At 45.4% G+C, this 287,673-nt stretch overlaps 10 protein-coding genes across 18 annotated transcripts in view; 8 read left to right on the plus strand and 2 right to left on the minus strand.

The window, feature by feature from the left end:
* Positions 1 to 5,031: 5,031 nt before the first annotated feature.
* Positions 5,032 to 18,273, plus strand: nudt4b (nudix (nucleoside diphosphate linked moiety X)-type motif 4b). Its single transcript, XM_086147183.1, has 5 exons — positions 5,032 to 5,465; positions 13,385 to 13,495; positions 14,555 to 14,599; positions 14,732 to 14,819; positions 15,352 to 18,273. Exons 1-5 carry the CDS (start codon positions 5,370 to 5,372, stop codon positions 15,570 to 15,572), a joined length of 561 nt encoding a protein of 186 aa, XP_086003309.1. The 5' UTR covers positions 5,032 to 5,369; the 3' UTR covers positions 15,573 to 18,273.
* Positions 18,274 to 25,470: 7,197 nt separating this feature from the next.
* On the plus strand, positions 25,471 to 37,732 carry pkp2 (plakophilin 2). Of its 2 annotated transcripts, XM_086147186.1 has the most exons (13): positions 25,471 to 25,733; positions 26,906 to 26,961; positions 27,990 to 28,615; positions 28,697 to 28,835; positions 30,365 to 30,572; positions 31,874 to 32,051; positions 32,716 to 32,833; positions 32,919 to 33,080; positions 35,201 to 35,377; positions 35,481 to 35,634; positions 35,717 to 35,915; positions 36,195 to 36,282; positions 37,316 to 37,732. In XM_086147186.1, exons 1-13 carry the CDS (start codon positions 25,541 to 25,543, stop codon positions 37,382 to 37,384), a joined length of 2,367 nt encoding a protein of 788 aa, XP_086003312.1. In that variant the 5' UTR covers positions 25,471 to 25,540; the 3' UTR covers positions 37,385 to 37,732. The 2 variants fall into 2 exon arrangements, with proteins under 2 accessions (XP_086003312.1, XP_086003313.1); XM_086147187.1 differs by lacking the exons at positions 36,195 to 36,282; positions 37,316 to 37,732 and having other exon boundaries at positions 35,725 to 35,909.
* A 9,861-nt stretch (positions 37,733 to 47,593) lies between these two features.
* rassf8b (Ras association domain family member 8b) lies at positions 47,594 to 64,726 on the plus strand. Of its 3 annotated transcripts, none has more exons than XM_086147180.1 (9): positions 47,594 to 47,932; positions 57,827 to 58,015; positions 60,417 to 60,767; positions 60,848 to 61,053; positions 61,119 to 61,319; positions 61,841 to 61,915; positions 62,056 to 62,178; positions 62,708 to 62,834; positions 63,279 to 64,726. In XM_086147180.1, exons 2-9 carry the CDS (start codon positions 57,904 to 57,906, stop codon positions 63,380 to 63,382), a joined length of 1,299 nt encoding a protein of 432 aa, XP_086003306.1. In that variant the 5' UTR covers positions 47,594 to 47,932; positions 57,827 to 57,903; the 3' UTR covers positions 63,383 to 64,726. The 3 variants fall into 3 exon arrangements, with proteins under 3 accessions (XP_086003306.1, XP_086003307.1, XP_086003308.1); XM_086147181.1 differs by lacking the exon at positions 47,594 to 47,932 and adding an exon at positions 55,158 to 55,412; XM_086147182.1 differs by lacking the exon at positions 47,594 to 47,932 and adding an exon at positions 56,876 to 56,892.
* Positions 64,727 to 79,242: 14,516 nt separating this feature from the next.
* On the plus strand, positions 79,243 to 138,138 carry LOC147234298 (uncharacterized). Of its 2 annotated transcripts, XM_086147190.1 has the most exons (5): positions 79,243 to 86,953; positions 120,515 to 120,599; positions 126,802 to 126,872; positions 129,525 to 129,615; positions 135,211 to 138,138. In XM_086147190.1, the coding sequence occupies exons 1-5, from the start codon at positions 86,822 to 86,824 to the stop codon at positions 135,252 to 135,254; spliced, it is 423 nt and encodes a 140-aa protein (XP_086003316.1). In that variant the 5' UTR covers positions 79,243 to 86,821; the 3' UTR covers positions 135,255 to 138,138. The 2 variants fall into 2 exon arrangements, with proteins under 2 accessions (XP_086003316.1, XP_086003315.1); XM_086147189.1 differs by lacking the exon at positions 135,211 to 138,138 and having other exon boundaries at positions 129,525 to 130,593.
* A 3,259-nt stretch (positions 138,139 to 141,397) lies between these two features.
* On the minus strand, positions 141,398 to 158,124 carry LOC147234299 (uncharacterized). The gene is made up of 10 exons (XM_086147188.1): positions 158,090 to 158,124; positions 154,380 to 154,503; positions 152,426 to 152,593; positions 149,185 to 149,393; positions 148,703 to 148,807; positions 147,070 to 147,162; positions 146,862 to 146,972; positions 146,605 to 146,722; positions 145,462 to 145,731; positions 141,398 to 144,093 (listed from the first exon to the last, which is right to left on the minus strand). The coding sequence occupies exons 2-10, from the start codon at positions 154,453 to 154,455 to the stop codon at positions 143,396 to 143,398; spliced, it is 1,848 nt and encodes a 615-aa protein (XP_086003314.1). The 5' UTR covers positions 154,456 to 154,503; positions 158,090 to 158,124; the 3' UTR covers positions 141,398 to 143,395.
* Positions 157,662 to 175,340, plus strand: LOC147234300 (uncharacterized). Its single transcript, XM_086147184.1, has 24 exons — positions 157,662 to 158,012; positions 159,982 to 160,184; positions 161,213 to 161,317; positions 161,396 to 161,491; positions 162,471 to 162,581; positions 163,045 to 163,168; positions 163,260 to 163,665; positions 163,761 to 163,828; positions 163,908 to 164,154; positions 164,245 to 164,420; positions 164,490 to 164,712; positions 165,132 to 165,280; positions 165,377 to 165,465; positions 166,485 to 166,642; positions 166,726 to 166,868; positions 167,251 to 167,503; positions 167,578 to 167,693; positions 167,774 to 168,008; positions 170,133 to 170,272; positions 170,353 to 170,602; positions 171,619 to 171,776; positions 172,417 to 172,654; positions 172,740 to 172,843; positions 174,304 to 175,340. The coding sequence occupies exons 1-24, from the start codon at positions 157,973 to 157,975 to the stop codon at positions 174,309 to 174,311; spliced, it is 3,840 nt and encodes a 1,279-aa protein (XP_086003310.1). The 5' UTR covers positions 157,662 to 157,972; the 3' UTR covers positions 174,312 to 175,340.
* Positions 175,341 to 183,570: 8,230 nt separating this feature from the next.
* ptpn12 (protein tyrosine phosphatase non-receptor type 12) lies at positions 183,571 to 226,905 on the plus strand. 2 transcript variants are annotated; one of them, XM_086147196.1, is made up of 18 exons: positions 183,571 to 184,155; positions 199,569 to 199,677; positions 201,536 to 201,612; positions 201,693 to 201,788; positions 203,458 to 203,496; positions 204,560 to 204,631; positions 204,734 to 204,793; positions 205,046 to 205,188; positions 206,403 to 206,469; positions 206,609 to 206,686; positions 207,033 to 207,131; positions 210,292 to 210,377; positions 215,913 to 216,102; positions 216,951 to 217,884; positions 223,016 to 223,087; positions 224,802 to 224,855; positions 225,693 to 225,780; positions 225,999 to 226,905. In XM_086147196.1, exons 1-18 carry the CDS (start codon positions 184,054 to 184,056, stop codon positions 226,006 to 226,008), a joined length of 2,376 nt encoding a protein of 791 aa, XP_086003322.1. In that variant the 5' UTR covers positions 183,571 to 184,053; the 3' UTR covers positions 226,009 to 226,905. The 2 variants fall into 2 exon arrangements, with proteins under 2 accessions (XP_086003322.1, XP_086003323.1); XM_086147197.1 differs by lacking the exon at positions 223,016 to 223,087 and having other exon boundaries at positions 225,999 to 226,139.
* A 6,462-nt stretch (positions 226,906 to 233,367) lies between these two features.
* LOC147234302 (uncharacterized) lies at positions 233,368 to 267,485 on the plus strand. The gene is made up of 9 exons (XM_086147195.1): positions 233,368 to 234,158; positions 242,074 to 242,217; positions 247,045 to 247,622; positions 248,316 to 248,474; positions 256,534 to 256,671; positions 257,974 to 258,116; positions 261,716 to 261,886; positions 261,976 to 262,084; positions 263,438 to 267,485. The coding sequence occupies exons 1-9, from the start codon at positions 233,507 to 233,509 to the stop codon at positions 265,058 to 265,060; spliced, it is 3,717 nt and encodes a 1,238-aa protein (XP_086003321.1). The 5' UTR covers positions 233,368 to 233,506; the 3' UTR covers positions 265,061 to 267,485.
* Positions 267,486 to 268,763: 1,278 nt separating this feature from the next.
* On the minus strand, positions 268,764 to 272,584 carry LOC147234303 (transmembrane protein 60-like). The gene is made up of 4 exons (XM_086147203.1): positions 272,447 to 272,584; positions 271,052 to 271,158; positions 270,663 to 270,820; positions 268,764 to 270,063 (listed from the first exon to the last, which is right to left on the minus strand). The coding sequence occupies exons 3-4, from the start codon at positions 270,744 to 270,746 to the stop codon at positions 269,746 to 269,748; spliced, it is 402 nt and encodes a 133-aa protein (XP_086003329.1). The 5' UTR covers positions 270,747 to 270,820; positions 271,052 to 271,158; positions 272,447 to 272,584; the 3' UTR covers positions 268,764 to 269,745.
* Positions 271,680 to 287,673, plus strand: part of LOC147234304 (protein PHTF2) — a 33,956-nt gene continuing 17,962 nt past the window's right edge. For 2 of the 4 annotated variants that reach the window (XM_086147199.1, XM_086147200.1), the window contains exons 1-3: positions 271,680 to 271,816; positions 275,571 to 275,629; positions 282,601 to 282,681. In XM_086147199.1, coding sequence (XP_086003325.1) covers positions 282,637 to 282,681 — 45 coding nt within the window. In that variant the 5' untranslated portion in view covers positions 271,680 to 271,816; positions 275,571 to 275,629; positions 282,601 to 282,636. Of the gene's footprint in view, positions 271,817 to 275,570; positions 275,630 to 282,600; positions 282,682 to 287,673 lie in introns of those variants that run through there. The other 2 variants (XM_086147198.1, XM_086147201.1) reach the window with 1 other exon arrangement.

A 287,673-nucleotide genomic window follows, 5' to 3' on the forward strand; every position in this document is an offset into this window, starting at 1 on the left:
ATATATATGTATATTGGAATATTAATAATGGTATTAGTATTATTACCATCACTATTATTTGAAATAATAAACCATGATGATTAGCAACCGTTATATTAACATTGCTATGTAAAAAAAATAAATACATAAAACAATTGAATTAAATAAAATAGGTTTCACCATGTCAGATAGATAAGATGGAACGTGCCGTTGACTATTTTACAGGTGAGGAAGAACACGTTAAAACCCGCTCTCACATGATCAGGAACCCGACGGAGCGAGAACCTGCTGCCTAATACAAACAAATAAAAGTAAACAGATACAACCATAAACATCTAACGCCTTCACATTGGAGGTTGGATGAGGGGAATCAACCCGAGCCACGGCAGCAACGGCGGACAAACAAGGGGTTGGTTTTATTTATTTAGAACCCCACAAAGTCCCGACTCCTCCGAGTTTTTTGGTTTTGTTGTTTTCGATCACCGCGTTGAGCTCAGACTCCCGGATCCGTCAGAGTCCAAACGGAGAAGCACCTTCACGGAGGGCAAAGATGCATTTGTCAGAGACATCAGTGGCTCTATATTCATCCGTGACAGCGGCTCACATCCGTCTTGGCGGCGCTGACCTCTTGTCAGGAGCTCGCTGCATCCCATGGAAACGGTCACCTCAGCAACAGGACAAGAAATACACCGACGGCGTATCGGCGGGGGGGGAGGGGGAGGCGATGCTTTGTTATTACGAACTTCATCCGAACTCGGGGATCCCGACGGACGGCCTCTCCCTCCGCGCAGGTCCGACGCAGGCGGACTTTACGGCCGAGCTAATCGGGCTCAGGAGTGTGTCGACGATGGTATATTTAGGCCTTACCGACATACACGTACGCGCATTTATTTGTTTATTATTATTATTACGACGTGATTACGCGGATGTCCTCCGACTCCGCCGACGAATTAAGGGCAGCGATCGCCAGACGATCCGGTTCCTCCATCTGTCTCTTTGTGAGCCAGAAGAAACGGGATCTGGCTATTCCCTCCGCACTACGGCTAAAAAGAGACCTCCGAATTGCTTTCCTTTGCCGTTCAGGAATATGACGATAGGCCGCCGCATGTAGCGCGATGAGAGAGTGATTTATTTTCCTGGCCGACGTCACCGAGATGACAGAGCTTTACCTCTTAAATTTTGGACCGAGATGGTCGGACAGGCTACCCTCTAATTTTAGCGCTTGATAAATCTTATAGGCAGATCAGGTCGTTACGGTTGTAAAAGGATATTTTTCGAAATGCGTCCATAACCCAGATAGCGGGGACGCAGACTGGAATCCTCCAGAATTAATCTGGGTGTAATCCTCCAGAATGTCCGAACTCTTTTACATAACCATCTTTTTTTTTTGTTTTTTTTTACCTGACCTCCACATTCAAAATACCTGACCGGTTGTATTTTAAGATTCACATCCATCGCAGGCGCCTCCGATCTGGAGAAACGCAGGTTTTGCAATATTTGCAAAGTAGCCGCATAAGCAAAGCGTCAGAGTCCATAAATCAGATAAATATATTGCTCGTGACGTCGCGCTCTGCTCGATAGAAACATGTGTGTTACTGGCAGATATACAACTGGGGTGAAGGGACCGGAGGAAAGGATAACATGTCACGCTGCTAAAAACAAAATCCGGTATGTCCCCAAGTAACATGATGACCCGCACTCTCACAATCAGGTGACGAGCGCCTCTGTCGAAGTAAAAATCAATTTTGCGAATCGGTTCGCCGTGATTCGATCATCGGATACAATGCGAAAAACAAACTGATCGGAAAGCGTTATCTCCGCCGTCGACGACACCGATCCAATTGTTTCGGCCAGCTCTGTTTTCCGCTAATCACCTCGTCGGTGCGGACGCGGGAGCCTTCGGCGGAAGTTTGAAAACAAGTGTCCGCGGCCGTGTTTTGCCAGATTCACATCGCATGTGATGACTTCATGCTGTTTATGACAGCTCGGCGAAATAACACCGGCCGTGGCCAGACTTAATCGCCACAGCTTGAGCGCTACGGGTCCAAACAGTCGATTCTCTCTTCCCGCACGAAACTATATTTAAATCGATCGCCTCATGTCATTTTTAAGCCAACGTCGACTAAATCCAAGTGGTTGAACCTCCTCCCATCGCCGGTTGGAAGAGCATTTTTACGTGGAAGCTCCATCATATGGCGCTTCGCTCCTTGCTTCCGAAAAAAGTACGACGAGCTTGTCAACAGATCTGCTCCGGTATTGTCCCGTCAGATAAGATAAAAAAATTGGCGCTAACAAATCTTCATTGTCCTCACAATCTGGTGTCTCCTCTCACCCTTTGACCCATTTGATCAATGTCAGGCTTTGATCAGGAGCCGTTTGATTTTATGTTCATTTTTTTACAACTGGAGAATCGCCCTCGGCCCGGCGGGGTCAACGGTGAACTCTCAGCGTCGGAAGATGTGCACACATTTCTCCGGAATCAGGATCGCGGTTAAACATCACCGCCGTTAAGTTGATCGTCGCGGTTACGTGCCGTTGGTTACAGAGGGCAGGGGTTGCAGAACACATACACACACACATGCGCGTGTGTTTTATTACGTGACCTCGGCCATCGCGCGGGAGTGTGATCAGATAGGACGCGGGGCAGGTTTTAGTCGGATGTGTTTAGTCAGGGGGAGCAGCCGGGAGCGGCGCTGATTCACACTCGCCTTGCAAACGTCTCTCGCAGATTTTGCAAACGCCTCCATTTTTCTCAGTGGGTTTGCACATAAAGGTGGAACCCCACCATCAAGCCACCCCCTTGTAAACGTGTCGCACTTTCTAATGCTTCTCTAAAAGCATGTCGGCTTTCTACACGAGCAAAGGCAATAAATGTCTTTATTGTTTCTTTTTTTTTCCCATTTTGTGGGCTTATTTTTGTGGCATTTGTTTGTGTAAGGGGTGGTTTTCAGACATGGAAAACCATAAAACTGATCTCCTTGAAGAGGGCAATAAATACCATGGTTGACTTAGAAACATAAAAAATATTATGATGTAACTTTAGTTATGGTCTGAACACTGGCTGGGTTCTGGAGAGCATCCACGTGTGGTGAGAGCATCGTTTCTACGGCTTAATCACTGCAAAAACACACGTCAGTTGAGAATGTTTCTCGAGCCTTATTGATTTTTGCCTATTGTTTGAAAATGTATTAGAAAATTCAGCGAGGCTGTAAATTGCAGGTGATGTCTCTGCATTTTGAGTAGCACTTAATATATATATAATATTCGAGACAGAAAGCCACCCGCTTAGGCGTTTTTTCTTCAACGCTGCATGATAGCAACCTCATATCTTCAACCAACCCAGGCGGCAGCTTCTCAGAGGACGTAGTTTGGTCCTTTTGCAGTGTCTCACCATTTTTATTTTATGAATATTAAAGTTATTATCCAATCATTTTAGCTATTAGCATGTAACTGTCAGCTCTACTGGTATGATTAGATCATTTGTGCCTCCCAAACCTCAAGGTGATGTTGGTAAATTGTATTTTGCAATCAAAATCTGCCATCCACGCTCCTCCTGAAACACAAGGCGGCGGGTGTTAGATCATATTATTTTCTGAAGCGCGAGCGCAATCGACCTTTCAAATTATTTCGAATTAAGTAAGAAATTCAGGACTTTTTTTTTTCTTCTCCACAATGTCACATTCAAAGTGCATTTGCTTGATCTTTCAATCTACCATTGCTCTTCCCATGAAGGGAAATGCGGAGCGGCGCGACCACACAAATTTCCCTCCAAAAAACGAGCTGACAAGGAGAAACTAAAATTACAATGCAGCTCAGTGCACGTCATCAGAGTAAGGTAATGGCCAAATATGTACTCCGTCATAGTGTGCCATAATGCAAGGTGCACAAACATATATTGTGCTAATATACTCAGTACTCTGCTGCTACTCAGTCATGCTGTTAAATATGAGTTTGCATCTGCGTGTACTTTATACTTCATATCTCATATATGAATATTGTGATGCTGCATTGAAGTAAAGAAAGGAGGCAGAGATGAAGATGTCAAGGTTCTCTGGGAGTGACCAGGATTCAAGATTCAAAGCATTTATTGTCACATGCACAGTCTAGAAATAAGTTTCCCTGAAATTCCTACTTTGCTGTCTGCAGTGCATTGGGCTATGTGCTGGTAGAAGAGTGTAAACACTGTTATGAATATGACTATAGATATGAATATCCAATAGAACAGTGAGTAGAATACAGTGCAATAAGACGTTTGGATGGGTAGGATCGGGAATGATTCCATCAGAGGGAGAGAAGGAGATATTTGGATCATGTACAGAGGAGGGATAGTAAATATATTGGGTGACGGATGTTGGAATTTGAGGTCTCGAGCAGATCTGGGCATTTCACGGCCCACGGGCCACATCCGGTCCGTTTTGCTTTTTTATCCCTCCCGCCAAACAATTTTCTTTGAATATTTTACCAAGTATTTTCAATCAATATTGAATTTAACAACTCCTTATTTTTTTCCTTTTCTTTAATTTTGTATGGATGCTTACATACATTTATACGATCATTAATGATTTTAAAGTTGAAATTAAATTCCCCAAAATGTAAATATTTAAATTGCAATTTTGATTTTGTTCAATTTACCTGATACCTAGTAGGCCCACACATAAATATTGAATAAGAAATGTGGCTCGCTCTCCAAAATAATTGCCCACCCCTGTTCTAGAGGAAGACAAAAGAGAAGACTGATGGATATTAAGATAGTTGGATCCATATAATAGGGTTAGATGGAGAAGAAGACATATTCAGCATTTTAACTGTAGATAGCTAATTTTTTTATATTCTTTAGTTTCTTCACACACACACACACACACACACACACACACACACACTGGTCTTCATTGTAGTCAATGTAATGGGCATCCGCAGATACGCATGTGTTTATTCTAACAGTTAGAGCCGGGGTTGTAGCCCCGCCCACCGCAGGGCGCTCGACCAATGAGCTGAGAGCATGCGCGTCAGAACGTCTCGGCTCGAGCCCGCCGCTTCATTGTGCTGGCTCAACGGCCATGCGCAGAGCGGAGCGGAGCGGAGCGGCGGAGGCTACATAAGACCGCTGCCCGCCGGACACTTCTCACAAACACCGCTGGGAACCGGCGATCTCGCTCCGGACCTGGAGATTAACGCCTCCTCCCTCTGTCGTGAGAGAGGAAAAAAGACACCGGAGACGCCTTCGAATTTACCCGTTAACCCCTTCCTCTTGTGACGGTTCATCGCGGAGCGCGGATGCGGAGAGCGGTAGCGATGCGACGGCTCCGCTGTTAACTCCCCGGACCGTCACCTCCTCCCTCCCCCTCGTTTGTTTTCCTTTCCCCCTCGGAAGCAGCCTCTTAAGAACCACAATGAAGCTCAAACCGAACCAGACGAGGACGTACGACGGCGAAGGCTTCAAGAAACGAGCGGCGTGTTTGTGCTTCAAGAACGAGCGAGAAGAAGAGGTAGGAGACCCCCGCCGTGTAACGTTCACGGAACCACTTAGCGGCCTAGCCATCCGTAGTGTGTGCGCCCTTCTGTCAACCAGTGATTATTGTGAAACGACACGTTTCTTTTTCTTTTTTTTTCATTTTTAGCTTTTTTTTAAACTAAACGTTAAACGTGTGATTTTTTTTAAAATTTCCAATCTTTTTGGTTTGACGTTTCGGTGCTGTTATTGCTGATGCGCCGCGGGCCATCCAGTTTGGGCTAGTTCGAGGAGCCCTGAGAAAGAAGAAGAAGGGAAAAAAAAACCCGATGTTGTTAAGTGAGAACAACAAATAACCGTCGGACTTTCAAAATAAAACCATCGCCAGGAAACCCCATTGAAAACGGACGGTTGCTTCAAAGCTGAGCTCTTATTTTGATACGGTAGAGTTGTACTTCCGTGTGTGTGCTAGCTTGTAGTAGGCGATAAGAAGGGGGCGAGGCGCCTTTTCTACGCGTTCACTTCAATTTAACACCGGCTTTCTTTCTTTATCCACCGATGACAAGTTTGTGAATTGGTGTATTAAGCACTCACGAAAATATTTTGTAACTTGACGACGTCGCATCTAGAACAAGATAGTGGTCATTCATAGTTTTGCTGCATCCCGACCCGCTGGCCTTGAGCTGCGTAGCAATGATGTGGAGGAGAATTTAAAGGGACCTGCACCGCCCTGTGCGGACAGCCTGACAAATAAACCTTATATTTTCTGCTAAAAGTGCGCCGTGCATTTGATGATACCCTGAAATAATGTGGCACCAATCCTTTTACTATATTCAGACAGAGGCAGGGACATCAATTGACCCACCAGCTCAAGCTTATGTGTTATTTATTTGTGATGCTTTCTTCTTGACTTGGCTGAAGCGGGTTGCTTTTTGTGTGTTTTATGCGTTTATAATGCTCTGATTTCTTGTGATTACAAGTTTGCTAATATTGATTTGTACCGTGTGTGAGGCATGACATCGCTTGTACACATTGTTTTGTTTTTTTGTCTCACACTAGAACATGTCTCGCAGATGTTAATCATCTGAAGACCTCACGACGATAACAATAAACAAGAAATTACTGACCAGCCCGGTTTTAGTTTATGAGTATTGCAAGTAGTGTAGGATATCCTCTCATTCATTGTTCTGGATAAATGCTTTGTTTGTGAATCCACTTGAGATGTTTGATAGACGGGCTGTCCCGCTGCAGCAAACATCCCTCACAAATAATGGATGATTCAAATCTTAAGTCGGTCGTTCGAGAAACGGCGACTGGACTGAAGGAAATGTGGAATTGCACTTCTCGGCAGACGTTACTGCCATGACTATGATGTAGATGTGAGTTTATTTCTAAGTTATATCTACGCAGCACTGGGGGATATTAACTATTCCTTACAAGACTTCTGCTTCCCAATCCCCCGTTTCCCCTGGGATCTGTATACATCCATGCATTGACATCACCAGGAAGATGAAAAATCAGGGTTTCTCCGACTATTTATAATGGCATAGTCTTGCATGTCTAAATTGAGCCATCTCTTGAGTAAAACATAAACAAACCGTTACACAACAGACTATAAAAACACCATCGTCCGCTGATATCAGTCTGGCGGGGAGAGCTTTCCTGGAGCTCTCTACTGTTTGGCTGTACAACACAGATCTGCAGACACACACACACACACACACACACACACGCACACTGACACATTATGTAATCTGAATTTAATTATAATGATCATAACAGAGTTATGTGTCTGCGGAACTTGATGAGGCTTTGTGTCTGCCCCATTTCGTCGGACTGAATCCTCCCGAGTGCACCCCTGATGCGCCGCTCCCCTGTTTGTCTCCACAAACTTGTTTGCACTCAGTGATTCTTTCCTTTGGAGTCAGTGCTAAGGGGAAATGACAATCTGAGGATATTATGACAGCAGAGGTGTGTAGGTGTGACAATCACACAGTGGATTTTCATGCTCTGACACGCATTTCTGTTTATGAAGATGACATAACTTAACACGAGGGAAGCGGCCTGCCGCTCCGACTGATAATAATCATTTTCCGGTCAAAGGAGCCTGACATGTCGCCCTGTGTGATATCAGTTTTCCCCCTAAACACATGCTTACATACAATAAGTACACACAATCGGTTTCTGGACATAGGAGACCCAGCTGTGTTGAAAGAAGAGCTGGCCGTGTTGCCCGACTGCTTTGTTTTGCAGAGGAAAGTCGAAAGCGGAGCCCTCCGGGCGAGCTGCTTCGTAAGAGATCTCTGTGCCTGCAGGAGAAGCCAGAGACCTGACGGTGCAGATGGTGGGCATAAAGCACGGCAGCAGTGAGAAACAGCATGAGACAGCTTTTTCCAATTATTCTACCACCATAAAATGTCATAACTGGGATTTTCATCATCTTCTTGAAACAAGTTTGACGCCTAAAAACTCCATAAAGTTCTCCCCACTCTTTGGTCGCTAAACATGCCAGTCTACTTCACGCTGTCGACTTTATTCTGCCGAGGCGGCGGTCGAACGACAAAAAAGACGGTTTTGCGATGAAGTACAAGTCTGATGGTGCCGCGCCGTAATGACAAATACACAAGGACATCATCGGTGATGAGATCGCTCCCCTATAAGCTTCATCTTAAGTGCAGAGGGAAAAAAAAGGGCTTAATCTGCAGCGCGCATCTCAGTCGTCTGGAGGTGGAAAAGAGGGAGCGACAAGGTCAACGGGATGTTCGTTTTTTTTATTTCTCTCTATTCATTTGTGACACCGCATCTCAAAAATCAGTGGTAACATTAGTGGGTTTAGTGATATTCATTTATTTCCCAATGCCAGCTACAGAGGATTAAAGAATTAAAACCGTCATACTTTCAAAAGGCAAACATATTGTGTAACACTGCACTGTTAGTATTTCTCACTAGTAGTCAGTATTGTGAAGGAAACAATCGACTCAGCACAGAAGTTACATTAAGCATTTGTGAACATTTCAGATACTCTATTATGGTGTTCTTTTAAATAGATGTAAGATCATTTGCAAAGACAAGTCCCCGTCATGGTAAACTCATACACATTCTGCTGCAAGTCGCCCCCACTGTAAGCCAGACACGTAGTCGTCCACTAGAAACCGGAGGTCTCGGACCTGCTGCGTTCAGTGCCGTAACTGCTCTCGGGTCAGCAAACGAAGCCGTCCGGTGTCTGCGGAGGCTCGTCTCCCGCTGAGACGGCGCGGTGGAGTCCAGCGCTGTGGTATGGTGGTTGAATGAAACCGCGCTTCAAAGTGCATGTGTTTGTTTGGGTTTGAGAACCTCTCTGGTTTGGCTTCGACAGACACGATCTGCAGGGTCAGTGTGCACCAGCGTGGCCACGATGCCTACAAAGGGAATGTCGTCCCTTTCAAACAGTAGAATATTTGTCACATCGCTGTACAGTCACAGCTGGGAATGGACCTCCAGATACTGTTGTCAGACCCTACGTTCAACCGTTAATTACTATCTAGAAAAAACTGCGTTGCGTGTTGGTAATAAATATATGATGATCCGCTGAATTGCCGACATTAAAGTTGTATGTTTGATAGGAGTATCAGCCCGTTATTCCCAATTCGTGGAATACTGCGCAGACTATAAATAGTATGTTGCAGGCTATTATTAATATCAGCCCTTAAGAGAGGATGATGGTCACAGTATAAGAAATGTGGTTTCAACTGTTTGCCTCCTGCTTTATTTTGATAGCAGGATGTTAAACAACAGTCTTACTGATTCCGCCCTGCTTCTGCGCACGGCGGCGCCTCTCACTTTCCATCACTCTCTCCGCGTCGCTCCCATCCTGGCGTGGCATTTAGAGCCTTTTTTTTATTTGACAGCTACAGGCGCACCTCATTGGAGAGGAGGTGTTTATGTCCTCAATATCCCCTCCGTCTGAGGTCCTGCCAGAGGAGCTGCTGTCATCTACTGTCTTTTCCCGAGAACGGTATACCTCAAACTCCATCGCTGCTTTTCCCAGAAGTCAAGCGGTTGTGTAACTCAGTATTTTTGGATGCATTTCTCCGTGTGACATTTACACAGGTTGTTTTCATCACCCAGAAAACGTTTACTGTATGTAGCTGCAGTATTTTCCTCCCTTTTACACGCCGGGCCGGGCCGCTCTGGTAAACAGCGTGAGTTGCAAAAGCCCTAACATGTCACTGGGAAACTCTGCAAACCTCCCTCTAAGGTTTCAGTGGGGCCTCTCTCCAAATATACCGAGTGTGTGGCTGAGCCCAGAGGCGAACCGACCCTTAACTTATCTATCACGACACTGTCGTTTTATTTTTTTTTCATTACTCCAATTTTTGGTTTTTGTAATCGTACCAAAGTGCAATTTCGTGACATCAAACAGCAACTGCTGTCGGTCAGTTGACCTCTTCTGAACAACAGTGTTTGGGTTTCTAGCTGCCCGAGGAGGACTATTCACCAGGTCCGGTCTTAAAGTGAGATATCTTTTTAAATTTACTGAATCGAATTACACGCGGACATTTAACTAAGCACTCCTCAGCCTGGTACAGCCGCCAGCATGACTAAGGACTGCGGTCCGTCTTCCTCTGCTATGTTAAGATAATGAGGATAATTTCGGTCTCGCTGACTATTCCTGCGTGTTGGTTTATTTATCATGGCATTGAAGTGACTCTTAGAATTTCCACGAATACGACTTATCTGCAGTGAGTAAGATGAATATCGCCCGAGTTGTTGTGAGAACACCATATCATCCGGGGGGAAATCGCCGATTCACATGCCATTGCTGTCAAAATGTTATGGGCCGCTTGTGTGCTTCCTGCCCGCTTTGTGAGAACCTTCGCACATACACTCCACCAGGTTGCACATCCCCAGTTTGCTCTATTTAAAATGGCGTGCCGGAAAGCCATATACATGGCAATGAAATGACGGGGTGGTAGCGGCACTAAAAGTGTTGTGTTCGTCAGAGAATCGCTGCTGCTGCTAATCAACATTTTAATAACCGGTCTTTGCACATTTCCTTTGTGCACGATAAATGCATGACCGCTTTGGCTGTTGTTCCATATTCTAGAAGGTTAAGTTTGTCACATTTGCTCGATATAACCCCTAAAACTGGCCTTTGTTTTTATTTGCATGCGCTAGTGTGGCTGAATAACCCCCACTGTCCCGAATGCTCGCTGAGGATCGTCCTCCTCACACCCTGTACTCGCCACATTCAGTAACCTCATAAAGTTATTTCTAGAATGTTTGTTTTTGACCCGGGAGACCTCTCGGACGCATTTGTCCACGTCACCTGCGCGGCGAGTCGACCAAACTATTTCGGAGTTACATGGTAAAAAAAAAGAAATTAACATAATTCAAGCTGTTTCGTTCAAATAAATTGGTTTTACGTCGAAGGTTATGGTAGTTTTACAAGGAAGAAAAAAAATACATCCTGGAGGCGTCGGGCAGAAGAAATGACAAACCGTGTCTTTAATAGACTTTGAATAGTTCCATGTGGGAGGGTTGACTTTGTCTAAAGCAGCGGCGAAGAATCTCAAGTTTGACGCCATCACTTGTCGGCAAGTGTGTCTCCTGGCCCAAGTGTCCTTCACCGAGGCTTCAAGGTCACCTTAATCCTCCATGGGCCTCCGTGGTTCATTCTCCGTCACGATTTTTTTTTTTTGTTTCTTTAAAAAAACCAAGGGATGAAATTTCTAGTTTGTACCATGTCAATTCATTCTATGAGTTTTACCAATTAAAGCAGAAGAAGGTCGCGTTTACGTGCGCAGATGAAACGTTCCTCTGGGGGCAACAGCCAGATGATGAACGGACCGAGCAGAGCAGAAGTCTGCTTCTTCCCGGCCACCCCGGAAACTCTCGTTCTTTTGTTTTTTATACATCCCAACTCTTTGGGCTTAGGACGCGTTGACACCGGCGATCTCCCTCTAAGCCCTGCTGGCTGCGGTTCAGTGCAACGGCACACACACACACACACACACACACACTCGACATCGAGGCCAAGGGGCGGCAATGAAATCCCAAACAAATCTAAAGCGCCAAGAAATGGAGAATCAGCATTTTTGATTTCATTTTGTAATAACGCTGAAGCGGTCTGTTTGGAAAGGTAAGCAAACTGCATTAATAAAGTACAGAGACAAATGCATCATAGTTGCTTTTGAACACATTTGAACGTACGTAAGAACATTATGGAAGAAGTTTCCATCTTTATGTTTCACCTTTTCAATTTAGAAGAAGTTTTTAAAGCTCAGGGACCCCGAATGATGATTCCGGAAATTCAGAATCAGATACGTTTAAAGCAAGGACAAAGTTACAGTAAAATATCCTGAGGGGCGATTTATTTATTTTTCCACACAAAAGCACGGCCTTCTAAGTTTGTGTGTTTTGTTTTTTTTAACTTTCCAAAAATCAACTAATCACCTCCAGTGAAGACCGAACCCTGCTGGGAACCTTGGTGCTACACCAAAGTGCTGTGTCATGGACTTCGCACATTTTGTTACAGTTTGCACTCAACTGAGAAGACATGCTGTTCTCCATTGATGTAAACTCCCCTGCCTTTCACACACACACACACACACACACACACACACACACACACACACACACACACACACACACACACTCTCGAGGACAATGACCTGTTGCACTAGATCTGAACCTTTTTTTTCATCTCCAGACAGTATTACCTGACATACTTCCTCACCCTGCTTGTTTATCTGCAAACACACACACACACACATTTTGTCCTAACCTACATATACAGCTGTTGTAAATAAATGGGTGGCCATTGTTGGCATGTGAGTTGCGCAGCTCCCGGCGTGTGCCGTCCGAGCGGTTGGAGTCCCGACCCCTCGAGCGCCTCAGAAGGCCTCTAGCATCTGCGGCCGCAATCCCATTATTTCCCTAACGTAAGGAAAGCTGATGTTGGATTAACCGACAGTCTGTCTCTTGAGATTACAGGATACGGCGATCAGATGGGTTGCCGAGGTCGATGTCACCATCTGTTGCACGTGCTCCTTCAAGCGGGTTTCTGTCCGAAACGCAGATGAACTTACTGCTTTCTCGTCGTCGTCGACGATTCGAGCTGCCATTCTGACAAAGTCGAAGCCGAACGCCGGCGCGGTAGATAATCTAACGTGTCCTTGAGCTAGTCGCTGTTGCTGATTTGCCGCGACCCTGCCGCCGGAGTAGATACCGAATGTGTGCGTCGGAGACAGAAGGAAATGCAATAAAGGTTGCGTCGCGGAAATTCTCTCAAGTAACACAAGTACCTGACCGGTCGTCACCGCCGCGCGCGTGAAAAGGTGGCGATTGAAAGCGGCAACAAAAAAAAGTGATGGTGTTTACAGCAGGTGCGCGTGTGTTGTGGTTCATATATAGATCCTTCCAGAAAGTGCAGCGACAGGCACATGTGATCCGTCCATATCAGTGCACACTGCAAGTGTCGGGTAATTCAAGCCGTCGGGTGCCGGAGGAGGTGGCGGTGGCGGTGGCGGTGGCGGGGGGGGGGGGGGTCGCTGCTCGGTCCGTGCCGGGTTCGCATGCATTGTTTGCCGCTCTCGAGTTGTCGGGTCCAACTAAGCAACAGCTTTGATTGCGCTTCCTATTTCAAACAGACTTCTGCGCCGAGGCCGCGCACGACTTTGCCAATTCAAAGATACGTGTCAACACCCGAGCGGGGTCAACGCATGCTGGCGGACGGAGATTTGGAAGAAGCCCAGAGAAACAAAAGCGCGTCCGTGTCATTTTTCAGGTCGACAGAGTCACAAGAAGGGACTCTGTACATTTATTTTTCCTCCAAAATGCTTTTTTTTTTTTTTTTTTTTTTTTTTCTCGAAGACAAAGCCAATCGGACGAGAGGTTAAAGGTCCTCAAGTGAAGACATTCAAGTCCAGTTCAGATTTTGACAAGAATTTAATAAAATGCTTCTTTTTCCAACAGGTGTTACTGGTCAGCAGCAGTCGGCATCCAGACCAGTGGATTGTTCCCGGAGGGGGGATGGAGCCGGAGGAGGAGCCCTGCGGCGCTGCGGTGCGGGAGGTGTTTGAGGAGGTAAATAGATTTGAGCCGAATTGCATCTTGTGATTCTGTGAGCGTTGGGAGCCAAGAAGGAAAGTTTAGCGGGGCTCATCCTCTCGCTTACATGAAAATATTAATAAAACGATTGCAAATTGGACGCCAGAACCTTTTCAGACATTCAAGCATTCACTTAATAATAGCAAAGTGTGATGTTCAGACCGCAGGGTTTCTCACCGCAAGCTTTATTTATTTATACGCTTTGAGATTGTAGGTGCTAATAATGCGGAGGAAAACACTCCTGTGCTGGATGGAAAGGGAAAGTTCTGTTGGTCCTTATAATCTTGAATAAATTCAGATCACACAAACCCACAGCCTTCAGACTCATCCAATCCACCGAGATGGGGGGGCGTCACGTCCAAACAAAACAAAACAGCGATCCACCAGGATCGGAGTTGCGGGGTTTCCGCCAGCTCGCGGCCAAGGGGCGGCTAGTCAAAGGGCTACGGTGTCGGTAACCGAGCGAGTGAAGGGCCCGGCGGTGTGCCCGGGGTCTCGCTCGCCGAAAACTTGTGTTCTCAGTCACGTCAGCGGTCTAAACTTGGCTCCCCGCTGGATTCCTGTGCAGTCGCGGGCCGAGCGGCGCTCGGGAAGCATGCCGAGCGGCGGGACGGAAAACGGGGAAGGACACACGTCAGGTGTCTCGACAGGAACGGGAGCTCCGAAATCCGTCAGAGCAAATGAACGAGCCGCCGGACATCTCTCGGGTTCTGGGCCATTGAACTGATTCTCCACCGAGCGCCGGAGCCCACGATCGATTAGCTATCGGATGTTTGAACATTGGATGCATCAGCGGCGCCGGACGTCAGACGACCCGAGATTTGTGCGCTGCAGAGTTTTAACCAGAAGAGTTGCATGAGCAACACCGTCGGCGCAGTTCGGGCACAAAACACAAAACACGCCCTAATTATTCAATAGCTTATTTGTGGAAAGGCTCGTTTCTCATCCTCGGCTTTGAGCGGCGACGCTCAAAGGCTCGCCTCTCTTGTTCACGACAGATGGAAAAATAAAAACAGCGTCTGGTTTCTTTCTCAGGCCGGTGTGAAGGGAAAGCTCGGACGTTTGCTCGGCGTGTTTGAGGTAAGCTAAAATCCTCTTCACGTAACTGAAATCCCAACTTTTATTAACCCGCTTCCATTTAAAGATGACATAAGTGTTCAGGTTCACATCTCTTGAAATCTCCTCTCTTTTGATTTCATTCCCTCCGCGAAGCAAAACCAAGATCGGAAGCACCGGACGTACGTTTACGTGTTGACGGTCACGGAGACGCTGGAGGCCTGGGAGGACTCCGTCAACATAGGTGAATCTTCTAACCTTCAATCCAGTGCAGGTGGCGGCATCAGCGGCTGTCAATCAATCCGGCCGGGGCGTCCGTCCTACCCGCCGTCCGTCATCCGGACGCCGATAATCCGGCGTACGACGGGACGAGGGGAGCGGCCGAATTCGTACTTCTGCATCTGCTCGATCCTCAGTTACTCTCTGCATCGCACACGCTTTTAGGGAGGCGTCGTTTGCGTACGTGAGCGCGCGCACGTTCGTCACCTCCTTTTCTTTTTATGGCTCTCATTAATGGGACAGACCGGTTCCCTGGGATGACCTTTAAATGCGCAGCCTGGTTTCCTTTGCATCCAAACACAGTTCGCCAGAGGCCAGAGGCCGCAGCGGGAAACGTCGAAATGACGGCGGTTTATAAAGCGCCGGAAAATGAGATTCTCCCGTGAGGAAAATGAAACGGAACACGCTCCGCTTGTCGATTCGGCTCGGTTATGACTCCGGTTAGGACGGCGGAAGGACGGCGGAATCCATTCCCTGTGTTCTGTCGTCCCCCGCAGGCCGGAAGCGGGAGTGGTTCACCGTGGACGAGGCCATTAAAGTGCTGCAGAGCCACAAACCTGTCCACGCCGAGTACCTGCGCAGACTCCAGCTCAGCTGCTCCCCCACCAACGGAAACTCCATCCTCCCGAGCCCGCCGGCGAACGACAACTACCCCCATTTCAGCGCCACGGCCACCACGCCCTCCACGGGCAGCATGCTGGGCTCCTCACACAGATAGGACTGCACCCCGAAGCCCCGCGCCCGCCCGCCCGCCCGGCCCGCGCCGGACACAACTGGAAGTTTGTACAATCTTGCATGAATCTCTGACTCCTCCGATTTACGGCTCTTGTGTATGTATGATTCCTAGTCTTAAATGCAAGACGGACCAAAGCCATCGCCGGAACTGTGATGACAAACTGGCGAGTGAGCGGACGCCGCGGGCGCTCGCACCCCTGACTGGGAAAAAAAAAAAAAACGCGGACGTATCCGACTCGGAACACTCTTGCCGGCGAGCGGCGAGTTTGTCGGATGAGTTTGGGGGAAAAAGGACCGCTGGCATCGACGACACACTAAAGGAATGCCTTACACCAACTTGTATGAATGTTGTATTTGGTATCGGTTCTTTTTATTGTCTTTTAGCAGAATGGATACGCTTTCTCGTCAATAAAAAGACTTATTGGCCCCGAAGCATATTCGCGCGGGGAATGTTTTCAGACCTAAGGATGTCTTAGTCATCAACAGATGATGATTACAGCAGATGTCAAATAATACGCCGTGGATCTAACATAGAAGAACAGCATTGGTTTGTTGCCAAGTGTTTCTTTTTTTCCTTTTTTCTTTTTTTTTTACAGCATGTAACTTAATAACAATGAAGGTAACTGGCAGACAGTTTACTTCCTTCTGAGAGGAGGAAAAAGATGAAAGGTGTTTGGCATTAAGATAATAATAAGCATGTTAAAGGAAAAAAAAAGCCTGCAAAAGTATATGAAAGTGATAGGAGATGCGGGCTTTTTGGAGCCGATACAGGTAGAAGGGTGCGAAACGTCACCTGACAGTTAAATTTTGTCGTACTACGGCCAAATTTAAACCCCTGCAAACCTTCTCTTATCTGGAATAACCGGCTGAACCTCGCGTCTGTGAAATGTGATGAAGTCGTCGAACTGGCGTAACTGAGAAATCTTTTTTTTTTTTTTTTTTTATGCTTCCTTTGTTTGTTTCTGTGCAAATCCAGCGTCCTACTCGAAGCCCGGCCGAACGCAAACGCCGCACGGGATCCGAACCGAACGGTGGGCACTGGACGTCCTTCCAGAGCCGTTAACCGCTTACGTTCAGCCAAACAGAAGGAATATGCAACAAACTCATCAGGGCGGATCTGTTAAATTGTCACATCGACTTAAATTGATAGAAGCGTATTTGCCTCTGCCAGGCTGATATCTGTTGATAAGAGTCAGCCCGAAAACAAACAGTCATACTAAACGGCTGTTGGCCCTTCATGCCGGGGTCAAAGGTCACAGGAGACCACCAGCTGTCTGTGAGTTGCTACCTCAGTGAACGGCAGAGTTGTGACACTAGTAGTGACGTTAGTTAAAGTTAAACTTCACCCAAAAGTGTCGTGGATACGAGTCAGCCGACCTTGAAGGGCGGCGGCGGCGGGAGGGGGGGGGGTTCTGCTTCCCCATTGGCTGATGATTAACCAATCAACTGGTTGAAATTTCCGTTTAAATAAACAACCAAAGCAGTGTTTCACTCGGCGCGTATCGAAAAATCGATGCGGAAATCAGCGGTCAAAACGTCATTTCGCTTTTTCTCACGTTTTCCGACGGTCACTGAACGCATCCTGCGACAACAACCGAACGACTAGTAAACACACACACAGGTTTGTACATACATGGAAGAGACGTGTTGAAAATGTGTTTTTAAACCTAGACGAACCTGAACGTTTCCTCTGGAATATTTTATACATTGTTGTTGATTTTATTTGTTTTGTTTTCAAACATGTACAAAACCGACATCAGAATAATAACCCCCCCCCCCGGCCCGCCGGCTAAACCAATCGAAATCCAGATATTAGCAAACTTAGCCGACTTCTAAAAACAGAAGATTTCAACCAGAGAGGATTTTTTTTTTTTTGCATGATGAGAAATGGGCAGGAAATTCAGCGCTTTCCTAAAGTATTTCCTCGCCCTAGTTTCTCCTCCTTTCCCCCGCCATACTGGGAATGGCTTTAATAGTCAAGGCCATAAATACACACAAATTCAGGCCCTGGATTTGCTGTATTTGAGAGAAAAAAAAAAGAAAAATCCAACCATCTGAAACCTCTAAATGTGTTCTGAATGTGTGTGTGTGTGTGTGTGTGAGTGAGTGTTTGTGTGCGTGGCGGTTTTGTGGAAGCAAATTATGACTCGTGCCAAATTTTAAACATTTCTACAGGTTCGTTATGCTTAAAAAAAAATTGAAAAGTGACATGTTAATGTTCGATAATTGTTTATAATGTGAATATGTGTGTTTTGGTGGACGGAGGCAGGCACGCCCTCTTTACCCCGCGCCGGTTTAAAAATCCGCTTTGAACACAAAGTCAGTGAATGAATCCGCTTTCCCAAAACGACACCAACGAACTTCTGACTTTTGTCGACCCCGTCGGCTCGACGCGTCGACGAAACGTTCCCTCCACTCCATGAAAGGTCACGTAAAAGTGTTGCGTTTGTGGGATCACGAGGAAGTGTTGTGTTCAAACACGCAAATGTACAAAAAAACTACCGAAACGACTGTTATGTGGATTCGGACGGCTTGAATGTCCGCTGCAGATTGTAACGTCGCTCAAAGGTCGCGATCCTAATCAGATCTGGTCTCGGTTAGGATGCGCCGCCGATTCAACGTGACTGGATTATAACTGGAAATAATGTCATTGAGAAAAGAAAGGATTAAAAGGGGAAAATCTTGCTGTATGTCATGACTGTTCTTTTATTCGCCTCTACCTGGACTGGGCAGCGTCGCCATGGCGATGAGGTTTACCAGGGGATTTTGACAATGAGATCTTTTAACAACAGAGATGCAGACTAATAGCCATGTGTGAATGGATGGATCTCTACATGTGACGTGTCAATGAATGAGTGAATATGTTTCTATATGATGTGAATGTCAAAGGTCGTATGTCTATAGTCTGGAGAGGGTTCTGGTTCACAATAAAAGAAAGCTAATCAAAAGTGGCGTGGCGCAGGAGGCAGAGGAGTCGTCTTTAGAACCGAGCATTCCCGGTTCGATTCCTGCTGCTCCAAGTGTTGCTGAGCAAGCTTGAGCATGCTTTCCTGGTGCTGATGAACAGCAACCGCTGCTCATGAGGAGATAATAAATTATTGTGAATTAAATATAGAATAAAAAAAAAAAAATAGTTCATTCATTTTAAAAATACATCCATCTTCTGCTGCTTATAATTAATTAAAAATGAAAATTAAATGTATTTTATTTTATTTTTTTCATTTTTTAAATCCATCCATCTTCTGCGTCTTATAATTCATAGAAAATAAAATAAAATGTATTTTATTGAAGTTTTTTCATTTTTAGAATCCACCCACATTATGCTGTTTATAATTATGAATAAAACTTAAAATGTATTTTAATGAAGTTTTTTCACTTTTAAAATCCATCGATATGCTGCTCATAATTATTAATAAAAAATTAAATATATTTTAATTGACTTTTTTTTTTATTTTTTAGAAACCATCCATCTTATGCTGCTTGTAATAATTGATAAAAACAAATTTCTTGATTCATTTTTAAAAATCCATCAATATTCTGCTGCTTCTAAATATTAATAAAAATATTAATAAATTAATAATAAAATGTAGTTGCTCATGAATATAAAAAAAATGAAATAATAAAATGTCTTTTATTTTAGTTTTTTTGTTTTTAAAATTCATCCATCCACAAGTGCTTATGACTATAAAAAAAAGATACTAATAGTTAAATGTATTTATTTTAGTTTTAATTTTTAAAATCTGTCCATCTAGGTTGCTCATAATTATTAATAAAAATAACAACAAAAATAATTATTCAAAGTGTTTTCATTTTTAAAATCCATCTATCTTCTGCTGCTGATATTAATAAAAGAATAATAAAATGTATTTCATTTTTTAAATCTATCCATCTGTCTATAGTAATTATTTCACAGTCATTTGGCAAATGCTTTTAACAAAAGCGACGATGCTGGGAATTGTACCCTGGACCTCATATATGCAAAGCATACACGCTACCACTGAACTACATATAAGCATCTTAGTAGAATTCATATATAAAAATATATAAATATATAAAAACTATAAATAAATAAAAAACATTAACAAAACAAAACAATATAGAAAAAAAAACCTTACTAAATTTTTTTTCAAAATTTTTAAAGTTTTTTTCATTTTTGAAATCCATCTATTATTAAGAAAAAATGTGTTCTATTTCATTTTTTTTTCAGTATTGAACTCCATCCATTTTCTGCTGATTATAAGTATTAATAAAGAATAATTTATGAAAATTTTTTTTTTTGAAAGTTTTTTCATTTTTAAAATCATTCCATCATCTGCTCCCGATATCAATGAAATAATAAAATATTTTTTTTATTTAATTTTTTTTGTTTTTAAAATCCAATCATCTTCTGCTGCTGATATTAATAAAATGAAAAAAAAAACTTTTTTTTTTCATTTTTAAAATCGATCAATCCACTGGTGCTTATAATTATTGATAAAAACATGAGAATAAAACGTATTTTATTTATGATTTTTCATTTTTAAAATATATCCATCTAATGCTGCTTATAAGCAATAATAAAAAATATTAATTATAAAATGTATTTTACTTCGGTTTTTTCATTTTCAAAATCTATCCATCTGCTGCTCATAATTATTGAAAAAAGAATAATGATTTTTCAAAAGTTTTTTCATTTCTAAAATCCCTCAATCTTAAACTGCTTATAAGTATTAATAAAAAAATATTTAAAAAAATGTATTTCATTTTGTATTTTTCATTTTTAAAATCTATCTATCTTCTGCTGCCCATGATTATAAATAGAAAATAATAATAAAAGGATGTTTTAAAGTTTTTTCATTTCTAAAATCCATATTTCTTCTGCTACTTATAAGTATCAATAAAGAATTATTAATAAAAAATAATTTTATCGAAAGTTTTTTCCTTTAAATATATAGATTCCTTTTTAAAATCTATCAATCCACTAATGCTTATGATTATTAATCAAAACATGAAAATAAAACCTATTTTATTTAAGATTTTTCATTTTTAAAATCCATCAATCTTGCGCTGCTTATAAGTATTAATAAAAAATTCTAATAGAAAATGTTGTTTTTTTTTTCATTTATAAAATCTATCCATCTTCTGCTGCCTATAATAATTAATAAAAAAAATTAAAAGGATTGTCTTTCAAAGTCCTTTCAATTTTAAAATCCATCTATCTTACGCTGCTAATAAGTATTAGTAAAAGAAATAATATAGAAATTTATTTTTTCGATTTTTTTTAATTTCTAAAATCCATCCATCTTATGCTTCTTCTACATATTAATTAAAAAAGTATTTTATTTAAGTATTTAAGTATTTTAATTTTTAAAATCAATTCTTCTTATGCTACTTATAATTATTAATAAAAAACGGAATTGATTTAAGTTGTTTCACTTTTAGAATCCATCTATTTCCTGCTGCTCATAAGTACTAATAACAAAATAATAAAATGTATTTTCATTTAGTTTTATTAAGTTTTATTAAGTTTAACTGGTGCTTATACATATTAATAAAATAATAATAATAAAAAGTTATTTAATTTTAGTTTCTTCATTTTTATCTTTCTTTTGCTGCTCATACGTTTTAATAACAAAAACAAATACAATTTATTTAATTTCACTTTTTTCATTTTTAAAGTCCATCCATCTCACAATGCTAATAAATATTAATGAAGTTTTTTTTTCATTTTTAAAATCCATCCATCTTACGCTGCTGATAATTATTGATAATAAATAACTTGTATTTTATTGATTTTTTTGTCATTTTTAGAATCCATTCATCTTATGCTTCTTATTACTAATAATAAAAAAATAAATAAAAATAAAAATAAAAAAAAAAAAATTGCTTCGTTTTCATCCATCATACGCTGCTTATAAATATTAATAAACAAATATTAATGAAAATGTATTTTATTTTAGTTTTTTCATTTTTGAAATGCATACATTATTAATAAAAAAATATGTTATTTTATTTTTTTGCATTTTTGAAATACATCCATCTACTGCTGCTTGCAATATTAATAAAGGGTTTTTAATAAAAAAATAATTTTATTGAAAGTTTTTCTATTTTCAAAATCCATCCATCCTCTGCACCTGATATTATTAAAATAATAAAAAATGTATTTTATTTCATTGTTTTTCCTTTTTAAAATCCAATCATCTTCTGCTGCTGATATTAATATAATAATATATATATATATATATATATATATATATATATACATATATTCTTTCATTTTTGAAGTCCATCCATCCACTGTGTTTGAAAATATTGATACAGAATTTTCAATAAAAGAAAATTTATTGAAAGTTTTTTCATTTTTAAAATCCATCCATCTGCTGCACCTGTTATTAATAAAATAATGAAAAAAATCTATTTCATTTACGTTTTTTTCCTTTTGTAAAATCAAATCATCTTCTGCTGATATTAATAAAACTAAAAAAATATATACATATTTTCTTTCATTTTTGAAATCCATCCATCCACTGGTGCTTATGAATATTCATAAAAACATGAGAATCAACCTTATTTTAATTAAAGATTTTTCATTTTTAAAATATATCCATCTAATGCTGCTTATAAGTATTAATAAAAGAATAATAATAGAATGATTTTTTTTCAATCCATCCATCTTACACTTCTGATAATTATTGATAAAAAATATCATATATATTTATAAAAATATATAAATATATATAAAAATAAATTAACAAAAAACATTAACAAAACAGAATATGAAAAACAAAAAACATTTATAATTAAAAAAATATTTTTTTCATTTTTAATAACCATCTATCATCTATCTTATTGATACAAAAATTAATAAAAATGAATTTTATTATAGTTTTTTCATTTTTGAAATCCATCCATTATCAAGAAAAAATGTGTTTTATTTTATCTTTTTTATTTTTAAAATCCATCTATCATCTATCTTATTGATAAAAAAATTTAATAAAAATGCATTTTATTTTACTTTTTTCATTTTTTGAAATCCATCCATTACTAAGAAAAAATATGTTTTATTTTATTTTTTTCATTTTTAAAATCCGTCTATCTTCTGCTTCCTGTCATTACTGATAAAAGAAAAACAAAAATTAAATTAATTTCATTCTAGTTCATTCATTTTTTAAATCCATCCATTAGTTTTTTTTTTTAATTTTTTTTTTACTTTTTTAAATCCATCCATCTTCTGCACTTAGGGTTGCAGGAGATGCTGCAGTTTATCCAGTTTATCCTGTTTAACCTGTCAACTGTCCCAGGTGACAGGTGGTGAGAGATTTTTCCAATTAAGGTAAAGAACAGGAAATCTGCTAAAAATGACCGAAAAACCATTCTGGAAAAAAAAACCTTTTTTCTAAATGCAACATATTTGTGAAGGCCTCAGAGGGTTTGGCTGAGTCAAAATCCAGAATCATGACTGGATATACTTGCAGGGTGAGAATTTCCACCCCCCCACCACACATACACACACACACAAACACACAAATTCCACACACATCCCATTTGATTTAGCAACTCGAAAGGTCCTAATTTATGAGCACAGTTTGGACCGGGACCATAAACGTTCACGACAGATGGAAGCGCCGTGGGTCGATTCAAATATCTGATATTTATTTTGGAGAAAAATGGCGTCCGTGACCTCAGCTCTAATTGTTTCGACGCTGATGGCTTTCTCTGGAAGACCACACCTGGATCCCTGTCTTTGGTGTCACCTTACAACCCGTAGCGGAGGTGTGGCTGTGGATTACACACACACACACACACACACACACACACACACACACTCGATTAACCATTATTACCTTTTCATAGTGAATAACGACAGGCCTGTGCCGTCACGTCCGTCTGTGGGTGTCTTGACGCTCCAAAGAAAAGATCTGAAGAATGAAGAATTTTTGAGCGTGAACGTCATGTTCGGGTGAAAACTGGGATGTGTGTTTGTGCAGGATCTTCTCCAACGGTGAGGAGCATCTTCACACCTTTGGTCAACGCTGAGCTAAAACCTTGACTTATGATGCTTGCAGTACTTTAGATGATCTTCACATCTTCACATCCGGGTGCCTCATCACTGTATTTTGGGGGGAAATGAGCAAAAATATATAAAATCTTTCCCATCCATCATAACATCAATCTATCTATGTAAAACCTTCATTCATTCATTATCACAGAGACAAAGAACCATTCACCCTCTGGTTCATTTGCACATCAATAACATTCACTCTCTCATTCGTGTTGCATAAAGACAAATAATATTCACTTTTTCATTTATGAGTCAGTTGGAAACTTTCAACCATTCATCCTCTCAATCACACATCTTACAGGGACAATTAAATATTCACTCTGTCAGTCACACATCATATAGAAACATTCATGTGTTATAGAGACACACACACCACGGTCACACAACATATAAAGCAATGAAACCATTCACTCTGTCATTAAAATATCATGTGGAAATATAAAACCATTCACCCTTTCATTCACACCTCATGTAGAGACGAATAACAATTCACTCTCATATTATCATTTACAGGGCTGTCACAGAAAATTAGAATATTGTGATAAAGTTATTTATCTCTTGTAATGCAATTACAAAAACAAAAATGTCATACTTTACAAATCAACTGAAATATTGCAAGCCTTTTATTATGTTAATATTGCTGATTATAGCTTATATCTTAACTCAAAAATCCTATCTCAAAGTATTAGAATATCATGAAAAAGTAATTTTTGCTTTTTTAATTGGATTACAGAAGATAAAGAACTTTATCACAATATTCCAATTTTCTGAGAAAGTCCTGTATGCAATTACAAAAACAGAAATGTCATAGATTCTGGATTAATTACAAATCAACTGAAATATTGCAAGCCTTTAATTATTTTACTATTGATGATTTGGGCTTACATCTTAAGAAAACTCAAAAATCCTATCTCAAAATATTAGAATACCATGAAAAAGTAATTTTTGCTTTTTTAATTGGATTACAGAAGATAAAGAACTTTATCACAATATTCTAATTTTCTTTATGCAATTACAAAAACAGAAATGTAATAGATTCTGGATTCATTACAAATAAACTGAAATATTGCATGCCTTTAATTATTTTACTATTGATGATTCGGGCTTACATCTTAAGAAAACTCAAAAATCCTATCTCAAAATATTAGAATATCATGAAAAAGTTTTTTTTTTTTTAAATTGGATTACAGAAGATAAAGAACTTTATCACAATATTCTAATTTTCTGAGACAGTCCTGTATGCAATTAAAAAACAAAAATGTCATGGATTCTGGATTAAGTACAAATCAACTGAAATATTGCAAGCCTTTAATTATTTTACTATTGATGATTTGGGCTTACATCTTAAGAAAACTCAAAAATCCTATCTCAAGATATTAGAATATCTTGAAAAAGTTTTTTTTTTTTTAATTGGATTACAGAAGATAAAGAACTTTATCACAATATTCTAATTTTCTGAGACAGTCCTGTACATGCAAACAAAATTCCCCCTGTCATTTATATGTCCCACAGAGACAAATAAGCAGTTATTGATAAATCACATAAACACATGCAAGCATTCGGTCATTCATTCAGATTTCCTGCAGAAAGCTGCAGGCGTTCACCCTCTCCTCCCCCCGGTAAATTGCAGGATTCCTGCAGAAACCCAAAACAACAAGAAGAAGAGCAAGAAGAAGCGCAAGCAGCAGTCGAGCAGATCCGACATTGTTAACCTGAGAAGGGGCGAAGCGGCGAAGCGGTTCCCCGGCTCGGACACCCGACACCCGGGGAGCGCCGCCCCGAAGCCCCGCCCGCTCCGCCCCCACCTGCGGCCACACCTGCACCCAGGAAGAGGCTCCGCTCGGCGGCGGCGGCTCCGACGACGACGCCGTGAAGAAGAAGAAGAAGGAGCGGGGAGGAGGATCGCGGGGATGGAGCGGGTCTTCTTCAAATCCGCGCTGCCCGCCGGAGACTCCCGCCTCCTGGAGGACAGCAGCCTGGCCCTGCCGGCCCCGCGGAGCCGCGGAGCCGCGGACGGACCGCCGCCGGAGGAGCGCGGCCTGCGGCTCCGCCGGCAGGTCCAGCTCACCCTGGCGAGGAGGGCGAAGAGGAGCCCGGCCGGAGGTGAGGGGGGCAAGGCGGGGACCGGCGGGGCTCCAGACGCGCTCACTCACAACCGACACACACACTTCCTGCTCACCGCCGACGCCTCCGGAGCTTCATGCACTACATGCACTACATGCACTACATGCACTACATGCACTACATGCACTTCATTCACAGCACTAGACTCTTTCTGTCTGTCCGTTCGTCCATCCATCCAGGCGCCGATCTATCTATCTATCTATCTATCTATCTATCTATCTATCTATCTATCTATCTATCTATCTATCTATCTATCTATCTATCTACCTACCTACCTACCTACCTACCTATCTATCTATCCGTCCATCCATACATCTATATATCTCGTCGTCTATCTATCTATCTATCTATCTATCTATCTATCTATCTATCTATCTATCTATCTATCTATCTATCTATTTGTCCATCCGTCCATCCATCCATCCATATATCTCGTCGTCTGTCTGTCTGTCTGTCTGTAAGTCCATCCATCCATCCATCCATCCATCCATCCATCCATCCATCTATCTATCTATCTATCTATCTATCTATCTATCTATCTATCTATCTATCTATTTGTCCGTCTGTCTGTCCATCCGTCCGTACCATTCATCCATCCATCCACCTGCCCTCATCTATCTATCTATCTATCTATCTATCTATCTATCTATCTATCTATCTATCTATCTATCTATCTATCTATCTATCTATCTATCTGTTGCTATGCAAACCATTAAGGGGGTGACCATTAAGGATCCAAATGCCATATTGACAGCTTACAGATAAAAACAACCCAGTTAAACTTGTTAAACCCAGTTAAACCCGGTTGGTTCCGGTCCATCGCGGCTCCGGGCTCGTCTGCGATCGTCGCCGGAAGGGATCGAAAATAACAATACGAGAAAAAACGTCCCATCGGCGTTGTTCCTCTATGCGGAGCAAATTACCGGCGTGTCAGGAAGGTGCTCACACCTGCCAAGTAAAACAGCGTGCGTTTCCGTCGGCGTGCGTCGTGACGATCCCGATCCGCCATCCCATCTCACCGGTTTCAGCGCTTTCATTCATCCGCCTCCAGATTCCAGTCGTAGCAGAAGAACAGGGGCCTCCTGACTTCCTGACTCATTTAGCGGCGAGAAAACTGGTCTCTGTGACGAAACCCTTCCGACTTCTTTCAGATGGCAGTTTACAGAAGAACGCTTCGAGAAGCTGCAATGCATCGGATGGGCTGGAGGTAAAACCACACACACACACACACACACACACACACACGCACACACAGCAGGCCGTCCGTCCCCGCTGCTGGTCATCACCAATACTCGATCACGTTTTGACTGATTTTCAATAAAAAAATCAAAATTTTTCATTTTAAATCTTGCAATGAGAGCTCCCGGCTTGGAGCATGTAAAGAATTTTTATAAAAATAAAATAATCAGAATTTAAAATTATACTATATACTTTTACACTTTATTTTCTTTAGTTTTTTTTTGTATAAATTTCTAGTTGTCCCTGTATGTCATGTTGCTGCTAAACAGTTTCCCAATCATGGGATCATGAAAGCACATTTCATCTTATTTAAAGTATATATTTTAATCCATGCAAATATCTACCGACTCTTGAGTGCACCTGAATATAAACTGCAGGGGCTAAAAAAAAAAAAAAAAAAATAGATATATGCATATTTGTCTATGAGCTGCATGAGATATTTACACTACATTTTTTTTAAAGTTTGAATGAAATACATGCTGGTAACATCCGCAAATACATACTGGAAATGTTCGTTTCTTTTTCTAAACGGCGCCTGTAAAGCGGCCGATGAAAAAGATGAATAATAAATAACACAAGGAAAAGTCCATGCATTTTCTGATGGCTATCTTGGTCTTCCTCCTGCGCACTAAAACCGTAAAAATGGTCTTCTTCGGTGTCAGAATCGAACGGCCTCAGAATTCCACGGTCACGTCATCGGCCCGATGCGACGAGGCGAAATGTTTTGTCGGCATGAAGCTCAAAAAAAAACATAAATTGGCCGCTTGGTAGTTGAAGCGTCAGTGTTAAAAGCGGGTAAAAAAGTAGCGTCTTACAGTCCAGAAACGATGGTATATCATTGCAACAACTTGCTCATGGTATTTTCTAATCCTGCTGGAAAGAATTCTGATCTGGTCCAATGACAGCGATGACAGCCTGCAGCTGAAAGAATGGATGGACGGATGAACGAATGACTAGCAAGAGTCATTTAGAATAAAAATTCCTGTTCGTCCGCAGGTGAACGGCTTCTTCGGCGACTCGTCCGCGAGCGGCAAACACCTTTTGCAGAAACCGTTCAGGAGGGTGGAAGTATCTCCTCCCTCCAGTCCCGACACGGCGTCCAACCGCTTCTCCTACAACCGCCGCCTCTTCGCCACGCACACCCTCCCCAGCCCCAGATCCTCACACTGGAACGTGCAGGAATTTACATTCGGGCCCGACTCTTACAGGCACTACGCCTTCTCCGAGGCGCCGCGCGACCGGAGGCTACACGCGTCCGCTTCCACCAACGAGAGCTTCAACCTCCGCGGCTTGGGACGGACGGCGTGGCAGCAGGCGGCGTTTGGAGATCCCGGGTTTCAGCGCAGCGGCGGTGAATTCCGGGTTGGCTGGACTGCACAGAACCAAATGGTTTCCAGGGAGCGGAGACGGACAGCGCAAGGACAGAGCGGTTTCGGGACGTACGCTACGTTCCAGCCTTTTGACAGGCGGCCCTGGGTGGCCCGGGTCGGCGGGGACGGTCAGATACTTCGGAGATTGAATTCGTACCCTCCTTTGGGCGTCAACGTGGAGGAAAACGCCAGCGTGACGACGGAGCCCGAGCTGCACGTTCAACAAATACAGGCCGCCCATGTCGCGACTCCGTAAGATCGTACCCTTTTTACTAAAATGTCGCACCGCGACAGGGGAAAAAATAACTTTCTCTCGTTTTTCCCCTCGAGCAGGAAGTCGGAGAGCAAGCCTCCGGAGATGACGCTGGAGAGGGCCGTGAACATGTTGACCCACGGGAATGAGGAATCTCTGATCAGCGCCGCCGCTCACATCCAGTCTCAGTGCTTCAAGAGCAAAGACGCAAAGAAGATGGTACGTTTCGTCGCTGCGTGAATGTCAACCGGCAACCAGCGGGATGTTAAAGTCATCAGGGAGATGAAAATAGGATAAATATATTGGGATAAAGCAGAAGAGAGATGAGGTTTAGGTTTAAGATAAGAACAACTTTATTTCCCGAAGGAAATTGTTGTGCCAGAATTTCAAGCAAAAACATAACAATAGTAGATAATAGTAGGAAGGAGGGGGACTAAGAAATACAATAAAATATAAATTGTCAAAGTTAAGGCTATCAAGTGTTTTAAGATTTGAAGATTCCCTGCGGCTGAGGGAAGAGCTTCTAATTGCGAAATAGCTTCTAATCAGCTTCTAATTGCGAAAGGAATCACACACTGGGATGCAAAGATAGATCCAGTTTTAGTATCACGTAGGGTATAAAAACATGACTGTTTAAGCAACGGCTGCATAACAGAAGAAGGTTCCTGGTCCCGATGTTGCCTTGGGGTTCGTCCGGGTTCCTCCCGCTCTCCAAACCGGTCCAACCTCGTCCTGGAGGTTCTCCAAACTGTCCAGCGAGAGGGTGAATGGTTGCACTGCCCCGTGATCGCCCGATCTCGGGAGAACCCCAACTTTCGCCCGATGAGAGCACAGGTTGGCTCCACAAACCCTGCAACCTGTGCAGGACAAGCATCCTAGATAAGGATTGAATGTTTGGGGAATATTTGAAATATGTACCGTATTTTCACGACTATAAGGCGCACATAAAAGTCTTCGATTTTCTTCAAAATGTGCGGCGCGCCCTATAGTGCAGTGCGCCCTGTGTGTGTGTTGTTGCAAGGCGGACGTAGTAGAGAACACCATGAGAACATTAAAGGGGGAAGTGTGGGCGTGGATTGTATATAAAAGAATGAGTATGTGCGTTATGCAGAACATCGTTGTTTTAACAACCCTAAAAACATCGCCGACAAACACATTCAGCCCGGCCACATCACTAACACACGCACAACGGGGTACGAAAAGTCTTCTTGGAGAGTGGAAGGCAGCGAATGGATTGTAGATGCTCGGGCAAACGTGTCCGCCGGCACTGTTGTTCCAGCTTTCGCAAAAGCCGGCATCATTTCCGAGGAGCCGCGCGACACGAAAAGCGACTCTGACAGTGAAGAAAGTGAACCCGGCATGTTTGATGGAGATTTAGCGCAGCTGTTCAAATCAGAAACAGAGGATGAGGACTTCCATGGGTTCGATTGATGACGATTACCGATAAAAAAAATGCGAATACCAAACTCAGTTTAGCTCCCGCTCTACTTTTAAATATGCACACTTGTATGCGTGTGTGTGTGTTGTTGTAAGGCGGACATAGTAGAGGACACCATGAGGAGGTTAAAGTGGAAAGTGTGGGCGTGGATTGTATATAAAACCCGCGCCTTATAATCAGGTGCGCCTTATGTGTGTGTTAAATACAATAATGGCACACGTAACTGAGACTGCGCCTTTCGGTGCGGTGCGACTTACGGTCGTGAAAATACGGTATGTTGGGGTTGTTCATAATCCCCGTCCTCCTGCAGGTGTACTTCCTGCGCGGGATCAGAAAGCTCCTGCAGCTCCTCGACAGCGACGAGGAGGAGGTGCAACGCGCGGCGGCCGGCGCCCTGCGCAACGTCGTTTACGAGAGCAACGAAAACAAGATGGAGGTGACGGAAGGCGACGGCCTGGCGGTGGTTCTTGGAGCTCTGAAGAGCAGCCGGGACGTGGAAACCAGGCGACAACTCACAGGTCGGCTACCGGCAGATGCGTAAATAATATAATGAAAGTAGTGAACTTTGCTCAGGAGAGTGGAAATGGGTTTCAGGGGTGGAGTTGATGATTAGATAAAATGTGTGTAAAAGTATTCTTTAATAGATGCTTTATAGACCTCGGGTGTTGGGAGGCAGCTCCGTTTAAAAGGTACAGCCGGGCGTCGTCAGAATACACGATATGGCTAAAAGTATTCACTCACCCATCCAAATAATCGGAATCAGGTGTACCGATCACTTCCGCTGTTCACAAACCTTGATGAATTCCAGCGCGGAGCTGTGATAGGAGGCCACCTGTGCGACAAATACAGTCGTGAAATTTCCTCGCTCCCAAATATTCCACAGTCAACCGTCAGGTGGATTGGAAGAAGAGTTTGGGAACGACAGCGACTCAGACATGAAGTGTTAGGCTACGTAAACTGACGGAGCGCGGTCAGCAGATAGTGCCAAGAGGTGGCCAACTTTCGGCAGAGTCAGTAGCTACAGACCTGCAAACTTCACGTGGTCTTCAGATGAGCTGAAGATCAGCAGAGAGCTTCATGGAATGGGTTTCCACAGCCGAGCGGCTGCTTCCAAGCCAGGCGTCACCGAGTGCAATGCAAAGTTTAGGATGCGGCGGTGGAAAGCAAGACGACACTGGACTCTAGAGTGGTGGAGGCGCCTTCTCTGGAGTGACGGATCGCGCTACTTGACTGACCACATTGTGCAAAATGGGAAGTTTGGTGGAGAAGGATTAGGGTGTGGGCTTTGTGGCCCCTTAGTTCCAGTGAAAGGAACTTTGAAAGCTTCAGCAAACCAAGACATTTTGGACCAAAGCTGCTCCCAACTTTGTGGGAACCGTTTGGAGCTGGTCGCCTCCCTTTCCAGCATGACTGTGCACCAGTGCACAAATCAAGCTCCATAAAGACTCGGAGGACAGAGTGACTTGCACAGAGTCCTGATCTCAACCCCAAAAAACACCTTTGGGATGAATTCGAGTGGATACTGAGAGCCAGGCCTTCTCGTCCAACACCAGCTTCAAGAAGAACCGTCCAAATTTCCCATAAACACATTCCAGAACCTTGAGGACAGCCTTCCCAGAAGAGTTGAAGCTGTTGTATCTGCAAAGGCTGGACCAACGTCATATTGAACCCTATGGATCGGGAACGGGATGTCGGTTAAGCTCATATGCGGGTCAAGGCAGGTGAGCCAATACTTTTGGCCATTTAGTGTAGAAGCAGAGAGAGATGCCTCCAGCAGAGTTCAGCGGGTTTAGCATCATTTCCTCCTCCTCCTCTTCAGGTCTTCTGTGGAACCTCTCATCTCACGACCTTCTGAAGAATAGCCTGATCAGGGAGGCCTTACCCGCCCTCACCCAGTCGGTCCTGGTGCCCTGCTCCGGCATCTCCGAGGGCGAGAACCCGAAAGATGAACTCCTAGCCGACGATGAGGTTTTCCACAGCGCTTCAGGCTGCCTGAGGTGGGAACCCTTTTGTTCGGGCGGAAACGAGAGACTCTCCGTTGTGCTTTCTGAAGCGCGGTAAACCGACACCGCTCGTATCGCATGCCCAGCTTGTGCAATACAAAGCGTGAAGCTAGCGGTGTTTGAAATGTAAAAGAAAAAAAAAAAAATTTAAAAAGCGTCAGATAAATCGCCTGAGATCGTTTGGGGAAAACGAATCCCCGTAACGCCGCGTAACCCTCGGCCGCAACCACGGTTTTGAACCCTCACCGTGGAAAAATAAGATCTACACGAAGGAGGGCGTTTGATCGAATCACGACAAGAGCTGAAATTAAACGTATTATAGGACTTTGTTCCCCGAAACGCTCATTTGATCCACGCAGAAATGCGTTGTTGACGTCTATTCCGCCGTTTCCTGGTTTTAGGGCGCTCATCCGCCCCGCTGTTGACACAGCAGGAGATATCAGAGCGCACGCTGCAAGCTTATCCTTTTCATTTGTACGGGATGAAAATAATAATTACCGCATTACATAATTTGTTGACAGCAACTCCGCATTCAGCGTCCGGGGAAATGACTCGATCGGGGAATTTTACTTATTTATCTAATCATGATTGCTGATGTAACGTGGATGAGAAAGCACGTCGGGTTAAACGTGGACAAAAGTTGGGCTCTTGTTTCCAGAAATCTGAGCTCTGCCGGCCCGGACGGCAGGAGAGCCATGAGGGAATGCGAGAACCTCCTGGACTCTCTGGTCTACTACATCCGGACGACCATCTCCGACTACAAGACGGACGACAAGGTGAAATAAACGCCGAGAAAAGCCCGGTTTGGGTCGGAGTCATCGAAGCTCCTTCCTTCACGTCCGTCTCTTATTTCTTTCCAAGTCCACCGAGAACTGCGTCTGCATCCTGCACAACCTGTCCTATCAGATCGACTCGGAGCTCCCGGCCGAGTACAGGAGAGACCAGCGGGACTCTCGGCAAGACTTGGCCCCAAAAGCCAAGACCCTGGGCTGCTTCGCGTATCGCGGCGCCAAGATCCCAGAGGTAATCCTCCCGGACGATAATCCGCCTCGACAATACAAAAGATGTGCTCATGGTCAAACTGTTCGGCGAGAACAATTAGATTACAGCGGTTTTAACAAGCCCCGAGCTGCCGCTGGTTATCTAAGATGCTTTATTTTTGAGAGCGGTGACCTAAAACAACAAAAGGGGAAACGGCACATCCCGATGATTTGTGCTGTTATATTTAAAAATATAGTGTTTTGCACGTAATTTACCCGGATTTGTAGCGGACGGGTCGATATGACGTTGAATGAAAGGGTGAATTGATGATTTTCTCTACATCAGCGGTCCCCAACCGGTCCGCGGATCAATTGGTACCGGAAAACGCAAGAAATAATCAATTAGTTATTATACAAGCTAGCAAAATTAGTAGAAAACGGGCATCAGACGGAGTTTCTTTTCATTACATTACATTTGGCAGACGCTTCTATCCAAAGCGACTTACAATAGAGGACAAAAGCACTGCAAATAACACTTGCAAATACGAGATGCACAGGAAATATACAGAACAGTAAGCTGGGGTTCGTTTTTTTTTTTTTTTTTTTCTTTTTAAGACAAAAACGTACACATACGTACACACACACACACACACTGCATAGCCTAACTTGGTGCCTAACCTGATCTGGGGCAGCTCAAGCATCAGCGTAGTAAATAGTCCTGAAAGAGAATAGTTTTTACCTGTTTCTTGAAGGTTGAGATAGACGATGCTAGTCTTGTTGCTTCCGGAAGTTTGTTCCACCACTGAGGTAGTTGAACTGAGAACAGTTTTGCCTGAGATCGCTTAGAGCGAGCGAAAGGTACTGCTAGTAGGTTTGTGTTAGAGGAACGCAAAGGTCTAGTGAAGAGACAGAAGAAGAGTCTACAACTTCCAAGAAAAAGGAAGATTTTAACCGACAAAAACAGGAGTTCTACTTGAAATGTGGATTTATCTTAACAGGTGATTCCCACAGACCGAGCCGTTCTGCAGAACACACGCCGATGAGGCAATGAAGCCTTCATTACACTCATGTTATGTTTTTGGCGCCATGTGACAAGGAACCTGCTAATAAACTTGCATCCGATTACACAGTGGATTCAGGTTTATTATCATCAGCGGTCTGCGGTGATAAAAAGGTCGGGGACTTAACATGACGTGAGGATGAACGGGTGAATGGTTGTCTTTCTGTATGAAGTGTGTGAATGGAGTGAATGGTTGCACGTCTCCAAAGGATGCGTTAATCATGGGGTGAATGACCATCTTTCCTTTTATGACTGAGTGAAGGAGTGTGTGCTTGTAGATCTCCATATGAGAGGGTGAATATTTATCTGTCCCTAGGTGACATGTGGATGAAGGAGTGAATGGATGCATGTTTGAAAATGACAGGAATGAAAGGGTTGTATGTCTACATGTGACGTGTGAACGAATGATTGAATTTCTCAATACCACTGAATGAAAGAGTGAATACGTGTTATATTACATTACATTACATTGCATTTGGCAGACGCTTTTATCCAAAGCGACTTACAATAGAGGACATAGGGACTGCAAATAACACTTGCAAATACACGATGCACAGGAAATATACAGAACAGTAAGCTTGGGTTAGTGAGGTTTTTTTTTTTTTGACAAAGACATACACAAACGTACACACACACACACACTGCATAGCCTAACTTGCTGCCTAACCTGATCTGGGGCATCAGCGCAGTAAAAAGTCCTGAAAGAGAACAGTTTTGACCTGTTGGTGTTTGTCATTGAAAATGAGAGGGTGATATATGACATGATATATGAATGGTTGCATGTGTCATATGAATGAGAGTTAAGCGTATCTCCATATGACGTGCGGATGAACGCCGCCTCTCGGCCAATGACGGCAGGGTTCGGTCCCGGCCTCGCTACGACCCTGAGCGCGTAGATAATGAACGGATGAATATAATAGTTAGACCTGTCACTTGTAAACTTGTAATAGCCGCGGGGGTTTTGCACTCCAGAGCGTCCGAGTCAGCGTTAATTAACCATTAAAATATAACTTTAATGCATCTTTCACTTTGTTGCACAAGTCAGCGTCAACTTGACTCGGAACTCCGTTACGTCAGGAAGTAAAAAATCTGATTCCTCTCAGCAAGTGGAGCATCAGTGCACCCTGCTGGAGGAGAAGGCGAACCCCCGCGGCATCGAGTGGCTGTGGAGCTCCATCACAATCCGGATGTATCTGTCCCTGATCGCGCGCAGCGTTCGCCACTGCACCCAGGAGGCCGCCCTGGGAGCTCTGCAGAACATCACCGCCGGGAACGGAGCGGTGAGAAGCGACGGAACTCGTTTTTCGATCGGTTCGCTCGATATTTTGGAGTGCACGGTTATGTAACAGAAGAAGGAAACGTGATTATCAAGTGTGCCGGCAGATGAGCGAAGCTATCGCCTACGCCATCGTTCAACGGGAAAACGGCCTCCAGCACGTCAAGACGATGCTGCTGGAAGGCGAGGACGACGTGAAGAGGACGGCCGTCTTCCTGGTCAAAAACTTCTCCTGCCACAAGGAGCTGCACCCCGAAATCGGTATTACGAAGTAGTTTGCGGCTTTTTGGGCCGACGCGGCAAAAGTCCCGCTGGGTTTTTACACATGTCGGTGAACATGAAGTCCTGCAGGTGCTGCCGGAGGTGGTGGAGATGCTGCCCGACGGCGGCGGCGGCGACCGACCCTGCCCTCCTGAGGCGGTGACGGCCGCGCTGTGTCAGATCCTCATCAACCTGAGCCAGAGCGACGCGCAGAACGTCCGAGCCATCGTCAGCCAGGGCGCCCTGCCCGGGATCATCGCCGTCAGCGGCAAGGACGCCGGGTGAGCGGCGCTCGTTCGATTCTCACTTTTGTTGGCGTTCATCGATTGGTTGCTGATTGTGTTACGTCACCCTAAAGACTGAAAGGCTTATGATAATATCAAATACCGTGTGACATCGTGGTAAGTCCAAGCGTAGGAAAAGACTGATCGAAAACAGGTCAGATTATTACTTTCAGTTTTTGTCTTCGGGCGTGAGTCGAAGTATTCCAGTGACAACAGATCAAAACTGTGATATCTGGACGCGTGAAGTTATCCATCAAACTCTGCGTCCTCCTGCAGCTACGGGACGAGCCGGGCCGCCCAGACCGCCTCCCTGCTGCTGCATGTCATGTGGAAACACACCGAGCTGCACGGGTTCTACAAGAAGGTACGTCCTGTCCCTTGCACTTCCCTTTATCTAATGAACTTCCCCTTTGGCAGACACTGTCTAGCATTTTTATCACGTTCACTTTTAAAATGATAAATATAATTTATGTAATAATTTTATCATATTGTTAATATAATTATTATATTAATAAAAATATTTATAATTATTTTATTGATAAAGGTATTTAATTTAATTCATAATATAATAACAATTATTATTAAAAATAAATTATGACATAAAAATCATGATAATAATTATTAAAGACAATATAATATATAATTATTAAAGATACAATTATAATATAAAAATAATCACAATTATTATTCTTATATTATAAATAATTATACATTCTAAATATTTCTATTAAATAATAATCAAATACTTTTATATCTTTTTTAAAAGGGGGCAATGGGGTGCAAAATTATATATTTTTTTACATTATAATTTCTACAACTCTAAATATAATTCTTACATTGATAATATAATAATTAAAAATATAATAGTTATAGTTTAATTCTTAAAAGAATACTATATCAATAATATAATTCTCATGTTTATGTTATATATATTAAATAAATAATATATAATTAAATATAATTAAAATTGTTACATTAATAATATGAGAATGACAATATAATGAATATAATATATATATATATATATAATAATTATTATCATTTTTATGAATAATAATAATATTTTTATGTATTTTTAAAAGGGGTGAGAATGTGGTGCAAGGGGTCGAGCCGTCGCGCTTGGAACCAAACGTCCCGGCTTCTCCCATGGCAAGACACCGCACCCCTAAATTCTCCCCCGGCGCTGTTAGATGGCGGCCAACTGCTCGTGGTTCATAAATACAGAGAAAGAATTTCCCCGCAAGCGATTAATAAAGTATAAATGATTCTAAATGTTTAGATGTAGGTAGTCTTCTGTGGTGTAGTTTTTCATGCAGGCACTAGAGGTCAGCAGAAGGTCAGATAGCCGCTGTTTTTCCTCCTCATGAATCCACTCATGTCTCCTCCTCTCCCACCAGTGGGGCTACAGGAAATCGGACTTCGTCAACGCAAGAACAATAAAAGCTGTAAACTCCAGCAGAGACTGAGGAAACCAGAGCAAGCACAAATTCCACCTGTGAACGCTCGCCGCTCGCCGCTCGCCAACGTTTCTTCTATTTTGAATCCTTGACCGGCTTATCGGCAAAAACCAATCCCGGCGACAACTGCTGCTCCGCAGGAAGCGGCAAGTGAGCAGGAAATGATCATGAAGGTTGTAGTTTAATTATTTTATACATTTTTCCAAGAAAGAAACGACTGTATTGTGATGATTCTGTGACGCAGAGGCACGTGTTCTTTTCCTTTTTATTAAACAAACGTCGCTGTTTTGATGCCAGAACACAAGTTCAACACAGACTGCATGTACATTTAAATGAATCATTTTTATATGCTTCTCATTTCAAGTGAAAAATGTATATTTTTGCCTTTTTTACTCAATTTTCAACCCTTTTTCTACTATAAGTCTCACTTTGCACAAATCTGGTTTAATTCGTGTCCCTGCCAACACCTGTGTTTTTCACAGAAAAAAAAAAACAAAACATCGTTATTTCTCCATCGCACGCCAGCCGTCATTCAGGATTCTGAAAACGTCTCGGCGGGAAATAAAATCAGATGGGCCAAAACAAACAACAAACCGAACCGAGCTTCTCTTTGTGTCTCGGAACGCTGACGAACCCGGCGAGGCCGGGACGGACAGGGGAAATATTCCCTCCATGAAAGGAAACTATAAATGTGAGAAATGGGACTTATTATACTGGGAAAAGGAGGTAGAAAGAGAGAGAACGAGAAATAATGAGCTATTCTGGAAGTCAGAACTCTGCAGCAACATGCCGCTCAGCAGGAAACCTCCCCACGGAGACCAGGCCGCCCTCCCGGCGTGGTTCCTATTTAACAGCGTGGATCAGCGGGGAGGTCGGCGCCGACCCGGGGGAGCTGCTGCCGCACGCTCCCTCCATGTTCGGAGCGAATCACGATGAAGGTTCAGGGGGTCCCGCGGTGCAAACGCAGGTGTGTGTGTGTGTGTGCATGCAGTTTCCTCGCCTGGCGATCGGGACGTGACGGACACACTCTTGAGAACGTATTTTTAAAAGAATTCCCAAAGATGGGTTGGACGGGTTGCTCTGTTTGCCAGGTGTGTCGCCAACGTTCAGATCCGCTCGCTTTTAATCCGTACGACTGTTCCCTTCAGAGTGTTCTCCATATTCATGGCAAGTCGAGTGGATTGTCATTAGACCCGTCTTTGAGATGGTCTTCACAAACCCAGCATCCCTCGAGGAGCAAGAGCCGCAAACCTTGCATTTTACCGAGACAGAAAGCTTGCCAGCCCAACCTGCCGGCCTTCTACCTTACAACCGATACCAGCAGCGCTAACGGCTATATGCTACGAGCTGACGTGATACAATAATAGCCTTAAAGGGAGCTTAACTCATCCTAGAACAGGTATAGGGAAACTACGGCCTGCGGGCCACTTACGGCCCGTTCGGCTTTTGAATCCGGACCGCCAAACTTGAAAGTTAATGCAATTAAATCTCATTTATTTTACCTTTTCTCTAAAATGCCCGCGTTCGTCATACACATCGGAGTGTATTGTGTTACTCTTTATGACACTTTTTCGCTTTAAATCCTTCTATAAAAATGAGCGGATCAAGGAAGTGGAAAGTGGACAACAAAATATTTTTTCCCTAAAGCCCGACGGCCGTGTGGTTGATACGGCGAGAAACTGCTGTGGTTTTCAAAGATTACAATATAAGCAACCACTTTGCCATGACGCATGCTAACTATGCTAACTATGAGCAGTCAACGAAATAATGGGCGGCCACGGCTCGGATCATTTATCAACTGCAAAATGTTTTTCACCGACAAACAGCGATTAAAGAGTCGTGTACCGAAGCTAGTTGTATGCTGGCCTTCAAATTAGCGGTTAGCCATGTCTGTACACCTTCAGAAGATGGCGTATGAGATGCTGACGGTGTTTGGTTCAACCTACAAACATCAACAAAGACTGTCACAGATCCAGTTTTATAGACCAACATCTTCGGATCCATCCTGAGAAATCGACAAAAAAACTAATTCCACATTTTGATGCACTGGAAAAAATCCTATTACTAACTGCATTAAACATCTATTCTATTCTATCGGTCATGTATCATAGTTCACACAAATACTCCATCCATCTGTTCTGAGATTTTATTCATGCAGCTGATACAAATATTGATCAAATAGAAAAACAATATTTAATATTCATATAAGAAATTCAATGGCGGACGCTTGGCGATGACGCTGCAGCTCCGCGCTAATAACTGAAATGATACGACGATCGCTCTAAATACTCATCAAAGAAATGAAAATGGCGGACGACTGGCGAGACGCCGCAGGAGGTCAAGCCCCGCCCCTGGGGAACCTGGCCAATGAGAGAGCCCGGACACTCGGGAGAAGATACGAGGTTAATATCACGCACTAATGGAGAGACGGGAGAAGAGACAGGAAGGAGACGGGAACTAGGAGCTAGACCAGGGGTCGGCAACCCGAAACACCCAAAGAGCCATTTGGACCCGCTTTCCTCGGAAAAGAAAACACCGGGAGCCGCAATTACTTTTTGACGTCTAAAATAAAGGTACCACTGTATATATTGCTTTTTATTACCTTTACACTTTGTATAAACAAGTGTGTAGTGTGTTGCTTCTGAAATTCACAAAGTATTACAGAGAAAATTAAATTTTATTTATGTTATGAACTCATTTTGAGCTTTGGGCTTTCAGAGCGTGTAGCGGAGCCTTGACCTGAATTTTAAAAATAAATCGGGGAAAAAATCACTGTGTCAGTAAACAATTAAAAATAAATATTTGCAAAATATCTTCCTAAATATTTATTTTACCTGGTTTATGGGACTTCTGCTCCTGAACTTCTGCGCACAGCATCTGCAAATCGGGATTTTACCAGCCGGCGGGTAAACCGGCTTCCGCGAGTGTGACGTTATTTTGAGCGGCGAAAAATTATGAATATAATTTTATTTAATATTTCAAGATCACAATAATCTTCCAACTTTGAACTAAAAGTTTAAAAAAGGAATTAACACAAATGAAATATACTTCCATTAAATATTTATAATTTATTTTCCCAAGCCACTCGGAGCCGCAGTGTAAAGATGAAGGAGCCGCATGCGACCGACCCCTGAGCTAAGCTAATGCTAACTAGACGCTTTCTCAAAGAGAGGGTGTCGCCCCCCCAAACCAGATGATTGCAAGGTGGTTTAACTACAAGCCCTTCCGTCGGAGGAACTAAACTCTTGTGCACGCCGCCGCCGCCATCTACAATCCCGGGTCTTGGCACGATGTGGAGAAAAGCTGCGAAAACGCCAAATCCTTCAAACAAAAGCCCTCTTGTCTTTCCTGACTGCTTATTCAACTCCGAGAGGGAGGCGCTGGTCCTCCTGTTAGGAAATGAACACGGACGCCGGACTTGTTGTGTGTTCACACACACACACACACACACACACACACACACATTCCACTTTCTTTGAGCGAGAGATTAGCGGCTTTATGGCTTGGCGTTATATTTATAGACCGGCATAAAAATGTCCGAAATACTAAAATAGCCGATGGTAACAGGTGCAGAGACACATGAGAACGGCCTCGTCTGCCACGGGAGTCGGAAGGAGCAGCGCCGCACCAAGGCTGCAGTATAACATGTTTATTACAGTGTAATAGAAAAGCTTCTTTCATCAGCATCACAGGAAATCAAACCAAAGGGCTATTTTACACTGAGACCATTGTCAGCGCCGTCGGAACATTTCTGCCGGGGTCCTCCGGCTGTTCCGGAGACAAAGAGCGGACTTTCTTCATGCAGCGGTAGGGAACCTATGGCTTGTGAGCCATATACGGCCCTTCCGGTGACGGCGGCGTATGGCTCCCTGACAATTTTGAGTTGAAAAAAAACATCACTTTGGAACCGATTTTAAAACAACTTGTGATATTTCTCCGTAAAACTGTGGCATTTTAAAGTAAACAAAAATTAGTTTCGAAGATAAATTTCAGGGGTCACCCGTTGATTGGGTCGGGAACGAATAGCTTCCGAGCACGTCCGGGTCATTCTAAAGGTGAAGAAATTAATTTTATTAGATAGCCAACTGGTTTATCTGCTTCAACCTTTGTAATGGAAAAGATGGCGAAAAGAAAAAAAGACGATGATTACCGTGCATTCCAGGCTGCGTGGACAGAAGAGTTTGCATTTGGATCCGCGCGATGTCTAATATGCAAGGATAAAAATTGCATCAATGAAACGGTCAAATATAAAGCGGCACGTCGAACAAATCCATGCAGCACCAGAGGTTAAAAGTAAGACGTATGTAATTTATTAGACGTTAAAATACCATATGGCTCTCAATGAAATATAATGCCACTCTTTCCACTCTGCAGGATGGGCTTTCACATAACTCATATTTAAAGTTATAGGCTTTTTACTCAATTAAATCTCCTAATTTCTTCTTCTTAATTATTTTGAAATGGTCTACGTTTATGAAACGCTCTCATCACATTTACACTGGATTTAACACTCACACACTCGCAAACACATCTCTATATGACAAGTGAACGAATAGTTGTTTGTCTCTATATAAGGAGCAAATGACAAACTGAATGTTTGTGTGTCTAAATAACAAATAAATGAGGGGGTAAATGTTCATATGTCTATAAAGATTGTGAATTAGTTAATGTTGTATATCTTTATAAGGTTATGAATGACTGAGTGAATAGTTGTGTGTTTGTAAAACTAGCGAATGAAGGGGTGAATGTATATCTTTATAAAGGTTATGAATGAGTGAATGAATGATTGTGTGTCTCAATAGGACTAGTGAATGACAAAGTGAATGTTTGTGCGTCTGTATAACGCGTGAATGGTTGCATGTCTCCATAAAAAGTATGAATGAATGAGTGAATAATTGATGATTGACAGGTGATCTGGACCCGGCGACCCCGACTGCAGGATGCGTGTTCTGGATAACGAACGAATGAATGATCGGTCGTCTCGTGGGCTGGGCGTCTGTATTTTGGGGGCGGGGCTTAACCCTCTGCTGCAGAACCCACAGCCGCCGCCGCCGCCGCCGCCGCCGCTTGTTGTTTTTACAAATCCCCGGTTGCCCGGACCGCTCGACAGCTTCCCGTACGACTGAGACGGCGGCGGCCTGATTTCCGCCCCCGAGGGTCCGGCGTCTCAAACGGCTCGTAACAAATGCATCCCTTCATATCGACCGCTCGGTCTTCTTATTTCCTGAGAACCTGCGGCCCCCGGGGCTCAGACACTCCGCTCAGTCCGCTTTAGATTTATTTAGGTTAATCCCCTCGTCTTGGTGAACGGCGGAGGACCTCATCGTTACGAAAACACAAGTCTCTCCGGCAACAGACAGTCCGATAACAGAGAAGTGGTATCATCAGCCGAAAGGAATCCGGGCGCTCCTCTCAAAGTAGAGCAGTTGCAAACCTCCGGAGCCCGAGAGAGAATAAAAGTAGGTCCTGAATCTCCTGTTCCATTTCCCCCGAGCCGCCCGTGTCCACTCGCATACACAACACCGTCGCCATGGATTCCACCGTCGCTTTGGATTTGTTTTGCCCTGAAAGATCTGGGCTTGACTTCCACACGGGATTCCAAGAATCGGGAGGAAGAAGATCACGTGTTTCTCGCGTTCCTTTTTTTTTCGATCGAAAACGACTCATCGCGTCGTTTGTGCCGACGCCGGATGCGCATCCGCCTTCTCGCCACGTCTCGGTTGTGACACGGAAACCCGGATGGTGCAGTTCCCACGGGTCTCACGGTCCAGGGCGGTACCAGGCCGCGTCCCGAGACTTTGGTTTGAAATGCCGCGTCGTTGGGCTTTCGGGGGCCGACCTGACGAGACCCGTGACTCGGACGGGTCGCCGAGGTCGTTCTGTGAAAGCAGAGGCCAAAGCCGGAGAGAGGGAAGCGGTAACGGCGAGGATTATCAACATGGAGCTCAAGAAACAAGGGAGAGGGAGGCGATTCCCAGAAAAAAACAAAAAAAAACGTGTAACATTAGCAAGCGGAGAGGCACTTGTGACTCCGGGAAACATGATTATGGTTTGGTATTAGTGTTAACATGCGTGCACACAGCAAAGAGCAGGAAATATGAAGTGCAGTGAATAAACTCTCAAGAGACACCACGGAAATATTTAACAGGGAAGATAAGAAAGGCGAGGAAAAGTCTAAGTTTAAAAATGTTGTCGGCGGAGAGCATCGATAAATGAAGGCGTCACCTTGAGACATTAAACCCCGACGAGACGCTCGAGTTATTTCAGCGAAAAGGTGCCAAAATCATCTCACTTGAAGTATCAAACCAGCCAGCACTGTTGTGTTAATTCATGCTAATAAAGTTAGTTTTTGTTGCAAGTTGATCTATATAACTTTATATATTTATATTTAAAATATACTTGCAGCGGAGAGCGTGGTGGTGGGGGGGCATGAAATGTTTTCTTCTTCCGACGGGGTGTGACAGAAAATAATAGAGAAGCACTGGACGACAGAAAATGAAGGAAATTATTGTCCAGAATCAAAGGTTTGGCACAAAGTCATCTTTTTATCCTTGTTTGGTGTCAGCCCATTCGCATCCTGCATATTTTTATTTATTTTTGCCATCGCTATTGTCACTGTTTATCTTTCTATCCTTGTTGTTGTCATTTTGGTTGTCTATTTGCACCTGTTTTTTTTTTACTACTTTTTTTTCTTCTGTCTTTTGCTATCTTCTAATTGTCTTCTCATTCTAAGTCTCTCTATTTATATTTATTGATTAATATTCATTTATTGATACCATAACTGTTACGTTGCTGTGACAAAAGAATTTCCCAGATGAGGATCAAGTTTATCTTATCTTATCTTATCTTATCTTATCTTATCTTATCTTATCTTATCTTATCTTATCTTATCTTATCTCTCCGTCCGGATCAGAATTCTTTCCAGACTGGCTCCAGTAGGATTAGAAAGCACCAAGAGAAAGTTGTTGAAATTATGTAGATATTTGCAAGGAGTTGTATAAAAACCAGATCCCAAAAATTCATTCATTCATTCATTCATTCATTCATTCATTCATTCATTCATTCATTCATTCATTCATTCATTCATTCATTCATTCATTCATCTTCTACACCACTTCTCCTGCTCTCAGGGTCCTTGATATGTCATATAGAGACATGCAACCATCACCCTCTCATTCACATAGAGAGATAAACCCTGTCATTATATAAAAACCAGCAATATCTCTCGCACCTTCATATCCTCTCTCACTTCGTCCATCAATCTTCTCTTTGGTCTTTCTCTAGACCAGTATTTCCCAACCTTTTGTGAGTCACGGCACACCACCAAATAAATATGTCAAAAACATTTTTTAACGAGTTAGAATGAAACCGTAGTCTCAATGTACTTAGTGTGAAATCTAATACATCTAATATCTGTAGATTCGTCAAGTTGCAATGCAAATTTCCCACTGATGTGCAATTTTTCCTGAACACTTTTTTCAATGTCTGAAGACATGTCATCAATATGTCTGAAAATGGTATTATTTGAGAGAACTGGCTATTCTTTATCAACGCCAGAGCCGGGCATTTCTTCAACAATTATTTTGCCGGCAGGTAGTATTAATGTTTTGCTGAGGTGTTTGGCTGTTTGGATTTAGAGACGAGTTCAGCAACTTTATAGCAGCTTTCACCGCTTTCTCACTCGTCTTGGTCGTTTTCAACAATGCTGCCTGTTTGTTTACGCAGATACAAGTACTTTTTGTTTTAAAAATGTATCACGCAAAGCGTCACTATTCACTCTGATACACAGATGCACAGGTTAATTCACTATCCGTTGCCATGGAATGAGCACGCTGCCCACATAGACATAGGAAGACACATTATTTGCGTTGGATAAATAATTTTCGGACCAATCGGGTGAAAGTGGGCATTTTTCCACGGCACACCTGACGATCTCTCACGGCACAGTGGTTGGGAAACACTGCTCTAGATCTCTCACTACAGATCAGAATGTCATCTGCAAACATCATGGTCCATGGAGATTCCTGAGGAGCCTCATCGGTCAGCCTGTCCATCACCTCTGCAAACAAGAAGGGGCACCGGGCTGATCTCTGATGGAGTCCCACCTCCACCTTGAACTTCTCCATTACCCCTTACAGCCCACTGCACCACTGTCTCACAATGAGCATACATGTCCTGCACCAGTCTAACATACTTCTCTGCCACTCCACATTTCCTCATACAATACCAGAATTCCTCTCTCAGCACCCCGTCGTATGCTTTCTTTACATCTACAAAAAAACAATGGGGCTCCCTCTGACCTTCTCTTTCCTTTCTTCTATCTCATAGATAATCTTCTATCTTGTAGATAGTCTTCTATTGCATAGAGCAGTGGTCCCAAACCCGCTGCGGACCAGTACCGGTCCATGGATCAATTGGTACCGGGCCACATAAGAAAGAGTCAATTATTTCCATTGGATTTATTATCTGAGTCTAAACAATCTTTATTTTGAAAAATCTAGTATTTTGAAAAATTACCGGAATCTCTTGGTTACATCTGGGTCACTTGAGCGCCAAAAATGTAACCCACAAGCTAGTAAAATGAGTAAAAAAACAGATGTCCGACGGCAAGTTTCTTTTCGAAGGGGAAAAGGTGGATCCACTGCTTTTTATCAGACGACAAAAACGTCATATGGTGCATCTTTGCCAGACTCAAAGTTGATCATGATTATGCACGAACAAACTCATTGGAGCTGGCAACCAGAATCCACTGTCCTTTAGCTTTAAATCCTGAAAACATCTGTTCACCGTGCGAGAAAACACCGATCACCCCCGGCTCGATTGTCTCGACTCCCCGACACGTGCCGGGTTTAGCTTTCAAGCAGAATATATGAAAGTCCGCGAGGCTGGAGCGAAAACACATCCAGAGAGCGAAGGCGAGACGTGTAAAGACATTTGCTCGCAAAATGGGCCTAATGGAGCGGATTCACAGGAAGACGCTGCTCCTCCAGCCTCCTGGAAGGATGAAGGTCATCTGGGATCCTGCACGATCAGCAAGCCAACGGAGATACTGGAGACTCCAGGGTTCAGAATAAGAATTAAAAAAAAACAAACAAAGGGGGCAATTGGGGGGCTGCATGGGGTAGCAGCATCAAATCGTGAACATCAGATAAATAATATAAAATTAAATTAAAATAAAATAAGTAATAAAAATATAATAAAAATAATAATAATAATATAAAAATAAATAATATTTATTCTAAATAAATAAATATCTATAAATAAATATGTATAAATAAATTACTGTACAGAAATGTACAAACTGCAAGTAAGCTCTTTCTGCGTTTATATAATAAATATATCATGAGCAGTGCTCCAGGTCATTGTTGGGTGTTGGGCGATGGAATTGAACCAGCAGGCGAAGGAGAAAGTCATTACGTTCTCAGTGAGGGCGTAATAGAATGTGGAGGTTGTCCGTCTCAACAAACGGCATCCCATAATATCCCATAACATCCCATAATGAGAGCTAAGACAGAAAACAGGAGGATGGCTGTCTGCCCATATGACTTGCGAGTGAGAAGGTGAATGTTTGTACGCCTGTATGATGTGTGAATGAGTGAATGAATGACAGAGTAGTTTTATTATTGCAAAACCATATTTTGTGGGAACAAATTCACTATCTTGTGCGCACGAGATAGTAAATTGTACTTTAGCACCAAAAGAGTCACTCGGGGGATGTTAAATAAAGTGAAAGATGATCTGTGAGGGAGAGGGTGAATGAGTGAGTAATTTTGAGGGAGAAACCGTAACTTGTGGGAACAAATTAACTATCTTGCGCGCACAAGGTAGTAACTTAGCACCAGAAACAACTACACTCAGCAGATGTTATTTACATTGGTTTGTAAAATTTCACAACCCATTTAAAGCACAAAAAGTGCCACATCAGCTCTGACTTTTAATTTCTTCCTTAAAATTAATTCATAGAAATAATCCATTTATTTAATGAAAACAATGTTTAAAAAAAGGCATCTTGTGACATGAAGGTATTTTTACTGCTAATTATCAAAAGAGGTGAAAAAAAAAAAACAACACGACCTCCTTCCGCACACGTACACGCACACGCACCACCCCACGCGTGTTTTGGTCCAAGTCCACGTGCTCGCGGCGCGTCCCGCATCCCTCCTCCCGCACGGCCGGTGCGTTGCAGCTTTAAGGCCCCGCCATGCCTTGCGGGGTCCCGCCTCCGCCCGCATGTCCTCCCCGGGCTCCCCGGGCTGCCTCTCCGGTGTGAGCGGACCGGCCGGGGGGGAGGCGGGAGGCGGGAGGCGGGGAGTCGGATGTCCGAACCGCGGACTGACGCGTGTTTACGTTCACGCACGGCGGGGAGACGCGGGGACGCGCCGGGATGCGGATCGACGCAGCGCGCAGGATCCGCCGCTAGTGGCCCGACGAGCGGACTGACGGGAGGATTTCCACCGTGGGGAGGCAGAAACTGAAGACACACACACACTTCTATCTCTCTCTCTCTCTCACACACACACACACACACACACACACGGAGAGCTGCGTCCCAGAGAGGTATGTTTGTTTTGTTTTCTTTCCAATCAGGCCTCAATCCCTCCATGCAGGATTTACTGACAACTCCTCCTCATCCTCTTCATCGCCGCCGCCCGGGAATCTTATCCATCACCCGATTAACTTTATTCCCGACGGAGGTTCGGAATCCGGCTCGTAGTTCGGAACGTGGCGATCTGATCCACGAGCCGGCAGGAAGTGTGTGTGTGTGTGTGTGTGTGTGTGTGTGTGGGGTCACTGAGTGAGTGGAGGTGCTGAGCCCTGCGGCGATGAATCTCCTAATGGAGGCGAGCCGTCACAGATCCCGCTCAGCAGGGCTTTTAATCAGAGCGGACCGAGCGGAGCGGATCCACGGGACGGGAGGACCTTCGGGGGAGCGCGTGGAAGGTCCGATCGGCGGAAGTTTAGCGAGAAGGCGGGAAAAAAAGCCCAAAACAAGTTCCCTTCCCTTCCAAATCACAAGGGGAAGCCAGGGTCGTCGTGGAAACCTGTTCCCGCGGACCCCCGGACAAATGTATTTCCAACGTCAAACGATTATTCGACCAAGACAACCGTCCGGGTGTTTGTTTCACCGAGTTTGTCGGTGGCTCGTTCCAGGTCAAAGCGCCGGAGAAAGATCTCCGATAGATCTCAGAAGACCGCTTGGTTTCACCCTGGGAACGAAACGCGGCTAAAAATATAGAGGGATTTCTTTAATCCACCTGCCGGCGTGACCTCGGCGCCTTACGGCACCGTCCTTCCACCTGTTTTTGAATGGTTTTGCAAAACAAAAAGAGCTAATCCAGATCTTTACGAGCCCCCGACCCCCCCTCTGACCCCGACCTGCACCTCCTAAACTCAAAGCCTGATGGGGGTTAAAGGCTTATTGTCTCCCGCCAAGCTGGTTAGTTTTAACTTTTGAGACGGGGCGACATTTCCGGCAGGGAATATCGCGAAAATACCTGGATTAAATCCATGTTATTCGCTATTCCGTCGCTGCGTTAATGGGAAACAGCAGGATTAAAAAACCCAGCGCTTTTGAATTTAAAAAACAACAGACCAGATGATAGGATTTTGAAATCCTTATGTTTTCTTAAAAATGGTCCGTGCACCATATGCATGAATTGTAGTTGTGCTAACTGACTCAAGTAAAGTAAACAAACTGAGTTTGAAAAGATGAATGAAGTTGGACTAAACGGACTGTTTTTGTTTCGCTTCGTATATCGTTTGTTAAATTATGGATGAAAATAGACCCGTTCATCGATATTGCGCCTTATAATGCTTTGCGTCTTATGGTCTGCAGAATACGGCATGCTAATCTGGTCGTCCTAGACGGGAAGGGGGAAGAAGAGAGAAAAATCACAAGGTCGTGTGGGAACGTCTCCATCGGAGAGCGGCGGGGTTTCCGAGGGACGAGCTCTAATTCGATTCTCCTTCTTTATTGAAGCAACTGCTGACACGAACGTTCCCCCGTTGGTTCGACTCGGAGGCGCGGAACAAGGTGGAGGAGCGAAGGTTAGCGGCGGAAAGCTGGAATACATGTGTGTGAATGAGAAGGTGGTTCACCAGTCCAGAGCAACGTGAAGTGAAAGGGAAGGTGGAGAAGGCAGAGGTGGAAGCAGCCGCGGTTTTCTTGGATCTCTTGGTGAAGTTCTCGTTTGTCGTTGCGGGTTTGGAGGTTCACGTCTGCACGGGAACCCCCGAACGCTCAGCTTCCACCCGACACCAAGTTGTCTTTCCTCTGTCGGAGGCCAGCCGAAGCGTATGACCGCTGTGGCTCGACCTCTTGGTTAATCTCCACCGGCGGCGCCGTCTTGAGTGTGTTTAACCCCCCCGCCGGCTAATCCCGAGTTAGAAACCCTGCCGCCGCGCACACCTCGGTGTTTTCTCGCAGCCCGTTTGTAGCAAACAAAGATGAAGTGACAGGAAAGCACTGGCTGCTTCTTAATTGTCAGCGATTGTTTGGTCTACTTTCCCAGACCGTGCCCTCCAATCAATTCAGTCATCTGTGTAAGGCCGGGACAAAGCCGGAGCTGTGTCGCCATGGTGACGGATTGTTTGCATCCAGTCATGCCCCGAGCCATGTGGGCGCGCACACACATTCGCGCACACACTCGGCGGCTTTTGTCTGTGCTGTGCTTGTGTCGGTGGACCCCCCGCCGCCGCGTCCTCCTCCTTGCGCGTTTAAAAACCGGGCCCAGGGTTGCATCCCGGCGTTGAGCTGTTAAAATCGTATTCTTCGCCGGGTTTCACAGTTGGTGAGCGGAGCTGCGGTTAATCTTCGGGGCCGGGGGTCCGATTGTAGGCCAGGGGTACTTCAGAGTTTAATTGAGCGACTCGTTTACAGGTCTGAGATGGAACGAGGGCGCTGTGGATTTTTAAAAACGCCACGGTTTTCATGTTTCCTGCTCTCTGGGGGTCGAGGCAGAAGGCCGCCCACGTTGAGCTGGACAAATTCTGCCCGGTAGAAGGTAGGCTTAACCCACCAGGCGTCCACCGTTGTTACTTATTTTATGAATATTAAAGCTATTATTGTATCATGTTATCTATTAGCATGTATGAGTAAGTCTGGAGTAGCAGAGAAGTATGTTAGACTGGCGCAGGACATGTATGCTCGCTGTGAGACAGTGGTGAGGTGTGCTGTAGGGGTGTCAGAGAAGTTTAAGGTGGATTTGGGACTTCATCAGGGATCAGCTTTGAGTCCCCTCTTGATTGCAGTGGTGATGGACAGATGAGGCTCCACAGGAATCTCCATGAACCATGATATTTGCAGATGACGGGAACAGGATGAGGAATATCTAAAGAGGTGGAGATGTGCTCTGGAAAGGAGATAGAAGACTATCAGCCAGAATGAAAGGAAAGGTGTACAAGACAGTAACAGGCAGAAACAAACAGAAGCAGTCACAATGACCAAAAGACAGGAGGCGGAGCGGGAGGTTGCAGAGATAAAGATGCTAAGGTTCTCTCTGGGAGTGACCGGGTTGGGTCGGACCAGGAATGAGTCCATAAGAGGAACAACACATGTTTGATATTTTGGAGAAAAGGCCGGAGACGCCAGACCGAGATGGTTGGAGAGGCAATATATTGGCAGACGGATGCTGGAATTGGAGGTCTGGAGGAAGACCAAAGAGAGGCTTCATGGACGTATTGAGGGCGGATATGTAGTTTGTTGGTGTGCGAGAGGCGGATACAGAGAATAGGGTTAGATGGAGATGGTTGATTCGTTGGTGCGACCCCTGAAGGGAAAAGCCGAAAGGAGAAGAAGAAGAAGCTATTAGCATGGAGCTGCTAGCGCCCACTAGCATTACTCGCCATATATCATTGATCCTACCCTCAACCCTTCTGCCTCCATCACACTCTTGCTCTCAATCTCTTGACCCGGTCGAGGCAGAAAGCCGCCCTGGCTGAGTTTGGATCTCCTGCCGCCGTCGCCAGGCTCTTGCTACTAGGAGAACCTCGCGTAGATCGTGTCAAAGATCGTGGTCCAGACCTGCTCTACATGGAAAGAGTCACCAGACAACTGTGTTATTTGTGCCGTATAAATGAAATTCGACACGACTTTCTTTTCCATGCGGATCATTCGGAAGCGTTTAGGAATTCAGAGCTCTCGGCCGCAGAGAAGCAAATACAAAACAAAAAAAAAACATGTCGCGGTGCTCAAAAGTACTACGCGTACTCCTGAATTCTTCTCAAATAATCCACAAATCTCCCGTTTCATGTTGTGTGGGACTTTTTTCCTTCCTCCAAACTGCAGCCGGACGATCTGCACGAAACCACTCGCTGCAAACTTTACTCCCCGAGTAAGTAGGTCAGGATTTCCGGAAGGTGCTGAAAGAGTTTGTTGTTTTTTTTTTTTTGGGGTACTTTCAGAACCACATGTCACACGTTTTCATTGTGTTTGAAAGAAGGCAGATCTTTAATAAGTGAAAGGGAGAAATGTCTTTTTTTCCTGTGTTCTCTGAAGTCGGTGTCTCCTGCAGATCTCCCGTCTCCAGGAGATGAAATACCGACTCGCCACTCTGACTCTGCCTTCCTGTGGCATCCCGAGAATGGAGCTTCGGGAGGCGGACCGGAGTTACGACTAAGATTAGCTCGGCGGTTCATAAGACAACACGATACTCGTGTCCGAAAAACCCGACGGTCGCCTAAAATCTGGTCGTGACGGATTCATACGGATCGCGACGAGCTTTTTTCCTCCTCTGCCGCGGTTTGCTGATTTTATGACGTGGTCCTAAACAACACGTGCATTTCCCATTAGCGCCATTTATTATTTATTAGCGCCATTATTTATTAGCGCGTTATTTATTAGCGCCATCTCTTTAGTGCTAACAGCTTCTATTCTAAAAGGCATTTTTCCCAAGAGTGAAGCTCATTCTCTTCTTACGTATCCGGCACGAAATCGTGATTAATTTGGTTTTCCCAACATTCCCACTTGAGACGTGACGTTTTTTTTTTTCTTCGTCTCCACGACGACAAGCTCTCTCGTCACTTTTGTTGCAAAGTCGGGAAGTCTGCTAGTCGACGCGTACGCATTTGCGTTTTGTTCCCCCGGCGCGTCCCGCTTCACCTCACCAGCCAATCGGAAACAAACACGGAAGCGGCGAGGTGGTAAAATACGCCGTAAGGTTTTATAGCTTGGCTTTAGGGTCGCGTCCCGACGTGTTGGAGGGGAGCCGGGAGTCACACCAGAGACGACATGAAGGCCCGGCCTCACAATAACCGTCCTCTGCACGGCGGAGATTGGCTCCATGGTGTTTTGTTGTTTTACTATATCCCCCCCCCCCCAGTGGGGAAGTGTCTCTTGCTGCCTTCACGAGCTGCAGAAACGCGGTGCCTGGTGTGCGATTCAGAGGTGCAGCCATAAAACGGTGCCTCGGGAGTCTGTAAAAACTGTTTATTTGCAGATATAAAAGGCTCCTTCTAAGCTAGCAAAATTAGCTGACGGATGAAAACTTCATTCTAACCATTCACTGTTTGCCAACACCCCCCCTTTAAGCCCACATGGAAGGGGATCAGATTTGCAGAAGCTGCGCAATTTATTGTGAGCGGCTACACGGGGGGGGGGGGGGGGGGGGGGGGTGAAAATAAGACGTTTCATTCAGTCATTTCACATACGGTTTATCCTGCAGAATCCCCTATTCGCCCTCTCATTCACACGTCAAACAGAGACATACAAGTATTGATCCTGTCACCCACAAATCTGGACACCTTTGGGTCTCCAATGAACCTCTTGCATGTGTTTGGACTGTTGGGAGGAGCCTGGAGGAACATGGAGACTCCACGCAGAAAGGAATTGCCAGGGAGCTTCTTGCTAACCTAATATGTGTGCGCTGAGGGCACTCCGGTATGTTATTTAATATAAACATTGTTGAACCCGAAACAGTGACGCATGGAAAAGCAACTTTCCGGCAGCGACGGCGGCTGAACGCCGGAACTCCCGTCTGAAGACGAAGCTGACGCAAAAAAAAAATAGAGCAGGCGTGTTGTGACATGCTAATTTGTGTTTACCCGCCGCGCCGCTCGTATGATTTATTCATTCACGCTCGCCGCGGCTTCAAAGTAACTGGATTGGAGATGAAAGCTGGGAGGAAAACGAGCGCGATGGAGAGCGCCGAGCCGCGGCGATTCAAGGGCTGGAGGTTATTAGCCGGGTAAAGGAAATCGAAGGCGGTTTCCACAAGGAAACACACCTCGCCGAGCGTGTCGTCGGAGCGCCGGCGCGAGAAGCTGGAGGACGACAGCGACGAGTCCTGAGCCGAAACGGTGGAAACTGACCTTTCGCCACGTCGGATCCTTCTTTTCTCAGATTTAGGACATTTCCTCCCCGCCGTGTTCGTCCCACTTCCAGATTTCGCATGCGCTTTGCAGGGTTGCACCGTGGACCAACAGCCCTTTGTATTTGGGTCAGATTCATGTTCATCTAGATGAATTCACAATTCTATTCCTGCTGCAGCCGAGTCAAATACAATACCTCCACGTCATTCCAAATTGTAAGGGAAAAATAAGCCGACGTTCAAGCGGAAACCATTCATTATAAAACAGCTGTACCCGACTTTTTTTGAACCGGGGACCAGTTTTACGCATGAAAATGTTTCCATGGACCAGTTAGAGGCGCAGGGGTTCAAATAATTAGTAAATTATTTTTGTCAGTTCACTAGCTAGCTGTACACCACAAATAATGCATAGCGGGCATGTAGCTTGTGTAGGAGCAGCTGTTGCGATGAACCAGTAACTTAGGTAGGAATCTTAATATTTTCTTTTTAAGTTCAGCTTTCTTTTTGCTGGCTGTTTGCAACGCTTTTTGGTCTCATCGCTCTCCAGCGGCTTTTGCTTCCGGCCCATTTTTCGTCAAGGGCGAGCTCGTGGTAGCCGATGTGTGGAACGGAACGACAGAGTAAGGCTGAGGCGGAAATAGTTGTTTTGCAAAATAAGATGCAGAAGGTGGAATGAAGATAACTATTTTTACCGAGAAAGATTTTCTTTGTGGAGCAGTACCCCTGTGATGATATGCTATACAAGGACATATAAACAAACGGGTATAATGAAGACATACTGCCCTTGCATATGTATGCGTGTGTGTGTGTGTGTGTGTGTGATGAGATGAATTCCATGCCGGGCGACGGTTCAACTCGTCTTCACAAGTTTCCTACCAAGCTTTAAAATACTGCAATGGTGCAATATTGTGCATTTTAATAACTTCATACAGGCTTTTTATTTGCTCTTATTATGATGTTTGAAGGAACCGGAGCTGTGGATTCTTTGTAAAAGGCTTCGTCGTTTAATGCAGAAATTTTAAGTGGTGCGAAAGAGAAGGACAGAGTAGAAGTAGAGGACGGAGGTCCGTCGCGTTAGATGTTCTGGGGACAAAGTCAGACCGAGGTGGTTTGCAGATAAATGCACTTTGTGCGCCGGTGCAGACGCCCACAACTTGTGTTAAACAGTTTCATCCGGGGGTCGGATTAATCTCTGCTGCGGCCGCGTCGTCCCGACAACCCAACTACTCGCAAACTCCGATTTCTTTCGCCCGGAACCAGCAACCGCAACATTGCGGGGCGGTGCCTCCGCGGCTTCATGTGTCTTTTCATCATGGAAGATGAAAGGAAATTTAAAAAAAAAAACCCTTTAGAGGCTCGCGCTTTTCCGCTAAAAGCACATCGACATCTGCCCGCAGCAGCTGCCTGCCTCCTATGGCTCCTATGCCGCTTCTGATAAAAGCGGGTACCTGCTAGCGTGTGTGGGAGGGCTCTTTGTGTGAGGGGAGTGATTTCTTCATCAAGGAATTGAACATTTACAACAGCAGACCACGCAAGAGGAGGCGGCGGGTTGGCCTCCGGCCTCACCGCCGCTACCTTTCGACCTCACCGTCTTCGACGGAGCTGCAAGGCTGCGCCGAGCGTGGCGGTGAAGTGTTTCTTATGACTCTCGATTGTATCGGCGCGGACCTCGGAACGTCTAGTCGGCGAGTCAACCCACGCCGTTCCCGGCTGAGCGTCTCGGCATCCGCGTAAGTGCTTTGTATCTCGGCCGCGGCGCTTTTTGCTTCTCTGCTTGACAGTGCTAGGCTAGCCGCTAGTGATGCTACCAGGGGGTTACTCTGCTGAGCGATATCCCATAATGCACCTCTCCCAACCTCAGGCGCGTGACAGTAACCTCGGATCTTCCGTCTCGATGGCGTCCGACAGGATCGTAAAGCTTTTATCGTATCAGGTCTTTCCTCCCTGAGGCGATCAGACTTTTTAATTCCTCTCCATTCAGCCGACGACAACCATAAAAACCTATCTTTAACCTAAAAAAAAAAACAAAAAACTGTGCAATATTTCATTTCACTGTGCAATATTCAGAACTGTGCAATATTTCATTTCATAACAGCTACATTACAATTTTTCCTTTTATCATACTATTGTGCACTCCTTACCTCACTTGTTACTAAGACACTTATAGTTTTATCACTTGTTTACTAAGACACTTTATAGTTTCACTGAGACACTTTATAGTTTATAGTTTATTTTTATTTCTAATTCTGCCTTTTTCTTTTTATTATTTATTACTGTTATATTTTCTGTAACTCTGGCACAACAATTCCCTTCGGGATTAATAAAGTTGTTCTTATCTTATCTTATGTTAGCTACTAGCATGTAGCTGTCAGTGCTAATGGTATTAGCGGTAATAGCTCATTCGTGTCTCCCGACCCTCATCCTCCATTTCCCCGAGTTTGGTCGAGGCAGAAGGACGCCCACGTTGAGTTTGCAAGGATTTAGCGTCTGTAAATCTCAAATGCTCTCTCATGGGCGGTTTGGGGTTTGATTTTAAAGACGACTCTGCCGTGATTTAGCACATTTGCGCAGCTGCGCATCCTTAAATGTGTGTGATAGAGACAGCAGGGCGGGTTTCGGGTGTACAATCTTGTGCAAACAGCGCCCGGATAATACCGCCGTGTAATCGCTGGTCGCTGAATGAACGCCGCCTTTCAACGTTTTGGTCCCGGTTGTGAAAATGAAGCACGTCGTTGCGTCATCCGCCGGGATCCGGCCGTCTCGAATCAGCTCGCAGACGTTTTGTCAACAAGCCCGCTGCTCTTGGAGTACTACTTATGATAATATCCAGTATGTTCATGTATCGCCACAGGTATTAAGTCTGGTTTGTTCTTGGCATTTCATTCAGACTGGGATTTCCTTTCATTCCATCGCTTCTTCTTCCAGGCTGCGTCATCTCCTCCCTCTATTCACCTCCTCTGCTTTGTTCACCCCCCCCTGATCCCTCAGCCTATTCTTACGCTTTTTCTTTCCGTTTTTTTCCCCGTTCCCACCCCACCCGCCGTCTCCGAGACGCATTCTGGGCCCAGACGAGCCCTCCGGTATCTGCCGTCCGGTTGTAAATCGCCCTTTTCCCGAGCACAGAGCGACCAGATGCCCCGGTAGTTAAAGAGCCGGGTGATGACGAGAGGCAGGATGGAAGTCAAGGATGCAAGGGAGCGCACGTCCGAGGTGCTTGCATCAGCGCTTTGAAACGTCCCTCGCTCCGCCTGGAAGCCTTCCTGAAAACCGTGTCAGGCGGCCATTAGAAATACAGGAAACCGCCTCCTGCAGGAAGCTGCGAAGCCTCCAGTGCACAGTTTTATCCGGATTTTAATGAAAGCTTTCCGACGAGTAAATACCCGACAGAGTGTGCGAGTCCTGCGCGGCAGACTGGAATCGGGCCCGGATACGAGGACGTCTGTCGATATCGCCCGATTATTTTCGTCATTAAATGACAGGCTGGGACGTCTCCTGTCATAAAATAGTGGAAATGCATCTCCATTCTAACGCAACAGAACGACTAGAATGTTTCCGAGCTTACTTACAATTTGCACATTTCTTTACAGTAATTTATTTATACACATACACACATCCTTTAAAAAAAATTTTTTTTTTCAATTTTTTTTTTTAGTTACCTTATTAATTTAGTAATTAACTAATTAATTTTATTTCATTCTTATTTATTTTTTATTCTTTTTTTTTTTATATATATATTGCGTCCTTCTATTCTCCGACTCTAACACCCGCTGTCCCTCAGGTGGACTCGCTGTCATTTTTAGCTTTATTTTGAAAAAAGGATGCATTTCCATGACACTTTTATCCACATTTTTCTTTTTTTCTTGGCCTTGCAGTCAGTTATCATAGGTGCATTTGAAGCATTAATTTTGAATGCGAGCTATGAAGTGTCTTTTTCGGTCCCGTTTTTGTACACCTGCGTGAACGTTTGGCTCTTAAACTGATATATTCTCAGTCCGGAGCAGCCAGATGTTAAAAGCAGCTTTATTTCTTTCGTTTGTCCATAAGTAGGTCAGTCCTGTTGAAATTTTCCAAGCAGACTGTACACATAAATAACCCTTCCAAAGCTGATCGCTGGTTTTTTTTTGTCTTTTTTTTTTTTTTTTAGTTGTAACTTTCAGGATGGACCGTGGAACCCCTTTGGCGCCCCCTGGTGGTGTGGAGGACTGAGGGGGAGGCCTCTGGATGAAGGCCATGGAGCTGAAAGTGTGGGTGGACGGGGTGCAGCGCATCGTGTGCGGCGTCACAGAGTTCACCACCTGCCAGGAGGTGGTCATCGCTCTGGCCCAGGCCATCGGTGAGGGAATCTCCTCCAGCCGTTCATTCGGTCATTCGTCATTTGTTCTCAAAGACAAGGCAGGGTCGGACGCTAGAGACATACGACCACGCCTGGGCCGGGTATTAACATCGCCACCCTTACCCTTTCACATATACATTTTCAGTAATTAGATATAACTACAGGAAGCCGGATGTCCAAAGAAGAGTCAGCAAGTCGGTATCATCATGGCCTCGGCTATTTTAACGCATCGATGATGAAATCTCTATTAAAAACTTCCAGCCGAGTGTGTATCGCCGCCCCCCCCTCCCGTCCTGGGTGTGATGTGAGTCGTGTCCCATGTTGGCCGGGCAGCTTGTCAAACACGGCGGTGATGATAAATTGCACCGAAATGAAAAGTGACTCGAGGGCGCGGAGATATTTTCACCCGGACGGGAGGCTCCGAGGAGCCAGATGAGTCGCTTTTGCTTTCCGATGGACGCGTTCTTTAACAACAAAATTCAAACTGCCGTCCCGGTCGACCCGTCACTCTTCCATTCAACACCGCTCAAACTGAGCAACGCCGTCCTGAATGGTCGACGCCGTCGCTCTGTTTTCCCCGCTCTCCCACTTTCTCATGGCTGTCCATGGCGGTGACGGTGTGTGTGTGTGTGTGTGTGTGTGTGCGACAGGAATTATGGCCCTCGCTGTCCTTTGTGTTGTGTGTGTGCCTTTTGTCCGGGGCAGCACACTTTGATGTGAATGGCTACGGTGATGAATGTGGCCCCACTTTTTTTATTTTTTATTTTTACAAGGACCCTTACTGTGCGGAAAGGGGCCTTATCTACATTGAGCACACACACACACACACACACACACACACACGCCGAGCCGTCGGGTTCCCGACGTGGTCGCCGTTTGCCGAGATTTATTTTGTTTCCACGCATCCGCTGGCGAAGGTCTGAGCAGAATCACGGCGTCGCACCCGAACCGGGATTTAGACGCGTCCTTAAATACGCGAGTGTTTAAGGACCGGCTTAAGGTGGTGTTTAAGGAGCGGCCGACGAAAGGTCAAAGGTTGTTTGATACATCGAAAGCAAAGCAATGGAGTATTTCCAAAAGTGTGAATAAAAGGATGAATGATTGAATGTCTTCCGTCATTTCCGGACTATTGAGCGCACAGCAATGACACGGCAATGACAAGATCGATAAATATGAGTAGAAATATGAATAAAAGACACAATTGATAGACAGCAAAAGACATCCACAAAAAAAGAGACGGCAAAATGAAAAAAAAAATAGCAAAGAAAAATATATCTACATCACATGCATCAAACTCAAGGTCCGCGGGCCAAATGCGGGCCGCCACGTCACTTTTTGCGGCCCGCAAGAACGTTTTAAAAGGTCTGATTGTCTTAAAATAAAAATGAAAAGTCAAATGCATGCATTGACCATAAACTACATTTCCCACGTCCCCCCATTAGATCGCAGTGTCAGAGTCAACTTTCTTGTTTATACTTCCATACGTTCTCACATACAGAGCACTGAAATAGCGTTTCTCCGAGAAACACGGTGCAAAAGAGTACAAAAAAATGATAAATCATTTGTCAGAGAACAACAGACAAGATGGAAGGCTGTTTCAAGAAAGATGGGGAAGCATATGCCCAAAAAAAACATAAATTAGCCACATGGTTGTTTAAGCCGCAGTGTTCGGAGCGTAAAAGTAGTGGCTTATCGTCCGTAAATGATGGTATATGATGTTTATATGTGTCGTATATGTTGCAAATCTGTGAATGAATTTTTCAATAATTTTAATAATGGATCAGAATATTTGTCAATGAGTACAACATCCTGGTATCATCGCTGTTTGTCGCGGACGTAGCAAGTATTATTAATATTGTTGATGTTTGGATATAAGCTACATGCTGCATTTAGCAATGCCGTCATCCATTCCAACGATTAAAATCATAATCTGGGGGGAAATTAAAGGAAAAAAAACAACAAAACTCCACATCTGTTGAATTTGTAAACTAGCGACTGACTGGGGGTTTGATTAAAAGGGTGCTGGGAAGGAAGGTTTCCACGGTCGGAAGCAGAGCAGGGATGGCGTCTGCTGCGGAAAATTGCTAGGAATCCAAGCAAGGCTGGAAAGCAGATGACGATTTGAAGGAAGGCATTCGGGCTCAGGACACATCTGCTGAGCGTCAGGAGCGCCAGGAGCGCCGCTGCCCTCAGAAAACGCCTTCTGGTGGTCCCTGGTTTCCCCAGTCATTTGTGACAAAGCATCTGTGCAAGTTAGCATTGAAGAGATAGTCATTCGATGCGGACGGCGGCTCGGCGAGCAGCTAAGATGACATTCTTAGAGTCCAAATCGGTAGCGGGTCTCCAATTGCGACGTTTTCAACGCCTGGAGTGATTCCCCAATGTTTGTTTTTTCTTCGAGGACGCACCGGCAGATACACGCTGATCGAGAAGTGGCGGGAGACGGAGCGCCACTTGGCGCCCCACGAAAACCCCGTGGTCTCCCTCAACAAGTGGGGTCAATACGCCAGCGATGTTCAGCTCATCCTCCAGCGAACCGGCCCGTCCGTCAGCGAGCGTCCCGTTTCGGACGGGCCGGCGCGCGTCCCGGAGCGCGGCCTCTACCGCCAGAGCCTGCCGCCACTGGCCAAGCTGCGTCCGTCGGCGGCGGACCGCTCCTTGAAACGGAGGGAACCCAAACGCAAATCCCTGACGTTTAGCGGCGGCGCCAAAGGGCTGAGGGACATCTTCGGAAGGAGCAGAGACGCGGAAGGTAAGAGTCCCGCGTCGTCGATCGCCCTCTCGGCGCGATCGCCGTCGTCCTGATCAGGCCGTCGATCCGACCCGTCCCAGCCAAACAGGCCCGGCAGCAGGGCGTGAGCCTGAGCCTGAGCAGGGTGGGAGGCGTCGGGGGATCGCCGGCGCCCGGGAGCCCCGCCGGGGAGCTGGGACGCCTGGTGCAGCTGCAGAGGGACAAGCTCCAGGCGCTGGACAGCCGCCTGCTGGGCTGCGAGGCCGATCTGCGGGACTGGGAGGAGGCGGCCGGCGAGACGGAGGAGGTGAGCGAAGCGACGGCGATCTTATCCGGAGACGAGGACGGAGGTGATTTTCTTCTCTCTGCCAGGAAAACCTGGAGGAGGAGCTGCTGCTTTTGGAGCAGCGGGTGAGGAGGAACGACGCCGAGATGGAGGAGGAGGAGTTCTGGCAGAACGAGCTGCAGATCGAGCAGGAGAGCGAGAGACAACTGAGGCAACAGTTGGCGGAGCTGCAGGGACGCCTGCGCGACTGCGAGGCCAGGCTTTCAGAGTCCTCGCTACGCATTCAGGTGAGAAGAGGAGGGAAGGGCGAGGGAGATGAAGGACGAGGAGGTCCAGCGATGGCGAGAACCGGGCGGAGAGTGGACGGGCGGAAAAGCCGCCCGGTCCTGGTTGGAGACACCGAGGAGACGGGAGATATGGAGGTTCCTCTTATGGAGTGAGGAGGATGAAGAGGATCAGGAGTGAGTTTCTTGAGATACAAGTCAGACTGAGATGGTTGGGACTTGGATAAAGGAGGGATGGTGGAGATCTGGAGGTATGAAGGTAGTTGGTGTGAGAGAGTAGGATACAGAGAATAGGGTTAGATGGAGAAAGTTGACTCGCTGTGGCGACCCCTGACGGGAAAAGCCGAAAGAAGAAGAAGAAGAAGGTGGAGATCTGGAGGAAGAGCAGAGAGGAGGAGGGTTAGATGGAGGCAGGTGATTGGCTGAAGCCCGGAGGAAAGGAAGAAGAAGAGATAAATAGCGGTCACGTCTTTGTGTCGCTCCTCCTTCTCAACGTTGGTTTTTATTTGTCCTGTGTGATGCAGAGCATGGAGGCCGGCCTGGAGCAGGAGAGGCTGCAGCAGGAGGCCGAGCTCGACCAGAAGGTCCAGGAGGGCGAGGTACGATCTGTTCATCTCACAAAACGCACGGATGTTTCCCCCAACATCCTAATATTCTGAAAGCGGAACGCAAAGCATCCTAACTGAAACACGATGACATTTCTCCCGCGGCTCTTTGCTCTGCGCGCTGTGGGTTTCAGGTCCAAGCGCAGCTGGAGAAGCTGAGGGCGGAGCTGGAAATGCAAAGCCAACACACGGCGCAGCTGGAGAGCTGCTGCAGGGCGCTGGAGCGCTCGCTGGGCCAGTCCGGCAAGAGATTCCAGGTCGGCGATCCGAAGCCCGGTCGCCCGGGAGCATCTCTCACGCGCGTTGACGGAATGACCACTGGAAGGAAACCATTTGCATTGAAAAAGCTGAAAGAGTCGGGCTTCGGGGCGGGCCGGGGGCATTCTTTGGCTGATTAGCGAGGGGCCCGGTACGGTCCGCAATCTTCCTCCGTGGCCGTTGCGTAACCATCGGGAGAGTTAACTTTGAGGCGCCGCGACTTTCGCGGGGATCCTTTAATGATCCGTGACCTCGGCTGAAATAGGAATTGGTGTATCGGTGTGTCTCTGCGACACACACACACACAGTTTACCCAGCAAATATCATAGCATGCGACTAGCTTGCATGATTTGTTCAGTATTGTATAACTTGCGGGGGGAATCTTTTGCAAGATATGAAAGCGTCTCAGCTGCTAACAGGATGATTTTTACCATATTTCCGGGATGTTATAAAACCGGGGAGTGAGAGGAACAGCAGTCAGCAAGTTGACCTCATTGCCTTTTTTTTTTTTTTTTATTACCGTCACAGGAGAAGGAGCAGGAGCTGGAGCAGCTGACGAAAGAGCTCCGGCAGGTCAACCTGCAGCAGTTCATCCAGCAGACGGGCACCAAGGTCACCGTGCTGCCGGCTCAACCCGCAGGAGAGATCGCCGACGGTACGCATTCGCTCCACCACTGCGCGTCACCTTGTTTTAAAAATTCCAACGTCCGTGTTGACATTGCATAGGACACATATCTGCCATGTGGAGGTGTAAACAGCGCCCCCCTGTGGTCACTTCGGGGTACCGCAGGCAAGACTTCTCACTCGGTGATGAAGATTGTTGAGCCGCTGCAGCTTAAATCTGTAACCCCATTACATGGACCAGATCACCTAGAGCCATGAAATCCTGCACACAGCCAGTTCAAAGCAAAATCCCCGGTTAATATTTAAAATGAATATTTTTAATCGAGTGTTAAAGCTCCGATTTTAAAGCTCCGAAGTTGTTTTTTTTTTTTTTTTTTTTCAAATTAAATTAGATCACGGTAAATGGTGAGTAAGTACAGGCGCGGAATTCCCGCCGAGCGGATCACCTTCCCCGTGCCTCCTCTTTCCCCCGCAGACGTGGATTCCGGCTCTCTGAAAAGACTCGGCTCGTCGCGTCTCCTGCCCAGCGACCTCCGCGCCCTTCAGAGCAACCTCAACCCCGAAGGCATTTACGTTTGACACCGAAGGCGCGGCGTCGGTTCGGACGTCGAGCCCAGACGGCTTTTCAAGAAAACATCACCGGGGTCAAGCGAGGAGAAAGCTGGCCGAGATGTTGGAACGGAGAACCTACATCCTCATTTTCCTTTCTGCATCTTGATACACACTCACAAATATCGTCCAGGTCACTCTGGAGTTTCCCGATTCGAAAAGACAAAACGCAAGCCGGGAGATGTGTGTTTTATCCCCCGAAGGAGGAAGAGGAGGCTCACGGGGTTCCAACGAATGCAAACATGTAGTAATCCGTGCATGGGCATGCTCAGACGCCGCACCCGCGCTCTCTCCGTGTCCGATGGCCTTACTCCGGTGTGTTTTCCGGCGCGCGTCAACGTGTCCGATCGAGGTCGCTACTGAACGCCGCGCGTCGTGTGAATCCATCAAAAATAGCAGCGATTCAGGTGATTTTTAGTCCACGTAACTGATGTCATGAACCTTTTTTTTTTTAAACTGATTTCAAAGGGGGGGCGGTGCCGGTTTTCGGCGTCCCGCGGAGTCTTCTCGTCTCCCAGAGTTGATGGGTTTTGGCTCAGATTTTATCGTGCCATCCATCCATTCTCCACATCGCCATGGGTGATGATGCTGCTGCCGACGGTGATGACGATGGCGTGGGCGGGCGGCGGGCGGCGGCGGCGGGGGGAATTTCGGAGCCTGTGGTGAAATTTGCAGACCGTGACGTGTCGCCACCCGGATCGGCCACCGGGGGGCGACACAAGCCACATGATTTGGACACGGAGTCGGAGTCCTGGTCTTCGGAGCCCCCTCCTCGGGTCAGACCTCCGAGGACTCGGCATGTGGTTTTGTGGGACGCGTCTCCTCGCGGGGACGCCACTCTCTTGTCTTCTAACATTTTAACAAGCAAAAGATGTCTCCTTATGAACCAAAGCTAGTGCGATGTTACATTAACTGGTAGATGAATGTATTTTTTTATACGCCGAAATCCCGGAGAATCTGCAGGCGGTGTATTTTTCACCGACGGGTGCAGAACGTGAGTTTGGGCGTTTCCACGTGCGAAGCGGCTGGAAGCGGATGACGCGGCTGCGGTCGGTTCTCCGGTCGCATTCGACGATGTCCCGGTTTAGAGTGGATTTAATGAAGGTCTGTGAATGTATGATGATGATAATGCGGGAATGTTTTTTTTTTTTTTTTGTTTTGTTTTGGGGGCGGGAGGTCGGGGGTTTGTTTGCATTGCAGTGCAGAAGTAACCGGAGAGATCACGGCTCTTTTCTTGTCTCGACCGTCGACGGCGGGGGACGTCGGCCGCGATCGGGACGTTGTAACCCACTAATAAAACTCGCTGGACTGAAATTCGGAATCGTAGCCTCACTCGGAAACACGCCGGTTTCGATTCCTTCACGTGTCAAACGCCGGCGTTCGCTCTGCGTGCTAGCGCGCTACATGTCCGCTAACACATCTCAGAGAATATGTGAATTTATTTGACACGTCTTGGTATTTGCTTTTCATATTCTACACATGAGGCCTTTAACGGAAGTGTTATTTATTAATTTGAATCCAATGTGATTCGCAATGGAAGAAAACTCTTCGCTCCCCTGCTTTTATCCCGCTCTAACGTTTTCGTATTTTTCTCCCATGGAGGCGGCGGACTCCCCGAAATGTCGGGAAATCAAAGTTGCGGTCGGATGACCTTCTCGGTAATTATTCTTGGGAAAATCAGAGGCCTTTCTCCGTGACCCGGAGGTGACGGCCGAACATTGGAGGCACAAACTGGGACGAGCCGGAGAGCCGGAGGGTTAATGGTGTGATCCGGCTCCGCCGAGCACCTGTCGGTGTTTACAGGGACGCCTGACACTCAGCGTCAGGCTGCGGGGATGAAGATGGACGGCGGCAATTTATCACTTCATAAAACTTGTAGAAAGAAAGAGAGAAAGATCCCGATGTCTTGTTTCCCACCGCCGGAACCAGAACTTGCAAAAGAGCCTCAGTCAAGGTTTCACTCCTTTGTTTGACTTTACTTTTTCAACATTTCGATCCAGGAGACGGCGTTAAGTTGCCAAAACAAGAAAATTTCGACGAGAATTTATATGATTTTTCCCCTATTTTTGTAAATCGGGGTAAACCATTGAAACTATGCAAGTCAACTTTATTGTCAATACTGCCATACGTTCAACACATACTGAATTATTCTAAGAGCAACGGTGCAAAAGTACAAAAAAATGATATATAATTTGTCCTGTAGAACGTCTACTTTTGATTTTTAAAGTGACCGGAGTGCAAAGGTGCAGCTGCAGGAAAGAAAAGCGATGAAAGTGCAGTTGTCCGCATTTTTTTTCATTTAAATGAACGACCTCTTGGCTCCTTCCACCCTCTCACTCAGAGGTCCGGACGCTTCAGGTTCTCCGGGGAACCTCCTGCGTGCGAGGAGGAACCCGGAGAACCCTGAGGAACCCACGCAAGGAATCCAACGTCGCCACGGATCTTGTGAGGACGACACTTTTGGTAAACAACGGCTGTGGCGACGATCGCCTTCCATTCACTCATTTTTCATTTTGAACGCGTCTGCGGTGCAAAGCCGCCGCCTCTCCGCCCCGGCTCTGCCCGGGAGAAGAACGAGTAAAGTTCCCCAGAAGACGACACAATTTCATCTCGGGCTCTAAAGAAAGGAGTCATTTGTCCCCTCCTCTTTGGTCCGTCGTCCTCTTTATTCCCCAGGAGACGGGTCAGGGGTCGCTGATTACATCCCTGACCCCCTCACACCGAGCCGCCAGCTCCTCCAACCTGTTTTTGTTCCAGTCCGAGCTGTTGTTTATGAGCCGCCGTTGTTAAAATTCAACGGTTTGCTCTTTTCCAAAGGCACTCCTTTGGCTTGTATGTCATTAGAAAACTATATCAATCTAAAGATGGGATGAAAACAACCGTATTTACAGGAAATCTGATGTAAGAACTAAATTGCAGCTCCCTGGTTGGATTCCCACGCGTCTCGGTGAGGTTCCTCCCACACCTTTTTTCTCTGATTCGGTTCTTGCTATTTAGCATTTTTTAGCTGCAATATTTGAATGGTTTTTTTCGTGGTGAAAAAGATACATTCTGGCCTTAGAAAAATAAATAAAATTAAAAAAGGAGTAAAAAATACAGTAAAATTAAACTAAAATGAATTTTGTAAAATGAATAAAATACAAGATACCCAACATTGCAAACTCTAACGTTGAACCCACGCAAGATCTCAGAATAACAACAGCATTAATCAATTTACAGTTTATTTTATTAAGATAGGCAAAGCTAACATTTGGAAGACGGCGACCGTAAGCTTCGGTAAAATTTCAAAACAGGTGATGACGAGAGAAAATAAATTAATTGTAAAAAATGGAAAATGCTTTGGCTGTGCGGATCGCCGATCTATTTACTTTTCATTTAATATGAATTTAATTTACTCATTTACTGTATTTCAAACTTTCGCTGAGGGTTGATAAATCTGTAAATACCAAATATATCCGTACATTTATGGAAATTCACTTTTCGCGGGGGTTTTTTGTAGTGTAAAAAAATAGAACTCTATATAAAAATAAAGAATAAAATAGCGAATAATATTAAATAAATAATAAATAAAATTAAAGGTATGTATATTAAAAATCTATGTGACGTATATACATGTGTATTTACAAGTACTTGTCGTAATGTTGTGGCTGTAAAACATTTATCGCACTGTATATTTGTATATTTGTATATTTCTTACTGTAAAACATTTATCGCACAGAGGACAATGGCACTATTAGCGGTGCAGAGGATGACTGAATGAACCCCATTATAATACAATACGTATTCTAATGCCGTTCGGTGTTGCCAAGATACATTTCCCCGCGGCCTTCCCATCTAATGCACCATATGTGCCGTATTCTGTTCAAAATAATATCAAAATAAGTCACGGGGCCGGTCATATCGGGTTCTCTTGTAAGCGCTTCACTTCTTAAGCGTTTGTAAGACGGGAATTCATCCCGGATCCATGCAGCAAATCCACTTCCCCCTAAGCCAGATCTGCTTCCTTTTCCATCCCGGGCTCCGCCGATTCAATCACGCCGGCGTCCCAGGGCTCGCAACAACATCAAAGTGTGAGATTTTATCAAAAGAAAATCTTCACGATCTCACGGTGCGACGGGGCTCCTGTGAGAAACCGCCCGGATGGAGATCACAGATCGGACGTGAGTTGTGTGCGATGGCGGCGAGTAATAGTCGTACGCTCACGAAACCCCATTAGCTCGCCGGTTCCTCACACGCGTTCCACGATTGTGTTCGGGCGAATCCTAAATCCGGCACCGAGACGACAGACGAGGGTACGCGTGAGCGTGCCGCTGCACATGTGTGTGTGTGTGTGTGTGTGTGTTGATACTGTCATTAAATAGCCCCTTGGCCCCGCTCCTGAATTTGTTTATTCTGCACTGGGCACGAGAGTAGGTGGCAAACAGATGGGCTCCCATGAATTATGGAAATGACGGGCTTTGATTAACCACCACACACTATATTGGATAAAAGTAACTCGGCGGTTGCCAAGTTGCGCGGCGCTCTGGGCTGAGCTGTCACTCAGCCGGACGCGAAACGGACGCGAAGGCCCGGCCGACGCCGTTTACGCCGGCTACCGAGCGAAAAAAACGCCGCCGCGGATGAGAAAGGACGTGAACGTTCTTGTTCCCGTTCATCAAACCTGAGGAAACGTGAGGTTTTTTAAGCTAATCGATGTTAAAGAAATAAAAAAAAAGGCGCCGGTGACACAGAGGCGGGAGGAATTATTTATTGATGGTTATTGACCTTGAGGCCTCCTCTCCGTTTATCACCTTGATACACGGATGTTAAATATTCCTACGTTTGAATCGATACGTGATTTATTTGTTGTTTTTTTTTTTTTTTTTTAAGCCGGCGCGTTCGGACGAGTCGCCGTTGCGAAACCCCCTCCTTTTCAGCAGGTAAAACAAACGGTTAGAGAGAGAGAGAGATTATCGGGGTTAAAATACACACCGTTGCCTTGGTAACGCCACTCAAGACGGTGCAGCCTCTGCAAGAGGTTCACGCCGAGGTTACAGAAACGACATTATATACTGTTTATGTTACACGCTCACATTTTTAAACTGCGATTATCCACCGAACTGCGGATTTTCAACTCTGATTTCTTATTATTGTGCAAAATGTGACTCCGGGCGACGGCCTTTTTAAATCCGCCGCCACCCAAAACACATCTGTGACTGATGAGCGCTTTGGAGTCGGAGCTGCGGGGGGTTTTTACGTTTCCCGCGCTAAGCTAACCGCACGCGTTAACAATCGTTTCTTTATTCCGGATCGAAAAACCCGCTCGGATCGGATCCTCGTTTCGTTCCCCGCGATCCGCCGGTTGACGACGGGTGTTCTCGGTCGGGTCCGTCCGACGTGGCGGCGCCTGACGCGGGATAATAAATCATCCGCATCATAATTATTTCATTCTTCGGTGACTGACGTCGAATTAAGTTAGATTTCTTAAATGTTTCATCAAAAATACTTAAAGAAAAAAAAAAGATCCGATTTGTTTGGAACGGCAACCAATTATCTTTATATTGCAACTTGCCGACGACCAACACCTCCATTTAGCTTCTGATTATTCCCCCACAAACACCATGACACGCACACACACATGAACTATCAGCCGTCCTCCAACTCGCCGCCGTCCCCGTCTCTTCACTCTCATAAATGAAGAGAGACAGCCTTATTCCCGCGACCGACACGGAAAAGCAATTAAAAAGGAATTAAGGGTGTGCAGGGAGAAATTGGATATGATATCCAACGCCTATTGTAAATGTCAACGTTATTACTTGTTGTTGTTTCTCATTCCTTTGGCTGCCTTCCCCCGTTTTCGGGAGTGACAGCCCGCGGTCTGCTGGGCTTAATGAAGCTGTCTCAGCAGCCAAGGTCTTGGTATATAAGGTGAAGAGTGTCGCTTATCCTCTTCTGGGTGCAGCACTCATTAAGTCCAGTTCTGCTGGTAGAGAGCAGCGCCAGCACCGCTAGCACCGCTAGCGCCGCTAGCGCCGCTAGCACCCCCACCACCCCCTCCATCTCCGCCCTCATGCAAATGTCAGTTTAACGCCGTCTCTTTCCTGTACTATAGATTTTCCGCATTGACTTTTCCACTCGTTTCGCGATCGGCATAAGCGCCGCTGCTTGTATTAGCTGAAATGCCCTCGACGTAGCAACCGTGGGACGAATGTCCGCCATTTGGAATAGTCAGTTCATTGGCGTGCCGTTCACAGACGCGCCGTTCACAGGCGCCCATATTTTTGACGTATGTGGAGTTTTGAATTAAAGAAAAAAGCAACCGACTTCCAGCAAATGCATTAAAGTTAGTCCTCGATATTCACTCCGAGGTCAAAAAAGCTAAGATAAGATAAGATACACTTTATTGATCCCCATAAGGATCAATAAGCAGGGAAACGGTTATAATGTCAAAAAAAAAAGTCAAATTAAATCCAAAATTATGAATATAAATATAAATAGAAGATAGCGAGACATCAATTGATAAATAGACAACAGCAACAACATAAAGGGATTATAATGGACAACATAAAGGAACAGTAAGGGTGAAAAATACACAACCGGAACTAAACGACAATATGGATAGAGTGACAATCGCAATGACAAGAATAAAATAGATAAGGAGTAATGGATAAAGTATTTCTGATTCTGAGTCAGATCGGCAACATGGCATTCTCCTCATTTTCCACTGGAAGCGACATAAGCACACCAAAATTATTTTGGAGCATGATAAGAATTTACATCTCTTGGCGACATCATTGTGTTCCCTAAATTCCGGACTATTGAGCGCACCTCAATATAATATAAGTAAATATACGTGTACACGTATAGGCTGCAAGTGCCCACGTTACAACCAAGATATTTACACAGAAAGATGTTACACAGATACTTTTTTTTTAACGGACTGGAAATGCTTTTTTCCAAACAGTGCTTGTAAACGATAAAAAAAGATTGATAATAAATGACACAAAGAATTGTGTTATTTATCATATATATAGAGAGTTGAACATGAATTTTAATCGGTCCGATGTGACGAGGCTAAACGTTTTTGCTGCGTGAAGCTGGTCAGCCCAAAAAAATCCATGAATTAGCCACATTATTTTTTAAGAGGGTGGGGGAAAAAAAAGGCGGTTTGTAGTCCGGAAAAATCGGTAATCTTGTCGCGGCAACTGGACTTGGTTCTTCTCCTCGAGGATGTTCCTCAGTTCTATCGGACCAAGGGGAGTTTCCAAGATATCGCTGCTAGGTGATGCTAATCCGCACAATCGCCTATTCAGATCCAAATCAGGCGAGTCACCCGTAATTCATACAATCACGCCCTCATCGACACGACTCGCCATCTCGCCTTGGACCTTCACCCAACGGCCAACGCCCGAATCCAGATATCTCGTAGCGGAAACCTGCGACAGTCTTCAAGGAGAAAAAAATTCGAATCCCGGTGCTACGAAAAGAAGATTTTTACCAGAACGGATCGTGACCCGCATGACGGAGAACCTCCACAGACGATAACGTTGATAATTAAAAGTAATTATGAGAAAATTGACATTTGGACAGGAATAAACACCGCAGTGAGACATCAAATGAAGTTCAGGGGGGATGAGGGACCGTTCCTTCATGTTTATATCCCCTTTATTCACCTCTTATTTTGTCTCCCGAATTTCCCTTCGCAGCTCCTCCTCTCCGAGACGCCGATGTTCCTCGCTCTCCGTCTCACCCTCCCCGGACGGCAGCGGTGAAAATGCCACGCTTGAAGGGACGGCTGTGCGCCAGAGTCTCAGAGGCGCGGCGAACGAAACCGGGGAGGACGGAGTGAGTCACCGAGGGGCGACTCAGCTCGTCACTAAAGTAGTTTGCGAGTTCAGGATTGTATTTGCATTGTTTTCTAGGGAGTTGAAAGACACCATAAAGTCAACAGCGAGTTTATTAATGGGGGGGGGTAAACAGCTGTGCGACAGCTAACTTCCCAGGTTTTAAATTAAATCAACATTACTGTTCTGTCTAGCTGTTCCCGATATTGCTTCAAAACTCGGGAAAATCGAAATAAAATCACCGGTGGGGGTTTATTGCGAGCGCAACAGGCGCCTGAGTCATTGTAGAACCACGGCCTGAATATTCTGGTCAATGTTTCATCGTTCATCAAGGGGAAGATCTGCATCTTATGAAAAGATGCATCAAAAATTAAAAAAAAAAGGGGGGATCTAGTCCAGCTGCCATGTCAAGACCGCACATCTACTGCCGAGATCTATTAACTGGACTCAAAGCAGCTGTTGCTGAGTTTGTTGAGTTTGAAGACATTCATGTATTTGATATTCACTCATTAGCTGCACCGCTAATCCCGCTAGCGTGGTCGTGGAGGCTGCAGACGATCCCGGAGGAAGCTTCGATCACACGTGGAGACTTTTCACTCTTAGAGAGACATTAAACCATTCACTCATTCATTCACACATTCATGCACTCACTATAGAGACATTAAACCATTCACTCATTCATTCACACACACACCACAAATAGACATACGACATTCACGCATTCGTTGACATAAAAAATAGAGTGACTAAACCATTCACTCATTCATTCACGCATCACTAAGAGATATGATTTCATCCACTCATTCATTTGGAAGACAAAAATAGACATTAATCCATTCACTCATTCATTTACTATATAGAGACATTATTCCATTCACTCATTCATTCACTCACAACAAATAGATAAACGACATTCACGCGTTCATTTACACAGAAAATAGAGAAATTAAACCGTTCACTTATTCATTCACTCACTACTTAGAGACATTAATCCACTCACTCATTCATGCACTCACAATAGAAACATTAAACCATTCACTCATTCATTCACACACAACAAATAGACATTCGACATTCACATATTCATTTACACAGAAAATAGAGAAATCAAACCGCTCACTCATTCATTCACTCACTACTTAGAGACATGATTTTATTCAACCATTCATTTACACGCCATATAGACATTAATCCATTCACACATTCATGCACTCACTATAAAGACATTAAACCATTCACCCAGTCATTCATACACCACGAATAGACATTCGACATTCACTCATTCATTTACACAAAAAATTAAACCATTCACTCATTCATTCACACACCACTTCGAGACATGATTTCATTCACTCATTCATTTGCAAGACAAAAATAGACATTAATCCATTCACTCATTCATTTACCAAATAGAGACATTATTCCATTCACTCATTCATTCACACACAACAAATAGAAAAACGACATTCACGCGTTCATTTACACAGAAAATAGAGAAATTAAACCTTTCACGCATTCATTCACTCACTACTTAGAGACATGATTTCATTCACTCATTCATTTACGTGCCATATAGACATTAATGCATTCATTCATTCATTTACACAAAAAAATGAGACATGAAACCGTTCTCTCTTCCATTCCTGTCATATAAAGGAATGCAAACTATTCACTCGCGCCTTATTCTTGTTTTTGGACGGTGGAAACGGAAGACCTCGCGCACACATGTGGAGAACCAGAGACCTCCTGCGGTCCTCTTACGACGAAAAGGCGTTTTCAACCCGCCGCCTGCTGTCCCTGGGAGCAGCGAGGGGGATTACACCGGGATCGGGGCTATCCGATGCCAGCACGCTCGGCCGTGTGACCCTAAGACGTAAAAATCCTTCTCTATCACGCTTTAATTTCGCGAGGACCCATGTAGGCTTTACTCAAACCAGTCGCCGGATTTAGATTTCTCTCCAAAAATATATTGCAGGAGAGGCTTTTTTTTTTTTTTTTCTTTAATCTAGACTTGTGCTTTAAATTCATGCAGACATTCACTCGCCCTCTGAGCAGCTCCACTGAAGCGATTTGGGCTTTAAGTGGCTTCCTCAAGGGCAACGCGCCGGCTTGTTGAGGGAGCCGAGTGTTGCTCATTCATTTTCCACGGCTAAACATCCGCGGATTATCTGTCCGGGAATTGCACCTCGCAAGGTTTCGCTAAAAATGTGTCATTTCTTTCTCAGGTTTTGCGATTATAACAAGTCCTGTATATTTGTGTGTGTGTGTGTGTGTGTGTGTGTGTTTGTGACTCCCTTTGTTCTCACACAGTCTGTCTCGTGTGTCACACTTCATTCTGCTGCATAATGGAAGGGGGTGACAGCCACATCTGAAGTCAAGAGATGAAAGACATCATTTACAAGAAGATGTCTGGTCTCCCAACGTGAGTCTTTCCCAAACTCATGGAGAGACACACACACACACACACACACACACGCACACACACACAGTCACTATAATACAGTGCATATAGCAACAGCCTGCAATATCAGTGTAACAAAATACAAAGAGCACCGAACAAACTTAAATCTGTAGAATCCACATGATGATTCAACTCGGAATTAAAGTAGTTTCAGCATGTGTTGGAATTTAACCGCCAAATACAAAAGCGATCACCGATCACCGATCAATACAACATGAAAATCTCCTTGCTGAGATGAACAGATCCCCCTCGCGACATGGATGTAGAGAACACAGAATATGGCTGAGACCCTGGTTTATCCCTTTGCCTCAACAAGATCCTACCAACCAACCTACCTAATTGCCACCAACCTACCTACCTACCTAATTGCCACCAACCTACCTACCTACCTACCCGCCAAACTGCCTAACTAACCACCCATCCGTCTGCCTACCAACCCGCTTGCAAACACCTTCCCCCAGCCCACCAACCATACTCCCTGTCTTACTAGTCTGTCCAGTAATTGATTTATACATATACATATTCATTCATTTTATTTGTTTAATGCATGTTATTTTATTTTTTTAATATATGTTATTTTATTTTATTTTATTTTATTTTCTTTGCAATGAATTAATTGTTTTCCCGATTCATTTTTTTTTTTTTATAATTTATTTTCAATTTTATTTTTTTCAAGTTCACAATTTGATGCTAGCTACCTCACCATTCTCCCGCCTACCAACCTGCCTAAAAATACCGACCTGCGACCGACCATCTCCACCTTAAACCGCGGCAGCCTCCCGTTCGAGCGCAGATCAAACCGGCTGCGGTTTCATGTGAGCTCTCCTTTCACAAATAATTCGTTTTGCTGTTCCAATTAGCGCCGAATTATATTTAGCCTTTAATCACTCTGTCTTTTCCGGTAAACGAACTGCGATGGCATCAACGTGAGCCGACCCAAACCCAGAGGCAGGATATTAACGGGCGAAAAAGCCGGATAAATATGGTTGCTCGTCGCCGGCGATGAAGGAAAGCTGGAGGTGACGCTCGGAGCGGAACGGACGCCACCGATGTCGCCGGTCTCGTTTTGTTTGAACCGACGTCCCCCCCCGCCGAAATACGAGAAATAACCCGCCGGCACCGACGGCGCCGCCGGAATCCTCACCTCCTCCGTCTCCGAGCATCTGGCCGCACCCTCATCCGTGCACGTGGCCGTGAGGGGTTAGAGCACGAGCGGCGCCGGTGTCAGCGCCCTGCACCGTGTCTAGATGCCCTTGAGCAGTAATTGGTTGAATCCCTCCAGAATCTGACTTGAGGGCAAAGAAATCCGCAGCTCCCCAATCAGGCGGCTGTCAATCACACCGCCAACTAAACTAAAGCCGGGGATACCTAACAGGCTGAGATTGGGATTTAGAGTTAGAGAGACATAAATCTTCCCGACAAGTTTGCGCTCGGCCGGCTTGTACTCTCACGGGCGGCGCCGTCGCCAAATTGGATGACAAAGTTGCTGCAAACGTGGCGGTTCGAGGGGGGGGGGAAACCCGATATCCAATTTGGCTCTAATGGAGAGAGAAATCTGGGCGCTTTTCCGCGCCGTATGTTAAAGCGTCGAGATCAACGCCGTAAGCTCGGCCGCGGTCGGAATTACGAGGGGGCCGGGAATGGAAATGAGGATGGCGTTTTTTTTGTGCCCCGAAATACACGTAAACCGCCGCCGTCCGAAAAACCCCGTTTGATTAATTCTGGCTGATAATCAGATAAGACGTGCGCGTGGCGTGTAAATTCAAATCCGTTTATTCCGTTGTAAAATTGTAAGTGTTATCGACGATCCATTTGGAAAAAGCTAATTCAGACTTGTTTGCGCAGCAGTGGGTAAAGCTCCTTCGAGTACTTTGGAAAATACTGCTTAGAATCGAGCGCAATTATAGTATATCGGATGTTTTTTGCGCGAAGAAAAGAAGCATTTATGCAAATGTCGGCGCATACGCTGCCCTTTTCCCCAAGGTGGCGCCGCAGCACGAATAAAGAGCTCTTTACGTGCTCTTACCTGATGCCGGCGGGTGTAGTATCGCAGTATCGGAGCCTCCCATTGGCCGTTACGTCCTCGCCACCCCCGGCGTCTGCATGGCAGAGGCGTCTCTTTAATCACCGCTCTAAATCTACCGTGTCGGCGAGCGGCTGACCTTGCCGGCGGGAGAGACGGGAGGTAACACAACAGCCCCGGGATCGATAGAGAATTAGAAAGTTCACAAGGCACATCGCCGGCGCTCATTGATCACGCAGGAAGGAGCGTCTCTCCGCGGTAAATCTCATTCAGCTGTGATTAATTCCGGGAAATGACGAGACGCAACAATATGTCCTTCCTGGAGACGCCGCGCCCGGAGAGAACACGGGAAGCCGGCGGCAAAAAGGCTCGTTTTTGCCGAACGACCGTCGTTCGGCGCGGCCTCCCCGCTCCACCGCACGATGCGCTATCACAGCTAGCATCGGGATGCTAACAACCTCGCAGGAAATGCTACTTGAAAAACAAACTGAGATGAGCTCGAATGGCGAATGGCATGATAGCATGTTGCTATGCTAATACGCGATATGGAGACGTTCAACCTTTTCGTCCTTTCATTCACAGGTCCGGACCGTTGAAGGTCTTCATCGAACCCGATCAGAAGAACGAGCGGAACGCCCGGGGCGACACCGGGAATGAAGTTCCGTTGGAACTCCGGCTCGGCCATGTTCGACCTCGGACGAGACAAGAAGCCGCGTGCTAAAGCGGCGACGGATGTAAACACAAACACCCCGACAACTCCTGCCATCATCTGACAAATGTGTGAAGCCTCACCCTCACGTTCACGAGACAGGTGGTCTGCGGACACGTGCACGCGCGGGAATATCGCCGGATTTAAAATATAGCCAGAAGAAGACGGCGAGGTTGCACAAGTTGAGGATCCCGGCACCCGTTTCGCCGTTCCTCCGGCTGTTGCCCGACGCCCGCGGCCTCCGTCCTCTGGAGACCCGAGGCTGGCCGAGTCACCGTTTGTCTCCAGCCCGCACAGCCCTTTTACTCCAGAAGGTCGACAGCATCTCCGCCTGACACACACACACACACACACACACACACACACACTAGCCGCGTCAATATTCAAATAGCTCAAATCTAATCCTGTAATTCACCTCTGCTCCGGTGGGAGCAGCGTCACAAAAGTGGCCGCCTGGTTGCTCGATGAGCGCGGTAATTATTTGAGACCAGACCCGAACCCGACTCCAGACCCGAACCCGACTCCAGACCCGAACCCGACTCCAGACCTGCACCCTTTTCCAGGCCGGGGCCGCGGCGGAGCTCCAAACACTGTTTGCCTCTGACAAACCAGCCATTATTGACGCTCTCCTTATTCACTGTTTGCTCCTTTATCTTTCATTGTTTGCTCCCCCTTTTTTTTTTTCCTGATTTTCTCTCCTCCTTCATTCCTCCCCCCCAAAACCCTCCAGCCAACACCTCACTCCTGGTCCCCCCACCCTCCTCCTTCCCCTCATCCGCATCCCGTTCACTTGATTATGTGGAGCCGGAGTCGGGGAAAGTGTCACTATGGAAACAGGGCAGAGACAGTGGTGGGCTCTCGGCGGGAGAAGAGGGGGGGGGGGGGGAGGAAAAAAGACCGAGAGAGAGAAAGAGAGAGGGCGATGAAGACTCGGCGGCAGGCGGCGCGGTGGAATCCGCCGGCCCGTCATCCGACGCTTATCTCTCGACTTAAAAACAGAAAAGGGGTCGGCGGGGAGCCGGCGAAGTGTAACCGCGGCGCTTCACGTAACACTTAGCTCTCGGTGTGGGAGGTGGGGGGGGGCCTGCAGGTGTGCGAGGGGAACCTCAGCCACCTTTGACCTTTTCTCCACCCACCAGAACCGACGTTAACACAGGGATTCCTCGTCATGTCGATCAAAAACCGATATCGGTGGCGTTTTTCCGCTCCGCGTCTTCGCGTTGACGGGGTTTTAAAGGGAGGAGTTGCGGATTTTGACGAGAATTAATCTCGTACCTCCGCAGACGAGTCGATGGGGTTTCATGGAAACGATGAAGTCGAGTTCGGGAAGGGCGGACGAGGAGGGGAGCAGGTTAGAAAGTGGGAGGAGTAAAAAAAAAAAAAAAGAGGAGGGGAGCGAAGGGGGGGAGGTATGATAGTGAGAGGGGGCTGAAGCAGCGGCACAGAGAGCCAGAGGCGGCGGAGGAGAAGCTCATCCTCCGACCTCTCCATCCCACAGCGGAGGGAGAAGAAGAAGAAGAAGAAGAAGAAGAAGCGGAGAGGAACGGAGGTCCAGCGCCCCTCCGACCCGGCGGCCCCGCGGAAAAGTTCAAGCCGAGACGGGGTAGGTTTCTTCTTCTCCCCCCATCCGGGCGGTGGACCGGCAGCCTTTGCGCACCGCTCTTTCGGTTAAGGGTTCTGCATGTGTGTGTGTGTGTGTTTTGCAGGACCGCGCACACATTCGTGATGCCTTTCCGCAGCAGGTTGCTGTCTGGTTCCATCTGTGTGTGTGTGTGTGTGTTTGGACCCAAATAACAAAACGTTGCCGAGGTGAAGTTTCCTCTTTCCTGCGAAGAATAACTTTGCGTCGAGTCCCGTCTTTCCAAAATGCCTCAACGCCCGCTCCTTTGCGCGCTCCCTCCCCGCAACCGAGGCGATGCGCGCCTCCCTTTAAATAATACATGCGGTGCGGATTGGCTGTTTGTCAGAAAAGGCGTTTTTTTTTTTTGGAAAAGGCGATTCCGGTTGAAGGCGCAGCTTCTCCCCAGACAGCAGTGGAACTCCGGATCCGTCAACTTCTCTCTTCATTAGCGCCATTACGCGCGGGTTAATGTTATCGGGCACATTGGCCGTATCGATCCGCTAACCTGCTCCCGGGAGGGGGGGGGGGGGGGTTGATACTCCGGCCGAGCTGGCCGTCTTCATTTCCAGCCCGATCTTTGCGCCGGGCGGGAGTTATTGAGCGGACTGGCGCAGTGTCTTTGTGCGGGGGAATCACGCAGATGTCATGATGTCATACAAAGCCGACCGGCTCTTCTCCCTCCCCGCAAAGAGGAGACTCTCAAAACCACGACCGCTTGTTCGTTGAAATCGTTTAAAAGGACTTCAAGTTGTAAAGTGGTGCCTTTTTTTTTTAATAAAAAAAAAACAAACAGCTCTTTCAAATTTTAATATCGTGCATCACTTATTTATTTATTCACCACGTCACGTCATGTACTTTATCCACGGGAAAACTTCACCTTTTTGCGTGCTCGTACCTCACAATGTGTATTTCCTGCCTCTTCTGCTATTGTTAAATATCACTAAATAGGCAGATAGAAGACCCGGCTGTTTAAAAAAAAAAAAAAAAAAATCACATCATTATTATTATTTAACACATGATTTCTCAACGCATTACATTACTTTACATTACAGTCATTTTGCAGACGCTTTTATCCAAAGCGATTGACAAAAAGTGCGATTTAGTCACCGAAGATGCAAAGTACCAGAAGTCAGAAGTGACCACTCAACCAAATAGCCATCTCAGAACCATTTACATACATACATTCATTTCTTTGTTTTTTTTGTTTTTTTTTTGCGATTAGTAGGTTAGTGCTCGTTGAAGAGGTAAGTTTCCAGCTCACGGCGAAACATGGGCGGCGACCCCGGCCGTTCTGACCTTTTTCGGTCGTTGGTTCCACCATCGAGGAGCCGAGACGGAGAAGAGCCGAGACCGGTCGGATCGGCAGCTCGGAAGCCAGTATGGTCACCGCCGGGCCACCGGCAAGGAGGGAGTTGCAACAGTCCAAACGCGAGATAACTAAAGCCCGGATGAGTATCTGGAGCCGCATACGTCACGTACGATCGCGCTACATATTTAATAGCGGCGTGAGGCGTCGCACTCCCAGCTCGGGTTGGACGGCGGTAAGCGTCGGCCGCCGGTAGATGCATGTATTCATGCGCCTGTGGGCAGCATCTGTGTACGTGCGGATGGCAGAGAAAGTATATGGAGATCAATGCAAGCAGCTGTTCTCTCTGCACTTCAAACGGCGCTCTGTTGTCGGCGCCGCAGCTCTCTGACAGGCCTCGCGCAAAGGAATCAAAGGCTAATGAGACAGTCATCGCACAAACGCACCCGGCAGACCCATGAATATTGATACGGCTCGGGAGAAACGGAGGCAGGGTGTCTTCGCTCGCTCCACAGCGGCTCCATAAATTAGAGAGACAACTATACGTCGGGAGGTCTTCGGGGTGGGAATCGTGACCCAAATAGGAATATTGTAAAGTTACGCGATGCGCAACAAACAAAAGACCCCTCATTTGAAATCATTTCATGACAGATTTACGCCGCGACTGATGGATCCGCGTCGCCGAGAACGAGCGCGGTTCAAACCTTTGCTTGGATTCGCTCGGTTTAGAGCGGCGGTAACCGGGAACGGAGCTGAATTATTTTCTTTTCTCGCGAGAAAATGTGACACGGAATGAAACGGGCAGAAATAAATGGGATCTCGCGTTCGTCGGAATTAAGCGGCGCGCGCGACGGCGTGCAGGCGAGTGTGGAAATAAATTGCGAATCACTGAAGCAGGGTCTTCCAAGCGTGGGGTCTCCACGCTCTCCCTGTGTCCCCTTGGGGGTCCTGAAGGATCTCCAGAGTCCTCCCACACATGATCCAGATGTCACGTGTCTTTATATGACATGGCTATATATTGACTATATGATGTGTGAATGAATGAGTGAATGAATATGACGCCTGAGAAAAATGTGAATGACATCACATGATGAATGAATGAGAGTGAATTTTTCTCTCTATATGACATGTGATTGAATGAATGAATGAATGAATGAATGGTTGTTTCTTTGAGCTGTGAAGGAAAGTGAATTCTTGTCTTCATGTGACGTGTGAATGAACGGTCGCATGTCGCTGCTTCATGAGTGTGTCACGTGAATAAATGAGTGAATCTGAATGAAAGCGTGAATGGTTTTGTTTTTACATAATGAGTGAACGAGAGTAAATTGTTCTCTTTATATGACGAGTGAATGAATGAATGAATGGTTGTTTCTATATGAAGTGTGAATGAAAGAGTGAATGGTTGTGTTTTTACATGATGAGTGAATGAAAGAGTGAATTGTCTCTGTATGACATGTGAATGAATGAATGAATGTTGTCTCTATATGAATGAGTGAATAGTTGTGTGGCTTTTTATGTGAATGAAAGAATGAATGGTTGTGTTTTTACATGAATGAGAGTAAATTGTTTCTCTCTGTATGACATGTGAATGAATGAGTGTATGTTTGTGCGTCACTACTTCATGAATGAATGGTTGTTTATATATGTGATATGAATGACTGAGTGAATGTTGTCTCTGTGTGAAATCTGACTGAATGAGCGAATGTCGTTTGGCTTTTTACGTGAACGGTTTTGTTTTTACATGATGAATGAATGAATGAGAGTGAATTATTCTCTCTATATGAGCGCTGAATGAATGAATTACTTTACATGTGCATGACTACATGATGATAAAATGGTTTTCTCTATATGCTATATGTTATGCAAGCGAATGAGTGAATTGTTTTTTGACTACATGACGACTGAATGAGAGTGAATTGTTTTCTCTCAATGTGACATGTGAATGAATGAGTGAATGGTCGTGAATTAATTAAAAAAAAGAAAATTCTACAGAACGTGCAATCAAACTCCTGTATGGACACTCGCCTCATTTTCTATAGACATTTTCCATATGCAAAATTTTAAAAATCAAGTATCGTATATTCCGACATATAAGTCACGACTTATAACATATAAGACATATAAGACTTATTTCATACCCCTGGAGAATTGTGGCTTTTCTAATTTATTGATTTTTATAGGGTAATTACAGTAGCTTCCTTCGGCCAACACGGTCAAATTGGAAAAATGAAACTGTTTCGACAAACCCAGTGGCATTTTTACGAAAATTCTTCAGCTCAGCTATTTTGCACTATTTGCGCACACGTGAAACAGACGTGTAGAAATGCATTTGATGCAGCTTTCACACTGGAAGCGATCAGTCCGGCTGTCGGAAACGGAAATAGAGCTGCTGCACGAAAGTTCGGCACCTGTTCTGAAAAACCATTCGCTTTTGTAGATGATACTCTTTCCTGTAACGTCTCGCTGCGTTAATATCTCATGTTTGAACAGGGAAAAGCGCGGCTTATTTATGCACAATTTCCTTTTTACTTATGAAAATTAGGTGCGGCCTACATCTAGTGGATGTAGAATTTAACATGACATAAATGTTTGGGGACGTTAACCGACCGACTCTTCAGTCAAGCAGCGGGCGAACAATTCCAAGAGGGACTAAACCAAGACGGTTCATCTTCGGTAGTTCTTCTTTTTCCTGCGATGAAGTTTGAGACCTTGACCCTCAGAACCCGGGGACGCATCCAACCGACGACGGTGTCGTTACGCCCTGATCCCCATCTTTTTTGGGGATCGCGGGTTTCGTGAGTCTGTTTTCTCTTTTAGGTTGATAGACGCTTTGAGGCCTTGACGGAGGAGGGTCTGTAGAACTCAGCCGCGAACAATTCAAATCTCCGAACTTCCAAACCGGAATAGTTCATCCGTCCGTCATCCGTTTGCGCAAAAATCCGGCATTGTGTCGGATTTGATAGATCTCGTATCTCGTCAGGCCCGGGAAATTGCGAAACGGGCTTCTCCCCGCTTATTTAAACCGCAAGTCACGGCGAAAACAATCGTCGTCGTCCGAGGACGGAAAACGATTCCGTCGTGACCGGCCGGCAATAGAAAAAAAAAAAAAAAAAATCTATACTCGTCTAAAAGTCCAGCTGGCCCACTTTCAAAAGTACTTAGAGCTTTATAACGGCTACTGTGGTCCGTGAACAAAGTGTGGATTGTGTACACTCAGAAAGAAGTTGGTAAAGTACTTCTGCCGTGACAGATGCCAGAACAATCCCCCGTGACAGCGTCGCGTTTCCTACCTCGGCTTCTGTTGCGCCGCGGCTTATCGACCGAGTGTCACTCGTTCCCCCCTCCGCCCCCCCCCGGGTGGTATCTTCCCACGCGACGTGATAAATGAACCGTCCGATTCCGTTATTTAAATGGACAAGCCCCCCCCCCCGCCCGCCCGCGCCACGGCGACATTCAAAAGACGAAGGAACCAAAAGGCGACATCCGGGACTTTCACCGTCCCGGATCCGGGGGGGGGGGGGCGAAAAGCCGAGAGCGCGGCAGCGTTTTTTTTCCGGGGTGGTGTGTCATTTTAGCTTATTCCTCCTGTCAGCAGGCAGGCAAACAAACACTGGAAGGAGGACAGGTGTGGCGGCAGGCAGGCAGGGAGGAGAAGACTGATGAGGCAAGAAGGCCGTCTACAGTACGTGGGCGACTGTGCCTCCGTCTTGACTGGGGCTCGTAAATCAAGCTCCCCTCCGGGGTCTATCTTCCATTCTCAGACCTTCACAACAGCTTGTTCCCCGGCCTGTGACGAGAGGGGCTGTTGTCACAGCGGCCATCGATTGCGCGGGATGAGTTTGTCAGACCGGGGGATTTCGCCCATCCGAGCGTCCCCGGCCCCTATCTGCCGCCGCCCGTCTTCGGGCTACATGCTCCGTCTGATGCCAACTTAGTGCGACATCCTGCGCGGTCCTAGTCTGAAATGAGATCTCTATGGGTTGGAATAAGAAATCCCCAATCCGAGGGAAGAGGCAAAGCCGTTCTCCTCGAGGTTAAAGGCCGGGGTGAGCGGAAATTCGGTACGGCACGAATTTGTTTAGTCGCGCTTCTCGCCCTGCTCGCTAATGGATTCCCGTTGACGTGTTCGACGACGAAAAAGGAGGGCAACCGCTTCACCCTAGGAACACCTTCCCGACAAAGTCAGTCAGCTTGAAGCCGGCGCGGCGAGATGCTTCACGCGCGCACGCCGCACCCTTTAAAAGCCAATTAGCCGAACGTTTCATGCTAATCAGGGACAGCATTTTGATCTCCTGATGTCGTTTCCAATTCGTGGAGGAATAAATTACACAAATCTGACAGCTTCCAAATTAAAGACCCCGGTCGGTCTGACACTCCTGTCAGGTGAATGCTTAACAGCAGAAAATCAAGATTTTATTTTCTCTCTTATGCCTTCTTAAAGGATTTGGGTCGTTTTAGACATGCTCGCATGGTTAGCGCTTCTGACGCACAGCAAGAAAATCGGCAAGAAAGTGCCCGGTACAAGTCCAACAGGCCTTTCTGAACGAATGAATCAACGAACGAATCAACAAACGAATCAACGAACGAATCAACGAATGAAGGAACGAACAAACGAACGAACGAACAAACGAATGAACGAACGAACGAGGTCTCTCTTTCCATGTGGCTCTGCAATAAGGCGCCGCTATAATACGAGGCAGCCGCGGCGACTCATCTATTACATTTATTCCAAAGAAACGTCAGAAAATCCAAGCAGAGGCTAGAAAACAAGAGAAATTTGATGAAGAAAATAAAACGATAAAAATGTGTGACGCATTTGTGCCCCCCGTGACAGGACGCGATCCTTCAATAAGATGCAACAATGTTGTTGACTGCTTGTTTACAAGGATATACAGTATATGCATGCGTATATATCTATCTGTGTATAAACATAGTATCTAGACCACGGCGGTTGATGAGTGAAAACCAATCATTTTATGAGCGGAGGGGTTCCATCCCGACGCCCAGTGGGGTGATACCTTGACAGAAACGCAGTGAAAATGATAACAGCGGTGATATTGCTCCTCCGTGTCACCGGTGCCTTCGCATCCTTTGTCCTCAGGCACTTTCAAAGCGTTTCTTCATCTTGTTTCCTCAGCCTCGGTTGGTGAAAACTCAACCGGCTCGGAGCTCAGGAGCACTCCCACTCAACCTCCCTGCCTACCGAGAGCACTTGAAAGCAATTTTCTTTTAATCAAGTTCACTATAAAGGCCCTTCTGACGCCAACCTCTGCAACACTACCATTATTTTCTTTTTTTTTTTTTTTTTTTTCCAACTTCATCTCTGTGTACATTATATTGATTTCTTCCTGAGTGGTATAAAACACTGTTTACTGACATAATGAAAATTCTCTTGGAGTTTATTGCTCTTTCAGGACGGATACGAGTATTGGCTCGCTCTTACCGCGACGGATCATTTTTCAAATATCCGATTTTACTCGAGACGCCGCGCTGCTGCAATGCGGGACTCGGACACAAAAATGGAAACAATATCGTAGCGTGAAGCTTTGTACGCGTTCTGATTCTTAAAGTTTCCCCAAACATCAAACTAATCTCATCTGTACGGCTCATCCTGCAATCAGGAACACCAGAAACCCTCAGTTTCGACTCCAAACCGGCCACATATTCAGACAAACAACCGTTCGCCTTCACATTCGGACGTCATATAAGAGACGTATTGTCATTCACATGTTTGCACAGTTGACCGCGTTCGAGACTCCACGCCGGAAGGCCCCCGGAGGGGATCCAACCGGGGGACCGGCGCTCCCGGACGTCGAATCGACGGAGTAAAATGTTAAATTCCGCTGAAAAACAGGGGAGCGGGAGAGTTTCCAAATTGCATTTAAGTCAAATTCCCCCGGCTCCCAAAGCTCACATCAGGCACCACCATCTATTTCCAATATCCTCGGGCGAAGTTTCCGCCGTTTCATATTTGCGAGGAACATTTCTTAGAACCACTTAACAGTCACTGACCTTGAGCGTGAGGCTCCGGAGTGAATACGAATGTCGCCGCGCCGCGTTGCTAAGGCGGCGAGCGCTCAGTCGACGGCGTCCTATTTGATGCATTGTGATGACAGACGCGCGCTGTGACTGGCACTTGCAGGGTGGCTGCAAATGATGACAAATACTCCATCAAATTTGGGTTAATTCAACTAGATAGGAGCTAATGGCGGTGTTCATTACCCAGATTGGATGAAATAATAACCTTTTTAATCATGGCCCTGAAGAGCAAAACACTTAGTAAACACAAGGATTTAATCAAGTGATGAAAGCATCGATTAAATTAGATTTAAGTTTATGTGAGCGCTCTCCTCCGAGATAGTCATTCACAGTTCGCGGGGTTTGTTTGTTTTTTTTTTTTTAAGCGCCGTGATCTCCAGATGATTCCAACCCTGAGGATTCAAGACTTTTATTGTCATTACATGGACAGCGACGAAATTTAGAGATAGCGGCTCTCGGGTTCAGAGGAATCAAAAACAACCTTAAAAAGCAGGACATCGAACAACAATACAGAAATAGCAGCATCTCTGGGTCAGAGATATAAGATGGAAAAAATACAAGACCAAAAATGTAAAAAAAATATATAAAGAGTATTAATAACATCTAGAACAGGGGCCCTCGGAATAATATTTTGTAGCCCCGTACCTGAAATCAAATCTTTGTGTTTGTGCGGCCCGCAGGTTTTTCTCACATGCATCTGGGCGTTTTATACTGTGGGTTTAAAAAAAAAAAAAAAACGGGCACAGAAAAAATGAGAGAGTAACTTTGCAATGTATTTTTTGCTTCAAAATTTGAAAACGAAAGGATTTTTTTGATGAAAAAACATCTGGTGACATTGTTAAAATGATCTTTTCTTTCCTTATTTCTAGAAAACCCACAAAAACAATAGCAAAATAAAAGCAGCCAAAATTAAAACGATTGTTTAAATAACCAGAATAGCCACCATTAGCCTTGTAAACATTATACTCCCTCTTATACATGCGAACAATCAATTTTCTAATAAATTCTAGAGGCAAATATTTCCCACAGTGATTTCTCTTTTAATTCAACAATATTTTTAGGGTTTAATTTCATCCATTCTTTTTTTTTATTCATTTTTAATATTAATCCATCTTTTTTTTTTTTTTAAATCGGAACAGTTCATTACATATAAAGGTTTTCAGAATTTACCTGTTTACCTCCTTTACACTAAAACAAAAGAAAACTTTGATTTTACCGGTCCGGCCCCCCGGACCAAAATGAGTTTTAGACCCCTGATCTAGAAGAAAAACTTGATAACTATGTAGACAGAAAAAAGTAAAAAAGCGGAATAAAAACTTTTTTTTTTTTTTTTTTTTGCACCGTACTGCATGTGAGGTTCAAGTGTCGAATTTCCATTTTTCCATGTTTTGTTTTTTTTTTTTTTTCCTTGATGGCAACAGTTGACAATGCGGGCGCCACGTTGCGTATTCTTTAACCCTCCCCCTCTTCCGTCTCATCGCCAGGCCGAGATCCCACGAGAGAGCGGCGTCGGCCGAGTCGGAGAACCCTTCGGAAGACCGATCGCCCTCAACACAGAGGTGAGCGTCATTGCTCTTTCTGTCCTCTCTCGGAGATAAATGACAAAAGATGCTTAAAATGATGGATGGCGGCTCAAAGTTTAGCCATTATGGACTGAGAGCAAGATTTGATGTATCACGCACGACAAGACAAGCCATGCCTTACCGTGTTTACGGTGTTTTATAGCGAGAGTGTCCTGTATATATTACATCACCGATTCAAGGATTCAATCCAGGCCGCTTCTAACGCTTGTGGTTACTATTCATTGACGGTATCTATATGTATGGAGTCAAGAGAGAGGTCACACTCGGACAATCGATACCCGGCGATCCGCATCCAGGCCCGAAAACAGGACACTTCTTTCCATGAATTTTAAAGTAGCACTCCCAAGTGTAACAATTCGGTACCGAATGCTCGGTCAGGTCCCTCGTCCGGTCGGGCCGCGGTCCGAGAGAAGGTAGGCTTCGCCGCCGCAAAACAGTTGCTGATATGAGATGATGACGTGTGACGTACGTTAATGATCCCACGCTTGGGAAAGTGTTTAAAAAACAGTCACAGCAGCGAAGGTTATTGTCCAGGAACAGATACAGAAAAATACTTAAAAAGTATTATAAAGTTAATCTAAATGAATTATCATTTAAATAATTAATTAATTATAAATTATTAAAAAAAATATCAAAATACTTTAAAATTAAAAACAAAAATATAGAAAAATTTAAAACAAGAAAAAGGAAGACGCAAACTAACAAAAGACAAAGCTACAAGTTACGACGGGAGCCGCTTGCTGCAGGCTGCCTCTGCTCACGGCGCCAAAGAGTGTGAGATATCGGCGTCAAGGCATCAGTTTTGTGCTCATAGAGTACGAAAACAAAGACAACTGCTCATTTAAAACATCCAAACAATGTCAGTAGTCTTGACAGAGCAGCGTCTGCAGAAATGCATTTGACCGGTACGTATGATGCATCCTGATTGGTTTACTCGGCAAAATAAACCAATGAGCTTTCGGTGCGGGCGGTGCTTTTATTAATTTTCTTGGGGGCCAAAGTTTTCAGCGAGACGGCAGAGGAGAAAAATCGAAAATGTAAAACCGGCTTCACCTCAGATCGTAAGGGTGAAAAGCAATGACAGTGTAGTGCGTTTTACTGTTTGCGACCTGACGTCCTGTAAAATCAACAAATTCATTGACACTGAGTGCTGTGAGCTTGAAGTGTCGGGAAAATTGCTCAAGTCTGCAAAACAAACGGTATTTAAATACAAAGAGACCCTGCAAAATAAATAAGGGCATATTTTTATGCAGGTGGCAGGTGTGATTTGAAGATTGAAAGGTAGAAAGGACATGTTTAAATTGTTTAAAAATACTCATAGTTCTTGTTGTATTTGTCCTATTCATAAGAAATGAGTTAATAAAATTTTGGTGCGCTGCATTAAATCTCCCTGAAATTAGTTTTTGCAGGATGGGATGTCAAAGTGTGACACATTGTGGGCTATTGTTGCCTTCTTAAAATACTCACTAGTCGTGTTTTTCAAAAGGGAGTTGATTTAGGCCCAAAAAAAACCAACATTTTTGTCAAAAATTGACTTTGATACTTATTTTAAAGAGGCTGACGATGTGCGGGTTCACAAAAAATTCACAAGGACAAATATCACTGTGTCAAACCAGCACATTGACAATTTCCCGTGAAACACATGGGGTTTCTGGAGCTCCGCTCGGCGTTCTTCCGCTTTCCGTGTCGTGGTCCCTTCTCGAACCTTGCGGTTTCAAAACGGGTAATCCAACCGCCGTCCTACGTTTTGTGTTTAAAAAGGAAACGTAACGGCTGCGAAACACTCGCGTGTTTCTTCTTCCGCGGGGCTAAACGATGGCCGTCAACCGGGGAAATCTGCATCGGGGGCAAAATGTGATTTATCGGCCTTTTTTTTTTTTTTTTTTTTTTGGCAATGCAGGAAGAAGTAGCACAACTGTTGCATTGTTTATTTAACACCGCTGAAGGAATTGCTTTTAAAATATCAGGCGGGGAAAGGCTTAAACGGTTTCTAAATTGGACATCAAAGTGTATTTCCTGTGCAGCGGGGGAAGCGCGTGAAACCCGAAATACAGGCCGAACGCACAAACGGTCGCGTTTCTTTTTCTGGAATTTTCACCCCCGATATTTGATTCCGCTTTAATTGTTTCCTGCGGCTCAATTTATCGTAGCCGCAGCGCTCAGACAGCACCGCGGGGCGATCGGCTTGTTGCGCCACAATAACTGGACCGGAAGGCGCTTCTCCTGCCCACATGCGGCTGTTTAATGCTAAGAATCCTGCAGGCTGCTTTTGAAATGCAGTTTTTCATTTGCATTCAGGCAGCGGCGCGGAGCGTGCGCAGACACGGGAGCCCAGAACATGTCCAACAAGTAGTTGCACTCGAGGGAGACGGTGCGAAATGAGAAATGGCTTCGCAGGAAACGGGCTTAAACCCGGGCGTTTTTGCCGCTTGTTTAACGACGGCCGCCTCTCGCCGCTCGGGTCGCGTCGTATCGGCGTTGACCCCCCCCGCGCGCCCGGCTCCTCCGACACCTTCCCGTCCGAGTTAATGAGATGACTCCGCTCTGTGTCCGGGTCGCGGTGATATTTACAGAAAGCGTCGTAGCGGCAGAGATCCACGCCTCCCCGTGGCGCTTCCTGGTCTCATTTGCATAGCTTTCAGACTCCCCTTCCTTCCACCGCTCTGGCTGCGCTCCTCCGTGATCGACAGGCTCCTTCACACTTCTCCTCGGTTTGTGTCGCACATGTTAATTAAAGCCTCTAATTAGCTTTCCCCGCTAAAAGGCCGCATTAAATCAGAGTTGGAATGGCAAATGATTCCTGGCATTAGCATAATTGTGTTTTTGAAGTGTAAAGATTTGGGCATTAGGGATGCCGGGTCACGTTTTTTTTTTTTTTGTTTCGGTGATTTGTTGTGTTTCGGGCTCCCGGCCCAAGGGGCGACCGGAGGTTGGTTGGTTGGGTTGCGGGGCCCCGGGGCCCGACGGGGGCCGAACACTAATGAGGCCTTCTCCTCTCTGATGGAGCAGACACAGGAAAACAAACCTGTGATGTGGGGGCCCTCAGGTGGTCCTGGGAGCCCAACACAGGAAAATCCAATATGTGTATAATGGAGTGTAAGTGTGTGTGTGTGTGTGTGTGTGTGTTTCAGTCATACACCCTGCGAAGAGAACACTGCATTGTATTTCTCGTGTGACAATTGTGATATATTGTGGGGCCTCACTTTTTGCGGGTGTTACGTTCCAACGACCGCCGCGAAAAGAGAATTTCCGCAAAGACCTGATCATTTTGATGGTATTTCCAGATATATTGATCGTCAACAAATCTCCCTCAACCCTTTATCGACCAACCATCCGCTGGATTAGGCTTCCCACACTCTTAAACAGTACACTAAACACTTTTGGATCATTGTAATGTACAATAAACACTAAAATACCATAAAAATGTACAGTAAATGAGTAAATTAAAAGTCCTATTAAACGTAGAGTACATAAAAATTATATATGGAAGTCAAATGAGAGCTTTGCAACACTTTTGATGGTGTGTATCTTCGAATTTGTGTGGATCTTCTGCTTTACTGCCTTTGTTTTCCTTCAGAAACATCGTTTCCTTCTGAAACATCGTGAAAATGGTTTCAATCAACGTACAAAAGTGGATCGACCAAACCGATATTGCAACATATTTTCAGAGCTCTTGCGGTGTTTGTCATAACTGGAAGTCATTTTAGCGTGAGATCCGTCTCTTCGATTTCCTCTTCTAGTCGCATTGGTACGACGGTAGGAGCGAGAGTTCGCGTTTGTTTAGCAAAGGAGATTTTGTATTGTATTTATTTCAAAAAATTAATTTTAGGTTTAATTTGGCTATTCTAATTTGGCTATTCTATCATATAGAATATGGCTGTTTTGTAAAGAAAAAAATGTTCAAATATTGCAAAAAAAAAAAAAACGTTAAAGAACGATAGATCGCAAGAACCGAATTTTAAAAAAAAATCTGTGAAGGAGCGAGGACGCCAAAGCCGAGGGTCCACCGTCTATCTTGAACAGCCATTTTGATTCCCGCGGGCTAAATGCTAAATGCTATAAATGCTGGGTTTCAAAGCGCATTCCCATGCGTTGACTCCCGAAAGGTTTTACTTTTTAAATATAAATATCTAACATTAGGTCTTTTATCATTCAATGTCAACCAAGTAGAGGTTTGAGACCAACAGTGCTCCAAAAAAAGCGTATTCTCGCATGACATACACACCAACATTTACTCAAAACGTCATGTGAGAATTTGTTTTTTTTTTTGTACTATATGTAGAATATATTATCTTCATTTTTGGAGCACTGTTGGTCTGCAGATTTTTTTCAAACCTTCTCTCAGTCAAATTTTTGGATCCGGCACCTATTCCTGGGCATAAATGAACGTGTTATTTTTTTTTTTTTCCTTTTTCTAATTTCCTGCAAGTAACATAACAAAGATTATTATTATTACTTTAATGTAAAAAGTCCAATCTTCATTTTGACACCAAACAGGGAGCTCCGTATGCTAAAGTTAGCCTTCTAGAAAAACAACAAACTGCCCAAGAAGTAAAAGGCAAAATGTGAAATATGCTTTTGCATAGAATCTATGCAAATAAATATGTCACATTTTGGATTTGAATGAGTCATAAATTCAGAGTTATTCAACAATAAGGAGTAGTTACATTTATTTTACATTACTTTTTGTTCCATTTATACTGTTCCGGTTCCATGCGGCCCTTTGAGGGCCACCAGTATCCTGATGAAAATGGTGAAAATGATGTATATGATTTATGAATGAGTAAGTGAATGGTTGTCGATCTCTATTACCTGAGAGGGGGAATTTCTCTATATGGGGCCTTGTGATCAACTGGCGACCTGGTCAGGGTTTTATTCCGGGATAAATGCTATAGATAATAAATAAATGAATGAATGGAAAGCTTTAAACACTCAAAGAGCCATTTGGACTTGTTTCCCGCTGAAAGGAAAACACGGGAAGCTGCGAAACCCTTCATCTAGAATGAAGATTACGTTTAATCTATGGTGTTTTTAACCTTTATGCCGTAGATAAAAATAGCATGTGTCGCATTTTTCAAATCAATGAACTGGTATAGAGAAAAGGAAATTTTATTTTTGCCAGCAACAAAAACGTTTTGAACTCCGCTGGGTTGAAGGTTACTTTCAAAGAAAAATACTCAACGTCTGTTTCAGTCCCGCTCGTATTCAGGGAATAAAAAGCCGGGTTTAAATGATCCACCTGCAGCAAAACGAAAATACCGTCTGCTTCTGTGCGGCGTGGATGTTTTATCCCGCGTTCTGGAGCGCGCGGTCGGCTGTCAACTGGCCAATGTTACGCGTACTGTTCGAAAAATAAAGGGAACACTTAAACAACACAATGTAACTCCAAGTCAATCATACTGGTGTGAAATCAAACTGACCGCTTCGGAAGCAACACGGATTCATTTGGACTTGTTTTAAGGATGTTATATCGAAGATGAATCAGCCTGGAGTGTGTTTTTACACTTTCATTTGCAGAGTGACTCCAAATCTATATATATGGTTGATCATTTATGTGTGATTTTGTTGTCAGCACATTCAATTATGTCAAGAAAATATTCCATCAGAGTATTTCCTTCATTCAGATCTGTGTTTTTTACCGTTCTCCTTATTTTTTTAAGCATTTCATATATGTGCAAAAAAACCTAGCTGATGTGATATTTGCTCCCGAAATAGAATAAGTTGCAATTCGATTGTCGTCGCGCAAATATCACACCCGCACTTGGTTGCACGACTAAAACCGAACACGTCTGTTCTCTCCGGATTTCAGGCGCGCGTGGATAGATTTCGATATTAGCGCCGCGTTCGGCAGGTTTCTCACTCGTAAGTGGTTTATTCGCAGCAGCCCTTGTAGAGCGTTGTAATTCAGCGGCGTAAAGTCTTGGAATATTTGAGCTTTTCCATCATCCTTTGAGCAGCCGTGACCTGGTTTCCCGCCACACGCAGGCTGAGTGTGTGAATGGCAACGCAGAGAGAGGAGCTGGCTGCCTCTGCAAGAACTTATAGTTCTGTTTTGTTGCCCGCAGCCCTTCATCTAACATCTCACTGTGGCTGTTTCATTACTGACTGCAATATTTCAAACTGATCTCCTGTCAGAGGAAAGAAAAAAAAAAAAAAAAAAAAGAAGGGGGAGAGGAAATGCATTGGACTTTTTTTTTTTTTTTTTTTTTGTGACTGTGACACGATAAGTTAAATTGCGTTTTGTGAAGAAAACATAAAGGGGTTGAAAAGGAAAAAGGTGTGAAGAAGCAGAAGATGTTAGAAAGCTCTTTTTCGTATAGTTTAAGATCATATTTGTGCGAACTAATCCTGTAGCTTAGCTTCGCCGGATCCACCGACTCGCCTGTTTTAGCATCGGACGCGCCGCTGAATTCTCGCCGTGCGTCCTGACCTCACCTCGCCCTTCCCGCCGTGATTCCCACGCGCGGACGGCCCTCGCCGACGTCGCGCGAAAACACACAAATAATTCACGTCTTCATCAGCCATCTCCCTTGTTAGCCCCGCTAAAAACACAAGCGGCGGCGCTTCTTCGGTCGCCGTCCAGCAGCCGTCGAGCCCCGACGCGATGTACTTTTGAGGAACCTCCTCCGGGGGGGCCGGCTCTGCGACGACTGGTGAATTATTTAGGGGTGCACTTGTCTTCCCCGAAGGCGTAGCGGCGGTGCGGTGACAGTTTGGGTGGCGTGTGATAGCTGGGAGTGCTGTCACATGAGTTATTATTGTAGCAGCCGGAGATACGGGAACGCGGCAGATTCCCGTTCGCCGCCTCGAATGTGCTCCGGGCGTGAAAAGCCATTAAGATGCAACGGGGAGGACGCGAAAAAGACGCAGACGGGATTATCGCCGAGGCTCCTTTTAATTCGACTAATTCTATTCGGATTGGTTTGGATTCGACGGGCTACCGTTTCAAGAAAACCAGATGAAACAAAGAGCTTCGAACAGAGGGAGGGGAGAGAGAGACGACGGGCGGCGGCAGACTGTGTTTGGAAGTCCAACATTCATTATGTCTGTGTCACGGATGGCGGTCGTCAGAGCGCGGCGGGGAATCTCAGCCAGACGGCAGACGGGAAACCAAGGGCGCCGCCGGAGGCTGCGTTTACTCAACAAAAACACATTTCACCCGGCGCCACCTGCACGGGACTTCGTCTCTCCGAGTTTCGCCAAGTTTAAGAACAGCGGCGAGTCTGACGGCGGCGGGAAACCACCGGTCTTTTCTCACGTTCCCGTCACGCTCTGTTTGCACATCGTTATCTTTTCGGCGGACGCTTGTTTGTCTCGGCGTCGATGAACACGGGCGCCGTTTGAGTTTCAGATTTTGAGACACAAACGCAGCGTCCACGCTGCGTTGCCGGGCGCTCTGATGCAAACTCGGAGGTCAATTCCATCTCACGAAGGGCCGGGATGAGGAACACGAAGCGGTCGCAAACATCCGCCTTGGTGTTTTATCTCCACGGCGACCTGCAGCTCCTTCGAATTGTAATCCGCTGACGACCCGATGCGATCCCTCATTGACTCGAGAGTGCAATTCAACGCAGACAAAGTACCGACTGACAGGAAATGAACATGTAGCCATCAGGAAACAGACGCGTGCTAATAAAAGAGATTAAGGAGAGCTGTAATTCTACATTCAATAAACACGATAAAATAGCGGTGCTTTTCCAGTTTGTGCGTCAGATTAGCAATCTAGATCTAGACTTTGATGGTGCTGAATTTCCCTGCCGGTCAGAATGCATGCGTCAGAATATCGGATCAGGCTTCGCGCTGCATGGTTGCGGCTAAAAGTTTATTCTGCAAGCGCATATGACGCGATGAATCTGATACGGCTCAGTTCTACAGATAGTGAAGTGATTGGCATGCCGATGAGCGGCAGCTCGACCGCCCTTAAGTTTATGTCTCAACGATAAAGACTCGCTAACATAATTTAGTTCCAGGACGAACACTTGTGCGAAAAATCTGGCGACAATTTCTTCCCACCGACGTGCGACTTCAGACAGCAGATGCGAGCTGCCGAGGATAAACAGCAGATTTCCTCTCAGACGGCTGAAACACAAACACGGCGGCGACGGGCCCGCGTTTCATCTTCGGATTGAGATTCCGCGTGCTCCGGGACGCGTGTGTTCATTAAACAACCGCGAACAGCTTGAGAAGGAGCCGGCCAGCCGGGACTCAAACGCAAAAGCCGGTACGGTCGGTCTCCCGAGAGAAAAAAATCGGGGTCTTTTGTCTTTCTGAGAATTTGAATCCGCTCTGCAGGAGAGGGGACCCATCACCCGAAAGCTCGGGGGGCGATAACTTTTCGAAATAATCACTTCATCAGTCGCGGACGGCCGACCTTTGAAGGTCCTCCCGTTTATTCCGTCCTCCCGATACTTTCCCGAAAATGGAGGCGTGCTCGCGGCTTATCGCGGCAAACTTGCACGTGTGTGAACGAGAGCCGGGATGCACTGACATTCTCATAAAAAAAGAAAATCCGAGAGCCTCATTTAAGATAGGGAGGTGCGGAGCGGGCCTCCAAAATGACAGGTAAATACACACACACACACACACACACACACCTGCTGCAGCCCTGATTGAGTGTAAGTGTCTGTGTTGGCGGTCAAGGTCAGCTGATAATGGGAGAGATTGAGGACAGGGTGAGGCAGCGGCGGTGTGTGTGTGTGTGTGTGTGTCTATGTGTGTGTGTGCATGTGTGTGTGTGTGTGGGTTGGCAGCAGTCTCAGGTAATGAGATTTACGACCCTGAGCTCTCAGTGTGCACCCCTCACCCCCATCCACCCCCCTCCAACCCTCAGCTAACATGATTTATAGATCTAATAGGCGTCACCGCTCCTGCCTAAGATAGAGGCTTCACATTATCACCGAGGGAAAGTCATCTGTTCAACAGGGCCAGAATACAAAGACAACTCTACCAAGATGTGTGTGAGAGTGTGTGTGTGTGTGTGTGTGTGTGTGTGTGTGGCCTGTTCGCGGCAGGGGAGCGTCGGCGTCTTTTAATTTTTTAAAGTGAAGTAATTTGGAAGGTGGCGGACAAGAAAAGCGAGCGTCAGAGGACAGCTGGTACACATGTTCACTCCGATGTATCGGCAGAAATCCGAAATAAAACGTACTTATGTGATAAAATATAACACCGTGAGGTGATTCGTCAAGGAAAGTGTCATTCTGTGTTGCCCAGCAACAATTTGGAATATCTATTGTCAGCACAGAGGTGCACTGAGGGAACCTCTAACATCTGCAAGATGAAATTCCACTGTCACTTTGATATTTCGAGGATCCTAACATATTCTCACTCTGGAAATACATATAAATATTATATTTGTCTCATTCTAAAAATACAGATGTATCACTCTCATTTTGTATAGACACTTTATTTCATATATATATATATATATCCATACACTCATCTCATTCTGTGAATATAATAACCATCTCACTCTGTAAAGATATAGATTTCATATCATCCCATTCTGTATAAATAAATATAATTCATACATTCATCTTGTTCTTTATATATACATATATATATATATAAAACCATCCCATTCTGTATATATAAATATATTCATACATTCATCTTGTTCTTTGTATATCTCTAAATATATGAATATATGTTCATACATTTATGTCATCCTTCATAGGTAATAACCATCTCACTTTGTGTATATATTTATTTATTACATTTATCTCATTATTTATGAATATATCCATTCCATTCTGCATATATATTACATCCAACCCATTCTGTGTGTAAGTGTGTGCGTGTGTGTGTGTATAACAATATCCCATCATGTTTAAAATATTCATTTCAATCGCAACTATGTGTATACCTGTATATAAGAATAAACACATACACACACACATATGTGTATTATATATATATATGTGTGTGTGTGTGTGTTAAATTTTTATCTTAGGTAGCTTTCACCATATCTGCCATTATAATGATAATAATAATCCATCACTCTATCTGTTTGTGTTTGTGTTCCCCCTGCATTAAGGCCACCTTCTTATTTTGGATTCAGTAACACAAACTGCAGTCTTCGGCCCAATATGTACATCTTGATATATAAGACGCATTAAAAGAAAACAAAGAGGTTATATTCAAATGATCGCAAGCACTTGGGATATTTACAACTGAAATCCCATTGAAAAGGTTGGTTTCATGTCTCGATATGACATGTAACTATATATACAGTATGTATGTACCCCATATATGTATATATACATATATATAACCCTAAATGAAACATATATACATATATATGTATGCGTATACATATATATATATACACATCACTTTGCACATCCCTTTTATTTCCAGCTGTATGGGCATTTTTAGGTAATACTTTTACACTTTTTTCAGACTTAATTCATCTTTATTTTATTTTAGTTGACTTTATTTGATTTTAGCTTGTCACAGTCTATTGCTTGTATGTTATGCAGCTGCTGCCATATAATTTCCCAATCCTGGCATCAGTAAAGGATATCTCATCTCAAACATATACATGTATACATATATATATATATATATATATATATATATACATACAGGACTGTCTTTGAAAATTAGGATATTGTTATAAAATTCTTTATCATCTGTAATGCAATGAAAAAAGCAAAATTGTAATACATACTAGATTCATTACAAATCAACTGAAATATTGCAAGCCTTTTATTATTTAAATATTGCTGATTATGGCTTACATCTTAAAAAAACTCAAAAATCCTATTTCAAAATATTAGAATATCATGAAAAAGCAATTTTTGTTTTGTAATTGCATTACAGAAGATAAAAAGCTGTATCACAATATTCAAATTTTCGGAGACAGTCCTGTATATATATATATATATATGTATACCACTTTGCACATTCCTTTTATTTCTCGCTGTATGGGCATTTTAGAATAATTTTATCCTTTTTTTCAGATTGAATTTAATTTTATTTTATTTTTCTTGACTTTATTTGATTTTTAGCTTGTCGTGGTCTGTTCCTTGTAAGTTATGCAGCTGCCGCCATATAATTTCCCAATCCTGGCATCAATAAAGGACATCTCATCTGATTTTACCTGATCTGATCTGATCCGGCTGCAGGACACGTAATGAATGAATGAATGAATGAATGAACTGTCTAAAGCTATACAAGGCTGAGGAGGGTGCTGCTCTGGCATTATATACAAGTCTGCAGGTTTTCTTTGAATCTTTATCTGCAGGAGAAGCGTTTTTGATCCTTAATGAATCACGATGATCACTCTGCCTGGCTTACTGACGGCTTTCTTGACACACATATGAACTTAAATTGTTCTTCTTCGACTCTCTCCACCGCCGTCTGGCCCGGATCCGGAGCGAATGCTCCCTCCGAGGAACGCTATTTGTTTGACAAATGCAACAGATGTAAGAACTGAGAGAATAACCAATTTAAAACTGTAATTAAAAACAGATCACAGAAAGTAAATAAACAAGGCGATTAGCTGCCACACAGAAGTAATGAGATTGCTCCAACATGCCGCCCTCCACGCCGGTCTGCTCATCCCGCTAACGCTCTAAACGAAATGACATTCAGCTGAAACATCACACAAACAATGCCATTGTTCCAGTACGCTGCGCCAGCCAGACAAGGCGCGGTGGCCGCGAGGAGGGGCGCCGCCGCTGAACTTGCTGCTGATTGCAGAGCGCGGCGAAACAACAGAGGCGCGACAGTCGGTGTCTGTTCAGCTCTGTTTACTTACGCCCTCTGAAAAAAAAAGTCCAACAACGCGGTGACAGCCAGATTGCCTCCCAATAGATGCAGTGCTAATATTTGCGCTGGGCCTGCTGTACGTGCTGGAAAAGATTGCACATTGGCTTTCCAGCACGCGCTTACACACATAAATGCATAAAATAACACCCCCTTCAATTGTTTGTTCTCATGCAGTCTCCAATCTCAATGTATTTTCAGAATTAAACCAATAAGCCCCCCCCGTCCCGTCCCCGACCCCACGCTAAACCCGCCCGAGCAGTTATTGATGTGCCGGCTTTTTATTGTCTGGAGTTTATTCTGTTCATATTCACTGTGTGCCTTTGTGCCCGAGCAGCAGATACTTTACACCGCCGGGCGAAAAAAGTTGGGAATCACATTCACTCGCTGATGTCTCTTTTGTGCACGAATTCATTTTTGTTTCTTACGCTTCGCAAACATTTTCAATCCCGCTCGGACCGAAGGACGGGGGGCGCCGGGTTTCCCCGATCACGTGCTGCCGACCGCAGAGTTAAACCGGGTTTCCGTCGCGGGAATCATGAAAACACACGACGCGTCGGTCTTAGCGACCGCTAAAGTGACTTTGGCCTCACAGGATGATGCATGAGTGAATCTATAACGAATGACCGTATTTGTCTCACTACAAGGCGCACTTAAAATCTTCTCAAAAATCGTCCGTGTATGAATTCCTGTTGCGCTTACTGACCTCCAACCAATGTTCTGCGGTACACTGCGCTTAAACATCTGTCGAAATGTTTTAGTGGTTGTTCCAACCTCATACTAACTTCAGGTGTCCGCTTTTGCCGGCAACATAAACCAATCAGAGAACAGAACATAGTACACTGACCTTACAGTAAAACGTACTGCGCTTCTATATAATATTAACGTACATCTGTGTGTAAAGTTCAACTAAACTGTTTTGTTTCGCTTTACGTGTGTTCTATATATCTGCCTTATAATGCGGTGCGCCTTATGGATGAAAATACACACGTCAATTGATATTGAGCCTTATAATGGCGCCTTATGGTCTGAAAAATATGGTACAGTAAATTCCGGACTATTTAGCATACCTTTATATAAGCCGCACCTACTAATTTTCAAAAGAAAAAAGAAACAGCACATAAATAAGCCGCACTTGTCAATAAGCCGCAGGTGTCCCCGTAGAAACATATATTGATTAATGAATATATGTTCCTTATTAATTCCTCTTCCTTCAGCTGCAGGGAATCTTCAAATCTTTGCACTTAAGACCGTAAAACACTTTACAGCCTTGACTTAAACACTTAATAGTTTCATTTGTATTTCTTATTCTCCCCCCACTTTTTTTTTTACTGTTTATACAATTTCCTACCATTATTTATTATCGTTCTGTTTTACTTGAAACTCTAGCACGACAATTTCCTTCGGGATAAATAAAGTTGTTCTTATTCTTATATATATTAACACGACAAGATATTACAGGAAACAATTTTTTTGAAAACCTTTAATTAAATAAACGCCGTTAACATCTACAACTACCAGTATGTAACGCAGATGCTTTTTTTTCAGACCAGATGCTGAATTAACGTGCAGCAGCTCTATTTAATTCTTCAACAGCCAGAATGATCACTTTCAACTCGAACCGGTCATTTCTGTGCAAAATGGCCGGTCTGAAGAATTATCGTAAATGCGAGCGGGGTTGCCGAAAGAGTTTAGTTTTTTCGGTAGCAGAAGGAAGCTACCATTGTTATCGGAAAAAAATCCAAAAGTTAGCCGCATCGTTGTAGAAGCCGCAGTTCTCAATGCGTGAGAAAAACAGTAGCGGCTTCTATGGCGCAATTTACGGTGTACTTAGAATAAAATATGCTCATGAGGCGTCTTTAGACATTTGTAACAAGAACAAGAACAGCTTTAAATTCTTAACTTCTGGATGTCAATATATGACGTGTTGTTTGCCGCTACGTAACAGAGTAAATAGTTGTATCGATCCATATGACAGGTTAAATACTGCCAGGCTCCATCGAAAATGACAGACTAAAATCCTTGACATTAAAATCCAACTTTCAATTCACTTCCAACCGAATGTAAAAAATAACAGAACCCTCATTTCCGCAGCCGTTTGTTTAAACCCCATTATCGCCCGCAGCTGTAAGTATTGACGATAACGGCGAGCGCATTTTAAAATCGCTGCTTTCACTTCAAGAAGAAGAAGAAGAAAAAAGGAGGCAGTAATTGTCCGTGTCGGTTGCTCCTGTCGGCGGCGGCGGCCCGATTCCACGCCGCACTCAGTGTGAGCGGCCGGTGCCTGAACTGAATGAGTCAGTTACCTCACTGGGAAGTAGAAGTTGCAGCCTGTCGCCCGCAGCTCTCCATCTAACGGCTCGCCGCCGCCGCCGCCGCCGCTCCTTCTCCTTCCATTACTCCCTGCAATATTTCAAACTGATCCGCCGCCACGGGCCACAAAATGGCCGGCGTCTCGTTTCGGAGATGAACAAACGGCACGGCGAATCGGGTGTTTTTTGATAAACGACGAGCGCGCGGCGGCTAACCTCCTGCGCGGATAGATGATTTTCATACTGGTGTTTTAACACTTTTGTTGGATTTTGAAGGAATCTGCGTGAATCGTTAATCTGCCAAGCGTTTCCTGTAAGAATTACCTTCTACCAGCTCCAGGGGAGGAGAAGTCAAACTGAAAAATCACAACGTATTCGCCCAAATTCCATCTGTTCTGACTTTACCGTGGCGAAGCTGGTTGCTTCAAATCATTGATGAAGATGTGGAGGTTTTCTTTACGAGTGACCAGGATGGATAGGATCAGGAATGAGTCCATCAGAGGGACGGAACATGCTAGATGTTTTGGAGTGAAGCTCGGAGAAGCCAGACTGAGGTGGTTGGGTCATCGACAGAAGAGGGAGAGGCAATATATTGGTAGATGGATGCTGGACTTGGAGGTCCAGATGGAGACCAAAGAGAAGATCTATGGACGTCGTGAGAGAGGATGTGAAGGTAGTTGGTGTGAGAGAGGAGGATCCAGAGAATAGGGTTAGATGGAGAAGGTGGATTCGCCGTGGCGACCCCTGAAGGGAAAAACCATAAGGAAAAGAAGATTTCATAATAGATTCATTCATGGTCTATCCTGCAGTGAGGGCTCCCTCTCATCCACATGTCATACTGAGACGTCTGTGGAGGTTCTGAGTCATCCAGGTCACGGTGAATTCTTGTCCAAATCTTCTCGTCTTGGCAACTGGACTTGAATTTCTTCACTTGAAGACGTTTCACTCTTCGGTTCTGAAGAAGTGAACTGAAGAGGCCTCTCGGACGAGGGCTGACGCGTCTTCGAGCGAAGAAAAATTCATGTCCGGTTGCCAAGACAAGTCATAAAGAAACGAACCGATCGCACCTCCGGACAAGTCAGGGTCTCAGATGAACCTCCTGCATGTGTTCGGACCGCGAGGAGAACGTGGAGACTCCATTCCAACTGGAGACCCTCTGGCTGTGAGGCGGAGGTGCTAACCGTTAGCATGTGAAGCTCCAGAGCAGCCGTCACTAAAACCACGTGTCGAAATGAACACCGAGTACGACCGAGATGTTTTTCCCCATGAGGTCCAGCCAAGATCTAGTTTCCCCGTTTGATAGCCGTACTTATTAGCATCGGTGATTCATAGCGGTGCAGACGTATCACTGAAGATCCAGGAACAGCTAAAGTCGTAGACGAGTGAAGCAGCTCCCCTTCCCCCGGTGTCCCTGGAAACGTCAGCGCCTCCACCTCCTCGCGCTTTATCTCATCTCGCAGATTGTCTCCTCGCGGGTGCACGAAGGTGCTCCAGCGCCCAGAGCGCTTTGTGGCTCAGGTGGGGGAGACGGGATCCGCCGGAAAAGTTGTAGACGATGCAAAAAAAAAAACAAAACAAAACGGGGGTCCGGAAGCGTCTCGCTTTCAGAGAGAACTGATTGGATTCATCCTCTCTCTGCAATTTGGTTTATTTTCAGACTCCTCTGTGTCCGCGAGGTGTTTATCATATTGTTCCTTTCAAGTGCAATGACGGTTTTGGCCCCGGTGGCGTCGGATGCTTTGCTAGCGCACGGCTAAAGTAGCATGGCGGTATTTTCTCCGCCGCTTCCAGCCCGGCTGCACCGGGAGGATGCCGGAGTGCTCGGCGTCTGTGAACGCGTCGCCGTTTTGGATTTTCAATCGGACACAAAAAGGAAGCCGCGTTCAACACATATGGAATTCGAGGGCGACGACGACGACGGCGGCGTCACTTCCCCGGCTACGACATTACAGCTTTGTTTCAGCGTGGAGGAGGGCGAACGTTGCAACAGAGAGCTTAAAATGGCTGCTGGAAGTCAGAATACTGGAGCTGAACCAAGCCCAGCAGACGGTGGACAAGCCTGCGGTTGGATGGCTGGGTTCGAAGGCAGAAGCTTGTTAGGGTGGAAATGGATTAGCGAGAGGCACAATGGGAGTCTTAGGCGTGTCTGCGGTGTTGTGTTAAAGCCCTGCCTACGTTGCCCGGGCTGCTAGACTCATTTATGCCCAGCGGTGCATGCAGCAGCCAACTCTCTCACACACACAGGGCTTTTCTAATTGCCACGGTCTCTTCTGTGCTCTGCAGCGGCGGCGGCGGCGGCGGCAGCTGCCCTGATTCGGCGGCCATCAAAAGCCGTGAATTAACCTGCAGCGCCGCACGATTGTTCTGTTTGTCACCAGCCGCCGGTGGTGGAATTTATTTTCTCCCTGTTCTGTTCTATCGAGAGAGCCGTTGTTGTTTTTTTTTTGTTTTTTTTTTTTTATTGCAGCGAGGCGGAGAAATTTGCTCGAGCGGGTTCCCGTCCCCCTGCAGATCCAAACACTACGGAATAACTCAGAAGACCGGGGTCATGTTTCGCATGTACTTTTCACAGTGTTGTCATAGCAACCCACATAATGATATGCCTTTCGCTAACTCCTCACAATGCGCCCTTATATACCGCGTATTAATATTGAAAAACGATTTAAATGCGATGCCGGATCTGGATCATATCTGGTAGAAATACTGGCGTCCGTGAAAAAAAAAAAAAAAAAAAGGGGGGGTTGATTTGAAGATGGATTTTCCGTCTCGCTGAATTTATCTCAAACACTTTAAAGAATTCCAAGGAAAATCACAGAGCGTTTGCTAGAATTAAATCAGCATCATATTTTCTAGACTCGCCGACCCCTTTTTGCATGTCCGGGAAGACACAAGGTGACGGCTCCTTCTGATTTTTACTTGGACGGATGGGTGAATACGCAAAGAAACAATCACCGCCTGCAGGAAACCTCCCTGGTTCCGCTGATCCGTCCAGTATCGGCACCTAACGCCGCTTATTCTTCAGCATCTAAGAAAAGCCGCCGTTCTACCCCAGGACTGCTGCGCACAGATAAGCGGACGCTCTTGTGCGTCGCAGCGGGAGGAACGCCAAACTAAAAACGGCCAAATTAATGATGTTTGAGTTCCATCGAGCCGCTCGGGCTTCTGCGTATTTGCAATTTGCCATTCGGCTACGGGGCCCGGGGGGGGGGGGGGGGGGGGGGGTTACCCCGGCCCTCCGGTAGATCGCCCCCCCCCTTCCCCCCCCGTTGTGGCTGCTTCGCCCTCCACTGGGGTCGGGATTACACGACATCGCCGGGCGGGAAAGGTGAAGGGAAGCGCGATGCGATTTTCCGGGGGAACACAATGAAAGAAAACGCTCTAAAAGCGAGCCGGCGAGTTAATGCGCCCGCCGATGCATATCTAAACCGGGCGGAGGCACGTATGAATATATATATATGTAAATATGTGTGTACGCACACTTGAAGCGTGTGTGGTCATGAGCCTGCACGAGTGCACCCCGGGTAGATGAGGATTGACGGGCCTCTAATGCCCTCTGCTGCGAACAAATAGATAATAAAGAATCCTGTTGCGACGCGCCCCCCTCCCGCCAGCGCCATCTCCGAGATGAGACACGTCTGAGCCATCTGAGCTCGCCGATGTCACAGCCAGAGATTGATTTTGTGAATTTGTGTGTGAGCGAGAGGGTGACAGGGAGATGAATTCATCGTCTGACTCCCGCGCGATCGGTCACACTGTTTAAATATTCATTTCTCATGTTAGAATGCGGCGACGCCGATGTTGTTCTGTCACCGCTTCCACGCCGTCTGCTCGCCGTTTCACGCCGGCACATGAGGGGGATCTGACGTCTGGTCCCGATATGTCAACGCGTCTCCGGCGGTGATCGAATCGGCGACGTGTTACAACCTGTGCGTTAACCCGCCGCATGGGTGTGGGCTGGAATAATGGTTGAAATAATCTCTGTACCGCTAAAAAAAAAAAATAAAGGAAACAACTCAATGTAACTCACACGTGTGTGAAATCAAACTGTCCACTTAGGAAGCAACACGGATTCATTTGGACTTGTTTTAAGGACGTTACATCAACATTGGATCAGCCTTGAGTGTGATTTTACGCTTTCATTTGGAGTGTGACCCCGAATCCAGACCTCTATGGGTTCACACATTTGATTTCTGTTGATTATTTTTGTTTTCGGCACATTCAATTATGTAAAGACCAAAGTATTTCATGAGAATATTTCATTCGTTCAGATCTAGGATGTGTTATTCTAGTGTTACATTACATTACATTGCATTTGGCAGACGCTTTTATCCAAAGCGACTTACAATAGAGGACATAGGGACTGCAAATACACTTGCAAATACACGATGCACAGGAATTTCATTTGGCATGTTCCCTTTATTTTTTTGGAGCAGTGTATTAAATAAGCGTCTCAAAATGGCCGCTCCTGTCAATGTAATATTTACATTTCATAGTGCACTGATTGTGTGTTTCACAAAAGGAAATATCAAGGTTTCAATCAGCAAAGAAAAGTCACGGGAGGATTGATGAACGCGCAAAAGCCCAGCTTGCTGGGTCTGGGCGGGAAAATAAAAAAAATTAGAAATGATCGGAGGCTTTGTGGTCAATATATTGACTAATGAGGAAGATGAAACCCTATTTTGACCTTCTCCATGTCACGCAAAGCGCCGGAGGGACATGTTTACGTGTTTGGGTGAAGAGCGCCACGTCCAGAATTCGGTGGTCATTACGGGCCGGCACTCCACTAGAAAAAGGGGGGAGCAGATAGCGACTCGGGGGGGGGGAGGTCTTTTTTTTTTTAAAAAGCCGCGTTTGCTCGCCGCGGTGTGTGTGTGATGGCGGCCGGCGGAGAGGTGTAATGAAATGAGAGGCGGGGAGGGGAGAAAATAGACTGCTGGACGGGTCACGTCCGTCCTCGATGTACTTATCAGGTGGGGATTTTCTGGACGTGTCAGCCGCTGTAGGAAGCCTTCAAGGCTCTCGGGGAAAGGGGATGCTGGGTAGTGACAGGGCTATCTGCCTCTGACAGCCCAAAGACCTAAAACCGGATGGCTGGGAGAGATAACGTTGTCTGCTCTGGACACACACACATATACGTGCACACACACACGCATAAACCGGATGCATGCGTATAAACACACAAACGCACACACAAACACCGGCATTCACTTTGCATTAACAAATTACCTATTGCCTGACCACTCGCTCATTCAGTCACTCATGATCGTGCACACACACACACCGTCACACACACACACACACACAGGGTCCCTGTCTGCCAGCCGGCGAGGCTTCCCATTAGCTGTGGTGCAGTGTGCAGGGTGAGGAGCGCTGGGGCGAGAGACATCAATTTGCTTCCTCTAATGCGCTCGCTGCCCCCACAAGACATATTGATTATTTCTTCCCCGCAAAGCGACAAATAGCAATTTCGGGGGCATAATGGAGATAGATGGTTGGTTTATAAGAAGCCCCAAAAGAAAAGTTGTAAGGGGGAGGGGGGTGGTGGTGGGCGGAGCATCTGCCCACCACCCACCCCTGCTTGTATTTCCATCACTTGAGTGTTAACTTTTTTAGCACATTTCCATATCGCACACACTCACAGCTGAGAAAATGCGGTTCAAAGAAAAGCAGGGGAGGCCGGACGCCAAGGAGGAGGTGAACGGCGGACCTTTGGGGTGCGCAGATGTCGGGATGCACATTGGTTACGAGGAGCCTCACACCCCACACACACACACACACACACACGGCCTAATGGCTCTACTGCGGAGAGCAGCTGCTGCCGCAGTGTGTGTCACACACACTTTATACCCCTCGTTAGCGTTGATGGGACGCAGACGTCGGCCGCCCCTGCCGCGGGACGCCGGACGTAGCATTCTTTGCACGGAAGTTTGATACGCGCCGCCACCTCGGAGTGATCACACTCTGCGCCGGAATTTAGTCTGCGATTCCATGACTTATCTGAGGAGCTGCTTGAGGAGGAACAGCTGTGCTCACAGAAAACACAGCGGTACTAAATAACTCAGCTGGATTCAGGAGTAAAACCTTCTGGATATGAAATAAACAAAAAGCTGCACCGACCGACCAATGATACATTTCATCGCCGACACCTGCAGTTGTGTTAACCTTTAGCTCGACGCTAACGCTAGCAGCGTGGGTTAACGTCCCGCCGCCCCGCCGATGCACCGTTATTAATTATTGATTATTATTAATCGGGCGGAAACAATGAAAGCAGGTGTTCACCTTTAGCTCGGCGCTAAACAATGAAAGCAAGTCTTTACCTTTAGCTCGGCGCTAAACAATGAAAGCTGGTGTTTAACTTTAGCTCTCCACTAATGCTAGGAGTGCGGAGAAATGTCCAACCGCCCTGCCAGTGCACCGTTATTCATTATCAATTATCATTAATCGTGCGGAACCAATGAAAGCAGGTGTTACCTTTAGCTCGGCGCTAAACAATGAAAGCAAGTCTTTACCTTTAGCTTGCCGCTAATGCTAGGAGTGCAGAGTAATGTCCCACCGCCCTGCCAATGCACTGTTATTAATTATTATCAATCGGGCGTAAACAATGAAAGCGGGTGTTTACCTTTAGCTCGCCGCTAATACTCGGAGCGCGGGGTAATGTCCCACCGCCCCGCTGATGCACCGTTATTCATTATTAATTATTATTAATCGTGCGGAACCAATGAAAGCAGGTGTTACCTTTAGCTCGGCGCTAAACAATGAAAGCAAGTCTTTACCTTTAGCTCGCCGCTAATGCTAGGAGTGCAGAGTAATGTCCCACCGCCCTGCCAATGCACTGTTATTAATTATTATCAATCGGGCGTAAACAATGAAAGCGGGTGTTTACCTTTAGCTCGCCGCTAATACTCGGAGCGCGGGGTAATGTCCCACCGCCCCACTGATGCGGCGTTATTAATAATTAATTATTATTAATCGTGCGTAAACAATGAAAACGGCATCAAGAATGTCCCCTCCGCCTCCCTCACGCCCACTCATTTCCATACAGTGATTAATGTTTTTTTTTTTTTCAGCCCCCCGCACAAACCGACTAATGCATGTTTCCCGCTTATCACATGATAGACTTTTCACAAGTTCGCCTGCGCGCAACTTTTCCTCCCCGAAGAAATGATGTCTGCTCATGATAACTCTTGAAATCCCGGTTATCTGGTCTGGAAGTTGATGCACATTCCCCGCCTGCTGAAACTATACGGCTGATCTGATTCCGTGGCTCCAGACAGGGACTCGTGCACGTGGTGCTGATAGTGTGGACCCAAGAGTTGGCTGGAGCTCCTGAGACCCAGGGCTTGATACCGGGTGGGAAACACACTTTGAGTTCAAGCATCCGCGGCCTAAAGGGGGAAATGAGCGCTTCTCTGGGGGGCCGGTAGGTTTTCCTCTCGGAGCCCGTTCGTCGTGACAAACCTGATTAAAACTATCTGTGCTTTTCATCACGGCTGGGATTACTTATCATTCAATCATTCCTTGGCTGTCATCCACCCTGGACCGGCCACAGACACACACACACACACAACCATTCACTCTCTCATTCACGACCATAAAGAGACATATAACACACTCATTCATGCATCAAATAGAGACATAAAACCATTCACACTCTCTTCATGATCAAAATTAAACAAACCGTTCACTCTCTCACTCGCACGTCGTCTAGACACAGCAATTCCTTCCTCCGTTCATTCATGCATTTATTTGCACGTCATATAGAGACAAAAACCATTCCTTCATTCACTCACTCATTTACGCATAGACATAAGATTATTCACCCTCTCATTTACAACATAAATAGACAGATGACCATACACTCTCTCTCTCACACATCATATAGACACACAACCATTCCTTCATTCATTCATTTGCATGTCATATGGCGACATAAGAGCATTCACCCTGTCATTCATGCATCATATAGACTCACATGTCCTGCAGAGACAAAAACATTCATTTGCATGTCATGTAGAGACATAAAACATGTCACATAGACATACAACCATTCACCTGCCATTCAGAGAGTACCTCCTCCGACTTCTACTTTCGGGGGTCGCCACAGCGAATCGACCTTCTCAACATATGTTCCTTCACCCTCTCATGCAACCATTCACGACCATTCATTCTCTCGCTCATACATTGTATAGACCAGGGGTCGGCAGCCCGTAACACCCAAAGAGCCATTTGGACCCGGTTTCCTCGGAAAAGAAAATAATGGGAGCCGCGATTAGTTTTTGACGTCTAAAATAAAGGTACCCCTGTATATATTGCTTTTTATTAACTTTACACTTTGTATAAACAAGTGTGTAGTGTCTTGGTTCTGAAATTCACAAAGTATTACGGAGAAAATGAAATTTTATTTATGTAATGAACTCATTTTGAGCTTTGGGCTTTCAGAGCGTGTCGCGAGGCCTTGACCAGAATTTTAAAAATAATTCGGGAAAAAATCACTGTGTCTGTAAACAATAAAAAAATAAATATTTGCAAAATATCTTCATAAATATTTATTTTACCTGGTTTATGGTACTTCTGCTCCTGAACTTCTGCGCACAGCATCTGCAAATCGGGATTTTACAGGCTGGTGGATAAACCGGCCTCCGCCAGCGTGACGTTATTTTGAGCGGCGAAAAATAATAAATATCATTTTATTTAATATTTCAAGATCACGATGATCTTCCAACTTTGAACTAAAAGTTAAAAAAAAAGGAATTAACACAAATGAAATACACTTCAATTAAATATTTATAATTTTTAAACAAGCCACTCGGAGCCGCAGTGTAAAGATGACAGAGCCGCGGGTTGCCGACCCCTGGTATAGACAAACCATTCCTTCATTCATTCATTCATGCATTCATTTGCATATCACAAAGAGACAAAAAAAAAAAAACATTTCGTCATTCATGCATTCATTCCCATGTCATGTAGAGATCTGGCTCCGCACAGAGGCCTCCTGTGGGAATCTAAATCCTGGCCACCTTGTTTTCAGAGGCGGTGGCTGTGCTTCAGGAGGACGCGGATAAATCAACCCGCCGGGTTGATCCACGGAAAGATGAGGATTAACGCTGTTGTTTCCCGAGCGCGCTGGACGGGAACGTGACGCATCACAGCATCCAGCCTGATACTGTGTTGCACCAGCGTGTTATATTTTTTTTGGGGGGGGGGGGGGCGTCGAATCCAGGTCGCGGAAACGCCTCCGACCCCGAACGTCCGCGGGGTTTTTGATCCTACATTTTTCTCAGGGAGCCGTCTTCCTCCCGCTGCTTGAGCCTCCATTTTCAAAGTTTCCCCCTGAATATTTCATAACCCGTTTTTTTTTTTTTTTTCTCCTCTTTTAAGCCACCGCCATTGTTTAGTCACCCCGAAAAAATCCAGCAAATCAAAACCGGAGTTGTTGTTTAAAACCCGATCATTAATAATTCAGTGTTTTCCGCTGCTTTGGGTTTGACTGCCATATTCATAGACATGAATTGAGCCCCTTTCATATTTTGTAATTTTCATAATGCATGATACAACACCGCTGTCACATTAAAATGCAGCCGCACGTGCCTCCTCTTCTTTTTTTTTTTTTTTTTTTTTTTGAAAGCGAATCCCAAAACTTCACGCCGTTATAACTTGACGCCATTTCTGTTCAAACCTGCAAACGTATACGGATTCTGATGCGATCCAGCGCTCGGGTTTGGGTTTGAAAAAGCCCAACGAGCCTTTTTGTTGCGGTTGTTCGTTTTTTTTTCCTCACAAATTATGAATGGCTGTTTTAATCGCTTGGTTTTTAAGCAATTCCTCCCCGGCAGCTATTATTATTGTACTTTTTTTCAGTGAAGGCAATAGGCGGCTAGCGTTAGCGGCTAGCGTTAGCGGCTTCTCCGCCCGCGTTCGAACCGACGCCCTTTAATGAAATGGATTTTTTAAACAACCAACTAAATCCTCTACAGAGTAGCGAGGTGTTTTCCTCCTCCGGGACGGGGACTGAATAACGGGATCCAGCGCTCGGATTTGGGTTTAAAAAAGCCCAACGAGCCTTTTCGTTGCGGTTGTTCGTTTTTTTTTCCTCACAAATTATGAATGGCTGTTTTAATCGCTTGGTTTTTAAGCAATTCCTCCCCGGCAGCCATTATTATTGTCGTTTTTTTCAGCGAAGGCAACAGGCGGCTAGCGTTAGCGGCTAGCGTTAGCGGCTTCTCCGCCCGCGTTCGAACCGACGCCCTTTAATGAAATGGATTTTTTAAACAACCAACTAAATCCTCTACAGAGTAGCGAGGTGTTTTCCTCCTCCTCCGGGACGGGGACTGAATAACGGGATCCAGCGCTCGGATTTGGGTTTAAAAAAGCCCAACGAGCCTTTTCCTTGCGGTTGTTTGTTTTTTTTTTCCTCACAAATTATGAATGGCTGTTTTAATCGCTTGGTTTTTAAGCAATTCCTCCCCGGCAGCCATTATTATTGTAGTTTTTTTCAGCGAAGGCAACAGGCGGCTAGCGTTAGCGGCTAGCGTTAGCGGCTTCTCCGCCCGCGTTCGAAACCGACGCCCAATGAAATGGATTTTTTAAACAACCAACTAAATCCTCGGCAGAGTAACGAGGCGTTTTCCTCCGAGACGGGGACTGAATTACGGGATCCAGCGCTCGGGTTTGGGTTTAAAAAAGCCAAACAAGCCTTTTCGTTGGGGTTGTTCATTTTTTTTTTCCTCACAAATTATGAATCGCTGTTTTATTCGCTTGGTTTTTAAGCAATTCCTCCCCGGCAGCCATTATTATTGTCGTTTTTTTCAGCGAAGGCAACAGGCGGCTAGCGTTAGCAGCTAGCGTTAGCGCCCTTTAATGAAATGGATTTTTTAACCAACCAACCAAATCCTCGGCAGAGTAACGAGGCGTTTTCCTCCTCTGGGACGGGGACTGAATTACGGGATGCGGCCCGGACGGACAGACGTGACACGGAAACGGGCGCGGAATGAGCTTATTATCCCTGTTACTGTCAACGGGTCGGCGGCGAGCTGTCAGTGATCACAACAGACATGTTATATACAGCGGCGGTATTACAGCCGCCGGCCCGACCGCAGGGACGAGCGACGGCGGTGATGAAAACAGACAGGTGAGATGGAGAGGAAAGAGGGCGGTTGTTTGGGAGGGGATAGAAGGGGCGGGGAGGAGATGAATGCGGGAGGGAGGGGATGGATGGGTGAGAGGAGGAGGAGATGGAGTGATGAGGGGAGAGAGGCGCTTGCTATTATCCTGCATCGATTTACTCTAGTCAGGGATGGCTGGACGTGTAATGAAGTGTGGGATCTAGGGGTTGCCGCGTGGGCTTGTCTGCGCCTTATAGCTTTTAGGATGTATTGCGGGGTGTCGTGTCGCACCTGTGTGTGTGTGTGTGTGTTTGTGTGTGTCGATACATGCATAAAAGCAGGGCTCCGCCTTCGCTTTCACCCGACCGGTGATTGACTCGGAGCCACATCCGGAGCTTTAGGAGTGAAAATTAAAAAAAACACCCGATCGAACGGTTGGTCGCGACTCTTCCGCGGCCCTCGGACGCTGAAATCATCACGCGGGTTTCAAAGAACATTTACATCCGAAAAAAAAGGCGTCCAATCGTCTAAAACGAAGCTTGTTAATTTAACAGTATCAGGTTTCACACTGTGGAGGTTTATCTTTTTCAGCTTAACATTAAAAGAACTTTCCGAATATGTAACGCTCTCAACGTGCAGCAAAAATTCGTCAACGGTGACTCCTTCCACACACACACACACACACACACACAGGGTGCGCGCCTTCCTCCGAGCCCTGCGAGGGTTGCATCAGGTGTGCGTGAGGAAACAAAAGGGTTTTTTTTTTTTTGTTTTGTTTTTGTGCTTCCAGCCCCCGCTCAACATTCCCTCTCCGTCTGCATCCCTTTCTCCGCGCCCCCCGAAATCCCTTCCCGTCCGTGCTTCCCCTCCCGGTCTAATCCTCCCGCTCGACGTGCCCTCCCCTCCAAACCCCCCCACCCCTTTTGTTCTGTGACCCTGACAAGTCATCCCCCCCCCCCAGCTCTGAGGACGGCCCCGGCGCGTTGCGTCGGGGATAATGGAATGAAATGGCGGCGTGCTAACACCCCCCCTGCGCGGGATGCCCGGGGAGAAAACACAGGAGTGTGTCAAACCGGGTGATAACACTCCATTTTCCCGCGTGTCTGTCGAAAAGAGCGGGGATTACGGCTTTTTTTCTGACTGGCGGCTCCCCTCGTTCCTCCTGTTTACTCCGAAAAGGTGTCGGGAGGCGACGGGAGAACATTCCAGCGTTTGTCTGTTTCACAAAAGCGTCTCCTCTCGTCGGACGGGCGATTTTAGAGTTCTTCGGTAAAGGTCGTCGTGATTACCTAAATACTCCGCGGGAAGGTGTTAGAAAACTTTCTCGACAGTTTCCGGAGTTTTGCTCGAACTAATTGACCCGCGCGGAATCCTGATTTCAATTTGCCGGCGTTAAAAGGGGAGGCCATTACCATTCTGTATTTTTCACATTGACAGCCTTTATAATGAACCGGCGATGGATTGATCCGGCTAATTATTTCCCTCCGATCTGACCCCGACGTGAATTAATCCGCCGCTTCGTCCGCATCCATCTTTATTTCACAAAGCCGTGCGTCGATGCCTCCGTATTGAGTCGGCTCCGCAAACACCCGGAACCCTCCTTTGTGCGTCCGCCGCCGGAAATCATGAATCATAATTTATCCCCGTTTGAGCGTCGGTTATCCGAAGAGAGTCGCCGGCTATTTTGGTCGAACCGCGTCGCCCTTTTTAATTTGAAATATGTGCTCGGGGTGCTGGCAGCGGCGGCCCCTGCCGGAGCAAGCAATTCTAGAAACAAAGACACGTTCTGTGATGTTCTGCACCCTCTGGATTTTTGTTTTAATTGAAACCAGGTCTCCTCCGCACTCCGAGCCCCCGACTGCTTTTTAGCGGTCGCTTCGGATGGAGCGCGTCAGCTGCTAGAGACATCCGTTCGTTCGCAAAAGACCGAGTCGTTCGTGAAACGAGAAAGTCGCGCCGCGGAGCAAGAGCGAGATAAGTTCGACGAGCCGCGCCACTGTGGCATTTACATCGATATTTGCATTCCTGATGTAAATACGTGTCAACCCTCTAGCAAGTGCCGTTACATCGCTAGTAAAAGGAGAAGGTTTGACTCACCGAAGTCAGAGGAGGGCCCGGTAGCGGCTCCGGCGGAGTCGACTGGATCTCCGATGAAGGAAAAAGAGCACGTCGCTGGAGAGGGGGAGGATCTGGGAATCACGACGATCGATGTATGAATCCTGTATGAATGATTTGTTTGAGTGATTTGTGATTCGTTTGAGTGATTCGTGATTCGTTTGAGTGATTCATGATTCGTCACTTCGTGATTTAATTGAGTACCATCTATGGTGGTTGTGCACGCGTTAAAATGTTGTCAGTATCTACTTACTGCACGTGGGTGTTTCCTCCCTCCGGTTTACTCGAGAAACATCCGTCCAAGCCGTATCTTTCAGTTCCTGCAAAAAGTTTGTGAGAAAGAAAGAACCGAATTAGCGTCACTGCGTTGAGACAGAAATATGATAAAAGTTTACCTTATAAAATCTTATGCTGTCAAAAGCATTTCAGTCAGCGTTTGCTTTCTTTTCCTGATTAAAATTCAAGATACAAGGACGTGCCGGGTGGAAATGTCACAAATCCTCCGTTTCATCTGAAACACAAACAAAACCGTACGCCGCTTTGCGCGGACGGCGGGGATTCTGAGGATGGCTGACGTTTCCCAGGTCCATGTTAACACAATTGATGCGCTCGGCGGATTAATCAATGCGTGTTTACTTTATTTATAACATTATTTGCTCATTGTTCAACAAGGTGGGTTTGTTTGACCAAAGACCGGAGCGGCCGACGCGGCGGCAACGCCGCAAATCACCGTCCGTTAAAGCGACAGGAGTCGGACAGAGCGATGTCACCAATCGCCGTCTAAACTTTTTCCATGGAGGGCCCTGAGGGGAAGCGTTTCCTCGCCGCCTGTTTATCTCCTCTCAACTGGATCCAGCAGAGATGGAAGTTCAGAGATGTGCAGAACGGACATTTCTAATAAACTACCGGTCCTTTACTTTCAGTTCAAGTTGAACGCACCGAGCCCGAAGACACGCGACTGAACGAGGAGGGAATGAACCGAAAACCGAGGCCGGCCGAGGCCGACAGCACATCCAAGATTGAATATAATATGTTTAAGTAATAAGGGCCGCGTTTTATCATCTTTCTGCAGAGCGGGCGGGGGGCCGGAGGGGCGGCCGTCATGTGAGCAAATCGTTTGAAATATGCATTTCCCCCGTCGGCGTCTGAAAGACGAGCAGGTGTAGCTGCGCGGCGGACGAGACGTGTAATTCGATTTCGGACGAACACGACGCTCGTCGCGCCGCGCCGATCCTCCATCAACCTGCCGAAGGGAATCTTAATCCCGCGGATGATATGTTTCGCGGTTTGCCGGTCACCAGATGCGGCAGCTGGCGGATTCCGTTTTCGCGGCGGATCGCAGATCGATAACAACTGATCGGAAGAGGCGTTACCACCCTCTCGGTCCGAAGTTCAAGGGACGAAACCCTTGCGGTCGCGCCGCCACCCTCCCGCTCTTGACCCCAATCTGCCGGCTATCCGGCTGCACACAAAGGTCGATTCTTCTCAATCTCGGCGAGCGCGCAGCCCTCCGGCCCGACCTCGGCCCCGCATTCTTTACCGCCGACCTTGGCCACACAAGAGTAAAATAAAATAAAAGATCGGCTTGGTGGGGGGGGGGGGAGGGGGTGCAGACGCCGCGTCGGAAAAACCTGCCAACCTAAAAATAGAAAGGGTGGCAATTAAGTGCCAATCTAATTATCCCTCTCGTAAACGGGCCCGGAAGAATCCGCACTCATATCTCCGAGGCTTCCCTTTCACAGCGCTCCCCCATCATCGCCGGCTAGCGGCTTAATTACGCCCCCGCCGTCCCCCAGATAAGAGAGCGATAGCCTTATCACCGCGGCTCATTTTCAAATCCGTGAAATTAATAATGTCTACCTCCCGTCTCGGTTCTGGGGCCCAACTTATATTAGCCTTCAAGACGCGCGGGCTCGGCGAAGCGGCGCTCCGAGAGAAATCTGCCGGCGATGCTACGTGTGTTAGCATTCCTGCAGCTCCATCCGTCATCCGCGCGGCGGTCGGACGGACGGACCGTTTAGTTCGGCTAACCGCTCGGCTCGGGAGAACCGTCCGATTGCCGACCCGCGTTTGGTCCCTCTTTCTCTACTAGCAGGAATTAGCAGGAACGTGTCGGAGAACATCCGTCGCCCGCAGACGGGCCGTAAAACCCGGCTTATTCCGGTGTTTTTGCTTTTTTATTTTATCTCGAGATGATCAGCGGGCGTCCAAACGGTTTCAGATCCTCCTGCCGAGGGGGAGGCTTCTCCGCGGCAATCAGCCGGGAGACAGCCGGTTCCAGAGCGCCGTTCCACCTGCCGGCTCCCCTGAGTACGGGGGCCACGCTTCGCCGACCGAATCCACTCCCGAGTCTCTCTCGGAGACGCACTCCGGCGCGACTAGCAGAGGTCTCTCGCGCATGGATTGCTCGGAAAGGGAAGGTTGGGCGGACCCGTCACCGCGGCTGCCGAGGCTGGCAGCGGAATGAGACGGGCTCCCACCAGGCTCGGGCCTGTCATTTATTTCTAAATGACGGCAGATGGTAAGCTTGGCGCTCGCGCCGTTCTCGCGGTCTCCCAAGATGCGCCGGTGTGATGGATGTGGCAGCTGGGAGCGCCGCGGAGAGGGGTGAGGCACATCTGTGCCGGCCGATAACGGCGGCAAAGTATGTCTGGCTTTCCTGGCCGTCCACATATTACTCATTCCTGCACGGACCCCTTGAAGACTCGCATCTCTATGACTTTGCTTCTCACTTTCATAGTTCCCCTTTGTTTGTCTTTATCAGCGCCGCGCACCGGTGTTTACCGCGCAGGTGGACTTCCACGCCTGACATCGGTACCTGGCAGGAGTTTCTCCTCGCCGTGACATATCGCCCGGTCCTCTCAGCCACAATGGCAAATTAAACCGCGGCCCCGGCGAGGAGGTCGGGGTCTTTTTCCTTCGACCCGAACCTTTCATTCCGGAAAGGATGTTCGGATGCTTCGGAGAAAAACGCCGACGGCTTGTGTGTTCACATATGCAATTTTAATTCTTTTTGCTTTGGCGATCAATCGGATTTCACGTGAAATTCACTCATCGATTCGTTATCAGTGCCGCTCGCCCTTCAGTCGGGGGAGCGGGAGCCTATCGGGGCTGTCGTCGGCCCGAAACGGACCAATCACAAGTCGGGATTACGATAATTCACCCTCTCATTCACGCGTCGGGGCTATTCGGGGCTATTTCGGTATGTGGAAGGATCCCCACGCGGTCACGAGCAGAACGCGGAGTCAAATATTCTTTCCTTGCGCGTCGCAGTTTCCCCCCCGGCCTCAGGCTGTTTCCCTCAGATTGCAGCCAAGAATAAAAAAGAAAAAAAAAAAAAAAAAAAACTCACACTCGATGAGCTGGAACAACGGGGTTTGATTAAAACACGTTCGGGATTAATAATCAAAACACCTGACTCATTTTCCGACACGCGACCGACTAATTCCTCTTTTCAAGTTTAACTCCTCTGCACGGAATATTTTAATCCTCTTTTTCCACTCCGGCTGCTTCCGAATCTCCCGAAGGCGCATTAAAGTGAGCAATCGCCGCCGAACGCCACCCTTGCAAAGGTCGCGTCAGCTTCATCATCCTAATCATCCGACGCTATCGCTCTCTGCGATTTAGGGTCGCGGTAAATAACGCGTCATAACCCCGTCCGTCCGCATCCCCGCCCGTAAACGTAACCACGGCAACAGGGAACGTCGCCCCCCCCCCCCCCCCTCCCCTCGACGATGCATCTTTGGGATTCTCCGCGCGTCGCTCCAGGGTGACAAGTCAGGCGTAAAGAGTCGATTTAGCTGCGGCATTGGGGAGGCTCACGCATTAGCAGGAAGGAAATAGGAGCCAGCAAATACTTAGTGGGTGATTGGCTCCGCAATAACACAACACCCCCTTTGGCAGCACGTCAAGCGGCGCTATACGCATGCCATTACAAACAGGGGGCCATTAGCAGGCACAGGGGCTCCGCCAGGCGTGTCGCAGCTTCACGCCTTAAGGCCCCAAGGCTGTTTTAAGATGTGTATGATCAGGATTTTCTCTTTTTTTTTTTTTGTTCTTCCAGATAAAGGGGGTAGGGTGGGGCGGGGGTGCAGACGGGTGACGGATCCTGAATAATCGAGCGGGGCGACGGGACGAATGCAGATGTTTTTGAGGGGAGAGCGAAGGGGGAACGAGCGCCACGGAAACGCCGGCGGGAGCGTCTTCCGGCGGGGCGGAGGCGAACAAAACCTCGGCTTGCCTCCATTTGTCACCTGTCTGTGCTTTAATTAAACAGAAAACTGCAAAGGAGAGGGAGGCTGGCATTTAGTAAAGGTCTTCCACACCAAAATGTCATATATGAGACTGCTCTGTATATTGATTTATATCAAATGTCTCACTGATCATATATATTGTGATTATTTTTTTCTATATTAGAGATATATTATATTTCCGTCTTCATCCTAAATCCCCTTTTCTCGTGGTTTGACTCTTTGACTTCAATAAAATGGGAAAAATATTGATTCCAGCGAACAATAACTGACCTAACAGGAATCCAGCGACAAATCATTGAACAGTTTGAAAAGATAGATAGATAGATAGATAGATAGATAGATAGATAGATAGATAGATAGATAGATAGATAGATAGATAGATAGATAGATAGATAGATAGATAGATAGATAGATAGATAGATAGATAGATAGATAGATAGATAGATAGATAGGTAGGTAGGTAGGTAGGTAGGTAGGTAGGTAGGTAGGTAGGTAGATAGATAGATAGATAGATAGATAGATAGATAGATAGATAGATAGGAACATACCAGACATATTGCTGTTGTTATTATTATTATTGTTCTTACAGTACTATTATTACGATTATTACGATTATTATTATTATTGTTATTGTTATTACAGTGCTATTATTACGATTATTATTATTATTACTATTATCATTATTATTGTTATTACAGTACTATTAGTATGATTATTATTACTATTATTATTGTTATTACAGTACTATTAGTATGATTATTATTACTATTATTATTGTTATTACAGTACTATTAGTATGATTATTATTATTATTATTATTATTATTGTTATTACAGTACTATTATTACGATTATTATTATTATTATTGTTATTTTATTACAGTACTATTATTACAATAATTACAATTACTATAATAAGAATTATTATTATTATTGCTATTGCTATAACAGTACTATTATTACTATTATTACAATTATATTATTATTATTATTGTTATTATTATTAATTGACGATTAAGAATTAAGATATAATTAAATTGATTTCCCCCTCTTTTTGGCCGACCCCTCGGAGCATCAACCCCAAACAACAAAAGTCTCATCGCTCCTCCCAAAGAGACGGGCGGCTCTTTCTTTTAGTTTTATCGGAGTAATTTCCTCCGCATTACAACTTAATCGCACCTCAGAGACGACTTTTATTGCCTTTTGTTTCCCCTGCTGTGGGATTATACATTTTTAAACAAATACACATAAACGCGGTTGGCGCTGCAGCAGATCGCGGCGGCGTGAAAGCATCTCCGCCGCTCAGCTTTGCATCCGACAGGGAAGTGGTCGCTATTGATTTCCGGCGGCGGGATATTTTCCCCCTCCGGATGCCGTTTGAAACACAACCTTGCTTTTGTCACGTTCAAGAGAAAGTCGTGTTCCGTCAGAGAATGAGCCCACTCACCTCTGCAGGGTTGCTTTTTACAAACGTGCCATGACGGCCGGACTAATGCTTTATACACCAACTGCACCTATAAGTTCATTTACACCTCCCGGCTCGTAACGATCAAATCTGCACCGTCTCATCCAGACTCTTGTTTACGCCACGCGGTCCCATTCGTGATCTGTGGGAATGCGTGCGTGCTCACTACTGCCCCCTAGAGGCCTGGAGGTCTGCAACTTAAAACGAGCGCTTGAAAACATCTTGAGAATTTGAAGGTAATTCAAGAAAAACCCGGCAGGTGACAGGAATGCAAACGATGACATAATTGTCGCTGGTTAAAACACCAGCTTTGTGCGTCCCGCCACATTTATACACCCCTAACTTTGTTTTCCACATGGGGGTCTGCGGGGGGTTGAAGCCGCTGGCTGGACAGGGAGGAGAGAGAACTTCCAAAACAAAAGGTGGAGGTTCGTTCTCCGGACGCCGAGGTTTTCCTCCGCCAGAACTAGTCAGAGGAAGAAACCGCTCTCATGACTCATCTGTGTTTTTTCCCCCTTTCAGCCCCGCCGGACGCTCGACGCCAAACGATCCGCCGTCCTCCTCCTCCTCCTCCTCCGGTGTGGGAAAAACCGGCATCAGGATGAGAGTGAGTCAGACGGAGCCGCGCACACTTCTTTTTTATTTTTTATTCCCCCCCCCCCACAATCCCACGGGCGCCGGCTTCGACCGGCATCTCATTAGGCCAGCCGCCCGCCGCGCCCCGCCGTGCTCGCCGCCAGACACGCCGCGCCACGGGCTGCATGCTAATTGCGGCGGCGTCGCCGGGGTGTGAGATGACCTTGCGTGGTGAAAGGGAAGGAGGTTCGGAGAGGCGGGTTTGTTTGGCGAGCGGGGCGTGGGTGGCGGGGGTTCTCCTCCGCTCGGCGACCTTGGGCTGCAAGGTCACTCGAGTCCGACCGCCCGTTCGCGGACGCGGCCTCTAGCTTATCGCACCTCGTTATATAACAGCACGTAACGAGCGGGGCATTGATTCGCCGCTCATCATCATCATTCTTCATCCGTATACATGTTTCCTCTGCTTGACACACACACACACACACATCTGTGTTTTATGACGTTAATTTACCACACGTCTCGCTTGCGTTATGGCACGGAGGATTAAGTCGCCCTCCCCAAAAGGACACGCGATTTCCACTCCACATGAGCTCGGCGGAGGAACACCGCGGATACCAGATCCTCGCCGGTTTTATCCGCAGTTTCATCACAACCTCTCCAATCCAATAACTCCACCTTTTTTTTTTTTTTTTTTTCCGCCGCACTCCATCTGACAGGTTTTTCCTCAGGCAGCTAAACTGTAAAGTCCTCAGATTAAATTCCAATCAATGGCGAAAAACCCCTGGATGGCGGTGGAAAGGTGGGGGTCAAGCGCTGCCACGGTAACGCTGATAGGCGACTCGCCGGGGGGGGGAGAGGACGGGATTCTTGTATCTTCGTAACGCTCGAACTTTTATTTAACGTAAAGCGGGAAGGAGGGAGGGAGATCTGTTTCAGCGCCGCGACTGCCACTCACTGATAAAGAGGCGGCCGTCTTCTTCGCTCCTCATTAAAATGTCGTCATATTAAAAAATCATGGCGGGCCTTTCGCTGATGAGCGTTTTATTGCCTTCGTGAAAATGTTCCCGTCGCCGAGGCCGACGCCAACGCCGACGCCGAGGAGCGAACCTTCGCTGAGTGATGGAAGGAGGCGAGGGAGGAGAGCGAGCCGTAGAGGACGAAGCAGATAAGGGTGATTTGTTATGGCCTTGAGAGGAGGATTTAGATTTTACACTATTAATATATTCCTTTTGTTTAGCCGCCCGCACATCGACGCCACTTCTCCTTTCTGCTCGGCGTCGCTAGCCGAGCACAATCTGATGCTACCGCGCGGAAATCGCAAACAATGCACTTTAGATGACGAGAACTTCATGCATTCATTCATTTATTTATTGTCGTTGGGCGAGGGGCGGCGTCATACAAAGAACAAGCGGTGACAAGATAAAAGTCAAATAAAATTGAATTAAATCAAATGTAATTTCATTTCATTTTATTTTATCAAAATCAAATTGAATTAAATTAAATGTAATGTTATTTTATTTTAATTTATTTATTTTATTTTATTCTTTTTATTAATTCTTTTATTAAATCAAATCAACTCCATGATTAATTTGATGTAAATTTTATTTTATTAAATCTGAAAATATGAAAAGTATAGTCTTAAAATGTCTATATAGCAATCAATACAAAGAATGAGCAAAGTGAATTCTTGTCGAAATCTTCTCATCTTGGCAACTGGACTTGAATTTCTTCTTTGGTGAGTAAATTTCACCTTTTTTGTGTAAATTTTTACACGAAGAGCCACCGTAACCTAGACGGAGACATTATTCACCTTCTCGTTCCCCACCGGGGACCTTCCTGCGATGAGAGGAAGCTCTAAGCTCTGCGGAGCCGATGATAAATTTTGTTTGACAGAAAAAATGCGTTACAGTCGCTTCGATCGGGGATTTTGATCCGGAAGAAAGATTATAATCCTCTGATAACGTCTTGATTATCATCCTTAGCTGCAACTGCGATCTTAAAATAAGCGGTCTGGATCACATCAAACAGCGTCCATTCTTTTGAAAGCCTCTCTCCATTTTTAAAGATACAAAATATGATAATAGATGTGATATGTTCCCACATTATCAAACTTTAGTCAACTTGAATTCATCTTTTTTTTTTAAATTCGCCACGGACACGAATCCCCAGCGGGCCTGCGGCGCGAACGAACGGGTCCGGCCTCGGATCGCCGTTCTCGCACAGCTTGTCCGACGATCCTCTCCCTCCGGCCCGAAAAAAAAGCCCCGAAACAGTCGGCGTCCCCTCCGACCCCCCGCGGGACGAGGCCGCGCTTCATTACGTGGGAGGTGAATCTATACTTAACATTCTGGGAGGGCGGTTGTGTTTTTACCGCTTCACCGCCAGGACGGAGGAAAACTAGACTTCGCAGCATGTTTGCCTCCACGCTGGAGATCAGGAGATCTCCAGAAGACAGATGGAGCCAAGCTAGAATTACTTTTATTCAAATTATGAAGCAACAATTGCATGTGTGTGTGTGTGTGTGGTTCCTCAGGGTTCTCCGGGTTCCTCACACACATTTAAATGAGAGGATGAATGGCTGTGTGTCTTTGTTTGACCTGGGAGTGTGTGAGTTATTATATAAAGCCTCAATGTGAAGTGTGAATGGTTGTTTGTCTATTTTTATATATGAGTTGTAAATGAGAGGGTGAATAATTTCTATGTGAGAGAGTGAACGGTCATGTTATTATCTTTGTCCTTTTAATTCTCTCCCTTTTTTATATTTTCACTCATATTTATAGATATCGTCTATATGAGGTGCGAACAAGAGAATTTTAATAGCTGCATGTTTCCAAATGTCTTGAATGAGAGGGTGAATTGCGGTATGACTCCATATAAACACCAAATGAAAGAGTGAATATTTCAATGTGAAAAGTCACGTCTATATGTCTTAAATGAGAGGTGAATGTTGTTATATCCCTGTATAAACTATGAGAGGGTGAATGGTGATATGTGTATATGAGAAGTGAATGATTTAAGGTCTAAAACGCACAATAATGAGAGGGTGAGTGTTTTATACGCCTCTATATGGCATGTAAATGAGAGGGTGAATGGTCTCTATATGCTCCCCTGTGATTGGCCGGTCCAAGGTGAACCCGCCTCTCGCCCAATGACAGCTGGGATAGGGGGATAGGCTCCACCCCCACCCCAAGAGCGGTATTTATAATGAATGAATATGAGACAAATAAGCGTCTCTCCTTACAATCGCACCTAAAGTCCGAGCTAGACGTCGCACCCGAGCGTCGCGGATGAGGTTAATCTTTCGCAAGTTGCTTCCACAAGCACTTTTTCCTCGTAGCGGCGCGAGAGAACGGGGCGAGGCAATCTTCTAAAGCCCCTGCAGCGGAAGAGCCGAAACAGCAGAAATTTAGGGGCCATCAACAGAAGTATAAAGGTTGGGGGGGGAAGAGGGCGGCGGGCACGCTCGCGTAGCGGTAACCTGGTGAAAACCCCGCGGTCCCTTAATGACGTCGGGACCCGCAGTTGCTCAATGTTGCACAAATAAAGCTTAATAAGGAGCGAATTTGCTCCCGAGGAAGACGGGGTGGAAGGAAAAAAGAAGAAAATTAAAGGCACAATTTGTTTGAAACAGAAAGCTGCAGCGATGCAATAACCAGGCCGGGAGGAGAAACGGCCGGCAGCGGTCGGACGGACACGAAGGGAGTCGAGGGTTATCTTAAAAAAAAAAACATAATTTCACCGAAAATCTCAGATGAACGCATGAAGGATGAGCCAATCCTGGGAGAGAGTGGTAATAAATGAGTGACGGAGGCGATGATGCAAAGAAAACCGCACTTCCTGGTTGATTTAACTCAACGGGAAACGAATTCCGACTTATTCCGAGGGAGGAAATTGCGTTATTGTATGAGAGCGCCTCCGAAGTTTGGGGTTCTCCAAACCGCTCCGGTTAAAGCCCATATCCTGTCTGGGTTTTCGCGTCGAACCCCGATCTTGGCCGACGGAAACGCCGCTTTGAAGCGGAGATGCTCGCGTCGCGTATCAAAACCCCCGTCACGCGACTTAAGTCGTCGGCGCCGACGTTTTTCCCCCGGATGAGCCGATCCTCCTCTATCTGATGGAGACGTGAGACGCCGCTTCATCCCTCGTCTTAATAATCCCATTTTAACGTGAAACCACAATAACGCCGCTCTCGCTCAGAGATTGAGATTTGGAAAAGTTTCACTCGAATCAAGCCACCACGTGCCAGGCAGACACACACACACACACACACACACACACACTCAGAATACTACATTAATGTCCCAGTAGAATATACATAACCGGCTGATTGGCCCCGGGGGACGTAATATCTACGCTTTAATTCCAGACAGCAAGTGAGCATATCCTGTTACAAGCCATTACAGGAGTTTAACGCCAGGCGCCGTTTGCTACGCTTCCGCTTTATATCCTGTTTTTTTTTTCTTCTTCTTCTCCCCCGGATTTAAAGATTAGATGGAAAGATTGCAAATATTTAGGCTACGGAAAGACTCTCCGGTTTCGCAACATTTACCCACGTAATTGAAATACTCGGTTCCAAACTGGGGAACGGACGAATGGTGGTAAATAAACCTCAAAAAAAAAAAAAAAAATTATTTTACGCGAGCGTTGACCCGCTATTTCACCGCTGGGCTTTTTGACTGGTTTCTACAGATGCCACTCGAGGGCAGGTGAGCGCAAAAACATCCCGCCTGGAGTCACGGCCGGTTAAAAGGTTTTTATTTTTTTCCTCCGTCAGGTCATCAGCTCTGACTGACAGCTCAGGGGCATCGGGAGGATTAATATTCAAATTAAAATGCCGTTTTCGTCGATGGTGTCAAACACGGCGATAAGCAAAACACGACGTGTCTGGGAGCAAACCCTTGCGATGACCCTCAAACCCGCCGCTCTACCGCAATATCCATATGCCCTGAAGGATTTGTCGTATTCAAATATTTTTCATTTCGCCGGTTTGTTTTTTGCAATACAGCCATTGTCAGCAATAAATCAGCTGAAAGCGGAATGGAGGAAAACATTCATTCGTTCGTTCGTTTTCCATATTGCTTATCCTGCGCTCAGGATATTGAGGAGCCTATCATTGGGCCAGAGGCCTAACTTACGTACAGTAAACCCTTGTTTTTCGCGGGGGTTACGTTCCAAAAAGAACCCGTGATAGGCAAAATCCATGAAGTAGAAACCTTTTTTTTTTTTTTTTTACAAGTATTATACAATTAAGTACTCCATTATAAATTGAAAAGAAAGAACAAACCGTTTTACAGGCTCAATCCTTTGTTTCACAAATAAAAGTACCGTACTTTAGAAACGTTTTTTTCAACAAATAACTTCTGTACTGTACTGTCAAATAATAATTTTAATCATCAGTGTGAAGCACCGCCCACCCGAGTAATTGGATTAAACGGGAGAAAATTAAAAATGATTATGAAAAAAAACAACAAAGTACAGTCGGACAAATAGTGTTTCTTATAGTTTTCAAACCGGCCCTTGCTGGAGTTAAATGCGCTTGGTGCCGCGTGAACAGCTCTTGTTCCTCCTCTTCCCTGTCACTGTCAGCAAAGTTTCGATACAGTATTCTCGCTTTTGTGCAGATAACGTTCGTATCCGACGTAATGTTTTTTTTTCATTAATCCACAGAGCCGATGTAGACTCCATCCTTGCCATGGTCTTGTTGCCGACAGTTGCGACCCTTTTTGCATCCGTGTTAAAACTCATCGCTGCTGTCGTCCTCGTGTTTTTTTTCTTCCTTCTTTACGGAAGGAGCGGAAGATTCATTCATTCCGTGATGCCGACCTACAGCCGCATAGCTTTTACCTTCCCTTAGCATGTCCAGAAGTTTCACTTTATCTGCGATAGATAGCATCTTCCGCTGCCTTTTGGGCCCTTTTGTCGCTCCAGAGCGTTTTGTCAACATTAAGGGTTTTAGAGAAACTGGAAATTGCAAGAGAATTTGCACGTACGTCATGCAAATTCGGCAAGATGTTTTACGTACGTGTACATATCAAACTGCAATGTTATTGACGCACATGTAGAGAAGAAGCGGAGTGACTTTTTAGCCAATCAGAATGCAGAACACAATGCACGACGCAAATCCGTGAAGCAGCGAAACCGTGAAAAGTAAAGCGCGTTATAGCGAGGGATCACTGAATACTTTTAATTTTGTTCTTCTCACATGCGGTTTATCTATATTTCTGTTAAAACAGCGACGTCGGAGCGGTTTGGGAGAGGTCATCGGACGCACCGCGGCTCAAAACAACAACCAGCTACTTTAAGTGTAAGTATGCAAATGAGCATCTTAATCCCCTCTTCATTTGAAAGGAGCGTCCGAGCCCTAATAACAGCCGCAGCTGGTAAACGGACACTTTAGGCTCTTTTCCTGGCTTCGGGCCACCGCTTCCCCCTCTCGTCAGCCAAAGAGACCAGACAGTCATCGCTCAGCCCGTCGGCCCGCTGGGCTGCGGCGCCCGAACGCATGGCGAGGACGACCAAAGAGCCGCTTGTAAATGATGCCTAAACTACTGTGGAAACACATTGCAAGAAAATTAGCTGGAAGGGCGGCAACCAGCCTGTAGCCTTTCGAGGGGACACACACACACACACACACATTAAGGGGTGTAATATAGGCTGATAAATACTGCGTTCAGGGGGGGGGGAGGATGTTCATTTGCAACATCCTCATTTCATATTCTCGCCAGTTGAGCGTGCCTCAGTTTTGAGGTGTAATATAGGCCTGCCAAATCAGCAGTCGCCCCATTACTCATCCCCCTCTGCGCTGTCTCCTGGCTTGTGCTCCAGTGCTAATGCAGATTACAGGGATATATGAGGGCTATTTTGTTCGCCGCAGGGTGGAAACGATCACAGGCAACCCCATCCCTCTATGATGCACGACGCTACATCTGTCGGCCCCCCCGAACCCTCCACGAGAAGCGATCTGGAGATCCATCAGAGCCGGGCTCTTATCAGATCTGCAGCTGCACATCAATTATAGACAAGATGTTAAAAAAAAAAAAAAATTGGGTCACTCTATCAACATGCATTCAATCCTGGGGGACATTGTTTGGTTAAGTGATGAGTGACTGCGATAGATCCAGACTTTAGATACAGCTACTGTGTTTATACATGGGAATACTGATAATGCGTCCCTAAAAACAGATAGTACATTACAAATAATTCATTACTTTTTTCCCAAAACTATCCTTATCGCTATAAAACTCGAACGCTCTGGATTCCGAGCCTCGGAAATGTAATCGGCGCAAACCAACGTAAAAACGAGGAGGTTTCTACGGGCTGGAGAAAAGCAGCTGAGGGGTACTTTAAGGAAAAATGCTCAAACATTTAAAATAATCAAAATATTTCAATTCATTCATTTTCGGTCACCGGGGGCGCGGGAGCCGATCCCGGACCGGTTGCCGGGCGACCACAGGGTCACAAATAGAAATAAGCGAGCATCTCAACCATTCACAAGTCACCGATCTCTGATTATTAAATGTAAAAAACAAGGTGCGTGCGCTCGGATAACGTCGCCGGAACTTTCTCCGCGCGCAACGAGTGGCGGGCATCGATCCGAGGCGATATCCGAGAGGAACCGTCTGGAAGTTACGCGCAACTTAAATGGTCTCCTCGCGAGCTTCTTCTTATCTGTTCCGTGACCAGGAGACGTCCGTAGCATAACCGCACGTTTAATCTTCATGCAAGTCTCCGCTCATCTCCTGGGTAAATTGACCATTCATCATATTATTGGGCTTTTACAGCTTGACTTTTTGAGCGATCCGTCTCTCAAACGCCCCCTCCGCCCCCGGCGGCCCCATCAATCATTCCCCAATGAAGATGTCACGCCTCATTGTGTCGAGCGTTATCCCAAACAATTTCCAAGACCCCTCTCGGATGATAAATTAAAAGCTGAACTTTGGACGGTCCGTCCTCCCGAGGACGCCGTGTTCCCGCCGGTCGGCACGTCCGACCCGAGACGCCTCCGGGTTTCATTTCCGAAACCGCGAACCGTCGACGGCGGCGCAGGCATTAGCGGGAACGGGGACGTCTGCAAGCTCCGCTTTTCATCAGGCGCCGCAAACTGCAGCCGTCATCAAGAGGGAGTCGCTGCTCAACAAGGGATATAATTGGTTTGTGGTTAATGGCAGTTTGGAGCCGTTAGTTGTCCGTAAAATCACAGTTTGAGCTTTCGAGGACTTCGGCCGAAACGTTTTCTTCAGACGGCGTTTAGCCCGACAGCTTGTCCCGACACCCGCGCGGCGGCTTTCCTTCGGAAGACAAATCTTAAGTTTCTCCGTCATCCCCGGTCTTGGTTGATTCTTCTTCACTTGAAGAAGCGAAGAAATTCGAGTGAAGATATTCGAGTCCAGTCGCCACGACAAGAACAAGACGCCGAAAACCGACGATCAAATCGGACGTGTTGAAGCGTTCGGGTCGAAATTACATCGCAAGCTCACAGCCGGAAGGTCTCCGGTTGGCTTGCGACGCTTCGTCAAATTCGTCAAATTCTATAATTTGATGAAAACAGCGGTTCTCATGCAACCCTGCTGAAAGTCAAGGAAAATGACGACGCTCCAGATCGCTAATATCATTTAGCAGTCAAACTGTGATGGTTGACAGACCATCACACCAGATATATTGTTATTTAGTTCTAGTTGTGTATGTATTTCTCACCCTCACTGTTCCTTAATGTTGCCCATTGTCATCCCCGTTGTTGTTGTCGTCTACTTATCTGCTGTTTATTTATTCCTGAATTAAAAAAAAAAAAAAAAATGCTTTCCTGTCTCCTGCCTTTCTATTTATACTCATATTAATATTCATATTTATTTCTTTTTAGACGCAACTGTTACGCTGCTGCAAAAGGAATTTCCCCAATGGGGATCAATAAAGTTGATCTTATCTTATCTCTCGTTCTGACATGTTCTGTGGTTTTCAGGCCCCTCCAGGCGAGGAGATGAGGCCACCTGGAGCCGGAGCCCGTCCCTCCACGCCCGGCGCTCACAAGGATCTCGGAGAGCGTTTATCACGTGAGCAGACGCGCCGACGCACCAAACTCACCGGAAAGAACACTCGCCACGACCGATAACCCTCGAACCGTCGGCTCGCTCCATCGGCCGTTTCAATAGTTAAAGATTTAATGACGGTAGCGATTAGCCACGGAAGTAATGAGCTGGAATTTGAATAATTGAGTTTAAGGAAGTACTTCGGCTCGGCGGTAAATATGCTTCACACGGGAGACCGGAATCGAGCGTCGCAGGATTTCCACGTAAATTGATCTCATTATCCTCCTCCTCCCGCGACCCGAGCGTCTCCGCCGGTCACCCGGCGCGAGCCGTGGAAATGTCACGGACCCGAGAGCGGGCATCCATCATTCCGCAGCCAGCGTTCCCGATAAGGGCGGCAAAATGATAACGTAATGAATTCCGATCGTCCGAGAGACTCGGCGTCGAGCCTGCAAAAAGTCCGCGACGAATTCGTTCAAAAAAATCGAGCGTTTTCCCGCATCGGCCGGCGAATTCATTTCTTTTCTGTTTATCCGTTAATAAATCTTAACTGCTTATATTATGAAGCGGCGGCTCGCAAACTGCATTTTTCCCTTATAAAACCCCAGCGTTGCCGCCCGCAGGATCGCGGAGATAAAATATAATCTGTTCCCTCGGCAGTCACGCCTCGTCTTGTGAGGCCCGGCAGAGGCCGTTCCTCGACGTGTCGGCCCCCGCCGCCGCCGCCGCCGCCGCCACCTCCGTCTCCTCGCCCCCGCCGCACCGCCGTTTCATTATTAAACTTGTATAAGATCATTAGCATACAAAGCAGGAAGCCTACCGCGTCGGAGTCATACATATTTATCCCGGCGCGTGCACGCCCTCACGCTGTAAAGGCGCCGCGGCGCGCAGGCGTGACCGTCCTCCCCGCCGCAGGAGACGGGGCGCTTTACGGCGCCCGCGAAGTGGATATTAGCGGGAGCGTGGCTAGTTTTGAGGAGCGGATATTTACCCGTGAAACTTCAGGAAACATGAGCTTGCATTTTCCCAACGCGCATGTGTGTGTGTTTGCGAGCCGAGCAGATGGAAGTGGGGTTAGGCTCATCGGAGCGGTGCGCTCTGAGCATATCAAATATAGTTTAGCGGAGGAATTTCAACGCGGCGACGGCGCCGGCGCCGGCGATACATATTCATCTGCTTCTCATCAAACACGGGGTGGAAGGCAAACACGGAGCACGACGAGCATCACCTGTGGGGCCCCTTCGCTTCCTCCTATCCTTCCTTTTCCCAAACCCCGCTCTCTGCTTAGCTTCGCTCTCGCTGTCTCTCGGGGTCCCCCTCCCTCCCTCCCTCCCTCCCTGTTGTTCCTCTTCTGCCCAACCTGCCGCCTCAGAGCACAAAACCCTCCTTATTTGCAGCGTGGAGTCCTCCGCTAACACTCCTTCCTCCTCCGTTCTTGTTCTTTCCTCCCTCCCTTCCTCCTGCGAGATCGCCGTCGTGTCTTATGGCTTTTTATTCCTACGTGATGGTAGATGGGTTCATGTAGGAGTAGAAGCCACTAAACACGCGGCGGCTGCCCGACGCGCTCGCCAGAACAAGCGACGGGTTTCCCGTGGACGCGGCAGCTGCCAGGTAATCGCTGCTAACCGCAGTTACGAAAAAAAACAAAAAAAAAAAAAACAAGTAAGACCAAATCGATCGGAAGTCACTCCCGAACGGATCGATTGGTTTTCAGGTTGAAAGAGACCAAATTAAGATTTGTGACGTGAACGGACCTACTTTTTCCGCCGAGATCCTCCCACCTGCATGCTGCCTGCACGTGCCCTAAATTTCAAACTCATTCCCGCATCTCTCGGGGAGGGAGCGGGGCGGGAAGGGTCACTCTGCAGAAGCCGGAGCTGGAGAAAACTCAAAATAGGGAGCGGGAGGAAGCGCGCTCGGAGGAAAAAAAAAGGTAGGTCGGGCGAGACGGATCATCGCGTCCGGCTCCGGCTGGAAATCGGAGAAAATCTCCCGCTTCGGTTTTTTCCTCGACGAGTAAAGACATCTCAGATGGTTTTGACGAGTTTAAATGAGAATCGGGGGTCACTACATTGCAACAGAGACAAGTGGGGAAGAATCAAAATAGCACTCACATATATAGAACTCACACATAGATAAATATACACTGCTCAAAAAAAATAAAGGAAACACTTAAAAAGCACATCCTAGATCTAAATGAATGAAATATTCTTATGAAATACTTTGCTCTTTACACAGTTGAATGTGCTGACAACAAAATCACACAAAAATGATCCATGGAAATCAATTGTATCAACCCATGGAGGTCTGGATGAGGAATCACACTCAAAATTAAAGTGTAAAAACAAACTCCAGGCTGATCCAACTTTGATGTAATGTCCTTAAAACAAGTCAAAATGAATCCGTGTTGCTTCCTGAGTGGACACTATGATTTCACACAAGTGTGATTGACTTGGAGTTACATTGTGTTGTTCAAGTGTTCCCTTTATTTTTTTGAGCAGTATATATAACTCTATATAAAAATAAAGAAAAAAATAGAGAATAATAAAAATAAAGCAAAAAGAACAGTAAAGTGGAAAAAAAAAAAAAAAAAGATAAAATATAAAAATATATGTAACTATATTCATGTGTATTTACAAGTATATGATTGCATGTAGTCATTTTATGCCCAAGTTGGGGTCGACGTTTTTCGGTTGGAAAACGCAGATATATTTCACATGCCGACGGAGAATGGTATTTTTTTTTTGTCAGCTCAAAGAAAACAAAACACATCGGGAAACACGTATAGTTTCCCCCTCCTCACCAGCCTGGGATCTCCAACCCATTTCCCGGCTAGCCGCTTACATTTCCATCCCCTCATTACGCCCCCCGGCGCATCGCAGCCAACAAACGGCTAATGATGGTATTAATCAGCGAAAAAGAAAAAAAATAATAATGAAATCTCTCGAGTGAACCTCGGTGTCGAGCAATTATGCGAAGAAATTCAAATGATCCCGCCGCCGTCGGGTCCGGTTCGGCGGGACGGGGTTTAAATGTCAACTGTCTGTTTGTGTTTGCCGCGAAATAAAGTGCCGGCGTTCAGCGCCTAAACGGAATCCGAGTAGAGCCTAAACGGGCTGTTGGCGGAAACGAGACGCTGAATTATTAATCCCTCCATATTACAAGGATTTGACACATGCTTGCAATTGTGTGACATTACTCCTGCACTGATATGAGCTGGATAATTATTCAAGATGAAATTGCAATAGATACGGTCTGCTGGGGTTTAATGATTTATTCAATGCTCCGAGTTGTTGTGATCTAATATTCAGCGGGTGGGATGGGAAGTTTCTTTTGCTTGCATTATCGGTTTAATTTATTTCGCAGGTTCCCACTCCTATGCGCACACGTGCCTACGTGTGTGTGTGTGTGTGTGTGTTTTCTCGCTCTTTTAAAAGTCTGAGAGAATAGCAGAGCAACGGAGAAACGTTAGAATAGGCTGAGAGAGGATTCGATCGCGGACCAGCGGGGTTCCATGGGAATCTAAAGGTGGGGAATCAAGCAGCCAGGCATGTATGGGAAAAGAAAACCTGCATTATTAAAGATAGCAGGCGTATGAAGGGGAAGTAGTGCTGGAATAGATTGTTAGCATCCCTGGCTGCTCGCCTCGGGGTGTTTATGCCTTTTTTTTTTTTTTTTTTTTTCCCCGCATTCTCCGGTAATGATCCGACCGCGCCGTAAACTTCATGCTTCCAGAAATGTAAAAAAATAAAAAGCGATAAAAAAAAAAAAAAAAAAAACAAGTAAAACCTCTAAGAAATAAGACAACGCTCCGCCGTCTTTCAATTATGCAACGGGTTCCCGCCACGTGAGCCGGAGGAATCGTCGAGTCCGGGGTCAAACTCAGCAACAACTGCTGCATTTGCATCTGACGGATGCTAAATATAGCGCGCGGGTGTGTGTGTGTGTGTGTGTGTGTGTGTGTGCGTACAGTAGGATTTAATGTAAGAAATGTTTCGCTACTGTATTCCCCCTCCCCCTCCACACACACACACACACACACACGCATATACACACCTCGCCTCCCCTCCACCAGGACGCCCTTTGATTCTCCTGTAATAAATAATGCTCTTTTGTGTTCTCTGCTTCATTTGTTCCCGTTTGTAATGTCAGAGCTGTTCAATAAATTATGAATCGTGCCTGCTGCATATCTCTTTTCATTTGTCAGTCTTCCCCCCCGCCATTGCCACGCATCGGTGCTGCCAGATATATAAACACATGTTCCCACGCACACACACACACACACACACACACACACACACACAGGTTTGGAGAGATGATTATCATTGCGTAGTTCATGCAGACGTTCTCGATTTTAAATAGTTCGGAGGGAGACTTTTACTGCAAAGGGTGGAGACGGAAATACGGTGGACCCTCGCTAATTCTCAAATTTTTTTTCTTCATTTTTTTTTTTTTAGAATTCGGTTCTCGCGATTTATCATTCCTTTCATTTTTTTTTTTTTTTTTTTTACAGTATTTGAATTTTTCCTCCATGACTAAATAGCTATATTGTAGCCTAAGAAGAAAGAAACAGTAAAAAATATGGTTTAATTCAACTAAAATTCATTCAATAAAACACAAAAAAAATCTTCTTTGCTAAACAATTTGCTAAAGATACCCACTCGCTCCTATCACGCCAGATCTCATACGGAATAACAAGACGCCTCCTAAATGCCCGGTTTCTACCCAAAAGAGCCCAAGCGTAGCAGGAAGATGCTGACTATCGCTGAAAAGATAAACCCTCTCGATATATTCAATCACCATAACTGCTGCACGGCGAATTCTGCATCATTCCGGTTTCAGTTCAGCAAAGTATTCTCAGTGGTGAGTATTTCAATATTCATTGTACGTTAAAACTACTCAAAAGAGTGCAAGAGTGCGGGAAGCGTAAAGCAGCGGATGGCGGGTCGATAACAGTTTGCGGGAGGTCGGTAAAGGGTTGAGTGAGGTTCGTCGAAGGTTAATATATCCGGAAATACCGTGAAAATTGTCACTTTGTGGAAATTAATTTTTCCCGGGGGGGGGGTCTTGGAACGCCCACCAAAAGCGAGGGTCCGCCATATCGCCGCTGTAGGTGGTTCTGACAACAAAATTCATTCATTCACCCTGCGGGAGGGCTGTGATTGGACGAGAGGTGGGTTCGTCCTGGACCGCTACGATAATAAAATCTCAACGTAAAGAATTCACACGTCACGATGAACGTCCCGCATGTGTTTGGACCGTGGGAGGAACCCGGAGACCCCTGAGGAACCCCTGCTGGAATCCAACCGGGAACCTTCTTGCCGCGAGGCGAGATCCAGTCAGATACGTCGGGAGCCGGAATAGTTCATCGAAAATCTGTATTTTCTAGCAAAGGGCGATCTGGCGACGGGGATCATTTGAATCGGACCCCTGAAAGCGGCGCCGAGAAAACAAAGGATCCCTTTAAGAAGAGAAAATAAAGATGTCATTAGTGTCGGCGCTGTGATATCCCTCGGAGCCGCCTCGCAGCAGGAAGGTCGAAAGATTGTTTAGGAGTAACTCCGATGCGGAGGATGAACTGCAGAGGCACAGCGTGACTCTTTCATTCTCTTTTCTCAGAGATTTCGGGCAGCGGCGCTCGCCTACACGCCAGCTGGATGTAGTCTGGGGGAATCGCCTCGACCATCTTCTCTCTTTTTTTTTTTTTTTTTTTTTTTTTTCCTGATGAAATCAGAGGAAATCCACAAGCAGCCCAAGGCGGACCACACATCTTTTTTTTAACCCTACTATTCAATAATTCTCAGTGATAGGCTTCTCCTTTGAGCGCTGGCATCGCTCCCCGTTCCAATTACCGAAAGGCAAAGAGGCCCTCTTGTTTGTCGGCACGCACGCGGTAATTGGATAATCCCCGAAATCTGGGTGGCTGCACAAAAGGGAATCTGTAATTAAACTAGAGGGTCTGTCAAACATTGACACAGATGAGTCCTGCAGAGAGCACGCCGATGCTGTGGATGAGTCAACAGCGGCGACCGAGGGGGGTTTTCGAAACCCCCGCCAGGATTCCCGTTCTCCGGCAAATGCGCGGCCGAGGAGCGCGTTCGGGCCACGGGGGGCCGGGTCGGAAAATGCCGCGACGTCCTGAAATAAATCTAAATGATAAAAGGTTTTATCCATCGCAAATAAAACGCCGGCCGGGCGAGGTGGTTTGGACACGAGCGCGGATGATGCTAATGGTCACCGACGGCGGGAAAGAGGTCGAAGTTGGGACGGAGGCGGGGGATTGGCCGTGACGACGCCAGAAGAAAGTTAGCGGGCGAATATATGAGGTTTAAAATATAAAATCCAAACGCTACTGGAAAAGAAATTTGGATTGATCTGATCCGAGGGAATTAAAAGCGCGGAGCGTTAACCTACTCGAGAGCCTTCGATGCATCACTCGTGATGATTTACCACACCTGCATTTGAAATGTTCATTTTACAATATTTCATATATATTTATATACGAAGGTCCCCAAATACACACTTGATACGACAGCGAGCAGCTTTAGGTGTCTGATGACAAACTGACTTCCCTGGTTTTAAGCGAAGACGGACTTTATCGATCCCATGACGGCGAAATTTAGCAGCATTAGAAAAGTGTGCAAATAGCAACGATAGAATGAATATGCAAATAAAGGATAAAAATACAAATACACAAAGACTAGGCGCAATACAATATCAAAAATATAGAAGGAAATAAAAAGAAAGCCTTATAAGAGGTGCACAGTAGGAGGAGGGGCAGTAAAATGAAATGATAATAAGTAAAGTGTCCTGGAGAATGTAAAAATAAAATATGAATATAAATATTGAGCGGAAATATATATATTTTTGTGATGCACGCAAGCGGCGTCAACGCCGTGCTACATGTTAAGAAATGTAGTAAAAAAAAAAAAAAAAAGATAAATTTTTCCGTCGATTGGTTTGTTTGTAGGAAAAACAAAACACGAGTTGTTGCCTTTCAGAACGTGGGATGTTTGTTCACGTCTTTCCTTCACACATTGGAGGAACCCGGAGAATCGCTGTCTGACATCTTATAAGATACGCAAACATGAGAAATTCACGCCGTATTTCACCGCATCGTTCAGAGAGTCGGGGCACCCTGCGGATAATAAATGGGAAAAATAGGAGTCTATACGGGCTTATCAAGTAAACATGAGACATTCGTCGTATTGGAAATTCAGGACGATGCCCGGGGTTTGCCGGCGCCCGGCCCGGCTGAAGGTCGCGGATCATCCCTTCACATTTAAAACAGTCACGACTGAGAATAAAAACAAAAATAAAAACATGTTCCGGCTACTTTTCTGTTCTCAACTTTTAACAACGCAGCGCCGCTGGAATCGTCCCGGGCCGAAACCCGCAACCCCCCCCCCCCCTTTCGGAGACGCTCTTTTTGGCAGCGACGTGACCCTCCGACGTCCCAGCGTGACGCCGGCGGTGCTGAGCCATCCCGATTCTTCCCGACGTCTCACTGAAACTCATGACAATGAGGCTTCCGCTTAATGAGAGTGTGGCGTCAGCGTTCTGGCTGCAAATTACAGAGATGAGGGCTTTTTAATGATATGTTAATGTCTTGGCCGTATTACCTCTCAGCTGCCCAAACAACATTAAGAACCCCGTGGCTGATTGCGCCGCCGTCCACAAAAACATCCCATTAATTGGAAAATGTTTGAATCGGAGCAGAAAGCGAAAGGCTGAAAAACTTCATTTTCTCGGATAAGCAGGAACATCAATTCTGTTTAGTAACGACGTGATCGTCGCTGTCATTTTACAACTTCCGAAGAGTCGGTTTTACCTTCTTCAAGGGCGCCGCCGCCGCGCCAGAACGCACAGCTGCCGATGAACGCCAGATGTCATCGGGGGGGTCAAACCCGCGACCTCGCGGTTTGCGTAACACTCCGGCTCCTCTCCCGGATCAAGAGATAATGAAACACGCCTTTGCGATATCTAACGCGAGCTCGGGATGCGGGTTTGATTACAAAAAGCGTGCGCGACCCGTCGCGTCGAGTGCGATTAGCACGCGTGATGGCGTGTTTACAGACGGCGGCGCGGAGGAGATCCCGTCTCGTTTCGGTCCCGGGTACATTCTGTCCTTCCCCGCAACTACTTTTTCCCCTTGTTGCACAGCACTTTTAATGTTTATTACTATTATTACGCTGATTATTTATACGCTCCTCTCTTTTAATTGGCTCATTGTCCGTGTGTATAATTCATCATGTAAAGCTCATTTGATCAGTTGCCCGAGGGGAAAGGGATATAAATACCTACAGAGAACAAAACCTCATTACAGGCTAGCGCTTCCATCCATTTAAGTACAAACCCAAAACGAGCGGAGAATAGAAGATAAAGCAGATGGTGGTGGAGCTTCACGTGCCGAACCTCCCGATGCCATGAATACGATCCGGTATCGACCGTCAAACGATCCCTCCCCGCCGATGGGGTTCGCTTGTTTCTCGCCGCGCATTCAATCGATAAATCCTAAATCCTCCCGCTGGAGCCGGTCCTGCGATCCGCCCCCCCGACCGCCTACAATTATATTACAGTAATTCAATCATCTGCCTTCCACACGACGTGACAGGTGCACCTACGGGCGATCTTATTGCTGTCATCGAGTCGTCCCTCCTCGCCAGGTGGAGGCGTTACCGAAGGCGGCCCGCGGAGGAAAGAATCATCATCAGCTGCTCGTTTGCATAACGCTGAGGTTGAATTCTAGGAGGGATCCGCCATCCAATTATAGCCGCCTCCGCTTTTCATCGGCCGTCGAAGACCGGCCTTTTTCGCTCGCGCTTTCGCCGCGACGGCGTTGCACGTCCGGCGACGAGCGGCGTGGAGCGGGAAGCCGTGAAACAGACGCGACATTTTAAAGGGATCTCCGAGTTACCAAGACGTTGTTGTCCTACGTGATCAACCTTCATACCAACAACAGAGCTAAAATCTCTTGACATAGCTTCGCTTGTATGAGCTTTTCACTCGTAGGCCGCCGTTGTTGTTTATGTGTCCTCGCTGTGTGAGCCACAAGTCCGAATGATCTTCAAGATGAAGATGAACAAAGAGGCGCGAATCGGCCAAAGTGGATGCGGCACCCGTGTTGCTACGCTAACGGAGAGAGCGTCCGTTGTTTGGAGCTCATCTTTCGCTGTACACTTCCTGACAAGGTGCTACTTCTGCAGTAGCGGGTTGAGAACATCCAGCGTCTCCTGCCCTTGGAGTTTCACGACACCCGTGACCTCTTTCGGTGGCTTAGCTTAGCACGGCTAAATGCGTCCGGAGAGAAGCGGCGAGAACACGGCCGTGGGTCCTTGGGAAGTTGTGCACGTTCACATTTCCTACTCCTTTCTTCTCTAGTTGTCCCTCAGAAAGCTGTGCAGACTAGCATCGGTCCCTTTGTTTACCCTAGACTGCACAAAAGCAGCACAAAGTGGCATTATTAGCGTATAAACCGTACTGTAGAGAGCGAAAGTTAACCTGAGCAACCGCCATACATCAACCTAGCGAGCAATGCGCTAGGAAAACAATAGCGGCGCCCCCGGGTTAAAATATATGTTATAAATTGCAATTTTTTAATGAAATAATTGTTTGTGCTTTTTTTCAACAACACATTCTAGTATGAGACAAACAGTAAAGTATAATTATACCTATTAGTCCTTCCAGTCAGGGCTCTCCTTTAAAACGTGCGTGAAAATGTCTGCATTCGCAATTTTAGCGGTAACGTCAAAAATGTGAAGTTGGGCGCCAAGTTGGTCTGCAAACTCTTCTTCTGAAAACTCTTTGAGAAATTCATTTCGAAGCCGTATTTTGAGGACATTTTCCGCGGGTCTGGGACAGAAGTGAGACTTTAAAAGCAATCAACATATCATAGCGTGACCCCGGAGGCTGACAGCACACGGGATAAAGGGAACGACCATCAATGGTCATTTTCCGCCGCCGTCGAAGCCTCTCTCTGAGTGGCAGGTGTGTTCCGCGCTTTTAGCCCCGTCTTGTCTGCGTCTTATCACCTTTCATCGACGGGGAGGGGAGCGAGGTTGGAAGGGCTTCTTGCTCATCCGAGGCGAGGAGCAGAGCCAGAGGAAGGCGGCGTCCTTATCAAAGGCCCGGGTGCCGAGCCTCGGTTAAAAATAGAAACCGAGGGAGATTGGCATCGATTTCCGCAGGCGTTGACGGGCCGATTGACAGCGGCATCGCGAGCGCCGGCCGCCGAGCCATCGAGGGAATCCGCCGGGCTGCCTATGATGAGATGAGATGGGGAGATAACTTCTGACAAGTCCTCCACCCGCCACCCATCTCTAATCACCCTGTCCACACACACACACACACACACACATGAATGCGGAGTGAAAGTAATTACCGCATGCATACACACACACACACACACACACACACACACTCAGGAGACATACTCTCGCTGCCCCCTGAGTGAGAAATGGGACTTTGGCTGGCTGAGCATCCACCTGTCCGGTGTCTCCTGCCAAGCCAAAGCTCATGTGCTCACACACATACAAAATACCTCTGCCACCCCCCCGCACTGCCGACAGCAGCCCAGCCCTTTCGGGGTCCCTCGCTTAATTATATCCCATCGGTAAATACAGCCTGGTATCCGCGAGGCGTCCCGATAGGCCGCGTCACTGACCTTTGTTTTACTGCTGTAATTGAACTCCTCTAAGTGATGACTGTTATCGCCGTCCGCTTTATTACGCTTGCAGGATTTGTAGTCGAGCGGAGCGTCACGGGTACGTCGGTATCCGACGGCGAATACACACGGCCGGATAAAGCGGGTGAAAAAAGATAAAACGATACCCCCCGATCAGTAGATTGATCTAAAAGCGCGGTCCTTGTGTTTTTTATTTCAAATACGACGCTAGATTTTTGTAATCTACCTTCCTGTCTTCGATGGCAGGAGAGGGTGGGAGTCGACCAAAAGCCGGTCCACTATGATGCCGACGAAATCCGTTTGTGATGCGGCCCATTATTTTGAACCAGATGCCCCAAGAGTAAAATAACAAATTAATTTGTGGAGGATTTCACAGAAGCCTGCTAGCAGTGCGTTCTCCCTCCGATGCATTCGGATGACGCGCACGGATAGTCATTTCTGGAGAAAAGCGGCGGCTTATCGCCGAATCGCTGAAATTCACTGACGTTCTGTGCGGCGGCTTCCGAAAACACCGCCGTCAGACTGTCAGACAACATATTTTTGGTCTCAGGGAATGCAGCGGTGTCCTTGCGTTATTCGAGGAATCTGAGGATCTGGAATGAACGTTGACGACAAAACGCTGTCTTATAATGTGTGAAGAAAACAGCTGAAAGGAGCAATCAAATGGAAAAAAAAACCATCAGGAAGCCGAAACTCTTTTCCATTTTCAACCTGAAGGGATGCGTTTTATTACCTCAATGTAAAGTTGAAGTGTAGTTTTGTCATTTTATTTAAATGGTCTTACCGTGGGCTAAGCTACGTGTCACATGGCTCCGGCTTCATTTTAAGACGAATACATTTCTATCCATTATTGTCTGAGTCATTCGTCTTTGTCGAATATTGGGATTTTTCCTTTTCAAGGACGCACCTGTGGAAAACAACCCCCTTTATCTGGAGCCGTTGTACCAGAGTCCCACCAAATTACATTTTAATGTTTATCTCTTTCTCCGTAGATAATTGGGAAACTTGCGATTGGTTTGAGAGTAACTGCAGAAATATTAAAGATGTCAAATCTGGAATAAAATGCAGCAAATGTAGAACAAGAATAATATCAGGAAAGGCGTTTATGTCAGAAATGTCCTCTTTAATGGATTCAAGGCAGAAAAAAAGAAAAAAATCTACTAAATAAGTTCAACTTGAGTTTAAAAATCCAGCGGGTTTTGTCACGAGGTTTAACTGTGATTGTCTTTCACACAGACCATCGAGACCCCGAGCGTTTTCGCGTGAATCCAAACAAACCTGAAATACGATTCGACGGGGCGGCGTAGAAAATTAGTTTAAAATTTCCGTGGGAGATTTGATCACCCCCCACTCTTCTCATCCAATTGTAAAATCATCCAATAAGGAAACTAATCATCATTAAGAGCCAAAAGTTTGACTTCACTTAATTAGGTGATTTGCAACAATCTGCCACCAGGACTCTGTCAATCTGTCACCGGGATCCTCCTCCTGCTAAACTGCCTCGGAGACACTCACTCCGGGCTCCTCCTAATTAGAAACTCATTGGAATTTATGAGTTTCAGTTATAAATTATTGAGTTCTGGTCCCTGGGAGGAACGCTGAGAGGACAATTTGAGCGAGTGAATTTCGAGCAGGACCATTTTTCAGCGCCTTTGTCCACTTTTTGTCAGATGATATCCAACACGGTATGTGTCTCCCTCTTGTGGATGCAAAATGGGAGTTGACATATTGAGATGCCTCCATATCTTCCATTAGAATAAACCAGAATGAGCCTCTGGGGACATTTCAATATGAAATATAGATATAATATGTATATAAAATAAACATATATATGTATATATAAAATCACATACACGTGTAAATACACACAATGTGCAGCATGAAGTCTAGACCACAGAAAGTAAACTGCCGTTGCAGCCAAAGAAAATTATTTCCGTCATTCAACAAGGGTCAAAATTCCTTTGGGAAAAGGAGGGTTTTGGCTTATTTTTATTTTTAACAAGTGTTTGCGAGAGGGGGGGCGGGGGGGGGGGCGGGGTGGATATTATCCATAACAAATGTGTCAATACTTCGTCGACAGAAGCCATTTCAAGTTCCTTTTTTAAAATCGCGACACCAATTGAAGTCGAACGGCAACGGATTCGAACAGTGAATGCGCCGTTGTGTTTTATTTCGGATATGCGATGACCTCCTCCCGACCCGGAGGTGAATCGTTTCTTTTAATCAAAGCGTTCCAGCAATTTTGACACAAAACGTGATTTGCAAAGCTTGGGCTCTTTTGGTTTTATAACAACTGAGAGCCAAGTTATTATTGACCTGTATTGGATGTGTTTACAATATATCTGATACAACCATCATTCTGAAACTGTTCTCGCCTTCGGAGCAAAAATGACCTCAATAGCGCCCCCTGGTGGTCACCCATTCATCCGTGCATCTCACCCCTCGGATGCGATTCAACCCCGACAGACTGATCATTTTAGTTGCTTAAGTTATTTTAGACCGACTGAATAGTCCCGTTTTCACGGCTTCGGATTTAATTTGGCTGTTTTTTTCTTGGTCGGGAGTTAAAAGGGGCAGCGCCCAGTTGGCCGATGGTTTACAAGCCGGTCCGGGCGGCTTGGCCTTCCCCCCCGGCCGGCTCCTCAACCCTTCCCATCTATCACTCGGGGGTTGTAAAAGATAATGGAATTTTCAAAATTCTAAAGCAATAAAAACACTTTATTACCACTCGATGGGCGACTGTGTCCCCGGATGACGCGGCGGACTATAAAAAAAAACAACTTCAGGATGATCAAGGGTGCAATGACTTGAACCCTTTGGACTCTATTTTTTCTTTTTTTTTCACAACAACATACAGAAAATAATTATTTCTAGCGGGAACTGTGTGATTGTGCCGACCGTCTGGCGAGTCAAACACTGTTAAAACCCGCGGGAACGAGTACAACACAATTATTATTGACGGACGGCGTCTGCAAAAGTTCAACGCGACGTCCCCTGTGGATTTTTCTCACGTTAAGGTCGCATTAAACGCCAGTGAGACTCTCCGCCGTGTGAAACGGCATTCCTGAAGGGATTCATCGCCGGCCTCTCCTCGACCAGCTACCTCCGACGCATCGCCGGTCAGTCGGCTGTGGCCTTTTCTGCGCGTGATAAGCTACCTTTGGCGTGATTGCGCGAATGCACGAGCAGGGCGCCGGAGTTGTAGAAGGACAATCCGCACGTGCTGCACAGGTACGGCTTCTCCTTCCTGTGCACCCGGAGGTGGACGGTGCGCGAGAACAACTGGGTGAATCTCCTGTCGCAAAAGGTGCAGGCGTACGGGCGCTCGCCGGTGTGGGTCCGCAGGTGGGACTTCAAGACGGAGTTTGTCAGGAAGCGTTTGTCGCAGAAGGAGCAGGCGAACGGACGCTCGCCGGTGTGATGGCGCAGGTGGACCCTCAGCGAACCGTGGGACCCGAAGGTCTTCTCGCAAAGGTTGCACGCGAAGCGACCGAACATGTGAGTGATGGAATGCTTTTTCAGGCTTTTCCGACTCTTGTACGTCCTCCCGCATTGAGCGCACCGGAACGGCTGCTCCGCAGAGTGACTTTTAACGTGCTCTCTCAAGTCAGAAAGGCACGGGAACGTTTCGGTGCATTCCGGGCAGATGTTTGTGCCGGAGGACGCGGAGCTGTCGGCCACGCCTTCCGCCGAGGACCGGCCCGTGCTTTCACCCCAAGGCTCCCCGCTCCCGCCGCCGCCGCCGCCGCCGTCCACGTCTTCCTTCACTGGGTTCACCGGCGATGGCGAGCGTCCGGGCGGCTGGAGGTGAGCTTCATCTGCCATCACCAAACACAAACGCCGGATGAAGGGAACGCCGTTGCGTGTTGGAACGACAGATTGCATGCGAGGTGGACGGGTGTGTTAAAGACGTCGACGAAGGATGACAAGATGGCGGAATGAGGGGTTTGCAATGTTTCGAGGAGATCGGAAACTAAAGGAGGACGACTGCAAGAGCGAAACAGAACTGCGGCAAGAGGTGTTAGAGGAGGGAGCCAACCAACATTGATCCCTTTCAGGGGAATAATGAACAGAATCGGCGCTACAGGGAGACGTATGGATGAAACAAAAGCACACATGGGATGAAAATAGAAGATAGTAGGAGAAGCAAATACATATATGAGCGTACAAACGGAAAAAATATCTGCGTGGTCTTCCACTGAGCCGACGAATATTCGTAAATCACGACGTTTGTGGTAAAGCGATGCTCGTTTGACCCCTCCCATGTCTTGCACACTTGGGTGGACACACCCAGAATGGCGTGGATAAAGCAAAGTTAATAAACAACAGGGGGTTCATGCTGGTTTTGAAAGACATGCACAGAACGCAGCGTGAGTGGAACAGCTGGTGTGTGTGATCACGTGCGATATAAAGTTTACGCAGTCATCCGTATGTGTGTAATAGTTCCATAATCCCAATTTAAACACATAAATGCTCCATTTAATCATATATGTGTATGTTCTATGTTTTCTGTCGTCAACTTGTAAAGCGTCTTTGTGTACCCTGAAAAGCGCTATACAAATCGTATGTATTATTATTATATACATGTACTCGTAAATACATGTATTTTGACATATCGTTAACTTTATTTTTATTGATTTCTCCTAATCGTTCCCTTTTTTTTTTTTTTTTATTCAATATCAATTATTCCCTATTTTATTCTTTATTGTTTCACAGAGTTGTATTTTGATTCTTCTCCACTTTACTCTGTGAGCAGGAGCTGCTTTCAACAAAATTTCCCCCTCGGGGGTCAGTAAAGTATTCTGATTCCGATCAAAAGGTGAGAGGCTACATTTCCATGCAGGATGGAGCCCCTCGTCCTGTTAAGCTGCAGTGACATTGCGCGGTGGACAAACAGCAGTCTGGTGTCTGAGTGCCCTGCAGGGCTCAGCAGTTTCTCCAAGGAGAAGGAGAACGTCCCCTCGCTCTGTTTCGGCGACCCAGCCGGCGAAAACTCGCTCGAGGCTGAGCAGAAGTTTACGTTATAAGAAAAATGTCCTCATTGAGACGTCCGAGGATGCCGAACACGATCTTTTTTTACTCGAGTGCTAAAACTTTTCGTGAATCGGAAAAATCTGGAGCGGTTGTTTTTTTTGACCCGGAACTCGAGGTCTACTCGGTGACCTTTGAACTCCTAGCGTACTCACCGATGTGGGCCGTCTCATCGGAGCGCGGTGAAGACGCGACGGGAGACAGTCCTCCATGGCCGTTCTGGTCGTCCTCTTCATCTTCACGTTCTCCCTCCGCTCTGCAGCTGTTCGCCCGCGGCGCCGTCGCCTCTCCCGCATTCTCAAGTTTTGCGCCGCGCGCTCTCTCGGCGCGTCGTTCTCCGTGATCTCGACGAGCCTCAGGTTCCACCGAGGTTTGCTTCGACGTGAGCGTGGAGAGGATCATGTCCGACATGAACGTGAACTCGCCTGAGGAACCGAGAGAACACTGGTTAGCTTTCCAGGTCCTCCACCATGTTCAGTGAGCCTCGGTCGTAGTCAATCAACTTGCGCATTTCCTGAGATCCGAGCCGTCGCTCAGTGGATTTTTCACTTTGTGATTGGAGCCCAGATCCAAGTTACGAGTGAGTTTTTGAAGTTTTAAAGATAGTGGGACGTGCCGCCACCGCTAAGTAGCCCAGAGAAAATCATGGAAAAACACGAGCAAGGTGTGCGTGTTTCGGATTCGTCGTTGTCGGAGAGATACGGAGACGGAGAGCATCGTCTGGGAGAAGGCAGGAGAGATTTACGGGGATTTGGTTGCGGCGGACGGCGTGAACATCGACGGACGAGTTGTTCAAAGCCGGTCGGGGTGATTTGATGGTTTTAAAGAGAGGAGCGGCTTCACTTTGTCCATAAATAGAGTTCAGACATAAAGTGGAGCAGTGTGCACGTTAGCATAGCATTTTAGCATAAAGTCCAAATGAAAAACTCCCCAAACCTCCTCCGCCAGCATTTTCGTCCAATCTTCAAGATAAATACACTTAATAAAACCACTTTGCATTCTCTTTTATTGTGTTTTATTATCTTTTATACAGTTTTTAAAGTTCATTTTTTGGAACGGATTAACGGCGTTTTGATTCATTTTCAAGAGGAAACTTTATTTGATATGCCAGCTCAGTCACGGAGCCAATTTAACTCGTAAATCAAGGTATTACTGTACAATCACGTTTAATCATTTCAGTTGGTCTGCATGTAGACCCTCTGTGGGTCCAGCTGGTTATCCCCCCCCAAAGCAGAAGATGCTGGATAGTAACGCAAAGACGTGATTACTAGATACAACTGAGGAACATCAACACTTACTCTTTGTCAGCTTTTGCCGCTCCTTTTGATGCATCAAAATAGTTTTCAGCTCCTCCGTGTCACAAGCCAGCCGGTCGAGCTCAACGTCGGGGGAGAAAAGGTCAAACATGGAGAAGACCTAGAAGAGAAAAGAGGTGGATATCAAACTGCAAGACCTCCCCCCGCCCCCGCCCCCCAAATCTTTTTTTTTTGAAAGTCGGATCTGAGAAGCCGCCGCCGCAGACGTCGACGTCGGAGTTTTGATCGCCGCTCCCCACCTGCGAAAAGCTCGGAACGGGGAGGAACTCCTCCAGGCGGCAGAAGAACTCCCACACCAGGATCTGCATCGCCGAATCAAAACAAGCTCCGTACTGTGCTGGGAAGGTCTCCTAAGGACGGGACCAAAACAACAGTCACGACAAATCAATGGGCCAAGGATTTGAAACCAATCCGTGGATACGACATATACCGGCGAGGGAAATTTACCTTAAAAAATCTCTCCCTCTCGGCCTGGTCTCTCATCAGCGTCTGAACCAGCTCCACGAACGCCAACTTCGACATCTCTACGTCTCTGTCCTGCTGTCACACCAGACAAAGGTTTACAGATCAATAGTCCATCCTAATAGCAACTCTACTGCCTGATATTTTGCATAAGCGACTGAATTAAAAATCAAAACAGAACTGGCTAATGAATACTCGTCAAGTGATAAACTATGTCATGTGAATATGCAGATGAGGACTTTAAGGCGATATCTGAAGATATTTAGGTGTTTTTTGAGATCACTATCAATCCAGTGATGTTTTTTTTTCCAATGAAACCAAGTCAGGGAACTTGCTGGCGACAGAATTTGCCAGTTTTCATGTGAAATAGTTTATCAGCCATAACATTATGCACACCTTCCTAATGTTGTGTACGTCCCTTTAAAGCAGCGGTGTTGAACTCACGTTCACCGAGGGCCACATCGGCAGAGTGGTAACTGTAACGGTAACAGTGTAAATCTAACTAAAATGTATGTAAAATAAATGTAACTACTCCTAAATGTTAAAGGACAGTATGTTGTTTTTCTAGAAGGCTAGCTTTGGCATACTTCGCTCTGTGTGTGGTGCCAAAATGGCGATGTAGATTGTCCTCTTTTACAACTGACATTGCCTCATTACACGAATTATTTCCCCTTGAAGCACAAACATGTGTTCGCCTTCCGGCCCTTTTCCATCTGCATCACCTTTTCTCTTCCTGGACATTTCGGGATCATTTGTATTTCCCAATGGCATTGATGTGAATACACTGCGATCTAATAGCAGGATGCGTCACTTTGCAGTTTTTAATAGCCAATGCACCGCGTTTGACTTATTTATTTTAACACAATCGGACCTTTTAAGATGTTCTGGCGGGACACACGAAATGACGCGGGCTCCACACGCGCTTCAAAGCATCTAAAACATTTCTGAACCCATCGAGCCATGGATCCCACAACTAGGGAATGTGGAATGTTGTGTTTCTTGAACCAGTTACGCTGGCGGCCTCGTCCTGGAGGAAGTAACCCACTGCCGCTCATCCCCAACCTTCTTCAGGTGGGCGATTTATGTCAAAATAGCATCCAAATGCACGGCAGGACACGAGGTTTCCCGTCAGAACAATACCCGAGGCATCACACCGCCTCTTTGCGCGGCAACCCGGGGGAGGAAATGTTCACCCGCTGCCTGATACATCCCACAAGTGACAGGTGCCATGGAAACCGGATCATTTACGTTTTTCACTTCAACTGTCAGCGGTCAGAGTGTTGCGGCTGATTGGGTGAATTTGGTGGACAGGAGTGGAACAGATGGGCAGCCAAACAAAACATTTTTCCTTTTTAAAACAGCTCCATGTTGGCTTTAAGGAGGTTTTCTGATCATTTTGAATTCTGGTGGGTTTATTTTTGGGTAGTTTCTTGTTTGGTTCGACTTGAATTCTCACAAAGTTTCAGGCTGTTGATGATTTACGGCTCGTTTCTTTCTGATCTCTGTGAAACTTTTCACTTACTCTTGTTGCAGAGAGGAAGCATCTGAAGACACTTCAGTAAAATACATGATACATTCATCCACCGGGGGTAGCACAGCGCATTGTATCATTACACACCTCTTCATGCGTGCGGTTCGTCGTTTTCTGTTGAAAAATGTTGAGGTGATCACGGATCACTTTAAGGTTGACCCCCTCTATCCTCTTTAACAACTCCAGGATGAACTGAAACACACAGAGGGATAAGATATGAAGTGGTACTCCATGCCTTTTGCGCAGCTGGAAATGTACGAATAGCGCAATCTTTAGACCGTTTGTTAAGAATAAGAAATGGGCCTGTAAAAGTGCTGGTCTTCGTTTAATATCCTGACTGGGGTGGAATAATTTTTCGAATGAGAAACCTGATGAAACACCGGCTGGATATCATTTGCGTAAATCACCTCAACTCCAACTAGTAGGTCAAACTCTACGATAACATTTAAAAGCGACTGTTGGGTTGTATGTTAGCAGGTGATTGTGAACGCAGGCGTTTATCCATGACGCTTTCTCTTTTCATTATCGTGGGCCACGAACGGGAGTACCTCAGACCGACGTCCACTCACCCGAGCTCTCAGTCCCAGGATTAGCTGAGACCTCTGCCTGTAGTCCATCAGCTCTGGAACCATCTCTGTCACCAGCGTGATAAATTTAGCCAGTTTTTCATACTGGCCGATTTTTCTCTCCTTCGCAATTCGCCACATGCAGGCCGCCATCATCCTCAGAGGGGGGACCAACAGGTGGACGGGCGATCGGGGGGGGCGAGGATCGGACGCTAGGTGGAGAAGGTCAAGAAAAAAAACGAACGCCGCGTGAACGATGCAACTGGTCTGAAACCTTTATTATACTGTGATTGAAAGGAAATTGTATCTTAAGCCTCGTTCAAACTCATAACACAGTCCGATACATAGCGGGCATCATCGGTGTAACAAAACTGCATAGATCAGGGGTGGCAAACCAGTCTGAGACCAGGAAACATTTTTTTACGCTGTTCCTGCAAAGATTCAAATCCGTCTGATACGGTTGATACGGTGCAAGCGTTACAATCTCGGAGTGCTTTGTACATTTTTGGAAAAACTGTATCTGCTTTTCTGCTACTTTTCAAAGTCCGGTCCCTTTTGGACACTCCTGATCGAGGCGCCTAAGATCTGAAGCTTTGAAATGCGCTAATGACGCCTGACATGTAAGGCAGAATGGCTTGCCACGACGTTCAACGAAAAAATATAAACTCTCTCACTGATAAAAAACGTCTTGTGTTCATCTTTATATTTTCATTTTGCTGTGATTTTTTTCCCCCGTCATTTCGAGAGCGAACTTGACACAAATTGTTTCCTCAAATGATCTTGCCCCTATTGAGAAACTGAGCTATTTTCATCCCAAACACATGCATGCGCGTCTGACGAAAATACTGTATTAAACTCAAGCCAAGTGAACGAGCAGTTATAAAAAGAAAAAGAAAAAAAAACGCAAACTGCGATATGAACACATAAAACCGGGCAAAGAGCCGTATGCAGCTCGGGAGCTGCAGGTTGGCCACGTCTGGCATAGATTGATTCAATGGGTGTATTTGTGTTTTTCTTTAGGCAGCGCTTGAGCCTCAGACAGGACGATATGGCTCCTTCACACCAGTGCAGAGACCATTTGGTTATGCTGTGGGAAAATCCCCACTTTCACCTGATTGGTCTAAAAACGATTTATTCAACGCAAATAATGTGTACGTCGATCTATGTGGGCAGCACGCAATGAAATTTCACTAGATAGCAGGAGGTAGTGAATGAAGCTGTGGATCTATCCGCTGCTGCTCAAACAGCAGTCATTACAGCTTGGAGTGACACGCCATTGATAAATATTTGAAAAGAAAAAGTAATCAGTCAGGACTGTCTGGTCCTGAAGAACATTGTGACCCAGATGAAGGCCCGAGTATGAGTAGTGGCCCAGAAGAAAGTGGAAAAAGGTGAGTCAAGACAATACGATGAAAGTTAGATTGCGTTTGGATTCACTTCTACTGGGGGACCCACTGAGATGACGCCGTTGTGCCTGGTGTGCGGAGAAAAGCTGTCCCGTAGTGCTGCGGCTCCACGCAAACTTAAACGCCATCCCCAACCTAAACACCCTTCACTTCAAGATAAGAACACGGGCTATTTTGTTCATCTGAATAAGAGGAACAGGCAGCATTGTTGAAGAAAACCACCAAGACGAGTGAGAAAGCTCTGAAAGCCGGCTACAAATTTGCTGAACTCATCGCTGAATCCAAACAGCCGCACACCGTGGCAAAACATGAATACCAACTGCCTGCGACATCATCATAGAAGAAATGCTCGGCTTTGGCGCTGTTAAAGAAAAAGCCCGACTCCCAAATAATACCATTTCCAGACGTATTGATGAAATGTCTGCAGATATTGAAAAGAGTGTTCTGGAAAAGTTGCACATCGGTGGGAAATTTGCATTCCGCCTTGACGAATCTACAGATATTGGATGTATTAGATTTCACGGCAGGTTAGTAAATTGAGACTGCAGTTTCATTCTATTTCATTAAAAACGTTTTTGACATATTCATTAGCGGTGTGCCGTGTGATTTTTCATGATTAAATTACATGCCGTGGCTCAAAAAAAGGTTGTGAAACACCACTTTAGACCATATAATACCATATTGGAAAATTCATAGATGTTTTTACTCCAAGTATCAGCCCCAGAAACTATACATATCAACAATATTCAGCGGATTATAAAATGGGATTTTCCATACCTTCGGGAACTATGAGAAACACTCCGACGGCGATAAAATTCTGACGACAGACAAGTGAAGCGCATGACATTGATTGTCGGGTTACTATCAGCCGCTTGTCAGTGGGTGGTATATATTAGGCAGAAAGTGAACATTTTCTCCTCCAAGTTGATATGTTGGGGGCGAGGAAAATGGGCAAGTGTCAGGACGTGAGTGACTTTGACGAGGGCCAAATTGTGGCGGCTCGAAAAGCCGGGTCAGATCGACTCTAAAACTGAGGCTCTTTAGAGGATGTTCTGAATAAATCCGAAAAACTTGTGTGGCAGTCACAGGGTCATGGGGGGGGCAAGCTCACAAACGCACGCGGGAAACGGGCGCCGCTGGGCGACTTTATCGGAAACATCTCCAAAAGTTGATGCCGGTTTCGGTGAAGTTACAAAAGAGACTGCAGAGCAAATGTAGGTGTAGACTTTGCACCCACGCTAATGAAGGCGTGATAAGCAGATCCTGACCAAAGACCTACAGGAGATGGTGACCACCAACTGATTGAATTGCACTTCCAAGCTCACACTGGTGTGTGTGTGTGTGTGTGTGTGTGTCGCCTGGATGCACCACAAAGAGCTAAAGATTGTGATGTAGCAAGTGCGTGTAATCATATTAACTGATGCCAATGGTCTCTTTTGGGATAAAGCTTTAGAAATAACTCAGGGATGGCCAGTTCAAGAAGGTGTAATACAGCATATTACACCAGGGGTCTAAACGTCGAGGCCGATCGCTGTGCACCGGATAAAAGAGCATCTGTACACTTTGGAGCATAACTTTGAGAAATAGATAAATTGACCGGTTCAAGCATGAAAGCTGACATTTTGAATTGTCAAGAAAACATGAGTGGGCAGAATTCAAAGTGCTGAATCAATTCAGAAGCAGAACTATAGCATGTTCACGCTGCACAGGAGGACCGGGACGAATGTGAAAGGAGCAGAATATATCCATGAGAGCCCCCAAAACATTTGGAAAAGTACAAAAGTAAAACCAGCTCAACTCTGTGTCTAATGACCCGTAGTTTGAAAGTTTTCCTCTACCTTGCACTGTTGGAGCTGGGATGGAGTGAGTAACTGCAGGGGGCTTATCTTTGCAAAAAGACAGGTGTTTAATGAAGTCGGATTTCCGGAGGAGCATTGTTTTGCAGTAGATGCAGTGGTAATGCCACTGCTGTCGACAATCCAGCCCACATCTGTGAATGGTGTGTCCTGAAACACAAGGACAGGGAATTGTAGTCTTATTTCTTTACAATCATATTATCTAAAAGCACGGGTTACTCCGAAAAAAAAAAAAAAAAAACACTGTCGCAAAGTAATTCAATTTTAAAAATAGTTTGGGTGGAATAGATCCTAGAAGTGAAGGTGCCAAATTATATACAGAGGGGCAAAAAAGTATTTAGTCAGTAGTCTCCCACTTAAAAAGATGAGAGGCCTGTAATTTTCATCATAGGTACACTTCAACTATGAGAGACAGAATGAGGGTGAAAAAAATCCAGAAAATCACATAGTCTGATTTGAATTTATTTGCAAATTATGGTGGGAAATACAACTATTTGGTCAATGACAAAGGTTCATCTCAATACATTGTTACATAGCCTCTGTTAGCAGTGACAGGTGAAACATTTTCTGTAAGTCTTCACACACTGTCGCAGGTATTTTGGCCCATTCCTCCATGCACATCTCCTTTGGAGCAGTAATGTTTTGGGGCTGTCGCTGGGAAACACGGACTTTCAACTCCCTCCAAGGATTTTCTATGGAGCTGAGATCTGGAGACGGGGTAGGCCACTCCGGGACCTTGAAATGCTTCCTCCGAAGCCGCTCCTTTGCTGGCCTGGCGGTGTGTTTGGGATCATTGTCACGTTTCATCGTCAGTGCCCTTGCTGATGGAAGTGGGTTTTCACTCAACATCTCACGATACGTGGCCACGTTCATTCTTTACACGGATCAGTCGTCCTGGACCCTCTGCTGAAAAACAGCCCCGAAGCATGACGTTTCAACCCCCATGCTTCACAGTAGGTATGGTGTCATTTGGATGCAACTCAGCATTCTTTCTCCTTCAAACAAATCAAGTTTGTACCAAAAAGTTGTATTTTGGTTTCATCTGACAATAGGACATTCTCCCAGTCCTCTTCTGGATCATCCAAATGCTCTGGAGCAAACTTCAGACGAGCCTGGACATGTACTGACACGTACTGTCTTTAGCAGGGGAACACGTCTGGCGCTGCAGGATTTGAGTCCCTGGCGGCGTAGCGTGTTATTGATGGTAGCCTTTGTTACTTTGGTCCCAGCTCTCTGCAGGTCATTCACAAGGTCCCCCGTGTGGTTCTGGGATTTCTGCTCACCGTCCCTGTGATCATTTTGACCCCGCAGGGTGAAATCTTGCGTGGAGCCGCAGATCGAGGGAGATTATCGGTGCTCTTGTATGTCTTCCATTTTCTAATAATTGCTCCCACAGATGATTTCTTCTCACCAAGCTGCTTACCTATTGCAGATTCAGTCCTCCCAATCTGGTGCAGGGGCTACAATTTGGTTTCTGGTGTCCTTTGACAGCTCTTTGGTTTTGGCCATTGTGGAGTTTAGAGCGTGACTGAGGTTGTGGACAGGTGTCTTTTAAACAGGTCCCATTAATACAGGAAACATGTGGAGGACAGAGGAGTCTCTCAGAGAATAAGTTACAGGTCTGTGAGAGACAGAAATCTTGCTTGTTTGTTTGTAGGTGACCAAATATATATTTTACTGAGGAATTTACCAATTCATTCCTTAAAAATCCTACAATGTGATTTCCTGGATTCTTTCCTTCCCATTCTGTCTCCCATAATCGAAGCGTACCTGTGATGAAAATTACAGGCCTCTCTCATCTTTTTAAGTGGGAGAACTTGCACAATAGGTGGCTGACTAAATACTTTTTTGCCCCACTGTATGTATTTGCAATTCTGGAATCTTTACCTTCATGGAGGACAGCACGGTTGAAGTGGTTCTCGAGATGGATTCGCACCTTGCTCAGCTTCGTTGGACGGAACAAAACTGAGCTGCAGAACGGGCAGTGGAAGTCCCGGCAACATGTGGTGCATCTTTTTAATTCTGGCAAGGACCTCCCTTCTTGGATTGTTACATGCATCCTGAAAACAGAGACGGCAAAACAGGTCAGACTGAATGTCCAGGACACATTTCGCAGAAGTCTACACCCACTGTAAATCATCTGTCCCCGACTGGACCTGCATCTTAGAACTCTCCTCAAGCTAAACTTTAGCAGGTCATTACCATACATTAATGTCTTATATTCCCAAAATGTATTATAATTATTATTATTATCTGTTATTATTATTATTCCTGTGTTTACCAACCCCATCATGGCTTGGTGTCACCATGACAGAATACATTTGACGGTTCTGTAGCGAAAGCGCTTAAAGACTTTGAAAATGATTTCACGAAGAACCCCCATAAAAGATCACTTTCTCGTTCATATGTAATATTTGTTTTTGTTAATGTTCTATATCTGAATTGACATGAGTCTTGTTGAGAATCAAGAGGAGACTCAACTCAGACCACATTATCCATTTCCCACTGAACACACACACACACACAAACACACACACACACACACACAAACACACACACACACACACACACACACACACACACAACCGACAGACACTTCTGCATATTCAGACAAGCAGGAAATGATGAGCAACAAACGGTCACCAGTTGTTTCACACTCTCAGTTTGACACCAAGGCGCACTTTGATCCACAAGTAGATCATGGAGGGTAAACAAAAAAAAAAACAGGATCTTCAGCTGGAGTGAACATCAATGTTGAAGAGCCCACTCAGCCCTCCAGAGACTGATTCCAACACCATCACATCTGTTATTTGACTATTGGAAGGGCACTTAAGATGAAGACAAGGTCTCCAAGGAGAGTTAGAAGAGCCTGGGGCCGGATAAAGTGGTCTTGTCATACAGGATTCCTAAAACACAACATTCTGCAAGTTGAACCCAGTAACATAAACAACTATGCACTTAAAAAAAAAATGGTGGTGGAGCAGCAGATACTTTACATTTTCAATTTGTCAGCATGTGGAAAGTTTTCCTTGGAATAGAGGCAAATTAGAAATAAAGAAAATGAATAAGATTTACTTTTGTGTAGCAGAAGGCGGAGGGGGGCCTCCAGCTGCAGCCCAGAGGCCTCAGGATTACTGAAGGCACCTTTGCATCAGAACGGTCCTGAGAAGCAACCCTATGCAGGCAGAGACCACCATAGCATGTCTGGTTTACGCTACATTTCGAAATGAATAAAATAAAAAAGAAAATCGAATTGTTGACTCACTCTGGCTAACGTCCGGTCCTCGATGTGCGGTCCTGGGAATGCGGCGCGGTCCTGACACCGTTGCCCTGTCAGAACTGCTAACTTTCCAGTCTCACGGGCATCCGAAGCACCGCTCACTCATATTAAGTTACTTCTATCCGAAACTGCTAACTGGTGCATTTAACAACCAGGTTGATGTTAACGGACGGCCGTTGTCAAACCCGAGAGATTATCTGTTTTCACAAGAATCAACTGTAAACATACACACATCACTCTGGAGCGGCTAGCTACTTTAGCATTGCTTACAGTGGCAGCCGGTTTGGCTAATAGTTGCGGAGACGGATGCCTCTCGGTAGATTTACGTTTTTAAATCAAAAGATAAAATAAATAATCCTGTTGGTGCGCGAAAACACAAATACACGCACATAAACACACACTGTGTTTCGACGGATTGCTAATGTGTTTAGCTAGTCATTGAATCGGCAAGCGTTAGCCATTTCCGGTTTTCAAAATAAGAGACCGACTCAAAAGGCGCGGTTCACTAACAGCAGAAAACTTATTTTTTATTTTAAACACGTTTTAAACTGAAAACGTAAAAAAACGATATGTTGTTAACATTTCCTATTTGAGTCCCCCAATTCAAATCGCAACTCAAAAGACGTTTTGGGTTTTTTTTATTCTATTCCACTCATTCCTATTCCCCTCAGACCACTTTTATTTATTTTTTTAACCTCTTTTATTGTTTTTATTGGGGGTAGTTACTAATATGTCATCTCTAAGACACATAGATATCGGAAAAAATGCGAAAAATAGAAACTAAGAATATAGAATATAAAAAATATATGCTCAGTATAAACATTTATGATGTCTTATCAATCAATCAATCAACACTTGTATTTGTCATTGTCAAAAAACAGTTAAATAACAAGGAGATATCGTTCTGAGCAACCCAACACTGATATTAAAAAAGTGCAGGAAAATTATAAAAAGTGCATCGATGTCCAAAAAATTATCAGAATAGTCTACTGAATAAGCACAAAAAAAATTCAATTATTATCATTATTATTATTATTATTATTATTATTATGGAGATGAGATGTACTTAAATGATCCCAGGCTTGAAGATATTGTATCACAGCAGCAACAATATATTCTAATATTGCTGATTTTGGCTTACATCTTAAGAAAACTCAAAAATCCTATCTCAAATTAGTAGAATATCATGAAAAAGTATTTTTTGTTCTTTTAATTGCATTACAGAAGATAAAGAAGTTTATCACAATATTCTAATATTCTGAGACAGTCCTGTATGCAATTACAAAAACAAAAATGTCATAGATTCTGGATTCATTACAAATCAACTGATATATTACAACCCTTTTATTGCTCGAATATTGCTGATTACGGCTTACATCTTAAGAAAACTCAAAAATCCTATTTCAAAATATTAGATATCATGAAAAAGTCATTTTTGTCTTTCTAATTGCATTACAGAAGATACAACACTTTACCACAATACACGAATTTTCTGAGACAGCCCTGTGTGTTCATAACAGTGCAATATTTCAAAACAGCTACATGTACAATAATTTTTCATACTCTTGTGCACTCCTTATCTCTCACTTGTTACTTAAGTCACTTTATAGTTTATTTACATTTCTTATTCACCCTTTTTATCTTATTTTTTTACAGTTGATTCAATATTTCTACTATTTATCATTATTGGTGTATTTTTCTTGTAACACAGCCATTTCTTCAATAAATATAAATGAGGTTGGGATAAATAAAGTTGTTCTTACTCTTATTCTTATTTTTATTGTGATATATTGTTATGTGTTTATGGTGCGTGGAGCTGGCCGGCGTCGTGGGTGTTTATAGCGCCATCTAGCGGCGGGGAGTGGGAATCTCCCGGTTGATCCGGTCTTCGTCAGCCAACCAGGAAAGAGGGCTTGCCGTGATCTGGACTGAGGCGGATGAGACCAGAAACCTTTGTTCTGCCTCTGCTCCTATCGGGAGGGCAGGACGAGACCCCCCGTCCGCGCTTCCGGTCCGAACCCAGGTCCCATTTTGTGGTCCGGCGATCTGCGCTTTTCTTGCACCGAATCCACGGATCGCATTCTTGAATCCGCCGCGACCCCGAGTTTTCGGGGGGGGAAGGAGGAGGAAAGCGAAAGAGAGAGAGAGAGAGAGAGAGAGAAAGAGAGAGAGAGGGATAGAAAGAGAGAGAGAGATCCGCTGGGTTCTCTTTCTTTTATTTTCATTTTTACTTCCCCCCCAGCCGCTAAATGGAAATAACGCGCGGAGCTGATAATGGCAGCAGTCGAGGTGCGTGGATTCCCCCCCCCCCTCTCCTTACACCCCACCCCCACTCGTGAAATATTTCATGTTTCATGTGACCTTACCGTTCCTCTTGCGTCCCTGCTGCGGGGGTTTTCGGTAATCAGATGCAAGGTGAGCGTTTGCAAAGTGTGTGTGTGTGTTGTGTATCCGTTGCAAGCCAACCCACGGTTCTCCAGCGCCTCCCCCACTCCACGGGGGGGCCCCGCGGCCTCCCCACTACCGGGGCCCCGCACGGCCATCGGCTGCACCCCGGGAGATGGATGCCGCCACCCGGACACCTGCAAACGGAGCCCGCCGTGTCCTTTATTCCACTTTACAATCAAGTTCCGTGTGTGTGTGTGTGTGTGTGTGTGTGTGTGTGTTTTCACCGTACCGTAGATTAACTGAAGTGCCACTTTTGGTTTGCAAATGTGTTTCAAGCCGGCTAGTTGGTTTTTAGGGGTGCACTTTGCACGGAAGTATTATGGTATGGAGGAGAAGGAGATGTGGAGTGTACAGCAGGTGAGAAGGTGCAGCATCTTTTAAACTTCTGCACATTTCTTGGGTTGGTAGCTGAATTGCATTTTTGTAAGGTGTGCACCCTCCGAGCCATGTGTGTGTGTTCGTGTGTCTCAGTTCTGTTTTCACATCTCTGTCCGATAAAGTGGTCGACGTGCTTTTATTTTTGCCCTGTTATTAAAAATAACAAGGATGTGTGCAAGGCCGACTCCAGAGAAGTTGGGATGCTGTGTAAAGCGTCCATGAAAACAGGATATTTACTTCCCAGTCGAGCACAAGCGACACATCACGTGTTGAAAAGTGAAACGGAGACGTTTCACTGAAAATATTGGCTTGTTTTTGTTTTGTTTTTTTTTTTTAATTTAGCAGCAGCAACACGTCCACGTCCGGGAGCTTGTTGTCCCGTTCCTGTCTGTTTTAGGATTCTAGCTGCTTCTAGCTGCTAGCGGCGTTTTTTGTTTGTTTTTTGGCTTCTCCGAATGTTCTCCGTTGGTGAAAGGCCTGCGGTCCGGTTCTTCTGCCGTTGTGATGGATGCAGTGAAATATGCAAGGAGATGTTGTCTAGATGGGAGCAGATGTCGCTCTAAAACCTCCGTGTCCTTTTTTTTTGGCGTCTCCACAGATGTGCGTCTGCACCTTCAGACCTGCAGGCTTTTGGAGCGTCCATAAAGAATTTCAAATTTGGATCCATCTGACCACAGGATGCTTTTTCCATTTTGGCCCCAGACCATAATAAATGAGCTTTGGAGGCTTTTTTCTGGACCGTCTTCACACGAGGCTTCTCCTTTGCATGATCCGGCATTGACTTGCGTTTGTGGGTCGCGCGTAGATGTTTCATCACGGTTCCAAGTATGTTGCTCCTGTTTGTTTTGATCGCCTCCCACCTCTCCGCTCCTGAAGGCCTTCTCCCTCGGAGGGGATTTGGCAGGATGGCGCTTTAACCCCGCTCAGGTGGCGCCTGAGAGCCCTTCCTCCTTCTGGTCCTGGGTCTTCCTCTTCGTTCCAGCTTCCGCTTCAAAAATACTCCCTGCGCTCGTCCGTCCGTCCGGCTTTCGTCGGACAGATGATCAGAGAACGTCAGGCCCGATGTCTTCACTCCGGTCTAACCAGGGAAACACGCTGATTTAAGGCGTGAATTTAAGGAATCGCCTCGTAGAGCGATTTCTTCCATCGCCTGCAGATGCTATCAGACTCTATATTATCAATAGAGTGCGGAAAAATTGTTTTTTAGCCATGAATCAGTCCTGCTTGGGACAGTTGTACATTCTACCTTTTCCAGTATCTTTCTTTACACCGCCGTTGACTCTAGTAAATATTTGCAGATGTTTTGTTTATTTTTTCGTGACAACTTAATTGCTTTGCAGGTTTATTGTGCATTCGGGACTTCTTAGCAAACCGTGAAATCATCCAAATCGTTTTACTCGTCTGTTTTTTTTTTTTGTCTCCTCTTCCTCAGCTAATGATCTCCCGGTCCATTATCTCCGCCTCCTGGCCCCGCCCTTGCAGCTTCTGTCGGCCGCGATGTGGCAAGTCGTGCAGCAGGGACTTGTGGATCACTACGGGATACTGGAGGAGTTTGTCACCATGGTGACGGAGCTGGTCCCGGAGCTGATGAGCTACAGTCAGAGAGCTCAGCTCGTCCTGGGCCTCAGGGCCAGGGTCAGTGACATCCGGCTTCCCTCCCCGCTGTCGACACGCTTCGCATTTTGTTCGCTGAAATTCGCTGAAACGGCTACATTTTGCTTTTCGTTTTTCCCGACTTTTCGCCGTGCGCGTCGGAATTTAAGCTGCGCTTCGGGTCCGATTTTTTTAAAAGAGTGAGACATCTGTTTGCAAACGCACAAGCTAGTAAATCCATCTAAATTGTCTTTTTTTTTTTTTTGTTACCTGCTTCACAGAAGAAGAATTTGCTCAATTTTTCCAAATTAGTTGGCGACACAATTTTTAGATCTCAACAACCGGACTCTGGCTTTCGGTCGTAAAAACGAGACAATCCCGGTCCCGGTCTCCGTCGCAACCATCAGATACGCTTGAGCTTTTCTCTTGCGCTTTTTATTTTGCACATTCAGCACGGGACCGGGTGGCTTCCATTCAACTCGTATTTATCAATTTGCACCATCGCTAAATCCTCGAAGAGCGAAACAAGTAGCCGACTGCACAACACGACGCGCTTGAAAACCCGTACAGTGGACCCTCACTTTTGGCGCGAGTAGAACCGTGATTATTTTGATGGAACGAACCTTGATATTGACGGTTGCCTTTTTTTTTTTCTGGTTGAAAACGGTTTTATAAACGGCCGTTGATCCGTCGATCAAGTTACAAAAGTGGACCGACCGAACCGTATCGAAGCCGTCTCCTCCAAGAACGAGTGCCAGCAAAGGAGAACTCGTAATTTATTTATTTTATAAAAATGAATTTTTCGTTTAATTTTACTATATTTTTTTTCTTCTTCTTAGGCTGGAATATGGCTATTTCATCCCAGGGGAAAAAAAAAAAAAAAATCAAATATATTGCAAAAAAAATGCAAAAGAACGATAAATCGCGAGAACCGAATGACAAAAAAAATGACCCAAAAAAATCTGCTGTATATTTGAATGGTCATATTAGGCTACGTGTGATCTCCGTATCTGCAGCAGGTCCGGTGTGTTTTGTCACTCCTTGATATCGTGCTCTTTGTGTACCGTCAGCTGGTTCTGGAGATGTGTCGCGGCGAGCATCCGGTCGACATGCAGACCATTCAGCCTCATCTGGACAGAATCAAAGCTCCGGTCAGCACGGCCAAGGACCACCATGTAGGCATCTGGAAAACGTATAGCGGATGCTTCTTTACCGCCCGTGTTTTTTTGGTAACTTGTGTAATTCCCCTTCAGGTCACCATCAACCAGGTGGAGGAGTCCGAGGTGAACTTCGTGGAGTTGGTGCACTCGTTGCTGGAGGATCCCTCGGAGAGGAAGCATTTTTTCGAGGTGAGGCGACGCTCTCTTTCAACCTTGGGGATAAATCGGCGTCACGTCAGCCCACCAGCGCCGCCACGTAGCAAAACCCAAAGCGTTCGAATGGACGGTTACGACGTCATTTATTACCCGTAAGAGGATCCGCGTCTCTTGGCGGTGTTTAAAGCTTCCCCAAGCGATGCCACAAATAGTCTTTAGCCATAAACGGTCATTCCCGGTGTCTTTTTAATGCGGGATTAGCCTATTGTTTAATTAATCCCCAAATGCGGAGGGAGTTACCTCTCAGATTACACATTATAGTCCGGGTCTCGAGTCAGCGCTCTCCTCTCCAGGGTCATTGTTATTTGACACGAGGGAGAGGCTGCTGCATTTTTACTTCTTTTAAGGAGCACTGGGCAAGGCCGGCCATATCCTCTGTCCTTGGTTGCCATGGGGATGGTATCTGGATTGGGCCTTTCTCCCCTAGAGAGGACAAACAGCTTCTCTGTGTCTCAGACAGAGAGCCAGCGTCTCTCGCTGCCTGAAATTCGACATTGTCACAGCGCCGACGGCCTCAGAATCTGGAAAATTCCTTTGCAGAGGGGTCTATTTTAAGCTGCGGGGCTTTTTTTTTTTTTTTTTTTTTTTTTAATTTCAGACGCTAATTTTGCATCCCGTCCGGGAATGTGATCCGATTCGGGCCTGCGGAGAAACTGACGTTAATCCTGGACAAAGCCAGAACTTTCACATCTCGTGGGAAAGCGTGCGTGAAAGCGGAACCGCCGCTCTTATTTATTTCTCTTTGAATGGCGTCCGATTTTGTCGGGTTTCATTTTCCGATCCGCATCAAAGAAGCCAAACGTGCGTATTCTAATTTAAAATGATTTCTTTAAACTGTCGGTGAAATGTGAGGACGGGGTCGCGTTTGTTTTGTCGCCACGCGCCGAATAACGTCTCGAACGTCCCCTCGAATTTTGAGATTTGACATTTTGGCGTTCCTCGGCGTCCGCAGGAGATCTTCCCCGTGCACTTCGGCTCCAAGTACGACGCGGCTCTGGAGATGCTGGTGTGGGAGTTCATATCCAGACTGGAGGAGCTCCTTCCAGCCCCGGACATCACACAGGTAAACGTTATCCGCCGAGCGTCGCCCATCTCCGTTAGCCGGTAAAGGCCGGACGGGACGGGAGCCGAGGCGGCGTTTACCCGAAAACGAGCGACGGCGGCGGATAATGTATCCGCTCGAAACGGCGTCGGGAAACCGAGCCGCCCGCCGAGGCTGATGAGAACACGTCGGCTCCCCGACGATGTTCATCTGTCTGCACCGCTGACTCGGAGGCAGATGTTCCAGTGGGTGCAGGTGCAATGTAGCGTCCCGGCGGGAAACCCCGCTTCCCTCGATACCGTCGTCGTGGAGACGAGATGATAACGCGTAAACACGGGGCGATAATGTCCCGCGGGTGAGCGTGCCACTTCGTGACGCGGCGGGAAAGGGAAGGAATGTATGGAAACATCTCAGTAGGCGGCGCGACTCACCCTCGCTGTGTTTTATTCGCGCCGTTGAAAAAGAAAATGTCCTCCTCTCTCAGTTGGCAGCTTTGATCACGGACGCTCCGTCGTTCCTCGACGACTGTTTACAATCCTTTTTCCCGCCCGAGGACATGAAGGCCATACTTGAACACCACAGGAACCTTGGTCACTTTGAGGAGAAAGGTACCGTTTTAAAACTCTTCTGTTTGCACGCCGCGGTTTTGTCCGATTGACGATTTTATTTTTATATCCCCCCCCCCCCCCTAAACTTTAGATCCCAGTCTCTTACCGATGGATGATTGCATCCTGGCCTCCATGTCTCTGCCTCCCGGGACCAAACACATCAACACTACCTCCTATTCTCCTGCCCTCAAAGACTCGCTCCCTCCGGGACACAAGGCGCGACCCGACGCCGCCGTCAACGCAAGGCAGCTACCGGCGAGAGGCGGGACGCGTAGCATCTCTCAGGAGAGGAAAGGGCAGAGCGCCTTCAACGCGCAGCCATGCGACGAAACCATAGACCTCACCACGTCCAATGACACGGCGGACGTGGACTCGGCGGCCAACGGGAACACGCAGAGCGTCAGAGGAAGCCGGGCTCTCAGGAAGAGGAAGCTGAGCGGCGGCGTCGAGGCTCCCTCGAAGGCGCCCAAGGCGGCGGCGGCGGCGGCGGCTTTCATGTGAGAGCGCCAGAAATGCACGTCTGGTGATGTTTGTTCGGCCGGCGCTTGTTTATATAACTGAAATAGCGGTGACGCCGTGTCGCTACCTGCAGGGACGCCTCGGTGCTCGACGAGGATTCAGGTGAATCTCCTCTCATCTCGATATGGGGAGACTATACAGGTTTGTGCTTTCGCTCCGGGAGACGTCCGAGTTTCTCCTCGTCCCCGCGATGCTCACTCCGCTCCGCTCCCTTCCGTAGATTCTCAGGAGACTTCCGTGCCCGTCGTCACCGACACCAAAGTCCCCTGGTCGGAGGAGGAGACGCTCAATCTCCTGGACATCTGGGGGAAGGACTCGGTGCAGCGGGCCTTGAAGGGCTGCTTGAAAAACCGCCACATATTCACGCAGATCGCGCAGAAGATGGCCGAGCGGGGCTACCGGCGGACGGTGGAGCAGTGTCAGACCAGGATCAAGCGGCTGAAGAAATGTTTCCGCCAGAATAACAAGTGGGTTCCCGCCGCGTTTTTTTTTTTTTTTTTTTTTTTTTTTTTCGTTCGCCCGTCTCCGCGCGCCGTCACTGAAACGTTCCGCCGCAGAGGGAACCGGCTGGAGTGGAAGTTCTACGAGCAGCTGCGGAGAATCCTGGGTTCCTCGGGCTCCCCGGCCCTGCCCGAGTTCACCTACGACGTGGACGAAGCCGTCGACGAGGACGCCTCTCAGGACGGGGACGACGACCTGCAGGTCATCGGGCACACCAGTCCGCCGGAGATGGGTAAGAAACCGCAAATCCGACGCCGCGTAGGACCCCCGCGGGAAACCGACGCCCGTCTTCTGGTTCAAGGGACGAGGAGCGTCCCGTGGACGGAGCGCGAGACGCTGGCTCTCATCAACACGTGGGCCGAAGACAAGCTGCAGCAGGAGCTGAGGGGCGTCCACCGGACCGGACACGTCTTCTCCGCCGTGTCCAAGAAGATGGCCGCCCAGGGCTTCGTGCGGACGCCGGAGCAGTGTCAAACCAGGCTGAAAAGGCTGAAAACCAACTTCAGGCAGTGCTACGAGAACAAGTAAGCGCCACCGGCGGGAGAATAAGATAAGATAAGATAAGAACAACTTTATTTATCCCGAAGGAAATTGTTGTGCCAGAGTTTCAAGCAAAACATAACAATAATAGATAGGGAGATAGGGAGAATAAGAAATACAATAAAATATAAAGTGTCAAGGTTAAGGCTATCAAGTGTTTTAAGGTCTTGAAAAAGTACAAATATTTGAATATTCCCTTCGGCTGAAGGAAGAGCAATTAACCCTCTCAGGCTCAAATTAAGTTGTAGTTGCAGGAAAAATCTGATATTTGGCTGTCGCAAATCTGCAACATCTGCCTGGAGAAGGTTAAAAAGACCTCCTGTGGCGTTCAGCGGAGCTCCTCGGCGGTATCAATAACGCCTCGGTTTGTCGGTGGGTCAACCCTGATCTCCTCCGTCCTCAGCATGAGGGGCCTGGAGCAGGTCCACTGCAAGTTCTACGACGAACTGGCCAGTATTTTGGTGAGCAGCAGCCTGCCGCTGCCGCAGCTGAGCGAGACGCCGGCCGAGCCCGAGGACGCCGACCTCCCCGACTTCTCCCAGCAGGACGCCGGTGAGTCGCCGACGTGTCCTCCACGACGGGGGTGTTAAACCTCGGTAGAAGGTTCCACAGAAGATGTCATGAGGTGTGTGTGTGTGTGTGTTTCAGCGCCCGCCGGCTCTCAGGAGGATCGCAAGAAAGTCCCCTGGTCCGACAAGGAGACCATCATCCTCCTGGAGCTCTGGGGAGATCCACAGGTTGACCTCCATTTCTCTTGGTTTCAGCAGCCGCCCCAAAGATCAGGATGTTTGCAGATGACACTGTGATCTCTGGTGACGGTCGGGAGCAGGCGGAGGAACGTCGAGCGTGTATGGTTTAGACCGGCGGTCGACAACCTTTACCGCTGAAAGAGTCGTTTCCCCGCGCAACCCGTTTGAAATTTAAAATGAATCAACACGGCATGTAAAGTTATTTTTTTGCCTTTATGCTATGTATAAAATACGCGTTGCATTTTTTTTAAATCAATGAGCCGCTGCAGAGAAAACGAAATGACAATTCTGCATGCAACAAAACATTTTAAATCTGGAAAAAAGGTTACTTTTAAGCAAAATACTCCATGTTGTATTTATGAAAAAAAAAAGCCAAACCTCACGCAGCAAACCAAAAATTCTGTCATCCTTTTACTGGCGCGTGCCGTATTTTAACATGTTTTATTTAGATGTTACAAGATTTTAAAATTACATTTTAAAAATGAACAAACTAAAATAACATTTTAATTAATTAAATTAAAATGTTAAAAAAATTAATTAAAGAAAAAATTTTAAGTAATTTTTGATAATTAAAATTTAATTTTAATTAAAATTCATTAAAAGTAAATTAAATTAAATGTTCAAAAAATGTTAAAACAAATTAAATTAAAAATTTTAATTAATTTTTAAGAATAAAAATTAAATTTTAATTAAAATTAATTAAAAGTAAATTAAATTAAATGTTAAAAAAATGTAAAAAAAAATTAGATTAAAAATTTTAATTAATTTTTAAGAATTAAAATTAAATTTTGATTAAAATTGATTAAAAGTACATTTTGATTAAATACTCGTCCATTATTTTCAAAAGCCGCAGGGAGCCGCATCCCTGGTTTAGAGACAGTGGAGTTGAGGAAGCAGGGATGAAGACGTTGAGGTTGTTTTTGGGAGTGAAGAGGATGGAGAGATATCTGCTGCATCTTCTCACGACCGCGATCCGCGTCTGAAATCCAAGCTCTTCCCACGTCCAGGTCCAGCAGAACCTGCGGCGCTACCCTCACAACGGCCACGTGTTCTCCGACATCTCAGGGAAGCTCGCAGCCCACGGCTTCACGCGCAGCGCCGAGCAGTGTCACACCAGGATCAAGAGGCTGAAGTCCAGCTACTGGCAGTGTCAGGAGAGCATGAGGTAAACTCACACACACACACACACACACACACACAGAGTTGTGTGTGTGACGCGTGTTTTGAAATACCCGCCATCCTCCCCAGCTCATCCGGGACGGACGGCATCAATTTCAAGTTCTACGACCTGATGGAGCAGATCTTGGAGAAGCAGCCGTCCACGTCGGCCACCGTGATGGACACCATCGAGATATCCGAAGACTCCAACAGCGAATCGGTGACAGAGACGGGTAAAGACGCGATCTTCTGAGGGGCGAAGTTCATAAAACGGTCGTGATGTGATCCAGACGAGCGGTGAACTTTTTAGATGTTCTCTCCAAGCAAGCGAGCGCTTAAAGGGTTGATATTGCTCTTCTGCATCTCCTCCATCTCACACCAACTGCCTTCCTTCAATCCATCAACCACCTCCCTGGTCTTCTAGACCTCCTCCACCCACAGCTCACTTCATCTCCAGAACATCTAACATGTGGCGTCCCTCTGATGGACTCATCCTTCTTCTCCTCAACGCCTCATTGTACATTTAATGTCTGGTGTTACGTGACGTGCATAAGGATGTGACCTGGGTGAAGATGCATCTTCTGGACTCTTGAAAACCCGGCCTTCTTCTCCCAGACGGAGAGGCCGGCTCTTCGGCGGACAAACAAGGCTCGAGCTCGTGGCCCGACGAGGAGACCTCGGCCCTCATCGCCATCTGGGGGGAGGAGGAGGTCCAGAGAGCGCTGAGGGGCTTCGTCCACAACGGCCACGTTTACGCGGAAATCTCGGAGAGGATGCAGGACCTGGGCTTCTCCAAGACGGCGGAGCAGTGCCGCTGGAAAGTCAAGTCCCTCAGGAACAACTTCCGACTCTGCTACGACCGCAAGAAGTGAGATCCCGGCGCGGAGTTTGTAACCGAGCCGGGTCGGCCGGAGCGGTAAACACCGTGTCCTCTGAATCTAGATCCGGCAGGAAGGTGGACTACAAGTTCTACGACCAGCTGGAGCAAATCCTCGGGCAGGAGGCCACGTCTATGGACGAGTTCGACGAGAGGGACGACCAAGCGGACGTGGATCTGGGTACGGTTTTCGCACTCGGACGCGACACGTCGGCGCCGAATTCCACCGCTTGTGACCGACCGGCGTGCTTCCCCCCTTAGCGGGCACGGACGGCTCCAACGCGCCGTGGACCGAGCAGGAGACGGTGACCCTCGTGGAGGTCTGGGCCGCCGACGACGTCCAGCACAGCCTCAAGACCTGCATCCGCAACGGGCACATCTTCGCCGAGATAGCGGAGAAGATGGCGGCGCTGGGCTACGTGAGGACGGCGGAGCAGTGCCACGCCAGGATCAAAAGGCTGAAGAAGACGTACCGGCGCTTCTGCAACAGCCGCAGGTAACGGTCAACGGCGTGGACGGCCTGGAAAAGGCATGCATAGCGGTATGCTAGTACCGCTAACACCAGCAGCTACATAGCTAATAGCGGACATGATGCAATGATAGCGTTAGTATTATATAAGAGAAATCAAAACGCTGGAAGTCTGGCGAGAGTCATGCCTCCTTAGAGCTGCTCAATGAGAAACCCAGGGATCCTGGAGAAGATAGGAGGTTGTTCTCATGCACTGATGAAGGTACATGAGTGCAGACGGGGTGGGAATGAGACGCGTCGTGAGACGTCCCTCAGCAGATGAAGCCTACGGCAGCATGGAGGTTAGACCAGGGGTCGGCAATCCGTAACACCCGAAGAGCCATTTGGACCCGGTTTCCTCGGAAAAAGAAAACACCGGGAGCCGCAATTACTTTTTGACGTCTAAAATAAAGGTACCACCGTGTATATTGCTTTTGATTACCTTTACACTTTGTATAAACAAGTGTGTTGTGTGTTGCTTCTGAAATTCACAAAGTGTTACGGAGAAAATTAAATTTTATTTATGTGATGAACTCATTTTGAGCTTTGGGCTTTCGGATCGTGTAGCGGAGCCTTGACCTGAATTTTAAAAATAAACCGGGAAAAAAAATCACTGTGTCAGTAAACAATTAAAAATAAATATTTGCAAAATATCTTCATAAATATTTATTTTACCTGGTTTATGGGACTTCTGCTCCTGAACTTCTGCACACAGCATCTGCAAATGGGTACTTTACCAGCCGGCGGGTAAACCGGCTTTCGCGAGTGTGACGTTATTTTGAGCGGCGAAAAATAATAAATATAATTTTATTTAATATGTCAAGATCGCAATAATCTTCCAACTTAGAACTAAAAGTTAAAAAAAGGAATTAACACAAATGAAATACACTTCAATCAAATAGTTATAATTTATTTTCCCAAGCCACTCGGAGCCGCGGTGTAAAGGTGAAAGAGCCGCGGGTTGCGGGCTAGGCTAACGCTAACTTTCAGTCTTGGCCACTGGACTTGAATTTCTTCACTTGAGGACGTTGCATCCTTCATCCCAGAAGCTTCTCCAGTTCCAATGTCCTCCGGGAAGTTTCCGAATATAAGCGCCAGGTTTTTGGGCGGGTTCAGATTATGAGACGTCGTCGTTCCGTTCGGCCGTTTCCGTCGCCGTGATGAGTTCCACCGTTAGGATCCGATCTGGTGTGACCGCAAAATGTGCACCCTTGGACAGGACGCGGCTAGCGGCCGGTTGAGTCCCTAACCCGGTTCTCGTTGTTGCTCTTGGTGGTGGTTTCTGTTCCATGTCAGGGTTGTGTTACAGTGAGTCCTGGTTAGTTTCTTCTGGAGGGAGCAACATTTCCGTCTCTGTCTTTCCTTGCTAATGTTATGTTGAGCTGTCTTCTCTCCATGCCTGCTAACCTCTTCCGTGACCAAACCAGGAAGACGTCTCTTCCCTTATCTGTATTAGTTTGGTGTCCTGGACGTCTATCATGAGATGCTTATCCTTTCATTCATCCTTCCAAGTGAATAATTCGACAAGAATTCACTGGATGACTGAGAACCTCCACAGTAAGCTTCCTCTTGACGTCTATTAGAAGACGGTGTTAGTGCCATTTTCCTTTTTTTGTAATTTAGTCTCAGATTTGGATATAATATTATTGCATTATATTTGGGTGATTGTTGATTATAGCATAATTATTTATAATTACTTTATTTAATTTTGCTTTTTTTGTTGAGTACACGCTTATTCATGGCATATGTATTTATGTTTATGTTAACCAAATAAGATTCGGAGCGGGCGCTGAGCTATGACGTGATCAGTTCAAATGTGTAAAAAGGTAAAAGTGTTGGATACGGTGTGATTCAGTAAAGGACGGAGCGAACACACTGTTTTCTACCATCGTCCACAGTAAACACACGTAGAGACTCTTTCTTTCCGTCTTAGAGCGGTTAAATGAGTGAATACTTTGGCAAATACTTAGAAGGAACTTTAACCACTACAGACGGTTCCACAGAAGAGGAGCTCCGGTTCCTGTTCCGCCTCCAGACCCTGCACGAACCACCGCCGAGATCCGACCGGGCGTCTTTCACAGCGTTGATCCTCTGCTCCTCTTTGTCTTCCAGAAACGGCGGACGATCCGCCGGGTTCCGCTACTTCAACCTCCTGGCCCCGGTGCTCGGCGACTACTCGACGTTGGCGGAGGTGAACGCCGCCACGCCGGAGGCGCCCACGCAGTCCCTCCTGGAGCCGTACTCCGACACATGTAGGTGGAAACGCGTCCGGCGTCCTGCGCCGCCTCCGCACCCGAGAGTGACCTTTCGCAACCCCCGTTCCTCCCGCCAGTCGAGCGGCCGTCCACCAGCCACCTCCTGTCCGACCTGAGCAGGAAGATGCCCTGGTCGGACCAGGAGACGCGCACCCTGCTGGCCATCTGGGGCGAAGACAACATCCAGCTCACCCTCCGAGGCTGCCTGAAGAACCGCCACGTGTTTGAGTACATCTCGGAGAAGATGAGGGGCGGCGGCTACATCAGGACCACCGAGCAGTGCTACACCCGCATCAAGCGCCTTAAACACGGCTTCCTCCACGAAAAGTCAGTCCTGACCTCCATGTGTATCCGCCTTCTCCATCTAACCCTCTTCTCTGGATCCTCCTCTCTCTTTGGTCGTCCTCAAAACCAGGGTTCCCCAACTCCCGGTCCACAAAGATCGAATCTTTCTTGGTACAAATATATCATTTTTTTTTTTTCCATTCGAATTTCGGGATCTTATTTTGAAAAAAACGACCGCTTCCTCCGTCGCGCCATTTCACACATCAGCTACCGCAAGCTAGCCCTTGGGAAAAAAAATGAGCCAGGAAGAAAATCCGCCAGACTGCTGGCAAAAAGAAAGCTGCATTTAAAAAGAAAAGTTACAGGTTTATTGCAACAGGTGATACACGAGCTCTGCGCCTGCTTTGCATTATTTGCGCTGACCAGCTAGCTAATGAAGCTAAGAAACACTCGAAACTGTTTTTTTTTATTTATTATTTTTTGATAATAGTGCAAAATTATTGTAATCGCAGAATATTAAGGATAATCACGTTATTCAGATTAAATACTGAAGCATTTTCCTGCATAAAATCGGTCCCTGGTGCAAAAACAGTTGGTGAGCGTTGCTCTAGTTAGCTCAAAGTCCGATATATTGACTCTCCCTCGTCTGTCCATGACCCAAACATCTCAGTCTGGCTTCTCTGACCTTCTCTCCAAAACATCTAACATTCGCCGTCCCTCTGATGGACTCATTCCTGATCCTCTCCATCCTGGTCGCTCCCAAAGAGAACCTCCACATCTTCATCTCTGCGACCTCCAGCTCATTCTCAGTGTTTGTAGAGCATCTCACCTTTCCTTTCGTTCTGGCCGATAGTCTTCTATCTGACACTTTTCTCCTCCCATTCCAACCTGCTTGAACCTGTTTCTTTACTTCTTTTCCACACTCTTGCTCCGTACTGTTGACCCCAAAGTAAAAACATCAGAAACGGAAGGGAAAGTCATAATTTAGAAGCTTTTCTGGGGGTTCCTTCCCCCTCCACCCCCCCCCCCCCCCCCCCCCATCCCCCAACCCTGTACAGGGAGGAATTTAAGTACTTCGCTGAAATGGAGGAAATCTTCAGGAGGGAGCTGAAAGGGGACGAGGAGGCCCCGGATGTTTTGTTCCCCGACGAGCCGGAGGATTCACCCCAGGACGTGAAGAGAGGGGAAGCGAGGGCGGAGCTGAAAACAAAAGGAGGTACGTTCAGTAAGATACAAATCCAATTCATGGTTTATATATACTGCTCAAAAAAATAAAGGGAACACTTGAACAACACAATGTAACTCCAAGTCAATCACACTTGTGTGAAATCATAGTGTCCACTCAGGAAGCAACACAGATTCATTTGGACTTGTTTTAAGGACATTACATCAAAGTTGGATCAGCCTGGAGTTTGTTTTTACACTTTAATTTGGAGTGTGATTCCTAATCCAGACCTCCATGGGTTGATACAATTGATTTCCATTGATCATTTTTGTGTGATTTTGTTGTCAGCACATTCAACTGTGTAAAGAGCAAAGTATTTCATAAGAATATTTCATTCACTTAGATCTAGGATGTGTTTTTTAAGTGTTCCCTTTATTTTTTTGAGCAGTGTATATTTTTCATCTATTTATTTTTATTTATCTAAGTCTAAAATATTTCTTATTTTAATCTAATTTAATTCAATTTATCGCCATATAATTTACATTTATTATTATTGTTGTTGTTCAAATATTATTTTTATTATTACTTGAATATTATTATTATTATTATTATTATTTGTTGATATTATTTGAATATTACTATTATTATTTATTTGCCTATTTTTGAGATTTTTTTACGTATCCCGGCTCAGGGAGCACGACGGAGAGCTGCAAGGTTCCGTGGAGCGACGGCGAGACCGAGGCCCTGCTGGACATCTGGGGGAGCGAGGAAGTCCAGGAGAACCTGAAAGGCTGCACCAAGAACAAGTTCATCTACATGCAGATCTCGGAGGCCATGGCCGGCCAGGGCTACGCGCGCACCCCGTACCAGTGTCAGAACCGGATCAAGAGGCTGAGGGCCAATTTCAGACATTTCCTTTACGGCAGGAGGTAAGCGACGTACGCGGAAAAGCAAACGGTTTGCGAAGCGTGGTGGATCTTCTCTCACCCTGCACGTTTCCCCCTCCTCCTCCAGGAGCGACCGACAGGAATGCAAGTTCTTCGACCAGCTGTTTAAAGTTTTTGGCAGCAAATACATCCGCTCGGACCCGGGGCCCGACGACACCGCCGACGTCGAAGGTACGACACACACAGCAAAGGAAGAATTTCATTGTACGGGAGAAACACGTTTCTACACTGTAGATGAGATGAAATTAGATTCAACTTTACTGTCATTACACATGTAGCAAAATGCAGTTAGCATCTAATCAGAAGTGCAAAAAGCAGACGTGCATGCACAGAATGTGCAGTATCTACAGATGAATGTAGTATTTACAGATAAATGCAATTATTTTTATTAGTTTTTTTTACAGCTAGTGCAAGAAGGGGTGGATAATTATGTACAGATTATGTGCAAATAGATAGTGATTAGTATGATGAACAGATGGCAATATACAGATGGAACTAGAAATGTTCATCCCTGATGTTGTTGTCAGTTGTCTACTTATCTGCTGTCATTTATTCATGGATTTTTTTTTGTCTTGTTATATCCTGTCCTCTGCCTTTTTTTCTATTTATACACACATCTATTATATATATATATATATATATATATATCTTTTTTTTTTTTTTTTTAATTTAATTTTATTTTATTTTATTTTTTTTGGGGGGGGAGGGGGACATTATAATTGCTACGCTACTGTGACAAAGGAATTTCCCCTATGGGGATCAATATATCGTAAATATACAGAGGTCTTATTCAGGAACTCTACAGAATGGATGATATAGGGATGTTATATTAACAATTATATAGAATTTGACAGAATATCCAAGTATAAATAGTGGAACCAGATGAGCAGCTGCCAGATATGTACATATAACAGTAAACGCTTTGAATAAGATAAGATAGACTGTAAATTCTTAGTAATAGTATTAATAAATATGAACACATTTCATGGGAGATACGTTCCGAGACCCCCCGCGAAAAAAGTGAATTTCTGCAAAGTAGAGAAATGATCATTTTGATGGTATTTCCAGATATATTAACCCTCAATGAACCTCACTTAACCCTTTACCAACCTCCTGCAAACTGTTATCGACCAACCATCCACTGGATTAAGCTTTCCACACTCTTAAACAGTACTCTTAACACTTTTGGATCATTGTAACTTAAAATAAACATTGAAATACATTACAAAATATCCAGTAAATGAGTAAAATGACACGCTAAATCAGCCGATAGCATGCCGAGTACGGAGCTACTTAGCCAGTGTTATTCCATATGAGATCTGTTAAGATCTCATGAGGTATCTTTGTTAAGCAAATATCTCGTATTTTATTTATTTTATAAAATTAATTTTAGTGTATTTTCACTCTATTTTTTACTGTTTTTAGCCTAGAATATGGCTATGTCATCATGAAAAAAAATGTTCAAATCCGCAAAGTCGCAGCAACAGCAACGATAGGAAGATCAAGAGTGACGATAACAAAAATAAGCAGGATGCGAATGGGCTGAGAGCAACATGGACAACGGAGTGAGAGCATGTAATGTGCGAGCGGGTAAAGTTTTGAAACGCTGCGATTATCTGTTGTCTCTCCAGAGCTGTGAGGATCGCCGGCCGGAGGGGGAGCGCCGAGGGAGCGCCGAGGGAGGGCGTCCCGCAAGGACCTTCGTGCAGAAACTGTGAAACTCTCGGCAGCGACGCGCCGTTGTTTACAGATGCCATACAGCAGCCTGCCCAGGCTCACCGTCTCCACTTGCCTCTGTATATAACTCAAGTACTTCTACATTCTTGTGTGTGTGTGCGGAGTGTATGTGTGTGTGTGTGTGTGTGTGTGTGCGCGTGTTTGGGGGCCGAGACGCCAGAGCTCACCTTTGAACGTAGTTAGATTTTGGGTTTTTGGGGCGGTTTAGGCATTCAAATGTAATCTTATAGACGAGGTCAGGAGGGTGGGGGTACGTTTCACTAATCTGTGTGTGTGTGTGTGTGTGTGTGTGCGTGTGTGTGTGTGCGTGTGTGTGTCTACACCAGAGTGTTTTAGTCATAATCATAATAGAGCCATGACAATAAAAATCAAGGCACTCAGGGCTGAAGGGACCAGAGGGACTCCCTGCTCTTGACCTGTTTGGGAGAAAAAAAACCCTAAATGCTGTCTTCCTCTGGTGTTTCTACTTTTTAGTGATTATTTTGTATCTCCGAGCTCAAAGGAACGGCTCCGTCGAACCCGCGTCCACAGCCTTTTCGTCCGCCTACGTGTTTCGTCCGCAGATCTCGCCTGTCCAAACCTCCGTGTTTGCACTGTTATTTAATGTTTGAATAGAAACGTCGAAAAAAAAAAAACAGATTCTTTTCATATTATTTTTCCAAGTTTGAGTTAATCTTGCCAAGAATTGTATTTATTCGTTTTACAAAGTTACTGCTTTTGTTTCGTTTTTTTTATTTATTTTTCTTTCCGACTATTTTTGAGAACACATTCTTAAAGGGATCAGCCGGAGTTTGTCATATCTGACTAAAACTATGTGTCCGATTTAGGAAACGTTTCCGGGATTTGTCATGTGTAATAAAAAAAAATGTGTTTTAAGATTTCAATCTTTGTACAGTGGAAGGATAACAATAAAACTACGCCGATAACCACACTTCATTGTAGCGTGAATCACTCAGAGGACGGGGAAAAAAAGAGAAATCTACGATAAATAACAACGATGTCGCCACGGTTTACAAATAAACAAAATGGTCAGATGGATTTGAGAGAAAACTAAAATGTACTTAAGAAAGTAAACCTCTGGGTCACGTGTCAAACTCAAGGTCCGCTTGCCAAACGTGGCCCGCCATGTCAATTTATAACGTCTTAAAACAAGTCAAACGCGTGCATTGACCAGAAACTACATTTCCCGCAATTCATACCGATTATGTTACCCGCAAAGTGACGGCGTCCCGCCATTAGATCGCGTTGTATCTGCATCAGTGCCAAGTAGAATTGAGAAATACAAATAATCCCGAAGTGTCCAGGAAGAGAAAAGTTGATGCAGATGGAAGACTCTTAAGAAAGATAGGAATGCATATGTAACGTTTTGGATTTGAATGAGCAATCAATTCAGAGTTATTTTACATGAAGGAGGAGTTGCATTTATTTTACATTACATTTAGTTCCATTTATACTGATAGATTATATAGATTCTAGATGATGAATTCCTTTAACTGGTGCATTCTGCAGTTTGGCCACTAGGTGGCGCCACTGTCACATACTGACTATTTTGACTGGAACTGACTTGAACAGCAACATCTGTGTGATCAACTGGTCCACTTCACCTGACCCTCCAGTCTTTAGTGAACTAAAGTCTGTATCATCTGCAATCGTAAACCCCTGCCTTGATACCCAGACAGTGTGCGAGCAGGAAAACCCTGCAGTGACACCGATGCGGTGAAATACAACCTCGGATGCAGAGACACGGACAAACATATGCGAACGTGCAGCAACAAAGAGCATAGCAATTATGTGTCTAAATCTGACAGAGCGTCCAACCACCCACCAATGTTTGGTCACCAGCGTGTGTGTGTGTGTGTGTGTGAGTTGTTCCACTGTTCCTCTCACACATACTCCCTACACTTCTCTAACAGCACACTCTCCAATTCTGCAAACATCTTAGTTTCATATTTTTACAAGAATATTGACGTTAAAGTGAACTTTACCTGTCAATCACACCTGCTATTTTCTCTTTGCAATATTTGTTCTTTCACACATAATCCAGAAGTAAAAGTTTACAAATCCAAAAATGTATTATTCAATTGCAAAAATGCGGATGAATTTTACTTTTGCATCCAAACACTAGAATGTGTCTGACCGTGTGTGTGTGTGCGTGTGTGTGTGTGTGGCACTTCTTTGCTACTTTTATCCCTATTTTTATCTGTGTAAATTCATGCAACAATTTCCAAATCAGTCTCCGCACTAAAAGATCAAGAACTTTACAACCATAAAAAGTTCTCCCCTTGAAATAAGCGATTCCCTTGAAATAGGCATTGAACTAGTTGCAGATTTGCTGAATATCTTCATTTATTCATTCGTGATTTAAACCGCTTATCCTAACTCTGAATTTATTACACATTCAAATCCAAAATCTTACATTTGCATTTGAATCTGTGCAAATGCTTTTAATTCTTGGACAGTATGTTGTTTTTCTGGAAGGCTAACTTTAGCATACTTAGCATACTTGTACTCTGACAACCAACACTGACTCATAACAAACCTTTTTTCTCCTTGAATCACAAACATGTATCGGCCTTCCCATCTTTCTTGAAACAGCCTTGAATCCGTACCAACTTTTCTCTTCCTGGACATTTAGGGATCGTTGATATTTCTAAACTGCAAGCGGGGACCTTCTGGCTGTGAGCTCTTCTTCGTCTGATTTGAACGTCTTGATGAGGGCACGTCCTGGAAATTAGCATTCGGCTAAGTGTTAAAGTTCTGGCCTCCGTGTAGAAATGAAGCGAAATCCCTCTGTTTGCTGATCCTCACGGCAGAGTGTGAATCCCACCCGTGCTCAAATGATCCCCCTTGCAAAACACGTTGAGCGAAGAAAAATTCTCGCAAGCGCGTGTCGCAAATGTTAAGGCAACACGTTTTATGCAACCGAACATTGCAGCTGCGTATCGTGAGTCACGGGGTTTATGTTGATGCTTGTTTTCTGTGTGATTTGGGGGTTTGAATCGGGGATGAATTCTGTTTTGTTTTGTTTTTTTTTACCTGGAATCGAGCGGGTTATAACAGTTAGCTATACTCCAGGCTCGTGTGGCCAACAACAGCTACTGCTCGTGAAACAGATGTTTTACCGTCACCCGGGTGTTTCCCCTGGCTAAAACGCCACCGCTCGAAGGGAGAGGCGACGAGATTCCGACACCGTCTAAAGATGCGCTCGCTGGGATTCGAATGGGTTTTCGTGGGTTAGGGGAGCCTCTCCGTTCACATTTCCACGTCGGACGCGGCGTGCAGCGGGCGCACAAAAGAGGAGGCGTGTCGGGCTTGTGCAACACGCCACTGAGTCAGCGCTCTTCCCCCCCTCCCCAACCAGGGCGGACATTTTTACCCGATTTCATCGCCGTAACAGGCAGGCTCACGTCCTCCCTCTCGCTTTCGGTGCGTGCCGATACGCCGGTCCTCGACGTGCAGCTTCACGCTCCCGATTTCGACGCACGGTGACGACTGCTGCGTCGACTGTGAGATTCCAGCAGGATTAAAAATTAAAAAAAAAAGGCCGCACAGAGCTGGGAGAACTTTTCCAGCTCCGGGCCGGAGAATCAGAGGAGACGTGTTCCATGACAGAATATGACTTTGTCCGGAATTCTAGATTCATACAGCTGAGACCGCAGACCTGGCAGGGAAAGACCTCCGCTGATTTTCGGGCAACCGCATCACGAGAAGAGCGATGTTTCCACTGGTGTGCGTCACCGACTCAGCAGGCCGTCATCCCAGGCCGGCCCGAGTCTGGAGAACCATCGCATTCCCGCTTTGTACCTGGAGAATGGACACGGTTAAATATCCCAAATGAAAATAATAAATGCGAACGGCCGAGGAAGATAGATAAACCAGATGGGATGAGAATGTTCGATTCTCAAATTCGAATGTATCGAAAGAACATGACTTTTTTTTTTGCGTATTGCCATCGCAGTGATAGGATTTAAAATAGAGTAGAACTTTATTCATCCTGAAGGAAATTCTTCCAATATTACATCCATTCATTTGAAACATAATGATTTTCTTGCTGTCAGGTTTCCCTCTTGCAGAAAAGGAAGGAGTTTTAAAGGTCAGAAAGACCTTCTGTAGGGTTCTGTGGTGCTCCTTGATGGTCTCACATAAACTATTGATTCCCAAAGGGGAAATTATTTTGTCACAGCAGCGTAACGGTTATAGTATCAATAAATATGTATATATTTATGTATTGTTTATGATATATCTATCTAACTACACATAATATAATATATAGTATATTCTAGTATAATGATATAATACTATAATATACTATCTTATCATAATAATTTATTATACATATTATATTGTATACAATATAATTATAAATAGAGACAATTAGAAGACCATTAACGATAGCAAAAGACAACCATAAATAAATAGACAGAGAACAACAACAAGGACACGAACAGACAACAAAAAAAAACAAAAAACAGCAAGGGTGAGAATAGACAACCAAAACAACAACAACGTGAATAGGAACATGATAACAATGACGAAAATAAACAAAAATAAGCAGGTTGCGAGTGGAGTGACACCAACAAGGATAAAAATAAAAATAAAAAAAAAGATAACGGAGTTAAGGCTTGAGGTCGCGGTAGCACAGCTGCACCTCCGGACGGTCAGATGTTTCGTGCCGTCCAAACCGATGTTCTCAAAACTGATGTCCGTGGGCACGAAGGAGCGTCAGAAGCGTTCAGCTCTGCACCAGGGTGGGATGTTTGTCCTTCACCCTCCCCACTGCCACCCCTTCAAGGTGCTCCGGGGAGGCTGGGGGGGGGCGTCGTCCACGATACCTAGCAGCTTCTTCAGCATCCTCCTCCCAGACACCTCCTCCAACCAGTCCAATTCAACTCCCAGGATGGAGCCGGCATTCTCTGCACATTCTCTGCAGACGCTGAAAGACCTGAGTCTCCTGAAGAAGACCTGACCTTACTTGTACATGAGGGTTTTTTGTGAGCGGGGAGGTCTGTAAACCGCAGTCTGCAGGAATCGGGGTGCATCCGTCGCAGTGTGTGTGTGTGTGTGTGTGTGTGTGTGTTTGTTTTTGTCAGCACCGATTCGAGCCCGGGATCTCCGGCGCGGTGAGGGATTGCATTTTTTTTTTTTTGTTTGTTTTGAAAGCGAGCAACTGAGAATTCAGACTTTCAGGGTTGAAGTTGGAAGTTGAGGTTCCCGAACGGTGACGGTAAAGTTTACGGCGAAGGGAATGCATCAAGTCCCCACACACACCGACATGCAGATGTGTGTGTGCGGTGGAGCCTCCCTCCCTCCCTCGGGGTTGTGTATGGGCTTGTTACGGTAACATTCCTCCACTCAGCTGCTTCTGAACAGCACATTCCAGAGGGAGGGAGAGATAGAAGGACGGGGAAAAGTGAGCGGCGATGGTGTCGCCCGGTGGAGAAAAGCAAGATGCTCTTAATATAATTCTACGATTCATTACCGATCGCCGTTGTGAAATTCCCGAGGCCTCCGCGGGGGAGGTCAGGGGGTCGCTTACGGCGCGGCCAGGCCTGAGAAAGGGAAAAGGGAGAAGCGGAGGTTGAACTCTGGAGGCCACGGGGTCTTTCTTAAAATATAACTCCCCGTTGGACGCAAACAGACGCGCTCGGCCTTCGCTGCTCCTCCGTTTCTTTCAGTTTCGCTCAGCCGTCGGAGAAAATCTCACACTCGGAAACTGACTTCGTTGACATTTGACCCCGGGAAGGCGTTTTATTTTAACACGGAAAAGAAAAGTCAAATGGCTGTGGTACAGATTTACTTCTTTTCACATGTGAAAAAGGAGATTTTAGGTGACCTAGCTGCGTTTTCAGGTAAAGCCGGAATCCCTGGTGATTAAATAATTCAGCATGTGACCCATTTAGGCTGTGACAAATACAGCTGTTATGTACCTTTGAGGTGTGAAGGTCCCAATTAAAAACGTTCATAGAAATATATATATCTATATATTTGCGATTGTTACTGGGTCATAGTGTTTATTTACGACATACTAGGCATCCTCGGATTGGACTCTGCAGGACAGGAGCTAATGACAATGGATGAATGATCAATTTTTCATTAAAAAAGTTCAATTCGATGCGTGTAAACGTGAATAATTTTGCACGACTTATTTTTGTGGAGCGATTCCCAATATTCATCCAAAAGAGGAGGGGATGTATTGATCGATTGACGTCAGTCAATGTGGCAAAGCAGGTAATATGAGTAATGATTTACTTTACTCACAGTGATTGGGTGATTTAAATAGCGTTTTTACATTGATAAGAGAATCTTATGTCTCCATTCTCCACTCTCTCTCAACAGGCCCCGGGGCCTTCATCTAAATTTAAAATGTGTTTCGGTGTGCTCTGATTGATTTCATGCTGCACGCGATGATACGACAAATATAACGTATTCAGCGCTACCGTTTTCTAAATCGTTATTATTCCCTCTATATGTTTCATTGGCTGTGAGACTCGGGTAAAGACCCCGAGGGGGAAGCTGCAGCCGCCACTAGATGAGGAGATAAAACAACACGAGCGCTTCACGCCGGATCACATTCACCCACCGGCGGCGACAGAGCTACCGTGCACGTCGCTCGCCAGACCATTTGGGCCGACCGGGAGGGTTCGTCGTCTTGCCGGAAGACACTTTGGTAGGCAGAGCAGGGAATCAAACCGCCAACCCACAGCCTGGAGGATCACACTCTGCCAGCACAAACAGAAAAACACATTTCACTCACTATAGCCTTTAAAGACAAGAGCAGCAAAACAGCAGTGTGTGTGTGTGTGTGTGTGTGTGTGTGTGTGTGTGTGTGTGTGTGTGTGTGTGTGTGTGTGTGTGTGTGTGTGTGTGTGAAGCATGTTGGCGTGGCGACAGCTTCCCTTCTGCTCCTCTCTTTCACATACTCAATGGACAGTTTGTTAGCCGTCACTGGCAGAACTAAAGGAAAACAAAGTGACTCGGTTTCCCTCGTGTGTGTGTGTGTGTGTGTGTGTGTGTGTGTTCATTTGAGGGCTATTAATGATACATAAGTGTCCATTGAGTTGCTTCCACCACTTTCTAAGTCTCCTTTCACTCCATATTTCTCAAAAGCTTTTTCCTCTTCACCCCTCAAAAACACGACACCTCCAATGGAGCAGATGGTCAAACATCCCAAAATGTCATTTTAGGGCACGGATTTTGCTGACGCCGCTAAACCGGCGCCCAGTTTCAAAATGATCACGCCATGATACGAATGAGAAAATGTTACGATGGCGTCTCTCCTAAAGATTTCCAAGTTTGTGGCCTTTTACGATACAAAAACAACCTTTATGTCATTCATTCATCTGCTGTGTAAACCACAGAAAACACTGAGTCAGAGGCGACGTTTCATCATAGCCTGGTCGATAACAAATGAGCAAAAAGTTCTGAAAAAGTTAATTTTTTTGTTATTTAGAAGAGCTATTCATTTTATTCATTTAGCATGTTCCATATATGGATATATATGTACATGTTTCTATGCTCCTGCAGCCCCAACACATATAAAAGCATATTTATTCATGAAGGACACAAAGGCTATTTTAAGTTAGCAAACCAATTCATGCATTCTCGGCTGAGTCGCAAATAAAACGCGTTTCTACGTTTGTTTCTATTTCTAGCCCTCTCTTAATCCAGATTATAAATCAGACCCCTTAATCTGACAGCTGTTACCTTCTTCTTCAGTTTGCTTTTCATGTATTGTCTATCCATCTATCTATCTGGAAAAATAACCTGCATGACAGGATTATCAATCCCTCCGATTTTAGACCACATGAAGGATTTACCTGATCTCTTCCCCGCTCCATCTTGGATGATGAATGGCCATCGGGATTGAGATTAGGTAGTCGGTCAAGAATGAGCCGGGGTTTGACGTGACAAAGGGGCCCTCTGTTCAAAGCAGATCTACAAACGGAAACAGTGGCGATTCAGTTCGAGCCACGGTCTTGATTTTAGCCCTGATTGCATCACGTATCATCACAGGAATTTGACGTTTTTCCTTGCTAAACTGCCATTAAATCCCAAGCGGTTCAATAAGTACATGAACAAACATGTACTTTATCGGTCGTCCACAACAGTAGCCCGAGTCGCATGTGGTGAACCGAAAGCCTCCTTGTTGTTGCCATAGGACAAAAAAAAAAACAAAACAGTGTGACAGGAAGACACCATTACTGACACTGCTTGTTTTTCTTTCCAAAGAACAAATCAATTATGGTGAAATGGGCTAAAATAGAAGAATCAATAGTTTTGCTGTCAGCAGATTTGGCTTACTGACTCCATTGGGCTGCTGTTAATGCACTTAAGTCCAAACAAATTTTATGCGGCAAGTGTTAAGAAATAGTTTCATCGGTGAGGGATTTATTTTGACTGTTAATTCATGTTGGGGTTGCATTAATAGCACACACTTTCTAATATTCTAAAAGTTGAACAAAACATGATCTATTGTCTTATTGCACTGCCACACTGTTCATATTTATAATATTTATAAAAATGTTTGCTATCACTATTTCTCAGCAACACTCATTCATTGTACAGGGAAACTCGTTTCTACACTGTGCAGGTGACAATAAACACTTAGAATCTTGAATCTAAAATGGTGATTATTTAAAAACAACTGCAGTTAGAACTGAAAAAAGCAGAAATAAAGATTCAGTCAAAACTGAAATTATGTGTGATCAACACATGGAATGTATGTCATTCAAAGCTGCAAATTCAATAATAATTATGACTCACATGTGACCTGAGGAATACAGATGGATGCTATCCCGAGTTTTACTCTACTGAAAAAAATGCAGATATGCAAAACTGTAACTGAACAAAGGAAATATGAGCAGATAAACAGAGTTTATAACAACACATAGCTTGTTGGTATCGCCTGATTCATTAAAAAAACATCCAATATCCAAAAATGACTTGACAAATTCGTCACCCCTACGGACACGCATCAACCCAATCAGAACCGCGCTTCTTCACGAGTGACAAATATTTTATCCAATGCGAAGCAAACCTTTCCTCACTGGGATCCAATCACAGGCCAGTAAATTCCCGAAAGGGGCGGGGCCTCTCCTCCGCTGGCTTCGCCCAGTCCGGATGTTCCCCCAGTAGCGAATAACGAGCAGCAGTGTGTGAATGTGGCAACTGAGGTAGACAGGGAGGGGTAGATAGCCTCACCACACCGGGGTTTGTTTTTTTTTATTCTTATATCCTCTTATTTCCACCTTCTCACGGCGTTCGGCGTCCTCCGCCTCCGTCTCCGCTGCGTTCCTGAACTAGTTTTCTCGGCAGACGCCGCCGGCGCGGCTCCCCCTCGCCCCGGACGAGCCGCTGTCGTGGTGGTGAAAACAGCCCCGAAGAAAGAAGGAAACGAGGAAAAACAACATGGGGCGATAAATAAAACAAGGTGTTGTGAACCGACGATGACTCCCTGGGAGGATCCGTGAAGCTTATTTATTTTTATTTATTCCTCCACTCCTCCCCTTCTTGCCTTTTTTTTCGGAGGGGGGTTGATTTTCTCCCTTGCTACTCAGGGAGGTAGTGTGTGTGTGTGTGAGTGTGTGTGTGTTTTTTAAGGAAAAAAAAATCCCATCGGGGATACGTTAGAAGAGGACTTAAGGATGGACCAAGCCGGCATCCTGAGAAAGTTTATCCAGGGGGTGAAGGCCATGAGCGAAGGGGACGAGGAGAGGGGAGAGGACAACTTCGGCAGCGAATTCATGGTGGGTCCAAAAAAAAAAACAAAAAAACCCCAGCAGCCCACCTAGCTAGCTTCCTTCACTCCACATCTACATCTATTCTCTTTTCCTCCGCTCTCTTCCACCCTCCTTCCCGGCTCCGGCTCCCCCGTTATCCCCCAGGAGGTGAGGCAGGGGCGGCCACACTGCCCTCTGTCTCTTCCTCCCCGTTTCCAGAGGCTTTTTACATGGCGGCCTAGTATTGTCTCCCGAGCCGGCTCCTGTTTCTGTAGAATAAAAGACACGACGGCCGAACAAGACATAATCACGTCCCCTTCTGAGCCCCGGGCTATTTTCTGCAAAGCCTTGTGAGTTTAGTGGACTTGAGTGCTGAGCTTTTGTGGCTATTTTGCTGCTTGTATCCACAGTCTGCTGTGAACTGTAAATCCAGTAACCACTGCTGGACTGCATGTGCTGTGCACAATGGATTTACACCTAAATATATATACACACAAACACACACACACACACACAATTGCATGCGTGCATTTCTACTGTATCCCATTGCAAGTGAGTTGTGAGAGTTAGCTATACATTTCTGTTTAACCCCTCAGACTTGAATTGCTCCTAGTAATGACCTATCCTCCTTCCCCCCAATCTTTATTAAGTGGTATTAATCTTTGCTTACTAATGTAATAGAATGTGCAGTGAAAACACCGCTATCATGACGGTGGGATGCATTGCCTGGAGTACATTAGACATTTCTAACATTAAAATGTGCAGATTAGCATCATTTTGACTGAGATAGTCAAGGGTTAAAAAAACACAATTTGTAATAGACATGATTTGTCTATGATGACCACTGACCCACAATAATAAATTCACCCACACTGCATCAGTCGGTGTTATTATCTTGCAAATGTGCACTTAAAATAGGACTTCTCCCAGGCATATGAATCAGGTTCTTCAGAAATGGCACTTCTCTTTAATAACATTTGTGTCATAATATAATCACTGCAGCTCAATAGCCTTGAGAAGGTGACTTTATAATTGTGGCGTTGTAGTGTTTGCATTCCCTGTATGATGACAATTGATTGAGCCACAGCTGGAACATGGCTTGCAAGTATGGATTTGCTTACTCATAATTATTATGTGAAATGAAGAGTTCTGTGTTATACCTACTGCAAGTTTGCCCACTATTGCAAACACACTCCCATCTCTGAACTTCCCTACTTCATACAGGCTGCTTGCTGGAGCTTGCAACATTCTTTCTTGGCTCATTTCATAACATTTTGTCCCGGCCTTAAAACCGGCGCTGTATTGACTCTTGCGCATAGTTTGAATAAGAGACGCCCATATCGATCGGCTTTTTAAAAATACACATTCTGTCGATAAATCGGAGACCGAAAAATAGGCAACGGCAATTGTGTCAAGTCACTTGGGTATGCAGATCAGAATAAAAATAGTTTGTAAATGTTGCGCAAAAGATCAGAAGGGACCAGAGGCTTTGGACCGTGTGAGAGGCATTGAGGAAGTACTTTATGGATAAAGGGGTGAGACAAAAAAAAGGGAATAGGCTGCCTATGACTACAGACCTTTCACAGCAGCAATAAAATGCCTTTCTCTAAATGTAATGCATTTATTTTAATGTTTGCTGATCAATTTGTGTGATATCTGTTGTTTCAAGCGTCATGGAAAAAATCTGTAAATATCAACAACTTGTCTAAAATTAGTCACATTTTTCCTGAATACTTCACAAGCGTTTTAAAGACTTACAGGATGACAAAAGTCTTAAGAGGAGTTACAGCAAAGCTACTGAAGTCACTTATTTAAATTTAAAATCAACTGTGCCTCATGACACTAGGCTAATGCTAGTTTTTGTGAAACAATTAGAATAGCAGCAAACCAAAATATTGTTTATTTGATTTTGATACGTTGTATAGGTTTTCTGTGCGAATCAGCACTGTATGTACATTCTCCAAGTTATTTTATTCCTACTGAGCGTGCCTTTTCATCTGCTCTCCTCCACTTTAATTATTCGACGTAGTTCATAAATGTAAGCTCTCCTTTTAGTAACACCACACATATCATTCATAACTTCACCTCTAAATTGCCTGCTGCGGCAGCCGCAGTCTCCTGCTCCTAAACCGTCCACGGGCCCATCCCTGCAGCTTTTGCGGCTGTCGAAACGTGCTGGCTTTTAATCACAAGCCCCCTCTGAAAATAGACCACACCATCAAGCTGCTTGTTGCGCCTTACATTTTAATTTTCATGTATATCTGTTCAGCCTCACTGTAAACGAACTTGGCCGGCATGAAATGCAGTCATTTGTTTTTACAGCACGGCATACTTCCTGTTAGCCTCCAGGCTATCGCGCATCCCTCTAGACAGAAACCCGACTATCAAACATCTGACATAAACTCGATCTTTTGGGGTAACTCGGTATAGGGCGAACCACGGTTTGGCTCGAGCGATCTCCTCACTATTCTCGCTAATCGAGTTATTTCTGTACATGCAAACACGCTGAATGTCAGTTTTTATGGGATTCGTATAACCCTTCCCTCTGGCTAAACCTACTCTCATCTGGCAACATCATCCTGTGAATGGAGCGTTTCACTTGAATTATTCATCAGACGGTGGCTCCCGGACGAGAAAACTTGTTCTCGTCGAGCACAGTGGGGCAGAGCGCCGGTGCAACCGAATACAGCGAAGACCCATCAGTGGGAGTCAAACTGTAAGCAAGTGCATTCGCCGTTTCTAACGCCGTAGAACCAATTCGGTGTCTTAAGTGAAGCTTTCAATTGCCGGAGTCACAATACCACAAGGGGTGTGCTCCTTTGCACACTGAGTCACCAGAGCACCCTGACATAACACCCACTTTAACTGCCTATTGTTGTTTATATATAGAATGTGTTTTATATGTATAATTACAGTGCTCTGGCAGGGCAAGGAGTCAGAGATTATGTGCCTTGCTCGGTGCTCTTTTCTCAGCTGGTCGGTTGAGAGAAGAACGCTGACAACATTTGCGTGTTAAACAGATGCGGAAATAGTCTCCCTCTAATAATTCGCCGCCACAGATACGTTTTGGGGGCCTCTCAGCTGCAATCTCATTTATTTTCATTGCTTTTAAAGGAAACCGTTGCATTAAAAGTTGACATGGATCACAGTCCTGTGGGGGATGGACGTCTTGACAAATTACCATGAGCAACTTGGCAATTATCACCAATTCAAATTGGTTCAAGGCTAAAATCCAGCAGGGAACAACCTAAGAATACACAAGACAGTGCAAGAAAAAAAAGGAAAAAAATCACAAAAAAAAAACCCATCAAATATTTCCAAAGATAGGCAAAAAAAAGTAAAAAACTGTTTTGATTTATTTATATTATGTACTTTAAACGTGCAAAAATCAGAGTTCTTGTATTTGCAAAGCAGAGTTTGTAAAATCGTTTTTCCAAATCTACCAGTCGATTGTGCGGGCTGGATAAACAGCTTTACCGACGCGAGCAGTCGAAACTTTACGAACGAGATTGTGCGACATTTAGCGAACGACAGAGCGAATTAGCGTTTTCGATGATTTGGCTCGATAACGTCGACTTACTTCAATGGAGTGGCGAAGAACTGGTGAGAAGGGGAAGTACTTGGTAGCCACGGGTCGTGAAGCAGGTTTTCGCAAATAATTGGGGCATCTGCACTGTCGCCGGTTCCACATGACCAAACAACGGCAATCTCACTTGTTTCACAAGGGTGGCTGTCAGCAGGGCCTGTCAGCCCACCACGATTCCAAACCAGCTATTAGTGAGCTTTTGTAAAAAGGGAATTTTTTTCCTGTTACATATTGCCTCTTACAGAGGCCTCGTGATGGACGTGTACACAGAGGAGGATGATAAATCACTTCTGTGACAACAAGAGAAGGATTTAGTTGATAAAAAATGAAATATAATACCCTCATGAAAGGAAGATGTATTGTACCGTGACAAAAGCAGCCCAGGAATAATAATCCGGTCAAAATAAGAAAGTAATATGTTGAGTTGTGGTCTTATGTAAAGGCTGGTGGTGTCATGGAGACACACAAATGAGCCTCACAGGGGAAAATAAGATAGCCCTTGTTTTCATTCGCCATGTTGAAAAAGCAGATCTGACCCGAGCAAAGCTTGGGGCGACGCCGCTTTCAGACCGAACGACTGTCATCCTTCCATCCCGAAGCGATCCTCCCAGGTACACTCCTTAGATCGCTGCTGAGGAACCATCAACTCCCAGCGTCGCAGACAACGTTGTTTTCACGTCCTCTGTGTGAACGGCGGGGCTCTGAAAGGGCCTACGAAGCACGCGCAGTTCAGCTCAAGTTTGCCTTGCTGATCGTGAGCGGAGACATTTCCATTCAAATCTTTTTTTTTTTTTTTTTTTTTTTCATGTTCTTCAGATAGTTTGTGTTATTTGTGCTGTCTTGGTAACAGCACTGCGCCTCAGAGAGGCCAGGTCATCTGGGAACAGGCAGAAAAGATGAGATTTTGTGGTTTTTTTCTCGGATGGAGGATGCTGTCTCCCCCACACATACGCTGTTAATATAATAATAGTGTTTAGGTGACAGTTGTTCACAGAACACAACCAATTGAATTGGTATAGCGTTCTGCTCAAGGCCACTTCCTGGCTCGCTGCTGCTTTTATATGAAAAAAAAAAAATCTCCGAGATACAGCTTGTTTTTGTATGGTCCCTAGAACCGGGCCAATCATGAAAACTCCATTGCATTATGTCCGCATTAGAAATGCCAGTCTTCACTGTTGAAGAATATGAGAAAACACCCCTTGAAGCTGAAATAGTTACAATATTGAATAATTTAAATTGTTTTCACTGGTCTGCTTTGGAGGATGGTTTTAAATGAACAAGACATGAGTTGAAAATTAACAAATAGGCTAAAAGGGAATTTGAAAATCAGTTGCAAGAGGAGCGTAATGACCCATAATTGACTTCTGACTTAGCTAATTTCATTTCAGAAGGAAGGAGGAGTTTTGTTTCTTGTTACATACTCCATATATGATCATGGCTACACACACACACACACACACACACACACACACACACACACACACACACAAAACCACACACACACACAAACACATGCACGCTTGTCTTTGAGATGCTGGCCTCAGCCCAGCAGACTAGACAGGGTTAGGCATTAGGGAATCCTATATGTGTGTGTGTGTGTGTGTGTGTGTGTGTGTGTGTGTGTGTGTGTGTGTGTGTGTGTGTGTTGACCCTCCAACTTTTCCTACAGATTACTCCCAGGCAGAGCATGAAAGAGGACAGAGTAATGTGTGAAAACACACAGTCTGTATCCTGTTTGGCAGACCCTGAAACACTCGCAAGGAGGGCGTGAAAATGAGATGTGACCGCGCCAAAGATGCTGGTGTGTGTATTTGTTTGCCCTCATAGTTCACTGTTTGTATGTCCTAACAATTTCCACGGTTTTCCGGGGGTGTCGCTTGCACGCACAGTTAAAGTACCTGCACGCACAAAGCGCACGATATTGAAGACACGCACACTTCAATAGTCCGTCTTGGTTTGGGGTTCAGATATTAATGAGAATGAAATGTGGTTTTGAACAAATTCAAAAAGTAGCGTTTTCTCCACGCAGCTGTAAATGTGATATTCTATAAGGCAAATGTTGAGCCGTAGTGTGTGATGGTGCATGAACAAACTACTGTGATGCTACTGTAACATCACTTCCAGTTGTCCTCAGTCACAAGTCTACCCCTCCCACACCTCTCACGGCTTAACCTAGAAACCAGCCTTTTGCACCTAAGCCGACTGTTTCTCAGAAGTGAAGTATTTCCGTTCTTCAGTTCCAATTTGTGTGCACGCGCGCGCACGCACGTCTGTTTCGTACACGTAATGAAAGCTTGCAGACCCACTCACAAACCCAAAGGAGTTCATTGACCAGAGGTTTGTAAAGCGCAGCCGCCGAATTAGGAAAAAAGTGTTTTAACCATTATTGTTGTCAAAAGATGAAATAGATAGCGAATGAGTGTGTACACTCTTTATCCATCTCCAGGGTTGGCAGGAATCGTGTGTTTATTTTGGGGAATGAGCCTGTTTCCTGCAGGACTTTCACAATCGGGACTTTTGAGATCAGAAGTGTTTGACCGTGAAACTTTACAGAATTTATTTCCCTAATACACTCGTTGTTTTTATGTTGTGTGTTTGACTTGTGATTTGACATACGCGCACAAGCACACATCAATAAATCTGTTGGAATTATTGTTATGGCCGAGCCCTCCCGCAGATTTACCCGTGGAATGTTTAGTGTTGTCATCAGTTATTCGGGCAGATCGGATAAATTCAGATATGTTGCTTGCCAGATATTTGGTATATTGGAAGCATCTGTGAAGCTCGGCATTCATTTGCCCTAATATGGGTTTTTATTGGCCACCGGCAGTAAAAGCAGGTCTGCAAAGAGAAGTGTAACACAGGGCCCAGTATACACTGTATCTAGTGTATATTAGGCTCTCCCGGTTTCTTTCGCGCCCACTCGGAGGAGTCATTTTAACCATTAATATCCACCCACTTACAAACACAACAGAAGCCATCAATAAATGACCCTTTAAAAACAATCCCTAAATTCCCGCTGTAAATAAACGCGGAATGAATACGAGCCCACAAAAATCCACCGTAAAGTTTGTTCGTGGGACTGGAGTGAAGTGACAGATGTAAGAAATCACGCTGGCAGGTTGAGATTATAGAATCCAGGCTTATGAGCACAAGTTCACTAGTTTGACAGTTTATGGGCTGTGAATATCTGAGTCGGGGAAGTGATTATTGCACACACACATGCACGCACAACGCGCTCCTGTCCCAGATGATTGGGATTATTTGCAGTTTGTCCACATCTGCTTCCTGCAGCAGGCACACACTAAGAGAGGAAAATTACTGTCAGGCACACAAAGACTCTTGCAAAGACTGGCAGAGGAGACTTTTTGAATTGAAATTCAAACATGTCTCGCCTGCCCAGGTGTACGTTTGTGCTGCCCGCCGACACCTCGTTCTGGGTTTGCGCAGGAACGGGGCGTTTGCAGGTTTTCAAGAAGCAAATGATACCGAAGAAAGCGCAGAGGGCCCGCTGTGCAAATGATGTCATTCTTATCTTCGCAGGGAAAATCACATGGCAGTCAGCTGCAGAACAGCAGGGCTAAAAGTGGCGGGGGCTCGTTTCATTCAAGGGCGCTTCCGAGCTCGAATTAAGTTCCGTCAAATGAATTCATTTTCGGCGTGAGACGTGTTCGGTGTTTGATGTTGCTTTTTTTTTTTTTCCTTATCCTTTCTCAGACTTATACTACAGGTCCAGCTCTTCTCACTTCGAATGAACATGGGTTAAAATGAAAAATTATGGCTGTGTATGCTATGGTTGTGTAACAGGAACTTGGAAATGCAACGGACCGTTACAGTGAATATACGGATGTTTTTTAATGTTGAATGGATGCGGCGACCTATGCCGCGAGAGCAAGAATGATAGAAGTCGCATTTGGGTTTAATTTATTGCTGTCAACAGCAGCGATTGTGGCTATTAACGAACATGCAAAAATATTTGACATAAGGTCAAGTTGATTTGAGGTCTGATGTGCTTCGCTGTTATGAGAACGATATTAAAATACTGCTAATGTCTTTTTAAAGTGCTCTTAAAAGGCATTGGGGCTGATCCCACGCAGCAGGCAGGAGATAACCTAAGGTGGAAACATCTGCTAATTTTTCTTTTTTCTTTGTCTCAACATTTTTTCCTCATGATCCTATTGTAATCTGAATTTTAAAGCCTCACGTGTATAGACTCGTTTCTCACGCTGTTGACGCCGGTGTGATGCACCCAGAACCGACTGGTTCCAGGGCATCCAGAACTTGGGATATTCCCGTGGTCCGTTTGCCGTTTTTCTTGGACAGAAATTGTGAATTTGCGGGTTTGCATTCTTCGAATCCTTGGATTTTTGTGCCACCATGTTGACGCCGTGAACTGCTGCATACGTGACTTGCATAACAGGACGAGCTGGAGGGATTCTGTCGGTGACTGAAAGCTAAAGAAGAAGCCTGACGCCTCATCGAAAAGCACATCATCGTGCGTGAGAGAGTATGGGAGTGTGTGTGAGACCGACTGAGTGCCCGCTCATGGTATCAGTGCTCCACTGACCTAAATTGGCTAGTGGCTGTACAGGCAAAATGACTTTGCAAATCTCAGCTGCGCATATCATCTTTACTGCAGTCATGCTCGCAAAGGCTTTGTCCGACTGTAATCGTGAAGTGATCGATTTGGTCTATTTGCAGATCAATGGTTGTTCTCGCCGCCTGACGATGGTGAGAAGATCTGCGTTTCTTGCATGAAACTAGACTCTCAATTTGTCACATAGACCTGAGGTCATACTTGGGTTTTCATTAAAGTTCTTCAATTAAAAGTTCTTCACAAACCGTTTATCTTCTTACTTAGTAGAAAACAGTGAGGTGATGTACATCAAGCATTGCTAATTGTACGCCGTGTTTGCAATTTCTTCTTTAAAGACTTCCTGCTTTCAATAGACAAATGTTTTAAATATATATTTTTAAGATAGAAATGTATATTGCACAGTTTGTGAACATGCGTGTTACTTAGCTTTATAACTTGGGTCTCAAGGGGTTTCAGATGTTTCTACATGTGGTCATTAAGTGGACATGAGTATTGACTCTTGTGTTTTGTATTTCATATCGTTCCAACATTGTTGGCATTGGGTCAGAAAAGTAAAATTATGATGTGAAGTGTGTGTACAGAGAGGAGGTAAATACGTGAGAAAAGGACCATTCTCAAACAGGAAAATTTAAATTTTTCGATACTCAAACATATATATGTGCTTATTGTTTTAAAAAATAGCATCGGAAAATATTTCTTTGAAGTAATTTACAGTAGTTGTAACTGGTTTCTACTCTAAGCTAAGTTCAGCCAAAAGTCAGATCCACCTCAATTCATTCATTTTATTCATGTAGTCATTAGAGTGAGTTTGAGAGCCCCAAACAACAAGCGCAGTCATATATCTCGCTCAAGTTGTGAACTTTATGTTAGTGACGTAAATGTCATATTGTGTGAAAGAGACTGATCGGGTTTGCTGAATGGACTCAGGCGCAGAAGCAGAGCCACAAAGATGCTTTTTAGCCCTTCTGTTGCGCCGCGTCTTTGCCCTGCATGCTCGCAATGCTAGCGATGGGATTTTTTTTTTTTTTCTTGGAGCATTGTAGTGGGTGACCTATTTTAGTGTGTGTGTGTGTGTGTGTGTGTGTATGCGTGTGTGTGTGTGTCTACGTCTGCAAGGAAGGTGACCGTCAGTACTGCTTCTCCGCCTCAAGCGTTGACACCCCCACTTCCTGGCCACACACACTCACACAAACCCCAGTTTTTTTCCCACCGCATGTGCAGGAAGAGCATATTTTCTGCCAATCAGTGACTACTGCTGAGTTCAAGGGAGTGTGTGTGTGTGTCTGTGTGTGTGTGTGAATTATTCAGTGTGCCATGGAAGTACAGTGATGGTAACTTATTCAGCCAGGAGACAGAAAGTGGGTTAGATCCTCTCTCAAGTCCTCATTCTACATACCTTGGTTTTTGCCACAGATTCCCTCCTCTCTTGTCTCTGCCATGTATGAGTGTGTGTGTTTGTGTGTCTTTTCGAAATCTATTTATTTTTTTCCCCCCCTCTTCTTCCTTTCATTTCTAAACTTTGCTCCTATCTGCCCTGTAACTTCCGTGGCATATAGTCATTGTGAGGAGTGTGTCCATGATAACATGTGACTCACCCTGAAGGGGGCCTGTCTTGGTGGTATTGGGATTTGGGGGGCAACGCCCTGTGTGTGTGTGTGTGTGTGTGTGTGTGTGTGTGTGTGTGTGCGCGTTTGAGTGGAAGTCAAGCATTCACAGGAAGCTGGCTGGCATACATTCTGTTCTGACTGAGCGTGATAGACAATATGTTTCGCAGACTCCTGCAGAAATAGAAACTGATTGAATGTCTAACAAACTTATTGTTCGTAGCTCTGGAGCGCCAATAAACAGATGGGGTCCATTGTAACGCTACAATAGATGACCGACAGCGTATGAAAAAGAAGCCACGTGACGTGTACAAATTGCTGTAATTTATTTACGGATATCCAAATTGGAGTAAAGAAAACATTGCTAGTAATGCGATTTGGGTCGATCCTGTGTTAACCACATGTGAAATGCATTGGCGGTGGTTCTCGCCTGCTTGATAGCAGCATTTCTAAGAGCTCTATGACTACACCTGTAGTCAGAACTGTGTGTATTTCACTTTACACTTAAACTTGTAATTTTATTATTGCATAATAACTTGAGTATTTACTTGATTGATTTTAAGATTGTTTTAAAATTTTGAAATGGTGAGCAGTTGCTATTTTTCTATTCCAGAAAAGCACCAGTGCTGGTGGACAATGTGTGTGAGCAGTTGTTTTGTATCAGCATTTTTTTGTTTTTTAATCTGACGTCCGCTTTACAAATTTGAGGAGTACTTTGGTTTTCTGGGAATGACATCATTACCTTGGTCTCCTAGAAATGTATCACAAATTACAACTCAAGTTTCACAGAAGCTGAAAAGAAACCGTATTTCTAGGAATTTCCTTCATCCGGCATTATCAAAATATTAGGTGTTGCTTTGTATTTTCTCCTCGCTGTCCTGCGGGGCCGGACAAAAGCTGGCGTTGAGTATCGATTTCTGAATTTTTTTTTTTTTAACAGAAGTCTATCACTCAGCACACTTTTGCCCTCGCTCTGAGCAAGGCTCTGTATTTCCTCGTGTTTTTGCCAGATCTTTATTTATTTAGTCGTAGGTGTTGAATATAAATATAAAATTCTGCTGTCAGTCCCTCCATTACTGTTGGTATAGTAGTTATTTTTGACCAGATTATAATGTCTTCAAGTGATTGTATTTGAAGGAAAAAGCAACACCCAAATAGCAGAAGCTTTATTGAAGCATGTTTTCCATCCAGTCGCCAAAGCGTGACTGCCATTGTTTTCGATGCATCTTCACGTTATTTATTGTAGCCGTAAGATCACGTATCCACCGGGTTACCTCTGCTTTCCTGTCCAAACAATTTACTTTCTTTTTCTGCTTTTGTCCATCTCTTCCTGCCACCCCAGAGCCTCCTCGTCACATGACACACACATCGATATAAATCTCAGACCTTGGTCAAACAAACTGCCCGAAAGGAACGCGGCGCTGGATCGGCGATCCAAACGAGGATATTTACTGTCCTCCGCCGCCGTGTCTCGAGCATCCCCTCGCCAATTCGAAACAGAAGCTACCCTGGCGTGAAATGACCGCCTGTAAGAAGCGCGTGAACAAACGACGGAGCGACGAAACGAGAGAGAACCCATTAGCTTAGTAACCAAGACCCTGTTAAAAGCCTTGGCTGGCTCTTCCTTTTTCCTTCCCTCTGATTTTCTGCCCTCCCTCCTTGGACACCTCCCCATTTACAGTTCCTCTCTTCCCTTCCAAATTCTCTCTTTTACTCCTTGTTTATCAAGAATGCCCACATTCTCCCTTCCTCCAGACCCCGTCCTTTCCTTTTCCCCTCTGCTTTCACCATCGCTCCTGTGTTAGTTGGTGCAGAAAGCTAAGGGGTCTATTCCCCCGCTTTGCTTCTTTTATATCCTCCAGGCTTCCTTTATTATTGGTTGGAATACACGCATTTTGTGCGTGCGTGCCTGTGTGTGTGTGTGTGTGTGCGTGTGTGTGTGTGTGTTTTACGTAACAGGAAGTAAGAGTAATTAGAAACAGGGTCTGTCTGCGGGACGCTGGAAAATACTGAGAAAAAGGGGGAGATAGACAGTAGCTGGGCCTTTTTTGTAAACGTTTATCAAATTATAAAAACCAAATTCAATTTGGCTCATATTCATGCGGGAGTTGTGTTTTTATCATTATTTATCAAATTTTGTGAGACATGGCAGGAGATGGTTTGGCTTGTAGCAGATTTCACTATTTTAATTGCTTTAAATTCTCCCGAGCAAACCGGATATGTCATACATTTTCCCATAAGTACACTCAAACCTGCCTATGATCCTATGACATTGAAAGAAAGAAAGACAAAAAAATCTTTTGACAAATGTAACCCAATTGAAGAATAAATCTTCGTCAGCGAATACTCCTTACTGACGGTTGATTCATGTAGTCACAAATAAGATGGCAGGATGTGCGATGTAAGAGGCGTCACCCGGGGGGTACGAAGCCATGGAGAATTTCCCCTCGTCTCTGCGGCTCCCCGCCAGCTTTACGCAGCTTTACAGTAACTTTCTGCTCACCTTGGAGCTTCTGGGCCGCTCTGGAACCGTTGCCACTCACGTGGTGTGTGATTTTTGGCCCAACAGAGCGGGCAGCTGTTTTGAGACCCTGTACGCTACCTGCTCGGCAGCACCGGGCTAACAGACGCTAGATGGCCGCACATAACGGAACATTTAGCGGCTAACATGCCGGATATTTCCCCCCGCGTGCTGCTAACAGAGACTAATTGTCAGCCCTGCATTTTTCAAGTGGCTCAATTACTAATCCAAACAAATTCAAATGTTCCTCCGTAGCTGCTGGATGTAAATAAACACGTCGAGCTCCACACGGACGACGCGAGGTTTAACAATGCAGCTACTGCTTACATTTTTTTTTTTTTCTCCCCGCAACCAGGGGTGGATTAATGTTTGTTCTTTTGTCACCGCCACTCCGTTTACGCGACTCGCATTTTAATCCTCATCGCAACGAGGGAATAATTCCACGCATGAACATGTTTTTGTAAGAATGTGGGTTTTAAGGAACGATAAGTCACTATCGCCCCAGACTGCCTTTTATGCATACGGCGTTTTTCTCCGTCTCCCTCCTGGGCTCTGGCCCAGCACAGAAGCCGATTCCTGTTGGAAATATAATTCACACGAGGCCGGCGGAGCTTTCATGCTATTACCACACATATAAATGAAGACACACAGCTGTGCTGCCGCCCACAGCTACTCGACGGACATCCTTTTCATTCAGACGCCTTCGCTGCCGCTCACGCCAGTTACTCGCTGTTGTCCACATGCGCGTCGGCAACGGGCTCTGCGTTTTTCGTCCAGCGATCGACGGACGGATCCCGCAAGTTTGCGAAACAGCTGGAACTTTTAAGAAACAAGAACAGGCAGGAAGTAGAAGCTCTGGTGGGAGGCGGATTCCTGAGTTTAGGAGAATACATCTTGAAGAGTTATTGCTTTTGGATGAAAATGCATTTAGGCAAAATGATATACAGAGGGGTGAGAGGAGGCAGTGTGTGGTTGCGGATGAGGAGCAAGTATTCGTACTCTCTCGGTGCTGTAGTTATGAAAAAGGATTATCTGTAATACCGAGGGGCCGTTTGTAATGTACATGTCTGCTGTATCACAGAAGTGATGTCAAGACAAGACGGAAAAGCACGAGAGACCGGGAGGAAAGTTCTAGCAGAGTCCCGGGCGCTTAAGAAGTCAACTCCATATCCATCTCGTAGTCGCAGGATGGAAACCTACAGTCGGCTCCGAAAACAAAGGAGGTGGGACTATTTTTCACACGAGCCTAGGAGCCCCAACGCCCACGCCGACTTTCTCAGACAACTCTGAGAGAAAGTGAGAAAGCAGTAGTGAGAGAGAGATGGTGGACCGGTGCCTAATTTCCTTGCTGTCTCATAAAGCCGGAGGAAAGTGAATGAACTCTGTGAATACAAAAAAGGGCAATGTGATGTTTGAGTTCTTGAGCTGCGAAATGTCTTGCTGTTCTTTACGCTGTATATTTTTTAATTGTGTATTATCAAAAATAGTTTGTGTTCTGTGTATAAATGTGCCATTTGGAGCAGATCTGCACAATGAATGCTTCCTATCTTACACCTCAGCCCATTACTGGCCAGGATTTGATCAGTATATCACCCAGAATCTTTGTGTGAGCGTTGAATATGGACACATTCCAGAGTTGTGATAACCTGTATGTTTTGATACAGTGCTGCTGGACCACACTGGGATGCATTTCACATGTTCCAGATTTCTCCGCTCTTTGGATATTAGATTTTGATCGATGAGCCGTACACGAGAGGGAGGCTGGGGTCTGTCTGTGCGTCTGTCAAACCTCCCCGTGCTAATAAATCTTGTCTGCCTGTAAATGGTCATATTAGGCAACACTAATATTTCAACACCGCTCTAATGACATTCTCCTTTGTGCCGAATCTCTCCAGCCTTGGTTATTATAACCCTCTCATTTTGGCCGCATTGCACGGCCCCGCTTGAAGGTTCGGTCCGACAGATGAGAGGCTAATTCTGCTCTTCCTTTTTGTCAGAGTCTTCATCAGTGTCAGCTGCTATTAGTCATGGCTACCCTTCATTTCCCATATGAGTGTGTGTGCGTGTGTGTGTGTGTGTGTGTGTGTGTGTGTGTGTGTGTGTGTGAGTGAGTGAGCAGCGCGCTGTGTGATTTTTAGCCAGTGAGGGTGGAGGATTTCATGGCTAGTGCATCTCTCTCTGCGTTGGAGTTGGTACGTGACTGAACTGATGACCCGCTGTAACTTGTTTATGATGGCACGCAGACTGAGGATGCTCCCAGTGAATAGTGAAATAGCTTCTCTGTAACTCGATCAAATGAATAATAATTTTCTTGGCAGCGGCCCCGAGGATGTGGAGTTTGATCGTCCGCACTTTTATCACCTCCCACTCAAACCCTGGCATATTTCTGGCGATGTGACGCTCGGACAGAGAGTGGCTTGGGTTTGACCTGTAACGCAGGTTGACCCCACGGTGCACATTCCACCTCTGCAGTTCACGCTAGTCTAAAAACGTCAAACCGCTTTAGAGCGATGAGTTGGAAGTGAAATGAGCGGTTTCGGTTCCGGGGACCGCACAGGGGATGTATGGTGCGCTCTAGCTTTTGTTTTTAATTCATTTGTGTGAACATACTCACACACGCCGCAGACAACCAACCACTCGAGGATAACATTTTTGTATTCGTGCCCGATTCCCGTCCCTTTCCAAACAGATCTATTGTGTCCCCTGCGACTTTCTGTCTTAGCATGTCTCGTGTACATGAAGCTGGAATCACAGTCATTGTGCGCTTTGTGTTTTCATGGACTTTCTGGTTCTATATCTTAGATGTCCTTAGCAGCGGCAAGCTAGCTCAACCCCCATTCAGTCCTGCCTCGCTGTCATACAAACACAAAAAAGAACTTGAAAGCAACGTTGCTTAGTTCAGATGTGGGCCCAGAGGTCAGGAGAGAAGCGACGTGTCCTTCAGCTCAGTGTCTCGTACAGGAACGTCTCACCTTCAGTTGAACATGCTGCCGCTTCGCCTCTGCAGCAGGACTCCTTCAAAGCGAAGTTGAATTTTTTGCGCAGGTTGCTGATTTTCTGTTTAAATTGCAAGAATGCACGGAGGCGAATCGATACTGAATTTCTTTCTTCCTCTTTTCTTTTCTATTTCAGCGTTTACGGAGATTATCAACAAAATACCGGACAGAGAAGATCTACCCCACCAGCGTAGGAGAGCAGGAGGAGAACGTCAAGAAGAACAGATATAAAGATATTCTTCCATGTAAGAGCCACAAGGGTTTTAATATCACACTGGTGTCACGGCGAGAGAACCTGAGGACCCAGATATGTTCCACGCTTGATCTCTGATAACCTACACCCTTGCCACGAGAAGACAACGCCTCCAAGACACCAGCGATTTCTCCGATCCACCACGCAGATGGAAAACCGATGACGCGCACAGCTTTCGTGAAACACATGAAAATCCAGCTCAATTTATTTCCCCTTTTAACCTCCCAAGTTGTATTTTATTATCACCAGCAAATTCCATATCATGAATACATGCACTTTGTGAAAAAGATGTAAATGCACCATTTAGATTTCGCCATCTGAATGCGATCCCAAAACCGTATGAAACAAATTATGCTAGAGCTTCTATGTAGGTTTTCAAGGACGTCACCGAAAATGAAGAGATAAAAAGAAAAGTTGAGTTGTCATCTTGCACCGGTTGTGAGCGGCCCTCCATTGCGATCGACTGGTGGCGGCGGCGGTAATCCTGGCGGGTCGTCGAATTTCTCATCCTCAGGTTACTTTTCCCTCAGCTGCGTGCACATTGCCGCTTTCTGCGCGCATGAATATAAGGAAAGCGGGGCAGAATTGAGCACAGATGGTTTTAAAATGATTACTTCACCATATCAGCGGCAATAATGATAACCATGCTGCTGCTGATAATGTATGTGAATTTTACAGTCTGTAAACAGCCCGAGAACACAAGGTGCTGCGTCGCACCCACTCTGTAAAACTCCTCAGTGGATCCCCGCTGCATTTAAAACCGTCGGGCAAACTGATTAGTAATTTAGGACTTAAAACGTGCGCTACGTTAACAAGGCTCAGCAGACACATGCTGCCCGAGCAGGAGGAACATCTCCATGTACCCTGAAAAAGTATTTATTCATTCACAAATGGCTTAAACGCTGCACTCTCAGCTGTAGCTAAGTGCAGGAGTCATCTCTGCTCACCAGCCTCATTGAGACACACACACACACACACACACACACACACACACAGACAAGCACACACTTTCTTTCTCTGCAGACATGAGCTATCCTCAGTCAGCCCAAGACTTAACATCACTTCCTCAAAACATGGCATGCCAGGATATCATTGGAAAGGATGTTTTTTTCTGTCCCTCCTGGAAGTGTTGCTTAGATTAGATGAATCCGTGACAGGGTGTCAGGTGGTGGTTTCTACACTTCATCAAGAAGCCTGGAGTTGTCTGTCCACTGTAACTGCCTGGCACTTGTTCTTCTTTCTAATTTCAAAAGTGCATGAAGGCAGTTCATCTTCAAGCTCTGCTCTTTCAAAATAATAGATCAGATCTGTTGTTCCCATTGAAACCTACTTGTTTTACTCAATATTCCTAAAACCGTCGCCATAAATGCTCCGTCTGTGTAACAACAGAAAGGAACGCTCTATTAGATGCAAACTGATAGAGGTTGACAGAAAGAGGTTAAACATCTGAAATGTCTGTTAGTGTAGGTCTTCTAATATCTGAGCTTGTATTTGTGCAGTGTTCACTGTACTTACTGACCTCAGGGAAGCTTCTCTGACCCAACATCTGGCCCATTTATATTGTTCCTTTATCCTCCTTTTTCTCCATCCAACCAGCCGTTCATCACTAAGGCTTTTAGTGAATGAGCTGCTGATAAGGCAAAGCAAGAACAGGTTCATCCGTGGCAGATGTGCGTGCCCACACACACACACACACACACACACACACACACACACATGCACGTACATACAAGAAAAAGGATATTGTTGTCTGTCCATTAACCTCCTTTACACTCCATTTCCCTCTTGATGTCCTCTGTGGACTCCCCCTATTTTTCCTCGATTTTTAAAAACCCTGTTTCCCTCCCCAGTTGACCACAGTAGGGTGAAGGTGACGTTAAAAACGACCAATCAGGACTCGGATTACATCAATGCCAACTTCATCAAGGTGAGAGGCTGGGTTTGACTGTTTTCTCTTGTTTCCAACGCGGTGAGTGCACCACAGTGACATCCTATGTGTTTGCACAGGGCATGGATGGCTCAGAGGCCTACATTGCAACTCAGGGCCCGCTGCCAAACACTGTCATAGACTTCTGGAGGATGAACTGGGAGTATAACGTCGCTGTGAGTATGGCAGCTAATGTATATTTAGGGAAATAAATGAGCGCGTCCGCCTCACAGCGAGGAGGTCGCTGGCTCCCTTTGGGGTTTGCATGTTCTTCCCATGTCTGCATGGGTTTTCTCCGCGTTTCCCACCGTCCAAGACCGTGCAGGGGTTGCATTGGAGACCCCAAATTGAACGAGAGAGTGAACGGTTTGTCTTCATATGTGATCTGTGATTGACAGGCAGGCCGATGACAGCTGGGATAGGCATCCCCTGGATACAGAATGAATGAATGAATGAATGGTCCAGGCAGTAGGCATCGCTGGTTATTGCTCATTCTGTTTATTTCATTCATAGTTTGGTTAGTCGGTGAATATCAAGTAGTATTTGATGAAAAAGTACAGCCGGCGTTTCCTAAACCCCAGTTATCAGTGTATCTGCTCAAAGGTATTTATGATTTGATTAGACTATATTCACATTTGAGAGGCTGCAATGAGACGTTTGAGACGTGTCTTTTAAAAATAGCTGAAATCCATGTTGGGAATAGTTCAACGCCGCTCTGTTAAATCATCCCTGCTCCGCTTTATCCCAAACGGGATACCATTTCCCCGATTGATTACTGACTTGGATTTTTCCAAAAACATCGTCTTTTGCATTATTGACGACAGGTCATTCGTTTACTCTGAGCTTCTCTAACGTCCCCTCAGTCCGTTCGGAAACAAACGACATGCACCGCCGGCGTCTCAGCCGTGATGTAAAGCATCGCCTCTCAGGGCGACTTGCGGAGACTGAGATATAACTTGGAAACTTGGATATAAGTTTTAAAATCCTCCTGTCATTTTGATAGCGAAACTTATAGCCTTTGGCGTGTGCTGCCTGATGGGAAACATACAGGTCAAGATAGTTTAGTGAGGCCAATGACCAATCCAATAGATGGAATACATTGGATGAATATTTAAAAAAAAATGTATATATAGCTATGCTGTCAATTTTATTGAATTAAAGTGCATTTAGAAAACTTTATTGCCACAGATTACTACTTAGCACAGATTCTAAGGAGAGAACCCACCACCCCCTATTATTCTTATTTTACTGAATTGTTCATTCATGCCCTCTGGTTGAATTCAGGTAGTGATTCGGCATTGCAGCACAGTTTCCGTGTCTTTATCCTTTGTGTGTATATGCGTCCGCATTATTTGGTGTGTCTGAATGCTGATGGAAAAAAAAAAAAAAAAAAAAAAGATAAATCGGTCCATGAATCATGCCGATGGGAATATACGCTCCCCGGGTGGTTAATAATTTAAAAAAGGGAAATGGTAATCACAAAAATAATTGAAATAAATATTTAATATAGTTGTCAGAAATGAAGCGGCAGATGGGGAGTGCTTATGCTTGAAGCAGATGGACAGATATGGGACAGCGAGAGGGAGGGAGGGAGCTGTGTGAAAATCTCCGGAACGCTGACGTGATAATTACTCCTGTAGGATGAAAGAGAATTATGGGAGATAGAAATACGACAGTGAAATGTACGATCAAAAAGTCAGCTCCGTCCCGTTCCCCGCACGCAGCCTCGAGCCGGGCTCGGGTAAATAGTGTTCGTGGAACGGGTCGGAACATTTTTGGAAATGTGACTTAAAGTTGTGAGAGTCTAAATGTTGATATTCGTCCTTCCTGTTTGTGTCTCTGCAGGTTATTGTAATGGCTTGTCGAGAATTTGAGATGGGAAGGGTAAGCTTGGATATTAAATCTCTGTGTACAAATGTGTTTTTTGGCCTGTTTGGAGGCACTTTTGTGTTTCTTCCACTACTGCGTCATTATTTTATTTATTTATTTATTTTTTTACAGTTAATTTTTCCGTTTGTATCCCGGTGCCCGCAAAAAACCCGTTTGTCAAGTGATTGGTAAAACATTTGACTGTTTTCTTCTTGAAACTGGAGTTTTTCATACATTTCAAAGATACCGACTATTTTAATACCTGTTGCTAAAACTCCTAGCCAAAGGTCGGAGTTCATTTGCTGTTAAGGCCATGCAGTGTATGGACATATTATCAATTATTATCTCATTGATAGGGACATTTTATAATCAAGAATCGTGCTTAAATATATGTGTCATCCGTACCCACATATCCCATCTGTGTCTATTAGTTGACATTTTCTTTTTACCGTGGATAATTACTTTCCTGAAAATCAACACGCAAAAAAAGAATTCCGAAAAATTAAAACATTAGCGTCAGTTGGAAAACAACCAAAACAAACACAAATCTAATTCACAAGCTGAGATAATTACCGGCAAAAAGAGATTAATTTTCACTTCTTAATTAATTCACATTAGCACAACGCCAACAGACACATCCCGATAGATATTTGCAATTAATTATATCAGCATTTGAGGCCAAAAATCAGCTGTTAATATAATAAATCAGTGTGAATCGCAAACATACCAGAATGTGACAAGATTGATATTTTGCAACAGAGAAGTAAAACCTTTGAAGTGTGATTGCTTCACGCTTATTTCGACTTCGTATTTGAGCGCTATCCATTATTCCCTGTATTCCCCGAGGCCTTTCTGCAAACCATCAAACGCCGAAAACCTTCGTTAGTTCGTCTTGTCTTCACAAATATGTGACTGGTTTCAGAAAAAGGGTTTTCCTCGTGTGCTTGTGCGTCGTATATTTCGTGCGTCCCACATGTTGCAGCATTTACTCCAAGCCATAAAGCGTGTGCACAGGAAGCTTCGCTCCGTCTGGTATTCTGTTTGCAGCCGACGCTAACCCCCGTGCTCCTCTGCCTAGAAAAAGTGTGAGCGGTATTTCCCGCTGGTGAAAGACGAGCCCATGAGTTTTGGCCCTTTCAGTATATCCTTTGTAAGTAGATCGCTCTCAAACATCACGGCTGTCTTCTGGAAATCCCTCGTGTTTTCTCCAGATGATCACGCCGGTGAAATTTTTTTGTCACTCTTGTTGCAGGAATCCGAGCAGACCAGAACAGACTACTTCATAAGGACTCTTGTGGTGGAGAACGAGAATGTGAGTCCCGTCTCCTTCAGGTTTCACGAGGCCAGCAAGTTGTTTTTTTTCCCCCCGTGTTCCCCCGTTGCGTCGGTGGGAGAATTTTTCCATTGATTTTTAATCCCATCATCCGCGTATAATTACTCCACAAGTTGATAAACCAGGATTATTCCCAACAGAGTAGCACTCAATTTGACGGTACTCTTTGCTGGAGGATATCTCTGACCATCCGCTGACCCCGCAGACGCTCCCCTGTTCTCCCTCCTGCAGGAGAAGCGGAGGATAACGCAGTTCCATTACATCAACTGGCCCGATCACGACGTCCCATCGTCGTTTGACTCCATACTGGATATGATAGGACTCATGAGAGAGTACCAGGAGAATGACGACGTCCCTATATGCGTGCATTGCAGGTAAATCCAAACGTAACATGCACACACACACACACATATGTAGCCCGCTGAGGCTGACAGGAAATGTTGTTTTTGAAACTTAAGGCCAAATCACTTTTCTTGCCCAAAAGCCAATCTCAGGTCAAGCCTCACTTTTCGGGTCATTGCTGATTTTTTTTTTCTATTTTCCTTTCGTATCTGGTAACATATAACTAAATATCATTTCATATTATGTTCCGTGGAGTTAAAGAAAAATGCTATTCGCTGGCAGTTTAAGTCAAATTGAATTCTCATCTGCCTTATTGCTGCGGACCAGTAAACCTTTGCTCTCACAATTTGTCTTGATGTATTTTTACATGACAACCGAGTGCAGCTCCGGTGCTTTGTTAGATCCCTAATGATTTACAGGGCTATAACCACGACAACAGGTGGCCAGCATGTGTCGGCGTTTGGAAATCAACTCTCACCAAGGCAGAGATGTGTCATATCGTTTGATCTTGACGTAGAAAAAAAAACGGAGGCTAGAATTCACGTTTAGATCTGGACTTGTTACTGCAGATGAGTTACGTGTCGGCGTGTGAAGAAGCCCAGTTTGCTTTGTGCTCCCAGAGTTTGTGCATCTCGAACAAGTCTAAAGCCTGTGTTACGTACAGTATACAAACAACACAACATCATCGTGTGTGTGTGTGTGTGTGTGTGTGTGTGTGTGTGTAATAAGCGGTAATGAGCAGCCCAAGGACATTTACTGGTTCCACTTAGCAGGACTTAAAGCCCTCTTTCTGTTTTTCCATGTGCAGAGCTTAGTGTGTGTTTCTGTAAAGATGCTTTGTGTGGTTTGATCTGCTGTGTGTGTGTGTGTGTGTGTGTGTGTGTGTGTGTGTGTGTCAAATGTGATGTCACAAAATCTCAGCTTCTGTGTATCTCCTGTCTCCATCCTGTCTGGGAGTACAGCCATTCTGAATGTACGTGACTTAATTATTTACATTTCCTACACAAGTTAAACAAGTTACCTTCTCATTTCTTTTATTAAACTGCTTTTCAGCTCATTTTTCATTAATTTCCCATCAATTCTCTGCAATTCTTCTTAGTTTCTCACCTCTTTCATTGCAGACCAGCCGGGCGGTATAGATGACGTGATCTTGCAGCCCACTGTTCGACCTAACAATGCAAACGGTTTTATTTTTAATCACAATACGTTGCGGTGTTGGTTCACACGCTTTCCTGTGACTGTTCAGTGCAGGCTGTGGGAGAACGGGGGCGATCTGTGCAATCGACTATACATGGAACCTCCTCAAAGCTGGGGTACGTGAACACACACTCCTCCTCATGCTTCAAACACACTTGGACCTGCGCGCACACACACACAGACGCGCAGGCCCGATCATATTAAAGCAAAGATTTAAGTAAGAATCAGCGTTTTCCTTGTCTTGTGCTGATAAAGAGAATACCAGAGGACTTCAATGTTTTCCGGTTGATCCAAGTGATGAGGACGCAGCGACACTCTGCTGTTCAGACCAAGGTTTGCTGCTACAGTTTCCTTTTACACACACATTTGTGCACCAATCTACAGTAAATCTTAACTTTACTTCCTAGCTTGTTACAAACATGGCAAGTTTTGTTCATTTCCAATGATTTTTACATTATTTCTGGAAAGAGTCAGATACTAGCGGGGTGAATATACATGTTAAGATGCTAATTGCCTTTTGCATTATGTATTTGTGAGTTGTAGATATAGATTAGATTGGTCGATAGACAGGAAATGAAGCAATAACCCGTTCTGTTTGACCTTTCCAACACCTCTGTTTTCTTTTTTTCCCTGCCCAACCACATCTTTATCTCTGTGTCCCGTCTTTTTCTCTCTCCAGGAGCAGTACGAGTTAGTTCACAGAGCGATCGCTCAGCTTTTTCAGAAACAACTGCTGCTACTGGAGAGTCCCACCAAGACAGAGATACACGATGGCATTGTATGACACACACACACACACACACATACACACACACACACACACAAAGACAGGATGTTGCCGAGTTACTCACTGTAGGAGGGAAAAAAACACAAATAATTAGTCACAAGGGAGGGGAGCAGTCGGGAGAAATTGAAGAGGGACCTCCAGAAAAGTAAAACAAATCAGAAAGAGTTTGTGCTAAAAAGAGCTCCCCTTACATGGCCGTCTCCGAGGACGGCGCACAGTTAGTTCTATTTAAAAGTGCCGGGCCGTGTCTTTCATCGCTCTCCTCCTAAGTTACCCCGGATACCCACCGTATGAAGTAACCCTAATTGTGCCGTTTTGTGCAAAAATGCCTTATTTTTTTTCCCCCTCCCTTCTGCCGACGTTCAAAGTCCTTACCGAGTTATCTTAACGTGAAGCGTCGCGCTCCCTGGGCCAATCAGTACAATTCTTTAGGCGGTGTTGAAATCCAGCCGGCTGTGGGAAACTTCCAGGTGACGGACAGATCCTTAATCGAGGCTCCTCGCTGTCATCCGCTATCATTATGTAGCAGTGTGAAGAAGGTGGTAGCTCAGCCGGCAGCGCTTTACCGGAAGGAATTAAACCACGGCAGAATCTGAAGGCTCTGAACTTTTCTTAAAAACTGTGAATGCGAATGTGCGTCGCCCTCAAACACGATGACCAGACGCAAGTTCAGTTTTCATCTGAGAGACGAGGCGAGGTCATTCTCGACCTTGAAACACTCAAGTGGAGGGCGAAGTGGTGCGATAAGAATGATTTCACAAAGTGTGCGGCAACCTCGGAGGCTAATTGCGGTGTCGTGACCCGACGGGACTGCTCGAGTTCCTGCGTGGGGACAGAACGTTAGAGGGAAGCCAGAGACGATGAGGAAGATGACAAACCGAAAGACAGGGTGATGGTGAGAGCGAGCTGGCCGTAACCCAGCGTCTGACTTCCTGTTGAGGAAGCCACGATGATTACTGTGTCGTTGCCTCTGAGGACGGAACCAACTCCACGGGGAGAGGGGAGACCTTTTAACCAGACGTTTGTTTACGTGACCGCTCCGGGAAAAAAGGCCGAGCAACGTCTGATAGATTATCCTCTTTTCACGATTATGAATACACGTCAACGGCGCAAGAATATGTTGGTCAGTCACGGAGTTGAAAAGTGCGAAAGCTCACCAAAGTGGCCCGTACTTTGCTCACCAATCAGCGCGGCTATCCCGCACTGACTCAGTCCTTACGCACATTGAGTCAGCCATTGTTAGCGACCCAAACGCCCACTCAGGTGCTCGCCGCTGCAAAATGAACAATAAGCCGACACACACTTCCCACACACCGTTCCGCGCTCACGTGCAGCCGACATTGTTTGCAGGAAGTTTCCCTCCCGGATTCATTCTCACGCCGCGCACAGACACGCGGTTTGTTCTGTAAATCTTTGCAGTGGCACAATTTCTTTTTTCTTTTTTAAAGTCATTTTTACCGCTGTATGTCAGCACAACAAAAGGTAGATGTGATGAAAAGCAGACTCAGTAATTTAAATATTTCACTAAAGAGTTGCATATTTTTATCATAAAATCATCTCTCCCGGATTAATTCTCACTTTGCACACTGACACGCGTTTTTTTCTGTAAATCTTTGCAATGACACAATTTCTGTTTTTTTTTTTAAAGTAAACTTTACAGCCGTATGTCAAGAAACGTAGACCTCCACATTTAATTCAATAAATTAAATACTCCACTAAAAGTTACATAGTTTCATCTTAAAATCCCCTCTCCCAGATTAATTCTCACGCCGTGCACAGACACGCGGTTTGTTCTATAAATCTTTGCATTTGCACAAGTTTTTAAAGTAATTTTAAGTCATTTTTCAAATTCTTTTAAGTAATTTATCAACACAACCGATGTCTTAAAAAAAAGGAAGCTGCGATGAAACGTAGACTTCCACATTTAATTCAATAAATTACGTATTTGACTAAAAAGTGACATATTTTTATCATAAAATCACCTCTGCAAGAAAAATAAAAATATACATTTTGGAGGGCTAATACGAGTCATAGCGCTCCTCATAGCTGGTCATATTGCTTTTGACATGCGTCCGCTCTTCATTTCCTCCCCCGATAGAAAGTCCGCTATTTATTCCAAGTTTTGAATTTGTACGTGGGACGTGTTTACTGTAACCGTCAATACGACGTTCCCAAGAGTTGTCGGTGCGAATGACAGCTGCTGAGAGGGAAAAAATAAAAAAAAACCCCGGGGCTGGTCAAATCACACATTCACATTATTTAATACAAGGATGCAGCGGTTAGTTAAGGAACGTCAAAATGCTTGAGAGACCACGGGCGGAAGAGAAAGGCCGCAGCGCCCCAGTCATTCATGAACACCGGGTAGGAGGGCCTGGGCGCTCTGAAAGAAAAGACACCAGGCAACAAGAAGGGAACTCCAGAACTGTATGAGCACAGCCAGTTCTCTGAATCGCACCACAAAAAAAAAAAAAAAAAAAAAAGTGCTGAACCTAGTTCAGAGACGTGCAAAGCCCAAGCGGCCGGGTTCGCACCGTCCGTCATGAATTTGTGATGACTGAAGTCGTCACGCCATCGTCTCATTATCAGAGCAGAGAGAGCGATATTAATGAGCCGCAGAGGAGAAGAGGAAGGCGGGGGCAGAAGGGAAGTGTGAGGGGAGCAGCCGGGGGGGCGAGGGGGTCCGTTAAGACGGCGTCGATCCTCTCGTGAAGCGACCTTCTGATCCTAAACCTTAGACGACAGAGGAAGAGAGGCCGCAGGTGATAAAGAGAACGGGTCTTTTGCATTTCCTTTAAGAAAAAAGCCCAGAACGGCAAAGACGCTTGCAAAACTAAAAGCTCCAGGGCTTCCTGTACGTGCCAAATAAAATCAAATCTCCAGCGCCGTCAGATGTCACTGCTGCTCAGCCGTATCCGTGTCAAGACCGACCCGCTGTCAAAGCTACATGTGAAAATCTTCCACCAAAACATGTAAACATCAAAATCTAGAAACCTTCAAGGCCCCAGAGCGACGTAGAGATCGACGGCACGGCTCCGCTTTATCTTTTATGACTTCATACATTCCTGTCCTCATGTGTTATTTCAAAGGAATAAATATTCGGATGAAAGGTAAAATATTTTTCTCTTAAATGTGCCGTCCTTGACGCGTCCAGGAGGAACGTATTCCCAACAAGACAAAGAACCAGTCGGACGAGGAGCGATGGGACACGCCTCCTCCGAAACCCCCGCGCATTCGCAGGTAAGGCTGGTTTTCTCTCTGAACATTTCACCCTCAAGTTTTTTCCACTATTAAATAAAAGGGCAGAACGTTAACAGAAAAAAAAAAAAAAAACGAGATGAAGAACAGACCCCTGTAGATCCTCCAAAAACCAAATCACAGAGCAATATCTGGTTTGCGGTGCATGAAAAGCATATTAAAAGTAAAATAACCGAAATAGCGGGGATTCTTTTCTTACCGTTTTCCGACACACGCGGCCTCCGCTTCAGCAAACGTAACTCGTTCGGTCGTCAACTGTTGTCGCCTGAGGAGCAGAAATATATAGGACACTTTGCAACACTTTGCAATCGTCTGCAACTCCTTGTTGTCTTGAACGTAACACAACCGTGGGCTACAGAACCGGAGAAGCTACACGTTTCATCTGCCACGTTTGCGAACAAACACGCTTTTGCTATCGCGCAGACGTTTAAAAGGTAGACGAAGCGGCCGCTCCCTGCTGGTTTTCAGTCTTGATCTCGCGTGTGTTTTCTCGGGAACACCCGGAGCGACGTCCGCCTCGGCCGTTGTACGCCGTTCATACGTTATTGCGGCTTCGGATCTGACTTCCCATCGACCCGCCACCCTCCCAGCACGGTTATCTGTCGAACTAGTTCGATTTAGAGTTGAAAGTCCCGGAGAAAAATCTGCAGAAAAGCATCAGGAAAAAAAACACAAGAGTATCGGGTTGCTGACAATCGCAGGGCGGTAATTGTAATTCTCTTTAGAAATCTGCGAGGTCCCCCCCTCCTCGCCCCCCAATTTCTTGTTTCTCGGTTTCTCCTCTGCCGCCTGGTAAGCAAAGCGTGCTCCTTTGCTTTCCCCCGCTCCGCCCTCCTCTCCTCTCATTTTTAATATGTGTGATATGTGCCCAGCAGGGGTTGTGCTCCACTTTCTCCCAACCAGCGCATCTCCTGCCCCTCATTCACTTTTATTTTCTATCCGTTGTAGAAACCCCCCTCTCCTTCCAATTAATACAGTATCACATCCTGCATCATTTCAAGCCACCGCGTGAACCCCAGAGAGGAAAATCTAACAACGGCGTGGGAAGAAGGGGAGGCAAGATACCTGTGATAAAATGAAATATAACACACATTATTGTCCTCGCCGAAAACCTCCGCCGCAGCCCGAGCTTCGTGATTCGATTTCCACGTTATTGTCACAATATCGCCAATCCGCTCTCGCTTCCCAAGACGAACAATGTCACGCACGATAAAGCGACCGCCATGCACGCATCGCATCAGGCATCACAATTACGTGGGCGCGGTGCATCGCGAGCGTTATTGCACCGTCGGGACTCGTCAGCGGTGCATCGGCGCCGACTTCCGTGATGTGACGAGCGCCGGCGTTCGTACGTTGGTTTGTCCCTGTAACGCGATCGTTCCTACGGCTCCCCGACGTTCTCCAGGGCACGAGATGGTGTGATGGGAAAGCAAACATGGTTTGAATTTAAAGGCCCTAATTCAGGATGCAGCTGCGAGTGATTTGTTTGGACAACTGCTTCTTTTCCTCCTCCAATTAAAATATACAAATTTTATCTCGCTGCCAAGTCTTTTCATGAGAAGCCCCTGAAAGAAGCCCCACTTCAGAAACATATGGATTCTCTCAGAGTCTGTCTCGCTCTCCATCTTTTTTTCGTCATGTTTTCTCCTCGGCTTTCCCGAAGTCACGGCGCTGAGTTCTGGTGTCGACTATTCCAGTGAGTTATTTTTACCGACATAGTTGACATTCTCCTCGGGTCACTTTAGTAGTGAAACAGTTCGCAGTGTGTCTGTGGGTGATTCTGCAGGAACTTCTATGAAACCAGTAGCATCAAGGTCGCTGATAGTGAGTCTCACACACACACACACCCACACACCCACACACCCACACACCCACACACCCACACACACACACACACACACACACACACACAGACAAAGCCACAACCACACCCCAAAGAGTCATTTCCTCCCATGTTCTACTCCAGTCACTGAATATCAACCTTCGTCCTGCATGCAACATGAAGCTCCCCCAATATGAGACAGCGGTGCGTTGTGCGATATTTGCCGATTAATTCATCAATTGGAGTAAAATTTATGGCTGGAGATTTTTTTTTTTGTTTTAAATAACTGCGAGAGGATTGTTTAAGTGCTCCAAGTATGTTCTCATTGTTTGAATTACACTCTATCAGTAATACTGAATTACTTAATTGCTCCCAGTGGAAAGTAGGTCACTGTACATTTTATTGCTTTTCCTGTTCCCTGCAACTATCACTTTATATGGAAACAGGACAAATACCGGTGTTTATTTAATGAACAATGACAAAGTATTGACATGACCTGGAAATTTTGTTTATACAAAAAAATTAAAGCGACCAATTGTTATGTCTAAATAAAATTTGAAAGATTTCGACATTTCCAACAGGCTAAATCATTGCATAAAAGTGATTTATAAGCAAAAGGACTAAAATAAAAACTGCGTGTTTTAGCAGGATTTTTAGCAGCATAATGAAGAGATTGTAACACAACCAATGCCGCGATTGTGGGATTTGTAACTGCAATGTGATACAGACAACAGTCGGGGTGTTAATTATCCATCTCACCTCTCCGCCATGCCATTAAAGCATGGAGAATCAATGGCGCTGCATTAGTATTCTCTAATGAACCCAGCGTCACATCTGGGCAAAGTGTTATTTTATTTTTCCCAGTAGAACTTGGAGGGGAAATGTGGGAAAAGAAAGAATGTCTGGCGCTTGTTTTGCATCCATGTATACATATTTATAATAAAACACAAACAGTCTCGTATCAAGTAAAATAACCCCCCCCATCCGTCTTGACGGAATAGTTAATTTCCGCAGGCTTTTTGCCCTCCGTTTCCCCCAAAAGAGCAATCCTGCGACACGGAGTTTAGCCGCATTGCACACGATTCATCTTCGAAAAAGCTGAAGAAGAATTGGGGATAAACAAAAAAATGTGCGCCGTTTGCCCGGACGGGGTTTTGTCGGCGGTGAGCAGGTTCCCCTTCAGGGCAGCCGCTGCAAATACGTTTTCCTTCCTTTGATATAAACCCCTATTATGTTTGAGGACTTGTTTACTATGTTCCCTGTGTGTCCAAGTGCTGCTGTTCTAAGTTGGGTTTTCTGCCCGTAGCCTCCATTTCCTTTATGCTTGTTGATATTCTTTTGCCGGGATTTATTATGTTTGCTCTTGGTGCCCCTCAGGAATCATGAAAGTTTTATCTTATCTTAGACGGACAAAGGTCTTGGATATAAACTCTTGCTTCTGAATAATTCATATTCCCATGGAAACAGCTGCTTCGGTGGGAATCAACCGTATTATTGTTAATTCGTTCGGTACTTGCTCTGGGAACGGAGGTAATATCGGAGACAGAACCTAGAATGTAGTTACAGGCGTGGGTAATTTATGTTTTATTAACGAAAAGTCTGAACAAATCATTTGATTCGCTCGAGCCAAAGGATCGTAAATGATGCATCGCTAACTCGGAGCGTCTGAAGTTACTTTAAGTTGGACGTTAAAGTCGGGGCGACGGCGTCCGATGACCTTTGAGCCCCCCGGGGGTCGATATTCCTCTTTGGGAAGATCTGAGTGAAACTGAAAATTCATAATCCGTCTCCTTTGAATAGTATTCTATTTAAATCCTTTTTGGATGACCTCTTTGAGGAATTGCTGAAACATTGAAAACGTGGGCCGGAGAGCGGTAGGTAAGGGCTGACGAGCGCCGAAGAAACTCCGGAAAAAAAAAACTGCACATTAAGACGTTATGAGGAAGCTCTTTGATGGGGAAAAACCTGCCGCTGCGACTCCGAAGCTGCAGGAGAGTCAAACCCCCGATGTCTTTGGCTTGCGGTTTTCCTCTGATTCCCCCTTTTATCAAATTTGCAGCAGACTTGACAAGTTCCGTTAATTTGGAAGTGTGACACGAGTCCTTCCCCAGCCGTCTCATCGCCACGTCTGCCCATTTCAAATATATATGTACTATAAAACTCCTGGGGAAAAAGCAAGAGAGACAAAAAAGGAATACATTTGAATACAAATGAACCAAATGAATACTTTAGCGTAAATATAAAATGCAAAATAAAGTGACCGGTAATCAAAGGACTAGCTGGTATGAGAATAATAAAAAAAAAAAAAAGCAGAGATCAAAATGTTTGAAGGAAGCCTCCTCTGAAGCCGGCGCTTGCAACCAAGAAGTTGGTCAAGTAAATAGGAAATCCCCAGTGCCTCGGGCTCGCAAAAGCTGTGTCTGATCTTCTCTCAGCTTCACACACACACACACACACACACACACACACACACACACACACACACACACACACACCCCATCATGTGCAGTCCTATGTTAGCTTTTTTTTCTTCTTTCAGTCATGTGCCCCTGATGTAGCCCGTCACCACATCCTTTCACTGTCTTTTGTATGTTTATATACTTGTGTGTGTGTGTAAATGTATACCTCACAGTGTGAAACACACATCTGCACTCCGAACTTTACATACGAGCATCATCAAAAAGTCAGTATTTTGGGTGCGACGATTGAAACTCCCCGTATATGCGTCTGCGGCTGCTGCTTATATAGAATTTGTCAACGTGCGTGGCTCATTAGGCAGCTGCTCCAAAAAAAACAGGAAGTAGAGCAACTTCAAGAAATACAAAGAATGAAGAATCAAGATTTTTTTAATTTTCATTGTGCAGGCAGAGTGAAATTTTGCGATGAGACCTCCAGGCTCAGAGTATGTACAGGGTAAAAATAAAAATAAATAGACAAGCTATATACATAGTCTAGATGGCATGAAAGGTGATATAAATATGAGTTTAAAGTGCAGCTTAGTGCAATCAATGAAATCAATGAAAGACCGCGGTTTAACATCACAGCTGTTCAAATGTGTGATTAAGATAAAGAAGTAATAGTAGGTTATGTATGCGGAGGACACGGTGGGGTATAATCATTGATTGGGTTGTTTTTGTGAATGCATGACATTGCAAAGACAAGGGGTGAAACAAAGAACAGAAGCGTCGGGACTAAAACACCCTGCACGTGGGGATCTGTCCGCAGCTCCAGCGGTCGGAATCGGTCTTCGGTAATCGGTTTATTCGGTTTGGTTCACAACACCCGGCAGAGTCAGGCCCGAATCTACAACACATGGGTAAGAGCTAGTATATCATTATGTCTCCGCTGCACCCTAAACATGTCACCACCATTTCAGGAAACTGTGCCCCCCAGTGGCAACACGCTCCCGGAGACAAGCGAACCGGGAAGGTTCATTCATGCAAGAGGTTCACGTAGTTTCATTCGCAGGCAGTTTGATCACAATGGTCTTGCTTTCATGAGCCAAAAGAGCCAGTGATTAAAACGCGGATGCCCGTTTAATGAGGATATTACGTTTCCTAAGTGGTTACAATGAAATCAGACCGATTTCAAACTACTGGAGTAAAAGACAGATGAAGAAAACGGGGCAGGTCGTACAATCTGCCACTCCTCGCTGTTTTAACAGGTTTGCATTTCTTTTTTTATCGTCTCTCCAGCTCCCAGGTGGAAGGAGATGTTAAGGAGGAGATACTCCAGCCTCCAGAACCTCACCCCGTACCCCCCATCCTGACTCCATCCCCACCCTCAGCCTTCCCCACCGTCACCAACGTCCGGCAGGACAACGACCGCTACCACCCCAAACCCGTCATGCACGTCCTGGCGACCGCGCAGCACAACGCGACGCAGGTGAAAGAAAGTTGAAAAGCTGTGGATTTAGGGGGGAGGAAGAGACTTGCGGAGGGAAAAAGTAGGGCGCTCATGTTATGTTCACACAGAATCAGCAAACAGAGGGAGGTGAGGCTGGCAGCAGTAAAAATATACACTCTTTTTTTGCCCCCCTTTCAGCCTGTTGTTACGGAAATCGTACAAAGGGCTCGTCTCTTTCCATCTTGGAAATGAATACATGAACGGGATGCAAGAATTTAAATATTGTAACATTACAGGTGTCACTGGATTAATTGTATGACATAAAAAACAACTTTGTTCAATAGTTTTATTTCCCATCTGGTCATTACATTACATTACATTGCATTTGGCAGACGCTTTTATCCAAAGTGACTTACAATAGAGGACATTGGGACTGCAAATACACTTGCAAATACACGATGCACAGGAAATATACAGAACAGTAAGCTTGGGTTAGTGAGTTGTTTTTTTTTTGGACAAAGACATACACAAACGTACACACACACACTGCATAACCTAACTTGGTGCCTAACCTGATCTGGGGCATCAGCGCAGTAAAAAGTCCTGAAAGAGAACAGTTTTGACCTGTTTCTTGAAGGTTGCGATAGATGATGCTAGTCTTGTTGCTTCTGGAAGTTTGTTCCACCACTGAGGTTGTAGAACTGAGAACAGTTTTGCCTGAGATCTCCTAGAGCGAGCAAAAGGTACTGGTCATACTGTCAGACTTGAACTTGGGTTTCTATTCAGATGTCCTTGTGAAGGCGCCGCCTTCCTCTGCTTCGCCCAAAGATAACCCTGTGCGGGGAGAAGCGTTTAAAAGAGGTTCCCTCCTATGTGTTTTATTTCAGAATGAAGGTGTGGACCAGCAGGAGAACCAATCAGAGCCAAACACCAGTCCATCAGAACAGAAGGACCAAGATCTGCAGGGTCGGAAACAGCACACGCAAGTCTCCAACCTGGATCTCAACGACAACTATAACAACAAAATATCCTCAGCGTCCACGAAGCCCGAGCCTGGCCAGGCTCAGACCCCCTCCTCCCCGCTGTCCCCGGCCGTGGAATGTTCCGGCGCTCCTCGGATCGAGAGGAAGCTCAGCATCGAGATCAAGAAGGTGCCGTTGCAGGAAGGACCTCGTAGCTTTGACACTTCCTCCTCCGTGGGTGTGGCGGGCGGGCCGGGCGGCGCGCCCGCCAATAACTCGGCCGTTCTGCAGAGAAGCCACGCGTTCAAAGCCCGCTCCGGCCAGTCCCCGTTGACGTCCAGCTCCTCGCTGTCGGAAGACTCGGGCACGGAAGGGGGGACGGGCGGATGCGCGGAGAGCCACGCGGACGGAGGCGCCCTCGCTCGACCCAACCACCTGCCCGTGAAGAGCGACAAGGCGGAGCCGCAGGGAGGGTCCGAGCCGAAGGCCGGCCACACGCCGTGGGCTCAGCCCAACAACAGCCCCGACAAACATTTCCCAAAGACCTCCTCGTCCTCTTCCTCCTCAGACCGCGTGGCTCCTTCCTCCTCTTCCTCCTCCTGTCACCTCTCCTCCTCCTCCTCTTCCTCCTCCACCCCCGTCAGGACTGCCCTATGTTTCACCAACCCGCTGCACTCGGATAACTCGGACGAAGAGGGGGACGGGGAGATGTGCGGCGGACGGGAGGGTTTTCACAGTAGTATATCCACAGCCATAGTCACCGCGTCTCTTCACCACGGAGACCAGCCCACGGTCAGGAAGGTGTCGCCCATGTCCATCGCGGGCCAGAGCTCTCCGTCTCCCACCGCAGCCACCGCAAGTACGTACCCCGACGAACCTTCGGATTTGAGCTAACCGCTCACTTCCCCGCCCGAATCCGGTAAATCCGTGAATGAACAGAGATCCCTTTAATAACTAGGAAAGCATCGCTCAGAAGAGCTTAGCCATGAAGACAGAGTGAATATTCAGCCGCCATATATCACCGTACTTTCGCAAATTAGATTCACATATAAACGCCATTTGTGTCCTTGATCACCAGAAGTGCTTTGCTTCTTTCACAAATATCAATCTGAGCCTTATTGATTCCCAGTTCTACTTCTCCGGTCGCCGGGTTCATTCGGCGCTCCTTTCTATGTCATGTTCTCTAAGCGTTTCATAATTCTGACAAGGTTATTAGCCGGTTTCAGGCGGATCTATGAAATCTTCATCGTTTTTCGGTCGTTACTTGCTCATTTGTATCAAATAGCTTTCAAAATCGAATAGATTTGATCACAGACTTGCAAAAATGGATTCATTATGGAAAAATGCGTCTGGATTTCCGCTTAAAATGAGGCTCAAAATATCCAATATCGTTATAAGTCTGATGTTACACACATCTATGTATTGACGGACCGTCTGGTCGAGGTCATGTGACCCGATCAACGCCGTCAGGTGCAGTCCAGCGTCTCGAGTTGATCAAAAACAAACCCGCAAATGACAAACTCTGGAAAAGCGACATTTCTTTCAAGCGAATCCAGCAAACATTGGATTATGACTGAGCGTCGGTCCCACAGCCCCGATTTCAAATCCCCTCCTCGCCCCGCGGAGTCGTTTCCCCGGCCGAACGGGGGACACGCGGCCGCAGACGGACCGTGTTTTATCAGTCGACACACACCCTCGAGCTCTCGAAGAGCTCTTGAAGAACGCAATGACCGCAGGAAAGAGAGCGAGAGTTTGCGCTGAGCTCCGGCTCGGGCACAGCTGTATGACTAATTGATTGACTATTGGAATGCAGCAAATGTTCACAAGCAAACAACTCTCCCTTTCCTCTTCTTGCTTGTGTTTGAGCCAGAGTGCAAACCAGAGGAGAGAACGCATTACTGAGACGTTTATTTTAACTGCTTTGTTCCGATGAAGGATGTGTGTGTTTGTGTGTGTGTGTGTGTGTGTGTGTTCCTACAGGAAATGTGTGTGCATGTGTGGTGCCGAAGGATCATTTCTGCATGATACGACACACAAATACTCCTCTGCCGCCTGTGTGCACGTTGGATTGAACAGAGAAGTGCCGCTGTTTGCTGTGTGTATGCGCTTTGTCGCGGCTGCCCTGATGCATCGTGGTGTTCGAGCGATCGGCCCTTCTCCTCCTCTTGATTTCAAAATCACGAGATTCTGAAATCTGACTCTTTCTGCGATTGGACGTGTGTTGGGCAGAACACGCTGGGAAGGGTTTTGACATTGAGTGGGTTTTTATTTTTTAAATATCTGGATGAACCAATGAGAGTGCATGATGTAAATCCTCGCGTCAGCCGTCTGCAGGATCTAGTTTGGCCTCAACGACGTGGAAAACTTAATATTCACAATATTCAGTTATGTGATACATCCTATTGTCTTAAGTTTTGAAATCTCATGGAGGATGTACAATGCAAGTGAATACATAGAAAGGGTTTAATCTCAATTTTACATATTTGTGAAAGGTGCTGCAGAACAAATGACACGTTTCTATTATTGAGAATTTAAAAATATTACTAATTCTGGTACTGTAAGGCAGTTTGTTGTTTATTTCAGAAAAAAAAAAGTAAAAATTATCTTTTAATTTCTCCCTGACATTTTGTGCAAATTTAAAGACACAAAATTTCCATGCTAATCTTTCCCCCTAATTTTAAGTTGTTTTTTTCCATATTTTTTTTTTTTATTGGTTGATTTATTACTCATTCACTCATACATTAATTGTAGCTCTGAAATTGATTTAATGCCAGGTAATAAAGGAAGAGATTATAAATCCAGTCCAACGTGTCACCGAGGCACAGCTTATTTATCAAAATAGACACAAAGCAGTTCTTATTGCAGTGAGATTTAAATAAAAATAAATTAGCCATCAGTGTTATTTAGGTGTGATTAGAGAAGGCACTGCCTTCCCAACGCCTGCGACTGCTAATGTGGGGAACTGATAGGATGCATTGGAGGAGAATATCTCCCAAGGCTTTGTGATGTCCTTAAGAAAAGTGATTTCAGTGTGGGGAGGGGGGGGGGGGTCCCAAGTGGTTCTGTTCACCATTGAAATAGAATCCAAATGTCTGACATAATTTACAGCATGTGCTCCTCAAGTTTTTCCAATATTTAAAACCAAATGCAGAGATATTTACTTCACAGAGCTGAAGTGGTCTCTTGAGGTTTGGTCTGCTTGGCTTCTCTGGTGTATAATTTATTTGGGCTGCAGCAACGCTTGGTAATTGATTATGAAAAGCTAATGGCTGCCGTTTGATTTGGTCGCAAGAATCCCTCGACTGCTTTTCCACGAGCTGCGCCGGGCCGATCGGTCCCGAGAACGCCGGTGGCTGCCGGATTGCACCGATCACACTGTTTGATGAATCAATCCAAAGTTGTTTTTATGCAGGAATGCAGAATACGGCGCACAACTCTGAGTAACAGGGAATATAAACAGCGAAATGAGAGCAAATTAATCAGTCGGATATTTCGCATAAAATTAAATATTAAAAGATTTAAAAATATATATATATATTAACAGCAAAATAAGAGCAAATTTGTCAGATATTTCACTGAAAATGAAATTTCAAATTTTCATACATATATATATTCATTAATACAGCAAAATAAGAGCAAATTAGTCAGATATTTCACTTAAAATGAAATTCTAAATTTTTATATGTATATACTCATAAAAACAGCAAATAAGAGCAAATTAATCAGTCGGATTTCACCTAAAATAAAAGAATTTAAAAATTGTTGAAAAAAAATATAGAAACAGCAAAATGAGAGCAAATTAGTCTGTTGGATATTTCACACATGTTTTAATACAGCACCCCTTAATGTAATAATATTTATGAGAGTCAGTTTAAAAAAAAAAAAAAAAGAAAAAAAGTACCTGAATGAATAAATGAAGCAATTTCAAATGTTTTCATTTGAGAGAAAATGAGCAAAAAACGTTTTTGCCGAAATCAACTCCCAATGCAACATGTGGCTCAGTGTTTTGCGTTTTTCAAAATTTAAAAAAAAAAAAAAAAAAAAAAAATTATATACATATACTGTATACACCTAGAGTCTCCATGTCCTTGCGTGGGGTTCCTCCGGGTTCCTCTAACAGTCCAAAAACATGCAGGAGGTTCACTGGAGACCCCAAATTTGCCCATATATTTGAACGAGAGAGCGATTGTCTATACGCAGCCCTGTGATGGACTGGCGATCGGTCCAGGGTGAACCCGCCTCTCGCCCAGTGACAGCTGGGATCAGCTCCAGCGACCCTGAGTGCAGGATAAGCTGTACAGATAAGGAATGAAAGGATTTTTATATATATATATATATATATATATATATGTGTGTGTGTGTGGGCCTCTGAGGCACTGCCACATTTATGAGGATTTAAATGATAAATCATGTATTTGAAAAATATCTTCATACAATGATATGTAAACTCAATCTGCATTTAAAGGGATGCACAACAAAAAATTATCCTGAAAATTACCTTGATTTAAAATTAACAGTTACTGAGAACTTAATGCTCGGGAGCGTTGGTCTTAATTAAAACAGAAAAAGACGCGAGGTTAAGATTTCTTAAATGAAATGCCTTTAAGAGCGCCAGTTACCACGGTCATCACAGTGAGCTTGAAGCACGGAGAGCAAACTCCCCATTAAAAGCAAAGCACAGGCTTAAACACTCGTTCGCCCTTCCAACATGATCGACTTTAGATATTCAACGCGGACGGGTCTCGGCACTGCACGACGCGATAAGGAGTGATAAACGGCCGATCCCGTCCAGGAGCAGACATTCTCAGTCACAGCCAGTGATAAGTCAACAGCAGATCATCTCTTCCTCATTACAAGTCCCCCTGCCTCCTACCAGCGGCAGCGAGTCATCATGGTAATGACCTGAGGGGAAACTGCAGAGCCCTCGCGCAGGGACAGATTACCCTCTGAGATGGGAGATGCACAATTTGGACAAGATAAGATCAGGAAATGCGGGGAAATGTAATCAGCGATTTCAGTAAGACTCTCTTGATTCCCCCCAAAATAAATAAAGATCAGAAAGTCAAAGAGAAACAAGTCAAATAGTGGCCGGACAGCTCTGAGGTCACATGTCAGACAATTCCGTCGTTTAACGTTCAGAAGTCCTTTCACGTGGTTCACATGTCAGACTGAAATCACAGATTTCATTTTCAGTCGGATGTTTGGACGTTGGGAAGCCTCGGAACTCACCAAGCCATCGTTCTATTATGCAAATTCAACACAGCTTGTGAAACTGGAAACCAACACCGCTGTTCCACAGACAGATGCGGTCGTGTCAGCAATCTGCAAATCAGCAACGTGACAAATAAATAGCAAAACGACTTCTTTATTCACTGTTAGAATATCATAAATATCAGTTTAATCAGCTCCGCACTTTGCAGTTATTCCAAGCTGTAGCCCAGGACCGGGCAATACGAAGGAAAATGAAAATATCCAATAATCGGCAGGCTGAGTGTTAAAACATCCCGGCAAATCAGTTAATGGTCTTTTTTTTTTTTGTCGCTCGAGGAATCTCTCGAATCCACTCACATTGTTATTTCTTGAAGCTGCTAAGGTCTCTTATTTGGTTAACTCTTCCTCGTCTCCGTGCCACAATCCAGTCAGCGCTCGGCCAATTTCTGAATCATTTCTTTTAAAAAGGTAATTTCACGCCGACTTGATGGCAAATTAAATCTTAAAAAGTGTCAAAAGCAATATCTAGAAAGACTTTTCTGTGCCTTGTGTGATAATCTTATCACATTTTTGATAGAAATAAAACAACAATGCACAAAAACGTACCACAATTTGATGAAAACGGCCCTGCCGGTCACATCCAAATTCCGACTATCTGCTATTCACGCATTTTCCTTCATGGAGGAATCGAGGAATCACTTGGTTGCTCTCTTTGTTCCCTCTCGGTCCAGCGATTAACAGTGCTCTCTCGTTTGACCTCTGACCTCTTCTGACCCCAGACTGCTGGGACAGTGACGACTCCCCTCCCCCCCTCCCTGAGAGAACCCCTGAGTCCTTCATTCTGGCCACAGGTGCGTTTGCATTGGTCAAAACACACAGGTGTGTTCACAGCGGCGCCGAATCCGTGGGTCACCTCCCTCTTTTCTGGAGCCGTGTGGTCGGTCAGCTCCTAAAAAGGTGGATGGATCGGTTGTTTTCTTTCTGAAATGAGGATAAAAGTCTTAACGCGGATGGTTTTTGCATGGCGTCTCAGATTAGCAGATAGAGAGGAAAGGTTGGAGTAGCGCTCGCTTGGTGCCGTCAGCCGATACGATCGGAAACAGACGGAATATGACTTTTTCGCCTCCGTTTCATCGGGTTACGACACACGAGCAGGTACAGCCTCGGTTACGGATCGACAGATGGACCCGCGGACGCTGCTGGAATCAGGCCCGTGGCCTCTTTCGGATAATTGTCTCTTTAATATGTCCGCCACACTGTCGCCGTCTGCTGCCTCCATTTTTTTTTTTTTTTTTTTTTGCTGTGTGCAGCAGAGCTTGCCGGTGGGGGGGAGGGGGGATCTTAGCGTCATTATCGTGACACTCGGGAAAATGTCACAAAAATGATATTGTTTTAGCCGTGCAGTGATGTCTGTTTGTGTTTCCTGATTTTTAGAAAAGAGAAACACATCTGCTGCCCAGTTAGGGGATGGACGCTGGATCAAAAAAAAAAAAATAGTAGAGTTTGGAAAAACACCAAAAATATGCTCCAAAAGGAAAAGATGATTTATTTGACATATAACACAAAATACTCTGGTATGCACGACGATAAAAATAACAATACTGCATTTGTTAGCACATATTTCTGATAATCATCTGATGACAAGCCTATTTTTTTGTTCGAACCGTCATACATGCGAGAATAAGTGTTTGGCGTTTTATGTAAAATAAATCATCTTTTCTTTTTGGCGCACATTTTTAGTGTGCGGATTTTTTCCAAACTCTACCAAGTGGATTTTTTAACTTGTATGTTTGCGTCACAGAGTATGAACATCCCTTAGTTGGTGTGGCGTGTTATCAGTGGATTGGCAGTTGTGGAAGGGACAAAGTTCTCTAAAATAAATGCTTTTTATGTAAAAATAATAAAGAAATTACTAGCAGATCAGTATCAGATTCCTGGTTAAAATAAATGTAGTTAAATAAAAAAAAAAAAAAAAGCCGCATTTTTATGCAGCGCAGGAGACAAACGATGCTGAATGGGTTTGAGTGTTGTAGATAAGGGAGACGGCGCGAACGGCCTGGTGGGCAGAACTAGGTGACACTTTTAATGAAAAACATCAGAAATGATTGAAAGAGATATTTCTGAGAATTTCAGACAGGAAAAGGAGTCGCGGGTTTGCACGGTCAAAGGCGGGACACTAGAGGGCGCCATTGACTTTCAGTCCATCTGCTCCGAGCGGGTAGAAAACTTGGATATTCAGAGGAAGTGAGTGAAGGCTGAAGGAAAGCAAAGCTCTTGTTGGCATGAATTCACGTCTCCCTTCAACTTGGAATCGAACCGAGGATTGTAAACGTCTACCGTTTCTCCTGCGAAGGTGTTTCCCGTCTTCAGGCAGAAGGACGGTTCCAAGCGGAAAAGGTGTTAAAACATATCGAGGGTGGAAACAGCAAGGTGTGAGGATGGATGGATGGATGATTGTGTGTGTGTGTGTGTGTGTGTGTGTGTGTGTGTGTGGGCGGTGTGTTTGTTGTCACTTGTCACCACTCACCCCTGCGATATCTGACTCATTTCTTTTTGCGCCGTCAGACCCGATGGAAGTGAGGACGTCCTCCTCGGCCGACTGGAGCGGTTCACACAAAGGTGAGTCAGGAGAGTGGATCCACCTGTATATATGTGTGTGTGTGCGTGTGTGTGTGTGTCCGTTTTGTTGTGCACGGTCTTAGTAGCGAGTCAGCAGAGCAGGAAACAGACCTTTGGTGTTTTACAAATTAGCTGGAGCACAATAAGTCTTGACAGCAGAGCGGTGCCTATGAGAAAGAAATCGGGAAGAAAAGATAAAAAGTCCGTAGAGAGTGTGTGTGTGTGTGTGTGTGTGTGCGCGTGTGTGTGTGCGCGTGTGTGTGTGTGTGTGTGTGTGTGTGTCTCTGCTTCCTGAAGTGTGTGATGTTGGTGACTGCCAATTTATCGCCTCGGTGGTTCCTGTGTGTGTGTGTGTGTGTGTGTGTGTGTGTGTGTGTGTGTGTGTGTGTGTGTGTGTGTGTGTGTGTGTCATACAGCCGGGATAATCGAAAGGGAATATGTGTATGCCCCGAAATTCGGTAATGATTTCTTTTTATTTATTTTATTGTCTATGTTTACAACTCACCGGGAGAATAACACTGATAAACAGCCTGTTATTTTCTTCACAAACCTCGCTGACAACTAAGTATTAAGTTTTCCTGTCACCTTTAAAAGTCAGAAAAAAAAATAAAAATAAACACAGAAAAAGGATGAGGATTTCCCCCCCAAAAACAAAATAAAAAAAAATGAAAAATAAATAATTCTTTCATCCACTCCAAGTAGTTAGTAATTGTATTTTGGGTGCGTGTTACGTCACCTCATAAGCACTAATGGTCAGGCAATATTTCCACACCAGTAATCCATTTTTGCTTATGTGTATGTATGTGTGTGTGTGTGTGTGCTGTCCTGCTTGTGTAGATTTGTCAGAGTGTGTTAAGAAGACATCTCCGGCCGACCCTGTGCCTGCTGGTACCACAGCAACAGACGGCAAGGCAGATCTGGGCGGGTAAGTCCGCTTCCCTGCGTCCGGCGGAGGCTTCTGACGTCAGCCGTGTTTCCAGCGTCCCGTCTGATATTTGCTCAAGTAATGTTTTGCGTCCCGGGAAGCCAAAGCAAATCCGGCCGACGAGACGAGCCGCCTTTCATTCGCGTTTTCGTTCGATCGGAAACTGTTTGACGAGGAGGAATGTTTTCAAGTTTCTCTTTTCTGTGTCTTTCTGCAAGGGTTCGGTAACCGCTGCATGGAACGGTCCGTTTCTACGTCTACCACCTCCTCATCAGGAGATGGACTCTTCCGATCTGACCCGGCTGCTAAACCGGTTGATAAGATACCACACAGACAGCACGCTTTTACATTGAAAATGTAATTCCGTGCCAACCTCCTTTCAAGACCGAGCTCCTCTCGCGCCGTCGTCCTCCTCCTCTTCCTCCTCTTCCTCCTCTTCGTCTCCCGTTCAGTCCCTTCCTTCAAAGTGCCACTCTCCGAAGCAGAAGAACTCACGCTGTTCAAAGTGGCTCGTCCGTTTTTTCGAACAAAGCCCACATTCTCCTCTGCAGCTTGCTGATGTCTGACGCTGACCTGGGACCAGTCTGCTTATTTGCCTGCTAATGATTGAAGGATAATTCCTGTTTTTTTTTTTTTGTTCCCCCCCCCCCCCTTTTCTTATCACTACTTTCTGGTGACTCAAGAGTGAATAAAGGATCGTGCTCTTCTCTGAACTCACCCTGCAATTTGTGCCCTCTCTGGGAATACAGGAAAAAAAAAAAACAAAAAAAAAACATTCTCCGTTAATCAGCGAGACGGACATTATAGTACACGCCAAAATTAGAGACCTTTCTTTTTCGACCGCAAATCAGGAATGATCTCGAATCAGGAAAGCTACCGCGGGAAGCGAATTCCAGTGATTTTAAAGAAGCTCCCAGAAGGTGCGCGCTTCCTGCCGCCGAGTGAACAGCAATCTTCAGCCAAGCTCGATAATCTGTTTCCCCGTGACGCAACCTCTCGGGTTTGTGTTTGCACAGGTTGCCGGGATGCTCCCCCCTCTGCATTTCTGCCCGTCTCCTTCGTTCTGTGCCGGTGCTACACGACCACGGATCGGCATCGGGAAACAAAAACAAAAAAAAAAAAAAACAGACTCAAGCTGACTGTAGTCACCGATCCCGCTCCTCCATCAGGACGTTCCTCCATGTTCTCTGCAGTAAAGTTTGCTCTAGGCCTTTTACATTTCTATGCTGACCTCTCTTCCACCAGAGTTGTAGTTTTGACAGTTTGGTCATTGCTGCAATCAGTCCTGCGCTGTGGCTGTTCATCATCTGCTGATTCTGTGGCAGTTCATTCAATAACATCGGGATTTTACCGTATTGTTAGAATTCAAAGATATCAAGTCAGAAGGTTTATTGATTCAGGTTTGGGGACGCCGAACGTCCGTGACGGTTGTATTTCGACCACCGGTCCGTTCAGGCTGTACACCCTCGCAGTCATCGCTTCAAATCTAACTCGACTTTTGTAAAAGGTGATTTTCTTGCGTGCCGCTTTGCAAATTTCACAGCATCCCAGCAGATACTGGATCTTTGTATCTTTAAATTCAGGTTCAACAGTGGACTTACAATCAACATAACATCGAATTCAAAAAAATCAAAGTGTTGCATTTCTCTTTCTATGAATATTTTGGATATTTAACCACGCATTGAAATCAACAGAATACAAATTTAATTTGTGATTTGTTATGGTAGCCAATCAAATGGCGGACATGGACATTACAACCCACATTGAACATATCAACATCTTGAGCTGGGAATTAACAATCATCAAAGTGATCAGATCTTTTATACATATATATATATATGTATATATATACTTTTATATACATATATATGTGTATGTATGTATATGCATATATGTGTATGTATGTATGTACATGTATATGTACGTATGTGTATATATGTATATATATGCACGAATGTGCATATATGCATGTATGTGCATAGGTATATATGTATGAATGTATGTATAGGCATATATATATATATATACATACATATATGTGTGTGTGTATAATCTGAAAAGTTTCTGCATTGGCCAGCATTTATGTTGATTCTAATACATGTGAAGCCGACGACACTGGCTGTTGAATCATCAGTATATCTGTCAGGCTTCAGTAAGAATTTGAACGTGCTCAGATGTTCATGTCTGTGGGTTCAGGAAAGAGCGACACTCTATGCTGATGATGGCGCAAGCGGTTGTACTCCATAAATGACAAACGGTCGATCCGTTTATGAAAAACCCGCAGCGTTCTCGAGAAATCGGAACAAGAACGGCCACTCGACGCAATTCTAAACCCAAGATACCCGACACTTCTCAGTCGCAGGCCAATCGCGGCAAAACCTGAAACCAAATGAACGGCGCTGGTAATGGCCAAACACCTCAGCTCTGTGACTCTGGTTCTCACTGCTGGGACCATGAACCTGCCTTAGTCTGCTTCTCCAACGGGACAGCCAACGACAGCCCTCGGTTTTTGTCTTCTGTTTATTCCTTGTGGAGCGTTTGTCTTCTTGAGACTTACTTGGGACTGAGCTTATCTCCTCCCCTTTTCCAAGGACATTTCCCCCCCCCGTCCTCTCTGTTCTCGAGTCCACCGGGTGACCGACAATCCAAATCAGACTAGCAGACACCTGTTGGGTCTCGCTGGGAAACCTTACGGGGCTCTAAAAGCCCCAACAATAAATCCGGTTTCCTGAATAACTTGAACAATACTGACTTTTTTTTTTGTTGTTTTTTTGTTTTGTTTTGTTTGCCGTCTCACCTGCTGGGCACGTTTACCTGCTTCTGTGAGAGACAATGAAACCCAGGACTACTGTTTTCACCCGCTTTCTGTTGTTCTTTGTCAACTTCTACTTCATAATCTACCATAAGTATACAGTATATGCATTGTTTTATAAGGATAAAGAGCTGTACAGGGCAGTTTAGGTATATATTATTTCAGATTTTGTTTGCTATCTCTTAAATATTTTAATTAACAGAAGATGTAAGAAAGTCATAGCATGGTGATGATTCCCCCGCTCCCCCACACCAGACACGATGATTCCCTTGAAAGTGTAAATTTGATCTGTAAATCTGCTGCCCCTCTTTGGTTGGTGCTTCTGGCGAATTTTTCTTAGAAATACTTTAAAAAAAAAAAAATTGAGATTTTGGTTTATCAGTTTGATACAAGAGAAGCATCGACTGCCAGCCGCCCTTTCAAATAGCTACGACATGTTCGGGATAAGATTGTAATAATAATATTGATGATAATAAGAATAATAATAATAATAATGGTCGTTTTTTTTTTTGTAAATGGTATTTTAAGACTTATTTTTGTATAAGCAGTTTTTTTTTTTTTTTGGTTGTGTCAAGTCCACTGCTCCCCAACAACCCACCCTCCCACAAACACATAATTTTAATTTTATTTTTTAACTCCCTCAAACTCCCTCCATCCTCCCCCTCATCCCATCCATCCCCGTCTTCGCATCGCTCATCTGGCTCTTCTCATATAAAACCGAGCAGGGAAAAGGAGGCGAACTCTTGATTTGCAAATCCGCTCAATACTTTTTATTAATCAACTGTTTTGTTTCGCCAGCCCCCCCACACGCACTCATCGACCCGACTCGCCCCCCCACACGTGCACTGTCCTCAGAAAGAGCCCACCTGTGCCTTTAAGAGAGACCCCCCCCCCCTTCCCGAATCCCCGAATCCCCTTCCCACTCCACCAATCATCGTTAGTGTGGCGTAAAGCGTGAGCGATGAGATTCACTGCTGCCTGCTCATCGCCTCCCGTGGGACCCCTGTTCAGCCACGCCTCTGCCCTACTGTCTAACACACACACACACACACACACACACACACACAGACACGCAGACACACGAAACGTTTGTATGTTGCAGAAATCAATCAGTAAAAATGAACATTATGTAAAGCTACGCCTCCTCTTTTATTTTATACGATGATGTATTGGAAAGTGTTTTCGGGATGCATTGTGGGATAGTCCAGCTGTGTGCATGTGGGGGGGGGGGCTACAAAATTTTAAGAATGTTAAGTTAAAAATAAGAATTTTTTATTTTAAAAAATGCATGTATTAATGTTTTTAGCAAAACTTGGGGGAATGTAAGCTTAAAAATAAGACATTTTTATTCATAAAGATTCATGTATTGATGTTTTTAGCAAAACTTGGGGGGGAATGTTTTTTTTTTATGTGATTCCTCTTCCACGCTTGTTTATTTTTCAAACTTAGCTTCTTCTTTTCAAGTGACAGTGTTTGTTTCCAAATGTTGAGGGAATGTCAAATACGTGACTCGGGGAAAAAGGCCCTGACAAATTAACTGGAAATTCGCAGAGTGAGCCAAGGACAGAGCCCCTGAAAATAAACACAAAGTTATCTACTAAGATGCAAATTCCTGACAAATCTAATTTAAATGACTAAATTCCAGCAGGCAGTCACCTTAATATGGAGGATAAGAGAATGTGACACCTCAATTTGGGTGTTGTCACTCATGGCCTCTTCTCTGAAGTTGCAAGAGTCGGTTTTCGTCACATCTGGCTGAAACTATGTATTCCGCAGCGGGAAGCCTCCTGCGTGGCGAGGGGTTGCGGGGACGACTATATGCAAACACGCGATGCAGTATCCCCTCTTATCCCAGCAGGTGGAAACACACAATCACATCCGAAGGCTTCTGCACTTTATCATCTCTCCACATCCAGGCTCAGCAGGTGAGCAGCTGAAGTAATGATTTGTAGTTGCTCATGTAGACGTGAGGTAAACGATACTTACGTGCAAAGTACATGTAGTAACATGGCACCACATGCTTCCGTTAGTGTTGGAATAAATTATACATTTAGTTCCCAAAATATGCAGCGTATAACTTAAAGACAGGTTTACACCAAAATGTGTCCCTGATGGATACTTGGGTTTTTCTACCCAGTTGTACTCTAATAATGCCTGAAAGTATTGCAACAGTTAAAAACTTAACGTAAAACTTCAAATGTAAACTGTTCATAGGCTTGTATCACACACACACCGAGGCTCAGTAGTTTAAATTAAGCCGAGTTGTTGTTTTAACTGGGTCACCTCGGGTTCCTATGGAGCAGTTTAGCATGTTATGTAATGGCTTATAAATATAGCCAATCGGTGTTGAGTGTGTGTGTGAGCGGGAGCAGCAGGCTGCCGTCTGAACACAGGGGCAACTCTTTCTGCTCGGTTTTAAAGCTACTACACGTGTTTTAACTGATTCTTTCTCGGCGCTTTCATCTCATGTAACCGTTTCACTTGTTAAATACACACATGCACTGTGATGTTTGGTCTTACGCAGATATCCGATTACATTTCTGGCTCTCTCCATGCAACAATGCTGAAGGTCGGTTGTAACTTTGCAGCTCATTCCTCCACTAATCATGTTTAGTATTCATGGCCTCCTGTCACAGGCTATTAGGTTTTGCACTGAGACTCTGCCAGCGAGTTTGACTGAGGAAAATCATCTCGTCTCAACACTTCAAAGTGTAAACAAGACCAGACGATTCATGAGACGCTATAATGAGGTGGGGAAGATTAGATCAAAGATGTAAGTGGAAACATTTCCATTTTAACACACACACAGACACAGACAGACACAAACACATCGCCACTTTTTGAGCTGTCACTCAGTGGGAACCTGTAAACCACATTTATACTGAGTCTGAGGGCGAGAGGGGGGCTAGTGCCCATCAAATAAACCTTTCAAAATGTCCAAGTGCAGTTTCCTCTGGATCCTAGGCTCAGAAATCTCTCACACCCCGACCCACAACGCGCTCTTTGCATCGATTCTGGGAAATTCCTCCTCCCACGGCCATATATACATTCAAATCAAATATTCTATATCAGCAATGATAGAGACGGTGTAGTTCTCTTATTCACAAACCTTAAATCGTGATACCGTGTTTGCTCTTCAGTAACGCACCCGAGAACCAGCTTCAGGAATGAGTTTCTGTAAATCGTGTAATGGATGCTTAATATGCTGACCTAAATAATTCTGTAACTTCTGTAATCCATCTATTCCTTGTTGTCACAACATGCCGCATTTCTTAATAGTACTTTTCTGATGGTTACATCCCTACAACAAACTTAAAGGATAAAATGATAAAAAAAATAATGATACGCGGCTGATGAAATAAATATGCTATGAAGGGAATGAGTTGAACACAAAAGTGCAAACGTTTTAATCATTTAAATATCTCTAAGATTTTCTGTCCTATTTATCAAGTTACATTTTCCAATAGTCACTTTCCCCTGGAGTTTTTAAGACACAAATAGGCCTTATTCAGTGTTTAAAAACACTCAGCTGAACTATTTTCATTGAGCTAACTATTTTGTATGATGACGCACATTCATTTCAAACAACAGAAATAAATTGTTTGAAAGAAAATTAAATGATAATTAAGGCGCCTCAAGGATGCTGTCAGATAAGATACATTTTATTGATCTCCACTGGGCAGACCTGGGCATTTTACTGCTTTTTTATCCGGCCCGCCGAACTATTTTTTGAATATTTCAACAGGTATTTTCAATCGATATTGAATTTAGCCACTTATTTTTTCCTTTTGTTTCACTTTGTATGGATGATTACATACAAAATATTGTCAATCGGTACATTCATATTATAATTAATAATTTTAAAATTGAAATGGAATGCCATCAAATTTAAATATTTGTATTGAAATTGTCATTTTGTTCACCTAGTAGGCCTGTACACAAAAAATCAAATAAGAATGTGGCTCGCTGGCCAAAATAATTATTTATAATTATAAATAATTATCCGCCTTTACCATAGAGGAAAATTCCTTTGTCACAGCAGCGTAACAGTTACTATGTCAAAGATGAGCAAAAAAATAAATGAATAAAAATAAATAGACAGCGAGGAGAGCGACAACAAGTGTACAGACAAATTGAAAAGAAACAAGAAAAATTTAAATAATCCAAGTTTTTAAAAAGAAAGCCACAGATGGAATAAAACATGAAAAAGTAAGACATCAATTATAATCGCCAAAAAAGTAAATAACCAACAAAAGTATTTTCCCATGCACTTGTTTTGTCTGATGCTGCACATTCATTTTAAACAACAGAGGTCAATTGTTTGAAAGCAAATTAAAGGATAATTTAGGCGACTCAAGGATGCTGTTAGATAAGATAAACTTTATCGATCCCCATAAGGAAGACCTGGGCATTTTACGGCCCAGGTTTATAATAATAAATATTTGCCTGCCTTTGCCATAGGGGAAAATTCCTTCGTCACAGCAGCAAACAGTTATTATGCCAAAAATGAGCAAAAAAAAAAAAAAAATTATGAATATAAATAGAGAGACATTAGAAGATTGCAAGACATCCACGAATAGATAGACAGCGGGGAGAACAACTGTACAGACAAATGTTAAAAATGTAAAAAAAAAAAAAAAAAAAAAAAAAAAGCCACAGATGGAATTAAACATGAAAAAGTCAGACGTCAATAGCAATCGCCAAAATAGTAAATAACCAACAAAAACACAAGTATTTTCCTATGCACTTGTGTACTTCTCAAAATGTCCTTGTGTACTTTTTCAGTCAGGCGGGGCTTCGGGCCGCCCCTCTCTGGCCGCCTGTCAATCAAAGCGTCGCCCCGCCCCTTCCCTGCCTGCCCGCACGTCGCGCGGCAGTTGGGGGAAGAGAGTAAATAGAGAGAGGAGCCTCAAGATGGCTGACTCACAGGTCTCCGTTCATCTCGCCGGAGCCGCCGTCGCTACCGCGGTAGCCTCGACGGCCGCCGCCGCCGCCGCCGTCGTCGTCAAATGCCCGCCGGGCAAACCGACCGTAGCGAAGAGAGCCCCCGACAACAGCTCGCAGTCTCCCCGGGATTCGAACGCGCCGCCGCCCAAGAAGGTCCGAGTGGAGGAGAGGAGCGCGAAGCCCAAGAAAGTCAACAGGGACGGGGGAGTGGGAGGCAACTGTGGCGGAAGGGAGAAACTCCAAGACCCGGCGAAGCAGCAGAGTCCCGCCAACAACGCGGGGCTGTGGGGTTTCGTCCCGGTCAAGACTAGCGTCAGCAGCCCGTTGGTGGCCGCTGTCGGCGGGTCCCAACCGCCGGCGAACACACACAAAGTCCCCAAACAGAGCGACATCTCGCCCCACAAGGCGCCGCCGTCCGTCAAAACTAAGAAGCAGAGCAGGGACAAGCAGCGGGAGAAGGCGAAGGGAGGCGGGGAGGAGAAAAAGAAACCGCCGCTGACCCCCGGACCCGGGACTTACGTCGGGAACAACAACAACAACAACAACAACGACATCGGCAGATTTAACAATATTTCTGCGGCGAAGAGGGAAAATGGGGAGGTCGCCCTACCACCCAAAGGTAGGCCACCAAAATGTCATATTTTAGCTAAATATCGATTATGTTGTTTCACCTTAAAGCGACAAGTGTGTTTATTAGAAGTAAACCAGCGTCATGTGCTTTAAATAGTTCCTTGGCACAGCGCGGATGCACACACTCTGGATGGGAACATGTGGCCCCGAAGTGCGCGGCCGGTCTCGCTCGCCTGGACGGTCCCGTTTTCGGACGAGATAGCGTCACTCTTTAAACAACAACAAAAAAAAGAAAGGTAAAAGAGATAAATGTGGCGTCGTGCGAATAACCCCGGGGGATTTCTACGCGTCCGAAGAGCCCCGGTTGTCGGTTCGACGTCTCCGTTAACTAATGGCCGCCGGCCCCGTTCCGACGCCCGCGCGCCCTGCTCGTGAACCCCCCGGGAGCCGCGCGGGTCTCGAGCCTCCACTGCCACCGGAGCGATGACGTCACCTCGAGCCAAAATGTCACCCACATGTTTTTTTTTGACAGTGAACCCCCACGTTTTTGTTTTTGTTTGCTTTTTTTTTTATTTGTTTTTTTTACTCCGGACCCCCCCCCCTCCATTTCTGGTCCGCAGTGGTGATTTCCATTGATTAATCCGCCTGGCTTCGCGTCGTGTCCGTATTAACGCTACGAGTCGCTGTCATAACAATATGACAGCCGCCCGCCATTATGGGGTTAGTGTTGTTTTGGTCTTGCACCACGCCCCCCTCTGTAACCCCGGCCTGTGTGGGGAAACCGAGCTCGGCGGCTTGTTGATACTCCATGTTCCTCCTCCTAGGACGGACACGACGTGTTCTAGCTTATTTTTGTCTCGACGTGGAGAGCGTTTGTCGTCGGAAGCGTGCGATTAGTTGGCGATGAGGACCCCGCTGCAGCTACGCCTCCTCTTGTGGAGTCGTTTTCCATGTGGACCTTGCAGCCGTCGTCCATGCACGAAGCACATTTTACAACGGAGTTGCCGGCCAAGATGTTCGCAGCCGTGCCCCGCCGTCGTTTCTTGCAACAAAGCACCGACTGTCACCCATTTGCACTTTGCACATGACTGCTATATCCTTTGGCTGCACACAATACATGTTACTAATCAATTGTAAAGCATCACATTGGTGTTCATAATGAACACAAATGATAGGGAATTGGATCCAAATGAGAGTCCAAAAAAGCTGCAGACGTGCATATTTGCCCGATGATGTTTTGTGTTTGTAAATGATTTGTTATCATAGCTAAGCAGAATTGATTATGTTAGTGTAGTGTTTTGATGTCTATGTGTGTGAGAGAGAGAGGGTGTCTGCGTGCACACATGAGTGTTGGTGAAATACATGATGTCATCCTTTTCCAGTTGGGTGGTTTAAGAGGTCATGACGTGTGGCGAACGGCCGCCGCAGTCAGTGACAACACGGAGTGTGTGCGGCGCGTCGGCCTGCAGCCCCGCACCGTCGGTGACACTGCCTGAAAACAGGCTCGGTTGGTGTCAGTTTGATTTGTATGCAAACCATAAGGTGCCGGACACTTGCAAGGAGAAATCACACCATAGTCCTGTCTTGTTTACTTGCAAAGAATATATAATTCTATGGATACACGTGTAACGTGTATGTATGAGTAAATGCTTATCCTCAGACGCAAGGTCTGCAATTTGACCGAAGCAGAGAAGCATACTTGACACCAGTAAAGGAGAAGAAGAATTGTTAAAATGCTGCGTTCCTCGTTGGCATTTGCAGCAAATTCCGTCCGTCCCGACTGTGTGACTCCGCTGCCGCAACACCATCTTCAGGTGACAAATTATGAATTGAATTCTTTGGATTGATAACACTTGGTTTTTCAGTAGATGCCTGCTCAGCTTGTGTTGACGGGTAATGCTGTTTGACAAGGGGACGCCACTTCCAGGGCCGCTGGTGGAAAATGTCCTTGAGCCAGAGACTCGCCGTCAGCCTCAGCAGCAGAATCTGTTTTGGCATCCCTGGAAGAATTTTCCTGTAGGGTTGAAGACTATCACATCATCCACAACATTCGAATTGGGGAAAAACTCAATATCACCCTATTCCAAAGACAGGATTGCTCTTCAAATATTTTAATATTTGCTCGGGGGAGGTAAATCATGTGGCAAATACTCATCATGAATGAGTGTCTTCCCAGGATTCTGACTTGTCTCATTATACTTCTGCATTGAAAGATAAATTGTTTCTTTTCAGATACTTTTGCCCGTCATAATCAATTGATATTTTCGCAAGTTGTTTTAGCGTTGAAATTGTCCATGCCTGGATGTAGGCAATGCAGTTAAAAGAAATGGTCAGACCAGTGTGAATTCGCAATTACATTATATTGACTGTTTATTGATCGGTGTGACTCGGCCTTACTTTTTGACTTTGCAGTCATGTGTCTCGTCATATATTTAAAACATTTGTCCGTCCAGTTAGACGCTCAAATCTGCTGAGATACTTTTGCCAGGCACAACTCTATCGCAGCCACTGCTACTTTGAGGAAAAAGAAACGTGGAAAAGTCTTAAAAAGATGATTTTCAACCACTTGTAGCGCTCCAAATAATTCCCAGCACACACCCTGGCCTAAATAGTAAAAATCAAAATTCAATATTAAAGCTATTAGCTGGACGGTTATCATTGCCGTTAAATACCAGTCACACTAATTCCATGACCCACTTTTTAACGTGGAAATTGCTCCGGTAACAATACCAGTTTATCTCCTTATGCCAGTTAAGTTATGAGCTTCTTGGCTTCCACACATCTTTCTGGACAGTGTTCTGACAGTGAAACACGCTTTGGAAACCCCGGGTTTTGAGGCATGTCGTGCTGCGGCAAATCGTGCAAGTGTCTGGGAAGTGTAATGAGGTTATTTATGCATTTAAATGGCTCGGGCTGATGATTCCTGGTCCTACAGGCTTGTTGCCGACCATCGAGAGAGCACGAGGGAGGCGTAATTCAAGTTTAGCCCCTATCAGCGTCCAATTAAGAGACTGTCCGTCAGGGCACTTATTCACTTCCAAAAAATTCACTTAACCCGGCATGTACAGTCGCAGGTCAAGATGACAAAGTCCAGAGGAGGACCGAATCCTTTCGGAAGCCGGTATCTGGATTTACGACGCAGGCACGGGCGACCTGGCCATCTGGAGTCTCAGAATTGTTCTTGGAGGCAGGTCTGTTATTCCTACAAGTGGTACGCGAGTGCTGCTCGGATTGGAAAATACCATTTACGCTTTGGCCGCCGAGATCCACCCGGGCGGAATCGTGACGTTGTTAATCAAATATCACTAAGCCATCTTTTTATCCCATTACCCTGGCTGGAGATGACAGCGAGGCAGTAGGAGGGATGGATGTCCTGCTGTTGTTTCGATGCGGGCACTTCAAATACGACTGCCCTTCGGACCGTCAGGTGGATAATTACAAACGCAGACCAACCGTACATATTCAGTCGATTCTATGAGTGATTATCAGTGGCATTCAGGTAAGCGCATTTGAGTGAATCCATTCCACGTACCGTGCAGGTTTCCAGTTTCGGAATAATACGGACACTGTCAAGGTTTGAGGACGTAGACGAGATTATTAAATAAAGCGGTTGTTTGTGCGTGTGGCTCGGGGTTAGAGCCGACAAGTGGGAATACTCATTTTTTCCTGAAAATATTTGATTGTGTACCATCTCAAAGTTAGAATTAGACGTGGCTGAGAAGGCAGCTGCTCCCCCATGGGGGGTTTGATAGATTCTGATGGAGTTTTCGTCACATTCTCTCTCTCTGTATAACTACGTAGCTGATCTAAAGGTTTGTCTTAACGTGGAGCTGAGAATAATTTGTCCTGTTGGGGACACCCTACCATCACACATCTGCAGTGACCTGAAAAACTCCAGATGGAACATGTGTTGTAAACAAAACCGCAAAGTTGTGTTTATAATACTTTTGATAGTCGTTCACTGTGAACTCCACTGTAATTTGGCCTCCTTCCTCCTCTCATTCCTCAGAAGCGTTGCTCGTACCAAATAACATCTAGAACCAAAAGATTTTCTACTTCCTGCTAAACACTGCTTGAAATACACGCACGTTAAAAAAAAATGTCAAGAACTGAATTTTTACACGGTCAAACCGGTCCCTGGAATTAAAACGCTTGGCAAAGTATCCGGTACCTTGTAATTAATGTTTATTTAAACCAGAGCTCTGTCGGGTTACAGGTTCAATGTCAGTCTCTGCCTCCTCCGGGGGCTGTCTCGTCGAGTTCAGGGATGCGGCGCATGTGTGGAAAAAGCCTATGGTGCAGCTGAGGATTACAAACCATCTGCCTCTGGCCTTCTATCATTCAACGCGCTTCTCTCCGGTGAGCTGTTAAAACTGTATTCCCGTTCAAATCCAGCGCCTGCTTGAAAGTCCGGAACAGAATCTGGAGGGGAAAAAAAAAAAAAAAAAAAACGGTTTCCCCCCCGCCTCAGCACCTTGATTCATAATTAACCTGGACGTTACAGTTGCAGACCGTGTGACTGCGCGCCATGTGACTTTCTCAGCTGTCCTCTGCAGACTTAGACCTTCACTCGAGTGGCGACCGGTCAATGTAATAAATCCCCACGTTAACAGTTCTAGCAGGATCTGTCACGCTTTTGTTACTCCGTTGTCCGCGCCTCCCGGCCGAGCTAAACGGATGTTTTTGAAACATTCACCCGTTTACAGGTTAATTTAAAAGGCCTTACGGAGCGACGCTCTTGCAGCGGCGTGTTAAAATTCTCCGAGTTGGCTCTTTTTAACCCGGGAGTGGGGTTAGCTAACTGCATGCTAAGTAGCAAAGATGAAATGCTCGCCGTCATGGAAAACGCAGAGCTCTTTTTATTTAAGTATTTTCATTTGGCCATCGAGAAGAAGGCATCGCTCTACCACTAATTCACCCGTTTCTCCTTTAAGCCTTTTTACTCTGAAAGCATTTTCTTCTTTGATCCTGCAAACTGCGAGTCCAACCCCACTGCGCTCACTTTTACACTCCCCATGTCCACAGGAGAATGAACAGTCTGAAAACACGGACGCTTTTTAGAGATGGATCTCACAGAGTTCAAAGAAAAAGGTTCTTTGCAAAGGGAAAGAAAGAAAGAAAGAAAGAAAAACCCTACTGTGGCAAAAATAGCAGAGGGTTTAAACGTCCTCACGGGGAATGAAAGGAAATAAAGAATAAAAGGAGACAAGGAATAAAAGATTTGATCAAATGAAGTTTATTTTTAAGTAAGGTGAGGCTTTCTCTGCTCAGCTGGAGGCAAGATGCTGATTCACAGCAGCGACGTGGAAGTCGCAGACGCCGTGATTCAAGATTCACCGTCCCCGTCGTCGACGTGCAAGAGCTGCAGGTCCGCAGCGGAGTTCGACCCCAAATGCTGCGAATTTTATTTAAATTCAAAGCTCGTGGGCAATTTTGACAAACTAGTTCTTTATTTTCCACCTCAGCTAGGAGCAGCATCTGGCCTGGAAGCCGCAGTGTGCACCTCCTTTGCGGCTCTCAGGAAAATGCTAATTGAGTTAGTGTGTTGATTTCATAAAATGTATCAATATTTGCACATTGGATTTGGTTTAATAGATCCCTCTGCCACACAAAAACGACAAATGGCCCATTTTCATGTCATTTGTGCTCGTGATGAGTACATGCAGCTTAATTTATCCAAAAGTACAAATAAAAAATAAATAGGGAACACATGCCGGTAGATATATTATGATAATCTACCTTTTTTTTTTTTCATACAGAACAGGCATTACTGTTCAATCAGTTGTGTTGTCTTTCAAAACGCGTCCCTCCTCATTTAGTCTAAAATCACTCTTTCTTAATGAAATTAAACTCACTTAATTGCTTTCGAAATCGCAGGAAACTGATGCAAATTGGCAATAAATCACCTCGCAAAATATCCGCCGAACATTTGTTGATAAATCACAGAGAAATTACCATGATGAATGGAATTGAATCCATCTTAATTTAGTTTTAACTTAACATCCCCGTCGCCACACTCCAGTCACATTGAATTTGCGGACTCTATATGCTCACACACTTTATTTCCCGCACCTAGGGATTTTTTCCTAAATAGATATGGTTCGGGTGCTATAGTTGCGGGGGGTTCCCGTAACTCTGAGCGCAGTAAATGTCACACCTATTGCAACAGTGATGGGACACTATTAGTCTCTCAGACCGGCGAGTCGATTTTTGCCCCAGCCTTAAGCGGTTTCTCAGTCCGTTCGCAGCGCTTCGATTGATCTGAGCTCCCCCTCTCCCTACCGCCTGTTCGGGGCTCTTCCCGAACAGGCGGCACCGGGGGCGCTGTGAGGATGTTGTGTTGACGAGACCACGGTGTCCTCAGCCGTTTGCTGCTCACAGACAGCGTTTTTGTCGGCCCCGGTGCAGCTGCACTCCTACGCCGCCGTGAAGCTTGTTAGGATACACGCTGAGCCTCATCTGTCAGAGCTGACAAGTGTCTTTTGAGCTCGGGTTGGTTCTTTGCTGCAATATATATAAAAAAAATCAAAAAAATCTGTGCACCTTGCCCACCTCTGATCAGGTGGAGGACATCCATGAGATGTTCTCCTCATTAATGGTGACTCAGAATCCTAAACCGGGAATCCGTCCGCACCATCTGTTAGAATGGAGCAACGTTTCAAAAGAGACTACCGGTTCCTGTAAAAATGAATATTGTGTCATTGGTACCGTAGCACAATATTGTGTAAAAAAATAAAATGAAAATAAAAGGTGGCTACTCCTACTTAGAAGTTTTACTTCTAGCATTATTTATTTTGGTTTTTGTTTTTTTTTCTGACTTTTCTGGCCTCTTGTGTTTTTGTCTGATTTTTTTTTTTTTAAATGCATTGATCATATATTTTGACAGAATTGCTGATTATTAATACTAATCATAATAATAAATAAATACCATGGAATGGTCTAGCGCTTTTTGGCCCACGTCGATACTAACAAAATTGAATGCTAGTTTTCACAAATAGCCTGATATTATTCTTATTTTGAGATAAGTTCTTGCCACCTGTGGCTACAAGTCTCTGCTGACGTATGGCAACCTTTCACAACCTTTCGTTTTCAAACATCATCTTCAAACTGCAGAGGAAATCCGTGGTCATTTCTTGATCCCGGCAGGACCAGAACACATCCAAAGAATGGCGCCATTGAATTTATTCCACAATGCGCTCGGCCCAAGCATCTGCGCTGATGTGGAAAAGAGTGTGTGTGGTCCTGTTTTTAGTCTGTGTGTTTTTTTTTTGTTTTTTTTTTTTCCCCGAAGCTCTTCAACAATCTCCTCTGCCGCTGGGCGTTTAAAAATCTGCCCCTGTCCGAATGCCATGCCGTCAGGGTCTGCAACGCCGCCAAGCAGTTTTAAATAAACTTTTTAAAACCCTGCAATAGCTGAAGAGGTGTTTGCGTGTGGTGGTGTACTTACATTTAGAAGTTAGCGCCTCTGGTGCAAAGTCATTTCAAGCTAACGCCACACAAGCTTTTTACATCAGCAGAACAAACAAGGAAGAAGAAGAAGAAATTCCTTTATTTTGTCAGTTAGCGGCTCAGTGTCTCGCTCCGGCTTGGATGAACTCGGGAATTGAACCAGGAACTCTGCTTTTCAAGGCTCCGTAATATTCAACCGAGCACTCAGTAATAGCACTGGAGAAAGAACATGACACTCGCTTTTTAAGCCTTTTCAAGGCAGGACGCGGATGTAATGCAACATGTGTTTTGATAAGATGTAGTTAGCAGTCTGCGAGAGAATTTCCCAGTTGAGGATGCATAAGAGGTAATAATAGAGGCACGTAGGAGGAGTAGATTTGAGAAAAGTGAAGGGTGATATCCAAGGTGAAGCTCCCGGGGAATGGCTGTATGTGTCTGTACGAATAGGGGGAAAAAAAAAGGATGTTAATGTGTTTTTGGACGAGACACGCATCCTCTCCTCTCTGCCTCCACAGAGAACTCCGCCAAGGACAAGGCCAAGGAGAGGGAGAGGGAGGAGAGGGAGAAGAAAATCAAGGAGCGGGAGAGGGAGAAGAAGAAGCACAAGGTCATGAACGAGATCAAGAGGGAAAACGGAGAGGTCAAGCAGCAGACTAAAGGTCAGTGGTCTCACACGCATAGCGAGTGGTTCACTTTCACCGCTTTGGCGTTTCGTTCGTATCATATCACCCGTCGAGCCTGAACAATACGGACCGCTTGGATTAGCTTTCAGGGGCTTAAAAATTGTAATTCTTATTTACTGGTCGATACCCCTTGAATAATCCTCTGTTACATTTTCATTCAGGGACACTGTCAAGCAATCTGCAGCTACCCAGTGCAATATTTATGTTTTATTTACGACTACTCTTACCAACATACGTATGCTGTTGTGAAAAGGACTGCCATCACACAAATGTACAGGAATGTGCAATGACAAAACAGAATATTATTATTATTATTATATGTGTAAACTAAAATTCTCAATCTGACAATTAATATTGAAGAAAAATGTCCCACTTTGTGTTTTATTGATACATTACGAGACACCTCTTCATATTGACACAGACGCCCACAGGGACGCCTCATGCAACTATTTGAGGTTATTGCACCTCAGCAGTTACTGGTGGATCCTCATACCAGCACTTTCCCCTTTAAGATGACTAGTTATGGTTTGCTCAGCTGGTTGAAGCCTTTGAAATTAAGACTGAACCGGCGGTGAAAGGCTGAAAGGAACCTCACAGCAGCAGGTCACTCAGGCCCGCTAATTGAAGGTGAGAGGAAACCGATATGCAGCTCGGACTAATTGTCCTTTTTTGGGGTCACGAGGCTCATCTTATTATACCAGTAACGTATCTTTCGAATGCTGGTGTCATGACAACCACCGGCTTAGCGGGTACAGCGGAAAAGGGTGTTTTCTGTCGAGCGCTGTCGTTCGCCCCGTAAGTAGTTTGCATGTGATGGCAAAAGAGGGGAAGCGGTGAGATGTGTGCTTGTATCGAGCAGAAGAGGATAATCTCAACGTGGCCCACTAGCAGCTCGCTGCTAAGGTAACCGACACGTTTTCTCCTGGCCCACTTTCACAGGCCGGCACAGTAGATGGTTGTGTTTGTTACAGGCAGCAGCTCGCGCAGCTGCTCTGCGTCTCAGTGGGTGTCGAAGACGGCAAACACTGCGCGGGAGCCATAAAATGTCCGATACGCCGCGGCACTTGTGGAAACGAACTGTGAAAGTGGCCGCAACGGTTTCACGGTTGTTTCCTCGACAATTCGATCACGGGTTTACGGATAACCTTTGCTCCGCGCCGCCAGCCCATCACGCACAGGTCGTGCTCTGGATTTATTTAGCTTGACCCGCGCGAGTCTGTGTAACCTGAGAGGTTGCCAGCCAAATCAATGGCCCCAGAAAAGGTTTTAAAAAAGACTTAAAATGTTTTGAATCCACCAAAAAGCTACAACTGGTGCACAGATATTAATACAAAACGGCAAATTGTTTAGCAGTAATACTTTTTCCCTCTGACATTTTGCAGAGAAACAACGAAGGTTCAGTGATGTATCACGTCAGCTAATCGTTTCGGAAAGAGCGTCGTACATAATTGTGATCGGTGTTATAAAAAAGGACAACCACAGAATAATAAAAGTAGATAAGAATGCAGCCTCGGTTTGTTTGTTTGCACGACCACTATCTTTGGAAAATCACGCAGTATCCAATTAATGTGGTGTTATAAATGATAAACTAGTGGCAGAAAGGCTAAATATTCACAAAGGCAAATATTCAGTTTCAACATCCTACATGTAGAGCCTTTTTTAAAAAAAAAAAAATCAGTCATATCTCGCAATGACTTAAAAAAATAAGAATATCCCATAACGGGAACAAATGAAAGACACTCAAATCGTCTCCTAAACCCCCGGAACAATCGATCAGCCAGCTGAGGAAATAATCAGATTAATCGGTGATTGGATTGATACTTTTTCAGTTTGCTCTCCTCCTGACGGCGGCGCCTTATTTGTCGGGGTGTGTCTGGCCGTGGAAACCACGCCTGCCCACCGAGCTGCGGCTCCTCATCCGTCAACAGCGGCGGGTTTTTCATTTTAAGACGTGACCTTTTCAAGACACGGGAGCGTATGAGTAAAGGTGCACGCGGCATTGGCTCCACGCCGTGGGTTCTGCAAGCGGAACTCTGTCGGAGAGGCTCCTCCCGGGGATATTCCATCATTCTGTTGGGTGCGGAGGGCTGCGGAACAGGCTGTACTCCTGCAGGTGTTAAACTGTCGCGATCCCGCGAAGGAAACGCCATATGATTCACATCACTCTGCTCTCAAGCCTCTGCTCTCTGTCGTATTCACTTTTTCCTTTTTATTCACCACCCCCTCTGTTTACACCGCGATGCCAGAACCTTTACTGTCGTTCAGATCGGCTGCAAAGCTTCAGTCGCCACATTGTGACACCTGAAGGGTCGGCCAAGCACCGCGGGCCGGGAAATTTCAGACGAATAATATCGGTCTTTCAGTTTTGTCGCATCTTCCCAGGGTCAAGATATTAGAAATACGGGAAATTTGTGTCGCAGAGACCAGCATTTCGTCGTGTGCAGTCCTGAATGCGATAAGTTTGCAGATAATGCGGCCGTCAGTGGCAGGGACGTGTTGTCAGCGAGGGTTTCCCGTTGAAAGGGCCGACCGAGAGCGGGGCGGCCGGAGGAAACGTCTATAGGAAATCAATAAATAGCAAACGGCCGTTCTGACAGTAAGACTGCTTTACTACCGCCGGGGCTGTTTGTTTGTACGCGGGAATTTATCCGACCTCTAAACGGATTGCGGCCGTCTCGCCGAGCGCCGCGCTCTGATGAATGTGTGTGTTTGCGTGCGTGCGTGCGTGTGTGTGTGTGTGTGAGGAGGGGAAAGCAATCCATCCGAGTGGGTGCATTCCTGAACCGTTATGAGGGAATTTTAAAGCTCGGGACAAAATTTTCATTTGACATGCTTTTTTTTTTTTTTGTTTTTTTTTTTTGTCTGTTTTGAAGAGCAGTCAACAGTGAATGAGGAGGCGTCCATCGTGGAGACGTGTGCCTGGAGCAGACACCGTGAACGCCAGCTTGTTGTTTCAACTGCAATTTTCAGCCAGATAATCAGATTCGAGTTGAGCCAAATGTGAGAGGAGGGGGGTTGTGAGCTGTATTTTATTCTTATCTTAACCGATGTGATACTGGAGGTTAAAAGGCTGAAACCGAAAATTAATTTACATTCGTTTTTTTTCAAATGTTAATCCTAATAAATCTTCTCGGTTTGAATTCCTACGCCTGACATCCGTGAGCACGGCAGCTTCTGTTCCCCTTTCTAAACCTGCAGTGAAATCTTTCCTTTGCTCCTCGTCTCGGTCTGGTCTTAATCACGAGTCGAACGCACCGCAAGAACTCTCGAGACAGATACAATTACACGTGCGCTCCAAATGCAATCTCCCAAAATACGCCATAAAAGAAGTCATTAGGAGAATTTTACTCTTGCCGTACCCATATCCAGACATGCGTGAGTGTTAGATTAACATTTTGTCTGCCCGTAGCCCACACTCCACCCCGTCATCTGCTTACAAAATGCCTCCAAATCAGTCCGCTAATGGCTAACGGCATAGCGGCTAAATCCACTCTCTCCAGACAGTCTTTGCAACGGACACGATGAATATTGTGCTTTGGATTTGGGAAGAACGTGCTCTTTTATTGAAAATAAAATATATATATATTCAGCGCCAATGTTTGCAGTTTGTACAAACAGGACAGAGTAAATAGAAATCAGCAGGCCGCCGCGCCGTGAGGCACGTTCAACACATTGTGCACCGGTTTTTAAGTGGATTGACGAAGACTGTGGTTTAGGGATGAAAGTATGCGCGGGGAGAGAATTGGGGAGGGGTTATTTGTGGGTTAAAGAGCTTTTGGATTAGTAGCTCGAGTGCAAATTCCCTCTCTCCCTATTATTCTTTCTCTCCGCAACACATTGTGTAACTCCTCTCTTTCTCGCTCCTGCCTTATGTGATGTTGAACGTGCACGGGGTCTCAAATGGACGAGCGAGATGTTATCCGATGATCGCGTCATGCTTTTAGAGCCACCATCAAGGCGCGTACCTGGACACTGTAGATATCGTGCGCAGCGATTGTTTGCTCAGCTGCTTCGCGAAGAATCAATCAGGACGGCGAGCAACATCTCTCATGACCGCTCATAATCACACACCCATACATCTGGTAATACTGTACATAAATTTCCATATCTTACAGAGTCCCGCCTCCGGCGCTGAAGCGAAGAACTCGTGTGTCGCGTATTGTCGGTGTTCGGATGCAACCTGAAGGGCTTGTTTTCTGAATAAGACATACCCGCTTTTCTCGAGAGATTTCACCCGCAGAAGTGCTGTATTTGTTTTGTGTGCAGAAATGCACGCTATCCGGAGAACAACAAACCGCGACTCCTCCATCGACACCTCTTGAAGATAGGCAGGCCTTAAAATACAGACCGTAACAGGTTTACGTCTTTATTTATAATGGCAGATCCGCCATACAATCGGCTTGAAATCTCAAATATGTCGTGTTTGGCTGCGCACCTTCTCTGGTAGATGGCGTATTGTTGTCGGGAATTTGTTTTGACAGACGCCGGAACATAGCGCCATCCTCCTTTGTATATTTGTCTTTATAGCGCACTCGATTGTGTTTTAACAAGCACTGCTTCTGAGCCGTTGTCATTCCAAGGACTTCATCGACTGAAAAGCGCAGAGTCTCCTTCCAGCAGGGACGTGGTTCGGCTGACGTCCCTTTTTTCCATCCATCGCACATTAGGCGGCAGTTTTGAATATATTCTAATTGCTTTCATTATCCGACTTTAGGAGTAACAAGAACGTCCTGTCCTTCTCGGCAACTACATCTTATTTTTTCATTTTTTTTTTTCTCTCCCCCCCTGCGTCACATTTTTCAGATGCTGAAAAGCAGAAAGCCAAGATCAACTCAGAGGAGCTGCAAATCAAAAAAGTCAAGAAGAAAAAGAAGAAGAAACACAAAGAGGGGGAGAAACACAAGCGAGTGAAGATGTACCACCGCTCGTGCCAAACCATCTGCGCTGGCCTGCTCCTCCACTCGCCTTCCTCTCCATCTCCGTCTTCTTCCTCTCCATCCTCCAACCCTGCGCAAAACCCCTCCCTGTCCCCGTTCAAATCCCCGCTACCCGTTTACCCTTCGCCCGTCTGCAAAACCGCGAACCTCCCCTCCTCCCCTCCGCCCGCCGTGGGTTCCCTCCACAACTCCTCCCAGCAGAACTTTCTGTCGCCCTCCATGAAGACCCTGCAGCCATCCCCCACCAAACACCAGCCGCACTGTGTGTATCCCGGCATGGCGGGTTTGGAGTTTGCGCCTTACATCCACATCGAGAACCAGCCCAACGGCGGGGCTCTGGTGGCCCATGCCTACACATCCCAGCTGTCCTCTCTGTCCATGGGCCAGAGGCAGAGGTTTGCACAGGAGTTTATCACGCTGGCGTTCAGCGAGGACTCGTCCCAGGTAAAGCAGCGATGCACTGGAGTCCAGTCTGTCTGTCAGCTGAATAGGGCTGTGTGCGGTTTTTTTTTTTTGTTGCATATGCCATCAATGAAATGTCTTTATTACTAAAGTGGAGCAGCTATAAACTTTATATGGCTCGGTGATAAAGAGATGCCTTTATTTATATTAATATACGTCCTGGTTTTAATGGCATAACACATCACAAAGAAATGAGTTGAATGTCTCCTGTCCTACTGATTTCATGATTTTGAGATAAACAAGTGAATTGGCTGTAAGCAAATATTTATCAAAAAAAGGAAGGGGGAAAGATTTTACTTAATATGCATGAATAATATTGTCTATCCATATTTTGAAATATTCATAAATAGATCTTGAAGAAGAGGAGAAAGGAAGAGGATGGGTGGAGCATTTATTGAGTGTAAGAAGGACAACCAGCATTAGGTGACTGGCAGACAGAGAGAAGGTGGACCAGCAGGTTTTTGAAATACAAATATCAATAATAATATTGATAATATAATAATATTAAACCTATACGCCGCATATCCAGACGTTTCACTACTCTTAAGTCCCATTGATGTGAGATTCCCCATTGGCATTTTACCGATAGGAGAATTTCTGTGGCTGCATTTCTCACATTAAGCTCACACAGCTTCCAAGTATTTCTTCACCAACTGTCTTTTACTTATTTTCCAGGCAGCCAATTACGTAATGGGCATTGTCCACGGCGAAGCGAGCTACCTGCCAGATTTCTTGGAGTACTTCTCGACCAAGTTCCCGTCAGCCCCCGTCAAAATGGAAATACTTGGAAAGAAGGACATCGAAACCACCACGATGGCTAATTTCTACTCTCAGGTCAGTCGCACACTCAGTTAGACGGTGGCTACCGATTCGGGCGGACGAGAGAGGGAGTTTGTTTTCGTCAGTAGGCTGAGCTGACGGATCCCAGTTTACACATTATGATTGTGGTAATTCAGTTCATGTGTCCGTAATCACAGAGAACACGTAGCAGATGGTGAGCGTTCAAAGATAATTTAGGCAGAAAAGGAGTGTGAAATAACAGAAGCCAAGTGACTCTTAACTTTCTGGCCTCCGCATCACATTCATTTGGATAGATAGCGCTGGTTTTTACGCTTTAATGCAATGAGATGCTGTTTGTTTGTTTATTTGTGGCATGAGAAAGGACAGAAATAAGCAGCGATGTTGCTTGGGCTTCTGACGCTGATAGCATGTTGGTGGGAGAAGCATTGAGTTCCACGTGCCAACAAAAGACGTATTGTTTTATTTTTATTTTTTTAGCCAGACGCCATTAGGAGCACACACACACAAATACACACTCGTGCCATAACCTTTGCAGTGCCGCTAATTGAACTGTCATAGCGACCGAGTTTGACGTACAAATGCTTTGCACCGTCTTTTCAGCATCGATGTAACATTAGGATTTTATTGCACAACTTAATAGCGGTTACAGGGAGTTTGAACTCGGCATGACTCCTGGAATAATAGCTTGCGTTCCCGTGGAAAATGCAGTAGTGCGTACGACTCGACATTGACATATTGAGTTGTGCAGCTTGTCAATTTTAAACTACCAAACCCAAATTTGCAGTATTTGGAATTACTGGTTCACTTTGCATGTATGCATTTGGTTTAGGGCGTTATCGTTTGGCATGGAAATGTTGCAGATTCTCCAATCATGAACCTTTCATGCCGTTATCATCGCCTTAATACTTGGCAAGGTTTGGTTTGCAGCTGAACACGAGTATTTCCACATTGTTGTTGTAAAGAAAATGCACGGTGGATCCTCGGTTGCCATTTGAAGAGTGGGCCTGAATAAAAATAGCTTTGATGACTGTATTTTATTCTTAGCAGTGAGCAAGATAAAACCCGCTTTCGCTCTGCAACTGGACCCACAACGGCCTTAATCAACGGCCTGAGGTCAGGGACACCTTCAGCAGGAGGTTTCACATCAGAGTAGGAATTCCTGAAAGTCTGCCCAAAACAAGATATGTGTGAAAACACCTGTGGATTTAAAGACAATATAAGAATTGATTTTGAGAATTTTCTGCAGCAGCCATGTGGAGACGGGTCTCGCTCTGCCTTACTGAGCCAGGTTATCGGAGGGGTTAAATAAATTGGTATGGTTGAAAAGGACAGAGAGCAAATAAAGTCATAAAGGAAAGCAGGAGAGGCAGCGAAGCGAGCGGCTGAAAAGCAAAACAAAAGGAGTGGCAAAAAAATAGAGATGCATGTAAAACACTTGCAGACGGTTGGAGACAGTGAATGTCAAGGTCAATAAAAACGGTAGTACAGTTAAAAAGCAGAAGTAGCAATTATATCATTGTTTAGAGACCAACTGGAAGAACAAGAAATAATGCGCATATCGTGCTTGTCGACATGAACCCATCACAACACAATGATGCGGGTGCATTATTTACACTTGCCTCGCGCATACGGTTCAACCAGAAGTCTTGTTTACGCCGGTTGTCTGAGTGGTTTTGCATGGAGACACTTGTCGTTTCCCGTCAATCCGGGCAGCATCAATGAGCGTGCTGCAGGGGCAGAAGCAGATTATGCCCGCCGCTGGTCTCCTGCTTGTTTTTCCTCTTTCCTGTCATGAAATATGCATGAAGCGCGTGTACTTCTTTTTTTTTGTTCCTGCTCGATCTACTCCATAAACAGATGTTCGGTTCTGCATTTTTTTTTTTTTTTTGGAAAAGACCGATGATAATTCGGCGAAACAAACCCTCAAAGTGGTCTTTGTGTGTAATTGTATTGTGCTGCTCAGGCCCGCGCCCCCCCCCCCGGCCCCCGTGCTGCCCCTTTAAGGCTGGTGTTCTGTGCAGGGCTAACGTCACTGTCCACTGGTCTTGTTAATTTTTCTCCGGTCCTGTAGCTCTCAGCAGTGACCTTGGGAAAGAGACGTGCAGTCTCCACACAGATTGATAAATACACTCCACTCAGGCCCAGGTGGACTCAGACACCGGCATTTTTTTTTTTTAACACATTTTCCTCCTTTCTGTTTTTTCCCAGTCTCCTTTTAAAAAGTGACAGGGTGCCTATTTGTTCATCAGATATGTGTGTCACAACCCAAATATGTGTAAACTAGAAGAAAAAAACAAAAACAAAAAAACTTGAATTTTTAAACCCGCTTGTTTGATATCCAATTTCATCCATGCTCTCCAGGAGTAAGAGACCCATTCGTGCACATTTCTGTGTGTGTTTTTCGATCATCCCGCTTTTCCCGCAGGCGTCACAAGTTGCGTATTTGTTGTTGCCGAGGCTGCGTGCCTTCGCCCCCCCCACCTGGGGGAAAGCATATTCAGCCATGCTAAGGATTAGCGAAGATTACAGGGCTCTGTTTTCCCGGGGAAAGCACGGACAGTCAATACATGATGAGCTCGGATAGTGAGGTAATTTGGTCCTTCCTCTCCAGTCAATGATTTGAAGAATGTAGTTACAGAGACAGGTTAATTAAAGGCTAGAGAACAGAGGGAGGCTGTTTAAAATCTGATTAGCTTGCCTGCTCATAAAGGCTCTCGCCGCAGTGTAAGAGCGTTCAAAACAAAACTCCACATGCTTTCCCGCGCATGTAGATTATTTTCAAAGTCCTCTTGAGATGTTTTAAGTGGGTGCTATTTGGAAAACAGGAGGTCTTGAAAGGATTTTGTTATAAATATGGATTGTTGTTTACAGTTGCCAGCACACGAATGCGGTGACTGAAGCAGCCCGCGAGGGTTGGATTCGGCTGTTAGCGAAGTTATGAACAACTTTTGGACATTTGTAGATTGCTCTAAAGCTGAATGCAGAGATTTTCAGAGATTTTATTTTTCTATTCTAATTTGTTTGAATACCTAAATGGGGGGGATTATAGAGGGATGATTCGACCAGCACTTAGTGAAGGGTAGGCAACTAAAGCCGTATGCAAATGTTATGGGTGCGTTTGCAAATGGTGTTACTTTTTAACAGCTTTCGTGCTAATTTCTCCTTCGATGGTTCTGACTTCTTTCAAAGATGAGGCCCGTTCAGCACGTGCATTGACAACGGATGGGTATTTATTTGTTTCGACAGACGTTCAGTCTTGACAGTTAAAGGACAGAGAAGTTGATTCTGGCCATTTTCTATCTTCCTAACTTGCGGTTTGGAGGAACGGAAGAGCATGCCAGAGATGGCATAGGAAAATTGCTAGTTTGTAGGATGATCATTGGTAATGGGGGGGAATTTACATCATGGATGAAGGACATAGTAATTTGAAACGTCTTCACTGTACACATATAAAGTTCATTATAATCTGCAGAGGAACTTAGCAGTCATTGAATTGCCGCACATTTGCATCCTCCGATGTTTCATGCAATCACTTGCGATGAAAATACTCAACCGTTTATATTCCCTTGAACGCCATAATGTTTAAACAGAAATAATTGCAGCTTTTACTTGCAATGGTCTTGATTTCCAATTGAGATAGACTGCTACACTTGTGCCCTCTTAAAAGGAGGCGTCGCTGTGACAACCAGCATCGCATTGTAAAACCAATTTCAGCCGTGGACACGGAGCCCATGTTTGACTGAGCTGTATTTATCACAGATCAATAAATGCGGCAAGGGACCGTCGCATCGCCCGTCGTGCACTCAAGTGTGTCTCTGTTGGAAAGCAGAGGGAATGATTGCACGAGGAGAAGCGTGAATGCGATCGTGTCATAGGAGCCGAACGGCGGCCGGTAGCTTTGCTTGGATGCAGGCTACTAAATAGACTAATAGAATTAGCGTGGAGGCTGAGCGGGCATAATGATTCAGACGCAGAGAAGGGAGAGGGTGGAAGTGAAACGGCCGAGGAAGAGGTCAGATGGAGTTTTCGCATGACGACAGGACGCGAAACGATCTAGAGAAGATTTTAGAAAGAAATGACGAGAGGAAGGAAATGCAATATTGGATCGTCTGGCCATTGAACTGAGTGAACCAGAGGTGCGAAGGGAAAGGAAGACAGAGAGAACGTTGATTTAGAAAAATTCCCAGAGGGAACTGGAGTTCAATAAAGTGAGATCGAATCAAGAGGCTGATGGAGAAAATAGTTGATGTGTCTAAAACGTGTAAAACGCAAAAGATATTTGAATATGACTATCGGGGAGCAAAAGACATCCATGCTTAAATCATGTTAATGCTGCGACTAAATAGAAATCTAATACCTTCAGACGGTAATAAAGGAGGCCTTTCTGTGTATTTACTGCTTCATTTTAAGGAAAGGCAGGAATATCATTTTTAGCCCTGCACAGAACCGAGTGCGTTTACAGACACGTATACAAGCAAGGAGGGACTGGAGGGAGAAATACTTTAAGGAAGTCTGCCACATTTGCTGTTTTCTGCTGTGCCTTTTTTTTTTTTTTAAATTCTTCTTACAACTAGAGTGTGAGACGTAGTATTGAGATGTAGTATTTCGAGCATGCTGTTTTTAAAAAGCGCAAGTGTAAACATGCCTCCCCCCCACACACACACACGGAGCGAGAAATGTGTTTATATGTCTATTATTAAGATGAATCCATACGATCCCTTCAGACACACACACACACACACACACACACAAACACACACCTAAACTGAGAAGACTGTAGACACCCACAAATTACATCACGCGTGGAAGCATCGCCATCCATATTTACGTGCTCACTCGTAATTCCATTCCTACATTATCTAGGTCATTGACTTGGGGAGACTATTTAAAGTAGCATTGTTTTTGTTCATTGTGCGTTTCTGTTCGCGGGGTGTGAATCAAAGCTTCGAGCTGTCGTCATCCCGCCGCCTGGGTTTCGCAGGTGCGATGGACAAAGCAGTAAAATGAGCCAAAGAAATACTCACGTGCGCAGCCAGACGGCTTAGCTGGTCAATGCCCTGCTGTTTACACCTCTCTCAAATCATTGTACTCCCATGGAGTGTTAATCCTTGCACCGGTGGTTCTAAAATATGTCCTTTTGCACTTGCATCTTACTCTGAATATGTGCACATTTGTTTGTTAAAAGACTTATGGTGAGATTGTGAATTGATTATCAGCCAGTATCCACTGATCACTGTTGTTTTCTATGTACCTGAAGGTTAAACATCTTTGCATTTTGACTGACAGTCAACACCAGAATTCTACCTTTGAGAGAGATATGCGGCGTGATCATGCACAATATGACAATATGTATTGTGTTGCTGGAAAAAATTGGGCTCCGTCAAGTCGATGAAACCGTGATCGGGCACCGTACGTTTTGAAAATCCAGAAAGTCATCTCCGCGGAGAAATAAGAAATGATCTACGAATTAGAGAGAGTATCTTGTGAACGGCGTTGGAAATCAAAAACAGCTTATGTTTTATACTTGCGACATTTCTTTTACCCTCAACTGTCACACATGAGATTAAAACCTTCTAGTTAGCCGTTTGCTCCCTTTCTTTGCCGAGTAAAGATCTATCAAGTGTCTGGACCGGTGAGCCTTTTATCCTGAGATGACTGTATTGTTAATTCCCTCTTAACCTTGAATAGTCATGGATAATGAAGATGCTTGTTAATTCTGTCCCGAGTTGTCCCGTATTGCTAAAATACTTAGCGCTGTCTTAGTCACCGAGACATGGCACGCATTCAAAACACAATACTTGATGATGGAGATCACTTTGGTGTTGTTTGGGTTCTGTTTTTTTTTTTTACTTTTGCCAAGTTTCGTGATTCCTTTTGAGTACTACCGGTTATTAAATAACCAGAGCAAGAATACACCCCCATTAACAACATCGCCACGGGGGAATCGCTCCAGCACACAACCCACACAAAAGCCAAAGTCACAAGAGCAGCCGGAATCCATACTTTCGTTTAATTGTCCACAGAGCAGCTGTTCGGACGTTTACCGTCTTGCTCTAGAGCTCACCTGAGAGCCTTCAGGCGTCTTTTTCCACTTCGCGGTGCCCCGCTTCACTTCTATCTCTTCCTCCGGTCTCTTTCCCACGTCAAACTTTGATTTCTCGGGACGAGTGATAAGGGTAGAATTGGAGTCACAATATTTAGACGGTTTTACTCCTCTCTCGTGCAGAAGAACACCCTTTATACACTGCTCGAAAAAATAAAGGGAACTCTAAAATAACACATCCTAGATCTGAATGAATGCAATAGTCTTATTAAATACTTTGTTCTTCGCGTAGTTGAATGTGCTGACAACAAAATCACACAAAAATGATCAATGGGAATCAAATTTACGAAACAATGGAGGTCTGGAATCAAAATGAAAGTGAAAAAACACACAACAGGCTGATCCAACTCGGATGTAATGTCCTTAAAACGAGTCCAAATGAATCAGTGTTGTTTTCTAAGTGGACAGTTTGATTTCACACCAGTACGACTGACTTGGAGTTACATTGTTTTTTTTGAGCAGTATATATGGAAAAATCCACTTTTCGAGAATCTCGGTTGTTCTTTTGAAACCCGAGCATGCGAGATTTTACTACCCAGAACTCCCGGTCATGTTCTATCGTCCTCAACCGCTCACCCTCTGTTTCTATTTCTTGGTATTTCTTCTCCTTATCCCCTGGTCTTGTTTTTTTTTTTTGTTCCCTCTCCCTCGATGCCCTTTTCAACTTTTCCCTTCTCCACCTCCCACCGCCCTCCTTCATCGGAATCCCTCTCTGTCCTCTGCGTCCTCGTACTCTCCTCCCTCTGGTCCATCTTGTACCCGCCTCCCTTCTCTCGCTTTATCTCTGCCTAGTTGTTAAGTGGTGACTCACAACAGACTGGTGTGTAGCCAAATCTCTGGCCAAAACACACACACATATTTGTGCACTGATTATTGTAGTGATATTAACTGGAAAAAAAATCTGTACCGCACATATTTAACTTTACTCTCACCCTAACTGACCAAGCTCTGTGGCCGATCTCTCACACACAAACACACACACCTGCACAAAACGACGGGGGTTGTTTTGTCACCGCCTGTCAGCTGCTCCCTCAACGTCCCTCTTGATGTTTTTCTGAAAACTTTGTCACTTCAGTGGTTTATGCTAAGTCAACGTGGTCCCGGGAGATCCAGCTCTCCGACCACACCGGCACACATGGCGCACTGTCGAAGGCCAAAACACACAAACACACCCGGTGCTCTGTCAGCCAAGTGAAGAGCAGCCGTCTAAGCACACACACACACACACACACATGAAATAGGAATTTTGTAATCTTAAAAATAGCAAGTAGCAACCGTAGCACAATTTTAACATGTATGCACTACAATTAAAAACCTATAATTTAATTGCATGTGAAAGAAATTCAAATAAGTCGAAATCATGCATATGATTTTTAAGGAGAGGGTGCACACGCGCTGCTGGTTCAAAGGTCGTCGGGTCAAAAACAGCAGTCATTTTTTATTCATGAGCATCCAAGTTTGCTCGGCGGTTTAATCAAAAATCTCCCCGTCGCTCATATCTAACGCTCTGGCCTATAGCTGTTCTGTTGTTTTTTTTTCCCCCTCCTGCAGTTCCGCGGAAGTGATATTTTTTTCGGTCCGTCACTGAATCAGTCATATCGCTTTTGATTACACGCAAAAAAGTAAACTTCTGGTTAGCTTTGCTTATTTAGCTGGAGGTCTGGGATTTGGGACGTGGCTCTTAGGATTTATCGTTATACGCTGGTGGTTGCAAACTAGTTTGACAGCCGGATTCGAAAACATACGCATGATATACGGTAATATTGATATAAATATTCATATTTTTTGAGCTTACTATCGCCCGGCTTGTGTTATGAATATTTCCCCTTTAAACATTGAAGATCCAAGTTGCACCGCAGATTCCCGGTTATTAATCCACCGCTCTGTCTGGGGGCAGAACCGTTATCTAACAACCAGTGTTCCTCCACAGCCGTGGCTTCCAGCGTTACCCTTATATATCATTGTGTAATGTTTATCTTGCGTTCGCAGGTGAAGAAAACCTACAGTCATGGTACATACAGAGCAGGAGCAATGAGACAGATCAGCCTGGTGGGAGCTGTGGACGAAGAGGTCGGCAATTATTTCCCAGAATTCCTTGGCATGCTGGAAGAGTCGCCCTTCCTGAAGGTGAGTCTAAAACGGCGTTGCGGACGTGATGAATGGCCGTAAATGTTTAACGGCCACAGAATGGGTGCACGAGCACGATAACCCAGACGCATTATATCATACTGACTAACAACGCGCTGAAACGCCGTTAGGCTAAGGCTTTGTTTTTCACGTGTTTGCGACAAACACGAAGCAGCTCAAGACGTTTACAATATTTTAGCGCACTGACAGGACTTAAATGCAAACCTTGCAGGAATATGTACATTGTATTTCATTTTCACTGGGGGTTTTTTTCAACGCGAGGGACTACGTTGCTTCTCATACTCTGACACTGGAGGGCGTGCCAGCACAACCGTGCAAACACATTATTTGCGGACTCCCCACCTCCCACCCTGTTTACCCATTTCAAAACAGAACCAAGATGGTGGCACATCTGCAATCCCTCTATTGTACTGGGTCCCACTGCCCACACAGCAACACAAGTTTATTTGGGTGATGTTTCCACAGACACAAGCAGATGAAGTCATGCATCTTCAGAAAATCAGCCTCAGAAACTCTGAAATTCATAAAACTGATATTTTTTTAAAAAAGCCAGGAACCAAACAGTGACCGAGAGTCTCCTTACCTCCGTTACATCATTATCGCATGACCCATTTTTTTAAAGAAAAAAAAGAAAAAGAAAGAAATATATGTGTTGGCACACAATACTAGAATACTTGTTGGATCAGAGTGTAGTTTTTTTTTTTGTTTTTTTTTTTCCCCAGTGACGGCAGAGCGTTGCCCTGCTCCCTTTATAAATTAAATGCATGTATTATGCATTCATATGTTGCAAAATCTGTCAATATATAGCGGTGTATTTCTAGCAATCATTCCCTAGACGTCTGACTCTGAACTACCGCGAAAACAAAATTCTCAGCGGTTCGCAACCAACAGCATTGACATTGTGCGTCAACAACACTGATTCCAGATTCGGCTTCTCCTTGAAGATGTTTGTGCAGGGCCCGAGCCCAAACGTCGCTAACTGCCTCTCCTGCGGTGAAGTGACAAGTTACTTCTGTTTACTGCTCCGTGTTGACACTTAAAATCTGCTGGCAACGTGGGGGAGCGGCGCTCTCTGCCGAAAATCAAAAGATACACATCCTCTGGCGCTCCCGCGCCGTCGTGGGATCCGGTTCTGATTCCGCAATATCTCTGGGGTTTTCTCGGGCGAGGGCGCGGGGGTCCGGGGGTGTCTGCTCTTTTCTCAAGGCAACTGTTGGTAAACAAATGACGCTAAATTGACTAACGTGCTGTTTTGATTGTCCCCTTTCTGAATGGCCGCAGCGGACCCTTCCATGGGGAACGCTCTCCAGTCTCAGGCAGATGAATCCCACCGAGAGCGACGACGGTCCCATAATGTGGGTCAGACCGGGAGAGCAGATGATTCCTGTAGCCGACATACCAAAGTCACCTTTTAAAAGAAAACGGTGAGCCCATTAGTACACTCACTTACTGTACTGCACAGTGCACAGTGCACCGTGCACGGATCAGTCCAGTCCAGATGCACCGGAAGGACGACGATGAGACGGAGAGGTAGTGTTTTATAGAGATGCTACAAGTCTCACTGTCGTGAGCTGTGTGTGTGTGTGTGTGTGTGTTTGTGTGTGACACTTATTTATCTTGCCCGCCTTTGTGCTTTCTGCGCAGCCCATGAAAACTGGTTATAAAAAACATAAAACACACACACACTTTAAAGCAGCAGCAGCTGTGGTAGCAGCATGAAGCTTTGTTGTAGCTGTGCAGTGCTGGATGAGGCAATTACACCCTCTCTGTTTATCTCTGTCACAATATCACACACACACACACACACACACACACACAACCAAAGGGAAACTGTGAAAGGGGCAGAGACATCCATGTGTTTGTGTGCGGGTTAGCAGTATGTGGCTCACCACTCAGATGAGATCATCTTTATGTTAATAGAGCCCACATCAGACACTACTTCACATAGGACAGCGTGCACACACACACACACACACTCACACATGCATTCCATCTGTGCGGCATTTATTTCTGACCCATTCCTGCTGATTGCATTCATTTTAAATAGCAGTTGTTGTTCCCTTTGCTTTCTCCGATATAATCCAAAGATTGCTGCGCTCCGTCTCGTCGTCGAAGTCCCCCTTCATCAGCACGCGCAACATGCTGCTCGCTCGCGCTCCGCCTGGGCCAAAACGCGGCGCCTCCAAACGGTGTTTGGGGAATTGTCCGTCAATAGCGCGTCTGGTGTAAGCGCTGACTGTCAGAAGCGCTGGTGTTAACAGCTGGATCGTTTTCCTTTAGGATGCAGAAGGCTGTACCAAGCGAAAACACAGGGCGGTAGTTATTGGTCAAATTGCTACGTATCACAGAAAGGGGAACTTAATTGTGTTTTCCAGGATTCTCAATCCACAGCAACCTGCATGGTTCATTTCCAGCCCTGTTCCTCTCCTCTCCTCTCATGCCTTCTGCTTTGTCCGTCTCCATTTCCCTCGTCTTTCCTGCTCTCAGATTATTTATTTTAACGCTCCGTTATTTTCAGCCGCACAAAGGCTTTCCGGAGCTGGTATTTTCACGTGTCTGTTTGCATGTAGCGAAAACAAATCTGACGAGAAGAACGTCTTTTTTTTTTTCCAGCGGTACAGCGTCTGCAGATTTTCAAAAAATAAAAATAAAAAAAAGAAGCCATGCATCGTGCACAGGGACCATCTCCTCCCCGGGCCGCTCCTTTTCTGGGTGGTTTCAGTGAAAAGGTCAAGCGTCTCCGACAGCAGCGAGACTCTCAGTCTGAGAAGTCGGCGTGATTACAGTGGCCAGATGATCAAAATAAACCCCAGAAATTTCAGCCGTTGTCAAAAGAGCACGGCGCTTCCAAGGATTTGCAGTAATTGCATGGTGGCGGCGGCGGCGGCATCGTCCCACACCAGTTGCACACGCAGCGGCGGCCCGACGTTGAATGTGCCGGTGGTGCTCGGATTCACATAATGAACGTCGGCAGCTGCCAAGGCGGGTCCACCGAGGGCCCGTTGGCTCTCGGCGAGATGTCGCACAGCAAGAACCGAAATGATAAATGTATTGGCGGAGAATGGCCTTTGGCAGTTTCAATTGAGGATTAGTTGTTTAAGTCATTTTTCCAAAGCGCGTCCTCCGGCGCCCGCGTTTTTGTCGACCTCGTTTTCTCAGTCGCTTTGTTATTATCGGCAAAAAGCGCGTTTCCCCCGCGTGCAATTTGCGGATTCGTTAAAACTCCTCCAATGACAAGTTAAGCCGCCTGTCGCGGTTTTCCATTTAGCGGCCGTCCGCGTGGCCGCTCCGCTGCTCGCAGTCGAAATAATCTGATAAATAAGCTCATAGCCGGGATGCATTCAGGAGATCCCAACACGGGTAAATGACTCCGCAGCCTCCACCTGCTTTCACTCAGTAATTCCCCGCGGACGTCTGCGGAGGAGGTCGCTGTTTGTTTCACCCCGGGATTGCTGGCAGCCGGCCGCTTTCTGTTTCTCCCGGCTTGCGGTTTTGATGTGAGAGATCTCTTGTCTTTTTATTTCAACTTAAATGCAGCCGCTTGTTCTCCCGACGGCGGGTCGAGCGTTCGTCTCGTGTTTACGCTTATCTGAGAGTGCAAATTCAACAGTTCAGCCAGCCCGCGGAGCCGGAGGTTAGCCCAGAGCGCTAACGTGGAAGCGCATTGTCCTGGCCGTGTCGCGGCTTTTGGATGCACGCCGACACGCTACCGTCGGAAGCCGGTCCCCCTCGGTCCCTCTTCTCCTTCCACCGCTCCTCCCCTCCTTGCTCCTTTTATAGCTTCACCCCTCCACGCCTGCATCTCCTCATCACCCCCCCCCCCCCCCCGGTTTTATTTGCCAATAAATGGCCAGGGATCCGTCTCGGCGATACGGGGCAGAGACAGTTCCGCGCTCGCGGCCGCGCTCCCGACACCGACTTCAAATATCGCTCCAGATTTGCACCTTCAGCGGCCCATCCATTACAGTCTCCTTTTCACTGTTTCACTTTGCAGCTTCCCCGGTTTGACACTCGTTTCTTTCAGCCTGCATGGATACACCGAGCTGCCTTCTTTGTGTGTGTGTGTGTGTGTGTGTGTGTGTGTGTGTGTTCCCCCTGTTGCTTTCTTTCTCTTCCACCAGCTCCTACCCCCCTCCTTCCCTTATCTCTCAATGAATGAATGCACAATCCAGTGTCGAGCAGAGGCTAGACTCGCTGCTATTCTGTCTGTTTATACACACTCTCGAAGGATCCTCTCCGAGTGTGTTTATGCTCTTGTTTGAATCCGACTGCAGTTTCAGTGTGAGTCACTGATCCAGTGGTGAGCTGACTGCAGTGCTTCTATTGTATGATAATTCCACTCATTTTTATGCTTTTATGCCTCCCCGGGAGCCCCCGGGGGGGAAAGAAACAACAAAACATTGCATATATTTCAACATTAGGGAAGTGGATTAAAAGGAAACTGTCATCAGTAGATGTTTTAAAGACGTTTCCGATGTTTGTTTTAATCCACGTAGCTGATTCGGGGAAGTTAGAGGAATGAGGGAGTGAGAGGAAATTTTACATTTTGATGTAAAAACACAACGACGTCACCAGATGACGAGTAAAAAAAGACGTTTCAATAAGGCAGGGCAGTAATTATATCCAAATAGACGTGAATGCAACACCGTATTGTATCATTGCAATTGTTAGGGGGGAAAATAAACTGCAAATCTTGGGTGTTTCTGCATCAATTCCAACACCTGGACTCTACATTTGTTGGCGTCGGCAGTAACGGATCGTCTATTTTGTGCCACACGTGGTACTTCTAACATATTCTCTCTTTCTTTTTTTTTTGTGTCCTCCATACTGAGGCATCTGGTTTCTGTCACTTAACCATCCCAGTCAACAATAGCAGCAGACACGGCGTGCCCGGAGCGTCGCTGCGCCGCTGCAGAAGCGCACAATTTCACCTTCAGTCGTTCCGTTATCGTAGAAATCCAGCCAGAAAGAATCTCCACCCGTCCTTCCTGCGAAAGGAATAATTCTGTCTGTCCCGCCGCAGCTCCACCAACGAGGTGAAGAACCTCCTGCAGTCGCTGCCCAGGACCAGCGAGCCCAGAGAAATGCTGTTTGAGGACAGAACTCGGGCTCACGCCGACCACATCGGCCAGGGTTTCGAGCGCCAGACCACGGCGGCGGTCGGAGTGCTGAAGGCCGTTTGCTTCGGAGACGGGTGGGCAGGGATCCCGGCAAATACGCTCACGCTTTTATTTACGCCGTTCGTCCCCCAACGATGATCCCTAACCCTCCGCAATCCCGCAGATCGGAGCCTCCTCGCGTAACCAAAGATGTCGTGTGTTTCCACGCCGCTGACTTCCCTTACATCGTCCAGAGGCTGCAGTTGGACCTTTATGAACCGCCGCTGTCTCAGGTGTTACATCACTCTCACACACACACACACACGCGCCAGAGTGATTTCCAATCACAAATGATCATAACGCGATTATTATAACAGGAACCGCTGAGGTGTTGAGTCGATGCGGGCCGGTGATGGATGCCGCCCTCTTCTGGACCAAAACTGAACTCGTTGCCTTTGTTTTGTCCGTCCGAGCTGCAGCGTTTTGGTTCAAAGAGAGGAATTATCCTTTTACCACAAGACCCTGGAGGGATGAGGGACATCCAGGGGAAAAAAGGCAAAAAATAAACAGCCTCATGAAAAAGCTGGGAGTTTTAAAAAAAAAAAAAAAAAAAAAGGACACATGCTGGATTAAAAGTTCTGTGGTTTCATATTTACATTAATACCCCGACTTACGAGTGCAATTGGCTCCGTGACGGAGCTCGTAACTCCCTGTGCGAGTATTATATATTTAATTTCCCCACTGAAATGAATATAAACGCTATTAAGCCATTCCAGCCCCCCGGTTTTGTGATGTGTTTTTAAATGAGGAAAAATTGACTTTATAAATAACAAATAAAGTATAAAAAAAAATTGAATTATAGTACATAATAAAAGAGAACGTAGCGAGGTAAACTGGATTCATTAAGTGGATTTTAAGTGTATTTAATGAAGTGTAATTCGTTTAGCTCCCTGTCTCCAAGTGTTGTTGTGCGAGACACTGAACTCCGAACTGCTCGCTGGCGCTGGTGGACGGCAGCCCAGCCTGCTGCTCCAGGTTCAAGGATATATTATTATTCCTAGATGTAACCTGCAAACTTTGCTGTTTATGTCTAAACTCTATTTACGGACGGAGCGAAGCCGCAACAAATCTACGTAAAACACCTCCAGGACGACGCTCTCCGTCACCGTATCTCACTGACAACCACGTCTCCTCGTTCTTCACGAACGCGACACCTCGCGTTTTATCGCGATATCTGGGCTCCGATCACAAAACCGCTGCATCGAGCGTTATTTATTTATGAATAGATTAACGAATTGAGAAAAGAGACTTGGCCTAATCCTCCTTCTGCTGAGGAGGCATTCATTTATCTGTGTTTCCATACCTCAGGTTTTTAAAAAGTAGGTTTTTACATTTGCAGAAACTAGCAGCCCGTTAGAAGACCATTGAAAGGCTCCCGTGATGCGTTAAAATGTTAAAATATCGCTCGTTCCGCACAAACCGGGGTTAAAGGAAGGACCTGCGATGATAGAATCCCCCGCGCAAACCCGCCCGTCGCCAGAAGACGAGGTCGTGACTTATTTAAACGTGACGTCGGTCTTCTAAAGCGGTCGCAGATCTTCCAAAGCGTCTTTAACTTCTCCTTTCCCTCTGTTGTGTGACGGCAGTGCGTGCAGTGGGTGGACGACGCCAAACTCAACCAGCTGCGTCGAGAGGGAATCCGCTACGCCCGCATACGCCTGTGTCACGACGACGTCTACTTCATCCCGCGCAACGTCGTCCACCAGTTCAAGACGGTGTCCGCCGTGTGCAGCCTGGCGTGGCATGTCCGCCTGCGGCAGTACCACCAGGAGGGGAAGGAGGACGAGGTGAAAGAGGAAGAGGAGGAGAAGGAGATAGCGCCGAAGGAAGAGGGAGATACGAAAGGAGCGCCGGAGAGGGTGAAGGAGGAGGAGGAGGACGAGAGCGAGATGATTCCAGACGTCAAGGTGAAGGAGGAGCATCGCGCTCTTCCTCAGCCGCAGCGCTCGCGGCCTTCCTCCGAGTCGGAGGCGAGCGTCGGGAGGATCAGGGAGGAGGAGAAGGTCGGGGAGCGACCCCGGCCTCAGGGCTCGCCCAAGACCAAGGCGAAGGCAGAACTTCCGGCGCCTTCCCCCTGCAAGAATAAATTACCTCTGAGCCCTCCTGCACCTCTTCATCCTCCTCAGGATGCAAAACCAAAACCGTCATCCAAACAGCACCACCACCATCACCACCACCACCACCATCACCCAGAAAGCAAAAGTTTGTCTTCCAGCAAAGGTTCTTCTACACCCCAGTCCCCCAGTTCTCCTTCCCCCTCCAAGTCTTCCTCCGCCTCTCCATCCCCGGCGGCGGCCGTGCGTCACGCCGCCGCCGCTGCCGCTCCACCTCCGACCTCCTCCTCCTCCTCCTCCTCCTCCTCCTCCTCTCCTGCTCCGTTCTCTCTTTCTTCACCACCCGGCTGCTCGTCTTCACCCCTGACCAGCCCCGCCTCGACGCACCTCCCCTCCACCGACGCCCTTTTGTCTTCCCCGCCGCGCCCCCCCTGTCGAAAAGACTCCCCACGCCGGAGGCCCGACGTCCCGTCAGACGCGCGGACGCCGCCGCACGTCCCGCAAGATGCCGCGGACGGCCACGCGCACCCGCGCGGCGACACACGGACGCACGGGCGCCCCGAAAAATGGACTCACGCCGCCGACCCCTCCTCCTGCAGGACGGCGTCCGAGTCCAGGCAAGGACACTACATGCAGCAATACGCCCCCCAGCACCACCACCGCCTCCCCCAGATGCTCCCCCCGCCCTACTCCCCCCTCCTGTCGCGCTCCCACCTCCCCCACAGACCCCTCCCCGGCTCCCCCTTCCACCTGGGCCCGCTCCACCTGCACCCCCAGCACCAGGCCGAGCTCCCCTCCCGCTCCCAGCCTTACTACGCCCAGATGTCGCCGTCCCCGCTGGGCGTCCCGCAGACCTCCCGGCCGCTCCCGCCGCACCCGCATCAGTTCGCCCCCCACGCCAAGACCTTCTTCCCCCCCCGGCACCCGCACTACGCCTCCCACCCCTTCCTCCCCTCCCAGCCCTTCGTCCAGCCCGTCCCCGGCCCCTACCCGTTACAGCCGCAGTACCAAGCCCCGCTCGCCCCTTCCTTCCCGCCCCCGCCGCCTCCCCCCGCCTCGTCCGAGTCGCCGCCGCCGCCGCCGCCGCCCCCCGCTCCCCCCGCCGCTCCCCCCCCAGCCGGCGCCCTGCGTGCACTCCCCCCCTCCGCAGCATGAGGAGGAGCGGAGGCAGGTCTTGTAGGAGGTTTTTTTTTTTGTACATATCGACGCCGTTTCTCGACGACCGTACGTGTCCGGGTTTTTATCGTGAAACTGTAAAAAGGAGGCGGCGGAGCGGCTCGGCCAGAACACGGTATCCTCCCCCCCCGGCAAAGGACGCTCGTACTCGGACCGCCGGACAGCCCGTTTCCGTTCCTCGGATACGTAAACGCTCGAGGATTCAGCGGCGGGTCTCAGCGTCAGGTGGCGTCCACCTCCTCCCCGAAGGAACAGGTGAATCTCAGCAGATATTTATTTGAAAGGGTCGGATGTTTTGGCCTGTTTTGTGAAACTTGCAGCTAATGCTTCCATTTCTTTATTTTTTTTTTTATTATTTTTTTTTTATTTTCTATTTAGTACACTCTTTGTGCCCAGAGCTGTTTTTTTTTTTTTTTGTTTTTTTTTTCTCGGAAACACTGCGCGGTCAAACCATTTTGTTCTACGATGTTTCGCTCCGGTATATCGTACCGATACACTGCAGTACTCGTCCCGTACATTGTATTTCGAGCAGTGATGCTCTGCAATAATCTGCTGAATTCAAAACTGCAAAAAAAAAAACAACAAACAAAAAACAAACAAACAGCTGGCTCGTGTGTGCAGCCACGTATTTATTAACATTTCAAAGCTACTGATACAAAGCCAGTCGTGAAAAGAGTCTGCGGAGGAGTCACTGCCTTTCAATCCTTTTTCTTTTTAAAAAGCATCCGAGTGATGTTTCTAATCAAGTGTTTTCCTGCTCCGGAATGATATTTTAAGAAACTGTAGCACTGGGTGGAATCTGACGGACTTTCCGCCGCGTTCCTCGTGGCGCGGCATCGGATGCTGTACCGGAGTCACCTGATCATGGAAGCCAAGAAGCTGCCTCTCACTTTAGAAGCTAGATTGTAGTTTGTCAGCAAACCCGCGGCCTCCTGATTTTCAAGGACTTTGGAATGTACGGGATTCTTGATCGGCTTCATCTGATTTGGTAAATCACCAGATTATCACCTTTCCCAGCTACATTTGGGATCTTTTTTTTTTTAAAACGCTAAACTTGGGAAACAAAACCTTCGCCTCGCCTTCCAAATAATTATCGCGCAAGAACCAGCGTCATTTTGATACATTTATCCCGAATCCAGCCCTCCTCATTTTGATCACGACTAAATTACGACCGATGAAGGAAAACCCAACGGGAAGAGTTGTTTCAGCAGATGCGACTCACCGCCGCACTTTGGAACACGGATAAATGATTTGAGCGATCGGATACGATGTCAGCAAACACGGAACGGGATAAGTTTCCATCCCATACCGTTTGCAGAAAAAATAAACAGAAATATCCCGAATCTTTCCTGTTAAATGGTCTGTAACAACCTGTCGCGCTGGACGTCAAGGTAGCGTCGGAAAATTGACACCCGTGGAAATAAAGTCAGTGTTAAATTATCGTCGCAAAAAGACGTGTTGTTAAAAAAAAAAATTATTTTGATGGTTTTTCATCACCCGATCGTTGACCTCAGAGGACGCCGCGGGCCACGACCTCCTCTCAACCGATCACAAATCGACCAAACGACGCTGGCGACGCTGCTCGGCGCCCCTCAGGAGACAGCGATCTTAAATCTCATCAGCAGCAAACCCACATGTCGATCGAGCGACCGCCCATCAAACCCGACCGGTTGGATTGTCGAAACCGAAATTCGAGGCCGTCGTCCGGACGTCTAGACTGTCAGTACTGCTTATGTAGCCCACATTTCCCCAGTGCCTGTCCTCAACTGTGAACCACGTGATGGTCCGGAGCCATGCAGAGAGGAGCTCCTCCACGCTCACGCTGAGGGAGGGGTCACAGTTTCTTCCACTTTTCACTGGAAAATGAGTACTTAGCCTTAAAACGTGACTCTGGAGCCTCCGAAATATTTGCTCTGTCGGTCGGTAGGAGCGGATGGCTCGGGCTCCGTCATCATTATTATTATTAATATTATTATTATTATCCTTCTTGGACTTCATTTCACCAACAGAACTCTTCGGCTGCATGGCTTTGGAAAGAAGGAGGTGATAATTAAGCACTTGATGCCAGTTACAAGGCAGTCTGCAGCTTTTTTTTTTTTTTTTTTTAAACGCTTTCTTTGGGGGTTTCAGAAAAAAAAATCAATAACTGACAGGAGCTCATATATTTTTTTGTACAAATGTTACAAAAATTAAGGAATGAAAAAACCGAGACTGGTGTTTTCACAGAGTTTATTTATCTCAAGGAGTCGGCGTGTGTTTTTATTTTCTATTTGGTTCCTGCGATTTTTAACTGTCAGCACTGTAGTGTATATAAGAAGTTTTTTGTAAAGAGGAGATCTTGTAGAGTGGTTTCTACTTTAAATCAGAGCCGGACTAATAAAAGGTTCACTGTACGAAAACGAAAGGTAAACGTTTCAGATGTTGTTTGTTTCTTCGCCGCTACATTCGCCCGCTGTTTACCTGCCCGTGTTGTTATGTAAGCTGCACGCTCACTGCAGTTCGCAGCAATGAGGTCAGCACTTTTTAGCCGACCAGATCTGAGCAGACAACACACACACACAAACGCACCACAATGCAGCGGCCCTGTAATACAGAGGTGGTGTGTGTCAGGTCAAATCCGACTCGACATAGTGGCTTTCTCCCCCTGCGTGCACGAGGTCGCGCTGTGAATGCCAGGGCGGCTCGGCTGACCTTTTAGAGGGTGGGAAAGTCGAGGGCCAGGGACTTTTTTGGCGCAGACAGAGAGAAAGAGGTTTTTGAGAGTCTGAAATAGACTGGAGAGTATTTGTCACATGTTTGTGGGATGATTCAGAGCGACGGGGAAAATAGAGGAGGCTCCGTTCCTCTGCACACGTTTCTGGTCATTATTTCCACCCAAAATGTTTTTGCTGATTTTCCACATTGAGCTGATCATTTTTTTTTAGGTTTTGGGGTCACTTAAAAAACATGTACCGCACAGAAACTTACTATGTGGCTTTCGGGGGACTAGGATTTGGTACAAATCAGCACATATGACCTAAATAAGTCCTTTTTCAGGTTTTAAATATATTAAACATTTCCCCTTGATAAGACTCACTGTTGAAAGTAGGTCAATCAAACAGGAGGAACTGGATGCAACATATCCATGGAGTACAATCTTGAAAAGCAAAATCATTTCACAATAATTACAATTTTTGAGTGATTAAAACAGAAGTGACGCTGTCCATGTGTATTCCTGCACCTAGACGACTTTTCTGGGGTTTTTCCTGATAAATGACTTGTTAAACAATATATTCCCCCATGGCTGTCTGGGAGAATGAAAGGCGTCACATTCCCTTCACAAACCTGTTAACAAGCAGAGCATCACATCCTTAACTCAGCTGCATTTCTCAATGTTTTTTTTTTCCCCCCACAGAAAACTTTCAGTACCCCCCCCCGATATCAGTCAGGACAGCTTGTGTTTATAAACTGCGAGGTTGTAAACACTCATCTGGTTCAGTGTTATCGCTGGACTGAACAGCCGGGATGTGGCTGGGACACAAGTGTGCGCGTAAATCCAGGCACAAAGAGAGTGTTCAGGGCACTTTGGATTAAAAATGAAGTTTTATTTTAAATGCTATTATTCTAATGTGAGCTCCAAGCGGGTGTAGCTTTCGCCCCTTTGTGCTTTGTGACATTTTAATATGGAGAAAAACTATTTGAGTGCAGGAGTACCATTTATTTTTTTTCCCAGGACATGCATTAATTATCAAACATTTCGAGCCTCGAAACAACTCATTTACATTTCAACACAGTGCAAAGACGCAGTGGATATATTTAAACCTTAAAGGACAATATGATCGGTGCGGGGGAAAAAAGGGCCAGTTGAACAATTAATGTCCAGATGTAAAAAACAAAAGAATTGACTCGAATGTATGATCATTTCATTTCACATAATATACACTTCAAGAGAAAGTGATGAATTTTCCAGACTTCCATGAACAGAATCCACAGCTCACAATCAACATCGCCACTTCATTTTCCTTGTTGACTGAAGCTTCCGAGACAAAATAAGGATTTACATGGTTGCGAGACACAACTCTAAAAGCTCGAGTTGCTCCGAGGAGGTGTGCACGTTTAAATTTCCTATAAATGCTGCCCATTGTTTCGGCAGCAGAACCAAACACCCTTTTAACGCCAGTTCAAAATATTTGGCAACCCATCCACCATTTCTGAGGAATGATTTACAAAAAGTCTCAGCAGCCGGACAACGTCTTCACATTCATCACAAAATTCACATCACCACTTGGTACAAAAACTTCATATAAACCTTCATATAAACAAACCTGGGGCAACTTGGATAATGTAGGCGGAACAACCCCGCTGGTTTATCAACAGAGGTACTAAATATCTTGGAAACAAAAGCACTGAGACCTGTAACGTGTCCTCCAGTGTCAACTTCACAGTAGTGTTTACTAGTAGTTCGTCATTGATCACATTGCACTTGAGAAACACAGCTAATATTTCACCTGGTTGCCAAATCTGATGTTTTCACGTGTGATTTTTGTTCAAACGCGGCCTCTTATTCGTGACGCGAAAGATCCAGCTGTTTAAACATCAGTCCTCTTTGGAAACGGTTGATGCAAAAGCGCATAAAAACAAGTTTTCGCCTGGTCTCGATTGGCGATGCTGTGTGAAACCACAGCTTAGGCCTCTCTCCTCTCGGGAAAGATGTTCAGCCCCAGCTCCACCAACGCGCCCACCAGCATGGTCCACAGCGGAATGCAAACAAAGGTCAGCTTGACGTCGGCCAGCTTCTCCAGCTTGGCGCACAGCATGAGGCAGAAGCCCAGCTTCAGCAGCATGGCCGACAGGTACCAGGCACGGAGGCGCAGGTCCGGCGAGCCGTTGCGAGGGTCGTACCCGGGCTTGCAGCGGCCCGCCATTTTGATTGCGAGCATGAGGATGAGAATTCCATCGAAGACCCAAACTGGGAGGAAAATAAGGAACCAGTTCCATTGTACCTGGACGGAGGACACAATATTGGCAATATTGAATATATACAAAAATGTCTTGAGCTGCATTTTTAAATAGAATAAAAATATGATACAGAACTTTACTGGACACACCTAGACACAGATCTCAAGTCTTTTGATCAGCAGAAAGAATACATTCAGGACGGACTAAAAATCTATTTGTCCTGAAACTCAAGGTAGTGAAACATTTAGTACGCAGCAGCAAGAAATGTGTTCTGGAAGCATTCTGAAATAAAAGGTTAGTTAATACTTATGAATGGCTGCATTCAAAATCCATTTGCATTTATTGAGCCGAAGCCTGCCACTTTTCTCTGTGGACAACGTCGATAAAGGGGATTTAAATTGTTTAACTGGCATGTATCATAAAATAAATATACATTTCGATTTACAAAGGCATTGCATTACCAATTGTTCCACACATTGGGATTATTATTATTATTATTTGACAAGGATTAAATACATGAATTATGGGTTAAACTGAAAAGCCTGTAATGCTGTTGCATTCAACAGAAGTGTGATGTTTGTTTGTGTGTGTGTGTGTGTGTGTGTGTGTGTGTGTGTGTTAAGCACACAACCCAAACACCGACCTTCCCGTCCAGTTTGAGCACGAGGATGATGAGGAAGACGAGGGTGAAGACCCAGGTCAGGAAAACCCTCTGAGCCAGAGACATCTCAGTGAGCCCTGCACACACAGACCCACCTCTGCCGGTCTGTGCAGCGTGGAGGCAGCAAAACCTATAAAAGCCTGATAGTAGAGAGCAATGTAGTAAAGGTTGCAAAGGAGCAAACAGTTGAAACTACCTGTCTATGCAGTTGCAAGCAATTTCTATTCTATTTACTTCAAATCATATTTTTATTGATGAAATGTGTTCAATTAGCCAATGTGCAATAGCCGTTAGCCTCCCTTGCTATTGTAGCCAGACAGCATTTAGCTAGCCGGCTAGATGTCTCACCGAAGATGGAAGTCTTGACTTACCTCAGTGCATTAAACGGGGGCAGATGAAAGCCTTCCAATCCCCGCCGGCCCCACATTCGCCTCTATTCCGGTTTTGATGATATGTCACATTCGCCTTTATTCCGGTTCTGATAAAGCGACACATTATTATTCTTATTATTATTGCCGTTGGCGACAGCTCTCTGAAAGGGGGGGGGGGGTGACCCAGCTCGAGTCCGTTATCTGTGCGCGTCTCGCCCCATCCGCTAATCTGATTGGTCCGCGCTCTGTTACGTCATTCTAGCATTTACCGTAACTATAGGCTCAAACGCGGACGGTAAAACGCGCCCGCGCGCGTGCAGTGACTTCTCTCGTCCACTAGATGTAGGTAAAGTCACGTGAATCTCTTGGAATGTCGCGTTCACGACAACTGTTTTTTTTTTTTTGTTTTGTTTTTTAAGAACGGTAACGTAAAGCCATCTCATATTTTTTTCCACAGGTAGTTAGAATTTGATTTAATTTATTTTTTCTTTTTGGTGCGGGTGCGGGGGTGGGGGGGGGTCGCCATATTATAGTGTCTGAAATGCGCCTGCGCAATTGCGCGGTTGTTTACGGCCGTGAGCCCGAAGTTGTATTTTCCCGGAGAGCTAAAGCCTCAAACTCTCCTCGGCGAGCGGACTCGCCGCATCCCGTCAAGACGATGAGCCGAACCGGACCTACTTGTCCCGCTTAAACCACGCCGGGGAATCCCTTCTGGTCGGCTCTTCCCCTCCCGGGACCTCCCCTCCCCCCCACGAAGCGGTAGCGGTAAGTCGGTTCGTTGCGTGCTCGGTTTCTGGTGATGAAGATTTGAGGAGGAACAGCTGTGTGGGCTCTTTGTGCCGCCGGTAGCTTAGCTAACCGCGGCAGGACGGGAGCTAGCAGGAGCAGCAGAAAGAGGAGAAAGCCCTTTTTTGACTTCACTGTGTCTGTAAACACGTTAACACCGAGGCTAGCAGGGATAACCCGACCTGCGTTGAGTGGAAATGTCTCCACCGGACCCTCCACCTCCACCTCCCCGCACAGACGTTACGCCTCTTGGATACGTTCGTCTTGATCCATGCAGCTCCTCCGTCGTCCAGCCTATTCCTCGGAAACTTCACTATTCAACTCTTATCTCCCAGACAATTGTCCTTTTACAGTGAAATGTCGGCTTATATCGTCATCAGAAACTCAGGCAACCAACCCCAGGGCTGCTGCAGCATGCACACATGCATCCCATCATTATGTAGATTTCAAACTATCCTATTACCATTCTCATGATAGCATAAAAATGCAGGGCTTAACATACACCTGAAGCAAACGTTAAATCAAGTTATTCATGTTTGCTCGTGGAGTAATGCAGACTCAGGCAGGTAGCAGTCCTTGATGTGATCTTGCAGGATCCAGAAACCTTACCTAATGTTCTTCTGCAGGAGCTAGAAAGGGCTTTGGAGAAACGTGACCAGGCAAATGTGCATCCTCCTCGCCATAACTTGCACAAATGCGTTGCTTTTCTCTCCAGCTCATCTTTCTTTAAGCTCTGCTCCACTCCATCCTGCCTCCGCTGTCGCCCGCATCTCTACTTATTTCATGTCAGAAAGACCAACATGCTTGCAAGCGTCCGCAGGCGTGCAGGAGCACAGTTTGGCAGGCTGTCTGATTATCCAACATGGTCTGCCATCTGACCGTTCTGTCTGTTCCTGTATCTGACTAACACCGTCACCGCTCAGCCACATTTTCCACTGCATTTGTAACTCGGCCCTTAACCTTCCTCGCCGCACCGATAAAGCGCCGTGGGAATGCACTTGCTCTCCATATTTCACGTCCAATGCTGCTGTTTGCCAGCCCGTTTATAAAGTGCAGACATCTGCGGAATCGGAAGATGCCCTAACAGTCCGAGAACCAGTCAGACCATATTTGAGGAATTGGGCTTTATATCTAAATATAAAACCACAACATCAGCAAATATGTGAAACCGTCGCAGCTTCAGTAGACTAGACTGGGAATGCAAAGATACATCGCAGCATAAGAAGTTGTAAAATGTGATATTGTTCAGCTTCAAAACAAATGCCAGTTTTTCCTCTATAGAAAAATGTTGAATGTGTCTGTTTTGGACAAATACTGTGTTCCACTCTGCCTGTCCAAATGGCAGAAGCTTTCGGATGCAAAATAATCATGCACTTAGGGTCATTATTCACATTTGTTTTATTTGAAAATGGGGAGTAAAAGATTTTTTTTTGTTAAAACTATGCAAATATTGGACAGTGTTTGTCGAAATCCAAGTTAAAGAATATTTAAAATTAATAAAACAAACATTTGGTTTAGTTAATGTGTCTTTTAAAATAAAGCCTCTTATCTCAGCTTGATCTCTCTGTAACTGTTTGTAGTCCATATCCAAATCGGTATGCTTTTCATTTAATTTACATTTAAAACAAAATCAAGAGCTTTGCGACAAAAAATCAGACATGGCTGTGAATCCGTTTCTGCAGAGTTGCATGCTATGCAGAAATGTTTCCTGGAATGTGTGTTACCTGTTGACGGATGGGAGTCATGAGATAAAACCCCTGTTTTGTCAGATATGTACGTGAGCAGGACTGGTTTTAAATGACACCAGAATGCATGTTCAGAATCCTACGGAGATTCCCTGTCGATACCCGACGGCTTCAGCCACACACTGGCTGTGTATGTCAGGGCCGTGACGGACTGAGTCAGGATGAGATGATGTCAGACGTCAATGACGCTGCACGGCAGGTCCGTGAAAGTGTTTTGGCCTCAGAAAAGGAAGTTTATTTTTCAGCACTGGTTGTATTTATGTGCACGTGCGTTTGGAAAGAGCGAGTTGTTGAGTTGTTAAACTGACTTCCCAAGTGTGTGTGTGTGTGTGTTACAGAATGCCACTGGCCATTATTCGGCCAGTGTCTGCAGTCTCTGTCGCCACTTCCCTCTATTTATGTATTTTATTCTTCTTCTCCATCCCTGTCTGTCTCGTACACACTCTGGAGCGACACGGCGCTTTGTGCCGCTTGGATGTGCCTGCAGAGCTGATTACATCATCTACTGCAATATAGTTACATCACACACTCTACTGTCATCTTATGTTACAGCTGCATAACGGTTTGGGCCGTGATAGATGTATTTAGCAGGACTCCAGCAGGTGCAACATCAAGCGAAAGCACGCAAGGATCAGGTCGAGGACACATGAATCACACGTTCGAAAGCTTCAGAATGACTTGTGGAAGTCAAGAGCAAAGTTGTTGTGATTTATCATATTCGTGAAAAAAGAACACGAGTAATGTAAAATTAATGAAGCTTTTTTTTGGTAATTTTACTGCAGGCACAAATTCTCTCTTTTTTTTTTAAGGGGTCATATTTCAATCAGGTTTAACCCCCCCAGTGTTGAATGAACTCGTTTAAGGGGCTTATGATAATTTTTCTAGATTTTATTGACCGTACAATGAGCCATCATCACAATGTCTTCCGGTTGACTCACTCTTTACACCGTAGCCACACTGCCACGGATGCACGCCTCGCACAAAGGAAGCATTCCCAATTCACATTGGAAAAAAGATTACGGGTCTGCAAGCGGTTTGATCTCAAGTTAGCTTATATCACACCGCTAGCAACGCAAGAGCGCATTAAGGGAAACGCACCTTAGTCTATGCGGGGGATCTGTGATGTCACAAAGAGAAGGGGTGGACAAGGGAAGCGCGTTACTTGTGACGTCACTGCAACGCTCATTTCAATCATGATGAATCGAATGCACATCAACTCGGGCTCAAAAGATGAATGTGAATAGATAGAGTTCGACAACGCGGGATTGAAGGAGAAGGGGATTTGCCTGCGCTGGTAATGGGCCTCCGTGGACAGAAGGGACTCCATGTCGGATTTCAAAATAGACCACGAGGAGCAGCAGCGTAGCCATACTTTGGCTGGACTGAGCCCCGCTGAGAGTCCTGTGGGAAACACTCACTTTTGTGCACATGTACGGCCTCTTGATCTTTTCTGAGCAGCTGATTCCTAAATATTCATGTCAATTGAGTTGGTATCAGCTGGAATGAATAGTTGCTATCGCTAAGTCAACGACACTTGATTATGTCATTTGCTCATCTCAAACTGAGAGGAGAGAACACACACTTTGTTTCCGATCATGCTCACTCGCACCGAGCACAAACCGCTTCCGCTTGCCTCTGAGTCTGTGTGAAACCGCCGGTTACACTCCGCTGAAATGGTCAGTGTTCCGATAAGATCGGTCCAGACCTAAACGAAGGAAAGGCGAATGCGGTTGATCTTTGCTTGCTGGGAGCGGTCGGAGCTACTGTTCTCATGTCGGTCTGCTGTCGCATGACTTCCAAGATCATATCGCCTCTCTGTGTTGTGTCAAATGGCTTTCAGAAAGGAGCTCTTTTTTTAAACGAATAACAGCCCGACACGTGCTCTTGCAGGACCATAGCTGTTGCTTAAAGTCTGAGCTACGATTGTGTGAACCTCACTCACGACCCCTCCCCCCTTCCTTCTCTTCTTTTGGTCTCTAAATGTCCAGCTCCCGTCCTAATTTGGCGTGAAGACGAGACACCAGTCAGCTCCGCGGCCTGACAAGAGGTGAGTCCTGTCGCTCTCTGCGTAAGAACTCATTTAAATAGTTGTTGTTTTCTAACAGGATTGTCTGTATTTGCTAGTAGAGCCGACTCCAAATAGACTGTTTGTGTCCGTGCAACTTGCTTCATCACCACTTGCTCTGTTGCTGTTTGGTGTCTGTTGTCTGCACTCTTTTTATAGTCTGTGTATGTGTATATGTGTGTGTGTGTGTGTGTGTGTGTGTGTGTGTGAAATGAATCCTTTCTATGGTCAGCAGCCGTGTCATGTGTGTTTGTGAGACTCAGTACTTTCATTTCATCTGTGGTGAATGGGTTCCTCACGCGCCCAGTTTTCCATGTCAACAACCTTTCCTTATATTACAATTCAATTCTGTGTATCCAAATTGTTTATATTTACACTTGCTGTACAAACTTCATGAAAGATTTACGTTGTTTCTTCCTGTATATGCTGTTTGGACTGTTATTTTAAATCATTCATCCCCGTCACCTATGCCAGTGAATCACAAGTGGCTTTTTTATAACGTGAAGGAGCATCTGAGTGCGATGCTTTAAAAAATTATTTGATTAGTTCAAAAACACTTTGAAAATTCTAAGCATAAATATGAAGATAGTTGTTTTGAGATCAACGAAAATACTTAAAAATAGCAACAAAAAAAACAACTCTAAATAATATTTGTCTGTATAATGTACCAGTTTGGAAGAAATCACCTAAAAAGTGGCGTGAAGCTCCTTTTTGGCAAATATTTGTACGTTTGTACGTGCGCACACACACACACACACACCCCACACATTCATGCTGAGACATGACGTCTGATGGAAAATCTTGACCCTGCGGCAAGACTCACTGAACCATCGCGCTGAAACATCCTGAACACACTGTGTGTGTGTGTTTGAGTGACTGGGTGAGCGAGTCAAATGTTTCACACACACACACACACACACACACACACACACACACACACACACACACACACAAACTCCCCCCTGCACATCAGTCCTTGATTTTGCGGCATAGTGTTTCCTGCAGGGATGCACACGTACACAAGCAGACCAGCCTCGCCAGGGGATACAACCTGCATCCTTCATGAAATATTAAAGGAGGTAGAGAGACCGCCATCACTCATCACAAGTTACCCGAGTCCCTTGTGTGTCCACGTCCGGTCTGCGGACATTTTCTGCTGTTTAATGCAAAACCGGGAAACTGTATTGATCATTCCCGATATGTCTTTCAGGGCCTATCACATTTTCTGTCATTTGCTTGATCCGTTGTTCTAGTTCAGTCTTATGTTATAGAAAGTGTATTCGTCCGGGAGAAAACAGCTTGCTTCTCATTTTGCACTGCTTCTGCCCTTTTTTTTTTGGCCAGAATGAGCAATGTTGTTTATTGTTGCTCCTAAGGCTGCCTGATGTGGATGCAGCCTTTTTTTTTTCATTATAAAAACCATGAGGTTAAAGTTTGAGCACAATTTTGAACAACACACAGCAAAGTTGAACAACCGGTGGTTTGTTTCTTGTTTCAACTTCCTTACATGGATAAACGCTAGCTCTTGTTTTGATGTAGGTCAGAAGACTTGTGATTTGAGCCGCTATTATCACCACCATTATTTTTTTTTATTCATTTTTCATCAGTGATTTACCCATAATTTGGACAGATTCTATGCGCTGACCATGTGAAATGGTCAGCACATGGTGGAAAACATCCTTTGGTGTGTGCGGTCCAATGTCTTGTCAAAACTGTCAAAACCGTCCATCTGCCCTCTCTTGGATGTGAATTTTGCATTTGCAATGGCAGCCATCTACTCGGTTTCAATGAACATGCAAAATAGGAGCCTTCACGCTCAACGCAAAACCAAACATCTCAAAAAAACCCGCTCTTCATCGATGACCCGTACATCTGATCCGCTTCACACACACACCAGCGGGAATTTAGCGGCGGCATGCTGCCGCACCAGGACAAGCAACATGTCGCCATCCGGACCACAGTCTCCGTCAGGGTTTCATAAGGTTGCCAAGAGGAAACGAAAATCCCCCCCTCACACACACACACACACACACACACACCTAGACACAGACAAAGAGCCCTCATAAAAATGGCAACCTGCATAATACATGCTGTTAGTGTTAACTGCTCCCTCTGTAAATGGGTCAGCCAAGATAGACCTCTGGTCAGGCAGACTTGGCAGGACTCGGGCTGAAGAGTGTGTGTGTGTGTGTGTGAGACAGTGTTTCATTTTTCGAGAGCTTTCTAATGAGGTGCCCTGGTAAATGAGGCTTCCTTGTAGCTGTGATTGTTATGTTGCCGGTTGAAAGATAAGATGAAGAAAGATGACAGAATGGCATTGATTCTCTCGATCGTGAGAGCCTTCATCCCTGAGAGGAGACCATCTTTCAGACACCTGCGTCTCAGAGCTTAGATTGATCCCTAGACAAATTCACCCAAGACCATTAACGCCATGTGACACTGACATATAACTGGACCTCTTTCGAGATGCCTTGTATATTTTCATGACAGACCTCATTCGTGGCCCCTCCACACTCTCTCATTCCCAGCAACTCCAGTGCTTAGGTCTAAAACCTCCCACAGGCAGTTAGAGGTGAAGAAGCACCTCAAAAAGCGAGATGTCTTCTGAGGATACGCAAGGACAACCTTAAAAACAGGCACCATGAGCCGGATGACCGAGAACCTCCATACAGCCTTTATTCAGATGTTTAAAAATGTGAACGCGGTATCGTATTTATCAATTCATTGATATGACATTGGTTCCATCCTCAAGGGAAATATCGATCCATGGATGGTAAATGATTTAATGTATTTAATATCAAGACAGAAATGGCTCAGACTCATGAGTCAGCAGAGACGTTGCTCACATCTGAATGTGACTCACCCTTCCGATCAGTCATTGGATCACCCTTGTCTACCAAGTACACAAACATCTTCTCCCCTCGCTCCTGGAAGAATCTGTAGCTTTCCCATGGGCTCCAAAGCTCTTAACACATGAATTATTTGAATTTCAGAACTTACTTGCAACAGAAATCACTATAGGTCCTCTCCGCATCAGTCCTCAGCTGCTTGGGCTGTATTGATTTGGTCATGACATGAATACAAAGCATCTCCTTCCAAAGCTCTGGAAGTCACAGGGTGGATTTTTCTCCTGGGCGTAGCCCCAACCTGAGGCCGGTCTAAGTTAATCTGTTTTTTTTTTGTCCTGCATTTTGCACGACAGACATTAAGCGGGTGGTAAAATCTGTGAGTGACGTTTTTACAAACAAACGGATACAAACATTTAAGTGGTGTTAGTTGCTTTACAATGGATAAAGCTCAGATGTGTTTTCACTTTAGCGCCCTAAATCCTGCTTTATGTGACAAGAATGTACATAATTTCGCTCTGTGTGTGAGTGTGTGTGTGTGTGTGTGGGTGCTCTAAATACCCACAGAAAACCGCAGCATATTTTGAGAAGGCTGAGTGTGTGGTTTTGAAAAACACTATCTGGTCCCAGCCTATTTCCTGTTTTGTTTTCCAGTTTGAATAATACGCCCCATGTTTTAAAGCTAATACCTGGCGAAGAGCTTGCGAGGTAACGGCATGCATCGACACTTGTCTGTGTGAATCAGCGTCTCGTCATGTCGGGTTATAATGATGAGATTTTAAGCCTTAAAACGGGGCCCGTTTTCTTATCACTGCCAACATGTTTGCAGGATTTAAGGCCTTAAAGCCGCTGGTGGCCACAAGGAGAAAAACAGAAAAAACACCTTGTGGTCCAAATCCATTTATGGTGTTTGTTCCTTTGATGTCTCAGTCATGATAAGTGATAAGTCTTTTTTTTTTTTTTTTATTTCTGTAGTTGTGGTTGTGATTGCTGTTTTTGTGTTTTGGCTGTTTGTCGCTCACGGGATCCATTTTTGGAAGTCGTAACAGCACGGCGACAGGCGTGCACTGACACGTAATTGTTTCCTTGAAGTTTCCTCGCTTCAGATCTTGCGGTCCGATTAAACAAATTATGTTTTCAAACTGTGAATGCATCAGTCAAATACATGTTTTATTTTCATAAACCAAACTACAAAATCTATGAGGGTACTGTCTTTTCCCTCTTTGGTGCACATCACATAAAACCCAGTATTTATGAGTTACAAATTGTTAACAAGCTAATGCTTGTGACAAGCTAATTAAATGTTGTTTTTTTTTTTTTAAGAACCCCCTTTCATCCAGTATGACTCTTGCTATTATGAAAGCTGCCCAAATTCATAGCCATATACATCAACTCTCGTTTTGCTGTTCAGTTTCCCTTCACCCAAGACATTTTGATCATGACTGTTACCTCCCGTCTCACGGCCAAAGCCTGTCGCCTTTTCCCTTTTTCATCATGGAACTGAAAACCATGTGAATGTGCGTCAGATCGGCCTTGCGGCTGCCGGGTGTTGCTCTCGCATCCGAGTGCCAAAAGACTCAAATTGTGCGTCGCTCTTCAGCAGAGGAAGGACGAGACACTGTCGCATTTTTCATGCTGCTGGTTCATATTACTTTCCCTAATCGGGTCAGTCATTCTTTATAGGAAAGACGGACTTGCGAGGCGTTTAACTTGTGTACCCATAACACAAAGGCGCAATGGAGCAGAACGCTTGCACTCTTCCACTTTGAACTACAAATATATTTTTATTTGTCATAGCTGACTGTGTTTCTCTGGATGAACAGGAAATTTTAGTCGGGAGAGCCGGAAGGAGGCATGAAGATCGTTAGTAGACAAATACCAAGGGAGACTTCTTCCTGTTGCTATAAATATCTCCACTTTTGGACACACACGCATGCACTTGCATTTTTATGAATTAGTCGTATCTCGTTCCCTGTGAGTCCAGAACATTAGTCTGCTGGCCGTTTGCCATCTTTTGGTCATATTTAATAGGAAAAAATGTTCACGGTTGTCTCGAATGAAGGGTTTCCCATGTGTCTCCTTGTGATGGGCTTGATCCGCCACCGCGTTTGAACACAAGGACATAGACTCTAACCCTTCGGTCTAATCCGACGCTTTGTATTTTAAGGAGAGTGTTTATCATATACATAAACATTTCAGTTTAATGGTTTTGTGCTGGAGAAACTAAGACGTGGACCTTTTGTGTAACCTGCGCTGGGGCGCGATGTGAAGGATTACTGTCTGCTAGCACCCGGGAAACAAAATACAGGAAGAAATAGTGATAAAAGTGTTTTCTTTCTGTCAGTATCTACAGTTTCAGCTGTCTTTAGGTTTAGAGGAAGAGTGATGACTTAAGCAATTGTATTTACAGTGGCTCACAGTGTTGTTTCAATGAGAATTAAAAAATAAGAATAACACAGACCAAATATGTAAACAATCCTATAAACATGTCTTTATTTGTAGGTACAAAATGAAATCAGCATTAGCTAGAAATGATGCCTGGTGTATTCAATCTAACTCTGTGTACTTTGAAAGCACAACCAACATCTCACATTGAGTCCTTCAGCCAAAGAGTTTGTTTCAAAGACACTTATCTATAATAACACACACACACATATTACACTTGCATACTTTGTTGTGTATTCTGGATTGCGTCCATGTCGCCATGCTGACTCAGCTGTGTGAGCTTCTCGTCAGTGTCCGGCAGTATTCATGAATATGTTATGATAAAAGGCTAATCATTTCTTTGCCGAGATGGCGTGCGAGGAGCGACGTAGGCGCACGTTTCTTGTGCGCCTACTATGATTCCGTTTGAAGGGCGTTGAATCGGTCACGTCGGCTCCATCAAAGAACTGATTCACACGGTTCCACATATGTACGATTAAAATATAGCAAGGCTTTTCTGCATGACTTCAGTTTGTCTCTGTAAACCTTGGATCTTTTCAGTTATTCTTCAGTGTCTGTTCTGTCTGAGGTCACGGCAGTGTTGCTGGCTAGAGCTACTAAAGCCAGTCACGTCACTTTTTGTCAGGGTTCAATACAACATGATTTGCAAATGGGGAAACTCTTCCATCATTGTGGAAAATGATTCCCAGTTCACCTCTTATCCTTAACGCTAATGTACAAAATGTTGGTCTTTTGAAAGCTATCAGGTCGATGTTCATATCCGTCTCCATCGTTCCATGTCTGGAACGCTATTTGTAGAATAATTTCACGGTGAAAATGCCGAGCAGGAGAGGCTTTTTAGAAGAGGCATCATAAACGGGAACAAAGGAACCGAGGTAAGCATTATGACCGGACGCAGATCTGCCTCCGATGGCTGGCTTAAAGGTTTCTGCGTGTCAGAGAGCGGACAAAATGTAAGCCGCTCACTCCCCAGAGATAAGAGCATAAGCTCAAGGCAAGAGATACAGAGCCTTTCCGTCTGACTTGCAAGGCTTTTTATAACTGCATTAATTTGATGCAATGATTCTGCAGAAACACAACCCTCCCCACCCCGCGAGCTACAAGTTTGAAGTGCGTCGAGTTATTGCAACATTTAAATCCTCCACCGATGACGCAATATATATACTTAAGCCGCATCCGTTGGCTGCACTTTGACTTTTTGTTACGGACAGCGGCGTTCGGAGTGAACGGGTGGAGTTCAAGTGCCTTGCATTTTCAACACTTGGGAGCCTCACATGCCTGAGCCTATCGTTCAAAACCTGTCAGTCACACACCCAAACACACAACCACCAGACAGACGTGCACCGGGAAAGCCTCCCTCTCCGGAAAAGTGGCGTTAGCTATTGTGAAGAGTTGCCACATGTATAATTGTGTGTATGTCTGTCTCCATGTGATTCAAGCGTAACAAGATCAGACAAATTATGAAAAACCTCTTTACTCATTTCAGCATAAGTGTGTGTGTGTGTGTGTCCATATAAGCGCAACACGTGCTTTCGTGCGTCTACCCCTCCCTCACCCCCCACCCCCTCCCATCAGTTATGACACACCCCCTTGCAGGTATGTAGAAGCCCGTTTGTTATTACCGCCTCACTCACACTGCTGTCTCACTGGTGTGTGTTTCAGTCTAAGATGCCCTAGACGGGGAGGAGGGACATGTAAATGGCTTCCAAAGTAAAAGATGCTGTGGTGTGGTATCAGAAAAAGGTAAGGATATTTTCTTTACATTTCCAATGTGTGCCTTAATTCTAATTTTGTACTTGAGTTGAAAAAAAAAAAAGTCTCCTTCCTCTGATTAATGTGCATAAAAATGACAACAGAAGTTAGATTTTCATGCATATGCAGAGAATGTTGAGGACAGAAACCCTTTTTTTTCCGAGGAATTTATGCCATTGCTAAAGACGATCGCTGCATAATTATTTCATGAGCTAGTCCTTTCTGCACCAAAAATTCATTATGTACTATAATGGAAGAAAAACAACCCAGTGCACATTAAATGTGTAATTATTTCCCTTTCCTGCCATCTTAAGAAATCCTGAACAAAACTGTTCAAGCATGCTGCCGAAAGAAATATCCGTCAGATCTACTCTTCCCGAACTAGGAAACGACTCCGGTAGAACAAGAAGCACGTTGGTGTATTTTGGGTCCACGGTGTCGTTGCAGTGCGGGGTTTTTGGCACTTGCGTCTTCCCTCAGTCTGTCAACGGCACCGGTGTGTTGGGCACAGTGTGGAACCAGGCCGGTGTTGTGTGTCCTCTTGTTCCATGTTCTCCGATATCAGATCCTCCGCTGGACTCCGGTGCCGCTCCCCCTGCATCTCTCAGCTTACAGAGCCGTCTGTCTGCGCTGCCCCCCGTCCTCAACGCCCGTCTCTCTGTCAGGAATGACTTCACCGGTTCTCTGCTCGTATCTCCAAATCTGTCGGTCTTTATCCGGTCTATCCTTCCCGTGGTTCTGTTCTGGGTCCGCCGCTGTTCTCCCCATAAATGGCACAGCCGGGCCGGTTTCTGCATTCAGATGATGTGCAGCTGTGTATGCCATTGAATATAGATGGACTGGGTTCACTCACACTGGCTGCTAAGCGCGCGCTGCACTAGCGAGGCGGAGTCGCTTTTATGGTAGTTAAACTTTTATCTTTGGCTGACGGTGCTATTCGCTGCAGTAACACAGCTGGGAGTCCGCCGTGTTCTTTGACAGGACGCTTTCTTTCAGCCTTGAAAGTAAGGGGGGTCACCGGGGTCGCCTTTTCCACAGAAGAAACGTCACGCATAGATGCTAATCTGTGCATTTGTGACATGGCATTGCACGCTCTTATCCATCTGACCTGATGAAGCTGTATGTGTCTGAATGTACATTGGGGCCCCTGGAGTTGTAGCATTTTGTGTGTCCCCAAGACTTGATTGCTCTTTGTGCACTAAATCCGTGGACCAGTGTGCCTCTTGACATCACGCAGGCCGGCTCTGGATTCTTTAAAGCAAAACCGAAAACCCGTTTGTTTGAGTTTTGAGTTATGTGGTTAAACGTTCACTGTGTCATTGTTAGTTTGCCAACTTGGCACGGTGGATCACGCTTACACCTACTACTGTCAAGTAGTAAAACAGGGGAACTTGTTTGTTTTGTTTTTTTATATTGTGCAGCCATAAATCAATTTTTTTTTTTCTTCTTCCTGGGATATAATATTGTCAATTTCACAGCAGCCTTGACCGGTATAAACTGTAATTTAAGCAGTTGGCAATACATTTTCGAGGTGTATTGATTGATGGGTTTTTAGATCAGGAGGGTGGAAATAATGAAAGCGATGTGTGTCAAATCAAACTAGTCTGGATGGTTGCAACGCCTGTCAGTGAGTCATCCTGTCGTTTTCTGTTTTGACAAAAGGTGTCCGGATCCGAGCTGAAGACTGTCCTCCATCTTCCAAAAAGTAAATGAGATCAGACCATTAAAGAGCAGGTTCATCCAGTTGTTTACGAATGTAAAGACTCCAGATTGACCCTGGGATCCATAAAATCGGCCACTAGCTTAGCCTTCGAAGTCACATTTTCAAGGAGCATGTGCCACATTAATTCAGATGGGATTTAATGTGATGTCATTTCTGTGCCCGTAAGGTTATTTCTGTGTATTTAAACATAAACCCTCCCCTCCCCCCCATTCTAAGGCCTGCCGTGCCTCAGACAGCAACTCTCTGACTCACCATGTATATTTGACTGCTCTCTGTCGGCTTGGAAACAGAAAATAGTTGAGTGTTGTTTTTTGTGGTGGCCGCCTTCTTACCACAGGGCCGAGCTCACAGCCCACACTTCCCAGGCGACATACTTTTGCCATTTTCTTTTTTTTTTTTTTTCATGGTAAATATACATCCTGTAGAGATTCAGCTTCATCCAAGGAATGCTGTCGTATCCTGTGTGCCCGGCATGAGGGTGTTATTTGACCCACATGAATCAGCTTATAGCCCATTTGCACTTAACTCCAAGGGGTTATTTTTAGATATAACATGGCACAGTTACTCTCTTTGGCAAGACCATAAGAGCTGTAAATGTGTTAATGACCGGGATTAAAAAAAGACTTTGGTAATATTTTGAATATAGCCAGCTGCAACGTGGCGAACATTTAGCCTCCAGCGTTGTTTACCTGATGTGTATTGGGAAATTTATCTGTTGCAAACCCTGCTCAGGCATGACCTGTTGCTCTGTTAAAAAAATAGAAAAAACAAAATACATGTTAAGCTCTTTCCAGTGTGTGTATGTCTTCGACACACACCAAACATGGTTGATTTGCTACCCTGTGAAGTTAATTTAACCGCCTAATCTTTTCTAGCTCTCCAGATTCCCCAATGCAAATATTTATAGCTTGACAAGACTTTTTTTGTTTTTTTCAAAAAATTTCCCGGACAAATTAATAATGAAAAGAAATCTTGGGCAACGTAAATTAAAAGTTAAATGTGGTAGTTTTGCATTTTATTTTGTGAGCCTTCCTGAAACAGACTGAAGTTTTAAAATAAATCAAGTCTTGAAAGTGTTTTGTCTTTTCTGATTTTCTGTAAGGAAAGCTAAAGACGTTTTGGAAATGAAAGGATTTTTTTTTTTTTTAAATCGTACGATACTAACTTGATTTTGTTTTTCATTGTTGGAAGATTTTGTCATCTGTTTAGAACACACACACACACACACTCTCACACACACACACACACACACACACACACACACGTGTCCAGGCTAAAAATAAATCTTGCACACACACTCCAGCGAAGTGTGTGCGTGTTGCCATGGCGACACATGAAAACAATCCAGAGAGATTTAATCTGTTTGTCCCAGTTCGACGTCTGACCCGACTTGTCCCTAATTGTTCCTGGAGTTCTTTTGTTTTTTTCACTCTCTTGGTCGCCAGGTCCTTTTTCACATTCATCTTTTGTTTTTAATCTTTGTTAAAGGGTCTAAGGTGTCTTGAGATTCAGAAGTAAAGTGAAAGACAGCAAATTTAATTAGTTGTTTCCGGCTCATGGATAAACATGCAGTCATTTTGCCCTCGGGGTTATTTAGGAACTTATTATTTATGGTTGTTCCCTTCAGGTTTTTGTGACTTTTTTAATGTATCTTTATCAGCGAGCACCATGAAAAGATGATCAAAAAAAAACAAACGTTTTGTATAAACAGGCTATACGATAAACAGCAGGAACACATGTGTGAATTATTTTGCAATGATACAGATTGTTGATCTGGTGCCTTGAAAGTGCTTGAATTTTGCTTTCAAATCTTCAGGAACAATTTTGTTTCGAGGGCATTTTTCCAACTGTCTCATAGATCATAATATGAACTGAATAATTAAAAGTAAACACCAATTATATAAATTATAATCATCCTTCCTTGTAAGGAAAAAGTGGCATCAGCAGTTTTCATGAGTAAGATGAGATACTATAGACTTTATCACTCTCACGACGAGAGCGATAACAGTAGCATTTCAGGATAGATGTGTGTAAATAGTAATAATAAAGATAGTATGCAAATGAGGGATATAGACACAAATAAACAAAAGCTATGTACAAGATATAAAATAGAATATAAATCAAAAAATAAATGCCTTGTGCATGGAATCGGTATGGAAAGTACATGTGAACAGTCGGAGATGTTGGTAACAAACATAAGTATGGTATCTTGGAGAAAGTATAAATATAATTAGAATATTGCACAGATGAGCGTGGTAGGTAGAGATGGAGGTCGTGGGATTGTGCAGAAAAACATTCTTGTGATGCCTGTAAGCAGCATCAACACCCTGCTTCATTCAAAGACATGTTTGTGTGTTTTTGGTGTCTTACAAAGTAGCAAAGAGCCTCAGCCTTCAGGGTCTTCAGCCGCGGCTGATTTGTGCCGTTTGCTTATTTTACGCTATCTACAGCTGAACCGATCCTTTGGTCACTGAAGTCAGAAGGCCTACTTGAGGAGTTAATAAAGAATGAAAAAGGTATTCTTTGCTGCCTTACAAATGAATAGTGGAGGAACTTCATCTTAGATGTTTCTCGTGAAGGTCAAGCGGTCCATCTTTATTTCATCCAGAGTGAAGACGTTGCAGTCAGTGACTATTTTGTATCATGGCAACCAAACTGTCTGAACTGAAAAGCTGCTGTTCCTCTGTAGCTAACAGACGTACCACGAGCGAAAGCCATTTCAGACGCCGCTAAACGATCCACCTTATTGACCCGCGAGTCGCTTATTATCTGTTAGCTCCTTAATCCGGGCCAAGTAGCAAGTGGAGGTTTATTTCATATTCTTTTAACTGCCTGCAGCAGCCGGGAACTTGATCATACCTTTTCTGTAAATCTTTGAAACAACTGAAATGTCTTCAGTGGATACCATCACATATCTTGACATACAATCATTTCCTCTCCCCGTCTCTTCTGCGGACTCCCATTCATGTCCACGTGAAGGTGGACTGTGCATCGTCCTTGGAGGGCACAAACCGTCATACAGCCCCCATTTCTTCATTGAGCGTGTGTGTGTGGGTGTGTGTGCGCCCCTCTCAAAGCAGACGCAGTTGTTATATAACTGTTGCTTCACTGACATAATCCCCCCCACCCTCCTCCGTCGCCATGGTGACCCTGGCACTACCACTGCGGCACACTTGGCCTCCTCATCCTCCCATCTGGTCGGACCTCAGCACACGGCGCTCGCCGGCTGAATCACCTTAACCATCAGAGCTCTTGCCTTT

Source organism: Fistularia commersonii, chromosome 5, assembly GCF_037954325.1.
Source record: "Fistularia commersonii isolate RoL2024-O1a breed Wild chromosome 5, RoL_Fcom_v1.0, whole genome shotgun sequence".
NCBI lineage: Eukaryota > Metazoa > Chordata > Actinopteri > Syngnathiformes > Fistulariidae > Fistularia > Fistularia commersonii.

What these genes read in the sequence shown, in the direction of transcription:
- nudt4b (XM_086147183.1), top strand. Translation starts at nt 5,370, where the DNA reads ATGAAGCTCAAACCGAACCAGACGAGGACGTACGACGGCGAAGGCTTC. An exon ending in AGAACGAGCGAGAAGAAGAG is followed by an intron (nt 5,466 to 13,384) that starts GTAGGAGACCCC and finishes TTTTTCCAACAG; the next exon opens with GTGTTACTGGTCAGCAGCAG. An exon ending in TGCGGGAGGTGTTTGAGGAG is followed by an intron (nt 13,496 to 14,554) that starts GTAAATAGATTT and finishes TTTCTTTCTCAG; the next exon opens with GCCGGTGTGAAGGGAAAGCT.
- pkp2 (XM_086147186.1), top strand. Translation starts at nt 25,541, where the DNA reads ATGGAGCGGGTCTTCTTCAAATCCGCGCTGCCCGCCGGAGACTCCCGC. An exon ending in AACCAGGCGACAACTCACAG is followed by an intron (nt 30,573 to 31,873) that starts GTCGGCTACCGG and finishes CCTCCTCTTCAG; the next exon opens with GTCTTCTGTGGAACCTCTCA. An exon ending in TGCACGGGTTCTACAAGAAG is followed by an intron (nt 36,283 to 37,315) that starts GTACGTCCTGTC and finishes CTCTCCCACCAG; the next exon opens with TGGGGCTACAGGAAATCGGA.
- rassf8b (XM_086147180.1), top strand. Translation starts at nt 57,904, where the DNA reads ATGAAGGCCATGGAGCTGAAAGTGTGGGTGGACGGGGTGCAGCGCATC. An exon ending in AGAAGGTCCAGGAGGGCGAG is followed by an intron (nt 61,916 to 62,055) that starts GTACGATCTGTT and finishes TGTGGGTTTCAG; the next exon opens with GTCCAAGCGCAGCTGGAGAA. An exon ending in CGCAGGAGAGATCGCCGACG is followed by an intron (nt 62,835 to 63,278) that starts GTACGCATTCGC and finishes TTTCCCCCGCAG; the next exon opens with ACGTGGATTCCGGCTCTCTG.
- LOC147234300 (XM_086147184.1), top strand. Translation starts at nt 157,973, where the DNA reads ATGGAAATAACGCGCGGAGCTGATAATGGCAGCAGTCGAG. An exon ending in AGAGGAAGCATTTTTTCGAG is followed by an intron (nt 161,492 to 162,470) that starts GTGAGGCGACGC and finishes CGGCGTCCGCAG; the next exon opens with GAGATCTTCCCCGTGCACTT. An exon ending in CGAATCGGTGACAGAGACGG is followed by an intron (nt 166,869 to 167,250) that starts GTAAAGACGCGA and finishes TTCTTCTCCCAG; the next exon opens with ACGGAGAGGCCGGCTCTTCG.
- LOC147234302 (XM_086147195.1), top strand. Translation starts at nt 233,507, where the DNA reads ATGGCTGACTCACAGGTCTCCGTTCATCTCGCCGGAGCCGCCGTCGCT. An exon ending in TCAGCGAGGACTCGTCCCAG is followed by an intron (nt 247,623 to 248,315) that starts GTAAAGCAGCGA and finishes CTTATTTTCCAG; the next exon opens with GCAGCCAATTACGTAATGGG. An exon ending in TGGCTAATTTCTACTCTCAG is followed by an intron (nt 248,475 to 256,533) that starts GTCAGTCGCACA and finishes TTGCGTTCGCAG; the next exon opens with GTGAAGAAAACCTACAGTCA.
- LOC147234299 (XM_086147188.1), bottom strand. Translation starts at nt 154,455, where the DNA reads ATGCACCACATGTTGCCGGGACTTCCACTGCCCGTTCTGCAGCTCAGT. An exon ending in TCCTGGGACTGAGAGCTCGG is followed by an intron (nt 148,808 to 149,184) that starts GTGAGTGGACGT and finishes TGTGTGTTTCAG; the next exon opens with TTCATCCTGGAGTTGTTAAA. An exon ending in GCGGCAAAAGCTGACAAAGA is followed by an intron (nt 145,732 to 146,604) that starts GTAAGTGTTGAT and finishes TCGGTTCCTCAG; the next exon opens with GCGAGTTCACGTTCATGTCG.
- LOC147234298 (XM_086147189.1), top strand. Translation starts at nt 86,822, where the DNA reads ATGCGGGCGCCACGTTGCGTATTCTTTAACCCTCCCCCTCTTCCGTCT. An exon ending in AAACCGGCATCAGGATGAGA is followed by an intron (nt 120,600 to 126,801) that starts GTGAGTCAGACG and finishes CTGTTAAAACAG; the next exon opens with CGACGTCGGAGCGGTTTGGG. An exon ending in AACAACCAGCTACTTTAAGT is followed by an intron (nt 126,873 to 129,524) that starts GTAAGTATGCAA and finishes TGTGGTTTTCAG; the next exon opens with GCCCCTCCAGGCGAGGAGAT.
- LOC147234303 (XM_086147203.1), bottom strand. Translation starts at nt 270,746, where the DNA reads ATGTCTCTGGCTCAGAGGGTTTTCCTGACCTGGGTCTTCACCCTCGTC. An exon ending in TGCTCAAACTGGACGGGAAG is followed by an intron (nt 270,064 to 270,662) that starts GTCGGTGTTTGG and finishes TCCTCCGTCCAG; the next exon opens with GTACAATGGAACTGGTTCCT.
- ptpn12 (XM_086147196.1), top strand. Translation starts at nt 184,054, where the DNA reads ATGGACCAAGCCGGCATCCTGAGAAAGTTTATCCAGGGGGTGAAGGCC. An exon ending in ACTGGGAGTATAACGTCGCT is followed by an intron (nt 201,789 to 203,457) that starts GTGAGTATGGCA and finishes GTGTCTCTGCAG; the next exon opens with GTTATTGTAATGGCTTGTCG. An exon ending in CTGGAGCGGTTCACACAAAG is followed by an intron (nt 224,856 to 225,692) that starts GTGAGTCAGGAG and finishes CTGCTTGTGTAG; the next exon opens with ATTTGTCAGAGTGTGTTAAG.